General features: G+C 37.4%; 1 protein-coding gene and 1 non-coding gene across 8 annotated transcripts; both read right to left on the bottom strand.

Annotated features, from left to right (window-relative positions):
* Positions 1-38939: 38939 nt before the first annotated feature.
* Positions 38940-160509, bottom strand: FAM184A (family with sequence similarity 184 member A). 7 transcript variants are annotated; one of them, XR_009605240.3, is made up of 19 exons: positions 160217-160509; positions 113591-114445; positions 112795-112930; positions 111002-111183; positions 107677-107874; positions 103760-103882; positions 91877-92038; positions 88718-88839; positions 87905-88055; positions 69072-69284; positions 59669-59822; positions 55522-55649; positions 53872-54056; positions 53301-53447; positions 46229-46346; positions 43518-43622; positions 40852-41087; positions 39922-40016; positions 38940-39285 (listed from the first exon to the last, which is right to left on the bottom strand). XR_009605240.3 is itself a non-coding variant. In XM_060616523.3 (18 exons), the coding sequence occupies exons 1-18, from the start codon at positions 160382-160384 to the stop codon at positions 39204-39206; spliced, it is 3432 nt and encodes a 1143-aa protein (XP_060472506.1). In that variant the 5' UTR covers positions 160385-160509; the 3' UTR covers positions 38940-39203. The 7 variants fall into 7 exon arrangements, 6 of the variants coding, with proteins under 6 accessions (XP_060472506.1, XP_060472505.1, XP_060472511.1 ...); XM_060616523.3 differs by lacking the exon at positions 39922-40016 and having other exon boundaries at positions 40852-41054; XM_060616522.3 differs by lacking the exon at positions 39922-40016.
* Positions 44080-44186, bottom strand: LOC132668175 (U6 spliceosomal RNA). The gene has a single exon (XR_009605521.1). It is a non-coding gene; the product is annotated as a U6 spliceosomal RNA (small nuclear RNA).
* Positions 160510-205751: the final 45242 nt, after the last annotated feature.

Genomic DNA, 205751 nt, shown 5'->3' on the forward strand with positions numbered 1-205751 from the left:
TGTCTTTCCCCTCTTTTTGGTATTCCCATTACATGTATGTTACATATATTGTAGTTGTCCCACGGTTCTTAGATATCCTGGGGGTGCTTTGACTTTTTTCTCTTTTCATTTTTGGAATGTCTATTGACATATCCTTAAGCTCAGAGATTTTTTTTTTCCTCAGCTGCATATGATCTACTAATGAGACCATCAAAGGCATTCCTCATTTCTGTTAGAGTTTTTAATCTCTAGTATTTCTTTTTGGTGCTTAGAATTTCTATCTCTCTGCCTATGTTTCCTGTATGTTCTTGCATGTTCTCTATCCATTAGAGCCCTTAGGATATTAATCATAGTTATTTAATTTATTTATTTATTTGAGAAAGAGAGAGGGCACAAGTGAGCAAGGGGTGGGGTGAGAGAGGGAGAGGGAGAGGGAGAGGGAGAGAGAGAGAGAGAGAGAGAGAGAAAAGCGGGGCTCATCCGGGTGTTTTTACCAGAAGTGGGACTCGTGTTCACCCGAAGCAGGACTCAAGCTCACGAACTGTGAGATCATGACCTGAGTTGAAGACTGATAAAGCTTAAGGACTGAGTCACCCAGGCACCCCAATCATAGTTATTTTAAATTCCCAGTCTGATAATTCCAACATCCCTGCCATACCTGAGGCTGATTTTAATGCTTGCTCTGTTTCTTTTCAACTCTGTGTTTTTCGTTTAGTATGTTTTCTAATTTTTTGTTGAAAGATGGATAAGATGTGCTGGGTTAAATTGCCGTAAATAGGCCTTTAGTAATGTGGTGGTAAGGCATGGGGTGGGAGGGGGAGTGTTTGATAGTCCTATAATTAGGTCTTGGCTCTAGGTAGCTTTTTGCCTCTGGACTGTGAACTTCACTTGTTCTCAGTCCCCACCTCCTGTAGGTGGGACAGCATGGTTACAGTGGGCTGGAGTTGCGTATTTCCCTGCCTTCCTCTGAAAGGCTAGAGCCAAGTGGAGTTGAATGTTTCTTTTCCCCCAGGTCAATTAGGCTTTGATAAACCCCAACAGGTTAGGCTCTGGTTAACTAGTTTCACCTAGGGCAGAACTTTTTCAGAAAACAGAATGCTCTGGGGTCTTTCAAAATGGTTCCCTTTCCCCAAACCCCGTTGGAAGAACAAAGGGATTTTTCTCCAATATTCGCTGTGAAAACCTCATGAACTCTTAGATGTAAAACTCTCAGAAGTGTGAGACCCCTCTGTAGTTTATATCTTTTTGGACTTGCCCACACTAAGCCTCCAGTAATTCATCAATTACAATTGAAGTTTACCTACCCTGGCATCCATTCTTGTGGAGGTTTTCAGCTCAGTTTCTGCTCTGGTAAGTTGTGATTCTCTGTGTCAGCCTGTTGTTTCTCCAGTTTGGGGGGCAGTAGTTTGCTCTGTGACTTCACTTTTTTTTATGGATCTAAGAAGAGTTGTTGATTGTTTTAGCTTTTCATGTTTTTACTTTGTAGGATGTAGTGGCAACTTTCAGGCTTCTTAAATGCTGACCAGAACCTGAAGGTCTCAATTATCTTTTAGAGAGAGTTAAATAACGAACAAGAAAGTAATCATGTGTATTTACTGATGTAGTTATGATTTCCAGTGTTCTTCCGTTATTTCTTCGAATATTTTCTCTACCTCTCCCCTTTGGTGACTTCAATTACACATGTGTTTTTTTAATGTAATTTTCTTTTTTTTAAATGTTTATTATTATTTTTATTTAATTTTTTTTTAACATTTATTTATTTTTGAGACAGAGAGAGACAGAGCATGAACAGGGGAGGGTCAGAGAAAGAGGGAGACACAGAATCTGAAACAGGCTCCAGGCTCTGAGCTGTCAGCACAGAGCCCGATGAGGGGCTCGAACCCACAGACCATGAGATCATGACCTGAGCCAAAGTTGGACACTCAACCAACTGAGCCACCCAGGTGCCCCTAAATGTTTATTATTTTTGAAAGAGACAGAGTGCGAGTGGGGAAGGGGCAGAAGGAGAGGGAGACAGAATCCAGAGCAGGCCCCAGGCTCTGAGCTATTAGCTCAGGGCTTGAACTCACAGGGCTTGACACAGGGCTTGAACTCACGAACCATGAGATCATGACCTGAGCTGATATCAGACACTTTGACTGAGCCACCCAGGTGCCCCATTAATGTAATTTTCTTTTGTCTGTCTGCCATTGATATTTCTTCTAGTAGAGGTATTTTGGTGATGAATGCATATAGCTTTTGTATGTCTGAAAATGTCATGTATATATTTTTTTCTTATTGAGGTATAATTGATATATAGCGTTATATTAGTTTCAGGTATACAACATGATTTGATATCTAGATATAACATACATCCTTTTAAATTATAGTTGACACACAATGTTATATTAATTTCAGATGTAAAACAGTGATTGGACAAGGCTGCACATTATGCTATGCTTACCACAAGTGTAGTCTATTAACATACAATGCTATTACAGTACCATTGACTATATTCCCTATGTCATACCTTTAATTCTATGACTTATTCACTCCATAAGAGGATGCCTGTATCTCCCACTCCCCTTCATTGATTTTGTCCATCTTCCCCACCCTTCTTTTTTCTGGCAACCATCAGTTTGTTCTCTGTATTTATGGATCTGTTCCTGCTTTTTGTTTGTTTATCCATTTGTTTTTTTATTTTCCACACATAAGTGAAATCATATGGTATTTGTCTTTCTGTGACTTATTTCACTTAGCCTAATATTGTCTAGGCCCATCCATATTGTTGCTATGTGTGTGTGTGTATACACACACACATATATACACATATATACACATATACACACAGACACACACACATATACACACACACACACACACACACACACGTCTTTATCCATTTGTCTACGCGTAGACAGTTAGCTTGCTTCCATATCTTGGCTATTGTAAATAATGCTGCAATAAACACATGTGTGCATGTATCTTTTTGAATTAGTGTTTTTGCTTTTGGGGGGTAAATACCCAGTAGTGGAATTCCTGGATCATATGGTATTTCTATTTTTAATATTTTGAGGAACCTCCATACTGTTTTCCATAGTGGTGCACCCATTTACTTTACCATGACCAGTGCTTAAGGGTTACTTTTTCTTCACATCTTTGCCAATGGTTATGTCTTTTGTTTCCGATTCTAACTATTCTGACATGTGTAAGGTGATACCTCATTGCAGTTTTGATTTGCATTTCCCTGATGATTAGTGATTTTGAGCATATTTTCATATCTCTTTTGGCCAGCTATATGTCGTCTTTGGAAAAATGTCTATTCAGGTCCTCTGCCTATTTTTAATCAGATTATTTGGTTTTTTGGTGTTGAGTTTTGTAAGTACTATATATATTTTAGATGTTAACCCCTTATCAGATATATCACCTGCAAATATCTTCTTCCATTCAGTAGGCTGCCTTTTCATTTGTTGATGGTTTCCTTCAATGTGTGAAAGTTTTTTATTTTGGTGTAGTTCCAATAGTTTTTGCTTTTGTTTCCCTTGCCTCAGGAGATCTGTCTAGAAAAAAGTTGCTAAGCCTGATGTCAAAGAAGTGGTAACTCTTTTCTTTGAGGGGTTTTATGGTTTCAGGTCTCACATTTAGGTGTGTAATCCATTCTGAGTCTACTTTTATGAGTGGTGTGAAAAAGTGTTCTAGTTTCCTTTTACATGCAGCTGTCCAGTTTTCCCAGCACCATTTATTGAAAAGACTAGCTTTTCCCCAGTGTGTATTCTTGCCTCCTTTGTCATAGGCTACTTGACCATATAAGCATGGGTTCATTTCTGGGTTCTCTATTTGGTTGTATTGATCTATGTGATTTTTTTTTTCATTTTGAGAGACATTTTTTATTCATTTTGAGAGACAGAGAATGCAGGAGAGGGGCAGAAAGATAGGGAGAGAGAGAGAATCCCAAGCAAGCTCCATCCTGTCAGTGCAGAGTCCATTGCAGGGCTTGATCTCACGAACTGTGAGATTATGACCTGAGCCGAAATCAAGAGTCGGGCACTTAACTAAGCCACTCAGGCACCCCTATGTGTCTGTTTTTGTGCCAGTACCATGCTTTTTTGATTACCACAGCTTTGTTAGATATAACCTATATTTTTGAAAGACAATTTGACTGAGCATAAAATTGTAGATTAACTGATTATTGTTACTGTTTTCAATAGACCTTGCTGTATTGTCCTTTGTCTTGCACTGTTTCCAGTGACAGGTCTGTTGTCATCCTTATTTTACTTTATTTATAGATAACAGCCTTCTTGGGGTGCCTGGGTGGCTCAGTTGGTTAAGCGTCTGATTTCGGCTCAGGTAGTGATCTCATAGTCTGTGAGTTCAAGCCCCACGTTGGGCTCTCTGCCATCAGCACAGAGCCCACTTTGGATTCTGTGTCTCCCTCTCTGTGTCTCCCTCGCTCATGTGCGAGCACATGCTCTCTTTCACTCAAATAAATAAACTTTAAAAAATGTAAATAAATAACACCCTTCTTCTTGGTTCCTTTGAAAATTTTCTCCTTATTACCTGTTTGAGCAGCTTATGATTTGCCTTGGTGTATTTTTCTTCATATTTTTTGTGCCTTGGATTTGTTGAGTTTCTTGGATCTCTGGGTTCATAGTTTTCATCAGATTTGGAGAATACTTTGGCTTTTATTTCATCTACTATTTTTTTCTACCACTTAAACCTCAGTCCTTTGGGAATGCTCAATTATACATGTTTTTATCCTATTTGACATTGCTTTACAGACTCGGGGAGAATTCCGTTAATTTGTTTGGACTCCTTTTCCTCTTTTATTTTGGAAAGTTTCTATTTCTATGTGTGCATGTTCACTAATCTTCTGCAATGTCTACTCTGCTAATCCTAATCCGTTTATTTTACATCTCAGCCATTGTAGTTTTTATCTCCAGAAGTTGAATTTCGGTCTTTAAAAATTTTTCTATCATGTCTCTACTTAACATGTTTTTCTACCACTTGATCCTTCATATTGTTAATTTTGTGGTTTTGAATCCTTTACTTGGTTTTATGTCTATAAATTTCTAGTTGTATAGTTGGAAATTATTTTACTGTATTATAATAGTTCTTTCTGGTTTTGTTCTATTTTGTATCTTCTTGTATTCCATTTTATCTAATAACTCAAATTCTGCTAAAATGTGAGCAGGAATCTTTGTTACTTTCAAAGCTCTTAAAACACTGTCTTTCACATAGTAGAGACTGAATGTTTGTTGTATTAAATTTTTGTCCTATGACTAAAATATTTCTTTATGTAACTTTGCTTTAGTCTTTTATAATTTTTTTAAGTTCATTTATTTATTTTGGGGGGGGGATGAGAGAGAAAGAGAGAGAGAGAGACAGAGGGAGGGGCAGAGAGGGAAAGAGAGAGAATCTCAAGTGGGCTCCATGCTGTCAGCACGGAGCCCAACCCAGGGCTTGAACTCACAAAACTGTGAGATCATTACCTGTGTAAAAACCAAGAGTCAGGCAGTTGACCAACTGAGTCACCCAGGTGCCCCTGCTTTATTCTTTAAATATCTTTTTAAGCTTTTAAAACTTGCATTAATTTATTGCATATCCTATTATTCTCTTCCTGTGCTCACTCCAGTACAGCAACAGTGCTCTTCTTCAGATATTCCTGGTTCTCTTCTGCCTTAGCACTTTGCATTTTCTGTTACTCCAGCCTGGAATGGTTCACATCCCCATGGCCTACTCCACAGCCCCACTCCCTGCCTTGTACTCCTTTCTACCCTCCTTTATTTTGCTCCATGGAACTTATCACTCCCATATGACAATATACATTCATGCTTTTTCCTTATTTTTATCATATATATGCATGTGTATAACATTTTTACAAATATGCACACATACTCCCACAAGAATATAAGGTCCATGGAGCACACAGAGCAGGGATTCCCCTTCACCCCCACTGGTATATCCCTAGTCCTAAAACAGTCCTCAACACATTGTATGTGTACAGTAAATGATGGAAACATTGCTGTCTTTATAATATTTTTAACAATTTACGTGTGACTTTTGATTTTACAGTTGTTTTTTTTTTTTAAATTTTTTTTTCAACGTTTTTTATTTATTTTTGGGACAGAGAGAGACAGAGCATGAACGGGGGAGGGGCAGAGAGAGAGGGAGACACAGAATCGGAAACAGGCTCCAGGCTCCGAGCCATCAGCCCAGAGCCCGACGCGGGGCTCGAACTCACGGACCGCGAGATTGTGACCTGGCTGAAGTCGGACGCTTAACCGACTACGCCACCCAGGCGCCCCTGATTTTACAGTTTTTATAGTGAGACTAGTTCACAAGATTCACATGACCTCTTTTCAGTGTTTTGTGCTCTATAAACTTAAACTATGCTGCCTAAAAGATTCTAGCTGTATTTTCAGAAAAGAACTGGACACTATTTTTTTAAGTTTTTATTTTAATTCCTGTTAACATACAGTGTTATATTAGTTTTAGGTGTACAATATACTGATTCAACAGTTCTATACATTACTAGGTGTTCATCATGATTAGTGTATTCTTTTTAAAAAATGCTTATTTACTTTGAGGGGAGGGGGAGAGGGGAAGAGAGAGAGGTAGACAGACAATCCCAAGTAGGTTCCATGCTCATCACAGAGACTGTTGCAGGGCTCGATGTCATGACCGTGAGATGATGACCTGAGCTGAAGTCAACAGTTAGATACTTAACTGACTGAGCCACCCACGTGCCCAAGATAAGTGTATTCTTAATCCTCATCACCTATTTCACCCATTCCCCCCAACCTCCTCCCCTCTTGTAACCATCAGCTTGCTGTCAATAATTAAGAGTCGGATTCTTGGTTTGTCTCTCTCTCTCCTTTTTCCACTTTGCTCATTTTGTTTCTTAAATTCCACATATGAATGAGATCCTATGGTATTTGTCTTTTTCTGACTTATTTCACTTAGTATTATACCCTTTAGGTACATCCACGTCATTGTAAATGGCAGAATTTCATTCTTTTTTATAACTGAATTATATTCAGGGTAATGCTGGCCTCATAGAATGAATTTGGAAATTTTCCTTTCTCTTCTATTTTTTAGAATAGTTTGGAAAAAAAATAGATATTAACTCTCCTTTTAAAATTTGGTAGAATTCATTTGAGTACGATTCTGCTTCTTTGTTAGTTGTCTGTTCAAGTTTTTTATTTGTTTCAGTTTTGATAGTTTATATATTTCTAGGAATTTATCCATTTTTTCTAGGTTGTCCAATTTGTTGGCATATAGTTTTTTATAGTGTTCTAAGTGTTTGTATTTTTGTGGTGTTGGTTCTTATTTCTCATTTGTGGTTTTATGTTTTTAAGTCCTTTTTTTTTCTTGATAAGTCTGGCTAGAGGTTTATCAATTTTATTGATTTTTTTTTTTCAAAGAACGAGCTCCTGGTTTCATTGATCTGTTCTATTGTTGGTTGTTGTTGGTTTTTAGTTTCTAACATTTATTTCTGCTCTAATCTTTATTCTTTCTGCTGGTTTTAGATTTTGTTTGTTGTTGTTGTTTTTCTAGCTCCTTTAGGTGTAAGGTTAGGTTTGAGATTTTTCTTGCTTCTTGAGGTAGCCTGTATCATTAAAATCGTCCCCCTTAGAACTGCTTTTGCTGCATCACAAAGGTTTTGAAGCATTGTGTTTTAATTTCCATTTATTTTCATGTACTTTTTAATTTCCTCTTTGATTTCTTGGTTGACCTATTGTTTAGTAGCATGTTATTTAACCTCCATGTATTTTTCATCTTTCCATATTTTTTCTTGTGGTTGACTTCTAGTTTCATAGCATTGTGGTCAGCAAAAGTGCATGGTGTCTCTTTGATCTTCTATTGTTGAGGCTTGTTTTGTGGCCTAACATCTGTTCTGGAAGATGTTCCATTTACACTTGAAAAGAATGTGTATTCTGCTGCTTTAAGATGGAATGTTCTGAATATATCTGTTAAATCCATTTGTTTCAGTGTGTCATTCAAAGCCATTGTTTCCTTGTTGATTTTTTGATTAGATGATCTGTCCATTGATGTTATTAGGATATTAAAGTACCCTACTATTGTTTTACTATCAACCAGTTCCTTTATGTTTGTTATTAACTGCTTTATATATTTGGGTGCTCTCATGTTGGGTGCATAAGTATTTACAATTGACATTTCTTCTTGTTTGATTGTCCCCTTTATTATGATATAGTTTCCTTCTTTGCTTCTTGTTGCAGACTGTTTTAAAGTCTACTTTGTGTGCTGGTGCTCTGGCTTTCTTTTGACTTCCATTTGTATGATAAATATTTCTCCATCCTCTCACTTTCAACCTGCAGGTGTCTTTAGTTCTAAAACGAATCTCTTGTGGACAGCATATAGATGGGTCTTGTTTTTTTATCCATTCGATCACCCTAGGTCTTTGGGTTGTAGCATTTAGTCCATTTACTTTCAAAGTAATTATTGATAGGTATGTACTTATTGCAATTTTGTTATTTGTTTTGTTGTTTCTGAAGATTTTTCTCTGATCTTTTCTTGTCTTTCATGGTTTTCTGGTTTTCTTTAGTGATGTATTTGGATTTCTTTCTTTTTATTCTTTGCATATTAGTGATTCTTGATTTGTGGTTACCATAAGTTTTATATATTAACATCTTCTACATAAAGCAGTCTATATAAATTGATGGTCATTTAAGTTTTAACCTGTTCTTTACTCCTCTCCTCCCCACATTTTAGGTATATGGAGTCCTATTTTACATCCTTTTATTTTGTGTGTTCCTTTACTGATTTTTTACAGAAATATTCATTTGTACTGCTTTTGTGCTTCTCCTACCTTCATTCTCTCACTTTTGGATTCTCCTTTCCATTCAGAGAGTTCCCTTTAGGGGCGCCTAGGGGGCTCAGTTGGTTAAGCATCCTACTTCATTTCAGGTCATGATCTCACGGTCTGTCGGTTCCAGCCCCGCATCAGGCTCTGTGCTGATAGCTCAGAGCCTGGAGCCTCCTTCAGATTCTGTGTCTCCCTCTCTCTCTACCCCTCCTCCACTCACACTCTGTCTCTCTGTCTCTCTGTCTCTCAAAAGTAAACATTAAAAAAATTTTTTTTTTAAAGAGTTCCCTTTAATATATCTTGCAGGGCTGGTTTAGTGGTCATGAACTCCTTTAGTTTTTGTTTAGGAAACTCTTTATCTCTTCTTCTATTCTGAATGTTAGCCTGCTAGATAGAGTATTCTTGGCTGGAGATTTTTCCTAATCAGTACTTTGAATGTATCATTTCACTGACTTCTGGCTTGGAAAGTTTCTGCTGAAAACCCCCCAATAGCCTTATGGGGTTTCCTTTGTATGTTTCTATCTTCTCTTTTAAAGAGATTTTAAAATCTTTTCGTCACCATATTTTGCCATTTTAATTACAATATGTCTTAGTGTGGATCTGCTTTTGTTGATTTTGTTGGGAGTTCTCTGTGCCTTCTGCATCTGGATATCTATTTCCTTCCCCAGGTTAGGGAAATTTTCAGCCATTACTTATTTAAATAAATTTTCTGCCCCCTTCTCTCTCTCTCTTCTGGGACTCCTATAATATGAATATTATTACTTTTGATGGAGTCACTGAGTTCCCTAAGTCTTTTCTTGTTTTGCATAATTTTTTTCTCTCTTTTTGTCAGCTTGATTACCTTCCGTTACTCTGTCTTCTAGGTCATTAATTCATCCTCTGCTTCTTCTAGTCTGATGTTCATTGCACAAGAGTGTTTCCAATCTCATTTATTGCACTGTTCATCCCTGATTTGTTTTTTTTTTTATTTGTATTGAGGATCTCACTCATGTCTTCCATTCCTTTCTCAATATCCTTATAATCATTGCTTTAAATACTCCATCAGTCATGTTACTTATATCTATTTCACTAAGATCTCCAGCCATGCCCTAGTCCTGTTCTTTCATTTGGGACAAATTTCTCTGTCTCTTCATTTTGTCTAAGTCTCTGTGACTGTTTCTCTGTGTTAGGACAGTCAGCTATATCATCTGTTCTTGAGGGTAATGCCCTATGTGGAAGGGGTTCTATAGTGCTCTGCAGTACAGTGTCCCCTTTTCCCCAGGACCTTGCACTTCTGGGAGTGTCTCTGATGTGTGCTGCATGTGCTCTGTTGTTTTCTCCTGGCAGTTTTATCCTTCAGACCAGTCATCTGCAGAGTCTCTCCTTGCCTATTGTGGGTAATGTTTGGTCCCTGGCCTGAAATGTGGCACATTTTAACTAGGTATGCTCTGGTCTTTTGTGAAATAAGACCTATCGTCACTGCTGCCAGAACCAAGGCTCCACAAAACTCTGGGATCAGGGGATGTGGGGGGAAGGGTTGTGTTGGTCTTTTTGGGGAGGGGGCCTGTAGTGCTGGGACTGAGGCAAGCATGACTGGGAAAGGAAGTTCCACCAGAGTGTGGTGGGCAGGTCTTGGTGTAAGCATGTTAGGTAGTGAGTGTCTGCGTGGTGCTGGTTCCTCCAGGTGACCCTGTGCCTATGCTGAGACACTAGGGAGGGAAATGACACTGGCCAGTTCCTTTGTTCCTGGAAGCGTTTTTCTGAATGTTGCCTCTCTAGGATGCACTCTGAGATGAGCAAGTGACCTCCCCACTATGTGCCACAGGTGCTCTTCAGATCCACTCTTTCCATGCTGTATGTCTGTGGACAGTTTGCCCTGCCTTCTCTTTAAGGGCAGCCCCAATGCCTCTGGGCTCTCCCCACACCATGCCCTCTGACCTTTAGTACTCCAGGCTTTAAGCCCCACCATTGCCAGAACTCATGAAATTTGTTCCCTCTCACATTCCAAGCCAATTGCTATGAGGAGTTGTTGTCCCCATGTGATCCCCTGTATGTTCGACTGACTTCCTTCTCTGTGACTGTGCTCCCTCCCTACTGCAGTGACCACAATCTATTTTTCTCCCAAATCCCACCTCTGCACTTCCCACCTTCTTTGTTGTGGCCTCTTCTTTACCTTTAGTTGTGGAATTTGTTCAGCCAGTCTTCAGGTTGATTTCTGAGGTATTTAGGATGATTTGATAGTTTTCTAGTTGTATTTATGGGATGAGGTGAGCCTAGGGTCCTCCTGTTCCATGGCCATCTGTTCCTTCTCTAGGACAGGCCTCATTAAACTCAAGGAGTATTAAGAGGACCATACTGAGCTTACAGATTCATTTTCACTAGATTTGGTTTCCCAGCAGGGATATTAGTATGCTTAATGTTTACATCCTTTCTTCCAGAGGGCACATTTATTGCTTTGATGCTTGTTCTTAATTCAACAGTGATGTTCATATTTATCTCTGGTCATCTCAGTGCAAGGGTAGGCAGTGGTGTTGCTAAATCCTTTATAGAATGTGGGTTAGAAGAACTTTTCCCAAGGATCACTTCTCAATGAACTAAAGAGAAAATTATAGGCTCTAATTCTATTATTTGAAAAAGCAAGTTATGGAAGTGTTAGAGAAACTTTTGTTTGTAGTCTTGAGGCAGTAATGTTCAACCTCAGGGGGTGTGCAAGATGAACCACTGTAATGCAGAGACATTTATTGGAACTTCTATTTATATATATTCTTTTTTTTTTTTAGTTGAGAAGGTATATATTCTATTTTTGAGTCTAAAAATAAGACATTTAGGATTTATTATAAAAATTATCACTGGATCCTTGTCTATGTCACACACTTATCAGGTACAGTTCTTGAGTTCTTCTAAGGAAGGAGAGAGAGGTCTACAATGAAAGGGTTAGACAGTAACTCTATAACTCAATTTCTTTTGTTTTCTGTTGGGAATGTTTTGTAGTTTGCATATAGCCCCTACAGGTTATATATATTGTTCAGATATATATATTTAATTAACAAAACATGTTGATATATTGGGGCGCCTGGGTGGCTCAGTCAGTTGAACGTCTGACTTCAGCTCAGGTCATGATCTCACAGCTCGTGAGTTTGAGCCCCGCGTCGGGTTCTGTGCTGACAGCTCGGAGCCTGCAGCCTGCTTCAGATTCTGTGCCTCCCTCTCCCTCTGCCCCAACTCACTCACATTCTGTCTCTGTCTCTCTCAAAAATAAATAAACATCAAAAAAAATTAAAAAAATTTGATATATGAATATATAATTATTCAGATGTATGTTAAGTCACCCTACAGAGTATATATTTTTCTTTTTTTTTAAGTTATTTATTTTGAAAGAGAGAGAGTGCTGGAGGAACAGAGAGAAAGGGTGAAACAGAGAATCCCAAGCAGGCTCCACACTATCAGTGCAGAGCTCAACATGGGGCTTGAACCTATGAACTGTGAGCCACTCTTTGTTGTGGTTCACAAGTGCCTGCTTGAGTGGCTGCTCAAGAGTGGCAAGAGTGGCTTGCTTAACTGATTGAGCCACCCAGGTGCCCCAGAGATTATATATTTCTCATTTTAACTAAATTAGCATTGAAAAACTTAGATTTTATCATCCACTATCATTAGTCTTGAAGTATAAAAGCCATCAGCATAGTAATGGTTTATCTTTCTACATAATGACTTCCATTAGCATGATAGATAGTTCTCCATCCCCTCACTTTCAATCTGAAGGGGTCCTCAGGTCTAAAATGAGTCTCTTGTAGACAGAAAATAGATGGGACTTGTTTTTTTTTATCCATTCTTATGCCCTGTGTCTTTTGGTTGGAGCATTTAGTTCATTTACATTCAGTGTTATTATTGAAAAATATGGGTTTAGAGTCATTGTGATGTCTGTAGGTTTCATGCTTGTAGTGATGTCTCTGGTACTTTGTGGTCCTTACAACATTTCACTCACAGAATCCCCGTTAGGATCTCTTCTGGGGCTGATTTAATGGCGATAAATTCCTTCAGTTTTTGTTTGTTTGGGAAAACCTTTATCTCTCCTTCTATTCTGAATGACAGATTTGCTGGATAAAGGATTCTCGGCTGCACATTTTTTTCTCTTCATCACATTGAAGATTTCCTGTCATTCCTTTCTGGCCTGCCAAGTTTCAGTAGAGAGATCGGTCATGAGTCTTATAGGTCTCCCTTTATATGTTAGAGCACATTTATCCCTAGCTGCTTTCAGAATTTCCTCTTTATCTTTGTATTTTGCCAGTTTCACTATGATATGTAGTGCAGAAGATCGATTCAAGTTACATCTGAAGGGAGTTCTCTGTGCCTCTTGGATTTCAATGCCTGTTTCCTTCCCCAGATTGGGGAAGTTCTCAGCTATGATTTGTTCAAGTACAACCTCAGCCCTTTGTCTCTCTCTTCCTCTTCTGGAATTCCTATGATACAGATATTGTTCCGTTTGATTGCATCACTTAATTCTCTAATTCCTCCCTCATACTCCTGGATTTTTTTTATCTCTCTTTTTCTCAGCTTCCTCTTTTTCCCTAATTTTATCTTCTAATTCACCTATTCTCTCCTCTGCCTCTTCAATCCATGCTATGGCTGCCTCCATTTTATTTTGCACCTCATTTATAGCATTTTTTAGCTCCTGATGACTATTTCTTAGTCCCTTGATCTCTGTAGCAATAGATTCTCTGCTGTCCTCTATGCTTTTTCAAGCCCAGTGATTAATTTTATGACTATTACTCTAAATTCTTGTTCCATTATATTGCTTAAATCGTTTTTGATCAATTCGTTAGCTGTCGCTACTTCCTGGAGTTTCTTTTGAGGAGAATTCTTCCATTTCGTCATTTTGGATACTCCCTGGAGGGGCGTGGAACTGCAGGGCTCTTCCCCTGTGCTGTCTGGAGTAACTTGTGTTGGTGGGCAGGGCCGCAGCCAGACCTGATGTTTGTCCCCAGCCCACCTCTGGGGCCACAGTCAGACTGGTGTGTACCTTATCTTTCCCTCTCCCAGGGGCAGGACTCACTGTGGAGTGGTGTGGCCCCTGTCTGGGCTACTTGCACATTGCCAGGCTTGTGGTGCTGCTCTGATGGGATCTGGCGTATTAGCTGGGGTGGATCCGCAAGGTGCACAGGGGCGGGAGAGGCAGGCTCAGCTCTCTTTGCCATGGGTGGTCCTCTGCGGAAGGGGCCCTGAGGCACCTGGAGGGAGGCAGACCCATTGGCAGGATGGATCCACAGAAGCACAGCCTTGGGTGTTTGCGTGGTGCATGCAAGTTCGATGACGGGAACTGGTTCCCTTTGGAATTTCGGCTGGGGGATGGGAGAGGGAGATGGCGGTTGCCAGCACCTTTGTTCCCCACCGAGCTGAGCTCTGTCTTCTGGGGCTCAACAACTCTCCCTCCCCGTGTCCTCTAGCCCTGCTGCTCTCTGAGCAGAGCTGTTGACTTTTAACATTCCAGATGTTAAGTCCTGCTGGCTGTCAGAACTCACAGAGTCTGGCCCCTCCGCTTTTTCGAGGGGCTCTGCCTTGCCCAGCAGGCTGCCCCTCCACCGCCCCGGCTCTCTTCCGCCAGTCCATGTAGGTGTACCACCTCTCGCCCTTCCTACCCTCTTCTGTGAGCCTCTGGTCTATGCTTGGCTCTGGAGAGTCTGTTCTGCTAGTCTTCTGGTGGTTTTCTGGGTTATTTAGGCAGATGTGGGTGGAATCTAAGCGATCAGCAGGAGGAGGTAAGCCCAGCGTCCTCCTACGCTGCCAGCTTCCCGAAAGAAGGATCTACATAATGTACGTATCAATACAGTAATATACGTATCTATATAAGTTAGTTACTTTAGCTACTACTTTGATATTGTGTGCTCAGAAATGTTTTTGCTATGCGAGTGTGATAAAACATTGCTCTAGACTTTGCTGTAGGGTGAAAATTTATGAAAAAGCCTGTCCCTTTTTTTTCTATTATTGAGGTATACTTAGCATACAATGTTATATTAGTTTAAGGTGTACAATAGTGATTCAACAATTCTATGTGTTATATAATGCTCACCACAATAGGTGTAATTACCATACAATGTTATTACAATATTATTGACTATATTGCCTATGCTGTACTTTTCATCTCTGTGATTTATTTTGTAACTGAAAGTTTATACTTCTTAATCCTTTTCGTCTATTTTGCCCGTCCCTGCACCCACTTCTCTTCTGGCAAACACCTGAAGAGTGTACATGGGTGTATATGGGTCTGTTTGATTTTTGTTTGCTCATTAATTTGTTTTTTTTTTAGATTCCAAATATAAGTGAAATCATATGGTATTTTTCTCTCTCTGTCTGACGTATTTCACTTAGCATAATACCCTCTGGATCTATCCATGTTGCTACAAATGCCAAGATCTCATGCTTTTTTATGGCTGAATAATAGTCCATGGAGAGTTAGGTTCTTTCCATTATGTTGTCTATTGTAAATAATGCTGCAGTAAACACAGGGGTGCATATCTTTTAGAATGTGTTTTCATTCTGTTTGGGTAATACCCTAGTGGTAATACCCAGTATTGAATCATATGGTTTTTCTATTTTTAAGGAACCTCCATGCCATTTTCCACAGTGATTGCACCAGTTTACATTCCCACCAACCACAGTGCATGCGAGTTCCCTTTTCTTCACATCCTTGCCAACACCTGCTATTTCTTGTCTTTTTGATACTAGCAATTCTGACTGATGTGTGGTGATATCTCATTATGGTTTTCATTTGCATTTCCCTGATGAGTAGTGATGTTGAGCATCTTTTCCTGCATCTGTTAGCCAGCCATATGTGTTTTTGGGGGAAAAAAATTCTACTTAGGTCCTCTGCTTATAATATTATTGTTTTTGGTCTTGAGTTGTATTAGTTCTTTATGTAGTCTGGATGTTAACTCCTTGTTGGATAGGTTATTTGCATATGTCTTCTCCCATTCATTAGGTTGCTTTTTTTGTTTTCTTGATGATTTCCTTTGCTGTGGAAAAGCTTTTTATTTTTGTGTAATCCCAATAATTTATTTTTATTTTTGCCTGAGGGGATATATCCACAAATATGTTGCTGATAATGATATCAAAGAAGATACTACCTGTGGTTTCTTCTAGGCGTTTTATGGTCGAAGTCTCACATGTAGGTGTTTACTCAATTTTGAGTTTATTTTTATTTTTATTTATTTAAAAAAATTTTTTTTAATCTTTATTTTTGGGAGAGAGAGAGAGACAGAGACAGAGCATGAGCAGGGGAGGAACAGATATTGAAGGAGATCAGAATCAGAAGCAGGCTCCAGGCTCTGAGGTGTCATCACAGAGCCTGATGCGGGGCTCGAACCCACAAGCTGTGAGATCATGACTTGAGCCAAAGTCGGACGCTTAACCAACTGAGCCACCCAGGCCTCTGGCCACCCAGGCACCCCTTCAGTTTATTTTTAGATGGCATGAGAAAGTGGTCCAGTTTTATTCTTTTACATGTGGCTGTCTAGTTTTCCCAGAACCATTTATTGAAGACATTATCTTTTTCTCATTGTATAGTCTTGCCTCCTTTTGGTAGATTGTCCAAGGTAGAGAGATGTCGGTTTGTTTCTGAGCTGTCTATTCTATTCTGCTGATCTATGTGTCTATTTTTGTGCCACTACCATGCTGTTTTGATTACTATAGCTGTGTAGCATAACTTGAAATTGGAGATTGTGATACCTCCAACTTTGTTCTTTCTCAATTTTGCTTTGGCTATTTGATATCTTTTGTTGTTTCATATAAATTTTAGTATTATTTGCTCTACTTCTGTGAAAAATGCTTTTTATAGGGGTTGCATTTAACTTGTAATTGCTTTGGGTAGTATGGACATTTAACAATTTTAACTCTTCCAGTCCATAAGCATAATGTACCTTCCTATTTATGTTGTCTTCAATTTCTTTCATTAACGTCTTACAGTTTTCAGAGTATAGGTCTTTCACCTCCTTGGATAAATTGATTCCTAGGTATTTTACTCTTATTGGAATAATTGTAAATGGGATTGTTTTCCTAATTTTTGTTTCTACTAATTCATTATTAGTGTATAGAAATGCAACAAATTTTTGTGTACTGATTTTGTATCCTGCAACTTGACTTACTTCATTTATTCTAATAGTTTTTTGGTGGAGTCTTTAGGATTTTCTATACATAGTATTCTGGTATCTGCAAATAGTAACAGTTTTACTTCTTCCTTATCAACTTGGGTGCTTTTTATTTCTTGTCTGATCACCACGACTATGATTTCCAATATTATGCTGAGTAAAAGTGGCATCAGTGGACATCCTTGTTTTGTTCCTGATCTTGGAGGAAAACGTTTATCACCATTGAGTATGATGTTAGCTGTGGGTTTGTTATATGTGGCCTGTATTATGTTGAGGTATGTTCCCTCTAAGCTCTCTTGTTGAGAGTTTTTACCATGAACAGATGCTATATATTGTCCATGATTTTTCTGCATTTGTTGAGATGATCATATGGTTTTTATCCTTACTCTTTTTAATGTGATCTATCACATTGATTAAATTTTAAAAATAGTTAACCACCCTTGCATTCCTGGAATAAATCTCACTTGATCATGGTGAATGCTTTTTTAATGTATTGTTAAAGTTGGTTTAGTAATATTTTGTTGAGGATTTTTGCATCTGTGTTCATCAGGGATATTGGATATTGGCCTATAGATTTCCTTTTTTTTTTTTTTTTTTTTTTTGTAGTCTTTGGTTTTGCTATAAGGATAATGCTGGCTTCTTAGAATGAATATGGAAGTTTACCTTCCTTTTCTATTTTTTGGTATAGTTAGGAATATTAGGTATTAATTCTTTAAAGGTTTGTAGAATTCACCTGTGAAGCCATCTGATCCTGGACTTTTATTTGTTGGAGGTTTTTGAGTACCTATTCAATTTCATAACTACTAATTGGTCTGTTCAAATTTTCTTTTCTTCCTGATTCAATTTTGGAAGACTGTGTGTTTCTAGAAATTAATCCATTTCTTCTAGATTGGTTGTATTTGTAGGTCTTCTCTGTCCTTTTCTTATTCTCTTGCTCTCTTCCCTTGTGGTTTGCTAGTTTTCTTTATTGTTATATTACGTTCCTTTCTATTTTTTGTGTATCTGTTTTATGTTTTCAATCTGTGGTTACCACTGAGTTCTTCTATAACATCTTATGTGTGTAGCCATCTACACTAAGTTTATAGTTGTTTAAGTTTGAACAAATTCTTTTTTTATTCTTTATTTTAAAAAAGTTTTTTTAACAAGTCTTCTTGCCTAGTGTGGGGCTTGAACTCACAACTCTGAGATTGAGTCACATGCTCCACCAACTGACCCAGCCAGGCACACTGAACACATTCTAAAAGCATTAATTTTTTACTCCCCTTTTCCATTTTTTGCATATGGTGTCATATTTAGTATCTTTTTATTTTGTGTAACTCTTGACTAGTTTTGGTATATACTATAATTGATTTTACTATTCTTGTGTTTTAACCTTCATGCTGGTTTTAGAAGTGACTAATCTGCCACCTTTACTGTGTATTTGCTTTTACTTTTGATCTTTGTTTCAGTTAAATAATTCCCTTTAACATTTTTTGTAAGGCTGGCTTAATGGTTACAAACTCCTTTAACTCTTGTTTGAGGAGCTCTTTATCTCTCCTTGTATTCTGAATAATAACCATGAGATCATGACCTGAGCTGAAGTCAGATGCTTAACTGACTGAGCCACCCAGGCACCCCATAAATTTAAATCTTTAAAAAAAATTTATTAAGTAATCTCTGTGTCCAATGTGGGGCTCAAACTCAACCCTGAGATCAAGAGTCACATGCTCTACTGACTGAGCCAGCCAGGTGCCCCTGTAAGTATAAATCTTAATACCAACTTGTCAGCTTCAACATTAACATGTAAAAGAAATGGCCTTGAGAGGGTACAGACTTGCCTGGATTAATAAAGATAATGTAGTTATTAGTTCCCAGTGTACATCTTTTGAATGAGTTCTTGGTTGCAAGTAACAAAATAAGTCAAAATAGCTTAAACAAAATTATTGTAAGGATGGAGCCTTTTATGGAGGAATGAATTCAAGCCTCAGGGAAGGGCTTAACCAAGGAATTGAAAGCTGTTAGGGATCTCTGCATTCCCCCTCTTCCTTGTACTTATCTGTTCTATGGTTTTCTTTACTCTCAGTTTAGTTGGAGTTGGTAAACTCTAAGGCTTATATTTTACAGGTGCAGCTATCTGATAAAACTAACTCAACTTTTTTTGTACCCAATTCCAAATTCTTAATGAGAGAATTAGATTTGTCCAGTTAGAGCTCTGTGTTGATCTTTGGTCCAATTAGCTATCCTTAGGTTGGCCAAGTCATACAGTTAATGATGGCTGCCAGAGGCCAGCCCTGTCGATCAAGGAGTGTTTGTAGGGAGTGTTTTTAGAGAAAACAAAAGGGTTATTGATTTTCTAGGTGGGCACAGATCTAAGTGGGTTAATTCTCAGGTGCCTCCAAATGTCTGTAATTTTGTCGGGACTAGATATCCACTCACTTACCCAATTCTGGGGCCTGAAACTCCTCTTGCCATAATTCATTTTATTAAATTTTATTTAATTTTTTATTAAATATCCAAATGGAGCAAATTACAGAGTAATGATCATTTATTACTTAAACACTTTAAAACCTATTCTGATTGCTGGATTATCTTTCTGGATGTATCAACCTGATACATGGCTAGCTGTCATAGTCAGTAAAAGCACACATTTGCCATATTTGCTGATAATGATTTTTTTTTTTACCTGGGATAGTTTATTTCTTTATTTTTTATTTTAATTCCAGTATAACATACAGAATTGTATTCATTCCAGGTATACAATGCAGTGTTTCAAGAATTCTATGTATTACTCAGTGCTCAGCATGATAAATATATTCTTAATCCCCTTCACCTGTTTCACCCATCCCCCCTCCCACCTCCCCACTGGTAACCTTCAGTTCTCTATAGTTAAGAGTCTGTTTTTTGGCTTTTCTCTTTTTTCTCCTTTGTTCGTTTGTTTTGTTTCTTAAATTGCTCATATGAGTGAGATCAAATGGTATTTGTCTTTCTCTGACTTATTTCACTTAATATTATATCCTCTAGATCTATCCATGTTGTTGCAAATGGCAAGATTTTATTCTTATTTATGGCTGAATAGTATATATGCCACCTCTTTGTTATCCATTCACCTGTTGATGGATACTGGGTTGCTTCCATAATTTTGCTATTGTAAATAATGCTGGAGTAAACATAAGGGTACATAGATCTTTTTGAATTAGTCTTTTCATATTCTTTGGGTAAATACCCAGGAGTGGAATTAAGGATCATATGATAATTCTACTTTTAGTTTTTTGAGGAACCTCCATAGTGACTTTTCCAAGTTTGCATTCCCACCAATAATGCATGAGGGTTCCTTTTTCTCCACATTCTCACTAACACTTGTTCCTTTTTTTTTCTTTTTTTCTTTTTTTCTTTTTTTTTAGACATTCTGACAGGTGTTACTTCATTGTGTTTTTGACTTGCTTTTCCCTGATGATGAATGATGTTGAGCATCTTTTCGTGTATCTGTTGGCCCTCTGCATGTCTTTGGAGAAATGTCTGCTCATGTCTCCTGCCCTTTTGTAATCAGATTATTTGGGGTTTGTAGAGTTGTATAAGTTCTTTACATATTTTGTATGCTAACCCTTTATCAGATATGTCATTTGCAAATAGTTTCTACTACTTAGTAGGTTGTCTTTTAGTTTTGTTGATTGTTTCCTTTGCTGTGTAGATTTTATTTTGATGTAGTCCCAATAGTCTATTTTTACTTTTGTTTTCCTTGCCTCCAGAGAGAGATCTAGCAAAATGTTGCTATGGCCAATGTCAGAGAAATTACTGCTTGTGCTCTCTTCTAGGATTTTATGGTTTCACACCTCACATTTAGATCCTTAATCCATTTTGAGTTTATTTTTGTATATGGTATAAGAAAGTGGTCCAGGTCCATTGTTTTGCATGTTGCTGTTTAGTCTTCTCAATAACATTTGTTGAAGAAACTTTCCCATTGCACATTCTTATGCTTTGTTGAAGATTAAATTGACCACATAATCATGAGTTTATTTCTGGGCTCTCTATACTGTGCCATCAATCTGTGTGTCTGTTTTGTGCAAGTACCATAGTGTTTTGATTAGTACAGCTTTGTTGTATAACTTCAAATCTAGCATTGTGATACCTACCTCCAATTTTACTTTTATTTTTCAAAACTGCTTTGGCTATTTAAGATCTTTTATAATTCCATACAAATTTGAGGATTGTTTGTTCTAGTTCTATGAAGAACGCTGCTGGAATTTTGTAAACAAATCTCCTTCTGTATACCCCAGGCATTTTTCAAACTGCTACTTCTATGCTGTATCTCAGCTGTGCTGTCTCTTTAAGGGTGGGGACTCTACTTTTATGGTTCTCTTAGAGCTGAACGCGTTGATTTTTAAATTTCCAGATATTAAGTCCCACTGATTGTTAGGCCCCTCTGGTTTTCAGAGCCAAATGTTATGGGATTCATTCTCCTGTGCCTGGGGTGCTGGGTGTGTGGATCTGCTCCTCTCCCCTCTCTGCACCTGCTAGTCCTTCCTTCCCACAGACAGTCCCATGAGTCCATTTGGTTCCTAACCACATCTGGTTCTTTCTATCCTCTTTGATGTGGCCTCTTCTTTACATTCAGCTGTGGTGAGTCTATTCTGCCAGTCTTTGGGTCACTTTCTGAGTTATTTACACTGATGTGGGTGTTCTCTAGTTGTATCCTTGGGACAAAGTGAGCTTAGGATCCTCCTACTCTGCCATCTTCTGCAAAGGTCTCTCTGATTTTTAGGAAAAATGAATTGTGGTCCTATTTTTAAATTATTTGTGGGAAAATGTGGCTCAACCCCAACACAGACAGTAACTGACACATAAAGGTTACTTAATGAATTTATTAACTGAAAAATAAAATCAGTGACTTTTGCACAATACATAGTTGGTTTATAGCGTTGCCACACAGCAAATTGAATTTTAGTTTTCTGGAAAGACATTTTGTAGTTATACACCGGGAAGTCATGAAGCCCTAAACAGATGCTTTAGGGATGCATGACTGAAGCTATTCTTTGGCTATTGTGGGTGATACCAACAGCTGCTTTGAAAGCATTCCAGCCAAAATTATTTCAGCTATGCCTTATGACATGGCACTCTGGAATTCCAGTAAAAGGTGATTTTAAGAACTAAAATAGATTCAATTAAGAGCAGCTTATTGAGGAAAATTTTCATTTTGCTCAAAATGAAATGGCCAGAGGAGGTAGCCATAACATAGTTTATCTCAGATTTCAGGATTTGATGTCCGTTCTGCCATTTCCAAAGCATATGGTTCTATCATTGGTCAGAAATAAAAACTAGCAGCATTCCAAGTCTTATCAGTAGTAGCTTTTGTCAGATTATAACCTCCTCCGGCTAGCCAAGAGCCTACATGAGAAAAATGGTATTTGAGGAACATTGTCTGAGGGACTTTTCAGTCTTTTATTCTCAGTTCTATCCTAGGATCAAGTTGTGGAATTTCTTACATTGAGTTATTCTTAAATACTAGAATTTTCCTTTTTATCAAAGTTTACTTCAAGAGAACAGTTTTGGGAAAGTCACCTGTTTTGTTGTAATAATAATTTAGAATATCATTTGCTTCTTTATCCAATTGTCTTTTATGATGAAGTTCTGTGAAAATTCCTTCCACAATTCAAGGTTAGGAAAGTTTTTTCTCCTCCCTGGAAGCATTCCTCTTTTCTGATAATAAAAATCAAATAACCACACATCTTATCAGTCTAGTGTAAAGATGCATGAGGCAAGCACTGAAGTTTAAGTCATTATATTGGCCTTCAATTCCATGTTTCTATTCTCATTTAGTCCTGATTTTCCACTCCTATTTAATTAGTAACTTTAATAAAGAATAAATATTTTTATCCTATGTCTTCTTTTCAGTCACGTCTAATTACTTTTTTAAATGAAGCAGTGTGTGTATATACTTTTAACATATACATAAATGAAATATAAAATAGCAATGACTTTAGAATGTAGAAGAATTTATGTGTATGTACAACCACACACGAGTGTGAATATATGGATGTACACAGAGTTCGTAAATACAGACCTATTTCATTTAATTTATTTGGTAACCGACTAGGAGTTTGGTATTGTACCAGAAGGGAAAGGCCAAAGATAAATTATATGGTAATTGACTTTAAGACTATTTGGGGAGACTGAGAACAGATCTTTGCCCGTATATCATCTTTTAACGAGGCTCACCCAGACTATTCTGTTTAATACTGAAACATGCCCACCTTTTCCCATCTCCTGCACTGACACCCTACCATCCTTTTACTCTTTTCTGTATCACTTACCACTTTCTAACATTCAGTGGTTTTATTATGTTTATTGTTCATTGTCCATTTCCCCTGATTCTAAGTTCCATGAGGACAGGGATATTTGTACATTTTGTTCAATGACATATTTATCCCAATCACCTTAAGGAATGCCTGGCACATAGTAGCTACTTAATAAATATTTGAATAATTGTAATATAAATGCTATAGGTAGACATAGAAAAGAATGTCTAGTTCATTGTGAGGGCCTGAAAAAAACTTTCACAGAAGAAGTGACAACAGAGTTCTGTAGAAAGGTATTTCAGGCACAAGCCCAGAAAACTCAGGGATAAGAAGAGTAAATGCTTTGGTAATACTAAAGATAGAACTCATGTGTTGGTCTGTACGTGACCTCCTAGCATCTCAGGTAATCTTCGGTCCTTCTCCACTTCTCTGACTGTATGTTCTACGCATCTTCTATTCATATATTGAGATTTAAACATATGCTGAGGTGCCAAAGGGCACAACATTCACATAGAAAATGGCATATAGAAAAAAGCAAAAGGAATGAATCTTTATTTTTTTTTTTAATTTTTTAATATGAAATTTATTGTCAAATTGGTTTCCATACAACACCCAGTGCTCATCCCAAAAGGTGCCCTCCTCAATGCCCATCACCCACCCTCGGCTCCCTCCCACCCCTCATCAACCCTCAGTTCTCAGTTTTTAAGTTTTCACCATATATATACAAATATCTGCATTAATGCAGAGTCACTGGGATAGTACTGAACTATTTAGTCTTCTTTTTTTTTTCAATATATGAAATTATTGTCAAAATGGTTTCCATACAACACCCAGTGCTCATCCCAAAAGGTGCCCTTCTCAATACCCATCAACCACCCTCCCCTCCCTCCCACCCCCCATCAACCCTCAGTTTGTTCTCAGTTTTTAAGAGTCTCTTATACTTTGGCTCTCTCCCACTCTAACCTCTTTTTTTTTTTTTTTTCCTTCCCCTCTCCCATGGGTTTCTGTTAAGTTTCTCAGAATCCACATAAGAGTGAAAACATATGGTATCTGTCTTTCTCTGTATGGCTTATTTCACTTAGCATCACACTCTCCAGTTCCATCCACGTTGCTACAAAGGGCCATATTTCATTCTTTCTCATTGCCACATAGTACTCCATTGTGTATATAAACCACAATTTCTTTATCCATTCATCAGTTGATGGACATTTAGGCTCTTTCCATAATTTGGCTATTGTTGAGAGTGCTGCTATAAACATTGGGGTACAGGTGCCCCTATGCATCAGTACTCCTGTATCCCTTGGATAAATTCCTAGCAGTGCTATTGCTGGGTCATAGGGTAGGTCTATTTTTAATTTTCTGAGGAACCTCCACACTGCTTTCCAGAGCGGCTGCACCAATTTGCATTCCCACCAACAGTGCAAGAGGGTTCCCGTTTCTCCACATCCTCTCCAGCATCTATAGTCTCCTGATTTGTTCATTTTGGCATTTAGTCTTCATTTTTAAAGAAATTAATTGAAATTGAGGTATAATTTTCATATAACATATTAGTTTCAGGTATACAACATAAAGGATTTGATATTTGTATATATATGGTGAAATGATAACCACAACAAGTCTAATTAATTAACATCTGTCACCTTACATAGTTACAAATTTTTTTATGGTAACTTTTTAAAAACATTTGTTTAACGTTTATCTGTTTTTGAGAGGAAGAAGATAAGCGGGAGGAGCAGAGAGAGAGGAAGACACAGAATCTGAAGCAGGCTGCATGCTCTGAGCTGTCAGCACGGAGCCTGATGCAGGGCTTGAACCCACAAACTGTGAGATCATATAACCTGAGCTGAAAAGTCAGATGCTTAACTGAGTGAGCCACCAAGGTGCCCTTCTTATGGTAACTTTTAAGATCTACTCTCAGCAACATTCAAATATGCAATACAGTTTTATAAACTAGTTACCATGCTGTACATTACATCCCCAACACATTTATAACTGGAAATTCTCAACTTTTGACCTCCTTCACCCATATTTCTCCCCCCATATCCCCTTTTCCACCCGTCTGCCTTTTGTAACCACCAATATGTTCTCTGTATCTATGAGCTGGGTTTTGCTTTTGTTTTTGCTATTATATATATATATATATATATATATATATATATATATATATATATATATATTTAAAGTTTATTTATTTTGAGACTGATTAAGTGCACATGTGAATGGAGGAGAGGTAGAGAGACAGGGAGAGAGAGAATCCCAAGCAGGCTCCATGTTGTTGGTGCAGAGCCCCACACAGGGCTCAGTCTCATGAACCATGAGGTCATGACCCAAGCTGAAATCAAGTCAGACACTTAACCATCTGAGCCACCTAGGCGCCCCTGTTTTTGCTATTTTAGATTCTATATGTAAGAGAGATCATATGTTATTTGTCTGTCCCTGTCTACCTATTTCACTTAGCATAATGCCCTAGAGGTCTATCCATTTTGTGACAAATTGCAAGATTTCATTCTTTTTTTTATGGTTGAATAGTATTCTGTTGTATAGTGTGTGTGTGTGTGTGTGTGTGTGCGTGTGCGTGTGTGTGTGTGTGTGTTCATTCACCCTCTGAGGGAGAGTTAGGTTGTCTCCATGTCTTGGCTATTGTAAATAATGCTGCTATGAACATGGGGGTGCGTATATCTTTTTGAGTTTGTGTTTTGATTTTCTTTGGATGAATACCCAGAGTGGAATTATTAGATTATTTGATAGTTCCATTTTTTTAATTTTTTGAGGAACCTCCATACTGTTTCCATAGTGGCTGCACCAATTACATTTCCACCAACAGTGCATGAGGGTTCCCTTTTCTCCACATCCTTGCCAATATTTCCTATTTCTTGTCCTTTTGATAATAGCCATTTTGACTTGTGTAATATCTCTTTGTGATTATGATTTGCCTATCCCTGATGATTAGTGTGGTTGAGCATCTTTTCCTGTGTCTTGGCCATTTGTATGTCTTTGGAAAAATAAAAATGTCTATCCAGATTCTCTGCCCATTTTTTAATCAGATTTTTTTTTTGCTGTTGAGTTGTATGAATTTTTTATATATTTTGGATATTAGCCCCTTATCAGCTATATAATTTGCAAATATTTTCTCCCATTCAGTAGGTTGCCTTTTTGTTTTGTTGATAGTTTCCCTTTGCTGCACAGAAGTTTTTTTTAGTTTGATATATAGTCCACTTATTTTCCTTTTGTTACTTCTTGTTTAAAAAAATTGTGATAAAATCTGTATAACATGAAATTTATCATTTTAATGAGTTTAAGTATACAGTTTGTGGCATTAAGTATATTCACAATGTTATGCAACCATCACTACTATCTTTGGAATTTTTTATCATCTCAAATTTTATACCCATTAGACAATAACTCTCTTTTACTTCCTTCTCTTCATTTCTGACAAATTCTGATCTTTTTTTCTGTCATTGTGAATTTATCTATTCTAGCTTCCTCACATAAGTGGAATCATAACATTATTTCTTCTTTTGTCTGGCTTATTTCACCAAGCATTTTTTTCAGGGTTCATCTGTGTTGTAGCACATGTCAGATTTTCACTCCTTTTTAAGGCTGAATAATATTCCATTATATGTATGTAGCACATTCTGTTATTGTAAGATAATAAAAAAATATATATATTGGTCTCTGCCCCAGATTCCTGGGTGCAAAGCTCCTAAACTCTTGTAATTTCCTAAATTATAAGAACACTATGAGCAATCTTGTTTTAATATTTGGTCTTTGACCTCATCTGTGACACAGGGCTCCTAAAACTCTTTTAAGTTCCTCAGTGATAAGAGCACCACCTCTTGGTCTACTAAGGTACCTTTAGGTGGGCTCCTGGATAGAGGACTGGTCACCAGAAAGACCAAGCCATGATTAGAGGCTTGGAATTTTCAGCCTTACCCTCCATCCTCCAGAGAGATGAGAGGGGCTTGAAATGACATTAATAATTGATTATGCCTATGTGAGAAAGCCTTCTTAAAATCCCAAAAGTATAGGGTTTAGACAGCTTCCAGGTTGGTGAACATGTCTATACTAGGAGGATAATGCACCCCAACCCTATAGGGACAAAAGCTCTTGCATTTAGGAACATCTAAGACCTTGTCCTATGCATCTCTTCCTCTGGCTTTTTATCCTTTATCCTATCCTTTAATCTGGTAGACATGTTTCCTGGAGTTCAGTGAGCCACTCAAGCAAATTAACCAAACCCAGGGTCATTAGAGCCTCCAATGTATAGCTAGTTGGTCAGAGGCACAGGTGACAACCTGGACCTGTCCCTGGCTTCTGAAGTGTGCATATGTGTAGGGAGTGAGTGAGAGGAATGGCCTGTGGGACTAAACTCTGAAGTTGTGGAAGCCAATGATGTCTCTGAGTAGATAGTATCAGAATTTGGTTAAATTGAAGGACACTCAGCTGATGGCAGAGATTTACTTGTTGTTGGCTGGGGAGGGGTGGGGAGGGGAAGAAAACACACACATTTGTTGGCCAGAAGTGTCAGAAATGAATGTTTTGTATGAGGAGATAGACTGAATTGAAGTATTTCCCTACAACAGAAGGGAAAGATTGGGTTTTTAATTTTAGTTATCTGTTCATCCATTGATGGACATTTGGATTGTTTCTACCTTGTGGCTATTGTGAATAATGCTGCTATGGCCATGGGTGTGCAGGTATCTGTTCGAGTTCCTATTCAAAATTTTGCCTTTGAATGTATACCTACATGTGGAAAAGCTGAATCATATGGTAATTCTCTTTAATTTTTTTGAGGAACAGCCAAACTATTTTCCACAATGGCTGTATCATTTCACATTCCTACCAGCAGTGCCAAAGGGTTCCAGTCTCTCAACATCCTTGCCAACTTATCCCTCCCACCTTTTTATTTTTTTAAATTCCATTATAGTTAACATGCAGTGTTATATTAGTTTTATATGTACAATATAGTGTTTCCAGAATTCTATACATTACTCAGTGCTCATCAGGATAAGTGACTCTTAATCTCCTTCACCTATTTCATCTAACCTCACTCCCACCTCCCCTCTGGTAACCCTCAGTTTATTCTCTATAGTTAAGAATCTGTTTTTGGGTTTGTTTCTTTTTGTTCATTTGTTCATTTGTTTCTTAAATTTCACATATGAGTCGGGGCACTTGGGTGGCTCCGTCAGTTAAGTGTCCAACTTCCACTCAGGTCATGATCTTGTGGTTTGTGAGTTTGAGCCCCATGTCAGACTCTCTACTGACAGCTCAGAGCCTGGATTCTGCTTCAGAATCTGTGTCTCCCTCTCTCTCTGCGCCTCCCCCCCTCATGCTCTGTCTCTGTCTTGGTCTCTCTCTCAAAAAACAAGCATTAATTTTTTTTTTAATTTCACATAAAAGTGAAACCATATGGTATTTGTCTTTCTCTGACTGACTTATTTCACTTAGCATTATACCCTTTAGATCCATCCATGTTGTTGCAATTGCCAAGATTTCATTCTTTTTTTATGGTTGAATAATATTCCATTGTATATATAGTACATCTTCTTTATCCATTCATCAATTGATGGACATTTGGGCTACTTCCATAATTTAGCTATTATAATACTGCAGTAAACATAGAGGTGCGTATATCTTTTTCAATTAGTGTTTTGTGTTCTTTGGATAAATGCCCAGTAGTAAAATTATTGGATCATAGGGTAATTATCTTTTTAATTTTTTGAGGAACCTCCATACTGTTTTCCATAGTGGCTGTACCAGTTTGCATTCCCACCAGTAGTGCAGGAGGGTTCCATTTTCTTGGAAAATCACATCCTTGCCAACACTTGTTTCTTGTGTTTGTTATTTTAGTCATTCTGACAGGGGTGAGGCGATATTTCATTGGGGTTTTGATTTATACTTCCCTGATGATGAGTGATCTTGAGCATCTTTTCATGTGTCTGTTGGCCATCTGAGTGTCTTCTTTGGAGAAATGTCTGTTCATGTCTTTTGCTCTTTTTAAAAATGGGATTGTGTGTGTGTGTGTGTGTGTGTGTGTGTGTGTGTGTGTGTGTGTTGAGCTGTATAAGTTCTTTATATATTTTGGATGCTAACCCTTTAGTGGATATGTCACTTTCAAATATCTTTTTTTCCATTCAGTAGTTTGCCTTTTAGTTTTGTTACTTGTTTCCTTTGCTGTGCAGAAGCTTTTTATTTTGATGTAGTCTCAGTAGTTTATTTTGCTTTTGTTTCTTTTACCTCAGGAGACATATTTAGAAAAATGTTACAGCTGATGTCAGAAATTACTGCTTGTACTCTCTTGTACTCTTGCATTTATTTTTCTGCTATTCTGTGCCATTGATCTATGTGTCTGTTTTTGTGCCAGTACTGTACTGTTTTGACTACTACCGCTTTGTAGTGTGACTTGAAATCCAGATTTGTGATATCTCCAACTTTGTTTTTCTTTTTCAAGATTGCTTTGGCTATTCAGAGTCTTTTGTGATTCCATACAAATTTTGTAGGATTATTCTAGTTCTGTGAAGAATGCTGTTGGTATTTCAATAGGAATTGTATTAAATCTGTAGCTGGCTTTGGGTAATATGGACATTTTAACAATCTTTGTTCTTCCAATCCATGGGCATGGAATATCTTTCCATTTGTTTGTGGCCCTCCCACCTTTTAAAAATAAAAGTCAGCTTAATGGGTATGAAGTGGTATCCCATTATGGTTTTAACTTGACTTTTCTAATGACTAATGATGTTGAACATCTTTTCATGTGTTTATTGGCCATTTGTATGTTTTCTTTGGAGAAACATTTAAGTCCTTTGTCCATTGTTGAATTGGGCTTTTTGTTGCTGCTGTTGTGTTGCTGTTGAGTCTTAGTAGTTATTTATATATTCTGGCTATTAATCCTTTTCAGATATATGCTTTGTGAGCTTTTTTTCCCCTTTTTGAGGGATTGACTTTTCACTTTGTTCATAATTTCTTTTGATGCACAAAGGCTTTTAATATTGATGAAGTCCTATGTGTGCTTTTGTTAGCTATGATTTTGGTGTTATAGCCAAGAAATCATTGCCAAATCTAATTTCATAAAGGTTTACCCTGTTTTCTTATAAGAGTTTTATAGTTTTAGCCTTTATGTTTCAGACTTTGATCCACTTTCAGTTTTTGTATATGATGTAAGGTAAGGGTTCATCTTTTTTTTTTTTCTTGTGGATATCTGGGTTTTTCAGTGCTATTTGTTGAAAAAAACTGTCCTTTCCCCATTGAATGGTCTTGGCACTCTTGTCACAAATCATTGGACTATATGTGTGAGAGTTTATTTCTGGGCTATTTTATTTCAAAATTTTGAATACTAATAAAATTAAAATTATATTGTTAAAATTAAATATAACTACATTCAGAAAATTAGAGAGATATCGTAATTCCAAGGATTACCAGAGGTGGTTCATATGTAGTAACCTTCCAAACCAAAATTAAATGGTATAGTCCATTGTCACAGTGGTATCATGTAATAGAGAATATTAGAAAGTTTGTGATAACATAAAGGAAGTTATGCATATCATTATTTTAAAAGAATATGTCTATTCCAAAATATGTTGTTGTTCTCCATTTCATATATGAAAATAATACTTAAGAGACTTCTATAGATAATTTTTAGCTGGATCCAAAGCAATATACTGCTCTCAATATTTTTATATGCTTTTATCTGAATATTTAACTCAGAAGCTTGTTTGTGATATATTTCCAAATATCTTATTTGTATTGTTTTTCTTAGAAAATTTTGCATTTCGTTCCTGTGAACATGAATAAAGCATTCCAAGCATGTTATATTATAAACTTCTCCTTCTCTACCCCCTAATCCACATTAATACTCTCTACAACATGAAGAAAGACACAGCAAAATAAACCAATCATGGTTCAGCTGTTCAAGAAGCACTTCTCACAGCATGCCATATGTGTGCTCATGCTCTCTCTCGCTCTCTCATTTTCATTCATGTGCTCTCTGATTCTTTGTGATTCTCCCTGTAGGACCTATCTCTTTACTCCAGATTTAAAATCAGTGTTGGGGAAAAGCTAACAGCTAGAAGCATACTGTTTGATGATGAAAAGCCTTAAGTAAATATGTGAAGATATTATGTTAGGAACAGAAACAAGAGTTTTAATCATACCTACATACATGATTGGTTATGAAGGAAGTGACCAAATGAGATAAAAACTAAATATCTCAACCTGTATGTAAAAATCAGCTTGACCAAAGTAAAAGTGATATTGTGATTTATAATAAGAAATATTTGACCTTTGTCCCATTTCTGGCACAGAGCCTCTACAACTATTGGAATTTCCTAAGTGAGAAGAGGGTTGAAGGTGTCTTTTGTTATGTTAATCAGGTGATGTTTAGACCCCACCTAAGGATGGGTGCTCTGCCAGGGAGGCCAACCCTGTGATTACAGGGTTGGAACCCCTAGGCTTCCAGGGAGGGAAAAGGAATTGAAGATTGAGGTCAGTCACTAATGGCCAATGAAGCCTCCATAAAAACACAAAAGGACAGGGTTCAGAGAGCTTTCCGGTTGGGGAACCAGGACACTTCCATTTGCCATTGTGCCAGGCCCCAAACCCCAGGATCCCAAGAGGATCTTGTCCTATGTATCTTTTCATCTGGATGTTCATCTATAACCTTTAATATCCTTTGTAATAAACCAGCAATCTAATGTGTAAATAGGTTTCTTGAGTTCTGTGAGTGGCTCTAGCAAATTAATTGAACACAAAGAGAGGGTTGCAGGCACCTTTGATTTATAGCCAGTTGGTCAGAGGCACAGATAACAACCTAGCCTTGGGATTGGGGTATAAAGTGGAGAGCAGTCTTGTAGACTGAGCAGTTAACCTGTGGGATCTAATGCCATCTCCAGGTAGTTTCAGAATTGTAGGACACACAGCTGGTTTGGAAAATTGCTAAAATATGTGGGACAACCCCATCCCTATCCCTGACACATATTGGAAATTGGCGATCAGAACTGTTAATAAGGCAATTGGTGGTATATGTCCACTGTGGTTTTACTTCTAAACTCCTGGCATAAAAATAGTGTTAACATAATAAATAGCATTTTTATCATTGTTCTCACATCTCTGCAAACACTCTTCCTCCTTTGACCTCCCTCCTGTTGTACTTACCTAACAAAATCCTAATCCTGGTGAAGTATAATTTACCCATTCATATAAACCTGTATCCAAGTAGCTGAAGATGGCCAAAGAGCAAAATCATGCTGATGGGTTTCAATATATAGCCTCTGATCTCAGTCACTTCTTGATAATCCTTTTATTCTTTAGTATATTTGCTCTTCTACTTTCGAACACAACTATTTACTCACCTATCATAATTTATATCTTTCCCAAACTATCTCATATTATCTTTGCAGGAAGGTAGGGTAGAATGTATTTTATTACCCAGACCTGAAGACTGAGTCACAGAGGTTCTTTAAGATATTTGTCAGTGGCAGAGCCAGCACCAGGGAGCCTCAGAGGAGGTGAGCTTCCTTCACTGGAGTATCCAAGTTCAGTCAGGGTTGTTATAGGGGAGATTTAAGCATTCTGTCAGAGATTAGAACAGATGGCTTTTAAGGACTCTTCCAACTCCAAGATTCTAGGATTCCATGTTGCTTTTTCTATCAAAATAAATGTTTTGCTAAAACTGTTTTTCTTCAGTGATAGGGTTAACCCCATCTGTGGGGTGGGGGGAGAGCAAGAGAGAGGTAGAAAGGCTTTAATCTCATCCTAGGGTTCCTGTCACTCTGGAGACCAGACCTCAGAAAGGGAGGGCAAATCCAAACCCTATGTAGGACCTCTTTGGCAGAGTATCATGGTGGCATAATAATGGCTCTAGGTATACGATCAGCAAGGACAACATTGTCACTGCAGGAATGACAGGCAGTTCAACGGAGGTTTCCTGGACCTACCTTCCTTTGAGATGCAGTCCTATTTTTTATTTTTATTGTTTTCTAAGGAAAGTATTTATCTAATGTTTTTATTGGTGTATAGTTGATACACAATGTTACATTGTTTCAGGTATGCAACATAGTGATTTGACAAGTCTGAACATTATGCTATGCTTACCACAAGTGTAGCTATCATCTGTCACCATACAATAAACATACTATATTCTGGCATTACAATACCAGACTATATTCCCTACGCTGTACCTTTCATCTCCAAGACTTAATCATTCTACAACTAGAAAACTATCTCCTATTTCCCTTCCCTTTGTCATTTTGCCCATCCTCCCACTCATCTCCCTCTGGCAGCCATCAGTTCTCTGTATTTATGGGTCTGTTTCTGCTTTTGGTTTGCTTATTTATTTGTTAGATTCCACATAGAAGCAAAATCATATGGTATTTGTCTGACTTCTTTCATTTAGCATGATACCTTCCTAGGTCCATCCATGTTGTCACAAATGGTAAGACCTCATTCTTTTTTATGGCTGAGTAGTATTCCATTGTGTGTATATATGTGTATATGTATCATATCTTCCTTATCTCTCCATCTACTCATGGACATTTAGGTTGCTTTCATATCTTGGCCATTGTAAAAAATGCTGCATTAAACATAGGAGTGCATAGATCTTTTTTAATTAGTGTTTTTGTTTTCTTTGGGTAAATACCCCGTAGTAAAATTATGGGATCATATGGTAGTTTTGTTCTTTATTTTTTTGAGGATCCTCCATGCTGTTTCAGTAGTGGCTGCAGCAATTCACATCTCCACCAACAGTGCACAAGGGTTTCCTTTTTTTCCATACACTCACCAACACTTGTTTCTTGTCTTTTTGACTTGTGTGAGGTAATATCTCCTGGTGGTTTTGATTTGCATTTCCCTGGTGATTAGTGATACTGAACATCTTTTTATGTGTCCGTTGTTCATCTGTATGCCTTCTTTGGAAAAATGTCTATTCAGGTTCTCTGCCCATTTTTAATCAGATTATTTGTGGGGTTTTTTGGAGTTGTACAAGTTATTTTGGATGTTAGCCTCTTATTGGATATGTCATTTTCAAGTATCTTCTCCCATTCAGTAGGTTGCCTTTTTGTTTTCTCGATTGTTTCCTTTGCTGTGCGAAGGCTTTTTTAATCCCAATAGTTTATTTTTGCTTTTGCTTCCCTTTCCTGAGGAGACGGATCTAGAAAAATGTTGCTAAGTCTGATGTCAGTTATTGCCTATGTTTTCTTCTAGGAGTTTTATGGCCTCAGGTCTTATTACATTTAGGCCTTAAATCCATTTTGAGTTTATTTTCTTATATGGTGTAAGAAAGTGGTCCAGATTCATTCTTCTGTATGTATGTAGCTGTCCAGTATTCCCAACACCATTTATTGAAGGAGGTATCATTTTCTCATTGTATATTCCTGCCTGTCTTTTCATTGATTAATTGACCATAAAGCATGGACTTATTTCTGGACTCTCTAGTCTGTTCCATTGATCTCTTTGTTTTTGTGCTAGTACCATAGTGTTTTGATTACTACAGCTTTGTAGTATATCTTGAAATCTGGGATTGTGATACGTCCACCTTTCTTGTTCTTTTTCAAGATTACTTTGGCTATTTGGGTCTTTTGTGATTTCATACAAATTTTAGTATTGTATGTTCCAGATCTGTGAAAAATGCTATTGCTATCTTGCATTGAATCTGTAATTGTTTTTGTGTACATTTAAACAATATTCTTTTTTAAAAATATTTTTTAATGTTTATTTTTGAAAGAGAGAGAGAGGGACGGAGAGGGAGGGAGGGAGGGGGCAGAGAGAGAGGGAGACATAGAATCTGAAGCAGACTCAAGGTTCTGAGCTGTCAGCAGAAAGCCCCATTTGGGGCTCGAACTCACAAACTGTGAGATCATGACCTGAGCCGAAGTCAGATGCTTAACTGACTGAGCTGCCCAGGCACTCCTAAACAATATTCTTCTAATTCACGAGCATGGAATATCTTTCCATTTGTTTGTGTCATTTTCAATTTCATTCATCAATGTTTTAGTTTTCAGAGTTCTTTCTAACTAACCTCCTTAAGATTATTCCTAGGTGTTCTTTTTAAGATTTTATTTCTAAGTAATCTCTACATTGAATGTGGGGTTCAAGCCCACAATCCCAAGATCAAGAGTCACATACTCTATCAACTGAGCCAGCCAGGCACCCCTATTTTATTCTTTTTGGTGCTATTGTAAATGGGATTGTTTTCTTAATTTCTGTTTCTGCTACTTATTAGTGCGTAGAAACACAACTGACTTCTTTGTATTGATTTTGTATCCTACAAGTTTGCTGAATTCAATTATTCTAAGTTTTTTGTTGGTGTCTTTAGGGTTTTCTATGTATAGTATGTCATCTGCAAATAGTGAGTTTGATTTCTTCCTTATCAAACTGTATGCCTTTTATTTCTTGTTTGATTGCTGTGGCTATGACTTCCAATACTATATTCAATAAAAGTGGTGAGAGTGGACATCCTTGTCTTATTCCTAACCTTAGGGAAAAATCTGTTTTTCATCATTAAGTATGATGTTAACTGTGGGTTTTTCATAAATGGCCTTTATTATGTTGAGATATGTTCCCTCTAAACCTACTTTGTTGGGAGATTTTGTCATGAATGGATGTTGTACTTTGTCAAATGGTTTTTCTGTACCTATTGTTGACATGATTTTTACCCTTTGCTTTGTTAATGTGATATATCATGTTGATTGATTTGCTAGGTTGAACTACCCTTGCATTCTTGGAATAAATCCCATTTAATCATGCTGTATGATTTTTTTTAATGTCTTGTTGAGTTTGGTTTGTTCATATTTTTTTGTGGATTTCTGCACCTGTGTTCATCAGAGATATTGGCCTGTAGTTTTATTTTGGAGTGTCTTTATATAGTTTTGGTATCAGGATAATGCTAGCCATATAGAATGTATTTGGAATCTTTGCTTCCTTTTTTTTTTTTTTTTTTTTTTTTTTCAGAATAGGTATTAACTCCTTTAAATGTTTGGTAGAATTCACCTGTGAAGCTAATCCTGGATTTTTATTTGTTGAGAATTTTTGATTACTGGTCAATTTTGTTACTGGTAGTTGGTCTGTTTCAATTTTCTATTCCTGGTTCAGTTTTGAAATGTTATATGTTTCTAGAATTAATCCATTTCTTCTAGGTTATCTAATTTGGCAATGAATTTTTCACATTATTTTCTCACAATCCTTTGTATTTCTGTAGTGTCAGTTCTTTCTCCTTTTTTCTTTCTTACTGGATTTACTTAGGTCTTTTTTTCTTGATGAATGTGACTAAAGGGTTATCAATGTTGGTTTCATTGGTCTCTTCTTTGTATTTCATTTATTTCTCCTGTGATTTTTATTATTTCCTTCCTTCTCTTAACCTTTGCTTTTCTTCTTCTTTTTCTAGTTCCTTTAGGTGTGAGATTAAGACTATTATTTGTTTCTTCAGTTAAGCCTGTATTGCTCTAAATTTCCCTCTTGGAACTGCTTTTGATGCATCCCAAAGATTTTGGACCATTGAATTTTCATGTTCGTTTGTCTCCATGTATTTTTTTATTTCCTCTTTCGTTTCTTTGTTGAGCCATTGGCTGTTTAGCAGCATGTTATTTAGCATCCATGTGTTTGTGTTTTTTTCTAGTTTTTTTTTTTTTTTTGGTCTTGTGTTTAACTTCTAGTTCCATACTGTTGTGGTCAGAAAAGATGCATGATAAGATTCTAATCTTTTTAAACTAATTGAGATTTGTTTTGTGGCCTAACATGTGATCTGTCCTGGAGAATGTTCCATGTGCCCTTGAAAAGAATGTGTCTTCTGATGTTTTGGAATGGAATGTACTGTATATGTCTGTTGAGTCTATCTGATCTAATGTGTAATTTAAAGACACTGTTTCCATATTGATTTTCGGTCTGGATAATGTGTTCATTGATATAAGTGGGGTGTTAAATTCCCATGCTATACTGTCAATTTTTCCCTTTATGTCTGTTAATATTTGCTTTATGGTTTAAGGGCTCCAATGTTGGGTGCTTAGATATTTACAATTATTGTGTTTTGCTGGATTGATTCCTTTATCATTATGTAATGTCCTGTTGTTTTTTTTTTAATCTCCTGTTACAGTCTTTGTTTTAAAGTCTATTGTTTGATAGATGTATTGCTACTCTCATCTTTGTTTTTATTTGTATGGGATATCTTTTTCCATCCTTTCACTTTCATTGTCTGTATGTGTTTTTAGGTCTAAAGTGAGTCTCTTGTAGGCAACATATATGTAGGTCTTTTTTCTTTTTTTTTGCAGCCAGTATGGCAATTTAAAATTCTAAATCAAATCATGCTATTTATTACATGCTCAAGATTCTAGAGGATTGAGTTGAATTCCTTACTAAGCATTTCAGGCCCTTTGTAGCACAATGGAAAGAGCACAGGTTTTAACCTTTACTAGTTGTATGCTTGTGTTTTTCATTTGAGTTGTTAATTAAAAATGTTGAATTCTAATAAAAGGCTAGATGCTCAAGGAATGGTTGCTCTCTTATGCCATGTTCTCTAGCCCTTACACATTGGACCCATAGGATTGCACTTAATTCTCTGGATGTAGCTGGCCTGTTCTTTCTTGACACTTGTACTAGTTTGTATGTGAAACAACCCCGTCCCAGGTCTGGTTAATTCTTACTCATCTTTCAGTATTACAGCTGGGCACCATTTCCATGTCAAACTTTCCATGTCACCACTTAGGTAGAATCAATGACTTCGTCCTCTCTGTTCTCATGGTACACTCCATAAATCTTATTTGTGTGCCTTCTGAGGTTGCTTAAAAAAGAAAAAGTGGTCCTTGGCTATTTCAGCAAGTATATGGTTAGCTCTTTGAGAACAGATGTTCATCATCTCTGTATATCTGTGTCTAGCACAGTCACCTGCATGAGTACTAATCATCAATTCCTTGGTAAATAATCTCCAAATAGCAGATATATACAAGTTAGGTATGGGAATAAGTGCTTATAACTAGATTTGTTTTCTGAAATAAGCATTAACCACTTTTCTTAGAAAATTTATTCTCAGTTGAAGAAAAAAATTCAGAGCAAGTATTTTATATAAACTTTTTTTTCCAGGATAACTTATAAGAACATGCCAACTGTGCACACTCATACACAGTGGTTTGTTTCTTGAAGATTTGGTGAAGATTAAATAACATGATCTTTCTACTGCCCCTGAGCACAGTGTTTGACACATAGTAACCATTTAAAAAATTGGTCTTTGTTGTTGTTACAATCATTCATAGACCAGGTATTTGTATTTATCTTGTTCACCCAGATTTTTCTAAAATCTACATTGCTTAATCAACTAAATTTGGCACTCCAGTTGTTGAGTAGTAGTTGAGTCCATGTGTCAGTAACAAACTAATTCCTAAGACAAATTACGATAGAACTGTCTCTACCAAATAGCCTTTGGCCATAAATATTAATCATAGATACTAACTGTATTAGAAGCTCTAGATCCCCAACTATCAGAGTAGTAAAATACACTATAAATAAGTCAGCAGTATTTTCTATAGTTGAAAATCTACAATTTCCACAAGTGTTTTCATTATAGTCTTGTAAATTTAGAGGACACAGTTTATATTACACATGGTAATGGAACAAATCAGTAGATTTACCTATCCTGATTTTGTTTTGATTATTGAAGTCAAATAATTTGATATTTTGTTATTATGCAGGAAAACTTTTTTCAGAAAACACTTTTTGGGTAAGTCTTACCTAGAATTAAAAAATACTTAAAAACTCAAACTTACTAGAAAAAAATGAAAAGCACTGTTTGTTCTAACAAAATTTATTATGCAGTAATTACAAAGGTTAAAGACTCTTCCATCTCAAATAAAAATAACTGTTATAATTACACACATAATATAGTAGAGTGATTCCAGTAAATATCACAGGAAATAGTGTATTTGCAAATTGGAGAGACAAATACTTTCTCATTCACAGTGTCTGACATAGGAAAGCCTGTTCACATAATGGTCTGTATAAGGTCATGCTTTTAGGAACAGTCCACACAGAGCTGTTGCCAACACTACTCTTTCAGAACGTGAAGTACCGGGCAAACCACTCCTGGCGCTGGGGATCGGGAGAAGCCACCGGGGAAGCTTCACTCTGAGGAGGACTGAATTCATAAAAAAAGAGAGACATGTAACCCAGCATTAAGCTGTTTTGCAAAACGAAGGGAAAAGCACAAAGAAACACCAGTGTAGATGACCACAAGTGGTTCCCTGCATTAGATGTGTTTTGTAGACCCCTCTACACTAGATTGGGTTCTCCACTCCATGAGAGCGTGAGAGTGCATCAGCAGCTCAGATGAAGTCAGTTAAGGAGGAGCCACATCAAAACAATTACAAAAAATTACAAAAAACCCCCCAAAATCCAGACAGTTGAGAAAAATAATGTCACCTTCTTTGAATAAAGAAAATTCAGGAGGAATTGTCAGAAATATGAATAAGATAACATTCCTCTTTTTCAGCACCTTTTCTTCTAGTTAATTAAAATTTCAGAATCTGACAGAAGCATTTGGTTTTTACAGATGTATCCTCAAATATAACTAACTTAAGTAACTAAGCCATGGTTCAGTATTTTTACTACATGTATATTTATATTGAACTATCATAATTCCATAAGCAAATACTCTAGGGGGAAAGGAGTACCATTCAGAAGCCAGTTTCCCCTCCATCTTCAAAGTTCAAATTTATACTTAATTCTAACTAAAGAGTCTTTGGGCTAGTTGAGAAAATAAAAGAATCCCTACCGTCTTTGGGGGAAATTACAAGGCACGCAACAATGTGTAATGGAAACTCCAGTACTCATGTTCCTTGAGCTCATGCACATGCATCTTACTGATACCTGAACATACCCATGCACAAGGGAAAATAAGCAACACAAAATATTTAGCAGGAGACACATTCAAAACGTATTTGACTATTTTCATTCTTGCTATTTTTTCTCTTTAAAATAATTTGTCATTAACTATGTAATCACTTACCCTAGAAAAAGATAGTCTACCTGTAAGGCTATTACTGGTGACACAGCTGAGATTTAGTAGGAATAAGTTAAACAGTAAATTTAAAGCAGCACAGAATCAGTAATAGTAAGGTAAACATTTACCAAAAACCAGTACTTTCTGACTTTACTTAATGGATAAACAATTGGGTTTCATTCAAATTCTCCTTGTGAATGCATTTAATAAAGTCCGAGTTTAACTTAAAATTGGAATGTCAATGGTAAAAATTTTTTTTTATTTTTTGCTTACGTAGATCATGAAGTTCCCAGAGCTTACATATATTTTATTTTGGCAGTAAGCATATATATTTGTAAATAAGCCTGGCAAACAAGAGAGTGAAAAAATATAACAGAAATAAAAAATAATTTAAAGTTCTGTAATAAAGATGATTAGTGAAAAAATTGGCTACAATACTCAAAATGAAGCAATTATCCATAAATATTAAGAATTAGCACTTCTTTCAGTATATAGAAAAACTGACAAGAAATTTTAAAAAATCTTAAGAGCCAAAAAGAAGTTCTCTAGAGAAGTGATAAATATATTTTGAAAAGATTTCACAGTAATATGTTTTTTTCCCTAGGCTGTCCTTAAAGTAGTGAATTTCTGCAATGTAAGAAGGTAAATTTCTCAGGTTAAAAAAGAAAAGAGAAAAAAAATCATTGGTGAGACGGGGCTCACCTCAAAAATGTCTTGGGCTCTTTAGGTGGCACTGGCTGTGGAAGTGGTTTGCTGCTGTTGAACTCGGTATCGTGGACTGGAGAATTAGGAATGGGAGCCAGGCGGTTAGGATGTCCGTTGCCCACTCCACCAGATTCCAGAGCACTTAGATTGGGAACACTCACAAACCTGTTTGTTGGTGATTTATCATTCTTCTTCTTTTGCTGCATTAAAAATAATACATGTGAGGATAGTCCCTGTATAAGGACAAATGAGAAAATAGGAATAGTAGAAGATATAAATTTGGCATGGAAAATTTTCGGAAGCTTTACGTTAAATTGGGATGTTAAAATGAACCAGTGTCACCGAAAGTGTGGTCTGGGGATCCTTGGAGGTGTTCTTTATCTACATGGAATCCTCACAGACAGACATGCTCCTGGGCCAGAAAAGAATGAGGATTGGTGTTCATGGGGAGGGGAGGAGATGGAAAGAATGCCAAAGGGTAAAGAATACTGTGAGGAAATGGGGAAGGAGCAGGTCTTGCAGATACCACAAGGCTAAACGGATTTGGGCTCAAATTAGGAGAAGAAGGTATAAAGTTAAACAGTTTTAAAGAGATGTCCGTGAACTTTAGCCTTCTGTCAAAGGGAGGCAGTCCTTGTCTGGAAAAAAGAGGAAGTGAAAAAATACTTGGCACAATAGTTTGAGACATATTCCACATTTCCACTTAAGACCCAAAGCTGCCTTACGAGAGAAAATTAAGTCTGCATAATTAAATCTCATTTCCCAGTTGGTAGTATCACTAATTGGCTCATAATCTTTTAAAAGCATTTAAAGGATATAAAACAAAAGTGATCCATCTTTTTTTATTTTCTAGTTGGTCTTTAAAAGCAGATAGCAAGAGGAATATAATCGCAGAGTATCAAAACCTATCAGTTTACAAATCATTAACTTAAGTCTCTATTTTATTCGCACTCATCTTGCTGTGCAGAATAAAAATTCACAAGTTGCAAGATATTTTTAATACTCCCATCTTTTACTAAATGTGTACTAGTTAAATTTATGAACTATTTTTCTGCAAAATGATTCGAGTGTTTAAAAAAAAAAAGCCTAATTGGCCTTTTTCCTTTATTTACAAAGTAATGATCTTGCTATCTACAGATTGCCCTCTGTCATATTCTGTCAGTCATGGAGTCTCTGACAAAGAGTCTTTAGCATAACTGAAAACAGAAAGGATATCTTCTAGAATCACAATATTAGTGAAAGGTGAAGTCATTCAAAAATTAACAAAGATGTGTGCATTTTCTTGTTCTGGTCACCAGAGGGCATTAAATAAACCCATTTAAGGTTACTATTTGAAGAAATAAAAAATATTATTATTATAAAAGTGTTATTGGTGTTATTATAAAAGTATTATTATAAAGTTCTACGGTAATGGTTTTATAGCTAAAACTGTAATTCCGCAAAATATATTAGAAATATTTTCCTTTTTATGATCTTGTTTCAGCAAGTCTCATAATCTTGCTCTCTAATTAAAAGCTTATTTCACCCTAAATTATGGACTTAAAAACTGAAACTAACTATATTAATTCATTCACCAATTATTTACTGAGAACCTTCAATGTGCCAGGCAGTATTTTAGGCTCTGAAGCTATATGCCTCCCTACTTTAGTCATTCTGTTTCATAAAACATTTAAGTCACTCTATGTTAAAGGTTTAAGTTTAAAGTTTGGAGCACTTTAACTTGTGAAGGAAGGATAGAATCCCATGTTCTTAACAGAGAAATTTTTATGAGCTTTGAAAGCAAAAGTTTCTGGCTAAGGGCCTAATAGAAATTAGGCATGATGGGCAAATTAATTAAATCTGAATCAAAAGACAGCTTTACCACTAGTACTTTATTTCTATTACTGATGTCTTCCAGAAGATATATAAGTTCCTGTGAAGCCAATATAATTATTTATTCTTATTTGCTTTATTCACTTACCTGTGCTAGCTTATAGAATATGTGATAAAGTTTGCAACTGAACAAATATTTATTGATTACCTACTATACCCAAAGCACTATGAGGGGAGCCACAGGAAGCTGGGGTACAAAGATGTGTAAGACTTAGCCATGCCCATCTCATTTGTCTACAAGGCTCTTCTATCTGTCCTAAGAGAGTAACAAAGATGGCCCAAAAAATGGGTCATCTTCAATTTTAATTGTCATGAGAGGTCCTAAGACTGAGAGAAGTAAAGCCTTTTTCCAAAGACTAGTAGGCAACAAAATACATGTCCAATGCAAGGTCCATTAAGATGGCAGGCCTTAGGCTTTACGTTAGGGAGCGCTGTTGTGTATACAGGGCTGGAGTACCTTTAGGATCCCACAGAGAATAGTGAACACCAAGAAAATGACAAGAAATTATCCTGAGGAGATTTAAAAGTTAGTTTTCTTTGGAGATATGAAAAACAAAATGGTAGAAACCAAGGGTTTATAATTAATAAAATGTTTTAAGGAATAAGAATTCTCAACAAAAATATTAGCCTCGTTCAGTGAAAATGTATACATAAAGAATTCATAGATTTTAGTCCTAAATATTAAATTGAAAACATTGTTTGTAAGCTTTATCCTATGCTGCTCTAAATATTAAAATTTTTAAAGCAAGTTTTAAACTACATCCCTATTTTATGGTGTTTATAGCACATACCTTAGTCAATGGATTAATAACACCAACAGAAGGGCTTGAGTTAAACATTTTGTTGAAGTTAGTTTCTCGATTGACTAATTCCAGCTGATAAAATTTATTATCCTCCTATGCAAAAGAATTATAAACGTCACTTAGACATTTTCTATTGAAAATTTAAAACTGTAATGTATAAATGCCATTCCATTCAAAATTTAATATAAAACCTGAAGATTTATATACCTTGTTCATCAAAGATTAAAAAAAATTTTTTTAATGTTTATTTTTGAGAGAGAGAGAGAGAGAGCGAGCATGAGCAGGGGAGGGGCAGGAGAGAGGGAGGCACAGAATCCGAAGCAGGCTCCAGGCTCTGAGCTGTCAGCACAGAGCCCCACGCGAGGCTCACTCACAAACCGTGAGATTGTGACCTGAGCCAAAGTTGGACGCTTAACCGATTTGGCTACCCAGGCACCTCAAAGGTTTCTAAATCTGATTGCCAGTGTCTTAAGGAGTGGGATGGTTATCAAAACCTTTCAATACCCTATGCTTTGAGACTCTTCTCTACCCTTTCTTTTTTCTTTTTTTTTTAAATATGGAACGCTTCACGAATTTGCGTGTCATCCTTACACAGGGGCCATGCTAATCTTCTCTGTATCGTTCCAATTTTAGTATATGTGCTGCTGAAGCGAGCACCTTCTCTACCCTTTAATAACTTTTCCCTTCAAGATTGGATCGAAATGGTTTCCTTGGTCCCATCTCTATTCCAAACTGCAGGCTGTGCAGTTTGAACATGCTTAACTTACATTCATGGAGTTGTGTGCATGGTTTTGTTGTTTCTATAAAGGTGATACTGATACAGCATTATCTTCAGTACTGCAAATACATTTCATCTTGCTTAATCTCCTCTCTGAAACCTCAATGTTCAGTTAACTTTTGAATAATACAGGTTTGAACTGTGTGGGTACATTTACACACTGATTTTTTTTTATATAAATACAGTATAGTACTGTAAATGTATTTTCATAGTGACATTTTTCTTTCTAGCTTACTTTATTATAAGAATACAGTAATGATACATATACAAAATAAGTGTTAACTGACTTTGGTATCGGCAGGGCTTCCAGTCAACAGTAGTCTATTAGTAATTCAGTTTTGAGGGAATCCAGTTATATGTGGATTTTCAACTGTGCACAGAGTTGGTGTCCCTAACCCCTGCATTATTCAAGGGTCAGCTGTATTACAGCAATGGTAATCACTGACCAGAGAAACAGTGACCTACATAGAGATAAATCTTTGCCTTTCGCGTGACCAGTATATGTCAACTGAACAACTAAACTTTAGGAAATAAATACATGAGTGTGAAATGCAGGACTGTGCTCTAGTAGAACTAGATTCTTCATTCCCTTCTTAGTTACCACTACCTTTTGTATCATTAATCTCAGCCCACGTACTTCAGAGTCCACAGAATCAAGGTATAGTGGAAAGCATGTAGAACAACCCTTAGCTGGATTCCTAGTCTGTCACCAACTAGGTGTTGCTTTGAGTTTGTTTTATTCTTTGAAGTCTGATACCTATCCTGTTGTGAGGATAAAATACAACTATATCTGTGACGTATGCTCACTAAGAACTGGAAAAGCTGTTTCTACCATGGATGAAATATACTTAATATATTTGCTAATAACTTCATGTGTGGAATGTAAGGTGATCAAAGCAATCTATGAGGGCTGTGCTCATGTTCACAATGCCTGGGAAATCTTGCCAATGTCTGCTCCTGGCTCCATAATGAACCCCAATCTATGACCTGCTGCTTTTGGCAGGAACTTCTAGTCCCAGCCAACAGGATAGTTTTCCTAGATGCTAACATAGATAAGTTAAAGAAAAAGGACTTCAGAAATAAATGCTTCTAGGCTCTCTTTTCATGCTAATGTCCATAGTTTTCAGTTGAAGAGATCAGTGAGCCAATAGAGTGATTAGCATTCTATTTTTAGTTTTACTCTGAAAGATTTTTCTTTTTTAGTGATAGTAAAAAACAATACTTTAATTATGGATCAGAAGACTCTAAAATGTTTCATGAATTATGAAACATTTGTGTATTTCTTATTCTTGAAGAATAATAGCTTCAATGAAGGCAGTCTATTTATTGTTAAATCTGTGTTTTCTTCCCTGATGGACTGGTCAGAGACCCTAACACCTCAGTTTGGACCGAGACTCTTAAGAGAGAGCCTGAAGCCTTTCTTAGAACCCTAACAAAATGGAACCCTTTTCCCATGGAATATCCCTTTGGATCAGGGTAAGTTAACATGACTAACTGGAAGTATACGGTACAGGATGATGCATGCATGTGTTGACTCTTCTTTCCTATCCAACTCTAATTCTACATGAACAATATGCATATTGTTCATATAGTATATTAGCTGTACATTGTATATAATTTCAAACGTATACTAACTGTACATTGGCAATGACATATTATTTAAACATATGTCCTAAAAAAGACTCTTAAAAAAATACTGAAAAGAAGCACAATCCCTTTACCCTAATACCAAATTTAAAATTTTTAATTACTTTGTATTTCTTAATTCATGAACATTTTAATAAACTTTCAATCACAATGCATATAGTTTATACTTTCAATTTTCACTTAGCATTACTTAATACTTTTCCATGTTTTGCCAACCCACAGTCTATTGATTACTAACATGGTTACAACCTCCCCCTCCCCCCACAAATCTTACAATTAGTTTCTTTATGACTTGGTCTCTTTCTGTAAGCATGGCTTTTAATTCTGTAATCATCTGTATATCTTCTGGTTTTGATTCTCTCATTAGATATTTTTCTTCCATTTCTTCTAGTCTGAAAACAAGAAACCTTTAGTTCATTGATAGGACTCAGACACATCCTTTTTAATACCTGCAGTTTTCAAAATAGTCCAGCTGAACACATACAAAATTTAAAACCAAACTTTTTTCCTTAAAACTTTTCAGAATAACATGGTTGGCTCAATAGCTTATTAAAGCTATTAAAGCTAAAATATCTTATTAAATAGCTTTATTAAAGGCTCTACAGGGTAGAGGATGTTTATTAAAGACTTTGCAGGTTACTTTTGGAAGAATTCACTCATTGTAAGTCATTCAACAGTGTGTGGGGATGAGGTGAGGTAAGTTCTGTAGAAGAAATGATATATTGAATAATACCTCTAAATACAGGTTTGATGCTGGAATTGTAGGCTCACTATCAGGAGAACTTACCAAAATTATACTCCTGTGTGATGACATAAGGATTGGTAACATATCGAAAAGGGACAAGGGACAAGAAAAGATACAGAGGAAAGGGAAACAAAGGACACATACAATAACATCATTCTTTTCCGGTTTATGGGAAACTCAACTTAAAAATTCTGTATTATCAGCTAATACATTACACTCCAAAAAAGGTACATCAGATAATTTCATTTTTCCCTTTTTCTGCCCTGAATGAGACGAGAAGGCAACAGGAATGAATGCCACTGAAGACTCCAGGATAGAGGCCACCCTTTATGAGCAGAGGCTCCACAGACCATGCAGGGTCCAAAAATATAAGACAAGGCAGAATGAAGAGGATGCAAATGGAAACTGCTACAGAAGAAGTACTTTCAATTTTAGAAAATTTAAGTAGAACGACTTAAAAATTCACTCCTTTGAAAATAAAAGGATAGAAATTAAGCTCAATAAAATCATGGTGGATGAAGACACACAGAAAAACTTATTCACTCAACAAATACTGAATAACTTGTAGACAATCTGTCTTCTAGGATTCTGTGATCTACTCCCACCCCCTAATTCTAAAGGGGTACAAGAATCTCTGTGTACTTTAGGAATTTTAGTAAACTCTTACACTAACTCACTCCAAGCTAAAGTTCTAATCTAGAGGGTTTAGGGAGGTGTGTGGGTGAAGGGAAGTGTGGGGTTAGGAAGGGGCAGTCTCAGAATCAGTTGGTCTTTGTCAGTTCAGTTTGAGGTTAGTTTCACTGTCTTTACTTTTGTTCTTTTGTGACCATGCAGACTGAGTGAAAGATGTGATTTCACTGGGCTCACATAAAGGGACTTGCATTTTATAGTGATACGGTGTTTTAAGGGCAACAGTTTTAAGAAGCTTGAGAAACAATAATCCAGTCAAGGAAAAAGGCATTGGGTTTAACACTGGAGTAGCCACAAGATGTCACTGTAGAACTTTATCATTAAACACAAAATACAAGATTTTTGAACTGCTTCCTGCAGCTAAACAAGAATACTTGGCAGTAAATGGTCACTAAAAAACTCAACACCTTATTTAAAACTATTATGGAAAAAAAACCCCAAAACAGAACAAAATTAAAAAAAAATAAAACTATTATGTCTATTATTTTAGTTCTAGTACAATGAGAAGTTAAGGAAAAGTGAGTCTAAATCACTTACAACCCGTGACCCATCTTTTTTGCTCTGAGCCTCAATTCTAGTGTAAGTTCTCATTTAGGTTAAGCATGCTTTACCTAAAAAACTGTCATCAGTTAATCCTCTCCACAAAATGACTTTCTCTCTCTCTCTCTCTCTCTCTCTCTCTCTCTCACACACACACACACACACACACACACACCTTTTAAAAGATACCTGGATATTAAAGGGAAAAAATAATTGATTAAATTGAAGAAACCATTCATATAAATATAAATGGGAAAGCATTAAAGGAGAGAACAAGTAAAATGATCCAGATTTAACTTGCAAATATATTTCCAGAATTACCAAGTCTTTCAAAATTCTAACAGGAAGAACCCTCGGTGTTACTCTGATCCATTTCAAGCCAACGCTGGTCAACAATCTCTTTCTTCAGTTGCCCCTGTGACCTCTAGGCCAGCACTGCTTCCTAAAGACTAGGTGTGAACAACTGGTGGTACAGGAAATGATCTTAGTTTATTCTCCTTTAATCTTTCTGGTCACAAGAAGGAAAAAAGTCACAGTTTTGTTCGATGTATCTTAAATGGCCTTTATAACATATGCTTATTACCCTACTTCATACCACTTGGGCAGACCTGCAGCATCAAATAGCTAGCTAGGATCTAATAACATTGTGGTATTTTCACAGAATTTACATTTGTATAATTACAGCCTAGCTTCTATTTATTTACTTATTTTTAAAGTTTATTTATTTTGAGAGAGAGAGAGACAGACAGACAGACAGACAGAATGGGTGGGGGAGGGCCAAAGAGCTCTGCACTGTCACAGCATGGAGCCCAATGTGGGGCTCAAACTCAAGAACCCACAAGAATGGTAAGGATGCTTGACCAAGTGAGCCATCCAGGTGCCCCAGCCTAACTTCTATTTAGAAAAATGGATACGGGGCGCCTAGGTGGCTCAGTTGGTTGAGCATCCAACTTCAGCTCAGGTCATGGTTTGTGGGTTCAAGCCCCCTGTTGGGCTCTGTGCTGACAGCTCAGAGCCTGGAGCCTGCTTCTGATTCTGTGTCTCCCCCTCTCTCTGCCCCTCCCCTGCTCACACTCTGTCTCTCAAAAATAAACGTTTAAAAAAAAAAAGAAAAATGGATACGATTTTTCAGTAGTGATAATGGTTTTACTGCAGAAATAATCAAGTTTTCCTGTTAAATTTTTTAAGTTATAATGAGTCAATTAAAAATATGAAAACCGTATCAAAGGTAGCTGGTAGCCAGAAATGACCAAATTCTGAAAGGTTAATAAAGCCTGGGAAACACTGCCTTGAGGGGAAATGTACAAGTTTGTATAGTCTTTTACTCAAAATACAGATTCACATTAAAAGTAATAGAACAGAAGACTATGGGGGAGGAAAAAGGGGAAAAAAAAGTTAAGGGAGAGAGCCAAACCATAAGAGACTCTTAAAAACTGAGAATAAACTGAGGGTTGATGGGGGGTGGGAGGGTGGGTGATGGGCATTGAGGAGGGCACCTGTTGGGAGGAGCACTGGGTGTTGTATGGAAACCAATTTGACAATAAATTTCATATTAAAAATTTTTTTAAAAATTAAAAAAATACTAGAGAAAACAGAATTAAAACATAAATAATTACTAATTAGGTCACTGTTGGATTCTCCCCAGGCATGCATGCCCTGATTTTTTTTGGCTCTGAGAATATATAGGTCAATGTCTAGGGTTCATGAACAACACAAACCAAAAATATGAATACATAAAAAATCTGTATAAAACATATAAAAAACTTTTCAAGGTGGCAGTACTCCTATGCTTTATAAAAATAATTGACAAAGTCAGCAAATTGAGATTATAGGCCAAACAGTATTGGCACACATATATTTTAGAATCTTAACTATATAAAAATAAACTCTATTATACCATCCTTCTCTACAGTTTAAGGAAAGGAAATACAATAATTGAAGAAGTTTAATGTTGAACCTTTCTTTCCCCATAATTTATGGGCACAGACTACTATCTCCTTACCTCACAAAACTTATGAACACAACCTGAATGGTAATTTAAAAATCAAACAACAACAACAAAAGATGATTAGAGTAGTATAGATAAAAGAACTCTTTTATCAACAACTTTTAAAGAGTGGTAATTCCAATATGGTGGAGTGTTTTTTCAATTAGGGATTACTTACCTACTTAAAGGCCCCATACAGAAAACTCTGCTTCCCCCAAGAAGAAACTCTTTTTGTTTCAGTACAGTGAGAAGTTAATGTAAACTTAGACAATCAATAATAATCTCTGAACTCCCCTTTTTGCATAATAAAGATGTCATGACCCCATCCACATTCTATATAGATTTAGATTTGGCTTAAAGTTCTTTAAAACAGCCATTCTCTCATTTGTTTCTAAAACAAACAAAAACTATGACATATTAGACACAAGGGTTTTACTACTATCCCACTCAGGAAAATAAAATAGTTTCTATAGAATATCAGAAAATCTAAGACTTGAGTACCTAGCACTAGAGAGGGGGTTTTCTAGTAATCATTCCATAACTACAGAACTCATCACCATTTCTACAATGTTTAGAGGGTACCTTTCCATTCTTTAAATTTCCATTCCCCTCTTCCCTGAAGTCCAAACAGGGTTTGGGGCAGGAACAGAAATAAAGCTTCCAGCTGCTCGAGAGGCCCTTCCACTTCAGGCTTCAGCCTGACCCATAATGCTGCAGCCCTTCCACTACCACCCACTTCTATGATTCCACAGGGCTTTTCCAATTTCAAAGACTTAAAGTTAGCATGCAGTTGATTAGGAACTTCAGTAAGGTGTCCGTAGTCCTTTGCAACAGGCTAAGAATAGTTCAAATGTTGTCCCCCCAGCTCCTTAACCTGGAATGCAGTCTCCCTGCTCACCACCACTGATGAAGGCATTCAGCAGATCCAAGCAGGCTGCATTTAAGGATATAAGGCAGGAATATCTCAACTGTCTAAAATTGTGCTTTCCAGGGGTGCCTGGGTGGCTCAGTTGGTTAATTGTCTGACTTTGGCTCAGGTCATGATGATCTTGCGATTTGTGAGTTCGAGTGTCGCATTGGGTTCTGTGCCAACAGCTCAGAGCCTGAAGCCTGCTTTGGATCCTGTGTTTCCCTCTGTCTCTATCCCTCCCCTGCTTGCAAACTCTGTCTGTCTCTGTCTCTCTCAAAAAAACAAAAACAAGAAACTGTGCTTTCCCAATATGGTAGCCACTAGTCCATATGTGGCTATTTACATTTAAATTAATTAAAATGAAATTAAAAATTCAATTCCTTGGTGGCACTAGCCACAATTCAAATGGTCAACAGCCATTGTGGCTAGTAACAACCGTACTGGGCAGAGCAGATACAGGACATTTTCGTTATCGTAGACAAATCTGGGCAGCCCTGGTCTAAATACATTTATTTGTGTGTGTGTTTGGTTTCAACTAAAAGAGTAAATACCTAAACTAGAGACTAGTTGTATGATAGCAACTAGTCTTTTTCTGGTGGAAAAAGAAATACAGTTGGTTAACATGGATCTAGCTGAAGTATAAAACAAATGGTAGACCTAGAAAAGCAGATAAAATATTTGACTCATGAGTAATACTAATTCAATTAAAAATTACCATAATTAGCAAAACTAAGTTATTTACTATCTACTGAAAATTCCTAATGTGTAAAACCCTATAAAACAGAATAAAGTAGAAACAAATCTTTAATCTTTGTAAATTAACATTCCTAAGGAGACAGGACACACGGATAGACACAGGTTATTTTTGTGAGCATGTTTTTTCAGACTGTGAAGAGGGAGATACCAGGATTTCAGCCTCTGCCCAATGAGTAACACTGAGGCCAGGAGAAGGGAAAGCCAAAAGTGGGGTTTACTGTAACTAATTTTTGCAAAATGCCTAAGGTGATGGATGCACTCTTCTACATGGAAGATACCTGAGCTCTTACTGTAGCTCAAAAGGATTTAAATATTACCTCCAAAACCAGGAAACACCAGAAATGATCATGACTGGGAAAATGATCTCACAGGTCTCCTCATCATTTCAAGTATAACTTCATAATGTGATAAATGTTAGAATTCTCAAAAAATGCATTCAGGAAACATTCAAGTGCCTACTAATGCGAAAATCCTGTGTGTCCATTGCAGAGTACCTCACTTCAGAAGCCACCACTGAAGTAAATGCCAACAACTGGGGTCTGTTTTTTGTTTCAGCTGAAGTGAATGTGGTTGTATATGTTACATATACGTAATAGCAACTATGAAGCTTAATCAGTTAAATGAATAAAATGTGAGGAGATATTTAGATGGGGATAGGTAATCGGGTAGTAACAACAGATTATTCTAGACTGTAGAGGAAACATAACAGAATCTCAGAAGGAAACTGTCAGTGTGGTGGACACAGGTGAATAAGGCACAGTGACACTAGGAGTTTAAGTTTCACTTTGAGACTAAGGTTAACGGGATTAGTCACTATTTTGACTTTACTGAACTATGTGGAGATATTTACATATTTTTATTCAGCATTTTAAATTGACTGGAAGAAGATAGACTAAAGGTGAATAAACCATTTGCAGCCGCAGCAGTTTAGAGTAGATTAATTAATTCTAAAATAATTTAAGTTGGACCAGGGTTTAGGGCACAGAGATGGAGTGAATGTTATTTGCACGTTGGCTATAAGAGTTTAGAAATGTGGAGAAAAGAGAAAAGCTATTAAATACTTTCTGAAAACATTAGGCAACAGTGATAAATCTTGGTTTTAACAATACTGGAGTTACTATGTATGAATAGTAACTATCTGTGATGTTTAACTTGCACTAATTTTTCAAATCAATATTAAATGTTTGTATGAATTCCAACAATCTCTCTGTAGAGTATAAAATATTTTTATAGTTTTTGCTCTTCCCCACCTCCAATACCCTGTAATCCATTCTCTAGATGGAAGTACTGTCATTAAAATTCTGTATTTGTTTTTCAAGATTTTTTGATATTTGTATATAAAATATGTATTATTAGTTTATGTATAGGATCATAATATTCCTTTTGGCCACAATATGCCCTTTGTATTTAATATTATATAATGGACATCTTTGGAGTTTTCACCATGGCATGTCGGTTCAAGATCCTGAGGGACAGGCTTTAGGCAAGGACTGTCCTAGCAGAACCAGAACAGTGGCAGCTGAGAAACAATCATTCAATTGCCTTATGCTCATTAAGTAAAATATCATACTGCAATTACCATCTGGAATATAGCACTTATGTTTTCTTTTTTAAGTATCCCTTAATTAGATTTAAAAAGAATAGCTAATCTGAGGTTAGACACAGTCTCCTCAGTTTATGTCCCACATACGAATTTTCTTTAATATAATATGACTTACGACACTTGTAAAGCTGCATTTATTTCCTTGAGTAGCTCGTTAGTCTTATTAAAATCTGCCCGCATGATATTTTTCTCTCTGAGGTGGTCTGCTGTCATGACATCCAGCTCTTTTTCAAGTCTCTTGTTTAAATCTTGTTCATGCAACCTGTTTATTTTTGGTTAAGAAAATGTTATTCTGAAATCAAGCTTTCAAAACTTTCTATATTCTACAGATTTGAAATGGTTTTATGTATAATATAGAGAAAATTAATGGAAATAGCCTAAAATAACTTACTTTGCTCCTATCTTCGAGTTTGTTAAAGTTGTCTCCTTTAATGCTTTTTAAATTACATTTTATAAAGATTTTAGTTAATTGTATAGTTTCCAAAGTTAATGAATACATACCTATTATTCAAAATACCAACATTTTATCTATGTTCTAAATTACAGCCATCAACAAATAAAGGAGTGGTCTTCAATATCTATGAGAAGGCAGTCTAGTCATAAAAATAAGCATGTATTGCTAACTACTATTATAGCAGTCTTTCAGGTAACACTGTATATTATGTCTGTTATGATTAATGACATACCTCATCTGTTGGTTAGATTCACTTCGTATTCTGAGAATTTCTTTCCCCTTAAATTCCAATTCTTTGGTTAGGGCACTTATATTTTCATGAAGGTGCTGTACCTCCTTATCCAAGTCTGAGATGTGATGCTCTCTGTGCCTTAATTCCTCTTGTAGATCTGTTATTCTACACATATGTTCCTTACTCTGCAAAATACAAATAATTATTTTTTAAAGTAAGCTCTATGCGGAACTTGGACTCACAACCCCGAGATCAAGAATTGCATGCTCTACCAACTCGGCCACCCAGGTACCCCTACAAATAATTCTTAAACGTATTCTAGTATTTGCTTTCTGCATTTATCTAAAGGAAAGAAAATGACATACTGGAATGTCAAATGTAATGACACTGCTTCGAAACAAACTGCTGAAAAAAATCTAAAGGCTCTTCTTTTTCCATATATATATGAAGTGTTTATATGGATACAGTTTATATGGATAATATCAGGGTGACAAGAGGCCCAAAAGACCATAAAATGCAATTTCCCACACATTTTACAGACAAGGAAACCAATACCCAAGAGATACCTGTTCAAGGAGGATGTATATGAATGGCAGAGCTGAAATTAGAATGCAGGGCTCCTACATACTCACCAAGTTACATGGGCTTACAGTAAAATGCTGGCACCACTGTCCTTTGATCTAAAAATTCCCTGCATCTAGGGAGGCCATCCCGACACACACATATCATATGGTTTAGAAAGCAGACTTTGTCTGCTTTGTGCTGATCTAACAGTTACCTTGTCTGAAAGATAAGCTCCCTTCCATATTCCTAGAAGTCACTGTTTTTCACAATGTCTACTAGATATTGTCAATTTCAGTGTTAGCATAGTTGAAGATAGAACTTCCCTCCATGATTATAAGGTGGCTCATTTAAAACTTCATAGCAATGAAGAGAAAATTTGAGCTGATCATTTAACATAGCTAAAGACTAACAAAGTAAAAGTCTTAAGTCTAAAAAATAATGGACTTCATTACACTATGCCTAGAAATCCATCCACCTGGATAGACATATATTCAAGATCATAAATTCTCTAATTAAAGGAAGTATACTTCATTAAAGAGCAAAGTTTAAAAAGCATAAATATTACCTGTGCTAGAGTGGTATGGAAATATCTTTTTTTTTTTTTTTTTTTTTTTGAGGACCTACTACTTCCCTAGCTATGCTATCCAGCATGACTATTTAAATTCAAGTTTAAATGATTTAAAATTAAACAAAATTGAAAATCCTGGTCCTCGGTCACACTAGACATATTTGGCCCATGTGGCCAGTGACTATCACAGTAGATAGCAGATACAGAAGAGGTTCGCCTATAGACAATGCTGTTTTATAGTATTCTGTCTTCACTCTTTGTGTTATTCATATTTCATTGATCGCTTTCTCAGGATGCAAGTAAAATTCAATATATTCAATTAAAAAGTCATAAAATGTAATTTTATGACCGATATAATAAGTCAAATTACCTTATTTCCCTTTAAAAATAAAGCTCTTCAATATAGGTAGCAAATAGTAACTAATGTAAATACTAGTTATTACAAAATTTTCAGAAAATTGTGAACATTCAGATCTATCCACATTTAGGGAATCATCACATAACATGTTCTTCTTTACCTGTCTTCTGCTAATATCTACGCTTCGCTCTAATTCCATTTTAGCAGCTGCCAATTCTTGATGATGACTGTGCCGTAACAAATCAATTGCAGCCGCATGTTGATGGTTTAGTTCTGATCGTAAGGAAGCTGGAATCCGAGGGAAAAAAGAGCTTTAGTATATTGAAAAATATTACTGATACTTTACGTAAAAATTATAAAGGTCACAGAATATTATTTTTAAAATTAGGACACTTGTATATGCCCATTAAAATATCATAGACTGTCATAGAATGTCATGAATTTAAAGGTCATCCAGCTTTGATAAGAACAAGAAAATTTTCATCTGCTCAACAGATCAAGGAATTTCCATATATGCTTTGAGTTTGGCAGTAAGGTGCTAATGGAAATGAAATATTTTTAACTTTTCTCATTCACTACTGGAATAACATCATTTTAAAGCTGAATAATACCACAACATATATTCATTTAGGAAGCAACTTCCCACCCAGGTAAGAATTCTTCCACAATATTTCTGAAAGATGTTAAGCACTGGCTGGTGAGTGCTCTTAGTGATTTGTAAATCATCATTTTTATTTGAATTTGAGATTATTTGATACAATCCACATTTACTGAATGTCAGGTACTATACTAAGGGAGAACAAAATATGACCCTGTTCTAATAACTGCATAGGCTACAGGGAAAGGCATCATGCCAGGGAATTAAGTGGAATATCAGAAATGTATATTAGTTATAATGAAAGCACAGCAGTGGAAGCACCATTTCCTAGGAGAAGGAAATTAGGAATGCTATCACAAAGGAACTGTCACAGGGCCTCAGTCTATAGCACTGAGTAGGGGTTCTCCAAGTGGAGAAAGAGAAAAGCATAAATGAGAAAGGGATAAGATATGCAAAAGCAGAGAGAACCTAATTTATCAGGTAAACTATAGGAAGATGGTGTGGCAGATGCCCACAGAACATGTGGTCATAGTGGAAAGAAAATGGAGCCCAGTCTGAGAAAGTTGTAGCATAAAATGCTTTTTACTTTATGTTTAGGTTCATGGTTCTCAGTCTGGGATACGTGTGGCGGTATATCTGAGCGACTTTTAGGGTATACAATATCATCATCTGAAACATGAACTGTACTTAAAGATTTAGGGGAAAGTCATTACTTTCATGTTAATACAAAGGAGATGTGAGTAAAATGCAAATTATATATTCTAAAGCTAAAACATAAGATGACTTCAAAGAAATGCTGTGCTTGTAGCTAGTCAATTTAGGCTCTTCCTGAGGCCTCCACATAGGGCATAAGTTTAGTCTCCCCTGGTATGAAGGGCGGCTTCAGTGGAAAAACTTGACAGGCAGTGAGGTGGTACATGGGAATCAGTGAAGGATTTAAAGTTGGGAAGTTACATGGTGAGATTTGAGTCTTACACAGATTAGCCAGACTGGAGTCTGAAGGATGAACTGAAGGAATAAAGATCAGCGAGAAGGTTATGACAATAACCCAGGTGAAAAATGATATGACTATGAAAAGTGGAGGAAATAACAGAATGTGGAAGCAAAAGAAAATAAGTTCTCCTAGCTTCCTGGCTTGGGCAACTGGGTAAACAGTGACACTCTTAGTTAAAATGGAAGGTACAGGAATGGCAATACACTTTGGACTTCAGAAAGATGGTAAGCTAATATTTAAAAATATAGAATATAATTTGCAACATCTAACTTTCTAATATGCAATATGAAATAGAAATCTAATTCACAAGGAAAGGAGTTCGGTCTCGAAATACATATTTGGAATCACTAGCACAATAGATAGTAGTTGGAGCCATAGCTGTGAATCCAATCAACCGGGAAAAGCCTGAAGACTGAAAAACAGACCAAAAGGCTGGGGACTAAAGATTGGGAAACAGCCATATTTAACAGATGCACAGAAAACAGGACAGGCAAGTGAAGATTCTTAAAAAGCAGAGGTCAGAATGCAGTGCAGTGAGTATATGATCATGGAGACCAATGGGAAAAGAAGATTCAAGAAGGTCAAAGAGGTCAAATGATGCAGACAGAGCAAATATGATGAGAGCTAGTGAGAATATATGAATTTGGAATTTCAAAGTTCAATGGTGACTTCAGGGACAGTAATTTTAATAGTATAAGGGGTGCAAAATGTAGACCTGAAGGATCCTGACAAAGGACTGGTACCTAGAATACACGAAGAACTCCCAAAACTCAACAGTAAAAATACAAACAATCCAGTTAGAAAAGATATACAGATGGCAAATGAATACCTGAAAACATGTTCAACATAAGTAGCCATTAGAGAAGTGCAAAGTAAAATTCACAATGAGGTAATACCACACTCCTATCTGAATGGCTAAAATACAAAACAGTGACATCAAATGCTGGTAAGGATGTGAAAGAAACTGTCACTCATTCATTGCTGGTGAGAATGTGAAAAGGTACAGCCACTCTGGAAAACAGTTTCTTAACTAAACCTACAATCATCATATGATCCAGCAACTCTCCTCCTAGGCATTTATCTCAGAGAAATGAAAGCTTACTCTTACACAAAACTGAAAACACCAGATGTCCTTCAATGGGTAAAGAATAACAATTGTCCTTCAGCAATAAAAAGGGACAAACTATTGATACATACGACAACCTGGATGAATCTCCAGAGAATTATGCTGAGTGAAAAAAAAAACAATCACCAAAAGGTGATATGTTATTCCATTTATAACATTTTTTAAACGACAAAATAATAGAAATGGATAACAGATTAATGGTTAGCAGGCATCAAAGGTGGGGAGGAAAGGGAAGTAGGTGTTGCTATAAATGGGATCCTCATGGTAATGGGAGTGTTCTGTGTCTTGACAGTATCAATGTCAGTATCCTGGTTGTGATATGAACTACAGTTTTGAAAGATGTTACCACTGGGGGAAACTGTCTAAAGTGTTCAGAGGATCTCTCTGTATTACTTCTTACAAGCTCGTATGAATCTATAATTATCTCCAAATAAAAAAGTTTAATTAAAATCACAAAAAGTCCTTTTGTCAACAAAGAGGCATTTAATCAAGTTTCAATGGACTAAACAATAGTGCTAACACTTGGCCTGTTTCTACTTCTTTTCATACAGTTGTGGAAAGTCTGTGCTTCCCTTGGGCCAGAATTCTCCAAAGGCTACCTCTGCATTGGACTGTATGCTCCTTGTATGTAAAGACAGAGCAGCAGTTTACTTTTTAGTTCTCCTTGCTCAGCAGTTTCTGTAGCATGTAAACAGGTATTCCACAAATGTTTGATAAACATTCTCACTATGATTTTCACCCTGGCTATCGCAGTGTCTTGTCACAGAGGAAGAGGAGAGAACTATGACGACCTGGCCTAGGACTCCCAGCAATAATAGAGATGATGTATTGGGTCAAATGGCTTTGCCTTTGAGGCCTAAAGTATTCACAACACTTTGGGCTTCTCTGTTTCCAATTCCTACTTGGAAAGCATATGCCACTGAAATGTGACAACATACAATAAAAACTTATATTAAGAGATTTTGGGGAAAAAAACAAACAGAAGGAAAATGAGATGGTAGGAATAAAGTTACCAAACAACACCAAATCCCCCACCCCCAAACTCTTTAAATACCTATGCAGTATTTCTTCAAAACTCAACTGATCTCTTCATAAGAAGGGTAGTGATTTGAACACTTCAAAGATTAAAATCCCAATAAAAAATATCTGAAAAATACCTAAACAAAAAGTCAGACCTAAAGAGTTTTCTCATACAAACAAAATCCTGAAGTGGAAAAAAACAAAAACAAAAACAAAAACAAACAACCCATATGACTATCATGTCTAAGGACGTGTGCCTCCATACTTATCTACTCCTTTCGGTCACTGGAAAGTCAGGGCAACTCCTTTTAGTCTCTTAATAGGTGGAAGCCCCAGTGAGTGCTGCTTACATAGCCAGAGTACGGAGAAAGGTGAGGGGACCTCACTTCATTGTGTTCTATCCATTCTACTCCTCCATACTCACCTCTTCATCTGGTAACTTCAAATATGCAAAACACTTAGATACTCATTTTGGTGTGTCAAAAATTAAAAATAAAACTTTGTCATTTCATGTTGAATTTTAAAGATGATACAAATAAATATGACAAGATTATAATCCTTTCAAATACCAAGCATAGCCTTTCCTTCATCTTCTAATTCAAACCGAAGAGTCTGAAGTTCCTGTTCCATTTCTATCCGGAAGCCCTCCATTGACTCTCTATGTGCATCTTTTAATGACTGAAGCTCTGCAGAATGTTTTTGTTGTAAATGATTTTCAAGAGCCTAAAACAGGAGAAATGTATTCAATTTATTATGTTAGAATACAGGAAAGAAAATGAAAGCAAAATAAAAAATTGTGGGGGGAGGCAAAAAATAAATTACTAAAACTCAGTTATTTAAGAAAAACAAAGCATTTTTAATTCATCTTTAAGGATATTTTATATATAAGATAACAACCATTAGAAACTAAATTAATAGGGTCACTTCAGTAGAACAATCCTTATGAAACCAGTTGATCCAATGTATTGTGTTTAAATTGGGATGTCAGCCCTTTACCTAAGGTAGTTTTCCACTAAAGTCATTTTCTGAAGTTGTTGAGGGGTGTAAGGCACCTAAATGAATGAATATTTCCTCTGTGTGCACAAACTTAGGAAGAGAGGAGGAGGGCATTAACAAGAAAAGATCTCCTTCTGATCAGGAAAAGAAAGATGACAGATGGCTTTTACAACTCCAACCTTATCAAATATTTTGTAATGACTTTCTACAGGCATTTGGGAACAGAAGAAAATCTGTGAGAGTAGGGAACTGGAAAAGTAAACAAACCTCTCACGTGATTAGTTCTAAAAGCCTAACCAGAGAAAATAGACTACATATATGTGGCTAAAACTAAGAGAAGTTATGTAGCCACGGGAGAAAAACAGAGCTCAGCGTACCTCAAGGATACAGACTGAACTGACAAGAAGGGTTTTTCTTACCATATCTGTAACATGAAAGGTTTCTGAGAAAGATACCATGTTGTAACTAGGGCTATATTTCCCTAGCCATTACTCTAAAATCCTGTTTTTATAAGTTAATATTTGGCTACTTATGCTCACTGTTTCTCAAGTGTTTTATTTCTGAAAAATAAAGCACAGGTTTCTTTAAATATAGTAAAATATGGAACTTTTAATCTAGACAACTTTAGTTACTTAGGTAGCTTAGCTATCTAGTGATGCACAACTTTTGAAAAATGATTAATGTTCTAAAGAGACTGAATGTGTAAAATTAAAGTACTGATACAAGAGGTTATATGTTATTCTCATTCACAAATGATACCAACAAAAAGATTATTTAACAATCAGGTCTAATTGTGTGTGTGTGTGTGTGTGTGTGCGTGCGCACGCACATGCACCTTTGTTAAGGTACAGATAACATACAATATTAGGTTCAGATACAACATACTGATTCAACATTTACGAACACTATGAAATAGTCACCAGAAGTGTAATCACCATCTATCACCATACAAAGTTATTATAATATTACTGACTATATTGCTTATATTGTACTTTACTACATCTCCAGGTCTTCTTTTATAATTGGAAGTTTGTACCCCTTAATCCCCATCACCTACTTTGCTCATTCTCACCACCCCCATCTCCTCCCATCTGGCAACCACAAGTTCATTCTCTGCATTTATTAGTCTGTTTAGGTTTTGTTTGTTCATTTGTTTTGCTTTTTGTTCACTACATACAAGTGAAATCCTACAGTATCTGCCTTTCTCTGACTTATTTCACTTAGTATAATACCCCCAGGTCCACCCATGTTATCACAAATGGCAAGATTTCATTCTTTTAATGGCTGAGTAATATTCCAGTGTGTGTGTGTGTGTGTGTGTGTGTGTGTGTGTGTGTGTGTGTGTGTATCTTTTCATACACACACACACACACACCTTTATCCGTTCATCTACCGATGGACACTTAGGTTGCTTCTATATCTTGGCTATTTTAAATAGTGCTGCCATGAATACAGGAGTGCAGATATCTTTTCATTTTCTTCAGATAAGTACCCAGAAGGGAAATTGCTGTATCACACAGGAGCTCTATTTTTAATTTTGGGGGGAACCTCCATACTGTTTTCCACAATGGCTGTACCAATTTACATTCCCTTTTCTCCACATCCTTGCCAACACTTGTTATTTCTTGTCTTTTAATACCAGCTGTTCTGAGAGGTGATATCTCATTGTGGTTTTGATGTGCATTTCCTTGATGATTAGTGATATTGGGTATCTTTTCCTGTATCCATTGGCCATTTGTATGCCTTCTTTGGAAAATGTTTATTCTGGTCTCCCACCTGTTTTTTTTTAATCAGATTGTGGTTTTTTGGTGTTGAGTTCTATAAGTTCTTTATATATTTTGAATAGTAATTTTTTATTGGATAAATCATTTGCAAATATCCTCTCCCATTCATTGAGTTGCCTTTTTGTTTTATTGATGGTTTCCTTTACTAGCAAAAGCTTTTTTACTTTTAATTAAAAAATGTTTTTTTTCTTTTTTCTTTTTTTTTAGAGAGAGAGCAGGAGAGAGGGGCAGAGGAAGAGAGAGAGAATCTTAAGTAGAATCCATACCCAGCACACAGCCTGATGCAGGACTTGTTCCCATGACCCTGGAATCAGGACTGAGCTGAAATGAAGAGTTGTATGCTCAACTGACTGAGCCACCCAGACGCCCCAGGTCTTTAATCCATTTGGGGTTTATTTTTGTATATGGTATAAGAAAGTGGTCCAGTTTCATTCTTTTGCACATTTTTCCGAGCATCATTTATTGAAGAGACTGTCTTTTTCCCATTATATATTCTTGTAAACTAATTAACCATGGGTTTATTTCTGGACTCTGTATTCTGTTCCATTGGTCTGTGTTTTTGTGCCAGTACCATACTGTTTTGATTTCTATAGCTTAGTAGTATACTTTGAAATTAGGAAGAGTGATAGCTCCAGTTCTGTTGTTCTTTCTCAAGATTACTTTGGCTGTTCAGGGTCTTGCAGTAGTTCCATACAAATTCTTAGGATTATTTGTTCTAAATCTGTGAAAGATGCCATTGCATTTTTAAAAAATGAAATTGCTGTTTATTTTCAATTCACATTATATACACAAATATTAACTTCTGGGGAGAAGGGATTTTTTTTATTGTTTATATTAAACACTCAGTGCTCATCATGACAAGTGAATTCCTTAATCCCCATCACCTATTCCACCCATCTTCGAACCCATCTACCCGCCTCTGGTAACCATCCAGTTTGTTCTCTATACTTATGAGTCTGTTTCTTGGTTTGCCTCTTTCATTTCCTTTTGCTCATTTGTTTTTCTTTTCTTAAATTCCACATATGAGTAAAATTATATGGTATTTGTCTTTCTCTGATTGACTTATTTCACTTAGCATTATAGTCTTTAGCTCCATCTATGTCACTGAAATAGCAAGATTTCATTCTATTTTATAGCTGAATAATATTCCACTGGATATATATACCACATCTTTATCCATTCATCTATCAATGGACACTTGGGCTGCTTCCATATATTGACTATTGTAAATACTTCTGCTATAAATATAGGGGTATATGTATCCCTTTGAATTAGTGTTTTTGTATTCTTTGTGTAAATACCCAGTAGGGCAATTGCTGGATTATAGGGTAGTTTTTTTTAATGTTTATTTTTTTGAAGAGGGCATGGGCAGGGGAGAAGGAGAGAGAGAATCCCAAGCAGGCTCCATGCTGTCAGCGCAGAGCCTGATACGGGGCTCAATCTCACAAACTGAGATTATGACCTGAGCCAAAATCAAGAGTCAGATGCTTAACTGACTGAGCCACCCAGGCGCCTCAGGTACTTCTGTTTTTAATTTTTTGAGGAACCTCCATACTGTTTTCCATAGTGGCTGCACCAGTTTGCATTCCTACCAATAGTTCAAGAGGGTTCCTTTTATTAAAAAAGTTTTTATTTACTTATTTTTGAGAGAGAGAGACAGTACAAATGGGGAAGGGGCAGAGAGAGAGGGAGAGAGAGAATCCCAAGCAGGCTCGCACTACCAGCACAGAGCCTGATGCAGAGCTCAAATTCACAAACCATGAGATCATGACCTGAGCCAAAACCAAGAGTCACTTAACCGACTGAGCCACCCAGGCACCCCAAGGGTTCCTCTTCCTCCACATCCTTGTCAACACCTGTTGTTTCCTATGTTACTGATTTTAGCCATTCTGACAGGTGTGAGGTCATCTCTCATTGTAGTTTTGGTTTGCATTTCTGTGAAGATAAGTGGTGTTGAGCATCTTTTTATGAATGTGTTGGCCATCTGTATGTCTTATTTGGAGGAATGTCTGTTCATGTTTTCTGCCTATTTTTAATTGAATTATTTCTTTTCTGGGTGTTGAGTCATAGAAAGTTCTTTTTATATTTTGGATACTAATCCTTTATTAGATATGTCATTTGCAAATACCTTCTTCCATTCAGTGTTTCCTTCACTGTGCAGAAGCTTCCTTTTTTGATGCAGTCCTGAGCTTATTTTTGTTTTTGTACCCCTTGCCTCAGGGAACCTTTCTAGAAAAAAGTTGCCATGGAAAGTTGTCAAGAGAATTATTGCTTGTGTTCTCTTTTAGGATTTTTATGGTTTCAGGTTTCATGTTTAGGTCTTTAATTCATTTTGAATTTATTTTTGTGTATGGTGTAAGAAAGTGGTTCAGTTTAATTCTTTTGCATGTTGCTGTCCAGTTTTCTCAATACCATTTGTCAAGGAGATATTCTTGGATATTCTTTCCTGCTTTGTCAAAGATTAATTGACCAGAAAACTGTGGGTTTATTTCTGGATTTTCTATTCTGTTCCATTCATCTGTATGTCTATTTTTGTGCCAGTCCACACTGTTTTCATTACTACAGCTTTGTAGTGTAACTTGAAGTCTGAAATTGTGATCACTCCAGTTTTGCTTTTCTTTTTCAAGTTTGTTTTGGCGATTTGGGATCTTTTGCAATTCCATAAAAATTTTAGGACTGTTTTTTCTAATTCTGTGAAAAATGCTGTTGGTAATTTGATAGGGATTGCATTAAATGTGTAGATTTCTTTGAGTAGTATACATATTTTAACAATATTTGTTCTTCCAGTCCATAAGCATGGAATGTCTTTCCATTTCATTGTGTCATCTTCAATTTCTTTTGTCAGTGTTTTAAAGTTTTCAGAGTATAGATCCTTCACCTCTCTGGTTATGTTTATTCCTAGGTATCTTATTATTTTTGGTGCAATTACAAATGGGATTATTTTCTTAATTCCACTTTCTGCTGCTTCATTATTAGTGTATAGAAATGCAATAGATTTCTGCACACTGATTTTGAATTCTACAATTTTACTGAATTCATTTTCTCAGTTCTAGCCTGTGTGTGTGTGTGTGTGTGTGTGTGTGTGTGTGTGTGTGTGTGTAGTCTTTCAGGTTTTCTCTGTATAGTATCATATATATCATATCATATCTGCAAAGGATGAAAGTTATACTTCTTCCTTACTAATATGGATGTCTTTTATTTCTTTGTGTTATCTGATTGCTGTGTTTAGGACTTCTAGTACCATGCTGAATAAAAGTGGTGAGAGTGGACATCCTGGTCTGGTTTCTGACCTTATAGGATAGGCTCTTTTTTCCCCATTGGGGGTGATGTTAGCTATAGGTTTTTCACATAAAGGCTTTATTTAGTTGACGTATGTTCCTCTAAACTGAGTTTATTAAAGGTTTTTATTATGAATCAATGTTGTACTTTGTCAAATGCTTTTCCTCCATCTCTTGAAATGATCATATGTGATGTATCACGCTGACTGAATATTGAACCCTTGCAACCAGAGAATAAATCCCCCTTGACCATGAGAATGATTTTTTTTACTGTATTGTTGGACTCAGTTTGTTAGTATTTTGTTGAGGAGTTTTGCATCTATGTTTCATCAGAGATACTTGCCTGTTGGTCTCTTTTTTAGTGGTGTCTTTATCTGGTTTTGGTATCAGGATAATGCTGGCACCATAGTATGAATTTGGCAGTTTTCTTTCCCTCTCCATTTTTTACAATACTTTGGGAAGAGTAGGTATTAACTCTTTAAATGTTTGGTAGATTTCACCTGTGAAGCCATCTGATCCTGGACTTTTGTTTGTTGGGAGTTTTTTGATTACTGATGCAATTTTTTTGTTGGTTATCAGTCTGCTCAAATTTCTTTATTTCCTGTTTCAATTTTGGCAGGTTACATGTTTCTAGGAATTTATCCATCTTTCCTAGGTTGTCCAATTTATTGATATATAGCTTTTCATAATATTCTCTTATAGTTGCTCACATTTCTGTGGTGTTGGTTGTTATTTCTCCCCTCTCACTTCTGGTTTTATTTATTTGGGTCCTTTGTCTTTTTTTCCTTCATAAGTCTGGCTAGAAGTTCATCAATTTTATTCATTTTTTTTTCTTCAAAGAACCACCTCCTGGTTTCAGTGATTTTTTTTTTAGCTCTATTATCATTTATTTCTGCTCTAATCTTTATTATTTCCTTCCTTCTGCTGGTTTTAAGTTTTGTTTGTTCTTTTTCTGGTTCCTTTGTTGTAAGGTTAGGTTGTTTATTTGAGATTCTTCTTGATTCCTGAGGTAGGCCTGAATTGCTATAAACTTCCCTCTTAGAACCACTTTGCTGCATCACAAAGGTTTTGAACTGTTGTGTTTTCATTTTCATTTGTTTACATGTACTTTTAAATTTCTTCTTTTATTTCCTGGTTGACCCATTCATTGTTTAGTAACATGTTATTTACCTTCATGTGTTTGTGGTCTTTCCAGATTTTTTCTGGTGGCTGACTTCTAGTTTCATAGCGTTGAGGTCAGAAAAGGTACATGGTATGACTTCATTCTTGTATTTTTTGAGGCTTGTTTTGTAGCCTAATATGTGATCTATTCTGGAGAATGTTTCATGTGCACTTGAAAACAGTGTGTATTCTGCTGTTTTAGGATGGCATGTTCTAAATATATCTGTTAAATCTCTCTGGTTCAATGTGTCATTCAAAGCCATTGTTTCCTTGGTGATCTTCTGTTTAGATGATCTATCCTTTGATGTAAGTGCAGTGGTAAAGTTCCCTATAATTGTTCTAGTATCGATTAGTTCCTTTATGCTTGCTACTAACTACTTCATGTATTTGGGTGTTCCCATGTTGGTTGCATAAATATTTACAATAGTCATATCCTCTTGTTGGACTATGCCCTTTATTATTATGTAAGTATCCTTCTTTGTCTCGTTAATCTTTCTTCTAAAGTCAGTTTTGTTCAATATACGTATTGCTACGCCAGCTTTCTTTTGACGTAACATCCATTTGTATGATAGATGTTTCTCCAACACTTTCAACCTGCAGAGGTCTCTAGGTCTCAAATGAGACTCTTGTAGAATGCCATTGCAATTTCAATAGTGACTGCATTGAAGCTGGAGATTGCTTGGGTAGCATGGAAATTTTAACAATATTAATTCTTCCAATCCAGGGGCATGACATATCTTTCCACTTATTTGTGTTATCTTCAATTTCTTTCATCCATGTCAGTTTTCAGAGTACAAGTCCCACCTCCTTGGTTAAATTTATTCCTAGGTATTTTATTCTTTTGATGCCATTGTACATGGGATGGTTTTCTTAATTTCTCTGATAGTTGTTATTACTGTATAGATATCCAACAGGTTTCTGTATCCAACAGGTTTCTATATATTAATTTTGTATATTGCAACTTTACTGAATTCATTTATTCTAATAGTTTTTTGGTGGATTCTTTAGGATTTTCAATGTATAGTATCATGTTATCTATAAATAGTGACAGTTTTACTTCTTCCTTATCAATCTGGATGCCTTTTATTTCTTTTTCTTGTCTGATTGCTGTGGCTGGGACTTGGAATACTATGTTTAACAAAAGTGGTGAAAGAGGGCTTCTTTGTCTTGTTCCTGGTATTAGAGGAAAAGCTTTCAGCTTTTCTTTGTTAAGTATGATGTTAGCTGTGGTTTTGTCACTGATAGCCTTTATTATATTAGGGTGTGTTCCATTTATACCCACTTTGTTGAGAGTTTTTATCATAAATGAATGTTGAATTTTGTCAAATGCTTTTCCTTGCATCTACTGAGATGATCATGTGATTTTTATCCTTCATTTAATAATGCAGTAAATTACACTGATTTGCAGATATGGAACCATTCTTGTATCCCTGGAATAAATCCCATGTGATCACGATGTATGGATTTCTCTAAATGTATTGTTAATTTTGGTTTGCTAATATTTTGTTCACAGTTTTTGCATCTATATTCATCACGGATAATGGAAATAAGGCCCAATTTTTAACCAATGAAACTTCCTTAACTTTCCAGATAAGATCGATAGACTATAATTTATTGGAGAGGCTAGTCAATTGTTTTTAATGGAATGTGATTTTGTTTTAACAATTTCTTTACAGCCTACTACTTCTTAAAATAGTTGCCTGCACCCAAATAAAGGATTGAAAACAACCTATATTGGGGCGCCTGGGTGGCTCAGTCAGTTGAGCGTCTGCCTTCACCTCAGGTCATGATCTCACCCTCCATGAGTTCGAGCCCCATGTCAGGCTCTGTGCTGACAGCTTAGAGCCTGGAGCCTGCTTCAGATTCTGTGTCTCCCTGTCTCTCTCTGCCCCGCCCCTGCTCATGCTCTGTCTCTCTGTGTCTCAAAAATAAATAAAAACATTAAAAAAATTTTTTTTAAAAATAAAACAACCTATATCATTAATTTACTATATATGGTGCAAATTATTCTTAGTAAAACTGCATTTTCTATCAAATGTTTTATCTTAATTATAAAGTCCTTAGAATAAAATGAAAAATACAGTGTTAAGAAATAAACTGAACCAAAATTAATCACACTACGACATGTCAAACTAGTCTCTTACACAGAAGAAGAATAATGTATCTATTTGATTTAAATCTCTTTTGTATGATCTTTCTGTATCACTACTTATTCACATAGCCTTTGGGGAGGTATACAGGGAATTGTACTATTTTAATTTCATTTTATTGTGAATTTTTTATAGGAGGGTCAGTAGTCTGAGGACAAAAATATGGGATAAAAAATATAAATTCCTTAGGTATTTGTGCCTTTTGTAGATCCAACCTGAGAGAGAAAACTGAAAAATTTGATGAAAGGCAATTATAAGTTCAAAACAGTATTAAGTGATTACAGTGGTTACAGCTCAGTAGGACCATGCTAAATTTATTTAACCACCATCAATTATATGACAAACCAGATGGTGTATCGGTCATAGCATGAATTTGGCATTATGGTGGGAAACAGAAATAAAATGTTGGCCCTAGTTTAATCTGTGTAACTAGTGTGTATGCTTAATTATTCTGACCCCCACAAGAAAAATTCTAGAAAACACAATGAAATAAAGCAATATATAATTTTTTGGAGGCAAAAAATGAATTCTTAAGAACATGAAGGCTTATAATAATATATTAGGCTGTCAGATACCTCAGAACATATATCACATTAAACTTACTCTTTGTTCCTTTTCCTTTTCTTCTTCCATAGTTTGAAATGCAAGGACATGTGCTTCTTTCAAAGATTTATGTCTCTGTTGATGTTGTTCCTCTAATTCTTCAAGCTCTTGTGTAAGTCGTTGTCGCTCTTGTGTGAACTGGGCTTGCAGTTGCTGCAAAGAAGTCTGAGACTGGGAAAGCTGCATCTCCAGATTCTGTTTCAGCAAGGAAATCTATGCCACAGAATGGTACACAATGAAGAATAAATACAAGGCATACTTCACAACAAATTTCCAATCTAAGGGAAAAAAGCATTTCCAAGATATTAACTAAAGTAAAATAATTGCCTTAAGTATCCACTTAAAATGTTTTGCAATATATTATAAATATTTAATATTTAGGTATCACCACTTGTAATTCTATTTATAATATCCTAAAAATAGACAGTTTTATTGGTATTTAGTTTGTGGACTAGCTAAAGAACACCCGACATTTAGAAATACAGTGAACACCTGTGTTATAGTGCGATAAAAATTCATAATATGAAATAAAAACAGGACAACTAATGTTAATGTATTTATTAGGTTACAGTCCTTCAAGGAGATAGTATAAATAGTTAAACTGCTGATTTGTGAGGTGGTAGAATTGAGTAGTTAAGAATGGGGGCTCTGAGTTAAAATCTTAGCTCTGTCACTTACTAGACCAATACCTCACCAGGCCGTGTGAGCTGAAGTGTGTTACTACACATAGTTCACTTAGAACAGCCCCTGGCATGTAATAAGTGCTCAATAAATGGTAACTAAGATTATGTGAGGATTTAAAAAATTACTCTTTATAAAAGATTTTTCCATTTATGGTTTAGAATCCTTATGTAAAAAAAAAAAGATGTTCACTTTTGAATTTTGATTTAATTCAAACAATTTGTAAACTTCAAGCTTTTTAAAACCACAAACATCCCACAGTCCTCTATTTATATCCTCACAATGTCAGGTACTTTTCTTTACTGATGGAAAACTGATTTGTCACTCCTTTTGAAACAGACATCACCCTTAATGTCTGCATTGCTTCTGAGTCCCTTTTAAAGAATAAAAGCACAAACGCATGTATACACATATATACATATTTCATTTGTTTGTTTGATATAACCATTTAATTTGATCTATTTCTCTTCTCATACACAGGAAAATCTAACTTGGAACTAGATAACTCAACCATATTGTAATAGAAGTTTGAAGCTAAGGAACATAGGAGAACCAGACAAAAAGTTGTCAATTGTATTCCATTAATTTAAGATGCTATATGTGTTTATATACAAGTAAAACAGTTTCTGTGGCCAAGAAGACTAAGGGAGAGAGGAAAGTGAGTTTTGTAAATGGGATAAGATATTCTTTTGACTGATGAAAGGCAGGTATAGGATGCCTCACATGTCTCACAAAGGAAAAGGGACCTGGGAAAGAAAAAGGGTGGAGAATCATCAGAGATGCAAAAAATAAGGAGAATGTTACAACAGCAGCTAAGGACATACTTGTAGAGTAGGAAGACTAAGACAAATTATACCATGTGACTTCTCACCATTTTATGCAAAGAAAATCAGGATGAAATGAATATTAAGATGAATATTAAGGACAGTCCAGAAAGAAAAAGTACATTACAAAAGGGTAAAATGCGTTGTTTGTGAACACTAACGTGTAATTGGTAGTCATTTTCTTCCCAGCTAGCTGGCCCTTGAAACAGAAAAGGCACCTACCTGCCCACTCTCTTTCCAAGTTCAACCCTTGTCTCATACCCAGCATGGGGACCCAGTGACACCCTTGTCTCTAGTGATAACTTATTAGAACATATATGGAAATGTTAGGAAAAGACCATGTTACATGTAGAATAATGACTGATATTTTCAAATCGATTAATTGGCCCCTGGCCAAGTAAGGACCAGTGAACAAACTGCTCACTAAGCTATCTGCCCTCGTATGCATCTGCATACACTCAAAGAAAGTGGGCATGTTTTTCAAACTTGCACACAGGTACCATATGGACTAGTAGTAGCCCTGGGTCCAGTCCTTTAATTAAGTGTGCACTTAGATTAGTAAGAAGCCAATCAGTTCATAGCAGTGCATCTTATTTTCTGCAATACCCACTTCAAAAATTCACTGCATCAAAAAGAGCTCTCCCATATGTTAATTGGACTAAAGTGGACTCACACTTAACTATTTAAGGATGAAACTTATGAAGAAATAGAGTATTTAAAATGAGAAACCACAGTAATAGAACAGTAACATATTTAAAATCTAAGGACACTTTTGGGGCACATGGGTGGCTCAGTCAGTTAAGCATCTGACTCTTGATTCTGATTCAGGTCATGATCTCTCAGTTCCCGAGTTTGAGACCCATGTTGGGCTCTGTGCTGTGTAGAGCCTGCTTGGAAGTCTGTCTCCCTCTCTCTCTTGCTCTCAAAAATAAATAAAGTTTAAAAAAAATTATAAAAGAAAAAAAAATCTAAGGACACTTTCAAACCTCTCTAGCTTAAATGAAATACATTTAAATATTTTACAAAATAATATAGTTTACCTTGAAAAAATTCCAAAGTATTATTTTTCATTTTGGGATATAAGATCAATTTTTGTTATCTATATTCAATAAAATATAAAGTATATGCAAAAGACATTATCATGCAATTTAGTGTTCAAATATACTTAGATATTCTGTATTCTTAACTTTAAAAGCACACCAAAATAATATTAAGGCTATATAAAATCTCTAGATTCATGCTCAATACCATAAGATGAATTATATGCAGAAAGCCTTTATCATGCAGTGCAGCATCAAAACTTATTTCGCTCATTTTATAAATAAGTTAGTAGCATTGCATTAAATTATCAGCCTTTATTCAACGTGACAGTGACATGGCACTTTAAAACACAGAAATAATGAGCAAAGCAATGTAAAATGAACTAATGTTTTATGTATAGCTATAACTTAAACAGCTGAGTATATTTTATGAAAATACATAATTAATATGAAACTTCATTAATTCAAAATAAAAGAGAACAAAGATAGACTTCACATCAAATAGTATAGGCAATCTTTATCAGTACTTTTATTACAGAATTATAGAAAGCCATTTCTCATAAATGAATGAGAATGGTTCAAATTATATATTCAAAGTATCTAGTTATGTGGTATTAGTTTATTTACATGTGTTATAATTTTAAATTTTAATGCTTTTTGCTTTGTTGGTTTTAAATAAACCAAAAGAATCCTTATTTCAGAAAAGAATTTTAGTAATTTAAAAAATTCTTACCACAGGAGTTGGATATGAATTATATAGTATATTCTATTGATTAATAGCTACGAGATATTTTGCAAACAATTTTAAAGGCCAATAGAAATTGCTACCCTCGGACCTGTACCACTTAAAACGCTGATATCTTTTCAAATATAAAGTGTTGTAAACTTTTCAAAAAGACTAAAATTAAAAACATATGGATACATTTTTCTGGAGAATGGAAAGTTTTATCTATTTCCTAGGGGCAATTTCACAAGGATTCTGTACCTTCACAATGGTGTATGAAAAAACACCCTCAAAATAGAAAATGAATCAAATCTGAAGTACTGGATGTGATAGGATGTCAACATGGGATATGGAATTATGTTAGGCCAAAATACTTAACAATTTTGACAAGAAAAGTCAACACAAATTATAAGAAAGTCTAAACCATATGATATCAGTTCAATACTTTCAAATATATAAAGCAACATTAAAAACTGCTAACACAGGCTTAGAGAAGACTTATTACTATATCAACAACTTCTATAAATGTTCATGTAAAACATTTGAAGGTCCCTGAATATTTTAACTCCTTTTTTTGTTTGTTTTTAACCACTAATTTGCTATTTTTGAAGAGTCTAGCTAAAAAAGTAAATTTAAGCTTAGGAAAATTATGACCATTCTGAGAAAATTCTCAATTGTTCATAATTTCTTGGTATTTTTCTAAGAAACCCTATAAACTGAATTTATCAATTAAGAACCCCAAAAATGCCTACTTAATGTCCTTAAGATATTTCTGCAGTATGTTCCCAATCACTCTTTCATTCTTAGTTGAAAGAAAGTAGACAGCTTTTATAAAGGACAAAGGTCTCAATAACCACTTGTCTTTTAGAACAAGACAGTATATAGCAGACAACTGTTTGCATGGAAGGCTGGGCAAGAATGTGTGGAGGGGGTGGGTAGGTGCTCACTCTGCTGAACAACACTGACACGGTCATGTTTTGTTTGGATGAGGACAACTTAGAAGAGCTGATCCTCAATGACTGATGTTACCAAAGGGAATTAATTAATGGGGATTTCATTGTGTCACCAACTCCTTTTACCTTTTATATGGATGAATCAAGGCATTCTCATTCTAGTTACTAATTGATTTAACTTCAATTTAAGGTTTTTCCATTTATAACCATTTAAGTAAAGATGACTATGTTGTCACAAGTATTCTGAAGTACAATTCTGACAATAATCTTACCTTATTTGAGTTCTTATCTCTATCCCAATCAGTATATTTGTCAAAAAGACTGGATTAATATAGTGATCATGCCCAAATCCTTATTAGGTTATATGTGAATTTCTAACTGTAGTCTTATTTCACCAACATTGGGATAAATATCTTTGTTGCTTATTTTTACATACATTTTTTAGTGGCACTAAGGTAGCTCAGTCGGTTAGCATCTGACTATGGCTCAGATCATGATCTCACAGTTGGTGAGTTCAAGCCCTGTGTTGGGCTCTGTGCTGACAGCTCAGAGCCTGGAGCCTGCTTCAGATTCTGTGTCTCTGCCCCTCCTGTGCTCATGCTGTCTCTTTCTCAAAAATAAATAAACATTAAAAAATTTTTAAAAATATATTTTAAAAATGATGTTCAATGTATTCATGTATTTCTAATTATGTTTTAGGTAGAAAGCAAAGTTTAATTTTTTTAACTTTCTATAATTTATTTATTTTTTACAATTTATATCCAAGTTAGTTAGCACATGGTGCAATGATGATTTCAGGAGTAGATTACTTAAGGCCCTTACTCATTTAGCCTATCCCCCCTCCCACATCCTCTCCAGCAAACCTCTGTTTGTTCTCTATATTTAAGAGTCTCTTCTGTTTTGTCCCCCTCCCTGTTTTTATATTATTTTTGCTTCCCTTCATGTTCATGTCTTTTGTATCTTCAAGTCCTCATATGAGTGAAATCATATGATATTTGTCTTTCTCTAATTTCGCTTAGCGTAATACCCTCAAGTTCCATCCCTGTAGTTGCAAATGGCAAGATTTCATTCTTTTTGATTGCCGAGTAATACTCCATTGTATGTATATACCACATCTTCTTTATCCATTCATCCATCAATGGACATTTGGGCTCTTGGGCAAAGTTTAATTTTAAAGGTAGATAAAGTTGTCTTTTCTTGCATAGTAGAAATAATTTAGAAAGGTATGAGGAAATAGTTTCACTCCAGAAGTATCAAAATTTTATAGGACATCTCTAGACTCAAGCTTTGAGTCCTCTAGGACAGCAGTTGCCAAACTGCAGCCTGTTGTAAATTAAGTTTTACTAGAACACGGCCACACAGATTTGTTCACATATTGTTATGGCCACTTTCATCCTACAACAGCAACAGAGTCAAGTAGCTACCAGAAAAACTGCAGGGCCTACAAGGCCAAAAGTATTTACCATCTGGCGCTTTATAGAAAAAGTTGGTGAACCTCTGGCCTAGGATATCAAAAAAATATTCAAAGATCTTCAGCTCTGTTTTTTTTAAAGAACAATGTTGGGAACGGTAAACAAATTTCATTTTTTCTTTTCATATTATATATGAAAATTTTTTAAAGAGGTGCTTATATTGGAATATTACTTTGAAGCTTAATTTCTGCATATTTAAGTAAAAACAATAGCTTTGGCAATTCCTAGGAAAGGGACTTACTTCATTTCACTTAAATCTTTTCATAATTACAACATCAAAATATAAAATATGTCCTGAATCTCATGAACCTTCACAACTAACACCTGTTAATTGATATTACTTTTTCAAAAAATAAACTAGTTTACCAAAAGAAAAAATATATTTACACTTATTTCCATTGTTTTGACAGTCAAGTAGTTAACAGTTTTCAAAAATATTTTTCAGAGTAATTTAAATAACGAATTCTATGTTTGAAAGGTAAAATCTTGCTCGGCTTTGTAATAAAAATTTGCTTATTAATACAATGTGGTAGAGGTATGCACATACACAAACAAATGGCTGAAAGTTAGAAGCTTTTGTTACCCATATATGAAACATAACTTATTGAATACCGAAGTGTATTTTTTATATTGTAAGTTAAAGCTGTAAAGCAGTGATGATATTTATGCAAAATCAAAAGTGCAACATGCCCTTGTGTACAAATTGTAAGTGCCGTTCACTTACATTGTTGATAGATTTATGCAAAGCTTCACCCAGAGAGTGCCGCTAGGAAGAAAAGATCAAAGGAATAAAGGGAAACATTCAGAAATCAACTAAGTGAAAGAAAGAGGAATATAAAAGGGAGAGTAAAACACAGAACATTAGTTATAATATGCTCAAGAAAAAATAAGTTGAAAACAGTTTTTCAGAAAGGAATTAGACCAAAAAAATTAAGACACACAATCTAAATTATCTGTAGTCCCTTAAGACAGTATCTGATGTTTGTGGGATGGCAGACTTACCTATGCAAAATACTGAAGGCCAGTACATATAAATCAGAATTCAGTTGGAAAGAGAATGGTTATTGAAGGACGTAGAAGAAATCTTACTGTTCTAAATTCCTCCCAGAAATCTACAATATAAAATGCTTCAAAGCATTATACTCAGTACTGATATAGGCTCATGAAAGACTTCTCAAGAGAAATGAGCAGATGAGAACTGAAACACTAACTTGATTGACTATATAATTTGGGGGCCAAAAATAAATATGAGATAATCATTAAAAATGTGAACATTTACTAATAATCTGATTTTATATTTAGGGGAAAGAAAGAAGAGATGCTTTTATATCTCTTCAGTCCTATTTTCTAGGATATATTTGGCAAAATTATTTATGATCTGGGTTCATTTTTCAGAAGTTCATTGAAATTTTCAGTGATATAAAACAACTGGAAATACCCACACCCTCTCTTTCCCCAAATATGAGAGAAAATGTGATTTCATTTTCAATTGCCTCATTTTTTTTTGCTTTCTAAAAATACAAAATAGTATTTTAAATTTATATTAGTAATTTAAATAAGTGCCTGTGGAATACTTTCTACTTTGGACACTATAATTAAATTTTCAGACAGAAAATAATTCTCTCTTTCATAATGTGATTATTCCTTGGTGTGTCATAAGCTAAAACTAGTTTTTATTTGGTAAACAATTTAGACTAATATAAGATACAGTTTAAGATACAAATATATCAGAGTTATAAAAATAAGCTGAGAAAAAAAAGATTAATTTCTATTTAGTTATTCCATAACTGATCAATTTAAAGTTTCTCATTGATTTAATACATAAAATTACATACAGAATACATAATATACATAATACATATTTTGTAAATGCATATATACTTTTTCTTTTATATACATGTCATATTAATTTTATTTACTTTTTCTTCATGCTTTCTCATACTCAATATTCTTTATATACTAAAAAGACACTTCTCCAGACTTTACAAAATTTACAAAAAGCTAAGGGACATTTAATTGTTTTTCTTGTTTGTTTTACTTCTTTTATTTCTCAGAAGTGGTGTTCTAGTACTAGAAGTTAATCTAAAATGTATGGCATTTACTTAGGAAGTAGATTTGATTTTTCATTCTTTAAGATATCATCAGACAAAAATATGTATGTTATTTAGGATTCCTGAACTAATTGATAAGCTAGGCTAACACAACATATCAAAATAGCATGCCAGGTCTTCCCTTAGGAATTCTAGACTTTAGATTCTGTACAACAGAAGTGTATTTGAACACTTGGAATCTAAACTCACATGGGTACTGCCTCTGTCAACACACTGTTACAGGCAATGGAAATATCTAAACCAAAAGATATGGTCCCTGAGCTGTGACCTGGGGTGACTTACATCACAGACTTGGCTGCAGCAATGGGGAAACGCACTAGTGCTATTGGGTCACAATACCCTAATTGGTTAATACATAAATGAAGTAAGATTAGTTTTTCAACTAAAAAATCTTTATTGGGGTACTATTAAATTCCAGGAAATAATCTTAAGTACAGAGTGATATAGAGAGTTGAATAAGACCATAAAACAAACATACAAAAAACAAATTCAAAAATAAGAAGTTGATGACATTGTAGTATTCTACAATAAAAAAAAAAAAGATTGCTGTGATAGGAAATGACTGGAAGTGATATTGGGTAGATGGTAAGGAAAGATCTTTTGAAAGAAGTGAAATTTGAACTTGAAATCAATGAAAAAGGCAGCCACAAAATGAGATAACTGATCCTGGGGAAAGTGTGTCCAGGCAAGTGGATTAGCTAGCACAAAGAGCCTGAGGTGGAAGTGAGCTGTGAGTGACTGGATGTACATGTGTATATGATATGTGTGCCGGGGGGAAGGTTTGTGAGGATGACAAAAGATGGGTGATTTTTCAGGGGCCAGATGTCTTAGGGTCTTATAGGACAATAAAGGAGTCAGAATAAGAGCCTTAATTCAATGAAGCGCCTCGAGAGAATTTTAAGGAGGGGAATAACAAGATCTGACTACATCATAAAAGACTGCTTTGAGTACTTCTGAAGAAAAGTGACATTGGGGAGGCTGGATAGGAAGCTTGGCACAGTATTTACTAGGGTAGATAAAAGCTGATGGTATGTTTTAGAGGTGGAATAAATAGGATTGACAGATTACATGAGAGATAAAGGAAAGAGAAATCAAGGATGACTCTTCGGTTTCTGTTCTGAGCCACAAGCAGTGCCAAGAAATGAAGATGATGGGTTGGCAGACGGAGATTGGGAATCAGTATTTCTGAGTCAGGCAGGTGAAATTTGAGATGCCAATTATCCAATCAAATGATTTTGAGTTCAGGTGAAGATATCAAGGCTAGAGATTTAACTTTGGAAGTCACTGACACATAGATGGTATTTATGCCACAACACAGATGAGATTCCCCAAGTAAATGTCTGTTTGAAAGAATATTGGATGAACTAAAAGTCTGTATGCAAAGATGTTACTCAGCAAGCATTCTATATAAGCAAGATCCATGTTGATAAAAACTGATGCCCTATATAATAGTCCATTTGTTTTAAAACAACTTAAGCTTCTTGTTAGTTTTTGAGATGAGTAAAAAGGGCCTCAGGACATCCTCTTCCGCTGATAGCACTCTGATTTCTCAACATCGAAAGCCTACTGAATGTGTTTCAGAATTTCTTTTCTTGAAAGATGAATATAATCAGACTTTCAGATAAGTGAGAAAGAAAACAAAATAAAAAGTTGCTGTGCTTAATAAGAAATTTAGAGCTTTGTATGTAAGAAACTATGCTCTTAGGAGTCATCACATTTATTCTAAACCTGAGTTTATTCATTTAGAAAATAGCACAAGGTTTTACATGTTTGCAATTTGTAAACATATTGGTATATAAATATTAAAATCCACTGAATTACAGGCTTTTGGAGGACAATGACTGTCTTATTCACAGTTTGTATCCAAAGTGCCTAAAGGTATGTGGCAAAATGTAAATGGATCAATGAATGCTTATTTAAAGACTGAATGATATGGAATTTTATTATTTAGTTTTTGCTACTCTCTACCTTACTTTTCCTTTCCCCCATAATAACATAAGCAGTAAAAAGAAAGCTTCAAAGTTAAAAAGAAAAAAGTTATTTAGAAAAAATACATACATCCAAATCATGCAGAAATCCTGTTGACAGAGGCCAAAAGATTCTAAGACTTCGAAACGTATCCTCTCACAGAAATGAACTAGTGAGTATACCAAATATACTATTTGTCCTCAAAATATTGATCAAAACAAAGACCGACAAGAGGGAACGATATTTGTTGAATGGCACCTAACTTGTCCCACTGTATTCTATTCTCCATTCTGCAGAATTTTGAAATTATAATACTTGAATATTTCATACTCCTGATTAAAATCTTCCAACAGCTCCTCATTGCTCTTTAGATAAACTCCCAGCCTTGGGGATCACAAGACCCCAAGTGATCCAACCCTGCTTACCTCCCCAGCTTCCTGGCTCTCTACTCTCCAGAGCAAAGGTGTTTGGGGGCTGCCTGAGGGCCTTTGCACATATGTCCCCTTCTGCTTAGGATGCTGTTCTTTTCCTCTTTCCCTGATTCCTGCCTCTCTTCCAGGTCTTAGGTAAAGGATCCTATAGGCAAAGAAACCTTCCCCAAGTTTCCAGACTATGTTAGGTTCCCATGGTACACATGTGTACTACAGTTATAATGAGTTAATGTATCCAACTGTTATTTCTATTTTCCTTCCTTTCTAGATTATAAGCATTGGGAAGGCAGAGATTATTATGACTCCATTATGGGTCTAGCACACTACATGGTGTTATCAGCACTAAATTTTTGACAGATGTCAAAATGTCATCAAATGTCGACAGAATAAAATTCTCATTACTAAAACAAGAAACGTCATTTATCAAATTTTTGATTACCTTGAAACAATAGGTACAATGATCTTACACTGCAATTCAAGTAAAATACGTTAAAGCCTAATGAAATGTTCCAAAATTCAATATTTAATATATAATATGGTAATTTTTTAAAGCAAATTATGTAAAGTCCTTTTCTAATATTAATTTCAAGTTTTACTAATATCTACAGAAAAGCAACCAACAACCTTAAGTTTTAAGAGTGAAAATCACAACTTTAATAATTATCCTAGGGGTGCTTGGGTGACTCAGTCGGTTAAGCATCCGACTTCGGCTCAGGTCATGATTTTGTGGTTCACAAGTTCGAGCCCCTCATCAGGCTCTGTGATGTCAGCTCAGAGACTGGAGCCTGCTTCAGATTCTGTGTCTCCCTCTCTCTCTGCCCCTCCCTTGCTCGTGCTCTTTCTCTCTCAACAAAAAAAAAAAAAAAAAAAAAAAAATTAAAAAAATAATTCTCCTAAAGCAAAAAATTGAAGAAAAATTCATGAATAATTGTTCAGTATTTAAACTAAAGTAGTAATAACAGGCACACAATAAATGAAATTAAAGTAGAGACAAGCTAATGTTAGATAATTTTTAACACTTTCCTCAGAGATTATCTTAAATAACTGTATAATCATATACCCATTGAAATTTTTCAGATCCAAAATGCTTTTTTTAGTACCTTGTCATATGAAATACAAATATATTAAGTTGATTTGTTACTACAGTGCTATCTCAATGTTCGTAAGTATTTTTCAGATGTGTTCTGGGTCCTGCTACCTCTGAAAGAGGCACAAACTGCTCTGCATTTCATCAAAGGTCTTACTATGGTATTTTGCAGAACTTATATATATGCTTAGTACACATTAATCACTACCCAGTATTTTAAGCATCTCTTTTTAAAGCCAGGTGTAGGCATCATTGTTCCATCTCTTCAGTCTCTTCTCCTAAAGGTACCAATTTAAGAACTGGATAAACTTCTAAAAAGGGAGGTTTGGGTAGGGAAAAGAAAATGAAACATTTTTAGATTTGCGAATTAATTCAGAAAACAATTTAGTACTATTTATCTTGGAAAAAAAATCTCAAGATGAAGAACACTAACAACTTAAGTCTGATAAAAGAGGATATAATATAGTTAAAATAATGTCATTATTATTTTTTTTTAAAGAAAGAGAGGGTGCAAGTGAGCAACAGGCAAAGAGAGACAGAGTCCCACGAGGGGCAGAGAGAGAGAGAGAGAAGCGAGGCTCACCAAAGCAGGGCTCGTGTTCACCCACGGTGGGGCTTGAACTCACCCTGTGTGGGACTCGAACTCACAAACCATGCGATCATAACCTGAGCCAGTCAGATGCTTAACTGACTAAGCCACCCAGGGGCTCCAACATCATAAATTTTTTTGACTGAAGAGAAATGAAGAACAAGCTTCCATATTTACTAAAGAAAAGACTGCATATTAACTTTGAATCCAGGAACTAAAAGTATGGAAGATAATGGATGTTGGCTGGGTTTTGGTAGACTTTAATTCCATTGCACATTTTCTGAGAAAGCAAAATTGGGTCCTGCCTGCTATTCTCACTCTCTATTCTAGGTGGCTTTTCTCTATGTTTTATTACACTTCGGTCTTCTGCTTTTTCCTTTGACTTCCCTTTTCCTTACTCCAGTCATCTCTTCTCCCCGGGCTCAAGCTAGATCTCTGATGTTTTTCTAAATAGTTTCCTGCTCTCCTAATTTCTAGGGAGAGGGTTCAGAACCTTCAGGGTCAGCTTCATTGATGTCCTATCACTGCTCAGGGCTCTGTCAAGGTCTTTGAGCTAGCTGGGAAGAGATGATTATTCCAGCTCTCTTTCTAATCTCTACCTCAGAAACTACTTGTATCTGTTCTTCCATTAAAAGGCAGTATTGTTATTCTTTTAAAACAAACATAAGGGGCGCCTGGGTGGCTCAGTCGGTTAAGCGTCTGACTTAGGCTCAGGTCATGATCTCGTGGTTTGAGTTTGAGCCCGACACTGGGCTCTGTGCTGACAACTCAGAGCCTAGAGCCTGCTTCGGATTCTGTGTCTCCCTCTCTCTCTCTCTCTCTCTCTCTCTCTCTCTCTGCCCCTCCCCTGCTAGCACTCTGTCTCTCCCTCTCTCAAAAAAATAAACATTAAAAAATTAAAAAAACATAAAAACTGATGCAAATATAATCTTTTTTTCAGTAGGCAGAAATGCAGTTTTTAAAGAGAATTCCTTCCTAATGTAAAACTTAATTTAAGAGTTAGGAGATGGAGCTAGCAAAATGAGCACTGAGCCAAATTTACTTTGAATTTTTGATCTAAATAGTCTAGACCATTGCTGTCTAACAGCATTATAACTGAGAGCCATGTGTGTAATTTTAAAAGTTTTCAGTAGCCAGAGGCACCTGGGTGGCTTAGTAAGTTAAGCATCTGACTTCAGTTCAGGTCATGATCTCACAGTTTGTGGGTTCAAGCCCTGGACTGGGCTCTGTGCTATCAGCAAGGAGCCTGCCTTGGATCCTCTATCCCTCTCTCTGTCCCTCCCTTGTTCTCATGCTCTCTCTCAAAACAAACAAATAAATGTTAAAAAATTAAATTTTCTTATTAAAAACAAAGTTTTCAGTAGCCATATTTTTAAAAAGGTTAGAATTATTTCAGGGTGCCTTGGTGGCTTAGTGTGTTAAGTGTCCAACTTCGACTCAGGTCATGATCTCATAGTTCATGGGTTCGAGCCTTGCATCAGGCTCTGTGCTGGCAGGTGGAGCCTGCTTGGGATTCTCTCTCTACCTCTCTCTGCCCCCCACCCTCCAGCTAATGCTCTCTCTCTCTCTCTCTCTCTCTCTCAAATAAATAAACAAATAAATTAATTAATTAACAAATTAATTAATAAATGTCAGAACACAGTCTGCAACAGCCATAGGAAGCTGGCTTCTCAGTTGTTCTTGATCAACAGCACTTTTTTGAAATATTAAAAAAAATTTTTTTTTTAATGTTTATTTTTGGGAGAGGGAGAGAGACAGAGTGTGAAGGGGAGAGGGGCAGAGAGAGAGAGGGAGACACAGAATCCAAAGTAGGCTCCAGGCTCCATGCTGTCAGCATGTAGCCCGATGTGGGGCTCAAACTTAGGAACCACAAGATCATGACATGAGCCAAAGTCGGATGCTTAACCAACTGAGCCACCCAAGTGTCCCCAGCACTTATTTTAATGCTCTACTTCTCATTCATGTCATTGATCTTTCCAATTGAGTGTGAAGAATTCCAAAATTTCCTCTGATGGTAGAATCACTACATCTAAAACCAAACTGACCATCTCATCATCCCCCTTCTCCCCAGTTAAGGAGCTCATGACTTCCCTCTCTCAGATGATGCTTTTCCTTTTGATTATTCTGGCTTCAAATTCAGTCAACTTTAACATTTATTTCTCCTTTACCAAAGTATTCCATCAAATTACATGTTTTTTTCTTTATAGTTTCCCTTGTGTTCTCAATGAAATAAACTTAATTCATGTCCTAAATGGGTAGAATTATTTGTGCTTCATATGTTTGACAAATGCCTCTTCAGTAGCCGTGTCTGTTTTTGTTCACTCCATCAAACAACTATCAAGTGCTTGCTATATGCCAGGGAGTTTAAGCATCTGGGTGTGCAACAGTGAATAGCACAGATAAAGGCCCAGCTCTCATGGAACTACATTCTAACAGTGTAAATAATATGATGCTATACAGTAATAAGTGTTTTGAAGAAACACAAAGCAGAATAGGAGGACACAGAGTGATGGAGGATGCTATTTTAGAGAAAGTGGCTAAGGAAGATCTTTTTGAAGAGTTAAGATTGAGCAGAGAATTGAACAAAGTGAAAGAAAGCCATAAAGATCTAGGGAAAACGGGTTCCATGTGGAGGCAGGTGCAAAGGCCCTGAGATGGATTAAGCTTGGTGTGTGTGTGTGTGTTCCAGGAATTCCAAGTCTTCCAGCAGGACTGCAGAAAAGGAAGGGAAGGAATGGCAGGAGATGATGTTGGTAGGGGACAAATCATAAGGCTACTACAGGACACAGTAAAAGTGTGGATTATAATCTGATGGTGGAAAGTGTGAAGCAAGAGAGTAACATGATCCAACTTAACATTTTAAAAGCATCACTCTGGCTGGTTGGGAAATAATATGTAGGCGGACAAGAGAAGCAGCAGGAAGACCAAGTGCAGATTCCATTTGCAGTGTAGGAGAGAACTGCAAGTGGCCTGGACTAGCTGGTAGGGGAGGGAATGCTGGGAAATGATCAGATCCTAGGTGTACTTTGAAGGGAGAGCAGCAGGAAATGCTGATGAATTGATTGGCGGCACAGCACGAGGAGTCAGAGATGGCTGAGCAGTGAATGGACAGCAGAGTCTAGGAGGAGGAGTCTGGTTTCTGTTGAGGGGTGATGGTTGGGTGCATCATGTGTATTCAAGAGTTCTGTTTCAGACACTGTAGATTATTGAGATGTTTCCATTTCATCCTCACTTCAAAATCACAACCACATTAAGCTTCCTAAAATGAAATTTTCAACATGGTACTCTCCTATCCATAAACCTTTGACAGAATCCCATAGCTTACTGAGTGAACTCTGAACTCCTATGCTTGGAAGTCAAAATTTTTCACAATGACCTATCTCCCCAGCTGTCCACACCTCATTTTTCTGTACTCCTTATACACTGTGCTTGGGAAATAATAGTATATTCAATAAAACATAGAATGAGTAAAAATATTTGTGTTCATCCTTTACCATATTTGAAAGTCACATTAAAGCTGACCTCTTTAATGAAAATTTTCCCAATCACTTTGGCTATGTCACTCTTTCTCTACTCCATATTCCCACCAAGCAGTAAGCTGATAAGGATGTAGGCTCTCTGAAAAATAAAGCCCTTATATGTAGCACATGCTGATATTTGTGGTGTAAATACTCCCAGCCACCAACATGTCCCAGAATATGGAGCTGAGAAGGCCTGTACACAATCACAACTATGTGAGCTGGTAGGAGCCAGACCCAGCATATCATTGCTCCTATAGTACAGACTCTCCAGACCATTTATAGTCACTCACTGCAGTGACTTTTACTGTAGGTATCTGTATACAAATCTTCCTCTATTACACTGTAGATATGTGGAGGGTAAAAACTTTGTCATATACAATGGTGGCTATCACCAGCTAAATAACCTTGGGGCCTCAAAGTTCAAACTGGAGAGTCAGACCCAAACAACAAAGTTCCACAGTTCTATGTCTGAACAGTCCATGTCTCTCCCAAATTTCTCAGTCCACTGATCTGAATGAGAGAATTGGAATATAAAGTCATCAAGTTGGACCCCAAATAAAATCTGCCCTGAAAACAAGGTGAAATAAATATATCACGACATTTTAGGATCACAAATAGAAAAAATATGATCACAGATGACTCTATATAATTACTTTTCTTTACACTTGAAGAGTAAATGTAGTTCTTTTATTTTAAAGGAATTTAAATGTACACACTGATTAGCCCAGGAAGCATACCTAGTTTTGGACTAAGGTGTAATCACTGGACAGAAAAAAGAACACCATGAAATATTAAAACTAAAAATATGAAATTAGAGCACAGAATAAAAATAATAGCTTTGAGAAATTTTGATAAAGTGAAAAACATCTGAAGAAAAGTGAAATTCTTAGGCCTTTCTTTACCCATTTCTTGATAAGTTTAAATCATATTTAACTCTCAAGAGACTAAGTTCACAGGAAAGAAATTATTTCTTCTTTGCTCTAAGCAAAATGAAATACAGGTAAACCATGGCACAAAAATACTTATTTTCAGTTCACTCAGAAATAGTTAAAATATGTGAAAACACAGATCTCTGATACTTTTCACAATATATGTTTCTGCCTAAGGTCTGGCTGTTCCAATTCTGTTCCCCACTCTTACTCTTTAAATGTCACAAACCCCAAGGTGGGTCTGTTTTCCCCAAATGCAAAAGGTCCTGGCAGTGCTAGGGATAAGGGGATGAGTGAGGCCCGCAGAGTGAAATGGCTGTAGGGCTCAGGGCTGGGGGTGGAAAGTATGAGGAACAGGGCTTGGTAGGATCAGGCACAGGGAAAGCCGTAGAGTAGGTGTAGGGCACAGGCTCTAGGAATCCATCCAAAATAACCAACAGAACAAGATCCAAAGGGCCAAGAAGGAGGAAAAGGTTCTTTTGTCCATAACAAAGTTCCATTAAAAAGCCTGCTGGTCCTGGGGCGCCTGGATGGCTCAGTCGTTAAGCATTACAACTCTTGGTTTCAGCTTAGGTCATGACCTCACACTTCATGGGATTGAGCCCTGGGTCCAGCTCTGTGCTGACAGGGTGGAGCCTGCTTGGGATTCAGTCTCCCTGCCCTGCCCCTGCACTCTCTCTCTCAAAATAAATAAATAAACTTAAAAGAAAAAAAACAACTTGCTGTTCCTGCTAGAAGTTTTTGTCCTCCCACATAGCTGGAAAAAATGCAACTTTGATAGCATAATACCATTTTCACTTCAATGTAGAATCTTTTGTTCAATTGTTTTCTTAACTTTCTTCAGGCACAGAAGAGCCTGAGCTGCAACAGCCATTTGCCAGTTTTACCTAGGGTAATGTGTATGCCCTTTGTATTTTAGAAGGGGGGAGAGGGGAAGACATTATAATTTTGGAAATGGACCGATGGCATAGAGCAGCACAGATCAGTTTCACCTTTGGAGGCAATTAATTCCTGGTTATATTGATATTTATGGTTAATCTGCTTTGAAAATTGATCAAAAAAATTCTTTCTGTAAAGCTGGCAAAAATTGGAGCCATTATGTAATAAATTATTTTATGATACACAGAACTAAAACCATATGCAAAGCATTATTTCCTTTCAGGGATAAACAACGCAGACCAGATATCGGGGTGCGGGGAGGGGAGAAAAAAATGTCAGAGAAGCATGCATGAAATATGATAATTATAAGAGAGATTATAGGAATAATAAAATAATAATAGAAAACAGGTGGGAGAAGTGGTAGGTCCTCTTTACATTGCTAAACCCAGCCAAAAAATGTCTATTAGTCAATACTTTGTGATTGAAAAACAAGGCAGACTTTCAGTGGGGGGGTTATTTTTTACCATATATTTGAATTAATTGCATCTTTTTAAGTAGAGAACATCACAGAGGGGTAGTACCACTGTACCCAGAATCTGTCCTTCTAGGTCTCTAAATAGGAATGTAAAATAAGTGTACAGAAGGTAGCCTAAGCAATGCTAACATGGTGCCCAACTTCTAGTGAGAGTTGTTTCCTTCTGAGTTTCAAAGGTTGCAAATTTATTCACAAAAACTCATAAATATTCATGTATATACTCCCTTTTTAAAGTAACATTACTAATTATTATGAGAGAACAGACACAAATTGGCAGGCCCCAAGAACTCTTGAAAGATACTATATGTATGTCCCCATGTAATAAATTATCTTACAGAAAGCCTTTCCTGTTTCTTGTGAAATTCATCATGATCACAAATAGAAAGATAATAGTAGATTTCTAGCACTAAATTATGGAGCTGCTTCTCGTCTAAGCTCTGCACTTGCTTATCAACTGGTGACTCATGCAGTCAGTCTTATTTAATAACTGGCTTTGCAGGAGAATGCTAAGAATTCATAGTTAGAAGTTGTATAAAATGAGTGAAAATGTGCACATTCATTTAATTATAGTTAAAAATGGAAATAAGTGAGCCTGACATAAGAAGATAGATTTAGGAATATCACTACCTTTTGTTGATAACATTTTGAAGCGTAACAGGCAATATCCTTTTAGTGAGAAAGAAGGAAATTGCTCACTTCTGGTATGGTTTTAGGCAATCAGGATGCATTTAATAAATTTTACCTTCCGGGACCCAAATGATATCTGATGGCTTAAAAACATTTTTTATACTCTCAAAATATGGGTAACCTTCCCATTTAAAAATTCCTGATGTGTTCAGTTCAAATATTAAACCAAAAACATGAAATTCTTTTCAGAATTTAGGGCTCCCGATGTAACATTATTTAACACAACATTTCACAAGTTAACGAATATGTCTCCTTGATTTTATACATTAAAAAATTTTTAAATTTGCCCTATAGAAAAAAACCCAAAATACAATGAAATTAACAAACAATATTTTACAATATTTCCCTAGCTAGGGAATGTCAAGGAAAATGAACTTCCATAATGTAGAGACTATTGATTACCTGGTTTAAGAGATCTTCTACTTTCTTCTGCCATGAATCCCTGGCTGCATTTTTCTCTCTCTCTTTTAATTGCAAAAGTTGAGACATTGCTGACTTCTTATCCTCTTCATGTTGTAGTCTTAACTCTTCACGAAGTTTAGAACACTCTTGTCTAAAATAAAACAAATACTTTTACTTTTTAAAGAGAATTATTCCTCTCAATAGCTATAATACAGTTGTTTGCAGGTTTTCTACATATTTAATTAATCCTCCTCAAAAGTCAACTCAGAATAAGAGTTACTAATGATTTTAGTCAGGCTTACAGGACTATACAGCAAGTTGGTAACTTACCCATGATCATTGATTTGTCAGTTAACAATGGCAGAACAGGTACTAGAATAAGATTTCTGACTTGAGGTTAGTATTTTACATTCAGGAAAATAAAATGAGAAAAAGTATTCAAGCAGAAAAAAAGAGTTCCAATTTCTCTGCATCTAATCATGAAAAAAACTCATTAAAAATACTGTCCCTATGATTTTAACAATAAGACAATGTAAGCCATATAACAGAAAAACATCTTTGCACATCGTTTTTTTGGTTTTTTTTTTTTGTTTTTTTTTTTTTTTGAGAGAGAAAGCGAGAGAGAGACAAAGCACAAGCAGGGGACGGGTGGGGGGCAGACACAGAATCCGAAGCAGGCCCCAGGCTCCAAGCTGTCAGCACAGAGCCCGACGGATGACCTGAGATGAAGTTGGACGCGTAACTGACTGAGCTACCCCAGGCGCCCCTGCACATCTGTACTGATTAGATTACATCACAGAGTAAGAAATGTACCTAAGGTTTTCAGTCCATTTTACTTCCAAGTCATGGGCCATTCTGTCCACTCTGAGCTTCTCTTCCTCTTTCATGACAGCAAGCGTTTCTTCATGCTGTTGTCTTTCTTGTTCTAGCTCACCCTGAAAAATAAAAATTTTTCAATGAAAACAAGTGTTCAAAAGCAAGGTTATTGCTGGTTATTTCAAATAAGCAGCGTGCTTGCATTATCACTTTTAAATTCTTACAGCACAATAACTGATAGTGCCATCTATAACAATTACTCAAGATTTTCTGACAGTATGTGGCACACATTTTATATTTTAAATGTCCTTGTGCAAACTATGTTTTATCAAGGCTTCTAATTTTACAAATTATTTTAAATAGCTTAAAGTTAGCATAATTAATAATCTTTTTAAAAATGTTTATTTATCTACTTTGAGAGAAAGAGAGAGCTGGGGAGGGGCAGGGAGACACAGAATCCCAAGCAGGCTCAGTGCTATGAGCACAGAGCCTGATGCTGGGCTCATACTCACAAACCATGAGATCATGACCTGAGCCAAAATCAAGAGTCGATGCTTAACTGACTGAGCCACCTGGCACCCCAATAATCTTAACTAAACTTTCCATATCATGGGTATCTATTATCTTCATATATGTACACGTTACATAGATACGTTCTTCAAATTCATTCATATTTATAATCAAAAGTCTGCTATTTATCCAAAGCTGAAGCATTACAATTATACTTCACTGACATGATTAAAATAACTATAAGACATTTTGGCTACTATTTTTATTATGTAACTTCAAAACAGTGATCCATGTGTTTAGTGTTATGGAAACATAATATGCTATATATGAAATCCCTGCAGATTAGCATCAATCAAGTGGCTCTCCGGAGCCTAGGGCTAGACTGTTTGGACGACACTGGCAACCATCAGTCCCCGCCAGCAGTGGAGCTGCTCTCTGCCTCCCACAGAAGAGGAACAGATGATGGTGCTTCCTTCTGTTCTAACAGTGACCCTTTCTGGATCACCCCCTTACTAATGGCATGTGCTGTAACACTGCTGAGGGGCATGTCCAGATTAATGGGAGAGAAGCAAGTCAATGTTGAAACTGCCATTCTACACTGGTGACCTGGCTTATAGCAGTAAATTCCGAAAATTGGGTTTGGCCATCTTAGCCAACCGTCCTTTTCACTAAGTATTCTGCCTCTAGGAACTACTACTTTTTCCACCACAGGCAGCATTAAATGAGGTAGAAGTACTTAAGAAGTATTTCTTTTACTGACTGCAAAGTACTTTATCAGACATTAGTGGGGTAAGAAAAGAAGTAAAGAAAATACTTGCTTTTTTCCCCCAACTGTTTTCACATCCATCAGCTCATGGGATCCTCATAGCAACATGGGGAGGTTACAGGTGAGGAAACAGGCTCAGAAAGATTGAGTAATGGGAGAAACTATAAACTCCCAACTACAGATTTACAAATGTTAAACTAATATCATCATCACTGTCATCAGAATCTTACTCCTTATTTCCCAACTGTGGCCTAAAATGTCCTAAGTGCAGAGAGTCATGCCTTATCCGTGTCTGGATCCCTCACAGGTTATCAACCAACAACTGGACATATACTCAGGGATCAATATCCATTTTATGATGGGTTCATTTATGTAATACACAACCGAAACTCAGCAGGGAGGAGGGGAAAAAACTCACATCCAGAGAAAACACCTGCTGTTGAAGAGCTTACCTAAAGCTGAAGTAAACTGTGATGCAGTATCTGTATTTTCTCAATCAAAACTGTCCAGCAGAACAAAAAAAATGGACAGTTGCTAAGGTTTTGCTTACAACACTTAGTATATTCCACTACTTGATAGAAGAGCAATGTAAATATGAGCAAGGACCTTAGAGAAATGAAACGGATTCCAATACTAAGCTACAAAAATTAAATTTGAAATAATATTAATAAAAGGCAATGTTTCCTGAATGCTTGATATTTTACTAAGCACTGTGCTGTAAATGGTTTACCTCATTTAATTATTACAGTAGTGGTGTGAGGTGTATTATTACCCTCTCCTGCAATATGCAGATGAGTAAATTGAGGCTTAGAATAAGTAACTTGCCCAAAGTGACACACTAAGCGATGGATCAAGAAATCACACCCAGCCAATCTGACTTCAGAGCCCACACTCTAAATCACCTCTCTGAAGGAAAAGTAAGAACTCTCTGGAAACTATACGCTTAGTTGTTATGGATTCTTTTCTCCACTTTCTGAGGGAATCTAAATATTTGCTCTGCTCCGTGAGAATGGAAGGGAGCAGAGCCTTTCAAAATTTGTAGGTGACAGAGCATTGTTTAGTTGCTACATATGAGAGTTTGAATGCTTACCAATAGAAGAATTGTGCATCCTGATTGTTATGGGTTGAATTGTGATCCTGAAGAGATATGTGGAAATCCCAACCCCTGTACCTCAGAATGTGATCTTATTTGGAAATAGGGTCAGTGAAGATGTAATTCCTTAAGAGGTCATAGGGTGAGCCCCTAGTACTATGTGATGGGTAGCCTCATAAGAAGAAGATGTGGGGCAAAAAGGGGGGAAGCCTGGGTGGCTCAGTTGGTTAAGCATCTGACTCTTGATTTTGGCTCAGGTCATGATCCCAGGATTGTGAGACTGAGCCCTGAGTAAGGCTCCATGCTGAGTGTAGAACCTGCTTAAGATTTTCTCTCTCTCTCTCTCTCTCTCTCTCTCTCTCTCCCTCCCTCCCTCCCTCCGCCCCTTCCCCTGCTTGCGCTCTCTGAAAAGTAAAAAAAAAAAAAAAAAAAGAATATGTAAGGACACACAGGAAGAATGCCACTGAACACCAAGGAGGAAACTGAAATCTGACACAAGCCAAGGAAGGCCTGGGGCTACCAGGAGCTGGCAAAGGTGAGGAAAGACCTGCTTTCTAGGTTGAAAAGGAAGAATAGTCTTGAGAACACCTTGATTTTGGACTTTCAGCCTCCAGACGGTGAGAGGATAAATTCCTGTTGTTTTAAGCCACTTAGTTTTAGTACTTTGCTAGGAAAGCCCTACAAAACTAATATACTATATATAATGTCTATTTACAAGAAACTTTAAGCAGAGTAATTAAATTATATTTTTACCTTGCTAATGTTTATAGCAGGACTATAAAATTACCTCAACATTCAGTAGCGCATCCTTGGTCTCCTTCAGCCTGCCTTTAGTCAAATCGAGCTCATTTTGAAGTCTTTCCTGGGAGTCCTGAAGACTAGCAATGAGTCCTTCTGCAGAGCCAAGACCTTGTTCACTTTTCCTTACCAGATCTTGGAGGCGGCCAATCTGCAAGTAAATACAGTACTTTTAATATACCTCACTGTTATCGATTAGCAAAAGTCACGTTTGTTTTCTTAAAGTCTTTTCTTTAATGGTAGTGTTACTGAAGGGGTCTTTTTTGATGAATTTGGAAGAAGCACTTAAATAATCATGATAGACTTCATCTGTTGTTTTTTTTGTGAAGACCTCCATATTTATGATTTCCCTTTTTTGTGACAACCATGGAAATAGGTGGATAATTCAAAGCCCTGTTTTAACAAAGAGAATTCCCAGTTCTATCAAAGGAACTGAACCAAGATGATTACATCAAAGACAGGGGAAAAAAGTATTTTTTTTAGATAAAAAAGTACTTTTAAAATTTCTCTTCAAAATTCAATCATTTATACTTCATTTGAACCCAGTTCTCCTACCATTTATAAAGTGACTGATTTAGGTCAATAGTGATAAGCTGGTAAATGTGTATTAGAATAAATTGTGATTTCTTTGTTTCCATACAGTATCTATAATTGTTAAGAGTTGATTTATATATACTCTTGAAATTAGGAGTTAATAAGACTATTTGTTGATTAGGAAGATCTATATCCTCGAGTTATGAGAACTAAAATCAATAAATGAAATACTTTAGATTATCTAGGAAACCAATATGAAGTAAAAATCTCATTTTTATAAAATGGCCAAGCTGATCAAAACTCGACAGAAATGAAAACTGCTAATTTAAAAATAACACCTGAATATTTCTCATTGTAAATACAGACACCATAAAGAAAATTATAAACATTTTCCTTCAACCTCCTCTCAATTCAGCACCCCTTTTCCTGTCCCCTTTCCACGCAGATGTTTATATACTGGACAATTCTGGTGATGGATACCAACTTCATAAAATGAGCTGGGAAGCGTCTATTTTTTTCTGTACTCTGAAATATTTTCATAGTTAAGATTTATTTGAAATTTTAAGTTTGTTTATTTGAGGTGGGGGAGGGTCAGAAAGGGAGGAAAAAAAGACAGTGCCAAGCAGGCTCCACAGTGCAGCGTGAGCCCAATTAGGGGCTTGATCCCATGAACCATGAGATCACAACCTGAGACAAAATCAAGACTCAGACCCTTGGGGCACCTGGGTGGTTCAGTCAGTTCAGCTTCTGACTTTGGCTCAGGTCATGATCTCGTGGTTCATGGATTTGAGCCCTGCATCAGGCTCTGTGCTGACAGTTTAGAGCTGGAGACTGCTTCAGATTCTGTGTCTTCCTCTCTCTATGCCCCTCCCCCACTTGCACTCTCTCTGTCTCTCAAAAATGAATAAATGTAAACAAAAAAAATTTAAAAGAAAAAAAAGACTTGGATCCTTAACCAAATGAGCCAGCCACCCAGGAGCCCCTCTGTTTCTTAAAATTTTTAATGAAATTCATCCATTAAAATCCTCTGGGCCTGGTGCCTCTCTAGATACATGTTGGAAGTCTTTATTTCGTGGTTATAATTAGTTCGGTCAAGTTAATCAACTACTCTGAGTCATTTCAGAAATTTAAAATTTTATACAAAGTCATCTTTTTTCCTAATTTAAAGAATAGAATATGATATTCATTCCATGTTTTAACATTTTCTCTGTCACTGAATTTATGCCTCCTTTCTCTAATCAATCTAGCTTATTTGTATCTTTACTTTTTGTGTTGATCCGGCTTGCCAAAAAAATTTTGTTTCACAATCCAGATAATTTTCAAATGAATAAGAGTTACATGCACAAATGGAATACATGAAAAAACTGATAGGGATGCTTGGATGGCTCAGTCAGTTAAGCATCTGACTCTTGGTCTCAGCTCAGGTCATGATCTCACAGTTTGTGAGATGGAGCCCCACAATGGGCTCTGTGCTGATGGTGCAGAGCCTGCTTGGGGTTCTCTCTCACCCTCTCTCTCTGCCCGTCCCCTGCTCACATGCTCTGTCTCAAAAATAAATAAATAAATAAATAAATTGCGGAAAAGAAAAAGAAAAAAGAAAAAACTTAGTATTGTAGTTATTACCATAAAGAATAGAGAAGATCTGTTCAAGAAACTAAGAATATAATTAGACAGAATTGATATGTTTAAATGGACAAAAACCTTAAAATGCTGCACAATTAAACATTAGAAATAAATAATAACTGTTTATGGTTCACCAAGGCATTATAGCTTGTATACCAATATGACCCTACTTATACTAATCTTCATACCCATACCGTCTTTCATCATTCTTACAGCTGGAAAATTTACACCCACCTTTCAAAGACTACCTCCCATACCACATTTAAAAATTCTCCAATATCACATTCTCCAGAGTTTTTATGAACACTTAATGGTAGAGAATCACTCCCTCCTCTGAACTTTAAAAATACATTGTATTTATCACCAATTCATAACAGTCACTTGAAACTATGAGTTCCTTGACATTTTGTCAAAGTATCCCTACCATCTAGAAGATATCATGTAGTCAATAAATGTTTCCCAAATCATAAAAGATATACAATATTACTGATGTCACCGGACTGTAGTTCCAACTTTTCTGGAGACCAATTTAGTAATAAATAACTTGACGTATAACATTATTCCTACTCTGACCCAGTAATTTCATTGAGGGCAAGAGTTACACAAAAAGGAAGTAATTTTTAAAAATGAACAAAAGTATTAATAGAACTGATAATTTATCCAATTACCAGTAAAAATAAGACACTGATAAACAGCATTCAGAGAAGTCTTCTCTAATACCCCAGGCTCCTCAGGGTTTCAGGGCTGATGGCTGAAATACACCTTGGTTGGTCACTGATGAGGACAAAGTACTGGCCTTAGGAAACTGCAATCCTGCCATACTGGCCATGGCCTTTGCACGATCATCCTTTCTCCTCAAGTTAAGAGGGAGCAACCCTTAAAATTATCTTTATAATAAAATATTTAAAACATTCAATGCTCAACAAAGAAAATGTTTAAGCAACTATGGTAAAGATATATAATGGAACACTATATGAATATTTTAAATGACTAATATGTAGACAAAATTAAATGTAAATATTTATATGTAAAAAAGTTTTATAAATCAAGTACACAAAGTACTGTGAATATACATTGCAACCATACTAAAATGCACATACACATATTAAATACCATTAGAAAATCTGGAATTCTGAAAATGTTCCTCATGTTCTTACTTTTTTTTTTTTGTAAAATTGCTTAAGTTCATAAAGAGCAATGTTCAAAACTTTAGCACGTACCAATCAGTGCCTTTGAAAGGAATATATTATGGATATTCCAGAACAGACTTTAGAAACTCAATCCTGTTCTCTAAATCATCACAATAAATAACCTGTTTGTCTTCTATTACCTAAATGCTAGTGTAGCCACTACAGGAGCCAGAGAAATTAGTTATTTGTGTGTTGCAGTAGGCTGAATTCTAATATGACCCCTCTCTGACCCTCACTTTCCCTGGGACTTAGGCATATATGATGGGATTTGCTCCCATAATTGTATTATGTTATTTAGCAAAAGGGATCTTGTAGATATAATTAAGATCCTTAACTGTAGTTGACTTTAAGGTTATCCAAAAAGATACTACTCTAGGTGGGTCTGACATAATTGGGTGAGCCCTTAGGAGAAACCAGAGAAATTCAAAGCCACTGAAGTTTTCCTGACAGCCTTGAACAAGTAAACTGCTATGTTACAAGAGGAGGCAGTCATGTTGCAAGGGCTTGAGGGGGGCTTTTAGAAGTAGAGAGCAATTTCTGGTCAACAGCTATCAAGAAACAGGGACCTCAGTCATACAGCCACAAAGAAATGAATTCTGACAACAACCAGTAAGCTTAAAAAAGGATCCTGTACCTCAAATGGGACTGCAGTATGGCTATCACCTTGATTTCAGCCTTGTGAGATCCTGAACAGAGGACCCAGCTAACCCATACTTGGACTCCTGACCCACAACACCATGAGGTAATAAATATGAGCTGTGTGATGCCACTAAGTTTTTGGTAATCTGTTACACAGCAATAGAAAACTAATAATCTTATTTATTATTATTAAACTAAGTTGACTTAGTTTTCAATGAGTTTTATTCATTCAACAAATATTTCATTTGCAAATACTGATCTCTTATGTGTCAGGTAGTGTATCATCTGTGATACAACATTTTATAATAAAGCCAAATGATTTTTATTGTAACAAACTACTGTATGTATATGCTTAAAAATCTTATGTCCAGAAGAAAATCTACAACTTACATCAGAACATTTAAAAAGACTGTAACAGATTTTATTGACCAGTCTAGTATTTTGTCCTCAAAGGTGACCCCAAATAACATTTGATAGGATAACAGGATTATCCTCCCCCTGAGATTTTAGACTCACTAGCTTCCCTTAATATATCTTCATATGATTTGGGCATTCATGAATTTATCACTGAAATCCCTAGCTGACCTACTTATGTTTTTAGGTTTTATCAATTCTAAGAGTATCAAGATCCATCTTATGAAGATAATACATTCATTAATTTTTTTTCTAAAACAATCACTCTCAGTCTTTATGAAGTACCCCTTAATTCTTTCCCCCTATCTTTCCATAGATATATCTACTTTCCATACAATAAATGTAAATGGAATAAAATCTCTATTTAAAAGGTACAAACTTCAGGTGTGCCTGGGTGGCTCAGTCAGTTGGGCATCTGACTCTTGATTTAGGCTCAGGTCATGATTCTGCTGTTGTGGGATCAATCCCTGTGTTGGGCTTTGTGCTGAGTGGAGCCTACATGGAAATTTCTCTCTCCCTCTTTCTTTCCCTCCCTCATGTGCACTCTCACTCAAAATAAATAAACTTTAAAATAAAGTAAAATAAAATAAAATAAAATAAAATAAAATAAAATAAACTTAAAACTAGATAAAATGCAGCTATATGTGGTTGGCAAGAGGCACATGTAACCATCAGTAGATGGAAAAAGATATACCAATCATAACAAACCAAAATAAAGCTGGTGACACAATATCAAACAACACAGACCAAACCACAAATCATGATTCCATGATTTGTGTAACCATGAGGATGCAGAAAAACAAAGGGTCAGTAGATGGAAAAAGATATACCAATCATAACAAACCAAAATAAAGCTGGTGACACACTATCAAACAACACAGACTAAACCACAAATCATGATTCATTAAGTAGCTAAAAAAATTTTATATTTGCACATAACAAAACTTTTAAATATTTAAAGCAAAAATTGAAAGAATATAAGAAATAAATCCACCATCAAAGTATCAGTTTTTAGTAAATGATATATAAAAAAGATAAAATTCAAAAAGAATACAATATTTGGAACACAGAATATTGAAGAAAATAACTTAAAATCTTGTTTAATGAACTGGGATACAAGACTACATTGAAAAATTGGACACACCCAGAATATTAAATTTCTCTTATGAATTTAAAAATTTAAAAATTGCTTTCATACAAACAATATTTAACCATGATGCAGTTAAAGTTTAAAAAGCATGTCAATCTCACACAAATCTCCCATAGAACAGAAAAGGATATAAGTCTTTCATTTTAAGAGGCTAATAGGACCTTGATTTCAAAACTAGAAAGGACGGTATTAAAAGGGAAAAGTACAAAGCAATATTAGTTGAACCTAGGCTTAAAAAACTCCCAAAATGAATATTAATAAACTGAATCTAGTTATTATACACAAAAAGATATATAGAATCTATTATGACTACCTTGGGCTTACTTTAGAAATCCAAAGTTGATTTAATACTTGAAAATTAATACAAGGTACCACATTAACAAATTAAAGAAAAAAAGTATGATCTCGACAGATGCAGAAAAATCAACATCAATTTGTGATTTAAGTTAGGAAACTAGAATTATAAGAGAATTCCTAAACCTGATAAAGAACATTTACAAAATAAAATTTTAGAGAAGCATGATAACTAACTATAAGATGTTGACATCCTTCACTTTAAGAGCAGGAAACAAAACAAGAAAACTTATTATCTCTAGGCATTTTATCCAGCAAAGTAGGACAAAAAAAAAAAAAAAAAAAAAAGATGTCCAGGCTGAAGGAAAGGGTAGGTACATACAGAGGGATGAGCCAGGCAAATTCTTGGGGAGTGGTTCTTTTTTTATTTTATTAACTTAAATACAAGATAGTTAACATATAGCATAATAATGTTTTCAGGAACAGAATTTAGTGATTCATCACTTACATGTAGCACCCAGTGCTCATCCCAAAAAATGCCCTCCTTAATGCCCCTTGCCCATTTAGCCCTTCCCCCTATCCAACACCCTTCCAGCAACCCTCAATTTATTCCCTATATTTAAGAGTCTCCTGTGATTTGTCTCCCTCTCTGTTTTGTTTTATTTTTGCTTCTCTTCCCTTATATTCATCTGTTTTGTATCTTAAATTCCACATATGAATGAAATCATATGATATTTGCCTTTGACTGACTTATTTTGCTTAGCATAATACACTCTAGTTCAAGCCACATTGTTGCCAATGGTAAGATTTCATTCTTTTTGATCATTGGATAATATTCCATTGAATATATATACCACATCTTCTTTACCCATTCATCAGTCAATGGACATTTGGGCTCTTTCCATACTTTGGCTATTGTCGATAATGCTGCTATAAACATTGGGGTGCATGTGCCCTTCGAAACAGTATACCTGTATCCCTTGGATAAATACCTAGTAGTGCAATTGCTGGATTGTAGGGGAGTTCTATTTTTAATTTTTTGAAGAATCTCCATACTTTTTTCCAGAATGGCTATACCAGTTTGCATTCCCACCAGCAGTGCAAAAGATCCCTCTTTCTCTGCATCCTTGCCAACATCTGTTGTTGCCTGAGTTGTTAATTTTAACCATTCTGACAGGTGTGAGTTCATTGTGGTTTTGATTGGTACTTCCCTCACGATGAGTGATGTGGAGCATTTTTTCATGTGTCTGTTAGCCATCTGGATGTCTTCTTCGGAAAAGTGTCTATTCATGTATTTTGCCCATTTCTTCACTGGATTATTTGTCTTTTGGGTGTTGAGTTTGGTAAGTTTTTTTTTTATATAGATTTTGGATACTAACCCTGTATCTGATATGTCATTTGCAAATATCTTCTCCCATTACATTGGTTGCCTTTTAGTTTTCCTGATTGTTTTCTTCACTGTGCAGAAGCTTTTTATCTTGATGAGATTCCTATTGTTCATTTTTGTTTTTGTTTCCCTTGCCTCTGGAGACATGTCAGGTAGTAAGCTGCTGGTAGAATTCTCCTGGAAAGCCATCTGGCCCTGGACTCATGTTTGTTGGGAGACTTCTGAGTACTGATTCAATTTCTTTACTGGTTATGGGTCTGTTCAAGTTTTCTATTTCTTCCTGTTTTGATAGATGTTTCTAGGAAATTGTGCATTTCTTCCAGATTGCCCAATTTGTTGACATATAATTGCTCATAATATTCTCTTATTATTGTTTGTATTTCTGCAGTGTTGGTTGTGATCTCTCCTCTTTCATTTGTTATTTTATTTATTTGGGTCCTTTCCTTGTTGATAATTTGGCTGAGCTTTATCAATTTTGTTACTCCTTCAGAGAATTAGCTCCTGGTTTCATTGATCTGTTTTACTGTTTTCTTGATTTCGGTATCATTGGTTTCTGCTCTACTCTTTATTATTTCCCTTCTTCTGCTGGTTTGGGCTTTATTTGCTATTCTTTTTCCAGCTCTTTAGGTGAAAGTTTAGGTTGTGTATTTGAGACCTTTCTTCCTTCTTTAGGAAGGCCTAGATTGTTATATATTTCCCTCTTGTGACAGCCTTTGCTGCATCCCAGAGGTTTTGGGCTGGTGTGTTTCCATTTTCATTGGCTTCCCCGTACTTTTCAATTTCCTCTTTAATTTCTTGGTTAACCCATTCATTCTTTAGTAGGATGTTCTTTAAGTATTCAAGACCTTTCAAAATTTTTCCTTGTCATTGATTTCAAGTTTCATAGTGTTGTCTGAAAATATGCAAGGTATGATCTCGATCTTTTTGTACTTGTTAAGGCTTGATTTGTGTCCCAGTATGTGATCTATTTTGGAGAATGTTCCATGTGCACTCAAGAAGAATGTGTATATGCTGCTTTAGGATGAAATGGTTTGAATATATCTGTTAAGTCAATCCAGTCCAGTGTGTCATTCAAAGCCTTTGTTTCCTGTTGATTTTCTACTTAGATGATCTGTCCATTATTGTAAGTGGGGTGTTAAGGTCCTCTATTATGGTATTATTATCAGTGAGTTTCTTTATGTTTGTGTTAATCACACAATTATAATAAAACATATGTAAGTTTATATATAATGTAAATATATAAATGTGATTTATATATTTGGGTTCTTCCACATTGGGACATAAATATTTACAATTGTTAGATCTTCTTGGTGGATAGACCCCTTAATTATGATATAATGCCCTTCTTCATTTATTGTTACAGTTTTTATTTTAAATCTAGTTTGTCTAATATGAGCATGGCTATTCAAGCTTTCTTTTGATGACCACTGGCATGATGGATGGTTCTCCATCCCCTTACTTTCAATCTGCAGGTGTTTTCGGTCTAAAATGAGTCTCTTGTAAGCAGATATAGATCGGTTTTGTTTTCTTATTCATTCTGATACCCTATGTCTTTTGATTGGAGCAATCAGTCTATAGACATTTAGAGTGAGTACTGAAAGATATGAATTTAGTGCCATTGTGGTGCCTGTAGACTTGATGTTTCTGGTAATGTTCTCTGGTCCTTTCTAGTCTTTGTTGCTTTTGGTCTTCATGGTTTTGTTTCATCTTTTCCCCAAAGAGTCCACCTTAAAATTTCCTGCAGGGCTAGTTTAGAGGCCACGAACTCCTTTAGTTTTTGTTTGTCTGAGAAACTATTTCTCCTTCTATTTCAAATGACAGCCTTGCTGGATAAAGAATTCTTGGCTGCATATTTTCCCAATTCAGCACGTTGAATATATCCTGCCACTCCTTTCTGGCCTGCCAACTTTTTGTGGATAGGTCTACTGCAAACCCGATCTGCCTTCCCTTATAGGTTAAGGACTTCTTTCCCCTTGCTACTTTCATAATTCTTTCCTTGTCTGTGTATTTTATTTATTATTTATTTATTTTTGAGAGACAGCGTGTGTGCAAGCAGGGAAGGGGCAGAGAGAGACAGAGACAGAATCTGAAGCAGGCTCTAGGCTCCGAGCCACAGAGCCCTACACGGGGCTTGAACTCACAAACTGTGAGATCATGACCTGAGCCAAAGTCAGATGCTTAACCAATGAGCCACCCAGGTGCCCCCTCCTTGTCTGTGTATTTTGTGAATTTGACTATGATATGCCTTGGTGATGTTTGGTTTTTGTTGAATCTAATGGGAGTTCTCTGTGCTTCTTGGATTTTGATGTCTGTGTCCTTCCTCAGAGTAGGAAAGTTTTCCACTATCATTTGCTCACATAAACCATCTGACCCCTTTTTCTCTGTTCATCTTCTTGGCCTCCTATGATTTCGGTGTTATTCCTTTTTAATAAGACTCTGAGTTCTCTAAGTCTTTTATCATGTTTTTTCACCTTTGTTTTCCTCTTTTTTCTGCTTCGTTATTCTCCATAATTGTGTCTTCTATATCACTGATTTGTTGCTTTGTTTCATCCATCCTTGCTGCCGTGGTATCCATTCAAGATTGCATCTCAATTATGGCATTTTTAATTTCATCCTGACTAGATTTTACTTCTTTTATCTCCAGAGAAGGGGATTCTATGCTTTTTTCGACCGCAGCTAGTGTTCTTACTATAGTGATTCTAAATTCTAGTTCAGACATCTTGCTTAGATCTGTGTTGATTAAGCCCCTGCCTGTCATTTCTTCCTGTTTTCTCTTTTGGGGTGAATTCCTGCTGAGTTCTGTGGCTCAAGTTATGCATATCATTGTGTTAATCCTCATATCAATTTCCTAGGTGTGCAAAATGGTTTGGTGCTGATCTACCTGTGTTTCAGGGATGAGATGAGCTGAGGGTCTCCATGCTGCTCCACCATTTTCAATTCTTTCCTCTTGGGGCATATTCTAATATGGTACCAAAACATTACCAGGGTACTAAAGCATAATTGAGAAAGTATCTAAAAGGAAAATCAATTACATGTTTATTATAGCTCTTCTCAGTGAGATTACAGTGTGTAGACTGCAGGAATGCTTAAACCATTTGCAACTGAGAGGAGACCCTGGGGGAGCTTAATGAGAAACACAGATGGTCACTAAACTGCCTTCTAATGAGAGCAGGACACCATAACTGCAAGGATCATATCCTGCCAAGAGAAGTATGCAAATATGGAGTAGCAGTGAATTATCTTGGACACGAGAAGAGAGGCTGACCTAATCTAATATAGCTAAAACACCTGCTTTTTGAAAGTTCATTTTATGCTACTTCACTTTCACAAAATACCTACAGTAGTACCTATTTTTGCTAACAGAAATAATCTGGAGAGATTTTCACTTTTACAAAAAAAAAAAGGCAAAAAATAAAATAGCATTCAGCATCTGTTTTGCAGTGAACCCTCACAGAAACAGCACGCACCCCAGGAAGTGAGAGGGCCCCACCTAGTTCCTTCCTTCGGAACTGCACTCAGCATTTCAGTATCACACTACCATAGCTTTGAACTGTGTCTGTGAGCATCTGTGCAGTTGCTGGATATTTTTTGTGTGTATCTGTTAGCAAGATGGGTCCTAAGGTATCAGAAAAGCCTAAGAGAGGTTAATTTTGGGGTCTTGGAATGCTCAATTTTCCATATAAATTAATCATAACTGCTTATTCACCTTACACCATTTCAGCTTACAAAAGGTTTCTGAGGACACTCTACCTACAGATAAGCAGGGGAAACCCGCAACAGTCTTAATTCTATCATTCCCAAACACAGTGATTGGTGCCTTCTCTGAATAAATGTTTAAAGATAAGTAAAGAAGACTGGGTGCAAATGATTAGCATGCCCAGGGGCACTCCTGTGTTGGCATGGTTTCTGTGAGCAGCAGCTGAGTGATGAGAAAGCAGGACTTAGACAATCTTGGGAGAGATGACGCTATTGAGGCAGGAACAGCTGACAAGATGAGAAATGTCAAGACAAGAACTTGTCTTAGGAAGAGCACTCTGCAAGACAAGACTGTCCACACACATGAAGGATGAACTGGAATGGAAGGGAAAAAAAAGACAACAGATGTGGCTATTCTAGGGTACAGGTGAACCTGGGCTACAGAGAGAAAGGAAAAGAACAAACAATATTAGAATTTTTAAATTGTCTTTACATTTATTTTATTCACAACAGAATTTGTGAATTCACATTCTTTTTATACTCTTAGCCTTTTCTAAGCTAAAGAATACTATTTTCTTATAGCACTTAAAAATTATTTTAGATGTCACTCTCCAGATGTTATAAAATCTCTCTTTTTAAAATGGAGATACAGTGTAGAGAATACTAAGTCTGTGTTTTACAAAAGGGTGTATAAACCTTTTCAATTATCTTTCATATGGTGACATTATCCTTTGTTTTGCTTTTCCCCACAAAAGCACCTGGGTCTAATGTTTTGGGTAGTAAATTTTTACCTGGTAAGATATAACCAATGTATTATGAAAAATTCAGCATGAAGCAAAGTGATTATTTTTACTCTAGATATTTTACCATCTCTGGTACAACATTACCAAATAAGGATGTTATGGATAAAACATAACACAGGTGATAAGGCTAAAGAATTCTTGCCTCTTGATTGGCTGTATTCAGCTTGTCTTCCAGCTCTTCCTTCAAGTTTTCCAGCTCTCGTTGAAGTTGACTTTTATCCTCTTCCAGGTTTAGTTTCTCCTTTTTATACTGTTCCTCTAATTCCTTAGGAAGAGACATTTTTAACCATTAACAAAATTGCAAACATCATATACCTCAAAGACCTCAAGAAAAAGACTACTATTCTGTTTTATATTTTGATATTTTGCTCTTCAAATTAGCCTTATTGTTAATTAATAATATTGGAGTTATTAGTCAACCTAACTAATCCTAAGGGATTAGATTCTGTCATTCTGAATCACTTATGATGTGGTTAAATAATTATTTTTTTTAAATGATAAGAATATTTGACTTGTCTAGATCAAGCTGAGTCAGTAACAGGAATGTATGCTATATGTGATAATGTGGGGAGATAAATAAAAATTCTAACTATCTCTTGAATACAGAATTTTTTATATTTATATAAAAAGAGCCAAAATCCAGTAACATTTCTGGAACACGAGAACATAGTCAAGAGTTACCAAGTACAAAATTAAGGCATCTAAAGAAACAATGCCAGTAAAACTGATACTTACTGAAGAACACCTACTATCTGGCATGCTACTTGGGATGTGTACTTGGGATACACAGGTATTAACACATGGGGCCTGCCCTTAATAAGTTCAAGGTAACAAGCAATTAAAGAATATGTGATTGGGGCGCCTGGGTGGCTCAGTCAGTTGGGTGACCGACTTTGGCTCAGGTCATGATCTTACAGTTTGTGGGTTCAAGCCCCGCATCGGGCTCTGTGCTGACACCTCGGAGCCTGAAGCCTGCTTCAGGTTCTGTGTCTTCCCCTCTCTCTGCCCTCCCCTGCTCATGCTCTGTGTCTCTCTGTCTCTCTATAATAAATAAACGTTAAAAATATTAAAAAAAAAAAAGAATATGTGATTAAAATTAAATATCCATAGGGACTACAGGAGTGCATGGATGGAGAACTGGTAAATTCTATCTTGGTGAGGAAACCTTCACAGATAATGCAATTCCTAAGTAGAGTTTGAAGGAGTGTACTAGTTAGGAACAGAGGTGAAGCAAGGGGGAAATATAACATGTTCAGCAGAAGAAACCCGTGCAAAAACCATGGAGGTGCAAAAGAGCCTGGTATGTTACAAGCAGTTCAGTATTTCTATAGTGGAAGGTGAGAAGAGTAATAAATGCAGTTCTGTGGAGCTCCCAAAACAAACTCTGGGTTTGATGATTTGCTGGGATTACCCACAGGACTCAGAATATAGTTGTCCTCACAGTCATAATTTACTTTATAGTAAAAGGATACTAAGCACATTCAGCAAAGGAAAAAGGCATATGGGGTGAAGCCTGTAGGAAGCCAGGTACAAGCTTCCAAGAGTCCTCTCACACAGGACTCTCTAGCAAGTTGTGACAATAATGTGAAATGTTGTCTTCTAGTAAAGTTCATGAGAGACTCATTGCCTAGGTTTTTTATTCGGGGCTAATCACATAGGTACTTGATTACCATGTGCCAAACACCCAGACTTCATGAAGGAAAGTGGACGTTCAGCAGAAACCATATTGTTTGCATAAACACCTTAGGCATATGAGCTGTTGTTATCAGGGAATGGTGGAAACCCTCCCGAAATTCAAGTTCCCAGATACTAGCAAGGGCCAACCTTGCACCATGTGCCTTTCTAAGGATAGCAGCTTCAGGCCTGCAATGGTAACTCTTTTCTGCATGTATTCTCTATATAGTCACTTTCAAATGGGGTGGGTAAACTCAAGTTATGAAAAAAAATATAATCCTTTTTGATAACTAAGTAATAAGGAATGAAGAAGTCACCTTTAGGTAAATGTTCTTTAAAAGACAATGTGACATGAGGCGCCTGAGTGGCTTAGTCCTTAAACAGCCAACTTCAGCTCAGATCATGACCTCGCAGCTCGTGAGTTCATGTCCCGCATCAGGCTCTCAGATGACTGTGCTGACAGCTCAGATGGAGCCTGGAGCCTGCTTCAGATTCTGTGTCTTCCTCTCTCTCTGCCCCTTCCCTGCTCATACTCTGTCTCTCTCTGTCTCTCAAAAATAAATAAACATTAAAAAAATAATAAAAGATAATGTGACATTGGAGAAAGACTATTCTAAAAGGAGGCTGGTCTGAGCTGAGGCTCAGACATGAGCTAGCTAGGCAAGAGAGGAATGAAACAGCAAGTGATGAGTTATTTTGAGAAAAGGGAAGGGGATAGATAAAGCTATCATGAGTTTTGACTATGTTCACACACAGGAAATGCATGTCATGTGTTTTATAGCAACCACATTTTAAAGAAAGATTGCAAGAAATGTAAGTAGCTTAAAGCAGATTTTTAGGTGGCTCAGAAATTGAAATTCAGTGGGCAAGGGTATAATTAAGAGAGAAGTAATGAGGTAAAAATGATATTGATGAAAGATGCCTAGATTCTAGCACTTAGAACTTAATATAGAGGAGTAAAGAGAGGCAAAAAGCAGAACACCTGCAGGTTAAATATCACAGTAAGGGAGAAGGCTAAGGTGAATAAGGGATGTAGAGATGAAAAAACAAAACAAAAAATAGCTATGGAAGAGCTTACTGAAGCAGCAGTTACCACTGAATACTTCACTATAAATCCCTGAACAACTGACACAGACATACAGAGTCAGTAAGCATGTACATGCACCACGTAATTAAAGCTGTACAAATTCGTTCTGGAATAGTGAGCTGGCACACAGAAAATAACAACCACAATTTTGAGAAATGACATGTCATTAAGATTTGTCTCCAGCTACATAAACATATAGTAGCAGGTTTGAACAGAAATAACATTTTAACAGGAAGTTTTATTTGAATTTTTAATTAAGTTCAAGTGTTGAATATTTTTTCCAACTAGTTGTGTCACAAAAGGAAGAGACATAGAGGTGAATCTCTCAATTCATATCCTGCTTCTTCTATATACTAGGTTGGTGGCACTGAATACATCATTTAGGTTTATTAAAACTATTTCACCACCTGTATAATAAAAATGACATTAATCTTCAAGCCTTAAGTAATGAGGAGTATACAAGAAAGCTCTTAATAAACTTTAAAAAGCTATTATGTAAAACATACAACAATCATCATTAATACATGCTTTTATGTGGTGGTTAAGTGCCTTAGAGTTTGACATCTGAAACCTGAGTTCAAGACCTGACTGATTCTTACTAGCTGCATGTGATTGAACAAGTGTTTCACCTCTTTCCTCTATCTCCTCTTCAGTAAAGCGGGTGCAGCAATTAAACCTATGAGTGTGGCGGGAATGAAGTAAAAAAACAGATGGAAAACACTATTGCAGTGCCTGGCACACTATAAGAAATACTAAAAACTAACATTTATTTATCACTATATGCTAGGACATGTCTGAGTTCTTAACATTTTATTTCACTTAACCTTCACAGGAACATTATAAGATGGATCTCCTCTTCATCTGTCACACGAGGACAGGCATGGTTTTTGAGGCCCAAATTTAGGCAGCCAGTAAACAAAGAGCTCAGTGTAAATCCCAGATCTGTCAGACACCTTGTTTCTTCTACTATGCGAAAGGAAACATCTACAGGAGCGTAAGTGCTTCAGCTAGTTGAGGCTTCCCGAGGAGCACACTTAAGACAGTGTCTCATGAAGAAACAGCTCAAGATCAAGGGAGTATTACCATGGCTCATACAAAGTAGGAATGCCTCCTATCAATCTACACACAGGAGATATCAAGAATTTTTAAGTATATTACTCTCTGAATCATGATTTACAGATTATGAGAGAGCAGCCATCAGAATGAAGTAACCCATTACTCTACAATATGGGTCATACTGGATCATTACAGAAACCCTTCCAGTTCACGATGCAATGCTACCTTGAATTTATACTCACCACTTGTAGTTTTTTCTTATCCTTAACTGCATTACTGTGGACAGCTTCAATTGCCATGTGGTGCTTCCAAGCTAATTCTTCCAAAGTCTTAGAATGAGCCTCATTTAATTGAGCAACCTCTCCTTCCAATCTATTTTGCAGATTTTTTAGCTCCATCTCATAATATTCTTGCTGAGTTTTCTTTGCTTCATTTACTTTCTAAAATTAAAGCAAATAAAGATCAATAATTACACCTGCTTTTTTCATTACTGCTATTAGTATTCTGAATACTCAATAAATACATACATTTGAATGAACTGAGTACTATGGAATTTAGACTTTGGACATGAGATTACATCATTGGTGTTCTCAGAAAATGACAGGGTAGCACAGACAAAATTAATAATTTTAACACAAGTAATAAAACAGGCTAGGTCAGAACCAAGTGTGAGTTAGCACATCTGTGAGCTTAAGACAGAAAGCCTTCCTGTATGTCAAAGCTGTACACAAAATGGCTTACCAATTTACCACTCAGATGATATTCAATACAATTTCACTGAGTGCCAATTATATGCCTTTTAAGCAGTCACAGTCTGGAAAAAGGCAAAAGACAATGGAAATATAATTTTATACATTCTATGAAAGGAGTGTACATCACACATTGTAAGAGTATACAGGAAAGGAGACTAACCTGGATGGGGTGGGAAAGGGTGTGTGTGTGTGTGTGTGTGTGTGTGTGTGAGAGAGAGAGAGAGAGAGACAGAGACAGAGAGAGACAGAGAGAGAGACATACATACATACATACATACATACATACATACATCAGGGAAGGCTTTCCAGAAGAGAAAACATCTAGGCTGCTGATGACACGTTCTCATTTAATTCTCACAAGTCCATCAGGAAATGAAAGAGGAGAAAATTTCAAACCTAGATCTGGTGTCAAAAACCTGCATTCAAAACCATTTCCAGCATTTTGAAAAATGAGCAGTAGCCAGCCAGGTGATGAAGTTCAGATAAGATAGGAAGACCATGTAGCTGAGCGGTGTGGACGGAACAGCAGATATGAGGCTGGCAGTGGTAAGGAATGGGGCTCAGCAGGGGGCACGAATCAAATGATGAAAAAGGGTCTTTTATGCTAAGGACTCTGACTTTTATTCTGACAGGAATGAGAAATCACTGCAATTTATGTAACTGACATATTTTTAACAACAGTCATGTTGACAGTAGGCTAGTGAGCTGAGGCAGGGAGAGCACTGAGGAAGCTGTAACTGAAATCCAGGCAACAATGATCTAAACCTAAACCCAGAATCCGCGAAAGGGTATGAAGGGATATGATGGAATAAAAATATATTAAGGGAGCAAAAAGCCAAGAGGACTCCATAACAGGTAAGAGGGTTAAGGAAACAGTAATCAATAACGACCAATTTACCAAGCTACACACACAGTAGTGCTATTGGTTGAAAAAAGGAATGGGGAAAAAAAAAAGTACTTCTGAGGGGAGAAAGTTCTAGGCATGCTGATTTGACACGTTTGTGAGAAACCAACATATCTTGTGGGAGTTAGACACACACGGCACAAATTTAGGGAAAAGATGGGGCCTAGGCCAACAGATTTGGGAGGGATCACTTAAGTGACAGCTGATGTTACCAGAATGGAAAAGCATATAGAATGAGGTGAAAATGCTGGGGAACGTAAATGGTAAGGGAACAGACATAAGGAAAGCTCACAAACAAGACTGCAAGGCCGGGCAGGCAGGAGGAAAATGTGGGAGAATGTGAAATACCAAAAGGGAGATGTTGTAAATCAGAGAGAAATAAGTAACACTGTTGGATGAGATTCATCAAGTCCAGCAACCAGGATGTCCCCGGAGGCTGGGGCAAACACACATTCTGTGGAGTCGTCATAAGAGAAACCACATGGCACTCAGGTAAGGCGTGAATGGGAGGTGAGCAAAGGGCAAGGAGATCAGACTTATTTTTAATATGCCTGGTTGTTGAGGGAAAGAAAGATTCCAAAACTCCCATTTGATATCTGAACAACTGCAATAAATATTCAGCAATTACTCTACAAATGATAGGTCTTATTTGTTTAATCTAGAAATTCAATATGTTGGTATATGAATTTTCAGAGCTCAATGATTGCCAAAAGTTTTACCGAAATTTCCTAGGTGTATAGGCAATAATACATTTCATCAGTACAAAAACATATGATCAACCACAATGTACATTCCACTGAAATAAGAGTTTCACAGTTTCTGGTTGAAATACGTTGAAATGTCTTAAGTTTTTACATTATAAATTGTTAATAATATTCTGAATACATGGGAATGCCAGCTGGTGCAGCCACTCTGGAAAACAGTATGGAGGTTCCTCAAAAAACTAAAAATAGGACTACCCTACGACCCAGCAATTGCACTACTAGGCATTTATCCAAGGGATACAGGTGTGCTGTTTCAAAGGGACACATGCACCCCCATGTTTATAGCAGCACTATCAACAATAGCCAAAGTATGGAAAGAGCCCAAATGTCCATCAATGGATGAATGGAAAAAGAAAATATGGTATATACAGATACAATGGAGTATTACTCGGCAATCACAAAGAATGAAATCTTGCCATCTGCAGCGACGTCGATGGAACTGGAGGGTATTATGCTAAGTGAAATTAGTCAGAGAAAGACAAAAATCATATGACTTCACTCATATGAGGACTTTAAGAGACAAAACAGATGAACATAAGGGAAGGGAAACAAAAATAATATAAAAACAGGGAGGGGGACAAAACAGAAGAGACTCATAAATACAGAGAACAAACTGAGGGTTACTAGAGGGGTTGTGGGAGGGGGGATGGGCTAAATGGGTAAGGGGCACTATGGAATCTACTCTTGAAATCATTGTTGCACTATATGCTAACTAATTTGGATGTAAATTTTTTAAAAATCTGAAAAAAACATTTTGAATACATGTACAATAGATAGTCCAGCTTTATATCTTTTTCCTCAAAATAAAGACAAAAACTTACTAGAATTAAGAAATGGACTGTTATTGGAGCTCCTGGGTGGCTTAGTTGGTTAAGTATCTGACTCTTGATTTTGGCTCAGGTCATGATCTCACAGTTTTGTGAGTTCAAACCCCATGTGAGCTGCTTAGGATTTTCTCTCTCCCTCTCTCTACGCACCACCCCCACTCTCTCTTTCTCAAAATACATAAACATTAAATAAAAATTGACTGTTACTGTGAAGTAGAAGTAAACACTTTTTAAATCAAATCTGAGAAAACCGAACTTTTTTTCTTTTCCTTTCTTTGTTGTGGGACAGCGGGTGGGGGGCAAACTCTACTGCTTTTTACCTTCTCTAGTTCCAAAATCTGCTGCCTCTGCTCTTCATCCAGACTCTGAGTTTTGCTTTGCAAAAAAGCTCTTTCTTCTTCAAGCTGAGATAATCTCTCGTTGGTTCTTGATTTTTCTGATTCTAGATCTTTAATTGTAACCTCTTGGGTCATCTGAGTCGCTTGAAGCATTCCAATATGACCTATACCCCAAAAAGAAAAACTCTGCAATTTAAAATTTGTTGCACTGAGTGTAAAAGTTTATATTTAATGACACAATTGTACTTAATACCGGAGTGAAATAAATAGTCTGCATGTACAAACAGTACTTTGGTTTGTTCACCGTATAAAATGGAAATATTTACCATGGGAATGTTTCTTATCCAAGTAGAATAATTTAAATGAGGAAAAGGTCTATTTTCACATCACTACATCACTGTACCCAGGACCCTTTTTTAAGATTGCACACTAAACAAGCTGAAGTAGAAGCAACTCTCAGAGATGCATGTAAAAAAAAGCCTTGGGAGTCAAACAAAGAGGATGGCACTACAGTGCCAAAATGAGCAATTTGTTCTTTTCTAATCTCTTTTTTCAAATTCTCACATAAAGAGAAAGAAATTTAGGGGCGCCTGGTGGCTCAGTCGGTTGAGCATCCAACTTCGGCTCAGGTCATGATCTCACAGTCTGTGAGTTCGAGGCCCGCATCAGGCTCTGTGCTGACAGCTTGGAGCCTGGAGCCTGCTTTGGATTCTGTGTCTCCCTCTCTCTCTGCCCCTCCCCCACTCATGCTCTGCCTCTCTCTGTCAAAAATTAATAAACATTAAAAAAAAATTTTAAAGAGAAAGAAATTTGTACACGGGTAGTAAATATGGAAGGCAGTGGTTTGGTTGAAACTGAATTTGTTTTAGACAAGAAACCTGATAAAGAACTAAGGTGGATTAAGAGATTAAGTCAGCAAGTTATCAAAGAATAAATAAATGACAACAACAAAAAAGGGGGACGGGCAATAAGAGAGACAGAGAGATGAAAAATGAGTGTGAGATAAAGGTCTCAGAAAGCATGTGTTAGGTAGGCCAGTGGTTCTCAAATTGCCCTGGACCAGCAGACCTGGGAACTTGAGCCCGCAGTGAAGATCATCTCAGACCTGCTAAATCAGAAGCTCTGAGGCTGGAGCCCAGCATCTGTGGTTGCACAAGCCCTTTGGGTGATTTTCATACACACTAAAGTTGAAAAACTACTACTTAGGAGAAAGGTCATCTGGGAATTCACAGATGAGCCAATCAAATCAAATGACATTCTCAAAGAATTACTTCAAATGGCTTCATCTGGCACACTAAACACTTGGGCAAAATGTAACTTCAGAACTGACATGAATCACCCACTTCCTCTAGTACAGGTTATAAAATGAGAACGTTAGCCATATTAGGATAGGCAACTCAGCTTTAGTATGTAAATGATCCTTATTAATAAGCCAAATGAAATGAGGCACTATAATTCACATATAGTTCCACTAATTTAAATACTTTAAAACATGTTTTTAAAGAACAAAAAAACTTCTTAGAATGCTTCTTTGTTCTTTTAGTGAATGATTTATTGGTGATAAAATACCTGCTCTTAATTTTTGTATAAAAATATATCTTAAAAATAAGTTATTATTTGCTTATCTTACGATTAAAAAGAAATTAGAGTCCTTTAAAATATTTAGAATCTAAATAATGTTAAAGTATGAGAAGAGAAGGCAAATTTTGTCTTGAGTAAACATTTTAGTGTTGGTTTTAGCTAAGGAATACACCAAGAACTGTGGTCACACATACTAGCTTTGAGGACAAGGTCTGAAGCCTGTTGTTGTAAACGTTCTCTGGCCGCTGCTAGCTCACTTTCCACTTCCTTGTGCTTGCTTAGTAAGTCCATCTCTCCCTCCTTGGCATCATCAAGCTGTTTTTGAAGAACCTAAGAATGATCAAATAGCCATTACTAATATGCAAGAATGATGCGAAGCTAATTAGCTAAGCTAATGATGCCAATTCACTTAAATTACAAGCATCAACTTTCTCATATTCAAAAGTTGCAGTTAATGATACCTAGTTTTAAATCTGTTTTGATAGCACTTAGAACTTACCTTCATAAATCATATGACCCAATCATGAAAGGCTATTCAACCTTTTTTAATCCACTCAAATGCTACAGATATTAAAAACAGCTACGAAATTTTCTATACCTATTTTCAGGTTTAGAAAACAAATTTTTGATCACTGTGCAGACCATTATTAATGAAGGTAAAGGAGAAAACATAATTAAAACTAAAGCCCAGTATTTTAACTCTCCCAAGTCACTTGTGAAAAATATCAACACGTTATTTCAATAGAAACCTTTCTTTATCAGGTTTTAAGTTATCTTTATGGGCCTTTAGTATTTGAAATTCTAGTAGTAGATAATAACTACAGAGTAGTAAAAATTGCCCCTTTATTGATTTTTCTCACAAAGGAAAAGCAGAAGAAAGCAAAATGGAAAAAAAAAAAGTTAAAGTAGTCTAATTGAAAAGAAAAAGACAAAACTGGGGAGGGAGAGAGAGTGGGTATCCATAGGTTGAAAGTGAGAGGCTTTACTTACCTGAACATTGTTCTCTGCTGTAACAAGTGCTATCTGAAGCTTTTGGCATTTGTCGCGAAGACTTCCAGCTTCATCCTGTACCATCTGTAACTCTGTCTTCAATTTTCCTATAGTTTTTCTTAAAATTGCTTCTTGTCCCTGAAATTCTTTTCTAAGATCAGCTTCCTTTTCTTTGCTAGCCTGGAGGCTTTCTGCTGTAAAAAGCTGTGACCTTTTCAAAGTATCAAGCTCGTGCTCATAAAAGGACTGAGCTTTATTCAACTTGCCTTCATAATCCTCAATTAGCTTTTTCCGTTCAAGTCTTAGCTCCTCCAGTGTTTTGTTTAATGTCTCCACCTCCACCCTGTGCAGTTCCTCTGCCTTCTCCTGCCCTTTACTGACCGAGGCACTGTGATCCTGCTGGGACTTCAACAGCTCTTGGATTTCCCGTCTATGAGCAGTTCGCAAATCTTCCAATGCCAACCGTTTGTCTTTTTCAAACTGTACTTGGAGTTGCCCAAAACTCCGTAATCTTTCCTCAAATTTCCTTCTGATCTCTTCAACCTCTCTAGACATGGTTACTATGCGTTGGACATGCTGGGCTTCTGCACAAAGTTGCATGTCCTCAACTCTGTGCTTATAAGCTTCAAATTCTGTCAAAGCCTGCTGCTTCATTTTTATGTGGTCTTCTAATGATGCTTCTAAAACCTGAATCTTTCTCTTCAGGTCTAACTCCTCTGTTACTTTGCTTTTATATTGCAATATTTTTTCTCTTGTTTCTGCAAGAATCTGTTGGATTTCTTCTTCATGAGCATCTTTGAGGGCCTGAATTGCAGATTCATGCTCATCATTTTTAGTATTTAAAGCATATATTACCTGCATAATTTAAAAAAAGGGAAAGAATTGAGCAAACCATGTTCTGTTCTTACTGGAAGTTAATTCTTCCATTTGGATTGATATTTTTCAACACACAAAATTGGGTATGGTAAATACTAAATACTGAGCTTCATGCATTGTTTTAGATTCATAGATTGATTTACGTAGCAAAGTTTTACCTTAGCACAACCTGAAAAGTTGCATCTGAAGATTCCACTATAAATGAAACAGTGAGGAGAAAAGAGACAAAGGAAGCCTAGAAGAAAGGAGTTCTCCATAGGGTCCAGTCTAGTTTGGGGTGAGGATCAGCAGAAAAGCCTCAAAGTATCTGCCTTACTCTAGTGCTTTGCATGAGTGGAAGTTCTAGGCCTTAAGTCTTCTTAAAGGCTCTTTCATCTGTTTAATGTCCGGTACGTTCTAAATTTAGAAATTTCCTCTTCTAATTCTCCTATGGTCAGTTTTTAAAGCTGATCCTCTTCTCTCCAAGTTCCTAGAGGTCTCCTTACAAAATCCAGTTAGTACTTTTCTGCTCACATATTAAACACTATAGTTTTACTCACTGCCTAATTTTCCCTCTGAATCCAGGCAAGCCAGGTTTCTAGAGCCAGAGTATCTGGGCAAAGGTCTTTATTTTCATTTTAGTCCTTGGATTTTAATGATTCCATTGACATTTCCCCAACCTTAATTACAAATGACAACATACTCCCTTTGTAGTGATGCTCCCATTCTTGTATGTTCTTTGATACCCTCCATCATACCACTGTGGCCAAACAGTACAATATTCATGACTATTACTTAAGGCTTACAGGTTCACCCACTTTCTTCTGAAGTAAAAAGAAATGAACACTCTCCAATCCAAAAATCCAGAAGCTAAAAAATCAGTGTCCTGGAGCTTTGCTCGTTTCAATGTGATCTTATTCTGGCTTTAGAAATGGATTCCAGCCCCAAAAGTCAGAGGCAATTAAGATGCAAACGTGTTGCAATTTTTGTAGAGAACTTGTTCATACAGCCTGAGGCAACAGAAACAAACTACCTGGCTCTTCACACATCCTGGTGACACCAGATTCTATTGCTAAATCTAGGTGGTCACCTGCTAGGCCTGTAGCTGTACTTGTGGAAGGAGAAGACACACTGGAGGCTTACCCCACTGAAGACACATTGGAGGCTTACCCCACTGCAGGGGCTTCACTCTCTCCACACAGGGCTTTGTCTTCCAGAATCAGGCCCCCATTCATATACTCACTTGGTCTGCTCTAACTATTGAGAGATGTAATCATAACAAAGGTGAAAAGATTGAGAGATGGCAGGACTCCATTTGTCTTGCCAGCTACTTCACCTGCTAGCTACTGCCAAAGGGGAATATGTGCACAGAACAGAAATAAATGCTAACTTCCAGTTTCTCCTTTTTTAAATAACCCTAATTCCAAATCCCAGGTTATGTCCCTAATGAGCTAGACAAGATCACCATAGAGGACTCCTTTCATTTACACATTTAAACCTAAAGGTAGCCTATAACCCAAGAAAGTTGGTAGACTCCTACAACCTTCCTCCAGGGTCTTACCTACCCATCATGTTGATGCCCACAAAAGACTGAAAGAGGCACTAAGGGAAAACAATGCCAACTATCTGGAGAGAAGTCCATTTGTAGAATGCTTAGAGCAGAGCTGGTGTAGGCCACAGGTCTCAGCCCTTCCCAGGGAATCTGCACAAATCCCCTAACTATCTTACTAAGCACATGGAAGGAAGAGAAATGATACAAGAGATGGAATCCCTAGAGAATAATAAGTGACACTTTTCATCATTTTATCCCAGGAAATGATCTTGAAAAGGACCACTCCATGGTGGGATTTCATATAACAAGGGATGAAACACTATGGGAAGATGTGAGCTTCCCCTTGTCAACAATTTCTCAACAATACTCTTCTCTTATTTCTAATACTTGATTTCCCTGCAGTTTTTGAAGCATCAGCTCAAGTCCTGTATCCTTTAATAAGGCTTCCAAGACCACCCAAATTCACGGGAGTCTATCTTTTCTTTATATCCAGCACCTTCATTTCCTTACCACTATTCATTCTTGTAAATCAGTAAATGTTCAACTGGTTAAAAATGGGGGTCTTGACAACAATTTTGGCAAGCTGGGTTAGGATGTTAGAGAGCCTAGAAAAGTAGTTGAAGATATAAAAGCACAGTCACATACAAAAGTATGGATTAAAAGGTGAAATTAGAATAGAATTTAAGAAAAACAAACTAAATGTCTGACCAATAATAGGGAAATATGGTGAGGAACTCTATTTCACTTGATATTCTATTCCAGACGTCAGCAAACTATGGCCTGCAGGCCCAATATGGCTGCTGCTGGTCTTTGTAAATAGTTTTACTGGAGCACTGCTCTGCCCCTTTGTGTATGTGTAGTGTACAGCTGCTTTCCTACTACAACAACAAAGTTGAGTAATTACGGAAGAGACCTTAGTAGTGACTCCTGTTGTGATGTACACTTGACAAGTCATCTTTTAAAAAAATTTTTTTAGGGGCGCCTGGGTGGCTCAGCCAGTTAAGTGTCCGACTTCGGCTCAGGTCGCGATCTCGCGGTCCATGAGTTCGAGCCCCGTGTCGGGCTCTGTGCTGACAGCTCAGAACCTGGAGCCTGCTTCTGATTCTGTGTCTCCCTCTCTTTCTGACCCTCTCCCCATTCATGCTCTGTCTCTCTCTGTCTCAAAAATAAAACATTAAAAAAAAAAAATTAAAAAAAAATTTTTTTAAATGTTTATTCATTTTTGAAAGACAGAGAGATACAGAGCACAAGCAGGGGTTGGGGTCGGGGGGACACAGAATCTGAAGCAGGCTCCAGGCTCCGAGCTGTCAGCACAGAGCCCCACACAGGGCTCAAACTCATGAACTGTAAGATCATGACCTGAGCCAAAGTCAGACTCTGGACCGACTGAGCCCCCCGCCAGGCGCTCCGCACTTGACAACTCATCAGCCAAAGTTGGCAGCCAAAAATAAAAAATATTTGCACTAGCTTTGTTTACCCTCTAATAAATAGTCCAGGGTTCTTACCACTACAGCTTCTTAAGACATTAAGAAAACCAATTATTTGATTCTGAAAGTATAAATATAAAAGAAAGAAAATATTATACTGGCCATATAATAGTATCTTCCAAGACAGCAATGTTAAAATAAAGTTTCTAAAATCTTAAAAAACAACAATAACAAACTAATAGTGTCTTTAAATAGCCATTTAAAATACACCACTATAAATGAGAATGCTATATATGAATTTTCAACTTGACATTAACAAGATATCCCCTGACTGTTCACTTTTCTACATAATTACAAAGGTAACCATTTTAAAGTATCTTTCTCTGATTAATTACTCTTTCTCAGACCAAAGAAATAGAAATATTCTATGTTCTTTGAACACACAGAAAATATGACTTGAAGTAACAGAACTGATCCAAACTGGATTTCTCATTCTATGTAAAATAACTTAATTTCTCCAATTTCTTCAAGTTTCTCAATATTAAATAGAGATCATATTTATTCCATCCTAGTGACATCATTATTATAAGATCAACCTATCATTGACATTTAAAAAATGATACTATATAAATATTTTTCAAAAAATATAAAGCACTATGAAATGATAAATCTTTTTTTATTCATTGTATCATTTATTTATGGAGAAAATGGGAATAGCTTTAAAATTTGTCTTTAATGTTTATTCTTTTTTTTTTTTTTTTTTTGAGAGACAGAGGACAGAGCACCACAAGGGCAGAAAGAAAGGGAGTCACAGAATCTGAAGCAGGCTCTAGGTTCTGAGCTGTCAGCACAGAGCCCGACGCAGGGCTCAAACTCACAAACTGTGAGATCATGACCTAAGCCAAAGTCGGACATCTAACCAAGGCTGCATTTAACCTGAGCCGCCCAGGTGCCCGAGAATAACTTTAAAAGAAACTTTGGTGAGTGATCATAATCACCCATAATATTGGCTATTATTTTCCACATGGGAAAAGGAAACTCTCTAATATCTCTTTTCATAAAGTATTTTTAAAGACATTAAGAGCCATTTGCAGTTTTTCTGGGACGATAAGCACTCAGAGAATGGGAGAGCACAATTATTACCACAATTTCATGTAATTTCGCAGCTCCAGCTTATGCCAACAATGCACGATTTAACTACATATTCCAGGGTGAAAAAGGAATAGTCAGTAATTTTTACTTTTTCTATGAAGATTTTCAAATAATCTTACCCACTAATAAAATGAGAATAAGTCTAGATCTACTCTTTAAAATGCTACTTAGGTAACAACAAACAGTCTCTGAAATAGTTCTTGTTGTTGGCTGCTATAGACTGTATTGTGTCCCTCTCCTTCCCCCAACAAAATTCATCTAACTGAATGAAGCCCTAACTGCCAATATAATGGTATTTGAAGATGGGGCCTTCGGGAGATAATTAAGTTTAGACAAGATCATGAGGGTGGTGCCCTCATGATGGGATCAGTGCCTATAAGAGACATCAGTGAGCTTGCTTCCTCACTCTCTTTTAGCCATGTGAAGATACAGTGGAAAGATCTACAGTACTTTGTTTTGGCAGACTGAAACAATACACTGGCAATATAAAAATATATTCCCACTAAAATCTAGCTCGTTAGCAATAAAGTACATTCATTGAAAAGTATGTGTGTATTAGCTTAAAATATGTTAAGCTAAATTGTTGCATATTATACCACCAGTTTTAGCAACATTAAAGTTGCTAAGGGAATCATTGAATAAATGATGCTAAATTCATACAATGTAATATAATGAAACCACTAAAAAGCACATCTCATTTAGGAGAATATTTCATAATATAAGAAAAATCTTGTAAGAGAAGACAAATACACAATACTATATCAACAAGATCCAATCTTACAGAGAGAAAAATGTAAGTGTGCATGTGTGTGCGATACATACTGAAGGTATATAAAGAAATAAACCAAAAAAAAAAAAAAAGAAAGAAAGAAAGAAAGAAAGAAAGAAAGAAAGAAAGAAAGAAACCAAATTTTAACTGGGGATATTCAGTATTTCTAAACCTTCTATAATGAATGTATGTTACTATTACAGTCAGAAAACATTAAGCCCTTTTAAAAGATTAACACTAACAATATTAAAAAAAGAATATTCAAAATGCCTTCATTTTAGGAAAAAAACAATCAAAATTCAAAAAGAAAATTAAAGGAACATTCATTAATTACCAACAGACACCCTGAAAGTTTCCTTTAAAATCACTCAATAAAACATTTATAAAAATCACACTAAATATTTTAAAGAATTTTACTTATGAAATAATTTTACTTATGAAAAAGATCACATATTTTGAGAAAAAGTTTAAAAATCTAGTTACTTAATTAAAATTTGATAACATACTGGCAAATCTATAATGGTCAATTCCTACTTCATTTATTCTTCCCTTCAGCAAAAATATATTGCACACCTGCTATGTGCCAAGGTCTATAACTGGCAGAGTAAACACAACTGTGAGCTGGATGCATATACATGGTATCTATTCTCATGCAACTTGGTGGAGACCAATCTTAAACAAATATTTACTCCATTAGTCAAATAAAATTTTGATAAGTTACACAAAGGAGAATAAAGACAAAATGAGTTTTTGCAAGGGATGGGAGTGACAGTGGTAATGTAGGGGTTTCCCCTTATTCTCAATGAAATGCTTACTTTATCTCAACCAGAATCTCTTCATTTAGTCAAAATGTTATGGATAAAGTACAGAGAGAGAATTGTGAGCTGAGGGCTAAGAGTAGAAGGCACAGAAATGGAAAGCACAGGATTCTGTGAGGGGAAAAATGGGTTCCAGAGCTACAAAGGTAGACATGCAACACACTGCAGAGGTACTTGCATTGTAGCTGTTGCTCTGGATGGGATCCAGAAGGGAGAAACTACTTAGAAAGAGTGAAAAAGACTGAGGACAGGCCTTGGGCAGGGTTCAGGGGCAGCAGGGAGGATGAGGACCCACAGACAGAGGCAACATGCTGGACAGATGAATAAGAGTGGAATGGAGGCAGAGCATCAAGGTCTAAGATGAACAATACATCTTGTCAAAGGTTGAATAAAAATCAAGAAAAATGAAGACTCAAAGACCCTGAATTCAGAATCTAAATCTCAGAAGTAGGTCTTTGAGAGCACATTTGGTAGAGTGGTGAGGGCAGAGCTGGAAGAAAAATGGCAAAAGTGGGTGAGTGGATGGTAAGTGAATGGAGGCAGTCCATTAGTAGAGAAAAGCTCCAAGAAATGGTGGTAAAAGAAAGGAAACAACTAGGGACAACTAGGATAATGGCTTAGGAGGCATCAAAGTCCAGGGAGAGTACTTTTCTTAAAAGAGAGGTTGAAAATGTGACCCAGAAAGGGTCAATTGTAGAACCAAAGTCATGAAGAAAGTCTGAGGCTGGGCTTGCCTGACGCAGTGGAAAGACTGGTGCTGGCTGACAGTAGGAAAAAGTCCTCCCAAGAGAGCAAGGCTGAAGACCGAGATCTTTAGGTAAAGAGGGAAGATGGACAACCTCTGTCTGACTGAGTCATAGTTCTCCTTAATAGGGAGATGAAATTATCCTCACAGAGTGCAGTAGGGGTGCTCTTCTCCACTGGACATAAACAATGCTGCTAATGTTCGCTGCTGAGGCCAGCCCCAGCCTTCTCAGCATGTCCCACTGAAGACAGCCTCAGACACACAGCAACCATGTGCAGACCCTTCTCATCACTACTCCTCCAGATGTTTCCCAGCCAATCTCAATCTTTAGTTTTTGCTTATTTGAAATTTCTGGGAACTTGTTCACTTTCCCTTTCTTATCAATGTCAGAGACACATAGACTAATAGCAGAGAGAGAAAGAGAGAGAGAGAGAAGGAGGGAGGAAGTGTGGATTTACCCTCAAGTACACAAGTACTATATGAGGCACAAGGGAACTTACAAAGTAATAAAGGAACAATCTCAGATTCAATATTTTTTTTAAAAAAGATCCTGTATAAGGAAGAATAAAATATATTTTTACTATTAAACACTCAGTCCTTCTAATTGAGCTACTCACCAAAAGGTTACTTTGGGCCTTAAAGCACCAAACTTAAAGAATATTGAAAAGAGACACTCTAACTTCTCAAAATTAGTGGGTTATTGACCTCTGCCATGTAGGTTCTATTCTATCTGTTCTAGAGCAATAACACAGACCATTGCTTTAAACCATAACTTATATTCAATAGTACTCACATACCAGTCTTATAAGTAACATTTTCACATATTATCAAGTAACATTGATGAGCTCTAGGTGGCTTACCTAGGGAATCTAATGTTTCTATGAAATGGTTCACCTTTTTGGAGTCGGTATAGTATTAGCATACTTGCTACATAAAAGCATGTTAATAAAATGTGTTTAAAACATTTTCTTAGAATCTTGGGCTCACCTCCTCCAGGACACTCTTGATATAGCAGCTACATATGTGCAACTAACTCTGAAAACTGGAAGAACAAACCTTCCACAACTAATCTTAGAGAGGAAGCCACATTGAAAAGGGTAGGAGGGGCATAGACATGACTGGGAACCAAACTCCCTGTGAAACTAACCACAAACAGGAGGGACATCATAAGCACAAAGAAGCAAGAGGATAGACCCCACACCAGGCAGCCTAGGCACTAGGGACCTGAACTAGAAATACAAGTCCCCATAACATCTGGCTTTGAAAACCAATAAGCCTTAACTCTGAGAGTTTTAAAAATCAGTGGGGTTAACTCTAGGAAATCTGAAAGGTAGTAGAAAACTGAGTCCCCACTCTTAAAGAGCCAGCATAATAATTAACTCAACCAAAGACACAGGACCTAGGATGTATGTGTAGATTTATTTACTAATCTCAGAATGTGCACTGGAGCAGCAGGAATATTCAGATATCTCCAGGAATAATAGTACTGACAGGCACCATTTCTCTTCCCCTCCCCAGCCTAGATAGCTGGACACTTGATGGAGTCAGAGCTCACACTCTCCATCTATGTTGCTAGCACTACATTCTCCTGTGAATCCACCTTAGCAGGCATCCTCCAAAGCAGCTTCTGTCCCACCACTTCCTGCAACCAGCCCCAGCAGGGACATGTGCCACTCCAAACTGACTCTTGCCCAGAGAAGAAGGTGAGATAACCCAGATCCAGCAGTTGACCCTTTTAGCTGGCTGCACAGGGAGCAAGCCCTGTTATTCTATGCACCTGTAGTTATGGCAGAGAGGCTGACTGCAGATAAACAGCCTGACCCCAACCTCGCCCACCAATGAGCCCTAGGCAACCTCAGAGAGACCTCTCAACAGTGCAGGGAGCAAACCCTGCCCAGTACACCCACAGGAGGAAAAGCAGGTCAGTGCAGCCAGCTCGGCTGCAGGCAAATATGGCTCAGTCACAACAGCAGGGGGAACGTAGCCCACACAAGAGATACCCAGTGGAACACCTGGTTCTGGTCACCAGGGGGTAATGCATTACTGGACAACACAGGACCTCTTTTACATAAAGCCACTACTTTCAACACCTGGAGGTGTAGCTGACCTCTCTAATACACAGAAACACAGAGAGTAAGACAAAATGAGGAGACAGAGGAATACTTTCCAAATAAAAGAATAAGACAAAATCACAGTATAAGACCTAAGTGAAATGGAGGTAAGCAATAGGCCTGATAAAGAATTCAAAATAATTGCCATAACAATATTCAGTGGACTTGAGAAAAGAGTGGAGAATCTCAGTGACAACTTCAACAAAGAGAAAATATAAAAAAGAACCTGTCAGAGAGAAAGAATTCAGTAACTGAAAAAATACACTGGAGGGAAAAAGCGGCAGACTAGGGGAGGCACAAGAACGGATCCACAGTCTGGAAGACAGGGTATGGGAAAAATCAAGCTGAACAGCAAAAACAAAAAAGAATGACAAAAAATGGAAACAAGGTAAAGGAACTCAGTGACAACATCAAGCATACTAACATTCACTTTACAGGGATCCCAAAAGGAGAAGAGAGAAAGAAGGGGTAAAAAATCTATTTGAAGAAACAATAGTTGAAAATACCCTAATTGGGTGGAAGGAAACATTTAGGTCCAGGAAGTACAGAGAGCCCCTAACAAGAGGAACCCAAGGAGGTCCACTTAAAATGGCAAAACGTAATAATAGAGAATTTTAAAGCAACAAAAGAAAACAGTTACATACAAGAGCAATCCCAAAGGCTATCAGCTGATTTTTCAGCAGAAACTTTGCAGGCCAGAAGGGAGTAGCAAATTCAAAGTGATGAAAGGAAAAAAGCCTGCAACCAAGAATACTCTACCCAGCAAAGTTATCATTCAGAATAGAAGGAGAGATAAAGAATTTCCCAAACAAAAGTTAAAGGAAACCATCACCACTAAGGCAGCCTTACAACAAACATTACAGGGTATTATTTGACTGGAAATAAAGGGCCATAACTAGAATAAAATTATAAAGGGAAAAATCTCACAGGTAAAAGCAAACACAGAGGAAAGGTAGTAGATGAATCACTTATAAATCCAGGATGAAGTTTAAAACACAAAAGTAGTAAAATCAGTTATGTCTACAAAAATTAGTCAAGGGATACAAAAAGTAGAAAGATGTAAAATATGACATCATATATATAAAATGTGGACAGTGGGTAGTAAAAATTTAGAATGTGTTCAAACTTAAGAGACCATGAACTTAACACAGACTGCTATATGCATAACATGTTATATACAAACCTAACGGTAACCTCAAACCAAACTCTGGTAGTAGGACATGCAAAAAACAAAGAGAAAAGAATCCAAGTGTATCACTAAAGAAAGCCAACAAGCCATGAGATAATAGAGCTAGATAAGAAAGGAATACAGAAGAACTATAAAAACAACCACACAGGGTACCTGGATGGCTCGGTTGGTTAAGCATCCAACTCTTGCTTTCAGCTCAGGTCATGATCCCAGAGTTCTGGGATCAAGCCCAGCATGGGGCTCCATACTAAGTGTGGAGCCTGCTTCTCTCTTTCCCTCTCCCTCTGCCTCTCCCCCATTTGTAAGTATGTGCGTGCCACACGTATGCTCTCTCTCAAAAAAAAAAAAAAAAAAAACCAGAAAACAACTAACAAAATGGCAGTAAGTACATACCTATCAATAATCACTTTAAATGTAAATAGACAAAATGCTTCAATCAAAAGACATAGGTGACTGAATAAAAAAAAAAAAAAAAAAAGACCCATCTATATGCTGTTAACAAGAGACTCATTTCAGACCTAAAGAAATATACAGACCTAAAGTGAAGGGACAGAAAAACATACATCATGCAAATGGAAGCAAAAAAAACAAAATAAAAAAAGGTGGAAATACTTATTTCAGGCAAAACAGACTTTAAAACAAAGACCGAAGCAGGAGACAAAGAAGGGCATTACATAATGATTAAGGGATTAATCCAACAAGAGGATATGACAACTGTAAATGTCTATGGACCTGAGATAAGAGTATCTAAATACATAAAGCAATTATTAATAGACATAAAGGTAGAAATTGACAGTAATACAATTAATAGTAGGGATGGTACATTTACATCAATGGATAAATCATCTAGATAGAAAATAAATAAGGAAACAGTGCCTTTGTTTTCTTTTCCTAATTTTTTTTTTTTAAGTAGGCCTCATACCCAATGTGGAGCCCAAACTCACAACCCTGAGATCAAGACTTGAGCAGAGATCAAGAGTCGGACACTTAACCGACTGAGCCACCCAGATGCCCTGGCAAACAGTGCCTTTGAATGACACATTATAACAGATGGACCTAACAGATTAATGTATAGAACATTCCACCCTAAACAGAAGAATACACATTCTTTTCAAGTGCACCTGGAACATTCTTCAAGATAGATCACATGTTAGGCAATAAAACAAGCTTCAATAAATTTTAAAAAAGTGAAATCCCATCAAGCATCTTTTCCAACCACAAAGGTATGAAACTAGAAATAAATTACAAGAAAAAAAACTGGAAAGAACACAAACACATGAAAGCTAAACAACATGCTACTTAACAACCAAAGAGTCAACCAACAAATCAAAGAGGAAACCAAAAAAAAAAAAAAAAACCCAAAACATGGAAACACACGAAAATGAAAACACAATGGTACAAAATCTTTGGTATGCAGCAAAAGTAGTTCTAAGAAGGAAGTTTATTTTTTTTAAGTTTATTTATTTATTTTGAGAGAGAGAGAGAGAGAGAGAGAGAGAGCATGCACATGAACATGGAGAGGGGCAGAGAGAAAGACAGAGAGAGAATCCCGAGCAGGCTCCATCCTGTCAGTGAGGAGGCCAATGTGGAGCTCGATGTCACCAACTGTGACCTGAGCCAAAATCAAGAGTCAGCTGCTTAATGAACTGAGCCACCCAGGCGCGCCCCATAAGAGGGAAGTTTATAACATTACAGGCCTACTTTAAGAAACAAATCTCAAATAAATAACCTAACCTTACATGTAAAAAGAAGAAACACAAAGGCCAAAGCTAGGAGAAGAAAGGAAATAACAAAGATTAGAGCAGAAATAAATGAAATAGAAACTAAGAAAAACAATAGAAAAGATCAATGAAACCAAGAGCCAGTTCTTTGAAAAGATCAACAAAATTGACAAACTTGTAGCCAGCCTCATGAGGAAAAAAAGATAAATAGATAAAACAAATAAATCAGATACAAAGGAAGAGAGGTAACCACCAACACCACAGAAATACAAAGGACTGTAAAAGAATATTATAAAAAAGTATATGCCAACAAACTGGACAATCTAGAAGAAATGGATAAATTCCTATAAACATACAATCTTCCAAAACTGAATTAGAAAAAAACAGAAAATCTGAACTGACCAATTACTAGTAACAAAATTGAATTGGTAACTAAAAATTTTCCAACAAACAAAAGTCCAGGACCAGAAAGCTTCACAGGTAAATTTTACCAAACATTTACAAAAGAATTAATACCTATTCTTCTCAAACTATTCCAAAAAAATAGAAAAGGAAGAAAAAGTTCCAAATTTATTCTAAGAAGACAGCATTACTTTGATAGCAACACCAGTACAAAAGAAGAAAACTACAGGCCAATAGCTTTGATGAACATAGATGCAAATGTCTTCAAGAAAATATTAGCAAACAAAATTCAACAATACACTAAAAAAATCATAAACAATAATCAAGTGAGATTTATTCCAAGATGTAAGAGTGGTTCAACATTTGCGAAAGTGATCAATGTGATATATCACATTAGCAAGAGAAAGAATAGAAACCATATGATCATCTCAATAAATGCAGATAAAGCATTTGACAAAATTTAACATGCATTCATGATTAAAAAAGAAAAAAAACTCTCAACAAAGCAGGTTCAGAGGGAATATACCTCAACAGAATAAAGGCTATGTATGACAATTCCACAGCTAACATCATACTCAATGGTGAAAAACTGAGAACTTGTCCTTTAAATCAATAACAAGGACATCCACTCTCATCACTTTTATTCAACATAATACTGGAAGTCCTAGTCACAGCAATCAGATGAGAAAAAGAAGTAAAAGGCATCCAGATTGATAAGGAAGAAATAAAACTGTCACTATTGCAGATGACATGATACTATCCATAGAGATAAGACCAAAAACCTACTAGAACTAAAATATGCATTCAGTAAAGTTGCAGGATACAAAATTAATACACAGAAATCGGTTGCATTTCTATATACTAATCACAAAGTAGCTGAAACAAAAATTAAGAAAACAATCCCATTTACAGTTGTGCCAACAAGAATAAAATACCTAGGAGTAAATTTAACCAAGAAGGTAAAAGGCCTATACTCTGAAAACTGTTCAGACACTGCTAAGTGAAATTGAAGATGACATAAACAAATGGGAAAGTATACTATGATCATGGGTTGGAAGAATATCATTAAAATGTCCATAGTACCCAAAGCAATCTACAGATTCTATACAATACCTATCAAAATACCAATAAGTATTTTTCACAAAACCAGAACAAATAATAGTAAAATTTGTATAATACAAACAAAAGATCCCAAATAACCAGGGCAATTTTGAGAATGAAGAACAAAGATGGAGGTATCACCATCCCAGATTTTATGATACACTCAAAGCTGCAGTAATCAAACCAGTATGGGTCTGGCACAAAAACAGGCTTGTAGACTAATGAAACAGGATAGAGATCCCAGAAATAAACCCATACCTATATGGTCAATTAGTATAGGACAAAGGAGGCAAGACTACACAGTGGGAAAAGACAGTCTCTTCAACAAATGGTGCAGGGAAAACTGGACAGCTTCATGTAAAACAATGAAACTAGACCACTTTCTTATACCATATAAAAAATAAACTCAAAATGCATTAAAGACTTAAATGTAATACTGAAACCACTAGATTTCTAAAAGAAAACATGCAGTAATCTCTTGAACATCAACCTTAGCAATGTACTTATAAATATATATTCTCAGGAAAGGAAAACAACAAAAATAAACTATTGGCATTATACCAAAATTAACAACTTTTGCACAGAAAAGGAAACCATCAACAAAACAAAAACATAACCTACCAAATGGGAGAGGATATTTGCAAATGACATATCTGAAAGGGGTTAATAACCAAAATACATGAAGAACTTATACAATTCAGCACCAAAAAACAAACAATCCAATTAAAAAATGAGCAGAGGACCTGAGTAGACATTTCTTCAAATAAGACAGACTGATGGCCAAGACACAGAAAAGATGCTCAACATCATTTGAATCCTCAGGGAAATGCAAACCAAAACCACAATGAGATATCACTTTAAACCAGTCAGAATGGCTAGTATTAAAAAGACAAAAAATAAGTGTTGGTGAGGATGTGGAGAAAAGAGAATACTTGTACACTCTTTGTGGGACCGTAAATTGGTGCAGCCACTGTGGAAAACAGTACAGAGGCTCCTCAAAAAATTAAAAATAGAAATTACATATGATCCTTTAATTCTACTATTGGGTATTTACCTGAAGAAAACAAAAACACTAATTTGAAAAGATATATGTACCCATATATTTACTGCAGCATTATTTACAACAGCCAATATACATAAGCAATACAAGTATCCACTGATAGACAAATGAATAAATGTGATATATGCACACAATGGAATATTACTCAGTGATAAAAATGATTAAGATCTTAAGATCTTGCCATCTGTAACAAGAATGGACCTAGTGGGTATTGTGCTAAACAAAGTAGTTATACTATATGATTTCACTTAAATGTGCAATCTAAAAAACAAATGAGGGCACCTGGGTGGTTCAGTTGGTAGAGCATGCGACTCTTGATCTCAGTATTGTAGGTTGAGGCCTATGTTCGGTGTATATTACTTAAAAAAATTAAATCTTAATAAAAAAATACTAAGAAACAAATGAATGAACAAACAAAAAACAGACTCAATACAGACAACAAACTAAACTGGTGGCTGCCAGAGAGGGTAGAATGTTAGGTGGATAGACAAAATAGATACAGGGGATTAAGAGGTACAAACTTACAGGCATAAAATAAATAAGTCATGGAGATGTAAAGTACAGCATAGGGAATATAGTCAGTAATGTTATAATAATATTGTATGGTAACAGATGGTTAAGTACACTTGTGGTGGGCACTGAATAACGTATAGGATTGTTGAAACCGAATGTTGTACACCTGAAACCAATATAACATCATCATGTTAATTATACTTCAATTTAAAAAACTTTTTCTTTTAGAGGTGATGAAATTGCACAAATCCTTCCATATTTTCTGACCTATTCTGTTGGTAATCAATAATAGCATGTATTTTTGCAACCTAGACAACAGGATTAATCATTGCAATGTAAGAAAACAAACAGTTTAAAAATAAATTCTAGGTTTCTAGAACTCAATTCAAGAACTCGTCCCAAGTAGCTCCACACTAGCAAAATGGACACAAGGGAAAATAACAATTAGGAAGTCACAAATGAGCACGCATCCTAAAGAAAAGAAAGCAAGAGGCAAAACCCACAGGACATCACTTAGCGTAAAACAAATGTATGAAAGAGAAAACCCCTCTTTCAGCACTAAGCATGTGCACTCACGTATGTGTGCATACACACACCCACACACACCCACCCCATACATTTTCTTTTCTTGAACCATCTTGAAATAAATTGCAGATATCAGGACTAATCACCCTTAAATACTTTAGTATATATTTCCCAAAATCAAAGACAACAGCATTATCACACCCAAGAAATTTAACCTAATGAAACACACAACTTGTATTCAAGTTTACCAAATTATTCCAATAGTGAAATTTATAGCAGCCTTTCTCTACGGATGCAGATTCAATCAAGGATCCCACATTGTACTGAGCTTATTACTTTAATATACAGAAGTCAAAATATAAAGAAGACAAAAAACAAAACTAAGCCTTTTTTTCCCCCATGGCAGTGACTTTTTTAACGGACCAGGCTAAGGTTGTCTTGCGGAATAAATATGAGAAACTTTTGGGGAACCTGAATGGCTCAGTCAGTTAAGTCTTGACTCTTGGTTTTGGCTCAGTTCATAATTTCGCTATTTGGGAGTTCAAGCCCTGCATCGGGCTCTGTGCTAACAGCACAGAGCCTGCCTGGATTCCGTCTCCCTCCTTCTCTCTGCCCATCCCCTGCTTGCTCTCTACCTGTCTCTCTCTCTCACAAAAAGAAATAAACATATGATAAAGACTTTCATACAATTACATCAAGTTCCTCTTTGTGGAAATTTTATGTTGTGTTTTCTCAACCCATCCCGTTAGATTTTATGGTAACTAATGCCACAATACAAGGGCACATTTGTCAGTCTCCTTTTTGTTCCTCCACCCTCTTCCAATGCAATCTCCCTTTTTGATGATGTCCTACTCACAGTTTAAAGGCCATTTAGAAAGGAGGAAAATAATTACAAAACAAATTTAATTTTGTTTACAAACGGTTGAGTCCCTAAGATAAAGCATCTTACCTATATGTGGCAAGCCCTTCAAGGGGGCTTGTGTGAATAATAGCTACTCCCGTGGGCTCCTTGTCCTTTCTTTTCCTGAGTAGAATTTGTAAACCAAAGGCCAGGCTTGAATTACTCAAAACAGTGGAGGGGATTTTTCTAAGAGTCTGTGAGAGTGGTGAAGAGATAAACAGGCTGGGTATTTAGAGAGGATCTTAACATGAGATGTTATATGATATAATTGATATGCAATATATATATTGAGATGCAATATACAATGTGATGCAAATCCTCTTTTTTAAAAAAAATTTAAAAGTTTATTCATTTATTTTGAGACAGAGACAGCACAAGTGGGGGAGGAGGAGAGAAAGAGAGAGAGAGAGAGAGAGAGAGAGAGAGAGAGAGAGAGAGGAGAGAATCCCAAGCTGACAGTATGGAGCACAATATGGGGCTCAAACTCACGAAACTGTGAGATATGAGCCAAAACCAAGAGTCACACGCTTAACTGACTGAGCCACCCAGGATTCTTAAGATGCAAACCCTCTTATTCCATCTTCTCACAAAATATTCTGCCACATAGCATTTGCCACTAATGACTATAGAACTAGGGAAATACACTGAAGTAGTAGAGTTCAAGGTGAGCGGAAAGGGAAGAGATGCTATCTATTCAAGAGTAGTTTTGGTCCTGGCAATCAATTACTTCCATTTTTTCCCCCTTTTTTTGGTCCAGGTTCTTTTGTTTTAAGTTAGAAAGAAAAATAAAAAACAAAACAAAAAACAAAGGCTATTCTTCATACATTATGTAATCAAATTAATTCCAGCAATGACTTATGTCCAAATGAAACATTTATAAGGCAGTTAACAAAAAAAGCTCATTTGGATTTATTTAAGCCGAGGGCACTATAAAACCCTAATTTAAAAAGAGCTTTAGAATCCAACTGCTTTGAGAAAGAATTACTTTTAGAGATATGTTTGTTCTCTATGATATCTGTAATTATTGTTGGAAAAGTCTTTTGAAAAATATTTATAAAGTCTAGAAACAGTAGACATATTTTTCTCTATGGTAATGTAGAATATATCTATTTCCCCAGGAGATTTAACCTGACTTCTGAAATAGCAAATAGCAACTCTAACAACCCACTGTAAGGTTTATTGTTTAGGGTTTGTGCAATGGGATCTGTGCTACTGAACAAGAAAAAAAAAAAAAAAATTAAAAATCAACAGACTCTTACTCAATATCTTGCTATGTGCTCAGTACATTTTTTATATGTATTCTGGCAAAGAAATGTATATGTGTTCCTACTTAATCCTAAATAGAACTACTTAAAATAAAGCATACATAAAATAATGGCAGACAATTTTAGATAATATGTATTCAGTGTCAAGCTACAGAGTATAGAATACCACGTACAGCAGAAGTTTTGGGGGGAGGAGTTTCACTACATGAAGGCTGCAGTAAATGGGAAGAAAGCAGCCCAAGTTAAGGCACAAGACAGGAATGAGGGTAACTCATATCATGGAAGGTATGGTCAGATCCTGAAGACAGAGAATGGTGAGTGGTAGGGAAAGCCAGTTAAAGTTAAAAATAAAAAGTTCCTGGTGATTAGTTTTCTCCCTGAAATTTAATTGGGAAATAGGTCTCTCCAGTAAATTTAGATTTAGAATCTATACATAATTTTCTGTTTCTATGTTCACTATAGTGCTGGACAATGGTTCCAAGACATACTTTTTTTCCCACACACTTAAACATCTAAGTTGGGATGAATCTTGCAATCAATTTGCATCATAGTTGGACAGTACATTTTTTGCCCCCCTTAGTGGTACATAAAAACAATAATGCATCTTAAAAATCAACCATTACTATGAACTGAGAGCACTATGAAGCCATTAGGAAGAATGGATGAGGGGGGGGAAAAGTGTTTTATGTTTAAAGTAGAACATGATCAACTTGCAACTCTATAAAAAGTTGCAAATTCTTACTTTTTACTCACAAGAAACAAATGACCAGAAGATCTACAGCAGGAAGGGGTAGGAACATATCTAAATTGAATCCCTACAGAAAGTGAAGAGTTCACAACAGAGAGACCAGAGGATAGAAAGCAAATGTAGAAATGATAAATTATTTTTCAGAGTAGAAGTTGAAAACTTTTCCAGAGCAGAGGTCTGGAAAGCATGGGGTAAAATCATGGTATGATGATAGGGAGGTTGTTTCCAAGTTTGTCAAGAGCAGTTAAACCCCCAAGTCATCACTTGGATCAAGCAAACAGTTAAGTCACTTCTATACTGGTACAAAATAGAAGGGAATTGGGAAAAGTGAGCTAGAACAGCTCCAGACTGGGGAACACTGGGCACAAAAGAGGGCAGGGATGAGGCACAAAAAAATCTAACAACCCATCGACCGGAAGACAATCTTTACAAAAGACATACCTGATGAAGAAGATGGTTATCCAAAATATACAGAGAACTCGTAACAGTAAGAAAATGAATAACCTGATTAAAAAATGGGCAAGGGGCACCTGGGTAGCTAAGTCTGTTAAGCATCTGACTCTTGGTTTTGGCTCAGGTCATGACCTCACAAACCATGAGGTCAAGCCTCGAGTCAGGCTCTACACTGACAGCACAAGACTGCTTGGGATTCTCTCGTGCGCTCTTTCTCTGACCCTCCCTCCCTCTCTCTCTCTCTCAAAATAAATAAATGAACTCAAAAAAAATAAGCAAAAGATCTGAACAGACACCTCACCAAAGATATGCAGGAAGTAAATAAGCATATGAAAAGATGCTCAACATCACATGACATTTGGTAATTGCAAATTAAATGGGATACCACTGCAAACCTGTTAAAATGGCCAAAATCCAGAAAACTAATAACAACAAATGCTGGTGCTAATGTGGATCAATAGGAACTCTTCACTGATTGCTGGCAGGAATGCAATATTGTATAGCCACTTTAAAAGACAGTATAGACTTCATATAAACTTAGTATCACTTAGTATAAGCTTGGTATAACTAAAGTTTAGTACAGACTTGTGCAATCACAACATTGCACACCTGAAACTAATGTAGCACTGTGTGTCAACTATATTAAAAAAATTTAGCAGTTTCTTACAAAACTAAACATGCTCTTAACATGATCTAGCAACCTTGCTCTTCAATATTTACCCAAATGAGTTAAAAATATGTCCACACAAAAACTTACACAAGTTATGTTTATAGCAGCTTTATTTATAACTGCCAAAATTTGGAAGCAACCAATTAATACTTCCATAAGTGAATGGATAACCCAGTGAAGTGTATACCCAGACAGGGGGGATACTACTCAGTGTTAAAAGGAGATAAGCTATCAAACCATGAAAAGGCACGGAAGAACTTTAGATGCATATACCTAAGTAAAAGAAGCAAATCTGAAAAGGATACATAGGACGTTCTGGAAAAGGCAAAACTATGGAGACAGTAAAAAGGTCAGTGGTTGCCAGGGAGAAGTGGCAGATGAACAGACGGAGCACAGGGGATTTTTAAGTCAGTGGAAGGATTCTGTATGATACTGTAATGATAGATACATGTCATTACACATTTGTCAAAATCTAAAGAATGCACAACACCAAGAGTTACACTTACCTACTGTAAACTCTGGAATCTTAAGTAATTATGATGTGTCAGTGCAGGTTCATCAGTATAACAAATGTACCACCCTAGTGCAGGATGTTTATAGTGGGGGTGCTATGTCTTGTATAGGAATGGGGTACATGGGAATTCTGCACTTTCCACTCAGTTTTTCTGAGAACCTAAAACTGTTCTAAAATATAAAATCTATTAAAAACAAAATCCGCATCCTGAAAAAGGAGTCCCAGTTTCCCTGTCCTTCCCAGATTCCAAATGCCAGGAGTCAGACTTACAGGTCCCTGGCAACAGATTAAAGAATCCTCTGGAGGGGCATCTGGGTGGCTCAGTTGGTTAAGCATCTGACTCTTGGTTTCGGCCCAGGTTCTGATCTCACAGTTGTGAGGTTAAGCCCAGTGTCAGGCTCCTCGCTGAGCATAGAACCTGGTTGGGATTCTCTCTCTCTCCTCTCTCTCCCCCCTGCTCTCTCTCTTAAAAAAAACAAACATTTAAAAAAATTAAAAAAGAAAAAAATCCTCTGGAGAACACAAACCACTCAAAGAAAAGTCATACTGACATTGGGTGTGTTCAATTAAAAAAAAAATATTTATATATATATATATATATATCATCTGAAGGACTTCCAGTTTCCACGTAGGATATAGAAAGAGAGAAGGAGCAATGTACACAGTAACAAAAAATACCAAACACCTACAAAATCACAAGTTTTCCTGAACCTTTTAGACAGCTGAGGTCACTCTAACAACACTCTCATAGTTTTTCATCACACGAGTGCAGAAAAAAAAATCCTTTTTTGTGACCTTCGAAGTTGTACCTGATCTGGTCCCTACTCCTAACCTAAGCCTAAAGCCAAATGAATCAACAAATATACCCCCAGAGACAACAGAGGAAGCAGCACAAGCTGAGACCAGTACTACACAGGCTGTGTTGAGAGGCACGGGGTGCAAAACTCATGAGGAATTTGAATTTCTATGTGCGTTTTCTTAAAGAAAGTACCCCCAGCATAATGAATGAATCAAAAGCCAAGGTACCAGTACCTTCTAAGGAGTTCAATAAATATGCCTTTCTTTGTAAGTAATGGGAGAAGTGAAGGCTTTTAAGCAGAAAAATAACTTGATCTTTCATTTTAGAAAGTAAAATTCTGACTGCACTGTGAAAGATACATTAGATGGGGTAAGACTAAAAAACAGCCAAAATGTATCAAAATAACCTGAGGTTCCTAACATAAACTTTGGCAGGGAGAGACGAGACCTGATTGTTTAGAGGTATTTAGGAAATCATACACAGCAAGGGAATCTGGTGGCTGATTCAAAGTGGGAGGAGAGATACCTCTCCCAGTTTTCAGTCTGTCTGGGAGGTTATGTACCTCTATAAATTTCATTCTATCTTCACAGGGTTCATTCATACCTGATGAGTTACTGGGGACTTGTATAGTGCCTACTGAGATTACTCACATGTCCCACCCCTCTACCACCCACCCTTACCCCCAGACAGTGACCTGCTGTTTCAAATAGACCTGGGCTGATAGAACTCAGGAGCCTCTGACTCCCAAGTCTACAGTTCTGTTCTTTGCTTCTATCTTCCCAGAAGACCAGGCACTTCTAAAAATGCATCATCCCAAATTTCTGTAGCCTTCTCTTGGGCTATTTGTGCTTAATCATTTTTCGGCCCCATAACCAAGAGGATATTACACTCCCATAAATAACATTTTTTTAAATGTATTTTATTTTTCATTTTTATTTTTGAGAGAGAGAGAGCACACAGCCACAAGCAGAGGAGTGAGGGGGGGAGAAGGGGAGGGGGAGAGAGTGAGAGAGAGAGAGAGAGAGAGAGACAGAGGAATATCTTAAGCAAGCTCCATGCTCAGTGCGGAGCCCAACAAAGGGCTCAATGAGAGAGAGAGAGAGAGAGAGAGAGAGAGAGAGAGAGAGAGAAGGAATATCTTAAGCAAGCTCCATGCTCAGTGCGGAGCCCAACAAAGGGCTCAATCCCATGACCCTGGGATCATGACCTGAGCCAAAACCAAGTGTTGCATGCTCAACTGACTGAACCACCCAGGTACCCCAACTTTTTTTAAGAGAGAAAGCATATGCACAGACAAGTGGGGGAGGGACAGAGAGAAAGACAGAGAATCCAAAGCAGGCTCCAGGCTGTCAGCACAAAAACCCATGCACTGTGAGATCATGACCTGAGCTGAAGTCTGATGCTCAACCGACAAAGCCACCCAGGCGCCCCTCATTTGATCACTACGGTAGACATTCTTACTTTGCTCTAGGGATAGGATGCAATCAAGAATCACCAAGTGGCCTTTTAAAACTACACACTCATTCCCCTCTCCCTTTCTGACGGGTACCAACACACTCACCAAGGGGTGGGATTGAGTGGAAACAAGATTAAGAACCACCTACCGCTTTCCTAACCTGTTTTATAAGAATAAGATTCGGATATATAACAGTAGTGTCCCAAATTGAATTCTAAGAGAAGTTACTCTGTGGTTTTTGAAATATCTTCTCTGTTGTTTCCTATGGTGATAAACATTTTCAGGTCTCAATCTACTTCTCAGCAGGAACTACACATAGTTTAACGAGATGAATATTATGATGCTCTCCCTACTGTGAAAATCTCAGTGCCATTCTGAGAGGATCTGAAGTTAAGAAAGGTAATGAAATTTTAGGAAAGAGCTTTAATGCTGTCAATATTCAAATTCTTTAGAGAAAAAAATTAGCATTTAATTTAGTGACCAAAAACAAACAAAAAAGCACCTACTCCTTTACTAAGCCATGCATCTTTACTTTTGTAACAGAATTTTTTACTTTTTTTAACGTTTATTTATTTTTGTGACAGAGACAGAGCATGAGTGGGGGAAGACCAGAGACAGAGGGAGACACAGAATCTGAAGCAGGCTTCAGGCTCTGAGCTGTCAGCACAGAACCCGACATGGGGCTCAAACTCATGAACTCGGAGATCATGACCTGAGTCGAAGTTGGATGCTTAACCAACTGAGCCACACTGGGGCCCCTTATTTTACTTTTTGTTTGTTTATTTTTGAGAGAGAGAGAGAGAGAGAGAGAGAGAGCGCGCGAGCGAGCGCACACATGAGGGGGATGGGGGGAGGGTGGGAGGAAGAGAGAGAGGGGGAGAGGAGGAGAGGGGGAGAGAAGGAGAGAAGGAGAGAAGGAGAGAGGGAGAGAGGGAGAGAGGGAGAGAGGGAGAGAAAATTTCAAGCAGACTCCATGCCCAGCGTGGAGCTGGACACGGGGCTTGATCTTACAAAAGTGAGATCATGACCTGAGCTGAAATCAAGAGTTAAAGAATGCTCAACCAACTGGGCCATCCAGATGCCCCTAACATAATTTTTTTAAGAAAATACTGGGGGCGCCTGGGTGGCTCAGTCGGTTAAGCGTCCGACTTCAGCTCAGGTCACGATCTCACGGTCCGTGAGTTCGAGCCCCGCGTCGGGCTCTGGGTTGATGGCCCGGAGCCTGGAGCCTGCTTCCGATTCTGTGTCTCCCTCTCTGCTCCTCCCCCATTCATGCTCTGTCTCTGTCTCAAAAATAAATAAACGTTAAAAAAAAAAAAAAGAAAGAAAATACTGTATGTAACCCTGAAAGGGAAACTAAGCTAAATGAGTGAATTACAACAAAATAAAGCATGCTAGCTTTCCAACTGCATGCAATAATCCAGATTTTCCCAAAATGGGGCACAGAAGATGACTTTAAGGAATCAATACATTTACTTTAATGGTCACTAAAAGTAGCTCATCAAACCTGTGAAGTCATACATTTTGTTTTAGGCAAGACTAAAGCAGGAGGAATTCACACAGACTTCTTATAGGCCCTATGTTCAAAAATGGTCTTGTTGAGCCCTGAGTAACTAAACATTGTGACTTTTTTTAAAACAACTGCTTTGAGATATAATTCACATACCATAAAATTTACCCCTTTTAAAGTAAACAATTCAATTGCTTTGAGTGCATTCACAAGGTTTTACAACCATTACCACCATCTAATTCCAGAACATCTTCATCACCCTAAAAAAAACCCATAACCATTAGTTATTCCCACTCCCCACTGGCCCCTGTCAACAACTAATTTACTTTATGTCTCTATGGATTTGCCCATTCTGAATACTTCAGAGAAATGAAATTATACAATATGTGTCCTTTTGTGTTGGGCTTATTTCACTTAAATGTTTTCAAGTTCCATCTGTGTTTTAGCATGTATCAGTACTTCCCATCTTTTTATGGCCAAACCACATTTTGTTCCCCTGTATCAGTTGATGGACATTTGGGTTGTTTCCACTTTTTAGTGAAAATAAGTAATGTTGCTATGAACATCCATGTACGAGTTTCTGTGTGGACATATTTTCAATTTTCTTGGGTATATACCTAAGAATAGAATCGATGGATCATATGGTAACTCTACATTAGCCTACTGAGAAACTGAAAAACTATTTTCCAAAGTGGTTGCATCATTTTATAATCCCATAATATATAAGGCTCTGATTTCTCCACATCTTTGCCAACACTTTCCTATTTTTGTAAATTATTATACCTGTCTTAGTGTGTGATCTCATTGTAGTTTTGATTTGCATTTCCCTAATGACTAGTGATGGCAACTAATTCTTTGTTAAATATGCATGGTACAGATAACATATCTCTAGTGTCAAATCACATACTACATTTCTTTGGGCATTATGACATGATTTTTTTTTTTTAATTTCTTAAATGTTTGTTTATTTTTTGAGAGAGAGTGAGAGACAGAGCATGAATGGGGGGCGGGTGGAGAGAGAGAAGGAAACACAGAATCTGAAGCAGGCTCCAGGCTCTGAGCTGTCAGCACAGAGCCCGATGTGGGGTTCAAACTCACAAACCGTGAGATCATGACCTGAGCTGAAGTCAGATGCTTAATCGACTGAGCCATCCAAGCACGCCTATGACATGCTTTTTTATCCTCTGCTACTGTCTGGAGTGGGTGTGGTTATTATGAGTTCCTTCCTCCCTTTCAGCTCCTGTCTTGGTAACCTCCCCAAAAAGCCATGCTCTTTGTCTATTACCCTGTTCTCTTCTTTCTCCTACAAAGCCTATACTCTCCACTTCATCTCTGAGGCCTGGTCCTCATCAGGTTCCTGCTCCCACTTGGACAACACATACTTAGCTTTCCTTCACACAGCCTTGCCCTCATCACAGCAGCCTCTGTCAGCCCTACCTCTGTAAACTTCAGCTTTTCCCTCTCTCTCAATTCCCTCTTCTCCCACTCTCACATTCCACACTTCCAAAGTCCTTCGTAATTTTTCCACATTCTAAACCACCTCTCCCTTTGACTCCAGCCTCCTCTCTGCCCCTCCAATCCTCTCCATGTTCCTCCTTCCTAATATGCCTAGGCTACAAGCCCTCCAGACCTACTCCTTCACCTATGGTTTGTCCTGGCACTATTAAATGTTGTCCCATTCTCTTTCTCTATTCCTCAGTTTGTCACTGTAGTCTGCAGTCTGTCTGCCATTTGATTTGTGAGTAAAAGCAATGACAGAAGAAAACCTTTCCAACTGAAGAGCTGTGATTGTGAATTTTATGTGTCAGCTTGACTGGAACATGGGGTTTCCCAGGTGTATGGTCAGACATTATTCTGGTTGTCTGTGAGGGGGTTTCACCATGACTTTAACATTTGAATCTGTGGGCTGAGTAAAGCAAACTGCCTCATCAATCAAAGTGAAGATCCAAATAGAACAAAAAAGGCTGAGTAAAAGGGAACTGCTTTGTCCATTTCAACTGGAACATTGGTCTTTCCTGCCATGGGGCTGGAACTACATCATCAACTCTCCTGGGTCTCCCACTAGCTGACGACAGATATTGGGTCTTCCCAGCCTCCATAACCACATGAGCCAATGCGTCCTAACAAATACTTATGCTTCCTCACACACATCGCTATGGCATATTTAAAATTTTAAGAGTTTATTTGAGCAAAACCTAATTCAAATTGGGCAGTGTCAAACCAAATGTGGTTAACAGAGCATTCCACTGACAGGAGCTAGTGATGACTTTGATAGAGAAGAGGTGGAAGCAAAGTAAGGACATTATCTGATTGGCTACAGCTTAAACTCTAGTTGGCTCTTTGTGATTGGTTTTCTGTGTGTTTAGATTTCATAACCTTGACATTTACAGGCTTAGATTTTGGTTTGCTTACATAGAGTATATACATATATGCAGACTCACACACACACACTCTATGGGCTCTGTTTCTCTGGAGAACCTGACTAATACAGATGTTTAAGCCATAGAACCCCTTAACTCACAAATAGGAAGATAAGCAAAAGTCATGGAGAGGAATTTAGATTTGGTCCAGTGAACAAAAAAGAGAAAATGACTATTTGTGCGGGGGTTATGTTTATTAATAGTACAATAGACTAAACAAGACAAATTGAAATAGGGACAAAAGTCAAGAGACTACAAAAATAAGGTCTACATGGATTCCTGCCTGGGGAAATGCAAATGAAATGAAATACCAAAGAAACAAAAATACAAGAAAAAAGAAATAGAAAATTTAATTCCAAAGTTCCACTCTAAAAGGAGAGTAGGGTCAGACAGAAATGCTATAGTTAAGAAAGGAAACTAGGTTTTTGGTTTATTTCTTTATTCTTTGGCATGTGGGAGAGGTCTGATGGAGAAGATGATTAATTCAATTTTGGACATGTGGCATTTGAGGTGATGGCAGACATCCAGGTACAGATGACAATCTTAAAAGATGAAATGGACAGAAGCTTCCTAAAATTAATTTAGGCTTCTACCATCCCACAGCAACATTTTACACTCACCAGAATATATCCCTTGTCTTATTCAAGGGCATCACTTGGCATTGGACACCAAAGTAACTGGTTAATGAACCTTGGTTCTATGATGCAGTTAGTTTCAGTTCTATCACTAAAATCTTCAAATATCTCCCAAACTAATGTTATTCATATGATCTACTAAGAACTTCCTTCCTCTCCAAAGTGATGTAAATTTGAGCACTCACACATGCTGGTCATTTACATTGTGATAAAAGGAAGCCAAGAGACAAAAACTATCATAAATACTCAGGATTCAAACCACAAGATCACTAAAATCCCCTTAAATCCTCCTAGAAATAGGACTACGTCCTATGTAGGTCTGGTCTGGAGGGCACTCACCAGTGTGCTAAAGATTTTGATTTCTTTCTTCCTGACACAGCCACTACATCTGTCACCATATGCCCCTCTCTTAAAGGGGCTAAGAGGATAGAAACAAGAGCTTAGTCAGAGGGAGAACTTCTTTCCACAATATGGTTAAAAATTAATGTAGCATAACTTGAAACCAGTGAACGCTGTTGCCCCAATATACACATACACTATTATCGCTGAAGCAAAGATCCAAAATCCCAAAGATCTCAAATCCAACATCTCAAAAAGTCTTAAAATTATGGTCCTCTTGCTTACTGTCCCAAGAGGCAGAAGATGACAAGTGGTTAAGCAGTGACAATATCCAAAGTACACACCATTACATAGTGTAAGCTCTAACTTTCTGCTATGCTTATAATAAAAAAGCTTTTCTTATTACCATATATTACCATAAATCTAATAATGCCTTTTTAAAATGCTGCGGGAAAGTGTCTCTGCTAATCTGAGGATTCTCGATTTGTATTCAAATGGCAGGAAGAGCTCTTTCCTAATAATTTATATTAGGTAACCATCTCTCTTATTTTTTACACCCTTAAAAGTCTGTGGCTAATTACTGAAAAAGCTATAAACGTGGATTACTTTTCTCCCCTATTCCCAGAAAGTATACATTTTAGCAGTCTGTGTTTTCCCAAAGTGGTCACAATATTTCCCATCCCACATGCTCTTCTGCAATATGACCTTGCCACTCCCCTACCAAGGAGTCCAATTCTCTCAAATCTAGGCTGGCTTTAATGATTCACTTGTAACCGACAGATGTGGCAACAGTGATAATGAATGACTTCTGAACTTAGATCTGTAGAAGCCTTGCAGCTTCTTCCTCAGTCTCTGGAAGACCCAGGCTGTCATGCTGTGAAAAGCTAACACCACATGGAGAGGGCATATAGGTCCTCTAGTTAGATTCCCCAGATGAGCCCAGCCTTCAAGTCACCCCAGTCCAGGCACAAGGTGAAAAAAGAAGTCATCTTGCAAGTAGATTCTCCAAAGGCAGCTGTTTCAACTCCCAGCTGAGCAAATCACACTCATCCATTCTAGTCTTCCCATCTGAAAACCCAGACATCATAGAACAGAAAAACCAACGCTTCCATCTCTTCTCCGAATTCTTATCCCAAGAATTTGTGAGAATAAAATGACTGTTGTTTTATGCAAAATTTTTGAGTGGTGTGAAAGGCAGATGGATAACCAGAGCAGCAACAAGTAACTGGAATGTATATGCTGAGCAACGTGGCCATCCCCTCACTTTAGTGACCATATTCCATGTTTTTCTTCCTTCGTGTTACTGAAACTTCCATTCTTAAAGAAATTTTTTTTGCCAATTTTGTTAATTTCCCCATTTATTTTGACAGTTCAACTTTAAAAACCATCATATCCAATAAAATAATTTCCTAGTGTTTGATTTCCAGCTTATTGGTTTTAAAATCTTATTTCTAACATTCTCTCCAGTTACTAGACTTAGTCTTTTTCACCCTTTTATTACAATTTATGTTTGAATTAGGTCATGTCTAAAGACATAATTAGTTGAAGATGTTGTGCACCCAACTATAACCATGATAAGTAAACATTCTGTCAAGCACAAGAATTATTCGGCACTTATCATAAACAAAGAACTATACCAGTACTTCAGGTTTTACCATTATAAACGCTTTATTAATGAGTTAGCTATTTTGAATTCTATATATCTACTCTCATCCGAAAGCCTTATTTTGCCAGAAAAAGCTCATTTTACTGTTTAACAAAAAGAGTATCCTTAATATATAATATTAATATGAAATCTTCAAACCACTGAATTTTCATAAATATAGTCTATTTTATAACTTGCTTTTATATTTAATAAGTACAAATTGGTCACTCACAAACCATAGCATAAAAAAATCGAGCTCTTCATTTTCCCAACAGAACATCTTTTTTCTTTTAAAACTTTTTTTCTTTGTTCTTTTTTCCCTTTTTAAATCTAAATTTTAGTTAACATACAGTGCAATATTGGTTTCAGGAGAATTCAGTGATTTGTCACTTACATACAACACCCAGTGCTCGTCACAAGCGACCTTCTTAGTACCCATCGCCCACCCACCTACCTCTATATGCTCCCTACAAGAGAGTCATTTCAGACCTAGAGACACATGCAGATTGAAAGTGAGGGGATGGAGAGCCATGTACCATGCTAGTAGACGTCAAAAGAAAGCCAGGGTAGCCATACCTATATCAAAACAAACTAGATTTTACAACAAAGACTTTAACAAGAAATGAAGAAGGGCATTATATCATAATTAAGGGATCTATCCACCAAGATCTAACAATTATAAATACTTGTGACCCCAATGTGAAAGCACCCAAATACATAAATCAATTAACCACAAACAAAAAGAAACTCATTGATAATAATAACAGTAGGGGACCTTAACACCCCACTTACAACAATGGACAAATCACCTAAGCAGAAAGTGAACAAGGATACAATAGCTTTTTTTTTTAATGTTTTTATTAATTTTTGAGAGAGAGAGAGAGAGAGAGAGAGATGGGGAGGGGCAGAGAGAGAGGGAGACACAGAATCTGAAACAGGCTCCAGGCTCCAAGCTGTCAGCCCAGAGCCCGATGCAGGGCTCAAACCCACCAACCATGAGGTCACAACTTGAAGTGGAACACTCAACCAACTGAGCCACCCAGGCGCCCCCCCCTTTTTAATTTTTTTTTAATGTTTTTATTAATTTTTGAGGGGGGAGGGGAGAGGGAGAGAAGGAGGAGGAGGAGGATAAAATAGCTTTGAATGACACAGTGGACCAGATGGACTTAACATATATATTCAGAATTTCATCCTAAACAGAATACACATTCTTTTCTAGTGCACATGGAACATTCTCCAGAATAGGTCATGTGCTGGGTCACAAATCAACCCTCAATAAGTACAAAAAGATCAAGATCATACCATGCATATTTTCAGATCACAATGCTATGAAACTTGAAATCAACCACAGGAAAAAATTTGGAAAGCCCTCAAATACATGAAGGTTAAAGAACATCCTACTAAAGAATGAATGGGTTAACCAGGAAATTAAAGAAGAATTTTTTTTTAAAAATACATGGAAGCAAATGAAAATGAACATACAGCAGCCCATAACATTTGGGGTGCAGCAAAGGTAGTCCTAAGAGGTAAGTATATTCCAATTCAGGCCTTTCTCAAGAAGCAAGAAAGGTCCCAAATACAGAACTTCATTTTCTTTATGAATTTGCAACTACTTGGTAGAGAAAAACTTAGTCCTGTTGTTTCTAAGTATTTAGTCATTTCTAATTAAAGTTTTTTCTTTGCAGAAGATATTCAGTTAAAATCAGATATTATCATTCCAGTTACAATTGGAAACTCCATCCCCTGGACCTCACTTGCGTCATCCAAGCATTCCCACCTAGTGTTTCTTCTGTTTTCACCCCACTCAGCTGGGCCCTTCTAGGGGCGCTTACATGGACATTCTGCTTTCTTATTGACATATGCTAGGTTGAACAAGCTGCACATCTGGCCAATATTATCCTCTTGCTGGTCTGGAAAGTGTAGTGGAAAAACACTGGGCAAGATAGTGGCAGCAGTAATAATACAAGCAGTCTATGACAGATAAAGAACAAAGTGAAGCAAGGAAGGGCTGATGAATAGAAAGAAAATGAAGACACAAAAGAACCACAGGGTCTGGAGAATGGGTAAAATGTGAAAAAGGAAGGGAGAAATGAAAAGTTAAGAAGTCCATCGATTTAATCAACAAATTTTTACAGTGCCATTCATTTGGTTATTCTGGACTTTAAAACTGAGAGGAAAATCTATCAAGTAGCTTGAGTAAAGTTAAAGACCACAGAATCTGCAAAGGTCAAGAATGTGAGACTAGGATGTTAGATGGGTCACCCATGGACAGCAACTCTCTGCTAGCATGGGAAGCAACAAAGAGAGAGGTGCAGGAGGAAGAGACAGCTGTCCTACACCTCACGAACTGTATTTACAGAAGAGTCTAGGAGTAATGGTTTACAGGCTGCAATGAGAGCTAGAAGAAAGATGTCTTCAGGACCTTCGGTTGATGAGGTGTGTGAAAATGAGTAGTGGTCACCTACAAAGGCAGTGGGAAAAGCAGTATCCTAGGGAGAGAGTCAGGTTTTCAAATAAAGCAAGCAGATAGAGTATTTGATGACAAGATATGGCTGTAGAGACGTTTGTTCAGTAGGGAGCAAGAGTTCTAGACAGCAAGTATAAAAACCCAACAAGCATCCAGGAAAAGGAAGCACACAATTGCCTGAGGATAAGCTAGGTGACCCCGGGACCTGCATTTGGAGCTAGGGCCCAGGGACAGAGATATGAGGTAAGATAGAATGAGCTGGCTTGAAGCTTCTATATGTGCTCTGTTCTTATCATTCTGAATCCACAGGATTTCCAGAATGTCAGAGACAGGTAACCAGGGTTAGCCTTACTTACAACTAACTTTAAGAAAGTTACCTTAAATATCTCTAAGCCTTAGGTTTCTTTCCTGTAAAGTGAAGAGAATAATATCCAGTTGATGAAGTTAAAATGATGAAACAGAATAGTGTATCTAAAATGCTTAACACAGTGCATGACACACAGTATTGCACATTTTTCAGTTTAATTGTTTTGCTTATTGATATGTCCTTCCAAGAACCAGTAACCCGTATGCACGGGACAAGCCGGCTTAGGCCCACCGTCTCCCATCTTGTAAAAACAGTTGTGTTCAGTAGAGGAAATGAAAGGATCAGAAGGCTCTTCTTACTGATCTGGCCAGTTTTGCTCAGGTGACATGAAACATGAAGAGGGTTGCCAAACACTGCTTTGTCTCAGGTATGTTCTGTTTCAGGTATGTTCTTGTACATCAGTTAGCTTATATAAGCTCCTGAAGGATGAGCTCCTTGACCTATGTGTGTCCTCCACAGTGTCCAGCACTTATTAGACCCTCAAAATGGCTACTGCATGACTACCCATATAGGAATAAAGTAAAACAGGCAAAGTTCCATACCTCAGACATGGAATTCCAGAGGTTATATTTGGCACGATTCTCTTCTTTTGTTTAATAACTTCTATTCTAGTTTTCTAAAAGATGTTTAGATTTTGTAAAATGTGATTTTCAAGTCTAACCTTTAAAACTTTTTTTCAACAAAAAGGCAAAAACCTGAAAAAATACCCATATTTATTTTAGTAAATAAAATATTGGTATTTTTATTCATTCCTTAATTAAAAAAATTAAGGATGACAAACTATGCAGAAATTTTATATAAATTAATAATCAAGTTAGAAAAGACAGTTTGGTCAAATAATTCACAAATATATCACTTTTTTCTTAAAAATTCTAGTGTCTTGTTTAATATTTATTGAAGACCTATAGTGTTCTAGTTGCTAATAAAAAAAGAACAAGCAAAATAAGATTCTGCATTCTAAGACAACATATTCCACCTTATTTAGCCATATGACTACAGAATAGCTGCAAAAGCTAAATTCCAGTATCCATCTTCACCCCCTGGTTCCTCCACCACTGCCCATATTATTTTACTCTTTGCAATCCCTGAGCCGATAATTAAATATCAGATCAAACACCTACTACCCACCCACACAAATAAAACTAATTCTTAACATCCTCAGAACCCCTTTCTGCCCTTCTCAGCCAAAGACATAGATTCTCTTCCAACAGAAGCCATATCCTATGCTGCACCCAACTTATCATGGGATGTGGAAGTGATCTGGGCATTCACCTAGCTACTCAATGCTGCCTTCTAAAAAGGGCAACATGCCACAGTCAGACAAATTGTTCTATTAGTTAGCTTCATCACTGCACCTGCCTCATGATAGTAATAAACCAGCCTCCAAGTCACTGCCCACATTTAGTATATATTTAGGCATGGGACTCATAAATTTCCCTCCTATCCCAAATGTCATTACATTTGGAGATTTCAAAAATTATCTAGAATTGGGATGCCTGGGGAGCTCAGTCAGTTAAGCATCTGACTTCAACTCAGGTCATGATCTCACAGTTTGTGGGTTCAAGCCCTGCGTCAGGCTCTGGGCTGACAGCCCAGAGCCCTCAGCCCAGAGCCTGGAGCCTGCTTCAGATTCTGTATCTCCCTCTCTCTCTGCCCCTCCCTCCCTCCCTATCCCTCTTTCAAAAATAAACGAACATTTTTAAAAAATTTTAAAAATTCACTTAGAATCTGAAAGACCAACTCTAACAACTGTCACTCCTCTATAAACATTCTCAAGACCGTACTCTGCATCTCATTTTAACTTGTTCCACCTCAGAAATAGCCCCCCTCCCATGTTATAACTCCTTGCTGTAAACCTTCAACTTCTGGGAATTAACTACATTCACACCAATGGTCCTCTCAATTCCTAAATTTTCCTTAATCTATCAGCTCCGTCCTAACCCCACTTCCTTCTCCGTGCAGCATGCAGCCCAAGGGTAGATTAACTGAACTACTATCTATCGAAGCTCTTTTTTTTTAACTAAAAAAATTTTTAATGTCTTTATTTATTTTTTAGAGAGAGAGAGACACAGAGCATGAGTGGAGGAGGGGCAGAGACAGAGGAAGACACAGAATCTGAAGCAGGCTCCAGGCTCCAAGCTGTCAGCACAGAGCCTGATGCGGGGCTCGAACTCATGAACCGTGAGATCATGAGCTGAGCCAAAGTGGGACACTTAACTGACTGAGCCACCCAGGTGCCCCATGAAGTTAACTCTTTTAACCTCAGTCCTTCCGTTATACCCATCAGTCAAAACAAAGACTCTGGATTAATCATTTAAGAACTGCCTTCTTCTCTTCTACATTTGGTGAACAATGGTCCTCTCCACAGGACTGCATAGGACTTTACAGAAAACTGTGATGCATTTAAACTGAGACCAAATACCACATCTAATTTCCTCTTGGGACAACAACACATCTCACTGGATCCTTTCACTTGTCTCTGGTCAGTGATTTTCTCCTTCTTCCCCCAGCAACTATACTAAATATTTTCTATTCTGCTTAAGGCCCCAATCACTAATGATTTTAACTACCACCTATATGCTAATGACTTGTAAATGTTATTTCTAGTATTGATCTCTCCTTTTGGCTTAAAATGAATATCCAAATGTTTGCTCTTTCTATCTGGATATACATGGCCATCTCAAACTGTGAACTCATTATCTCTCTCCCATCAATTCTGCTTCTCTCTTGGGGTAACCAGCCGCTAAAATGGCCCCCAGTGATCTTTGTCTCCCAATATTCAAATCTTTGTGTAGCTACCACCTCTAGTATACCATGGTTGGTGTAATCAAATAATATATGGCAAAGGTGGTGATATGTCACTCTATGATTATGTTACGCAGACTATAGCTTCCACCTTGGTCTCTTTCTCCAATCCCCGTGGGTCACTTGCTGTGGAGAGGCCCACGTGGTGAAGGACTAAAGTCTCCTGCTAACAGCCATAGGAGTGAACTGAAATATGAAGCCTCCAGCCTCAGTCAACTCTTCAGCTTGACTGTAACCTGAGAACCACCCAGCTAAGTGACCCCTACATTCCTGAACCTCAGAAACCGTGAGATAATAAATGTTGTTTTAACCTGCTAAATTTGAAGGTAACTTGTTACACAGAAATAGATGTCCTTCCCATATTCCTATCTCAGTTGACGTTAATATCTATCTAGTCACTCAATCATTAACATTCATTCACGAGTACCTACCATGTGATGAGAGACCTATTATTCTTAATCTTCCACTACAACAGATTGTCACAAAGTCCCGACAAGTTTACTTCCTGTTTCTTTAATCTGCCCCTGAAGATTTTCCAAATCTCTCTGCTCTCTCTACTACCACAGTCCCAATCCAGGTCCTCATAATCTCTCATCAATACTATATTCCAATACCCTCCCAATTAGTTTCCTTGATTCCCATCTGTCCCTGTCAAGAGTGAGCTACTTAAGACACAGAAAAACAGCATATACATGACAGTTAAAGTGGCAGGACCAGGAGAAAGTTCTCTCAAGGAATGAATGACCCCAGTATCCTTACAGACAAGTAACTGAAGTTTGGTAGTCTTGACCGTTTTAGTAAAATAGAAAGCAGCTTATCTACATGATGTGTATACATTAAGAGAAGAAGCAACGGTGGGCAATTCAGAGAGACAGCAACATAATATAAGTCAGCAACACGGTGTGATCAGGTAAAATTAGATCATATGATGTTGCACAGAGCTATCAATGTCCAAGCCTTAGTTTCCTCTAGCTGCTATAACAATTTGTCACAAAACTAGGGATATAAAGCAACATACATTTATTAATCTTACAATTCTGGAGGTCTCAAAAGAGTTTCACTGGGCTAAAATCTGGAGGCTCTTGGGGATAATTTGTTTTCTTGCCTTTTCCAGCTCCTAGAGGCCACCTGTATTCTTTGGCTCATGGCCACCTTCCATCTTCAAAGTCAGCAATGGCTGGCCAAGTCTTTCTCATGTCCCATCACTCTGGCACTGATTCACCTACATCCCTCTTTCACTCAGAAGGATTCTTATGACTATACTGGCCCGATCCAAATAATCAAGGATAATCTCTCCATCTCAAGATCCCTCACTTAGTCACATCTGCAAATATAAAGTAACATATTCAAAGATACCAGAGATTGGGCTGTAGACATCTCTGGGGTAAGGAAGGGAAGGGTAGCATTATTCTGCCACAGTCCAGTTCCAAAATTTCTCTGGCAATGCTCCACAATCCAGAAACAGAGAAAACAAAGAGGAAAGGTGACTCGGGATTGAAATTAAAGATATGCAGGGTCAAGAGAACAATATCAAAATGGCAGGCGTGGCTTGAATTCAAAGTCTTACTTTTTCTAGGCCAGTTAACTTTGCTAACTCCTTCAAAACCACAGAGTGTTCTTATCTGGGCTCCTTTCTCACCGGTAGTTTCTGATAATCACCAGGGGATTGGGACAAGAAGGTATGGATAAATATGAACATACGCTACTATTAACAACATTGAAAATACACATATTCTAGGTCATTTAAGAAAGGTATAGGTCAAGATAAAAAAAAACAGTAAGTCTAATTATATGCCAAAATATTCTATATTTGAATAGTTAAATTTTCTGCACATTGTATAGTTAATTCAGAAACTTCCAACCAAATGTGCTGAATCCCAGAGAATATAAAATTTGTAGTTATCTTTAGATACCTATACAAAGGCTTTTAACAAAAACAACTCCCACACTGACAGTTTATGCTGAGAAGGAAGTAACTGCAAACATATTTTAAACAATGAATATAAAAAAAATAAGACTATTTTAATTAAAATAAGTCAACATTATATTTTCAAAGGTTTCACTCCATGCCATAGAATATTTTTTATATTTGATTCCTTTTTCTGACCTAGAGCAATGTGGTAGACTCAAGTTCAGATTGTGAAGATCACAGTTTATATACAAGGAGAATCTCTGGGTGCAATTTTGTCCCATGTTTATGATTATAGGCTGGCTACTAGGTGACTGGCAACTCACACAAAAGATAAGTATTCCTGCCCCCACTATCCTTTCTACCCCTTTCATCTGTGGGTGCTTAGAGGGATAATAAAAGTCAAAGTCATACTCATGTGAGGGTGTTCAGGGTGTTAATAAGAGTCATAGTCATACAGGCCCAAAACAACAGCTGAAAACCCAGGGCAGGGGCTAAGTAAACAGCAGATGCAGTTCTGTATCCATTCTTAGATACAGTAGATGCTCATCATTCATGGATTCCATATTTCCAAGTTTGTCGACTTGCTAAAATTTGTATGTAACCTTACAATTTAACACTCACAGTTTGTTAATCTTCATTCACACGTGAGTTATACACTGTTGCCTATGAGTTCACTGTTAATGAATCAATTAGGTGTATTTAAAAAATTTTTTTTAATGTTTATTTATTTTTGAGAGAAAGAGAGCCAGACAGAGTGTGAGCAAGGGAGGGTCAGAGAGACAGGGAGACACAGAACTCAAAGCAGGCTCCAGGCTCTGACCTGTCAGCACAGAGCCCAACGTGGGGCTCAAACCCATGAACCACAAGATCATGACCTGAGCTGAAGTTGGGTACTTAACCAACTGAGCCACCCAGGCGCCCCAATAAGATATATTAAATAAGGTGCCGTTAAACAGAAACACACATAAAACAAGGCTATGTGTTGACTGGTTGATGAAAATGTGACCAGAGGGTGTCAGGAACATAACCCCATATTTCCCCTAGAACATAACTTCATAGAATACAACCATCTCAAATAATAAGAACCAACTGTATTTTATTTGCTGTTAAACCTTTACTTTTGATAGCTGTGGTCTCTAATAATGTAGAATATATCTCCATCAAAAGAGAAAATATATACAAAAACATACTCGTTAAAACTGTATCAGCAAACGCTAAGCCAAGGGGTAGGGGTGTGGAAAATGGGTAGAAATTGGCATTTACTGACCTCCTCTCCTACACAAATTATTTCATTTAATCTCTACAATAATTCTATGAGATAGGTTTTGTTATTCTCATTTTACAGATGAGGAGACTGAGGCTCTAACAGGTTAAAACTTATTAAAAGTAAAACACTAATACATAGTGAACCTGAAATTCAAACTGGGGTCTGTCAAACCCACTGAACCACACCTCTGACCTATAATGATGGGCACTGCTGCTTCACTGGGTCATATGGCTATGGGACTGTGGCTCTCTGGCCTGCCCATGAGAGACCTAAAGCTAATACAGTCCCATTAACTCCTGGGTTTCAGAAAACTGAAATTTCCCTTGCAAGTCCTCTACCGCCTGGACAAATATGTTATAAATCTGTAACCAGAGAATGTGTTGATGTTACTCTTTAAATTATTATTAAAAACCTTATTAAAGAGGACACTGGAAGGGACTAGCTTAGTTTATCTAAGAAAATGAGATCTATAAATTCTACCCAAAACAAACCAAAAAGCTGCCCATAATTAAGCATTTAAAATTATCAGATTAATCTGTTGATTAAAATGTTAACCTATTTCATTCTGGTCATATTTTCTCACAGATCTATTGGAACAAAATTAAAAATATATATAGTCCAAAAGTGGAATGATAAATGAATAGTATCAAATAATCAATAGTACCTAGCACAGCATCTTTCATGGACGAAGCATTCAACAAAAGTTTACCAATCATATGGATCTATATGCTCTATTTTAGTCGTATTTAAGTAGATCTTCAGGGGCGCCTGGATGGCTCAGTCAGTTAAGTATCTGACTCGATTTCAGCTCAGGTCATGATCTCACAGTTTGTGAGTTTCAGCCCCATGTCAGCCTGCATGGGATTCTCACTCTCCCTCTCTCTCTTAAGATGAATAAATAAACTTAAAAATTTAAGTAGATCTTCTTTTGTTATTGTGGGTAGACCATTATATCAAACATACATACGTACACACGCAATTTCCCCTCAAAATTACATACGCTTTGTTTTTAAAGTGTTTCACTAGGCAAAACATCTAAGAATAAGATTGAGATGGTATTTAGTGTTTCAGTTATGAAATGTTTTCTGAAAGACATGACATTCTGTTACCACCGTGCTTAAGAAAAAACAGGATGAAAAATGCAAATACCTGTGAGCACACAGACGCACATTCAGCAGAATAAACAACATCTTCCCAACCAGAAAGCCAATGTCTAGAATTTGTGCACAAACTTTGCACTTTGTTTTATGAGGAAAACAGGGTAAATAAAACAAGAAGTAACAGAATTTATTCAGAAATAAAATTTCAGGGGCACCTGGGTGGCTCAATCGGTTAAGCATCCTACTCTTGATTTTGGCTCATGTCATGATGTCATGGTCATGAGGTGGAGCCCCGCGTCAGGTTCCATGCTTAGCACGGAGTCTTCTTAAGATTCTCTCTCTCCCTCTGGCCCTCTCCCCTGTTCTCTCTCAAGAATAAATATTAAAAAAAATAAATAAAATTTCAGTATTTGCCACAGGATTAGTATAGGTTTAGCCTAATCTTCTATGCATATACTGAAATTGTAACACTGATGGAGAGGTAATAAAGGACTCTGTGGAACTTATGAAGGTATGGTTTAAATGTAAATATATTATTTTGGAAGATGGAAAATTATTAATCCCTATGGTAACTTCTAGTTAACTAAAATAACCCCTCCAATAATTTTGAATAGGGGGTTATCTTAATATTTTACTAAAATTGTGAATTTTAGGGATAACTTAAATATTAGCAATGTACTTTGTATACCAAATTTTCATTTTTAAATCTCAAAATAGAAATGGTACATATAAATAAAGAGATATAGATTCATAATTTTTAGAAGTCATTAAAAATACATCTCCTCGGGGCACCTGGGTGGCTCAGTTGGTCAGATGTCTGACTTCGGCTCAGGTCATGATCTCATGGTTCATGAATTTGAGCCCCACATTGGGCTGCTGTCAGTGCAGAGCCCACTTTGGATCCTCTGTCCCTGCCACCTCTCTCTCTGCCTCTCCCCACTTGCACGCTCTCTCTCTCTCAAAAATAAATAAACATTTAAAAAAAATACTATATCCTTTGTAATAAATTAGGTGGCATATTAGGACCTGAATCTAAACTGTTCAAATCCCAAATATTCTGGTTGACCACTAAGTCTTTTGTTTTTCCATCTACTATAGGTCCTTTGGTAGTTTCAACCTCCCTTTATATCTCAAAATGAAGGTAAAAGATATAGGACAAAAATTTACATATTCAACTTCACTAATTGTGTACATTCTCATTAAGGTTTAGTGGGAAAGATGTAATCAGTAATGAAATAAGTTTGAGACCTACAAATGACAGTATTCACTGTTGTAGTTTAACTTTAGAAAGCTAAGAATAAAAAGTTTATTTTCTAAAATACTTGCTTTGGTCTCAAATGTTAAGTATACCAAAATACGGACCATAACTGGTAATCCCCAACTTGCAAAGACCGGTGTTTCCAAAATTCACCTTTATATATTAATTGATTGGCAGTCAGAGACTATTTTCAATACTTCAAAGAACTGTTAAGTTCCCAGTTCAATCTAAAAAAGCCTCTGGGGCTCAGATCACGCTTGGGATATAAAATATAACTTTGATAATAATATTTCCCCACATCAAACTACCATTTTTAACATCGCTTTTATTTACCAAAAAAAAAAAAAAGTCCTGAATTAATTTAGCAATTGTCTCCCACCTTTCCTCAGATGTTTATCTGCAAAATAGACTGAGGGGCATACCAATTCTGACTGGCTTACTTAATGTCCTTCTCGCTCATAAGTGGTCTACAAAATAGAAACTTCCAGTGGTGAAAAAACAAATACGGCATTACAAATTTTCATTTTTCACATCAATCCGATCTCATGGCATAATATTCAAGTTTATTCGAATGCTCAAAGATTAGAAACTTTTTCCATCTCCCAAGATAAGCTGAAAGGACAGAAAATAAGTTGTTGGTTTTCTTTTTTTATTCCTCCATTCCCCCTCCCCCCACCAATTACCTCCTATTATCATTCAGAAGCTAAATGGTTTTACAGACCCAACTTACTCTGCATTCTCATCTCAAATTTATGAGGTACAACATTTTCAGAAATACTAATAATTTTCAAAATTAAAGTATAGGGATTTACTTACTAATTCAATTAAAATGACCAGACTGTTTCACTAACATTTTGCTGAACCTCCTCTTTCATACCATTTTTTAAGAGGTTGGCAATTAAAAGACAGCAAATAATTTTCATAAACAAACAACTAACACAGAGAGAGGGGTGAAGGGAGAAAAACTGGTAAACTTCCAACTTCCTGCCTTCAGGAATGAGACCTAAGCAACAATCCAATTAAGAAAGCAAGCAGTGTAAGGAAAAAAATTTAAAATAACCCCCTAGTAGTAACTTTGACACCAAGTATGACAGTCTCCAAATCAAAGTAATTAAAACATTTTTTAAGTCTGGAATGACTAAAGCTGTTAAAGAAAACATAAAAATATTATGACATTTACCTGAGAATACAAAAAATAGCTCTGTTACAAATTTGCCAAAGCCACAGTTGCAAACTGTACAACCTGTAAATACGGAGAGACAGCACATCACATGGGTTCACTGTCCCAAGAAATCTGTGATTGAGATGGTGGACGAAACATGGTTCCAACATGACAAAACCACCACCAAAACAAGTCTCCAGCTTCTTAGAAAATGAGTGAGTAGTATTAGTTAGAAAGAAGGAAGACATAGGGAAAAGAGACCTGCTAGCACAGCTGCCCTTCTCTCTGGGTTGGTGTTCAGGTTCTGCCGGGGGCAAGCTGTACAATCTTCAAATGACTCCGGCCCTCAACTCCCACACCTATTAAATGAGAGGGTTAGGCTGGTCAGAATCTGTGGTTTCTTCCAGCTCTAAATTTTTTTAACTCTAAAGGCGTCCCTTTATAAAAGTTTGGACAACTGATAAACAGTATATCAAGTTTTTGTGCCTATTAATAAAATACAAGAAATCAATTCAAACCACTCAAATATGACTAACATTCTTTGTCTGGACAAAGAATGAATGCTCCCCATGGACCAAGGTGGGTCCTATGGGAGACAGAGTAAGCTGGGGTGGCGTCACCTAGGTGTATCCAAGAGGGTTACCTGAAGCTTGAACAGACCTCAGCAAAATAAACATGAAGACCCTGCAACATCCAAGAGGCTGAGGAAGGAGTAAGCAACAAGCCAGAATACAGATGCATTTTCACTGTCAAGCAATCTGAAGTGAGGAATCCTGAGCAATGGAGGCAGGAGGTAGAAGACACAGGAGGAAAGAATGAGCTTTAAATGTGTGCCAAATCTATAACAGCACTGAAGCTAGATCACCATGCACAATTCAAGTGAAGTTTGCTACTAGTCTTTCCTCTCTTCCCTTCTTCCTTTTCCAACAGGGATGGGAGGGTAGAGGGGGTGTTAAATCAGGAACAGCAAGACAAAGCAAGAGTAGAAAAGCCCAGGCAGAAGAAAAAAAGTCATGATGCCCCCCTTCCTGATTATTGGCTTCCCGCTCATAGTGGGCAGAGCTGGGAATGGGCATGGGGGAGAAGCGTTGTCCTTAATTTAGGTTTGGTTTCGGGTCTTTATTTGTTGGCACTGAACATTTTAATAATCAAATTGAGACTTCTGCGATTAGTTACTGAAAGACAACTTGTATTATCTAACAGCCACCAGAAAAGTCAAGTTTATCTACAGGCAGATGAGCCAGCCTCACAAACTGAAAGGGACAATGAGTAACACACAAAAAAAGCTGTTTGATAATTACATTACATATATTGCTTTTCACCCTAATACAATAAAGAGGCAACACAGCAGAGAGTAGAGAAGCACACAAATGTGATCCTATTAAACATAACTCAACCCACCCAGCTTCTCTGCCTATCCTAAGATGGTTCAGCCACTAACAATCCCAGAAACCTGCCATAACATGACTCAAGAATCTAAAACTGATTCTTAAAATTTGCTGGAGTGGCCTGAATATAACAGATTCACTTTAAAAGGCAGAGACTGTGTCTTGCTCCATGCTATATCTCGAACATTTAGGATAGTGCCCCTTATATAAAAGGTGCTTTAAAAACTACTGTTCTTCTTTCTAGGAGATGGCTGCTATGTTAGGTTCTAGGGAAATAGAATCTGAACAGATATGTCTGCAGCTGAGCTGGCTTTTTAGTTAAAAACATATTGAGTCTTACTATGTACAAAATTATAATACAGAGGGGCGCCTGGGTGGCTCAGTCGGTTAGGCATCCAACTTCAGCTCAGGTCATGAGCTCACGGTTTGTGAGTTCGAGCCCCGCATCATGCTCTGTGCTGACAGCTCAGAGCCTGGAGCCTGCTTCAGATTCTGTGTCTCCTTCTCTCTCTCCGCCCCTCCCCAACTTGCGCTCTCTCTATGTCTCTCAAAAAATAAATGTAAAAAAATTTTTTTTTAATTATAATACAGATTACTTTCATCCTTAACCTTTCATAACTAGTCAAGTATTTGAAAAATGCATGTATTTTCAATACTGTTCTACAACAATGCAGAATACATGTGAAAAATTTAAACTCGGCGATTCCAATAGAATTAATGTATATATTTTTAAAAACTTAGCAGAAAACCCTCTAAATAAATACAATATAATAATACTACTAAATGCAAACTAGTTTATTTTAAAAAGAGAGGAAGAGTTTAAAAATATATTATCCACTATTTTATTAATATTCTGTTGGCACAGATTCTCTCTTTTCAGTGACAGCCAGAATTAAGAGCCTACTATCTTAGAGAGTTATAGTATCATCATCCCTCTCTTAAAGATTAGGAAACTGAGGTCCAGAATTTAATGACTTGCCCAAGGTCATATTACTAGTGATCAGTAGAGCAGGAGTTTTAATTCAAGAAAGTCAGATTCCCAAGCCACGCTAATTATAATGCTGAAGAGCTGAGTACTACTGACTCTCTCCAGAAGATAGAATATCCTATTTTAATGATTATAATGTTTAATTCTGAAATATACGCTAAGCTTCCAACCTACTTCTACTAATGTGAATAAACCCTTCCTGAGTGAAAATTCTATGTAGCAGATACCAGTAAAGTTTCTAACAGTTGATATATTAATCATATTGTTCTAATTGTACAGTATTTACAAGAAGTGTTTGTGACTGTAAAATTGGACAGTTTCCAAAATGGTACATAAGGGATGCATGTCTTATTGTAGGTTTCAAGAACTAAAGGATGTTGGCTCCGGTAGAGTCCTATTATCTTATTATTTCATTGTCACATCTTATCTTAGTAATAAATGCAAGAGACAGGGTGGGATAGATATTCCAGTATAAGTCAGTGCTTCTCAACATGAGAGGAGTCCCCCCACCTCCCGGGGACATTTGGCAATGTCTAAAGACATGGTCATTGTCATGATGGTGTGTGCAGGGGGGGAGTGCTACTGGAATCTACTAGGTAACAAGAGGAATGCTGTTAAACATCCTATAATGCACAGGACAGCCCTGCCTGCTCCCAACAAGGAATTAGCCAATCCAAAATGTCAACAATGCCAAGACTGAGAAACTCTACTGTAAGAGATTAAATGTCCGAGGCACTTAGCAGAGAAGGTGGTGTGGGTGTTTAGAGACTGTAACTATAAGCACTAAATCAGAGAGTCCAAGTAACACTCAGTAAAGATTAGGAATAGTACTGGAGCCTTGAGGAGCAATGGTATGGGGGCAGCTTCCTGCCTCATTAGAGTAAAGGTGAGTAATCAGAGAAGGTGATAGCAGCTTCTATCAGTACTCTCAGCTTTAATAGTTGTACTAATATTTTTGTCTGATAAAAGAACAGAAAATCGAAAAAGGTAGGTAGTAAAAATAAAAGTAGTTTACTGGAGAGATGAGAAACTTTTTATTCAACTGCACACAGTTCCACTACCAACTTGTTTCTATTACATACGGCAGGAACCTAGAGGGTTACAATCTCAAATAAGAACAATGGGTGTTGTGGACATACCATAAGAAAAGCCAGAATAAATATATAACCATGTGCTTCATTCTGAACATCAGTATTCTGAAGACCAAACATGATTTCAGGAAACCCGGCTTTGAGCTCCCAAACGTATAAATGCCCTGATGGTATACTATTGTTTCTTCCTGGGCTTTCCTTCCTCTGAATATGGGAATCATCTGTCACAAGATTAGGCAGTAAAAACTGGGCACATAGTAAGCTCTGAGACAGAGTGGACCTAAAATGAAAACCAAAACACAAAATTTCCCCCAGTGTTGCCCTGCTTTGCGTGGCTGACTTTTACCATCATGTTCTTGCTCCTTTTTCCTTGAATGCTCTTCTGTAGGAGACCTCCTTCTTCATCCTATCATGTTAGTTTTCTTTCTACCCTCAATCATATTTCTTCACCAAAATCATTTTACCCTCTTTTCATTCCCATTTCACTCCTGTTTCCTTTCTTCCAGCTCTGTCTTACTCTACCTTCTCAATAGTGCCAACTAGTACTGGAATTATAAAATGAGAATTTTGGAGTTGAAAGAGTCAGACTTACTATTAGTACTTACTATTAGCTCTTACTATTAGTAAACGCCCATGATACCCACCTCTCTTCATCATACCCACACTACTAACAAGTGGTTAGCCAACTCAGCTTAAACACATTGAGATCACCTCTACTAACTTTCTGAAACCACGAATCACTTGTTCTCATTAACAGGTATTGAAAGATTGCTCATGATACCTAAACAGAGCAATAGAATTGGTCTGAAATTGCTCTTGCTTCACAGATATCAACTTCTCATTATCAACATTAACTAGAAAAAAGCTCACCATCCTAACTACAGTTGGCCAAATTTGCAGACTTATGCGCTTTGAAAATTATCTTTTGATAGACTGAAACATTTAACTAAGCGCAGACACATGATTCATCTAACAAGCCGTGTTTGACATTTTGTCAGGGTAAGGAATGACTCATTAAATCCCCAAAATGGCACGCAAGGTATGTTTTACCCTCCTACATTGTTCAGGTTTATTCTCCCCTAAGTACGTATCCAACAGAAGATACTGATTAATTGGGAAGATTCCGGGTCTTGTTGGGTAAATACGGTACTGTACTTAATACAGTAGTATAAAGGCTCGTGAAGTCTGGGCAGATACATGAGAGCAAAACTAAAGTGATTTATTATTGTGCAATAAAGGAAGTAGATCCTAATTTGTTCTGTGCTGGCTTACCCCCTAAAGGGCAGCGGGGTGCGAGTCCCATGAACCCAGCCGTGCGGGTGAGTTATCTAGTTTAAATGAACGTCTCCGGCGTTCCACCGAAGTTTGAACGGTTCTTGGAGCTTAGTCTCTGGCTGTTGCTTCCCCACAGAAGCCCCCTTCAACTCGCCCCGGGCGCGAGGCTCGCAGCCTCCCTGCCTGGCAGCTGAGCCCGTCGCGGCCCACATGGGGTCCCCGCCGTGCTGACCCCGCCGCCGCGCTCTTACCTTGGTGAGCTGGGCGATTTTCTTGCTCATTTTCAGGTGCAGGTCCTGACTGTAGTCCATGCTGTGCCCCGCCTGCTGCGCGGCGGCCGGAGAGGGCGCGAATTTGGCCGCCCCGGCCGCCGGGCCGCCGTAATAGTGCTGCTGCCAGCTCATGCCCGGGGTCGCCATCTTCCCGATAGACCCCGGCCCGGGCACCCGTCCTCGCGCTCCGGGGGCGGGCCGAGGAGCAACAGCGTCTGGGAGGCAAGAACCCGGGCGGCCGCTTCCGGACCCGACCCCCGGCGTTTGACAGCCGCGGCCGCAGGCGCCCTCCGGCCCACGACCCCCCCCTCCCCGTCACTCCCGTCCAGGGACGGGGCAGCCCAGCCGGCTCGAGGCCGCGGACGACACCGGCGCGGGGCAGACGCCCGGGGTCCAGCGGCGGCGGTTCCGGGCCCGACCCGCTCTTGCCAGCTTTCCAGCTGGCTCCTGGCGGGGGCGTCGTGGGCAGCGTGGCCCCGCAAGTCCCGCTCCCACCCGCAACCAGGGACCTGGCAAGACGGCCGCCGCCGGGGCTGCGGAGGGAGGAGGAGACGGGGCGGGCTGGTGCGGGGGAAGGCGGGACATGGAGGAGGACGCGGGAGCCGCGGAGCCGCCGTTACCAGGGCGCGCGGCCCGCGGAGCGCGCGGGGACGACTACGTCATTTCTCCGCAGCCAAGCCCCGCCCCGGGCCGCCGCCACCGCCAGCCCCGCAGCCTCGCGGCGGGTAAAAGGCGCCTCGGGAGGGCCCGCCGGGACCGCGCCGCCAGGTGCTTCACCTTGCCGTGGGGATCCCTGAGCCCCCAACTGGGCGGCGAGCCCTGTGTGCCGTGCGTGGGGCTCTACGTAAAAATTTCTGCGAGAGTGGATGAAGCTGTGGTCCTTTCGACTTGCAGAACGCGTGCCGATTTACTGACGGTTTTCCACGTGTAACATCGCGTGCGCTTGGGCTAACTAGCTTTTCCCCAAGAAGGGCGTCAAGCTCACATCCAGTTCCCTCCCAAAGCTGGCCTCAGCACCGCAGAACGTGGGTAATGAAATAGCTGGGAATGGAATAATCCCTCCCTTAAACCTTTCAAATTCATGCAAATATGATGGTTACAGTGTAGTTGGCCGACCTACTAAGTGCCAGGCATTTGTCCTTCATTCAACGTCAAGTATGTGTGTGTGGAGAGATCATACTTCATCAGTCAATAGCAGAGCACTGCACCCTTACTTTTTCTCAGTCTTAATGGAGCCCGAGGCAATTATATATGGAATCTACTTTACTTCCAGACAGCGGGGAAAAACAGAAGTTGGAACAAGATGCCAGCTCCTTAAGGTTTTGGGGCTGCGCCAAAATGTGTCATTACTTGTGCATTTTCACCTCTCTAAATGTGTTATTTCCTACTGATTTTCTCCTAACATCTCTACTCCTGTAGATCAAGTGATTTTTTTTTTTAAATTTTTAAGTGTATCCTGTGTTGAAGTAAATAACTCGTTTTAGGGCGATCTTAACAGAAACTTTAAAAATGTAGAATTGTGCCTATTTTAGAAACTCTGTTCTCCAGGCAGTTTTGCAGAACTGAATTCCCCCACATTATAGTATGTAATTTCTCTTTAGGATGCAACTAACCATTGTATAAACTTGAGATTATTAACAAATCCGACTGGGGACAAGATTATCGCAAAGTATCTGACTGTAACAAATCTAAACCAACAAGGTGAAGATTGAATAGCATCATGAAATAGTTCCAGAACTGTTGGAATGCCAGAAAAGAAGACTGATATTGGCTACATCTTTTCCCAGGTGCTAGGTACTCAGCCCACCCCACCCCAAGTCCCCCAAAATAAGTGGTCTAGTTCCAAGGTCTGAATGGAGCAGATGCCCAGAAACAAATATCATGTAAATTTTGCTTTGCTCTTAAACTCTAATGATTCAATGAAATTAAAGAGAATTAGGAGCTAGTGCTATTTCATCAAATTCTAGACATAGAAGATGAACACTCATTTTTGAACTCCTATATCCTTTACATGCTAAGCAAAAATGTATGCTCAAAAGACTCCCCATTTCCTTAAATTTTTATAATTAAGTCTTGCTAGGGCAAAGAAGGTGTTTTTAGTTTTGTCTCTATAATATAGTGGAAAGTGTATAATAAGGAGATCAATGTATAGCCTCAGCTGAACCTGTTTGCTCCTCAAATTCCTCCTCTGAAAAGAGACAGTATTTATCAGTCTCTTCCCACTCTAACTGGGCAGTTAGAGGTTGCGGCCCTGGTTTACGCTGAACCCTATCACATGAGATCCTGGCGTCACTGTACAGCATAGCCCAAGAGGAGCCTTATCCTAAATACTATGCTCACAAGACATCCAGTGTCATTCCATGAATTTAATATTTTTGCCCTACCACAATGGGATAACACAGGTCATCTTGTATAGGATTCTATGCAATTATAAATAATATAAACATAAAGAATAATATAATACACCCATAATCCTATTACCCAGAATCTCACTTTTTAAAAATCCAATAAAGGAGGTATGCAATAGGAGAGAAAACAGGAAAAGCTAGTTAGGCAAGAAATCTTTATTTAGTACCTGTTTCTCTCATGAGATGGTTTATGCAGAAATATTTATTGAATACTTATTGTGTTCCAGGTGCTGTTAGGTGCTGAGGTTGCAGTCATGACTAAGAATCAGTCTCTGTCCTCAAAAAGTTAGCAGTCTAGCGGGAAACACAAAGAATAAGGTGCAATGCAATGTGGTGTTAAAGGAACTCACAAGAGGGGCACTTAACCTCGCTTGAGGTGTCAGAGAAGACTTCACACACACACAAAGGCAATAATTGAACAGACTTCTGAAGGATGAATTTTTCAGATAAAAAGGGTAGAAATTTTTCAGATAAAAAAAAGGTGGACTACAAACTCTGAAGGTGAGAGAGAACATAATCCACTTAGGGAGCAGCAAGTGGTATGGTATGGCTGGAGCAAAGAGCTTGATGGGATGTCAAAATATGAGATAGAGCAGATATCAAGATCATGCATGGGGGTGGTTCTTGACCATTCATGGGGGTGGTATTTGCCTTGATAAATAGTTGGGACTTTATTCTGAAAGCAATAATGAACTAATGAAGGGCTTTACACAGAAAATGAAACAATCAGATTTGCTCTTTAGTAACATAATTCTTGTGACTGTGGAAAATGGATTCAGAGGCAACTTTATAGGCAAGGAGACTAGTTATGAGGCTCTTGCACTTATTCAAGTGAGAGAGGATGGAACATTGACCTAAATTATGACAGCGAGAATAGAAAGAAACGGATGTATGTGAAACATCCCTAAAGTAAAACAGGACATTGAGGCCGAGGAAGAGAAAGCAATCAAGAGCTCCACCTGAGATGGCCTAGAGGAGAAGGGACAGGTGGGAGAAAGTGATAAGTTCAGTGTAGAACCTGTTACTTTTGAGGTGCCTATGGGACATCCAAATGGAGTTGTTCAGTTGCAGTCCAATACAGAGTAGAAGAGGTAATATGGTAATCAAGTTTGAATACAATAGGAGAAGGTTGCTTACAAAGAGGAAACCAGAAGCTATTAGTATATGAAAAGAAGCATCTGTCTAGGCACGGTTGTTATCTATGGTATCCTCAAGCTTCTCTCTGAAGAAGAGTCATAACCCATGGATGGAAGCATCAGGCCAAAGGAAACAATGCTGGAGACATGGGCTCATAGTAAAGCAGAGGTAGAGGCTGGTACAAGGGAGCAGTCACTGAAAACAGGTAGAGGAATAAGCTGGAAGTAAGAAGAATTATTGCCTGTTAGAGCTGGAATAGAAGTTCAAGTCCAAACCTATTACTTTATACATATTGAAGATAAGAAAGGTAGAGTTGTGGGGTGCCTGGGTGGTTCAGTCGGTTAAACATCCAACTCTTGATCTTGGCTCAGTTCATAATCTCACAGTTCTTGAGTTCAAGCCCCGCTTTGGGCTCTGTGCTGATGATGCAGAGCCTGTTTGGAATTCTCTCTCCCCCTCTCTCTGCCTCTTCCCTGCTTGCGCACCCACACTCTCTTTCTCTCAAAATAAATAAACTTAAAAATTTTTTAAACAAAACATTAAAAAAAAAGAAGGGTTAAGTTGCACAGATTTTCAAAACCAATTAATAATAGAGCTAGAAGACAGACCTAGATATTTTATACCCAGTTCTTTCTGGTTTACTAAACAATAGTTTAAAGCTATTCATAGGGGAATCTCTGCTCTGATGTTCTTTGACTAGAAATTTCTTATTCTAAAACCTCCAAGCTCTGATTTTTCAATTATGATTTATATTTGGAATGATGCCTCCCAGGCTCTCAAATTCCCTACACACTTTCTGAATTGTTAGAAATGGTAGGGGGAGGGAAGAAGAAAGTGGTAGTGGGGGCTGTAAGGGCTGATTAATGAAGCTAATGCAGTGTCCATGTCTCCTTCCAGGAGGGGTCCTAACTAGTGATAACATGGTTAAAAATTTACTAAAAAATTATGAAAATAACTTTTTTTTGTTTTTCTCTCAAGACTCCCAAATTGTATATACATCAGACTCCAGAAAACCTAGATTAACCCAAGCAGCAGTACCTGAAGTTAAGAATTAATATTAAGATTGGGGTGCCTGGGTAGCTCAGTCGTTAAGCATCTAACTCTTGATATTGACTCAGGTCATGATCTCACATTTTGTGAGATTGAGCCCCATGTAGGGTTCTGTGCTGACAGCATGGAGCCTGCTTGGGAGTCTTTCTCTCTCTCTGCCCTTACTTCCTTCTCAAAAATAAGTAAACATTTGGGATACCTGCGTGGCTCAGTTGGTTAAGCGTCCAACTTTGGCTCAGGTCATGATCTTGCAGTTCATGAGTTCGAGCCCATGTTGAGCTCTGTGCTGACAGCTCAGAGCCTGGAGCCTTCTTCAGATTCTTTCTCCTTTCTCTGCCCCTCCCCCACTTGCACTCTGTCTCTCTCCCTCTCTCTCTCTCAAATATAAATAAACATTTAAAAAATAAAAAAAAATAAACATTTTAAAAAAAGAATATTAGGATTTAAATGTGTCTTAAAAGTTAGGGGGCGCCTGGGTGGCTTGGTCGGTTGGGCGGCCGACTTCGGCTCAGGTCATGATCTCGCGGTCTGTGAGTTCGAGCCCCGCGTCCAGCTCTGGGCTGACAGCTCAGAGCCTGGAGCCTGTTTCGGATTCTGTGTCTCCCTTTCCCTCTGCCCCTCCCCTGTTCATGCTCTGTCTCTCTCTGTCTCAAAAATAAATAAACGTTAAAAAAAAATTAAAAAAAAAAAAGTTAGTAGACCAAAAGCAACAACAACAAAATAGCTGCACTGGACTTCATTAAAATTAAAAACTTTTGTGCATTAAAGGACATCATCAACAGAGTAAAAAAGCATCTCATGGAATGGGAGAAAATATTTGCAAGTTATATATCTGATAAGGGAATAATATTCAGAATTTATTTAAAAACCCCCATAACTCAATAACAACAAAACAATCAGGTTAAAAAATAGGAACAGGCACCTGGCTGGCTCAGTCAGTAGAGCATGCAACTCTTTTTAAAAATTTTTTTTCTTTACATTTATTTACTTTTGAGAGACAGAGACAGAGCACAAGCTAGGGAGGGGAAGAGAGAGGAGACACAGAATCCGAAGCAGGGTCCAGGCTCCAAGCTGTCAGTACAGAGCCCAGTGTGGGGTTCAAACTCACAAGCCGTGAGATCATGAGCTGAGCCAAAGTGGGACACTTAACCAACTGAGCCACCCAGGCGCCCCTGGAGCACACAACTCTTGATCTGGGGTCATGAGTTTGAGTCCCACATTGGCATAGAGACTACTAAAAAAAAAAATGGGTAAAGGACGGAAGTACACATTTCTCCAAAGAACATATACAAATGGCCAATAAGCACATGAAAAGATGATAAGTTGCTCCAGATCACTAATAGAGTAACGAAAATCAAAACCACAATTAAATACTGCTTCACACCCATTAGAATGGTGATTATAGAAACAAAAGAGAAAATAACAAGTGTTATGTGGAGAAATTGGGACACTTGTACATTGCTGGTAGGAATGAAAAAATGGTACAGCCATTGTGTAAAACACTATGGCAGCTCCTCAAAAGATTAAACATAGTATTACCATATGATGTAGCAATTCTGCTTCTGGGTATGTACCCAAAAGAATAAAAAGCAAAGACTCAAAGAGATATTTGTATAGCAATGTTCTTAGGAGTATTATTAACATAGCCAAAATGTGGAAGCCAAGGTGTCCATTAATAAATGAATGGATAAACAAAATATGGTATATACATACAATGGCATATTACTCAGCCTTAAAAAGGAAGGAAATTCTGACACATGCTTACCACATGGAAAACCCTTGAAAACCTTATGCTAAATGAAATAAACCTGTCACAACAGGACAAATACTGTATGATTCCACTTATATGAGGTGCCTAGAGTAATCAAACTCAGAGATATAGAAAATAGAAGGGTTGTTGCCAGGGGCTGGAGGGAGATGGGAATGGGAAGTTATTATTTGATGGGCACAGAGTTTCAGTTTTGGAAAATAAAAAAGTTCTGGAAGTGGATGGTGGTTATAGTTGCACAGCAATGTAAATATACTTAATGCACTGAATGGTACTCTTAAAAGCGGTTAAAATGGTAAATTTTTTGTTATGTGTATTTTAACACAATAAGAATATTGACACTGACTTCTTCAATGAAATATACTCTCATTACCTTTGGGAAATCTATTCCAGAGAACAGATAAACAGAAAATACTGTTCCATCAACCAAGAAGTATCTATTGAATGCTTCCTTCATGGAGTGAAATAATCATTTCCTATCCCAGGTCATGGTTAGCTATAGAGGACATCTAGATATGAAGTTTGAAAGAAGAACGAGGTAGGGGAATGTTCTTCTTTCTCCATTTTTCCTTTCCCATCCTTCCCATCTGGATCAGAAGGGTCATAGAATTCAAATCAGAGAGTAAATTGAGAGTGGAACCAAATATCTACACAAAAATGCCTGGTCGGGCAGGTGATCTCTAAAGAACCTCCTAACTCTCCTCTCTTCTGCATCACATTGTTAAGACTCTTAGGAACATTCAGTACTTGAATGAAACTTAATCTAAGGTTTTACAACAAAGCTTAATAGCATAAGGAACTCAGAATTAATAAAGAATGTGTACAAGCAACTGAACTCCAGTGGTACCAATAAACACACCAGATCTCTGTAAAACTTGACACATGTACAGAACTTTTTTTGTATTAAACATTTTCCAAATGACGTCCATTACTTTGGTGACAGTCTCTAAGGATAATGGAATCCAAATCCTTCTTCTATTCCAGGACTGATTGTGGCACTAAACCACCTCTTTTTCTTCATCTGTAAAGTTAGGATATTGAACTAAGTGATCTTGAGGATTTTCTGTATTTCCCATATATTACATGTTGAATTATTTCATATTTTTAGAACACATAATTTGATTATATTTATTTGGATATACTACAATCAGTCATATACCAACTCTTGTGTTTACTTCCTAACACATCCAAATAAGTGGTAAATCCATTTGGCTGCAAACTGGTAGACATTACTATAAAGGAGTATGACTCCTGTTAACTGTTATTTGTTGATGTCTGGGACTGTGTTCCTTTCTCTTTCTCTCTTTCTCTTTTTTCTGTTCCTTCCCCATGAATTTAGAAAGCTCATTGCTGTCACATCAATCATTTGAAAGTGGTATATAATACTTCTAAAATGTTTGATGCACAAAAAGATCCTCACTAAATGTTCCCAAATTTTAGTTAATTTTACTTTCTCCACCAAAACTATAATTAGCTTTTCCTTTATGAACAAAGCCAACCCTTTCTATAAAACATAATCAACGAGCAACTAACTAGTTTATCCATCCACTTTGTTTGGATTCCTCAGAAAGCAGACTGAATCAGGTAGTTTACTTAATAGGTAATCTTGGGAAGCAGAGAAACTGAGAGAGATAAGAAGGAAAAGGCATTTGACAATACATTATTGAGCTGGCTACCACATTGATCAGTTGGGACTCAGTTTTACTAAGGACCCTCTAAGAAACCATATAGAATGCATCTCAGAATTTTCCTGCCCAAGGACAAAAGGCTGATGCATTTATCAATTGACTCATTTAACTCATTAATTGAGGGCAGCTTCCAGAGGAATAATCCTCTCATATGTCTGGTCATTCAGTGTAGGTTTAGTGAGCTCCTGTGGGTTTGTAAAGAGAGGTAAGTCAGAAAGGCAGAAAGATGGAGCAGACACTTGAGTAGGAACTGTGGCATGCATGGGAACTGTCCAACACCTCTGCAGCTGAAATCAAATGAAGTGCCACAGGACACCAAAAGTATCTGCTACAATCTATCACTGAAACTTTTCAGATCCATTTTTGCCCTATATAAAATCCATTCAGTCATCAATTCTTTAAGGTCATGGCCGGCTTCTCCAAAGGACTTAAGGCGACAGAGTTAGTGTAGCAAACAGATGTCCCATGCTGCAACTGGTCCAAAGACCTCAATTTGTATTCATCAGGTCCCTTCTCCACCACCCATTATAGATTTTCCTTACTCTTGGCAAGCACGTTAGCTGGTCTGAATTATTTGTTTGATGGATAGACCCAGGTTTCACCCCCTGAGGAGGCTATGCCCATGCTCAGGTCAGGCGGAGGTTGCTACAGTTTTTCATTCAGTGCTATAGGGGAATCCCAGTGAATCTTTTGTGATCTAGAAATACTTCTCCTTGTCCCCATTATTTAGCCAGGTGCTTATGACAACATATAAATTTACCTTCCAGTATAAAAAATGCCTTTATTTATCTGCATGTACCCTGGCATAAAGAGCCAAAGTGAACAGGTGGCAGTCATAGCTATCAATTTTGTGAGACTGTTGTAGTACTCCCTGGTAGTAGAGATTTTCTCCTTCCCACCAACAGTAACCAAGATCTGTAAATTAACAGAGCCTAAGGATGTGAGAATAGGAAGCACAAATTCTATAAGAGGCTTACTGGGTATGATGGTGAGAGGAGTCATTCCTACTTCCCTAGTTTGGTGTCCAGGCTCATGTATTCTAACTATTGAGTACACAGCACCACGTATTTGTCATGGGCTCAGCGCATATACCTCCTCATGTAGGACAACTCCCAATCATATAGGGTGTTGTCCCCAAACTAACTGAACCCTTACTAGTCCATTTTAACACTCTATCAGATCAAATTCTTCTAGATAATATGGTGTATGGTAGGAATAGTGGATTCTATTGTCTTGTGTCCATTATTGTCTTGTTGTATCTCTTTTACTATGGGTCTTTTAGTCCAAAGTGATGTTATTAAGGATACCATGTCAGTAAATAAATCATTCTGTAAGCCCTCAGATAATAATCCTGAAAGAGATGCTATGGGTAAGGAAGCCAAGAACATATCCAGAATAGGAGATGCTTCCTGTAAGGATGAATCACTTCTTCCCCCAGAGAGGGGTGAGGGATCCAATGCAATCAGCTTGCCATTAAGTACCTGGCTGGTGTCCTTGAGATTTGGTACTTTACTGAATTCTCAGTATTGGTCTTTGCTGCTGACAAGTCAGAACTTCTGCAGAAGCAGTAGCTATTTCAGTTTAGTGAAAAGGAATCGATACTACTGGAGCCATGCATGGCCTCCATACCTACTAATAAGGCTACTGTGTGCATGGGCCTATTGTACTAGCATTGGGGTAGTAAGAACAGAGGCTGGTTGACATTTACATGAACAGAATCTTGTCTACCTGGTTGCTCTCTGGGAGACAGTGTAAGACACAAGGATGTGCATGTTCGTTTCTACTCCTACACTTCATATGCCTCTCTCCCAAGCTTTATACTTGATAGTATAGTTTTATTCATCCTAGGCCCCTGATCAATCAGCCAAGTAATTCACCACTGCACAGAAGAGCATATATATCCTTATATCAGGCTAGTTCTTCTTCCATATACCAAGTGCCCGCTCCAATCTCTGCTCACTATGAGACTTTATTTTTAGCACAGGCTTTTAGTGGTAGTAATCCTATGAATGGGATATAGTACAATAGCAGACCATTTTCACTTGTACCAACATATAGAACCAGGCCATGTTTAAAATAGGCTTAGATTTTTTCCGTTCTGTCAGTTGGTCACAGGGAACATTTCATGAGGCCATAGGTGTGGAATGACAGAGAATCACTGATGCAACAGAAGGTGGTGATGTGGGAGTCCGGTCATCTGTTTGTGAAATTTACTTGTGCCCTCTGGACTTCTCAGACCTGATCCTGTATGTATCATTTCCATCATATGATGGATTACTGCTGTGCAAGCTCACCTTTACTTAGATTATTTGACAATATACTTCCATTTGCAGTCACTTGATGTCTCATAGTCAGGTGCTCAGTCTCAACTAGGACCCTGTAGTATAAGGAAACTTATTTTCAAATGGTGGGTGGTTCTTTGTAGCAGGAGGCATACCTTGACTCAGAATTATAGAGCTCTGAATTGTCATCTCTGTTGGATACTTATAGCACCACTGAATCTATTGGGTTGTATAGTCCTAGCAACAAGGAAACTTGTATTATTGCCTGAACTGCTGCAGAGTCTTCTCTTCTTTGAGTCTCACTAGAAAGTGGAAAATTTCTGCATCACTCAATTTGGTTTGGGGCAGTATCTGTTGCTTCTAAAATTAAGAGACCAAACTTGTGCTGTACTTCTTGCCAAGTGTTAGGAATGCGAAATTTAAGAATGAAGCATATCCATCCCAGTTATGCATTTGGGGCTTGGGAGAGTACCATAGGATGGCCTGCAAACACACTGGAGATGTCATGTATCCTGGTACTCCATTTATCCCCTGGCTTCTTTAAGCCTCCACTTTATTGAGGAGGCCATGATGGCATTTGGGCCCCCTGTTATGATTGGCATCTTATTTTTTAATATAATTTATTGTCAAATTGGCTAACATACAGTGTGTACAGTGTGCTCTTGGTTTTGGGGGTAGGTTCCCGTGGTTCATCGCTTACATACAACACCCAGTGCTCATCCCAACAGGTGCCCTCCTCAATGCCCATCACCCATTTCCCCCTCTCTCCCACCTCCCATCAACCCTCAGTTTTCTCTGTATTTAAGAGTCTCTTATGGTTTGCCTCCCTCCCTCTCTGTTTGTAACTATTTTTTCCCCTTCCCTTCCCCCATAGTCTTCTTTTAAGTTTCTCAAGTTCCACATATGAGTGAAAACATGATATCTTTCTCTGACTGACTTATTTCACTTAGCATAATACCTTCCAGTTCCATCCATGTTGCTGCAAATGGCATGATTTCATTCTTTCTCATTGCCAAGTAGTATTCCATTGTATATATAGACCATATCTTCTTTATCCATTCATCAGTTGATGGACATATAAGCTCTTTTCATAATTTGGCTATTGTTGAAAGCTCTTCTATAAACGTTGGGGTACATGTGCCCCTATGAATCAGCATTCCTATATCTTTTAGGTAAACTCTCAGTAGTGCTATTGCTGGGTCATAGGGTAATTCTATTTTTAACTTTTTGAAGAACCTCCACACTGTTTTCAAGAGCAGCTGCACCAGTTTGTATTCCCACTAACAGTACAAGAGGGTTCCCGTTTCTCCACATCATTGTATGATTGACATCTTAGATTCTGTATCTAATAGTCTTTGAAAAGTCTGAGTAGATGGCTATAGGTTCCCTTGTTGGAAGAGTTAACGTATATACTTATGATGGGGCTGCATGGTCTTTCCTTGACGGAATTAGGTTTCCTTTTCAGTCATTGCGTTCTTGGGATGGGAACTACCTCAGATCTGGAAACTCAATGAAGCATTATGATTTTCTATGATCAGGATGTTGACCCCAGCCTGCTGTTCACCTGCTTTTGATTTTTTTCTATTTATGAAAGTCAAGTAATACTTTCATAGGCTGCCTATCTATCTTATCTCTAGTAATATAAAGGTCTATTAGCCATTACCCCAAATCTCTAGTGTAGAGGAACCCTGAATTACCCCTCTAGTTTTGTTGCCTATTACAGTAATTATGCCTTTGATGTTTAAGTACAGCTGCCTGTCCTCTAATGTCATGAAATTCTTTCATTCTCATGGACCCTCAGAACCAAATTCTATGGTAACATTTTCTTCTGTGAGCCCTGGTTCATAGAGTATACTGCCACCGAAATTTAAAAAATGCTATCACATTTCTTATTGCCCTAGTAAAGAGAATAGTCTAGGAAATATAGCCAGGCAGGGGGTCTCACATAAAAACCAAATTCTAATATATATACCTCTTTGAGGCTTCTGATCTGTTCCCTAATACTGTGATAGGCAGTTTTGGCATCTCTACATTGTTGTTATGTCCTAACTTCAAGGCACCATTTCAGCAGTGTGTTGGGACAATCCAGGTGTCCCTGACAGGATATCAATCCCTGAGTCATGTTATATATTCCAACAAACTCCCCCCTATTCTGCTTTATATCCCACTCATCCTATTTTATATAACACCTTCAAATCCATTCCCATAGATCTTTCCCTCATTCCTGTCAGTATATATTAGCCAGATTCTCTAATTCTTTCAGTAAGTTATTTCTTCCCATAGCAGACTCTACCTTCCCTCATATAGTACTCTGGGACCTGACTCTCATTATTAAGCTGCACAGCAATCAGAAGAGTTAGTGGAGAAGATCCCAAGGAGGATAAGCATCATGTTGCCAGGCATTCAGCTCAGGGCAGTGCCCATCCTCTCAAGGCAAGCGAAGACTGCTGTTTTCTAGTGGGGGGGGGGGGAGGAGAGACTGGCTTCTACAGCCTCCATTATTCAAGAGCATCCAGGGTGTAAGGTCCTCACATATCCTCACAGATGCCTTCATCCCAATTCTCAGAGTCCCTGTCTTTCTCTGTCAAAGCCATGATGTGAGCACAGATCTTAGACCTGCACGTTCAATCTCATTTGTCATTCTGCTACTTTTAAGATTACATTCTGAACCTGATTTTTAGCACAGTCTGCTCTTTTGCTATAGGGTCTCTTTACTTTCTGTCACAGAGGACGTCTGACTTTCACAGAATTCCTTGAGTTGATAATTGGGTGAAATAAATTTGTCTCTCTTTCTTTAAGGCATTCGTTAAGGCTTCTAAGGCAGTTTACAAAAGCTACCCAATACTACTGCTTGTATAATTATCATAGACTCTTTTCATTCCAGTATTAGAGATACTGGATAAGCAAAGCTTTCCCTTCTACCACATCCTACTGCAGTTGAAAGTTTGATATTTATGCCAGAGGTATGGGCATCACAATTATCACCAGCAATGGGGTTTTTGTCTCCATCTGTCTGGTGAGTAAACCATTTCCAGAATACTATCTTGGGGGTTCACTTTTTAGGGTTATACCTGTCTTAATTTGAGTCCCTTCAAGAGCAGAGCCTTAAGTAAGGACATGAGTTTAGGTAATTTATTTGAGAGATGAATCCAGAAGTTTGGAGAGAGGAAGTGAGCTTCTCAATAGAAGGAAGATGGAAAAACCAGAAAAGGGTATGCTATTGATCCAACTACCACAGAGGGCAATGGCACTCAAGTCTTCTGAGGATCCTCTGAGGAACCATGTAGGATATACCTCAGAATTGCCCTTCCAAAGAATGGGAGGCTAAAAACTAATACCCTGGCTTCCACACTCCATTGTTCGAGGCATGCCTGGAGGCCTTTCTTCCCTACACTTTGGGCTTGCCCTGCACACAGCTATAGAGGCTCCCACTGCTTAAGAGAAAGACTTAGAAAGAAAGTCAGAGGGATGAGATGATGGGACTCTGTCAATATGCATGGGAAAGCACACTACAGCTGTAGCAGAAAGCAAAGGTGGGCTAAGTGGAGGCAGCACAGGTTAACAAGAGCATCTGCTTCATCACCAAAGCCAATCCCATATACCAGTGAATGGTCTCCTAGTGTCCTTTAATTAAATGTCCCCATCTCCTCCTTGTTAAGAACCCTAAATTATAGGCCCTATCCATTCTTACCAGAATAACTTTTATCTCCTCACAGGCAGTGAGTGAGAAAAGAAACAATCTACATTATTAAGTTAGTGCTAAAGTTAGGAAAGATCCTAGCAATAAGATTTGTGTGATTGTGATTTCCTGTCAGGTATATATGTGTGTTTTATGTGTGTCAAATTACTGGGGGAAAAGATCTAAACAAATTACCAGTTGTTCAGTCCTCACCTCTGGCTCCAACATCAAGTGCCCAGGAGATAGAATTTTGTCTTACTTTTCATGGCATTCTCTGGGAGGGTCTCTGTAAGAGAAGATATTAAAACATCTAGAGGAGTAATACTATACATTCTTCTACTGTTTTGTGAACTTCTGGTGCATCCGTCCAGATAATGGAAAGACTAGGAAGAAAGAAAAAGGTAATATTTAAGGGTATTATTAGTATTGATATTCTTTGCAAGGCTGAGGTTCAGTATGGGAGTGATAGCACACTGGGTAAATGTTTGGGTACATGTCTATCTCTCCCCTTCCTCCTTCAGTCCCCTTACCCCCCTCCAACTTGCTCTTCTCAGGTACCAGCATGTCATTGGCATTGGTTAATATGGGCTGGTCTCTAGACAACCCATTGAGGTCCAGGATTTAGAAACAAAACAGTGCATTTTGGCACCATCCTGCTTGAAGCTCCCTCTCTTTTCTCATTTGAAAATTTTATTGTTTCACTCTGGAGGATGAGAAATGGGGTTAAGAAGGAAGAATTCAGGGAGAACAAAGAGTGGGGGCCAGATGAAGCAATAACGAGAGGAGTCCAGATTTAGAAAAGTTACGTCTAAAGGAATATTGGGGTCAGAATAATGACAACATTATTTTCTATCCTTTCCATCTAGTGCTTGACACTTTTTTCTCTCACCTCTGCCTCATGATTGGTTTTATTCACAACTTGAAAAGTGCTACTTCCTTTTTTTCAAAACTGTTTATTCACTTAAGTAAATGAGCTTAGCTTTCACTTCTCAACCTCTTTTCCTCTTTTTTCTTCCTGTCTTATTCTTTAATTTCTCACACTATCTTTATAAAAGAACAGTGAAAAGCAAAAACTGAAACAAAATATGAGGCATCATCAATATACACCTGTAAAACAAGTTTTACATATCCACATAACTGAACTAATAAAATGAATAACTGAGATGTCTTCCTTTAGGTTTCACCCCAAAGTTAAGTCTGCCACAAGGATTTGTGTACAAGTAGTTTATTTGGGAAGTGGTCATAAGAAGCACAGGGGAGGAGGGGAAGCAGGACAGGAAATGGAGGGAGACACGCCACAGGTGGCACATTATTACTAGGCAGGTTATTGCCATGAGCAACTAGATCACTACCACTGTAGACCTTCTGAGAGATTGTGTAAAACACATCTGATGAATGGATAAAGAAGAGGTGAGGGGTGCCTGGGTGTCTCAGTCAGTTAAGCATCTGACTTTGGCTCAGGTCATGATCTCACAGCTCATGAGTATAAGCCCTGCATCGGGCTCTGGTAAGCTCCAGCTTAGAACCTGGAGCCTGCTTCAGATTCTGTGTCTCCATCTCTCTCTGCTCTTTCCCCCACTCATGCTCTCTCAAAAACAAATGAACATAAAATAAAGAGGTGGTACACACACACACACACACACACACACACACACACACAGTGGAATATTACTCAGCCATAAAAAAGAATGAAATCTTGCCATTTGCAATGGCATAGATGGAACTAGAGTGTATTATGCTAAATGAAATGTCAGTCAGAGAAAGACAAATGCCATATGATTTCATTTATATGTGGAATTTAGGAAACAAAACAGATGAACATATGGGAAGGGGAAAAAAAGAAGAGAGAGGGAGGCAAACCATAAGAGATTCATATACAGAGAACAAACGAAGGTTGATGGAGGGAAGGAGGTGGGGGGATGGGTTAAATGGATGATGGGTATTAAGGAGAAAAGTTGTTATGATAAGCACTGGGTGTTATACGTAAGTGATGAATCACTAAATTCTACTCCTGAAACCAAGGTTACACTATATGTTACCTAACTAGAATTTAAATAAAAATTTGGAAGAAAACAAAAACACCTCTGAAATGCTCCCAACAAAAGACAAAGAAGCAGGAGTATTTACCCAATATTCACCCATTACAGTGGCTCCCTTTTTAGCTGTAGGGGACACATTCCAAGACCGCCGGTGGATTCCTGAAATCAAGAATAGCACCAAACCCTAGATACACTATATTTTTTTCCTATACATAGGAAATACATACCTGGGATAAATTTCAATTTATAAATTAAGCACTGTAAGAGATTAACAACAATAACTAATAATAAAACAGAATAATCATAGCAATATACTGTAATAAAAGTTGTGTGAATATGATCTTTCTCTCAAAATATCTCATTGTACTGTACTGACCCTTCTTATTATGATAATGGATTATCTGTTTTACTGGGGTTGACTGCAGGTAACTGAAACCATTGAAAGTTAAACTTTGGGTAAGCGGGCACTACTCTATGGGTTGAAGTTAGCTCCCAAGGCATTTACTCCCCAGAAGCCTTCAAACAGAGAAATCTTTAAAGTTAAGGTAGTCATTGGAGGTAAGCAAATTTTCTACCCAAATGAAGCTGACCTCCAGAATGAGCTGAGGAGATGTGAGCAGAGCATTGATGTCGGAGTTGCATATTTTTGTCTCAAAAACCATATGATAATTTAGCCTTTTTTTTCTCTCTGTATTGACTGTTTTAGTTTTCTTAAAACATTAAAAGTACTTTTCTATATTATGTTTTTGTAGGCTCCATCATAATAGTAATATTCTATAATGTCTCATGTTTCTCACAATACACTTCCAATTATTTCTTTTAACCTCAAAATAGCTCTTGATATGAATATTATTAGCTTCACTTTACTGTAAAAGAACTGTGGCTAAGATAAGTTAAGTATTACCCCATAGGGCCATCAAGTAAGTTGCTGATACTCAAACGTGGCTCTCTCGATTCTAACCTTGGTGCTTTTCCCACGATACTCACTTGTTTCCTATAATAGCACAGAATTTCTTGAACATAAGCATAAGATGTACTATACTAATAATGCTTAAACATTAAGTAAAAATCATTTTACCATTCTTTATGTGACTCTCTCTTACTCATATCCCTAGCTGGTGTACCCAGAATACATAATAGAAGATAAGGAACCACCATAAAGATACAAATGAAGTTAAAGAATAAAGGGTGTGAATGGAAGCAACACAAGTGCCCACAGGCAGATGAATGGATAAAGAAGATGTGATGTACACACACACACACACACACACACACACACACACACGATAGAATATTACTCAGCCATAAGAAAGAATGAAATCAATGACCTGGATGGATCTAGAGGGTATAATGCTAAATGATATAAGTCAGTCAGAGAAAGACAAATACCATATGATTTCACTCATATGTGGAATTTATAAACAAAACAAATGAACAAAGGAAAAAGAGACAAACATGAAAAAAGACTCTTAACTATAAGAGAACAGACTGGTGGTTGCCAGAGAGGAGGTGGTTGGGGGGCTGGGGAAAATAGGTGAAGGGGATTAAGAGTACATTTATGCTGATGAGCACTGAGTAATATATGGAATTGTTGAATCGCTATGTTGTACAGCTAAGACTAGTATAACACTGTGTGTTAATTATACTGGAATTAAAATTAAAAAAATAAATACAAATTAAAAAAGAATAAATGGTATGAATCCGTTATAAATACAGCAATACTAGCAAGAAACTGAACCAGAGTCTAACATGGATTGGGTGTCAGGGCACAGGAAGGAAGCTGCGCATCATTGTCCTTCCCACTTCAGAAGATCAAGAGCGTCATGTTCATGAAAAGAGTGAATTTGATTATACACATAAGGTACCAGTCACTTAGGATTTGCTGTAGACCAACAGTTAGTGGAACTCTTAATTCCCCCAAGTATTATTGACAAGGTGAGGAGAGTATTTCTGGGGTGATAATTGTTGAGGATGAGTAGACTTCATAGGCAACAGAGCCATTTCTGTTCTCAAGATGACTGTGGCTTGCCTACATTGAATGTCTAAGGCAATGTCAAGAAAGTATACAAATTTAAGAAGGTATATATAGTGGTTTCTGAAAGCATGTAACAATAAAGGGTTTTATGTTTCACTGTTGAACATCCAAAACACCTCTCTCACCCCAGATTGGAGATGTCCAATGCGTCTTTATCTATCAATTCTGATCATAGTAGTGGACTTTGTGGAAGACAGAACACAGAGGGGGTGGGTCTCATCTGTGAGAAGTTAAAGAGAGTTGGCTCCATAGGGTAGGTACTTTTTTTTGAGCTAAAGTGAAGGGGAAAAATTACCCAAGAAATTATCAAAGACCCAGAAGGCACAAGAAAGAAGGCCTATGCCTAAAATAATCTCTATTTGGAGTCAGGTTTACAAAGTAAAAGGAACTATAGCAAAATTGAACTCCAGTATGTAACAGGAAAGCAGAGAGCTACTACCCTGGAGAAAAGCATGATTTAACAAAGTCAGAGAAAACAAATATGAGCTCTAAAAGCAGGCTTAAATCAACACATCTGCCAGGAAATATTGGGAAGAGGACATAGCAGTTCTTGGGTTGCTATAAAAGATCCATTCCCCTATTCTCTCTCAACAGGACCTCAGTTTTGTTTAGATATTCATCTATTCCACATGTGATTCTGGAGTAATCCTTAGCACAGGCGTCAGTGCTAATTGGTCTGAGTCAGTTATGATATCCCTATTCTCCTGCCAGGAACTGGTTTATGAGTATGTGGTCCAGGGACCTGATACCCATGAAGAGGATGGGCAAGAGCTTCTGGGTGAGGTTGCCTGTGCTAAAACACAGCCCCCTTTCCACCTCTCGACCTTGCTGTGTCTGTATGTGATGCTGAAACTGCTACAGCCATCTAGTCACCAGTCTGAGAATGAGGCCAAGACACTGATCATATATTGGGAAGTGGAGAGATGAAAAGAAGCTGGGTCCTTCATGACATTCGTGGGTAGCTATATCAATCTTCTGAAACCTGTTTACTGTTTCAGGACTTTCTGATATACGAATTGATGAGTTTCTATTATTTAAGTCAATTTGGGATTTTTGTAACTTACAACCAAAAACACCTTATCTTATGTAAAAGTGAGAGCAGTGGTGGTATATCTTCCATCCCAGCATGCAGACTTTGCCCTTTCAATTATATAAGAGGAGCAGGACAAAACTAGGAGGCAGTGCAAATAATATATTTCCACTTTATTTGTTAGAAAAGATTCAGGGAAAGTCTACTTCCAAGGAATCATAGCTATGATTTCCTGAAGCAGGAAAAAAAAATTTTTTTAAAGAAATGGAGAAAAAAATAATTAAAAAAGAGGGAGAAAGGTTAATTCTTTTCCCCAGTAATAATGCATTATGCCATATATTTGAAAATGAGAATTTTTTTTTCTCATCAGATTTATTGGTATATAATTGACGTATAACATGGCGTAAGTTTAAAGTGCATAACATAGTGATTTTACATATGTATATATTGTTAAATGATTACCACAAAAAGATTAGTTAACACAGCCACCACTACATAGTTATATACTTTTGTGTATGGTCAGAACCTTAAAAATCTATTTTTAGCAATTTTCCGATATAAAATACTGTATTGTTAACTATAGTCATCATGCTGTACACTATATATCCAGGACTTATTTATCTTATAATTGGAAGTTTGTGCCCTTTGATCATCTTCACTCTTTCCCCAACCTCTCACCCCCTTCCCCTGGCAAGCATCAATCTGCTCTGTTTTTGTGAGTTTGTTTGTTTTTTTTAGATTCCATATATAAGTAAGATTCTTTAGTATTTGCCTTTCTCTGACTTAATTCACTTTGCAATATGCTCTCAAGATTCAACTATTTTCTCACAAATGGCAGGATTTCCTTAGTTTTTATGGCTGAATAATATTCCATTATGTATATATATTTTCTTTATCCATTCATCCACTGATGGACACTTAGGTTGTTTCTGTATTTTAAGTATTGTAAATAAATCTGCAGGGAACATGGAGATACATCTATTTCTTCAAGATAGTGATTTCATTTCCTTGGGATATATACCAAGAAGTGGGATTACTGGATCATATGGTAGTTATATTTTTAATTTTTCTGAGAAATCTCCATACTATTCTCCACAGTGGCTGCACCAATTTGCATTCCCACCAACAGTGCACGAAGGTTCCCTTTCTCCACATCCTCACCAGCATTTGTTATCTCTTGTCTTTTTATAACAGCCAGTCTAATATGTATGAGGTGATATCTCTGTGGTTTTGATTTGTGTTTCCTTAATGACTAGTGATGTTGAGCACCTTTCCATGTACCTGTTGACCACTTCAGGTCTTTGCCCATTTTTAATTGGATTATTTGTTTTGCTATTGAGTTATATGAGTTCCTTGTATATTTTGAATATTAACCCTTATCAGATATATATGGTTTTTAAATATTTTTTCTCACTCCATAGGTTACCTTTTCATTTTGTTGATAGTTTCTTCAGTTTAATAGGAACTTCTTTACTTTGATATCATAACACTTGCTTATTTTTGCTTTTACTGCTTGTATGATATCCATATGCACTGTGAACACCAATGTCAAGGAACTTTTCCCCTGTGTTTTCTTCTAGGAAGTCTATGGTTTCAGTCTTATATTTAAGTCTTTAACCCATTTTGAGTTAATTTTTGTGAATGATATAAGGTAGGAATTTAGTTTAATTCTTTTGCATGTGAATATGCAGTTTTCCTAGCACCATTTATTGAAGACATCATCTTCTCCATTGAGAATTCTTGGTTCCCTTGTCAAATATTAGTTAATAATATATGCATGGGTTCATTTCTGGACCTTCTATTCTGTTTCATTGGTCTATGTTTCTGCTTTTATACAAATACCATATTGTTTTAATTACTATGGCTTTGTACGAGTTTGAAATCAGTAATGTGATGCTGCCCATGTTGTTCTTTCTCAGGATTCCTTTGGCTGGCTGTTTAGTCTTTTCTGACTCCATATGAGTTTAAGATTTTTTTTCTATTTCTGTAAAAAATATTCTTGGAATATTGGTAGGGATTGCATGGGATCTATAGATTGCTTTGAATAATATGTACCTTTTAACAATATTAATTTTTCCAAATCATAAATATGGGATATATTTCCATTTATTTCTGTATTCTTTAATTTCTTTCATCAAGGTATTATTATTTTCAGTGTACAGATCTTTTACATCTGTGGTTAAATTTATTTCTAGGTGTTTTATTGTTTTTGGTGATATTGTAAATGGGATTGTTTTCTTTATTTCATTTTTGGGTACTTTGTTGTTTAGGGTATAGAAACACAACTGATATTTGTATGCTGATTTTGTATCCTGCAACTTAAATGAATTTGTTAGTACGAACAGTTTTTTGGTTGAGCCTTTAGGATTTTCTTTTTTTTTAAGTTTTTAGAAGTTATTTATTTATTTATTTTGTGAGACACAGAGAGAGAGAGAGAGAGAGAGAGAGAGAATACATGAACAAGTGGGGAGGGGCAGAGAGTGAGGGAGAGAGAGAATCTCAGGCAGGCCCTGCACTATCAGTGCAGAGCCTGATGCAGGGCTCGAACTCACAAACCATGAGATGACCTGAGCCAAAGTCAGATGCTTAACCAATTGAACCACCCAGGCACCCCAGATTTTCTATATATAAGATTATGTCATCAACAACTCTACATCTTCATTTCTGATTCAGATGCTTTTCTTTCTTTCTTTCTTTCTTTCTTTCTTTCTTTCTTTCTTCTTTCTTTCTTTCCCTGATCAGTCTGGGTAGGACTTCCAGTACCATGTTGAATAGGAGTGGTGAGAGTGGGCACTCTTGTCTTGTTCCTAATCTTAGAGGAAAAGTTTTCAACCGCTCCCAATGAGTATGATATGAGTTGGGGGCTTGAGGATAATTAGTTTTTAAAAATATTTGAATTTACAAATATTCCAGATACTACAGCCAGAGAAATGAGGAAAGTATTTGCTTTCAAGGTATGGAATCTTTAGAATGGGAACTTAAACCTCTTGAGGGCTAGGAGGATGCCTCAGATTTGCACTACCAGAGTCCAGCATAGTGCCTGATAAATAAAGGTTTACCAAATGAGTAATCTGAAAAACTGGGAAAATTTGGTAACACAGAGAGGATCCAAATGGTCTATTACAGAGAGTATCCCTACAAAGATTCCAAGAATGATATCTTAACTGTGTCGTTTCAAGATGCCAAAACTCATGAAGACTTTCATTATTTCATTTTTCAAAAAATAGTGCATGCTTTCAAAATTATAAATTTTATTTTATTTACATGTAAAAAGCACATAGCTATTTATTCCGTAAGTGTCAACTCCATACTTCTTCCAAAGAGCACTACGAAAAGAAGGGAAAAGAGTAACTTTAGAATGCAGAAACTGACAAACAGGGGCTCCTGGGTGGCTCTGTTGGTTAAGTGACTGACTTTGACTCAGGTCATGATCTCCTGGTTTGTGGGCCTGTGCCCCATTGGGCTCTGTGCTGATAACTCAGAGGCTGGGGAGCCTGCTTCAGATTCTGTGTCTTCCTCTCTCTCTTTCTTTCTCTCTCTCTCTCTCCCCTACTCATGCTCTGTTTCTCTCTCTCTTAAAAATAAATAAACATTAAAAAAAATTGTGAACTACACCAATAGATTAAAAAAAAAAAAAAAGAAACTGACAAACAATACCTTAGTCAGGTGATCAATATCAGTTGTGGTAAGTTATTTTGATAGCATGTACCTTTGATATGATATGATGTGTTGTACTTTAGCTCTGGGGTCTTCTTCCCCCAAACTCATAAGCCCTGTCTAATTATGAGAAACACATAAGGCAAATCTCAGTTGAGATGCTCTGCAAAATATTGACCAGTACACTTCAAAACTGTCAAGGTCATCAAAAACAAGGAAAGTCTAGGAAACTGTCACAGTCAAGAGGAACCTAAGGAAACTTGGCTATTAAATGTAATGTCATATTCTGGATAGGATCTTGGAACAGAATAAGGACATTAAGTAAAAACTAAGGAAAACTGAATAATTATGGGCTTTAACTGATAGTAATCTATCATACATTAATACAAAATGTTAATAATAGGGGAAACTGGATGTGGGATGTTGGGATCTCTGTACACTATGTTTATTTTCATGTAAATCTAAAATTTTTCAAAAAATAAAATTTATTTTAAAAAACATATGGGCTACAAATAGTTAAAACAAAACTATTAACTTTCTAGTTATGTTTCCTGTTTTTCTAATAATTTCCATCTAATACAAAGTTGTTTTTATCATTTTGATAGTAGAAATATACATAATAGCATATTCACATCATAGAAATTCATTATAATATATACTTTGACAGCAAATATCAAGTACACTTATTGCTAAGACACATAATAAGGTAGTTGGCAAACGTTAATTTTAATTAATTAACTCTGGGTAACTAACTTAAAGACATCAGTCATGAACAGCCGAGTGTCAGTGAGTTACCAATTCTATACTTAAACAAATTGCATCACTATCCAAGGTCAGAGAATTGTCTTGGATTTTTGGCATGCTTTTTATAAACTGTCATTTTTGAATTGGATATCACCAGGAAGAGAAATGCTATTAGAGATCACACTGATTTATTTCAAAAGAGAACATATCAAAGGGTAATTTGTATAGCTATTACTCAGAGTGGGACCTTTTGTCTTCTCATCTGTTTTTGCAGTCTTATGACTTTGAAAAAAAGTAAGCCAAGAACTGACTATGCCATTAGGTTCTTTTGCTAATTTAACTGTTATAATTAGAGGTCATATGAATTATTTGGAGCAAACTCAGTATATCTACTTAATTACTTGGCTCTCACCTCAGTTTTGAAACTAATTAACTGGATAGACTTTGGTAAATTAACCTTTTTGTGTCTCAGTTTCCTTATCTCTAAAAATAACAAATAGTAATTATCACATATGACACAAATTTGTTGTAATGATGATAAGTAAAGTAATAAGGCATGAAAAGTACTTGATAGGTAAGGTACATTTCAGAATACTAAATGTTCTTTGTAAACACAAACATTCACCGAAAAAAAAAATCTCTGAGTAGTTATGATGAATGGGGGAAGATTCTGTAAGCACAGAGATTAGTAATTGAGAGTAATGTTTTCCAGAAATGAGGAAAAACCACATATCCACTTGTTACACTCATTTATCTAGGTTGCTTATTCGTGGAATATTTCTGTAGGCCATATATTTCTCATTCATAGCTCTCAAATGAATCTCAAAATTTGGGGGGTAAATCTATTATCCTGAAGCTGTGATAAAAGTTAATTACCAGGAAAATACCACTTAACATATAGTAGACACTAAATGTAAAAATTGCATATGGAAAATAATTTCTGCATGATCTTAGTCTGCCAAAGCCAATAACCTCTCACAGATATTTATGTCCATACTGTTTTCCTACCTTGCCATGAGATTGTAAAGTTTTTAAAAACTCACATTTATTAATATTACCCTGAATGTGAACTCAAGGTTTCTGAGGCAGAGCAGATTATTATTTGTTTATGAAAAATAACTGTGTTAGTTTCCCTTTGCTCCAATTGTCCCTACAGTAACACAATAAAAGGTAGATCCAAATTATACACACCAGAGTTTGTAATGTAGGCGAAGAATCTGGAAAATATAAATCTGGGTGTTTGTATAAGAAGAAACAGCTGTCTCCCCTCCCCTCCTGAAAGGTGGGGACAAAAACCTTTGTTCCTTGAGAAGGATCCTAGGTTCTCACTCTAACCCTTTGAAATATAAGTAAATCTCTCCAGGGGAAGATAAGACTATCTCCAAAAAGGGTTTTATAGCAATTTTATGGCTGGCCCAAAAGTGTTGGGCTAAAATATGAAATGGTAAGCACTACATCACTGCAGGCTACAATTATCAATTTGAAGGGCATATCTTTAAAAGGATGTCATAGATGGAATTTTTATATCAGGAAGGATGATTGAATGGAGAATCTCTAAACTTTCTTCTTTTGAGTTTGTGATATAAATAAAAAGGGCATTGATTTTTTTTTTCCTGCTATTAGTAGTGAGGAAATTTAAGACATATTCATTAGGTAGCAGCATTCTTTACAAATATCATCTGAATTGGAATAAAAGGTCGGTCAGGCCGGGTCCTCCAGAGATCAGAATCAGGATTTCTGGAGTCAGGCCCAGAATCTATGTTTTAATTAGCTCTCCTCATAATTCTTACATACTCGAAAGTGTGAAGAGCACTATTGATGCTGACGATTTTTGGTGTAGAGTTCTTGCATGATTGCCATGACATTCCTTTTCTTCTTATTTGTAGTTAATATACGTTGTTCATCCAGACCTCTGATGCCTTGATGTAGGGTGGGTGAATTGTCCTTGACACGCTTACCAAATAGTTACTTTTTTGTTGAATGACTATGGGGAAGTGGAAAGAACTGGAGAACTTGCCTAGAGCAGAGTAGAACCATCGCCAGCACCCTAGGGTCTCTTTTCTGTTTTGAAACACCAATAAATGCCCTATATCCCATCCTGGCTGTATTGCACTCCTCTGGACTTCAGCTTGCTTTCTCTAATCAGTGGCTCTAGAATTCAGCAAGCCCTGGTGGCTATCTTTGCCTCTGGCAGTGTTCCATAGTAGTGTTCTGGGTCTGCTACTCTTGAGAACAATTTCTTGACTTTTTTCTTTCTTTCTTTTTTTTTTTTTCAAGTCTCTCTACCTTTTCAAATTGTATACTTCAAATTTCAGAAATCAGCTGGTATCCCAGGCCCTCTCCATGGGTTGAAAGTGGCAATACCTCCAGAGATTGGGTTGGCTTCTTTGGAAGGAGTTACCCAGGTCTTGATGGATCATTTGGTGGAGAGCGAAGAGAGCTGCTGGTCCATGAGCTGAGACTTAGTACTAGCTTGGCACCCTCGGATGCTGCTAGGTTTTCTAATCATCAGGGGTCTGAGTGGATTTGGGAATGCTGGGACCGATCATCTCTATTCTCCAGAAAATAGGATTGACCTCTCCTAGTAAACTTTAAAAGTTTTTCTTCCTAGTATTTGAGTGCACACATGAGCTGACCCAATACTACAAATCCAAATCTGTTCCCCACTATTTTCCAAAACAGGCTTTCCTCCCCATCTCACAAGGAAGTCAATTGTGTTCTTACCTCCTTGCCTTTCCTTACTTTCTACTTGGAATGTTCTTTTTCTTTTTTTAACCTTCTCCCTTCAAAAATTCTCCCTATTCCCATCTCCTCCACAAAACTTTTCTCCACTTTTCTTTGTCTTATTTCTCAATTTCTGTAGCACTTATCCTCTGAACCACATAATTTAGCCATTAATTACATACTGTGCCATGTTATTTGCTCTAGTGTTAATGTGTCTTAGTTTTTTATTGTCGAACTAAATTATAAGTATCACGATGACATTTCACATCTCTTACTTTACAAATGCAAAAACCCGCTCCTAGTGTACAGAAGAAATTAAGGTCACAGATTTAGAACTGGTTTTAGCACTTAAGCCCCACCCCCTTTCCCCACTCCCTCTTCCTATATACTTCCATTCCATTGTGTGCTGTGATTCTGGAATATTTTCTTTAAACCCTCTCATTGTATTTTTTTTTTTTTATGAATCCTTCTCTTTCTCTCTATTGAATGTTGATAAATGGTCATTTCACAGGATGAATATATTAGCTATGTACACAGACCATCACATATCCTCATAAAATATAATAGGATATGGATGGAAACAGGATTATCTTGATCTTGTGGCATTTTACACATGAGTTTTTATAACATTGTGGTAAAATCTGACAAATTGAACTCTTTAATGAATAGGGATGCCCACATTCCTGAGGATTTTTATGAGAAATTTTAGGAAACTCAGCTCTATTTTTGTTATTTAAAAAGTCATTCCTGGGGTACCAGGGTAGCTCAGTTGGCTAAGCTTCTTACTCCTGATTTCAGCTCAGGTCATGATCTCATGGTTCCTGAGTTCAAGTCCTGCATGGGGCTCTTCACTGACAGGGTGGACCCTGCTTGGGATTCTATTTCTCTCTCTCTCTCTCTCTCTTCTCCTCCCCTGCTCATTTGCTCACTCTCTCTCTCTCAAAAATAAATAAATAAATTTTTAAAAGATCATTCCTTCTCACTATTTCCACCATTCCTAATGCCATTCCTTTGTTTATCTAAAAGCCTATTCATTATTTTAAATGTTACACAATAGCAGCCTTAGTTCATTATTTTCAGGTGCCCATCTGATTAAAATGTAATTCTTCACTATATTTTAGGCACATTTCTCAATTAAAGAACAAATATATTTATTATTTTTGTCTTTAAACACACTTTTAACTCATCTCGCCATGTCAGAGAGTGTCCATCCATCTCACTTAGGGAAGGGGCTCCTGACAATCCCTGGGCTCCAGGGATTGTTTCACCTGACGTAAACCTGACTCTGATGATTTAGCCAAGTGAGAGAGATTTTTCTTATACAACAGGAAGTAGGAAGTCCTACTAGAAAGTAAGTAGCCCAACTAGAGGTAGGTCACCCAGGGATGGTTAGCACCTCACTAAGGTCATCTTTCCCAGGCTGCTTTTTACTTTGCAATGTTGAACATGTGGCTTTTCTTTTCCTGGGTCTAATGGTTTCAGTATAGCTGCCCCATATCTTGTTTCCCATCCAAGTTTTAGATATGAAACATAAAAATCAAACACACAAAAAGAAAACAACAGCAACAAAAGCAGTAAGGAAGAAGAGCCTATACCAGGAAAGTAAAACTCTCGATCTGTAGAGGACTTGAGCTTGCATTTGAAGGGCAGAGCTGCGTCACATGGTCACGTTTGGCTGCAACAGAAGTAAGGAAATGTTTTTTTTTCATGTTGTAGGGTATACCGTGGGACTAATAAAAATTGGAGTTTTTATTATTAGAGAAGAAGATAGTAGAGAGAAGGATATTGAGTAAGCAACTAGCAGTGTGTATCACAGAAAAGCCAGAAGCAAATTACTCACAATTAAAACCTACTTTCAAAGTTCCAAGATGTGGCAAAAAGATTATTAATGTATGTGTGGTTGCCTGAGACATTTCAGGCAAGACTGTTGAAAGCCCTGAGCAGAATTTCAAGCACTCAGGTATTGCTTCCACTGATTAATTAGACTTTTATATTTCACAATAAAGTACTCTTTATTAGTTAAGTTCAGATAAATCCTCAAGCGTTTCTTACAATGAATGTAGGAGACCTAGAGAAAAATGTTAATTCCACTTTGTTTAAAGGGACAAAATTTAACACTGTACAAAATTTAACACAGGTACAAAATTTAACATCTGTGCTTTTGCTCAGCATTATGTCTAGTTTATGGATATTTGCTGCCACCTGCAGTTTAAACTTGATATTCACTCTGGCTGTCCCCTGTAACTGGAACATAAGGACCCAGGGAGTAGAAAGGAAGAAAATCTCAATAATAGTATTCTTGCCACTGCTGCAGCTTATTCAAAATGAAATTCCCTATTTGCACACCCACATTCATAAGCAGCATTATGTATAATAGCCCAAAGCTAGAAGCAACCCAGGTATCCACTGACAGATGAATGGATTAACACACTGCGGTTGTATATATACAGTAGAATGTTATTCAGGCTTACAAAGGAAATTTTGACACATGCTACAACATAGATGAATGTCTTTGAAGACATTATGCCAAGTGAAATACGCCAGTGACAAGAGGACAAATACTGTATGAGTCCACTTTCCATGAGGCTCCTAGGACAGTCAACTTCATAGAGACAGGAAGTAGAAGGGTTGTTGCCAGGCAATGGGGGAAGGAGGGATTGGGGAATTAATGTTTAATGTATAAGAACTTCAGTGGGGAGGAAGATCAGAAAGTTCTGGAGTTGGATGGTGGTGATGGTTGCACAACTATTGAATGTACTTAATGTACAGGACTGTACGTATAAAAAATGGTTAAAATGGTACATTTTATGTTATGTCTACTTGACCATGATAATCTTTTTAAAATATTGAATTTCCAGGAAAATGAGTAAGCTGGTTCTGTAGAATACAGAAACCAGGCATACTCTAATTTATATTACCAGGTAGTAACAAATTGGCATGAAGTCTTTTGGGTTTCTCTACTCCTGAAAAAGTAGGTCCCTTGCGGTCGATGAATATGCAACTTGTTTGGGTATAGTATCAGGGATGCAGCGATTTAATGTACTAATGTGCTACAAAAAAGGCATGTAGCAGACTCAGCTCTAGGTAAGAAGGCAAATAAGGGTAATTTGGGCAATTTATATTTCTCTAAAAAAGCAATTTCTTGGTATGTGGAGCTGAATATTTTCATTACAAGAAATAGTGTTTGGACTGCTTAACAGTCCTAGAGAAATTATTTCTATGGTCTTTTGGCGATTTTAGAATATAGCAAAATAACATAGCAAAATTACAAGACTATGTGTATGTATACATTTTTTTAAGAGTTAGAAACTATATAATTCCTGAGTGTTATTTATGCTGGAAAGAAAGCATGTGAGGACCTCCTATGTTCATGAAATCATTACAAAAATCTTTCGCTGGAAGTTTATTGGATTTTACATAAAGCAGCGTTCTTATTCCTTTTCCTCTCTCAGTTTCATGGGCTTCCCCTCCAGCACCAGCAGTTCAGAGAAGCTGCTACCTCTTATACCCTTGAAGAGTGACCCCCCTGACAGGCTTCACTCTAAAGAAAAACTGAATTTTATTCTTTCAGGAATAAAATAGGGAAATTGACTGAAGTCCTTCTTCATGTCTTGAGATGCTCATGCTATTTTTTTTTAAAGGAAACATGTATAAAAAAGCTGGAAACTGAATTGAGAAAGATATTTGAAATATCAGAAAAGATGAAAAAGGACAGATGTAGAGTTGAGGACATCCATGGAAGATTTATGCATGTGGGGTCGAAGAAGAATGACTTCTGCAAAGAACAGCAACAGCATGACTGTCAGATAGGCTATTTGAAAGACACATTTCCTTTTTCGAAATGCTCTGTGCAGCAGTTTGAGAAAGGACAAGGGGACGTTTGGGGACTGTCTATTGCAACAGAGGGACGTGCAGTTGGCTGACAGCCCCCTGCTGCTCCCCTGGGCCCACACTCCCCAGGTTGGCTCCAGCCATTGACTTTGTGGGGCAGAGGTGCATTCCCTGTGGGAGGGGATACTGCTGTTTGGGGCAACTTTAGCTGGGCTGTTTGGGGAATTTCTTATGACTGTGCTGCATCTGAGACTCCTACAGGATTCCAGCTCTTTCCCTTTGTGCTTCCACAGGTGTGGGACCTGTCTCGCCATAGTGGGAAGCCTCCTCCCTTCCACTGCTGCCTTGGGCACTTCCCCTGATAAATCTGTTGACTGTCTAATGAATCTTGGTGACAACTTCTCAGAAGTCCCAGTTTACATACCAATAAACACAGCAATTTACGGAACTAAGTATTCAGGACAATCATGCTGGAGTCTGCCCTTCCTCTGAGAGAACAGACCCAGTTATCAGCCCTTGCTTCCTTACTCTCTTCAGCCCACCTCAAAGCCCCAGTCCCAAAACACTCCATTTCAGCTTACTTTCCTCAACTTTTCCCTTTTTTTTTTAAAGTTTATTTATTTAGAGAGAGAAAGAGCGCACATGTGCATGCATGCATGAGAGCAGGGGAGGGGCAGAGAGAGAAGGAGAGAGACAGCACACAGCCTAATGTGGGGCTCAGTCCCACAAACTGTGAGATCATGACCTGAGCCCAAATGAAGAGTCCGATGCTTAACCTACTGAGCCACTCAGGTGCCCCTCAGCTCTTCCTTCTTAAACACACTCACTGTATCCCCTGAAATTCTAGAACTGTGTGATCAACAAACTCTTGCACACATTCAGCCTGCCATACATCCTCCCAAATCTCTCTGGACTCTCAACATCTTTCCCCTTCACTATCATTAAGAGGCCTGGCGGAGTCCTGAGGGCACTGGTTCTCCTGCAGCCTTCTCAAATGCCTGTGGTGCCAGCACGTGGAGGAAGAGTCCTCCTCATTCCCACTCACACTTCTGAAGCCATTTTTCTTCCTTTCTTTTCTTTTTTTTTTTAATGTTTATTTACTTTTGAGAGAGACAGAGATAGAGCATGAGCAGTGGAGGGGCAGAGAGAGGGGGAGACACAGAATCCAAAGCAGATTCCAGGTTCTGAGCTGTCAGCACAGAGCCTGATGTGGGGCTCAAACCCACGAACTGTGAGGCAAAGTCAGACACTTAACTGACTGAGCCAAGCAGGCACCCCTTTTTTTCTTCCTTTCTTTCCTCCACCCCCATCATGGTCCTTTGAAGTTCATGCCATACAGTTATACCTTGTTGCTATCATTTCTTATTCACGGAAGACTTTAGTTTCTAGTTCAGTATCTCTCTCCGCCTACCGTTGTCAGATTAAGCAATAAAAATACAGGATGACCAGTTAATTTGACTTTCAAACAACACATACGTTTTTATATGGCAACCCTCATTCCTCCCTTACTCTCCTTCTCAATTTCAGTGGTTCAGTGTCTGTGCGGGTCACTGGCCTCTTGGTTACTCACCTCCTAACCTCATATGATCTTTCCTTCTACTGTACTCTAGCACCGTGTCTATAGTCACACTCAGGAACATTACCTCCTCCAAATCTCAGTTTAAAACATGGGATTTCTGCCTTCTAGTCTTCTACCTTACATTCTCTAGAACAGGGGTTGGCAAACTATGGCACACAGGCCATATGTGGCCCAAGGATAGTTTTTTTTGTGCAGCTTGCAAACTGAGAACAATTTTTACATTTTAAAATAGTAAAAATAAAAACTGAATAATATGCAACAGAGGTTGTATGCAGATCACAATGCCAAAAACATTTACTATCTAGTACTCCATAAAAAGTTTGCTGACCTTGTTCTAGAACCTTCACTCATTCCATTTTTTTTTTTAAACTTTTGAGGCCTCCAACTCATTGATCTCACTTTTTTCTCAACATCAATCAACTCTCCTGATTTACTTTCTCCTTCGTCCAGCTTGGAGTTCCCGACTTTCTCCTTTTATCACTCATGTATGCCTAACTTAACCAAGTTGCACCCAACTCTACTTTTTGTGCTTGCACCCCAGAAGCTGGGTTTTGCTCAAGAAAAATCAGAAAATCAGGTTGACAAGGACCACATGATCATAGAATGCAAGGACCATATGATTATAGAATGCATATTCAACTTGCCCAGTAATTCTACCATTTGTGCCCATTCAGGACTTTCCTACACTCTGGGGTCACCACTTCCTAGCTTCTCTCTCATCAGTGCTCCTGCAGAGTTGCCCCATTTCCCTCTTGCTTTATACCTAAACTTCTCAAAATAGTTGTCTACACTCACTCCAAAATTATTCTTGAATTTTGTCCACAAATCTGTTTCTTTCCATGTCAGTAGAAGCTCACAAGTAAACAGAGCCTGTGGCAAGGTTTAATGCTAATGCTATGAGGTGAACACAAAGGAAAGCAAGGCAGGGAGGCATTGGAAACCATGTAAGGTGACATGCTACTGCCCTGGCCAACGTAAGGACCTGAACTTGTGGGGTTCTTTGGGCAGGCCAGATGGAGAACAGACCAATTTCAGGAGAAGGGTAATCTGTCTGCACACTTCCTCTTTCTTCTCTGTCTCCCATTTTCAAGGTGACAGGAACAGCCAGAGACCCTGGGTGGGGGTTGGTTGGTCAATCTCAGGGTCAGAACAGTGTTTGACCACAGTGCTGGCTGAGGCAGGACACAATACCAGAAGGTGTAGGAGATAGGTAAGGCTGAGGAGATCTAAGGAAGTATATAAGATATGTCTATGTCTTAGTCAGCTTAGGCTGCTATAATAGAAGACCACAGACTGGGTGACTTAGACAACCATGTTTTTCTCACAGTCTGGAGTCTGGGAGTTTCAGGATTGAGGGGCCAGCAGATCTGGTGTCTGGGGAGAGCACTCTTCCTGGTTTGTAGACAGCTGTCTTTTCATATCCTCATATGGTGGAGAACAGAGAGAGCGAGGAAGCAAGCTCTCTCACATGTCTTCTTGTAAGGGGATTAATCCCATCCATAAGGGCTCCACCCTCATGACCTAATTACACCCCAAAGCTCCCACATTCTCATACCATCACATTGGGGTTTGGCTTCAACATATGAATTTTGGGGACAATGACATTCAGTCCATGGCAGCCCAATGTATTCTCTCAGTTTCCCTTTTTTAGAAGATCCATACCTCCTCCAACATATTTTTTTCCAACCAGAAACCTTAGACTCCTCCTCAATTTTCTCTCTTTCATTAGGCTCATTCAATAACGTTGCAAGTATTGTGAGTTCTACCTTCAAAAGATATAATCAATTTTCTGTCTCCATTGACAGCACATCACTCGTATTCTGGGTATAATCTCTTAGTTTGTCTTTTGTTTAGTTTTGTTTGTTTGTTTTTTTTTTTTTTTCATTTTATAACCCATTCACCATATAGCAATGGAAGTTGTCTTTTACAATGTAAATTAGATCACATCAATTACCTGCTTGAAACTCTCAGTGGTTTTAGTTTCACTTAGAATATAACCCAAATACTTCACATGGGTTACAATTCTAAAACTGTTTACTGAGCCTATATTACGTGGTAGATATGGTCTGTAAACACTCGAGGTACAAAAGCAAACAAAACAGGAAATGATAATCCCTGATTCATGGAATTTATATTCTGACAACAGGAGAACATTAATAAGCAATGCATTTAATAGTTCAGATAAGTGCAATGCTACCAATAAAAAGTAGGCCAGGGTAGAGGGGTTTGGGAGGGCTGGGGAGGTGAATGGTGATTCTAAATTTGGTCATTAGGTTTGGAAGAAAGTGATACTTGATTAGTGAGTTAGAGGAGGTGAGACAACACACAGAGATCTGGGGAGGAGGGAGAACACCTAGGAAGGTCAAATGCTCTAAGGCAGAAATGTGTCTGTGTTTTTAAGACCCAGCAAGGAGGTCACTACAGGTGGAGCCTAGTGAGTGAGGTTGGCAAGTAACTGGGTACCAGGTCATCTATAGCTAAGTAGGCCAATACATGGCCTTGGGCTTTTCTCTGAGGAAATGGAAAGCCACGTCAGTGATTTGAGCAGATGAGTATCACGATCTAAGTTACATTTTGAAAGCATAGAAGTGTAAAAGCAAGGACATCTTTTGGGAGGCTGCTGCAGTAATCCAGGCGAGAGAGGTTGGTAGTGGGCATGTGTCAGCTTCTAGCAGAGGTAAAGGCATTTCTTAGCAGACTGGCTTGAGAGACAGAGAGGGGTTAATGATGACATCAAGGATTTCAGCTGGAGAAACTGGAAGGTTGGAGTTGCCATCAGCTGAGATGGGCAAGGATGCAGGTGGAGTAGGTTCAGGAAAGAAGAGTGAATGACAGTGAGCAAGGAGCTAAGATCACTGGAAAATAGGATGATGACAGCTACAATGACAGCTGGCGGAAGATGTGATCTGATGGCACAAGATTGAAAGTAGGGGGAAGATCAGGCAGAGGGAAGGGAAATAAGACTGAAGGCAACATTAAGAACTCCTGTCCCAGCTCCAGGTCCTGTGGTCTGTGGGGTGTGGGAGAAAAGCACTGCAGAAATGTAGGGTCTTCACATTACAGCCAGAAAAGGAAGAGAAATATTCGGAGAATAGTGTGAGCATGCAGGGGATTTTGCTGATGATGAGGGACTGTGAATCCCAGAAGTCACAGTAGGAAGATTTCAGGAACTGGGGAGATGTGGGCAAAGGGGGCACACGAGGGACACAGGGGGCCTATGGGAAGTGCAGTTCAGCATATGAGGGGGGTGTGCGCTTCCTGTGAGTGACAGACATAAACAGAGGTAACGGCTATAATGATGCAGTGAAGGCTGAGAGTGGTGGTGAGGCTGTAAACGCTGAGGAATAGGGCAGTCTGGGGAAGCAGGGTCTTCGTCTTGTGTACAGATCTCCCTTCACCCCACTCATGAGGGTAGGTCTTAATGCAGGTGTAACGTTGGGCCCTGCCCACCTCATTTACCTCATCTTGTATCAGGTTCCTCTTCTGTATCTGTTCCTCTTCTTCCTCTTCTGTGCTGTAGCCATCCTGGCTGTCTGGTAACTTCCCAGAACTGAGGTCTTTGCAGCCTCAGGGTCTTTGTACTTGTGGTTTCCTCCACCTGAAATATTCTCCTGTCAGCTGTTTGCATGGGTGGCTCTTCTCCTTCCTCAGCATTTACCTAAAATATAACTTCCTCAATGAGGCCAAGCGTAGACACCTCCTGCTATTCTTGATCATAGTGCCTTTTAAATTCCCGTCATAACATTCATTAAACCAGCTGTTCTTTTATGCATTGTGCTTAAATGTTTATTCAAATTAAAGATCCATGAGGACACTTGGCTATGTCTGTTATGTTCCCTATTGCATCCCCACTGACTAGTACAATATCTGGTATAGTAAGTGCTTAGTAAGTAATTATTGAATAAATGGAACTCAGCCAGGGTAACAAGAACCCAGAGGAAGAAGGTTATTTCTGCAGAGGGATAAAGCAATTAACTGTTCATCTTATCCCCAGCTGATCAGTTCTGTAGAATGTTTATTAAAATCTGCCACCTTTGGGAGGAAGGAGTGGCAAACCAGACCAGGAAACAGTGCATCCTTGGACTGGTTTGTTGGCTCCTTTTGTTGTTGGCTAGAAAAGCCTGTTGGAAATGGTGGCCCAACTCTCCAGAATGTCACAGAGCAGAAGGTGAAGAACCACAGCTCTTGAGAGCAACATTTGATCATTTCTTCTGTGTTCCCCTTCTTTTTATTGGCTTACGGAGGGTTTGGTGGTGGCCTCAGTGAACTATAGACCTGACACTTGTTTTGGATTGGTTCCCAGAGTATTAGTGGGGTGGTTCTTGGTTCAAATACACAAAATTAGAGGCTAAGAGGAAGAAGGCAAAATTTTTCGCTTTGCTGACATATAGCTCTGGGTTCAGATGTCTCACTCATGGAAAGAATGCAATAGAATTAAAAGCAAAAACAGAATAAAATAAAACACACAAATCATTTTCTATCCCCCTTTCGATAATTGTCCAATATTAGAAAATAAGGATACATGAACATAATGAAATGTTATAGATTCCTTAATATTACCAATGTGTGGATTATATATAAAAATGGACTGATGCTTATGTTCTGATATGTGAAAATAGAATATATGATTAATATAATGTATTTATATAGAGAATAAAATTAAATATATACTGTAATTTCTAACATACAAATGTTAATATGCATAAGGATTTAAAGTAACATGTAAATGAAAAATGTTATATTGGAGTGGTAGATACAGAAATGGTTTTTTTTTAACTGTTCTTTTATACTATTGTATTCTTAAAATGAAAAGCCCTCAAATCCCTGGAAAGAGCCCATATGTACATGAGCAGCATTATGAACAACGTCTTTCATCGTACGTTGTGTTCAGCTTAAAGAATCATATGTTAAAGAATCCTATGTTGGGACTTGGGTTAATAGAAGCTCCTTTTATAGCACATTCTCACGGCAATTTGTTCATTTACAACATGATGAAATTAGTTTTGCTAAGAATGTCTCTGAATTTACACTTACATTTGTCAGTGTTTATATAGGTATAGCCTCTGAGATGATTTGGAGAGTCAGGATAGAATCACGCATGTGCTTGAGTTTAAAAGGTCTCTATATTGGGGCACGTGGGTGGCTCAGTCAGTTGAGCATCTGACTCTTGGTTTCGGCTCAGGTCATGATTCCAGGGTCGTGGGATCGGGCTCTGCACTGGGTGTGGACCTTGCTTGGGGTCCCCCTCCCTCTGTCCCTCTCCTCTGCTTACTTTCTCTAAAATTAAAAAAAGAAAGAGAGTTCTCTATATTAATTATATATTAATTATACTGAGGCAAGGAGCTGGGGAAAAGGTTCTTGCAAAAGGAAAGAGCCATCTTCATTTCTAAACAAAGTGGGTAGACCCAGAGACCTCTCCGGAGTTGATTCTTATGATCGGTGCAGTCTTCTGAGAACTCTGCAATTCTTCTGCTCATGAATTGCTGTTTCCCTCAAAGTAGTTTAGTATTTCATTGTTTATTCAACATACACTTCATACTAGAAGATCTGGCAGATTCTGGGAACACAAATAAGAAAATATATGGCTCCTCCCTGCAATGAGCTCATCATCTAGCAGTTTTTTCCTACAGCTTCTCTCAGGTGGGTGTAGTTGACATCTCCTACTGCCCAAGAGCGGAAATGATCTGTTGGCAAAAGGACTGAGCTTCACTTGTTTTCATAGGGCTGGGAGTTTTTTAAAAAACTAAAGTTATATAATTAGTTTATATTCATTTATTCATAAAGTTATATCATTAGTTTAGTTGCTGAAGACAGTTTACTAGGAGACCTCTAGGACCTAATCAGAGAGACCCAGGAAGTGTGATCTTCAGCATTCAAGAACAATTCTTATTGCTTAAAATAGTGAAAAACTAAAAAGAACTTAAATGTAAAACAATATAAAAAATAGTAGAGGAAACAATGAGGAAGGGGCAGTGGTGACTTTGTGAGTCAAACTTTGGGGCCCTGGAGCCGGGTTGCCTCTATTTGAATGCTGGCTCTGCCACTCACTAGCCATAAAATTAATTAAACCTTGATTTCTTCCTACATAAAATGAATTTCTATGTGAAAATTAAATCTATTCCATAAAGTTGTTGTTAGTATTAAATTAGATAAAGTATATAAATGACTTAGAACAATGCTCAGGGCACATTAAGCGTTTAATAATAGTTTTCTTTATATTGTGGTAAATGATCTTCATAGAAGATTGTGTAGCCCTTAACACTCTGTTTCTGATGAGTTCGTAAGAAGGCACAATTTTAAAATTATCAGTGAACACAGTATAATCACAACTCTAAAAGATAAGAGACTAGAAGAAACCTCAACATGGCATCAGTTTTTCATTTTCTTTCAAGTGTAAAGTTTCTGTTTTTATTTTGATTCAGAAGTCTATCTGTGGTTTTCTTTTCCAGCTGTATTGAGTTATACTTGGCAAATAAAATTGTAATGTGCGATGACCTGATATATGTATACATGCATCAGCAATAGTCACCGCATTATATATCAGATCCGCAGACTTTATTCATCTTACAACTGAAAGTTTGTACCCTTTTACCAATCTCTTTCTACTTCTCTCACCATGCAACTCTGGCAACCACCATCCTACTCTCTGTTTCTAGGAGTTCCACTTTTTTTTTTTTTTTTTTTTTTTTTTTAGATTCCATGTATAAGTGATATCATGTCATTATATGTCTTTCTTTGTCTGGCTTATTTCACATAGCACAATGCCTGGGAGATCCATCCACGTTGTTCCAAATGGCAGAACTCTCTTATTTGCTAAGGTCAAATAATATTCCATACCATATCTTCACCTGTTTATTCACTGATGGGTGCTATGTTGTTTCCATACCATGGTTATTGTGAATAATGCTGCAATCAATATGGGAGTGCAGATATCTCTTTAAGGTAATGATTTTGTTTCCTTTATAGACATACCCAGAAATGGGATTGCTGGATCATAGGGTAGTTCTATTTTTAATTTTTTGAGGAATCTCCATACAGTTTTCCATACTAGTTTACATTCCCACTAACAGTATACAAGTGTTCCCTCTTCTTCACATCCTCGCCTGCATTTGTTATTTCTTGACGGAGAGAGACAGAGCATGAGCAGGGGAGGGGCAGAGAGAGAGGGGGACACAGAATCTGAGGCAGGCTCCAGGCTCTGAGCTGTCAGCACAGAGCCCGACACGGGGCTCGAACTCATGGAGTGTGAGATCATGACCTGAGCTGAAGTCGGATGCTCAACCGACTGAGCCACCCAGGCGCCCCTCCCCAGCACCATTTTTAAAAGATGTTTATTTTTGAGAGAGAGAGAGAGAGAGAGAGAGAGAGAGAGCAGGAGCAGGGGAGGTACAAAGAGAGAGGGGGACAGAGGATCTGAAGTGGGCTCTGTGCTGATAGCAGTGGGGCTCAATCTCATGAATTGTGAGATCATGACCTGAGCCGAAGTTGGATGCTCAACTGACTGAACCACCCAGGCGCCCCTCTCCAACACTCTTTGTTGAAGAGATTATCCTTTTTCCATCGTATATTCTTGGCTTCTTTGTTGAAAATTAGTTGGCTGTATATGTATGGGTTTATCTCCAGGTTTTGATTCTATTCCATTGGTCTGTGTGTTTGTTTTTATGCCAATACCATATTGTTTTGATTATAGGTTTACAGTATGGTTTGAAATCAGTAAGTGTGATAATTGCAGCTTTGTTCTTTTTCAAGTTTGCTTTGTTTTATAGTTTTCAGTGTACAGATCTTTTTCCTCCTTTGTTAAATGTATTCCTAAGTGTTTTGTTCTTTGTAATTCTATTGTAATTTCTCCATCTGGTAGTTCATTGTTAGTGTATATAAACAACTGCTTTTGTATACTGATTTTGTATCTTGCAACTTTACTGAATTTGTTTATTCTAACATCTTCCTGGTGAGGCTGTTGCCATTTTAAAATAATTTTATTGAGATATAACTTTCACATCCTGAAGTTTGCCTTTTTAAAGTGTACAATTCAGTGATGTTTGGTATATTCACAGCTATGCAAGCACCAACACTAATTTTAGAACGTTTCATTTTCACAAAAAGAAACTGTGGCCATTAGTTGTAATAGTCCTCATTCCCTGGCTTCCCCCAGCCACTGGACAGCCATTAATCTACTTTCTGTCTCTATGGATTTGCTTATTCTGGACATGTAATAGAAATGGAATCAGAATATGTAGCCTTCTGTGTCTGGTTCCTTTCGCTTAACATAGTGTTTTCAAGGTTCATGCATGTTTTAGCACTTCGTTCCTTTTTATGATCAAATAATATTCCAGCATATGAATATACTACATTTTGGTTATTCATTCATCATTTGATGGACATTTGGATTGCTTCTATTTTTTGAGTATCATGCTGCTATGCACATTCATGTTCAAGTGTGTTTTCAATTCTTGGGTATATACCTAGGAGTAGAATTGCCATGTCATGTGGCAACTCCATGTCTAACATTTTTAGGAACTTCCAAAGTGTTTTCTAAAGTGGCCGCACTATTTTACATCTTACCTATGAGAATTCAAATTTCTTCATATTCTGATCTACCTCTTTGCTCAATGCCGTCTCAGTAGGTGTGAAGTGGTATCTCATTGTAGAGTTGCTGTTATTTGAGTGGAGAACTATATGACATTTTTAATAGAAAAGTACTTTTTAAAAAGAGAACTTCAGATAGATGAGCAGTACAGGAATTCCAATTTGAGTGCCATTTCATTTTAAATAGTTCCAGGAATTGCCTGATCCAGAATTTCTAAAACTCAGTGATGTTAGAAAATCTGGAGTGGCATTCGTACATTTTAATATTTTAGCAGCACCAACATTCTAGTGCAGACCTCTAAGATATTTGCTGTCAGTTGAGTGATTATTTGATGATATCATTTTTGCTTGGCTTCATGCTAACTAGTTTAGAAGGCTAATTGGAGTGAGAATAAGGCAAAGTGATTTCTCAAAAAGGCATGAAGATCTGAACTGTCAATGAAACAGTGTGGTACTCTACTTTGCCAAGAAAGTGATGGAGTACCTAACAGAATTTGGCTCTATTTATTATCCTAAGTAGACTATTTGTCACTTTTTTCTTTGAGGGTGAATTAATTGACCCATCCTCTGGGAACACTAGTGCTCTTTCTGTTTAGGGTTGTGGATGTTTATAGAAGCACCCGATGGTCAGCCCTCTGACATTTCAGCCTCAGTCACCAGAGCAAAGTGGGAAAAGAACCCTGAAGGGCTTATCTTACATAGAGAGGGCTTCTAGGGGAATTCAGGTATTGCTGGGCTAACAAGATCAAGCTCCTTAAACCTCTACTGTTTATGGTGACAAGTTCATTGCTGCTTACACTAGTCATAGAATGTGTAGATGTTTTGGTCACAGAATCTTTGCTGAGAAATATAGGTATTTAGGAAATAAATATAGGCAGTAATTTTTTTAAACTCTAGAGAAATACAGCTGGAGACATTTGTTTCTTCCCTACTCTATTTTTAATTCTGTCTAAATTACCCCTTTGCTGATTGTAGAATTAGATTACAGTTGTCATATATAGATTTAAATAAACCTCAGACACAAACATTTACAAAGCACACCCCAAAATCATATTCACTATCAATTACTATTTATGGAACCCTATATTACTGATAATAAGTAAAATTGGCCTTGAAAATTCTCATTTTATTTCTTTTGTAAAATTTAAAGTGTTCTTGGCTATTCATAGTCTTAGCTAATCAGTGTTTATGGAGTTATAGGTTGTAGTCAAAGAAATTTTTCAATCCGAAGGATTTTTATCTTTTCATTTCATTTGGTTTAACTACTTGGTCTATAAATGACTTGAATTCTGTCAGAGTTACTCTGGTTTAGCCACAGCATTGACAACTTCTTATATGTGTTAACAATGAAAAGAGCTCTATAGTATCAAAGTTTATCTTACAAGTTTAACAATTTATTGACCAGCAATATTTTATGTAATTTTTTTTAGAATAAATTATGTTGAAACTTATGCTACCAACTCTTCAATTTTTAAATCAAGGCAATAATTATGATTATAACTAGACCATTAGGTTTAACTTTATGCCAGCAATTATGATTACAATTTAAAAATCTACATCTATTTATAAAAATTTTACCTGGGGGTGTAAAAGCCTTCTCATACTCTATTAAAAAGATGATAGTTTTATACGCTATTAAAATGAGTCATGCTGAAATCATTGCTTACGAGGGGTTCATCTAAATGATAATGGCTGCAAAAAGTAAGTTATACCCTGGTAGTAGAGGTCTTTTTTTTCCATCTGGCAACTCTAAGAATACTTGAAAAGATGTTAGTCATGAACAAACTAATAGTCTAATTAGAAGATCAAATAAACCCTGCCCCAGTGGTGTACTTTATTTTACATCTTTAAAGTACTTTCGTTAACAGTTAAACCTATATATTCTGAATAGATACAACCCCAGCACCCTTCGCAGCAGAGCAGTTATTTTTAGCTTTCTTGGGGTTATGTGCCTGACAAAAGCAATGATCCCTTTGGCCTAGGAAAATACATATGTGTATACTTATTCATAAAAATTCCTGGGATCCATAGAGTTTTCGAATTTCTGTTCAGTTAGTCTCAGAAAATATTAATTGCAAGTAAGCTAATTTTATGAATGCTTTGAAAGTGCTTTGAAAGGTGTTATAAATTATTCTTTATAAGCATTGTTGTGGCTTAATAATTTTTGATTCATTTCCAGGCCATAGCATTTATTAATGGTTTTCTGAGGATACGATTTCAGAAAATTTATATACAAGTCTGGTCTCAGCTGGCTTTATTAATCAATCAATCGATCGATCGATCAATGTATGTTAACAATTACTAATGTGGCCATCTTTAAGCAAGTCCAATAATGAAATATTATCTTTTATTTCAGGTTTATTTCCTTACATTCATTGAAGAGCTAGTTATAAACCTAGATGGCTGCACCAATTTGCTAACAGTATTGAAGATTTTGTATTTTCTGACATATAAGTTCTGCATTCACAACTTTGCACCCACAACTGGCAAACTACTTTGAATTCCCAAAAGAGCTGGTCTAATTTCAGAGTGGGTCTCTAGGTCAACATTCCAAGAGGAAAAGTTCTTAATGTCTTGCGCATAGTGTGCACCTCAGGGAGGTTGTTAGAAGCAACTAGTAAGCCAGCAAGTGGGGGTTTTCCCTGAGGTGCACCAAGCAGGGGGGAGTTTGACAGTGGAAGCTAGGATGTTACCTTGAAGGGAGAGCTTCTCAACAGTGGATGCCTCACTCAGGGTCCCAACAGAAAATAGACAGCACATTCAAATTAGGATAATTTGAGAGAGGTCCACCTGTAAAGAGATAATTTCGAAAATGGGGGTGAGGTAGGGAAACTATTACAGTAGCACAGGAATCTGGTGAGGTTGTCACCACCCCTAGGTCTAAAGGGCCAAGACAGAGAGAGGTTACCAGAAGCTAGAGGTTACCAGAAGCTAGCGGTTACCAGAAGAGTGGTAGAGAGCAGGCCACCTTCTGTCCAGGGATACGGTCAGCCCAGGGTGACCTCCCTAGGAGACAGCCAAGGGGGTAAATGCCTCTGTCACTTTCTTCCCACCTCTGATCTCTTGTCGGGCTCTCTTTTGGCAAGAACCCAATAAGAGTGTATACTGGTCAGCCTCCTGTGGCAGAAAGTGCTAACAGATGACAGGTAGAGAGGATTTTTCCTGACAACTCTCAACCTAGAAGTTAGATGTTTGAAATACCTTCTTTTTCAATCATGGTGGCATTTTTAAAATTGTAGTAAAACACCGTAAGGGTAGAAAAATTCTCCCTTCTTCATTTCTAGATTCTTTGGCTGGTCTAATAATTAAGTTGACATAAGATATATCAACAGAAAAAAAAAAAACAGATATAATTTTATACATAGAAGAGCCTCATAAAAATATGAGGCTCGAAGAAGTAACCAAAACAGGAAGCTTTCAGACAAAGAATTATTTGTGAAAAATTGACAAGACAAAGGGATTTGGCTTTGGGGTAGTAAATTGGTGAAGAAGTAACCAGGTTTGTTTATACAGCTTTCTCAGTCCTAAAGCCCCTGTCTCTGGTGATAAGGATGCCTTCTACCCTCCTGCTACAGGGAAGGTAGCTTTCACATGGGAGATTGATCTTCTGCATTCAGGGAGACAAAGGAGGCTCAGAGTATCCTTCTTGTACTTGTTCTTTCTCAAGCACTCTTGATTCAAAATAATCAATATGCCAAATTGGTAGATTTTGGGGTGACATATTCTGAACCCCTGTAATATACATCTTATAAAATGTATCATATTAACCATTTCTAAGTGTGCAGTTCAGTAGTGTTGAGTATATTCACATTGTTGTACAACCAGTCTCCAGAACTCTTTTCATCTTGCAAAACTAAAACCCTATATCCGTTGAACAACTCATTCTCCCCACCCTCTTGCTTCTGGCAACCACTATTCCACTTTCTGTCTCTATGAATTTGGTTACTCTAGATATCTAATATACGTGCAATCATACAATACCTATTTTTTTTGCATGGATGGCATTTGTTTTAAACGTTTATTTATTTTATTTTTGAGACAGAGAGAGACAGAGCATGAACAGGGGAGGGGCAGAGAGAGAGGGAGTCACAGAATCCAAAACAGGCTCCAGGCTCCGAGCAGTCAGCACAGAGCCTGACGCAGGGCTCGAACTCACGGACCGTGAGACCATGACCTGAGCCGAAGTCGGACGCTCAACCAACCAAGCCACCCAGGCGCCCCTGGATGGCATTTTTAAGGTTAGTGTTCACAGGCGTTTTGTAGACACGTTTAGTTGTAGTCATTAATAGAACATTTTCATTTTGAAAGAATGTTCCACTTCCTGGAGATTCCAAATGTCACAGATTTGTGAAATAACAAATAACAACAGAAATAGGGCATTAGAAATAGAGTTGACAAAAATAGGTGTACTTTAGGGTAGAGAAAAAATTTTTAATAGGTCAAATTTGATACAAGGATGTGACAATCAAGTATTAAAAGGTATGGATCAGTATAGAATACAAAACTATATCAGTGGAGAACATGTAGTTTGCACACCAAAGGAGGAGCTGGGTCAGTGGTCATGGACCTGAGAGTTATTTTGCATACTGCCTGCTATGGGTTTCACCAGTGTCCTCATGGGGAGGTAGAGGAGTTTAATGTAAGAGTCTCACTCTAGTGATGCTTTAGATAGCTGCATTTTATTGTAGAAGTCATAGATTAGTAAACTGCATGTAATTGACACTATAACATGGAGACTAGTGCTTCTTTTTGAGCTTTTACACAGCCTCTAATTTCAAACCCTTTGTGTATTTATAAAGAGTCCATTAATTATTGATCCAAAGTATTCCCAACACCTTTCCACAGGTGTAAGGGAATCTCACTCTTGTGAACACCTTTCTACACTGTGCATACCCTTCTGTTATAGATGTGTACAGGGTGGGGAGTGGGGCACACATTTGTGTGTCTGATTACTTCCTCTACCAGCCCAAGGCAAGGACTCTGCTTTTCCATTCCTATCTTTTCTATACCTGTTAGCACTTGGTGCAATGCACATAACATAGTAAGTGATAAGTACATTTTTGTTGAAAAAAAGGAAAAAGTGACACAAATATTTAAAGTAACCATGGAAAGAAATCAGAATATGTCACTCCCAAATACACTTCGACTTAAAAATTATTTTGAACTGAAGGCAATTAAGGAGCAGCAAACGCATAAAAATCCCCCCTTTTTCTGCCTACAAGCAAAATATAAATTTTTTTATAAAAAAAATATATTTATATATATATTTTTATATAT

This window comes from Panthera onca, chromosome B2 (assembly GCF_046562875.1).
Source record: "Panthera onca isolate mPanOnc1 chromosome B2, mPanOnc1 haplotype 2, whole genome shotgun sequence".
NCBI classification, from domain to species: domain Eukaryota; kingdom Metazoa; phylum Chordata; class Mammalia; order Carnivora; family Felidae; genus Panthera; species Panthera onca.

What these genes read in the sequence shown, in the direction of transcription:
- FAM184A (XM_060616522.3), bottom strand. Translation starts at nt 160,384, where the DNA reads ATGGCGACCCCGGGCATGAGCTGGCAGCAGCACTATTACGGCGGCCCG. An exon ending in TTATTAATCCATTGACTAAG is followed by an intron (nt 41,088 to 43,517) that starts GTATGTGCTATA and finishes GTCCTTATACAG; the next exon opens with GGACTATCCTCACATGTATT. An exon ending in GAGCCCAAGACATTTTTGAG is followed by an intron (nt 39,286 to 40,851) that starts GTGAGCCCCGTC and finishes TTATGAATTCAG; the next exon opens with TCCTCCTCAGAGTGAAGCTT.